At 44.2% G+C, this 211,667-nt stretch overlaps 2 protein-coding genes and 1 non-coding gene across 7 annotated transcripts; 1 reads left to right on the top strand and 2 right to left on the bottom strand.

The window, feature by feature from the left end:
• The first annotated feature begins 17,521 nt into the window (after positions 1-17,521).
• On the top strand, positions 17,522-17,656 carry LOC144510929 (U11 spliceosomal RNA). The gene has a single exon (XR_013500701.1). It is a non-coding gene; the product is annotated as a U11 spliceosomal RNA (small nuclear RNA).
• Positions 17,657-17,878: 222 nt separating this feature from the next.
• On the bottom strand, positions 17,879-135,979 carry abca3b (ATP-binding cassette, sub-family A (ABC1), member 3b). Of its 5 annotated transcripts, XM_078240428.1 has the most exons (32): positions 135,955-135,979; positions 118,262-118,512; positions 117,329-117,587; positions 116,176-116,306; positions 110,698-110,863; positions 108,955-109,214; positions 107,075-107,191; positions 101,557-101,677; positions 99,465-99,638; positions 90,453-90,634; positions 86,760-86,906; positions 80,805-80,934; positions 79,432-79,586; positions 76,514-76,669; positions 73,540-73,750; positions 70,321-70,471; positions 68,485-68,583; positions 66,573-66,765; positions 65,460-65,766; positions 64,190-64,466; positions 62,125-62,329; positions 60,229-60,448; positions 58,509-58,667; positions 57,098-57,270; positions 53,996-54,124; positions 43,613-43,804; positions 42,004-42,191; positions 41,150-41,320; positions 38,174-38,358; positions 34,580-34,653; positions 19,104-19,202; positions 17,889-18,334 (listed from the first exon to the last, which is right to left on the bottom strand). In XM_078240428.1, exons 2-31 carry the CDS (start codon positions 118,313-118,315, stop codon positions 19,146-19,148), a joined length of 5,043 nt encoding a protein of 1,680 aa, XP_078096554.1. In that variant the 5' UTR covers positions 118,316-118,512; positions 135,955-135,979; the 3' UTR covers positions 17,889-18,334; positions 19,104-19,145. The 5 variants fall into 5 exon arrangements, with proteins under 5 accessions (XP_078096555.1, XP_078096554.1, XP_078096552.1 ...); XM_078240429.1 differs by lacking the exon at positions 19,104-19,202 and having other exon boundaries at positions 17,879-18,334; XM_078240426.1 differs by lacking the exons at positions 17,889-18,334; positions 19,104-19,202 and adding an exon at positions 28,693-28,876.
• Positions 135,980-140,510: 4,531 nt separating this feature from the next.
• ccnf (cyclin F) lies at positions 140,511-200,947 on the bottom strand. The gene is made up of 17 exons (XM_078239822.1): positions 200,668-200,947; positions 196,974-197,128; positions 195,736-195,842; positions 194,319-194,386; positions 187,418-187,611; positions 179,941-179,994; positions 179,459-179,563; positions 176,688-176,765; positions 175,100-175,251; positions 173,180-173,344; positions 172,938-173,061; positions 171,670-171,850; positions 165,078-165,165; positions 164,325-164,424; positions 156,022-156,149; positions 152,656-152,828; positions 140,511-142,634 (listed from the first exon to the last, which is right to left on the bottom strand). Exons 1-17 carry the CDS (start codon positions 200,681-200,683, stop codon positions 142,150-142,152), a joined length of 2,373 nt encoding a protein of 790 aa, XP_078095948.1. The 5' UTR covers positions 200,684-200,947; the 3' UTR covers positions 140,511-142,149.
• Positions 200,948-211,667: the final 10,720 nt, after the last annotated feature.

Raw genomic sequence — 211,667 nt, 5'->3', positions numbered from 1 at the left:
TAAAGTGAGAATATGTTGAGGTATTGCAACTCAAGACTGGTTAAAGAGAATGAGTATGGGGGGGTTATACCTGTGTATTGGAAAGTGAATCATAGAATAGAATAATAGAAAGTTACAACACAGAGAAGGCCCATTATGCCTATTTTACTCGATGGTGCTATCTAACCTAATCCTGCTTTCCAGCTCATGGTCTTTGCCATTCACTTCAAGTCCATATCCAAGTACTTATTTAAATGTAAGGAGGGTTTCTGCCTCTTACCCTTTCAGGCAATGAGTTCCAGCATCCTCTGTGTGAAAGAAATTATCTTCAACTCTTGTCTAATCCTTCCACTCGTCTCTTTAAATTTCCCAAATTATCAACTGCAAAGGGCAACAGCTTCTTTCTGAACAATCCTATCTAGGTATCTCATAGTTTTATAAATCTCAATTAAATTTTCCCTCAGCCTCCACTTTTGCAAAGAAAATAACCTCAGCTTATTCTATCTTTCCACATCGTCAAATGTTCCATTCTTGGCAACATCCACATAAATCTACTCTGTACTCTCTCTAGTGTAATCACATCATTTCTGTAATGTGGCGACCAGAAATATACAATCCAGCTATAGCCTAAAAAATATTTAATATAATTCCAGTATCACCTTCCTGCTCTTGTGCTCTTGGCCTTAGCTAACACAGGAACCGTGTGCTTTTATTTTCCCAAAAATATACTTTATTCATAAATATTTTAAAAGTATATTTCCTAACAGTTGAAAGTTGACCTTACATAAAGTGTAAACCAAATCAGCTTCTTTCAGTACAGTATTTGATACTCTGAGGTGTCTTACAACAAATACAGCTTATATTTACAATATTCATTTCATGTCAAACAGAAGGCACAAAGGTTTTTGCTCAGTTACCATCTGCTTGTGTGCTATGATAGGAAAGCCTGAGGTGTGATCTTTCTCCATTGAGCCTTTGCGGTAGCTACCTTAAGCTTTAGTGCGTTCCTCAGCATGTCTTCCTGCATCTCGGAATGTGCTAGTTTGCAACAATCGGGCATTGACAGTTCTTTGCACTAGAAGACTAGCAAGTATCAGGCAGACCAAAGAGCATTTTTCACCAGCTTGAAGGTCCTCCAGCATAAGTTGATGTCCCTGGGAACAGCCTGTAGTCCACAGAGTCGTACATTATGGCGCTGCTCGGATGAACCTCGACAAATACCACTGGATTTCTTTCCAGACCTGTTTTGCAAAAGCACAAACCAGAAGGAAGCGCGACAGTCTCTTCCCCACCGCAGACAACTTGAAGACAACATGCAGAGGAGATCTTTCTAACAAATGCCAGTGATAGAGCATCTGGGGAGCTTTGGATTTGTTTGCCCTACTTTTTGAAGGAATATACCTTGATTGTGTCTGAACTAACACTTTTTTAAAGGCAGCCCATTGCTCCGTTACTGTTTTGCTTGTCAGCCTTTGACTCCAGTTAATTTGACCCAGATCCATTCTTACCCCTTGAAGATGAGTTCCCTCAGATAATTATTCCTGCTCTGGATTGTTCCTTGGCCTTTTCCATTGCCATTCTAAACCTTATGATACAATGATCATCCTGTTCCCCTATTGACACCTGGCTCACCTCATTCCTAAGAACCGGGTCTAGCAATACCTCCTTTCTCATTGAACTTGAAGCATACTGTTGCAGAAAATTTTCCTGAACTTATTCGAGGAACTCTTTGCCTCTCTCTGTCCTTCACACCAGTCTATATTCCGATAATTAAAGTCCTACAAATTAACTGTGTTATAATTCTTGCACCTCTCTGTCACTTCCTTACAAATGTGTTGCTCTACATCTTTTCCACTAGTAGCCTGTAGACTACACCAAGTAATGCAATTGCATATTTTTTATTCCCTAGCTTCAGCCAAATAGAAATCCTCTCTCTCAGCACTGTAATGTTCTCCTTAATCAATACTGCACCCCATCCCATTTTCTTCCTTCCTATCTTTCCTGAATATCTTTTATCCAATAATATTTAATAGCCAGTCCTGCTCTTCTTTGAGTCAGGGTCTCTGTTATTGCCACAACATATTTCTACATGGGTATCTGCACCTCCAAAGCACCAAACTTATTTACCACACTCTGCACATTCACATGCATGCTCAGTAACCCTAATTTCACTTTAATACTTTCTCCCTTCTTCTGAGCCTATATAATATCTTACTATTTCCTACTGTGGGGCTATCTGTTTCTCACACATCCTGTGAACCTTGGTCTGCCTCTTTAATGTTGTCTCCTCATCTCTGCACCCCAGCCAAGATAGTTTAAACCCTCCCCAGTAGCACTAGCAAATCATCCCATGAGGAAATCGGTCCCAGCTCTATATAAGTGCAACCCATCTGGCCTGTACAGCTCCCTTCTCCCCAGAGCGGGTCCTAATGACCCAGGAATCTAAAGTCCTCCCTCCTGCACCATTTCTCCAGTCATGCATTTATCTGCTTTATCATCCTTTGCATGTGATTCCTGGAGTAAGATTACTATCTTTGAAACATAGAAACTAGGAACAGGTTATTCGGCCTTTCAAGATTGCTTCACCATTCAGTATGATCACGGCTGACCATCCAGCTCAACGTCATACTCCTGAGCTTATCCCATATCCCTTGACGTCTTTAGAGTCTAGAAATATATTTCCTTCTTAAATATATCCACTGACTTGGCCACCACAGCCTTCTGTGGTAGAGAATGCCGCAGGTTCACCACCCTCTGTATGAAGAAGTGTCTCCTCCTCTCAGCCATAAACAGGCTACTCCATATCCTGAGCCTGTGGCCCCTTGTTCTAGACCCCTCCCCCGCCCCCGCCCCCCCCACCCAGCCAGTGGAAACATCATCCTTCATCCAGTCATTCCCCACCCCCCCCAAGCCAGTGGAAGCATCATCCTTCATCCAGTCAGTCCAGCCCTGTCAGAATTTTATATGTTTCAATGATATCCCCTCTCATTCTTTTAAATGCCAGTGAATACAGGCCTAGTTGACCCATACTCTTATACACCAATCCTGCCATCCCAGGAATCAATCTGGTAAATTTTCACTGCACCCCCTCTATGGCAAGTATGTCCTGTCTTAGGTAAGGAGACCACAACTGCACGTACTCCAGGTGTGGTCTCACGAAGGCCCTGTACAGCTACAGTAAAATATTTGCTCCTGTACTCAAGTCCTCTTGCAACTAAGGTCAACATACCACTTGCCTTCTCAGCTGTTTTGTTTTCACCTGCCTGCTTACTTTCGGTGATTAGTGTACAAGGACATCCAGGTCCCTCTGTACATCAATATTTCCGAATCTATCACCATTTAAATAATATTCTGCCACTCTGTTTTTCCTACCGAAGTGGATAACTTCACATTTATCCACGTTATACTGCATCTGTCATACATTTGCCCACTCAATCAACTTGACTGAATCGCCTTGCAGCCTTTAAACATCCTCCTCCCCACTCACATTCCCACCAAGTTTCATGTCATCAGCAAACTTGGAAATATTACATTTTGTTCCCTTATTCAAATATTGTGAACAGCTGGGGCCCAAGCACTGATCCCTGCGGTTCCCCACTAGTCATAGCCTGCCACTCTGAAAAAGACCCATTTATTCCTACTCTTTGTTTCCTGTCTGCTAACCAGTTCTCAATCCATGCCATATATTGCCCCCAATCCCATGTGCTTTAATTTTGCACATTAACCTCTTGTGTGGTATTTTATCGAAAGCTTTCTGAAAATACAAATACACCACATCATGGAGGTGCAGTGGTTCTTTGGTTTGATGAGGCTTTTTAAGAATGATGAAGAGCAGCTGGTGATCATTTTCAATGTTGACGGGGTGGCCATAGATAGATTCATGGCATTTTTGGCATGTGAAGACTCAGGGAAGGAGTTCCTTTTCAATCTGGGCATAGCGAGCTTCCATATCAGTGAGAGCACTTGATGCAAAAGCCAGTGGTCTGCCATTCTGGATGTATGCTGCGCCAAGTCCATCCTCAGAGGCATCTGCTGATAAAAGTACAGGTGCTTAGTTGAAGTATTGTAACACTGGCGAGGCTGACAGCAGAGTTTGTTGAATGCAGCCATGTGGTGCTCCTGCCAACACCATTCTACATCCTGGTGGAGAAGTTGGGTCCAATTGCTTCATTGTAACAAGAAATGAACTTTGATCATTTGTAATGTCAAGACAAAGCTGTAAGGCATGCTTGTCCTGAGGAGTGGACATTTGCGGTATAACCGTTGTCTTATCTGGATCTGGCTTCACACCATCAGCAGTAAGCAGATGGTCCACTTAGGGGACCTGGCTGACCCTGAATCTGCATTTAGCAGGGTTGAGCTTCAACAGTCATATATCATGCTCTTGTGTTATACGGCCCCAGACCAAGATTTCACATGGTTACCCTGCAAAGCGCTGTTTCCACTGACTGTTGGAAGACCTCACTATCACTGGAGATCCCATAAGGCATTCAGAGGAACTTGCATCTGCCCACCAGAGAGATGAACATAGTGAGATTTGAAGATTCTTTATCCAGTGGGTTTTGCCAAAATCTGCACTTTGCATCCAGGATGCTGAAAACCTTAGCAATCGACATGTCGGCTATGACCTGTTCAACTGTCTTCATAGGATGGTGAGGTCTCAGAAGTGCTTTATTTAAGTGAACTAGGTTGATGCAGATCCTGACTGCCATTGTTCTTTACCGCAGCTATTATTGCAGAGACCCAGGCTGTAGCCTCATCAATGGGGGAATGACACCCGGTCTTGTCATTCTATCCAATTCATCAACAACCTTCTGTTTTATGGCGAGGGATACTATTTTTGGAATACACACAACAGGCATTACTGAGTCAGCTAGCCTCAACTGAAATATGACTGGCAGCTTCCTAATAATATCATAGTAGTGGTTTGAAGTCCTAGTTGACATATGGAACTGGACCTTGCCCTGCATGCAGTGCAGGGTGACAATGTCTTCAAGAAGCAGCTTTGAGAATATATTGCATTTTGCTCCAGTGTCGATTTTGACTTTAAATTTAGCATTGCTGTATTTCACCTTTTGAAAGTGTAATTTCTATGACACTTTCGCAGTAGAATTTTTTAAAGCGGTGTTTTTCAAACTTTTTCCCAGTGCCCTAATTGCTGTCCTTCGCAACCCACATCATGTGGGATGTGTAATGAAATACGATATTTCCACTTTGTGCCAACATTATACAGTATATTAAACTTTGGGGGTATCAGTTTCAGATCTATTTTCCAATTTATTCGGGCCATATTTTGCAAACTCCCTTTGTCAACATATACATTGAAAATAAATGTCCAAAATCAGACAATACACTCATTTACTGTGCATCAGCCATCCACAGAAAATTGACTGCCATTTATTTGTGACAGATTTCTCATTTAAAATGCATCTTTGGAATGAAGAGCTCAGCAGATCAATGTGCTGATTTTAGGTGGAAATGCAATAAGGAGTTGCCAATTATCTCTATCATCCCATCAATAAACCTGCCTGGTAGGTGGGATATGTCACATCAATAAATACATTTTTCTGCATTCATTAAAGTCTATGGTAATGCGTGAATTGTCTTTTTTCACAGCCGCAATTTTAAAAATAAATAAAACTCCCAATGGCTTTCCTGTTTTACAGATGTCATCTCATTTTGACATTGATTCAACAGCAAAATATGTTTATTCACACAGGGGAAAATAATGAGTTGGAGTGTGAGATAATGACAGTACTCCTCAAACTCTGAAGATATAGCCTGCCTTCATGGTGGGAAATTTGAGACTCATGCAGAATCCACTGACCAGACAGGCTGCAGTACTGCTGCTACATTCACAATGTAAATGGGATTTACTGTACATTTAAAAACACACCTCTTTCCTCATTCTTACCTGTTCAAGAACAAAGAACAATACAGCACAGGAACAGGCCCTTTGGCCCTCCAAGCCCACGCCGCTCCCTGGTCCAAACTAGACCATTCTTTTGTAACCCTCCATTCCCACTCTGTTCATGTGGCTATCTAGATAAGTCTTAAACATTCCCAGTGTGTCTGCCTCCACCACCTTGCCCGGCAGCGCATTCCAGGCCCCCACCACCCTCTGTGTAAAATACGTCCTTCTGATATCCGTGTTAAACCTCCCCCTCCCCCTCCCCCCCTCACCTTCAACCTATTACCCCTCGTGAACGTCACCACCGATCTGGGAAAAAGCTTCCCAGCGTTCACCCTATCTATGCCTTTCAGAATTTTATACACCTCTATTAGGTCACCCCTCATCCTCCGTCTTTCCAGTGAGAACAACCCCAGTTTACCCAATCTCTCCTCATAACTAAGCCCTTCCATACCAGGCAACATCCTGGTAAACCTTCTCTGCACTCTCTCTAAAGCCTGCACGTCCTGGTAGTGTGGCGACCAGAACTGGGCGCAGTACTCCAAATGCGGCCGAATCAACGTTCTATACAACTGCAACATCAGACTCCAACTTTTATACTCTATGCCCCGTCCTATAAAGGCAAGCATGCCATATGCCTTATTCACTACCTTCTCCACCTGTGACGTCACCTTCAAGGATCTGTGGACTTGCACACCCAGGTCCCTCTGCGTATCTACACCCTTTATGGTTCTGCCATTTATCGTATAGTTCCCCCCTACGTTAGTTCTACCAAAATGCATCACTTTGCACTTATCTGGATTGAACTCCATCTGCCATTTCTTTGCCCAAATTTCCAGCCTATCTATATCCTTCCATAGCCTCTGACAATGTTCCTCACTATCTGCAAGTCCAGCCATTTTCGTGTCGTCCGCAAACTTACTGATCATCCCAGTTACACCTTCTTCCAGATCATTTATATAAATCACAAACAGCAGAGGTCCCAATACAGAGCCCTGCGGAACACCACTAGTCACAGGCATCCAGCCGGGAAAAGACCCTTCCACTACCACCCTCTGTCTTCTGTGACCAAGCCAGTTCTCCACCCATCTAGCCACCTCCCCCTTTATCCCATGAGATCCAACCTTTTGCACCAACCTACCATGAGGGACTTTGTCAAACGCTTTACTAAAGTCCATATAGACGATATCCACGCCCCTTCCCTCGTCAACCATTCTAGTCACTTCTTCAAAAAACTCCACCAGGTTAGTGAGGCATGACCTCCCTCTCACAAAACCATGCTGACTATCGTTAATGAGTTTATTCCTTTCTAAATGCGCATACATCCTATCTCTAAGAATCCTCTCCAACAACTTCCCTACCACGGACGTCAAGCACACCGGCCTATAATTTCCCGGGTTATCCTTTCTACCCTTCTTAAATAACGGGACCACATTAGCTATCCTCCAATCCTCTGGGACCTCACCTGTGTCCAGTGACGAGACAACGATTTGCATCAGAGGCCCAGCGATTTCATCTCTCGTCTCCCTGAGCAGCCTTGGATACATTCCATCAGGCCCTGGGGATTTGTCAATCTTTATATTCCCTAAAAAACCTAACACTTCCTCCCTTGTAATGGAGATTTTCTCTAACGGGTCAACACTCCGCTCCGAGACTCTCCCAGTCAACACATCCCTCTCCTTTGTGAATACCGACGCAAAGTATTCATTTAGGATCTCCCCTACTTCTTTGGGCTCTAAGCATAATTCCTCACTTTTGTCCCTGAGAGGTCCGATTTTTTCCCTGGCAACCCTTTTGTTCCTAACGTATGAATAAAATGCCTTGGGATTCTCCTTAATCCTGTCTGCCAAGGACATTTCGTGACCCGTTTTTGCCCTTCTAATTCCTCGTTTGAGTTCTTTCCTACTTTCTTTGTATTCCTCCAGAGCTCCCTCCGTTTTTAGCTGCCTGGACCTAACGTACGCCACTCTTTTCTTTTTGACCAATCCCTCAATTTCCCTGGTTATCCACGGTTCTCGAATCCTACCCTTCCTATCCTTTTTTACAGGCACATGCCTATCCTGCAGCCCTAACAACTGTTCCTTAAAAGACTCCCACATGCCAGATGTGGATTTACCCTCAAACAGTCTCTCCCAATCAACAGCTGCCAATTTCTGCCTAATCCCATTAAAGTTAGCCTTCCCCCAATCCAACACCTTACCCTTGGGACACCACTCATCCTTTTCCATCACTATCCTAAAGCTAACAGAATTGTGGTCACTATTTGCCACATGTTCCCCTACCGAAACTTTGAAGACCTGACCGGGCTCATTCCCCAGTACTAGATCCAGTATAGCCCCCTCTCTAGTCGGGCTATCTACATATTGTTCCAAAGAATTTCCCTCTACGCATGTTACAAATGCCTCCCCATTCAGACTCCCAGCCCTACGCGATTTCCAGTCTATACCAGGGAAATTGAAGTCTCCCACTACAACAACCCTATTTTTCCTGCACCTATCCATTATCTCCTGACATATCCGTTCTTCCACTTCCCTTGGGCTGTTGGGGGGTCTGTAGTATACCCCCAACATAGTGACTGCGCCCTTCCTGTTTCTGAGCTCCACCCACAGTGACTCGTTACACGACCCCTCTGAATTGTCCTCCCTCTGCACCGCTGTAATATGCTCCCTAACTAATACTGCTACTCCCCCACCTCTTTTGGCCCCTCCTCTCTCTCGCCTAAAACACTTGTACCCCGGAATATTCAGTTGCCAATCCTGTCCCTCTTTCAACCAAGTCTCTGTCACCGCAACCACATCCAAATTCCTCGTAAGCATTAAGGCCCTAAGTTTGTCTGTCTTACCTGCTACACTCCTTGCATTGAAGTAGATGCACTCCAGACCTCTAGGCCCAGTGAGGTCATCCTCCCCCAGAGTGCTCTTCTTCTTTGCCAGCCTTGTCCTGGCCCCAAGCTCGTCCCCAGCCTCTACACTTGTAGACATAATTTTTTGATCCCCACCCCCCTGCCATATTAGTTTAAACCCACCCGAACTGTACGAGCAAAACTCCCAGCCAGGATATTTGTGCCCTTCCAATTTAGTTGTGACCCGTCCTTCTTGTACAGGTGCCCTCCTCTCTTGAAAACTTCCCAGTGATCCAGGAATATGAAGCCCTCCCTCCTGGACCAGTCCTTTAGCCAAGCGTTCAATTGTACTATCTCCCTATTCCTAGCCTCACTGGCCCTAGGCATTGGGAGCAGCCCAGAGATTGCCACCTTGGAGGCCCTACTTTTTAGCCTATTTCCCAACTCCCTGAATTGCTCTCATAGGATCCCCCTGCTCTTCCTATCTACGTCATTTGCACCAATGTGAACAATGACATCCGTTTCTTTATCCTCCCCTTTTAATATACCTCCTATCCGCTCGGAGACATCCAGTACCCCAGCACCAGGTAGGCAGACTACCATCCTGGAGTCCTGTTCACACCCACAGAATCGCCTGTCCATGCCTCTAACCGACGCGTCCCCCACCACTGTTGCTCTCCTAATCCCTCTCTTTCCTTTCCAGGCCACTGTGTGCCAGTGACCTGGTCACTGTGTCTTACCCCTGGAGAGTCATCCTCCTCCACACTATCCAAAACAATCAACTTGTTTTGGAGGGGGACAACCACAGGTGACCCCACCACTAATTGCTCCCTCCCCTCCCCTCTCACACCTGTTGCCGAGCCCTTCCTTTTCCTTTCGTATCCGGCAATACTAAGCTATTCCCCTGCATCAAAAGTCCACAAGCTGGCTATGTCTTCGTCTGAGAAGTCCTCATTGTCATACTGCCTTCTACAAAATGTGTGCTATAAACAGAACAACCCACGTTCTTTTGAACAGGATCATAGAAAATTCGGTGTTTTTTTTTAAACAGGATCAATTCATAGGGCAGCGAGAATTTACCCAGCGACCAATTTTCAACATCACGTGACCCCCGACCCCTACTCTGAAAAACCCTGTTTTAAAGGGTTCAATGCTCTGGTTGTTTTGATTACCTCCAGCTCATTCACTTTGTTCATGTCCCAAACTTTGGAGGGGTAGCCGGTTGCAACATGACTTGTAGTAGTGACAAGTTGCTGTGGCTTTGACCTGCAACACTTGACAAAATGATTGAATTTGCTACAGTGATTGCAATGCTTATTAATGCAAAGCATGTGTTTCTTTTATGTATGTGCTGGCCACTGCAGTTTAGGCAGGATGTGTTCTGTACCAAGAAAACTTCCATTTCAATCCTTAATTCCTTGGTCCTCCTCTCGGACTGTTTATTTAACATGCAGATAAGAATGATGTGGAGATGCCGGCATTGGACTGGGGTAGGCACAGTAAGAAATCTCACAACACCAGGTTGAAGTCCAACAGGTTTATTTGGTAGCACAAGCTTTCGGAACACAGCTCCTTCATCAGGTGAGTCATTCACCTTTATCTCATGCAGCAGCCTTTGGTGAGGCACCTTGTCAAATGCCTTCTGGAAATCCAGTTACACCACATCCCCATTGTCCACCGCGCACGTAATATTCTCAAAGAATTCCACCAAATTAGTCAAACATAACCTGCCCTTCATGAACCCATGCTGTGTCTTCCCAATGGGACAATTTATATCCAGATGTCTCGCTATTTCTTCCTTAATGATAGATTCAAGCATTTTCCCTACTACAGAAACTAAGCTAACTGGCCTATAGTTACCCGTCTTATGTCTACCTCCTTTTTTAAACAGTGGCGTCACATTTGTTGTTTTCCAATCTGTGGGAACCACCCCAGAGTCCAGTTCCTCCTCAACTCAGTCCTAAATCTGCTCCCCCTTATTTTGAGACCATGCCCCCTAGTTCTGGTTTCACCTGCCAGTGGAAACAACCTCCCTGCTTCTATCTTATCTATTCCCCTCATAATCTTGTATGTTTCTATAAGATCTTCTGAATTCCAATATAGTCCCAGTATATTTAGTCTCTCCTCATACGCCAACCCTCTGAATCTCCTCTGCACCCCTCCAGTGCCAGTATATCTTTTATAAAGTAAGGAGGCCAAAACTGTACACAGTACTCCAGGTGTGGCCTCACTAATACCTTATACAGCTGCACCATAACCTCCCTGTTTTGAAACTCCATTCCTCTAGCAATGAAGGATAAAATTTCATTTGCCTTCTTAATTACCTGCTACACCCGCAAACCAACTTTTTGTGATTCTTGCACAAGGACACCCAGGTCCTTCTGCACAGCAGCATGCTGCAATTTTTTACCATTTAAATAATAGTCCATTTTGCTGTTATTCCTACCAAAATGGATGACTTCACATTTACCAACATTGTAGTCCATCTTCCAGATCCTTTCCCACTCACTTAGGCTATCTATATCCCTTTGCAGACTTTCAGCGTCCTCTGCGCACTTTGCTCTGCCATTCATCTTAGTGTCATCTGCGAATTTTGACACGCTACACTTGGTCCCCAACTCCAAATCATCAATGTAAATCGTAAACAATTGCGGTCCCAACACTGATCCCTGAGTCACTGGTTGCCAACCAGAAAAACCCATTTACCCCCACTCTTTGCTTTCTGTTAGTTAACCAATCCTCTATCCATGCTAATACATTACCCGTAACACCGTGCACCTTTATCTTATGCAGCAGCCTTTGGTGCGGCACCTTGTCAAATGCCTTCTGGAAATCCAATTACACCACATCCACAGGTTCCCCATTGTCCACGGCGCATGTAATGTTCTCAAAGAATTCCACTAAATTAGTCAAACATGACCTGCCCTTCATGAACCCATGCTGTGTCTTCCCAATGGGACAATTTATATCCAGATGTCTTGCTATTTCTTCCTTGATGATAGATTCAAGTATTTTCCCTACTACAGAAGTTAAGCTAACCGGCCTATAGTTACCCGTCTTTTGTCTACCTCCTTTTTTTAAACAGTGGCATCACATTTGCTGTTTACCAATCTGTGGGAACGACCCCAGAGTCCAGCGAATTTTGGTAAATTACCACTAGTCTATTTCCCCCGCCATCTCTTTTGTACCCTGGGATGCATTCCATCAGGGCGAGGAGACTTGTCTAACTTTAGCCCCATTAGCTTGCCCAACACTACCTCTATAGTGATAATAATAGTTTCTAGGTTCTCACCTGCCATAGGCTTCTTGTCATCAATTTTTGGCATGTTATTTGTGACTTCCACTGTGAAGACTGACACAAAATACCTGTTTAATGCCTCGGTCATTTCTTCATTTCCAGTTATTACATCCCCTGCTCATCCTCTAAAGGACCACTGTTTACTTTAGCCACTCTTTTTCATTTTATATATCTGTAGAAACCTTTGCTATCTATTTTTATATTCTGAGCTAGTTTAGTCTCATAATCTGTCTTACTTTTTATAACTTTTTTCGTGGCTTTCTGTTGACCTTTAAAGATTCCCCAATCCTCTAGTTTCCCACTAATCTTTGCCACTTTTGTTTGTATTTTCTTTCAATTTGATGCCCTCCTTTATTTTCTTAGGTATCCATGGCTGATTATCTCTTTTTCTACAGTTCTTCCTGTCACTGGTATAGACTTTTGCTGAGCACTGTGAAAAATTGTTTTGAAAGTCCTCCACTGTTCAATTGTCCCACTATAAAGTTTTTGTCCCACTATAAAGCCAACTCTTCTCTCATCCCATTGTAATCTCCTTTGTTTAAGCACAAGACATTGGTATTGGATTTTACCTTCTCATGCTCCATCTGTATTTTAAATTCAACCATACTGTGATTGCTTCTTCTGAGAGGATCCCTAATTGTAAGATCATTAATTATTCCTGTCTTATTACACAGGACCAGATCCAGGGTAGCTTGTTCCCTCATAGGTTCCATGATATACTGTTCAAGGAAACTATTATGGATACATTCTATGAACTCCTCCTCAAAGAACAAAGAAAATTACAGCACAGGAACAGGCCCTTTGGCCCTCCAAGCCTGCACCTATCATGCTGCCTGACTTAACTAAAACCCCCTACCCTTCTGGGGACCATATTCCTCTATTCCCATCCTATTCATGTATTTGTCAAGATGCCCTTAAAAGTCACTAGCGTATTGGCTTCCACTATCTCCCCTGGCACCGAGTTCCATGCTCCCACCACCCTTTGTGTAAAAAATCTGCCTCGTACATCTCCTTTTAACCTTGCCCCTCACACCTTAAACCTGTGTCCCCTAGTAATTGATTCTTACACCCTGGGAAAATCCACTCTGCCCATGCCTTTCATAATCTTGTAGACTTCTATCAGGTCGCCCCTCACCTCTGTCATTCCAGTGAGAACAAACCAAGTTTCTCCAACCTCTCCTCATAGCTAATGCCCTCCATACCAGGCGACCTCCTGGTAAATTTTTTCTGTACCCTCTCCAAAGCCTCCACATCCTTCTGGTAGTGTGGCGACCAGAATTGAACACTATATTCCAAGTGCGGCCTAACTAAGGTTCTATAAAGCTGCAACATGACTTGCCAATTTTTAAACTCAATACCCTGGCCATTTTTAAACTGAATGCCCCGGCCGATGAAGGCAAGCATGCCGTATGCCTTCTTGACTACCTTCTCCACCTGCATTGCCACTTTCAGTGACCTGTGTACCTGTACACCCAGATCCCTTTGCCTATCAATACTCTTAAGGATTCTGCCATTTACCGTATATTTCCTATCTGTATTAGACCTTCCAAAATGCATTACCTCACATTTGTCTGGATTAAACTCCATCTGCCATCTCTCTGCCCAAGTCTCCAACCGATCTATATCCTGCTGTATCCTCTGATGGTCCTCATCGCTATCCGCAAATCCACCAAACTTTGTGTCGTCCGCAAATTTACTAATCAAACCAGTTACATTTTCCTCCAAATCATTTATATATATTACAAATAGCAAAGGTCCCAGCACTGATCCCTGAGGAACGCCACTTGTCACAGCCCTCCATTCAGAAACGCACCCTTTCACTGCTACCCTCTGTCTTCTTTGACCGATGGTAGTCATGATGCGGAGATGCCGGCGTTGGACTGGGATAAACACAGTAAGAAGTCTAACAAAACCAGGTTAAAGTCCAACAGGTTTATTTGGTAGCAAAAGCCACGAGCTTTTGGACAGGCTGTCCCTTCGTCAGGTGGGTGGGAGTTCTGATTACAAACAGGGCACAAAGACACAAACCCAATTTACATAAATAATGATTGGAATGTGAGTCTTTACAGCTAATCAAGTCTTAAAAGTACAGACAATGTGAGTGGAGGGAGCATTAAACACAGGTTAAAGAGATGTGTATTGTCTCCAGACAGGACAGCTAGTGAGATTTTGCACATCCAGGCAGGTTGTGGGGGTTACAGATAGTGTGACATGAACTCAATATCCCGGTTGAGGCCGTCCTTATGTCCCCACTTCTTGCTTTCAAACAACCGCACAACCTCAAACAGACCATTGACGGCAGCAAACTACCCAGCCTTCAGGAGAACAGTGACCACGGCACCACACAACCCTGCCACAGCAACCTCTGCAAGACGTGCCGGATCATCAACACGGATGCCATCATCTCGTGCGAAAACACCATCCACCAGGTACACGATACATACTCTTGCAACTCGGCCAACGTTGTCTACCTGTTATGCTGCAGGAAAGGATGTCCCGAGGCATGGTACATTGGGGAAACCATGCAGACGCTACGACAACGGATGAATGAACACCGCTCGACAATCACCAGGCAAAACTGTTCTCTTCCTGTTGGGGAGCACTTCAGCAGTCACGGGCATTCAGCCTCTGATATTCAGGTAAGCGTTCTCCAAGGCGGCTTTCACGACACACGACAGCGCAGAGTCGCTGAGCAGAGACTGATAGCCAGGTTCTGCACACATGAGGACGGCCTCAACCGGGATATTGGGTTCATGTCGCACTATCTGTAACCCCCACAACTGCCTGGATGTGCAAAATCTCACTAGCTGCCCTGTCTGGAGATAATACACATCTCTTTAACCTGTGCTTAATGCTCCCTCCACTCACATTGTCTGTACCTTTAAGACTTGATTAGCTGCAAAGACTCACATTCCAATCATTATTCATGTAAATTGAGTTTGTGTCTTTGTGCTCTGTTTGTAATCAGAACTCCCACCCACCTGACGAAGAGACAGCCTGTTCCGAAAGCTAGTGGCTTTTGCTACCAAACAAACCTGTTGGACTTTAACCTGGTGTTGTTAGACTTCTTACTACGTTCTTTGACCAAGCCAGTTTTGTATCCACCTCCCCTGTAGCCAGTGAGGATACAAAGATTTCTCTCAATGCTCCAGCAATTTCCTCCCTTGCCTCTCTCAGTATTCTGGGGTATATCCCATCAGGCCCTGGGACTTGTCTACCTTAATGTTTCTCAAGAAGCCCAATACCTCCTCCTTTTTGATCTCAACATGACTCAAACTATCTACACATCCTTTCCCAGACTCATCATCCACCAAGTCCTTCCCTTTGGTGAATACTGATGCAAAGTACTCATTTAATACCTCGCCCATTTCCTCTGGCTCCATGCATAGATTCCCTCCCTTGTCCTTGAGTGGGCCAACCCTCTCCCTTGCTCTTTATATATGTATAAAAAGCCTTGGGATTTTCCTTAATCCTGCTGGCCAATGTTTTTTCATGACCCCTTTTAGTCCTTCTTACTCCTTGCTTAAGTTTCTTTCTACTTTCCTTGTATTCCACACTTGTTTCATGTGTTCCCAGCTTCCTATCTTTGACAAATGCTTCCTTTTTCTCTTTGACTAGGCTCACAATATCTCTCGTTATCCAAGGTTCCCAAAACTTGCCATACTTATCCTTCATCCTTATAGGAATATGCCGGTCCCGAATCCCAATCAACTTACACTTGAAAGCCTCCCACATGCCAGATGTTAATTTGCCCTCAAACATCTGCCCCCAGTCTACATTCTTCAGTTCCTGCCTAATATCGTTGTAATTAACCTTAACTTGAAGACTACACTTATCTTTAGCCATCCCTCAAGGTTGCCTTGACTGACCTGGTTTGACCAATCGACATGTAGATTTTCATCCTCCATGATAATTGCTGTACCATTTTTACATGCATCAGTTATTTCTTTGTTTATTTCTCGCCCCACCATGATGATACTAATGGCAAATTTTAAGGTTTTTTTGCGGAGCCACTGCTTGTGCACAGCATCGCTGTACATTCTGCACCCTGTACAGTCTCTTATGAGTTCATCAATAAGAGAGCACCAAATATGCATGTTTTTACCAGAATTTTCAATATTGACGCATATGATTGTACTGATTCATTGAGTTCTGGTTAGTGGTGTTAAACACAGTAAGGAGTCTCACAACACCAGGTTAAAGTCCAACAGGTTTATTTGGTAGCAAATACCATAAGCTTTCGGAGCGCTGCTCCTTTGTCAGATGGAGTGGAAATGTGCTCTCAAACAGTGCACAGAGACACAACATCAAGTTACAGAATACTGATTAGAATGCGAATCCCTAAAGCCAGCGAGGTCTTAAAGGTACAGACAATGTGGGTGGAGGGAGCATTAAACATGGGTTAAAGAGATGTGTATTGTCTCCAGACAATACAGTGGTGTTAAAGCCATCTCTATCCATAATGACATTTTTTACAGGCATGCATATCTGTTCAAATTTTTTTAGTAGTACCCCAGGGTCTTTTTTGCCTTCCTTCCTTTGGAAGACGAAGGATTCAGATTTTTCAATTGCCTCCGGACCGGCTAGGTTCAACAGCGTTGAACTTGAACGTCTGCTTGAACTTTTGTCAATTTATTGGAGACCAGCATGGCAGTATATGCACCATTCCTTTGTGAACTTTTTCCAATTGTGGGTGATGTTCTAATCAAAGATGAGCAGGTCGATGCGCTGAAGTCCTTGTGCTATCTAAGCTCCTGACACCATGTAAAGTTGCTGGGGTTGTGTAGGAATGATGACAAAAGACTACAACTTAAAGGTTTACCAGATTTATTCCTGGGATGAGGAGAGATTTGGTCAGTTAGGATTATATTCGCTGGAATTTGGGAAGGAACTCATAGAAACCTAGAAAATTCTAACAGGACTATCAGCCCTGATCACAATTAATGATAGGGCAGGCTTGAAGGGCCGAATGGCCTCCTTCGGCACTGTAGGGGTGCTATGAGCTTCTGACACCCAATCACTCAGGTTGCCGATTTCCATCCATTCCCAGTGCTTTTCTGGCCGAATCCTTTCGTTGCTGTTAGAATGAACTACTCCATGCATAGCTAAAACATTTGCCATTGTGCAAGCATCTTCATTTACAACTTCAGGTGTTTGGGGTGACATTTGCTGGAGAGGAGTTTTGTGCATTTAGCATCCATCGCCAACCTCTCTCCGGAGCGCCCCCTCTGACAGGACGGGCGCCATTGCCCCGCCGCAAGACAGGTTATGTCCCGCAATGCTTTGCGGATTTTGCATAAATTATTTGTAATCGGTAAGTGCAACATTAGCGGAAACGGTAAAGAGTTTCTAGGGAACCGGATGCTGCCTGTCTGTCAGTTTTAATGGTAAAGAGCCTCAGGGAAGCTGGTGAACGGCTTTGTACGATCTGGTCACCTTTACTGTAGAGTGTACTGCGGTCGGTCAGGTCGGAGTTTCGTCCGCACTCTGACAAAAGGGTTTCTGCTGTGAATGGCACATGGATGAGGTGCTTGCGCTTTATCCGTGCGGAATCGATATCAAGAGATTTCGGAAGCACAATTTTTGTAATTTGGGGCTGCTGGTGATCGTTTATCTCGGCGCTCCCCTTAGTTTCAATTAAATAAAGAGATAACTTGTCTGTTGTGTCCCAAGCTTGTATGCGGCACCTATAGGCTATGTTTTGAAACGCAGGTAACGTGCAATAAGAATTGGACGTGAACTGTTCATGGGCACGCTTTACTTGGTAAATCTATTGTTTGCTACAATGGCCTCCTTCTGCACTGTTAGGATTCTAATTGGAAATCATCACAAAGATTTAAGAGTTGTTAAAGTGCAGCTTTTAATAAAAAAAAATTAAACTTCATATTCGAGAATACAAAGTAAGCAGCAGATGTCAGTAATAATTGTTTACATTCACTGGGTTTAAACTGTATGGAGGAAACCAAGTCAGCCACTCCAGGTGACAGTCCTTAGCACCGTATTTCACAAAGTCAAAAGGAACATTCAACATCATCACAGTGATGGCTTGAAAACCGTGTTAATTAGTTGCTTTGCAACACCACCACATAGCATCAATTGCAACTAATTCTGGACTCTTCTTTCATTTTGGTTATTTAGTGTTTGAACCTGAGGTTTTAGAGTTTCAGCTATATAGAGGTGTCTTATTTCTGTTTGACTCAGATCTGAGCCAATGGGCCTGATTTTCAATGCTGGGAGGCAAGTGTTGAAGGTCTAGCCTGTGATGTCAGGACATGATGAGCGAGCTGCCATCAGTTTGGATTTTCTGTAATGTGTTTAAAAAAACAGACCCATCAGAATCACAGGTAGAAATTTGAAAGGCACCCTCATCCCCAACCTTGTAGCAGCTGCTCTAGGGTGTCCTTTTCAGAGCTACTCTCCTGTCCATAATACAGTGAAATTGTGAGATGCCACAGTATTATTGGCTCTTTAGTATTACATGAACTAGACTTCAACTTCAATAAATTGTATCTCAGTGATGCCTCATCCACCATTACATATCGCTGGTTAACATATATGGTACAAATTGATTTCAATTCAGAATGTAATGTTTAAATAAAAACACTAAAGTACTGATACATTCATATTCTGTGGCTGAGTGGTATCACTGACAGGTAGCGCAGTGGTTAGCACTGCTGCTTCACAGCTCCTGGGTTCGATTCCCGGCTCGGGTCACTGTCTGTGTGGAGTTTGCACATTCTCCTCGTGTCCTCCGGTTTCCTCCCACAGTCCAAAGATGTGTGGGTTAGGTTGATTGGTCAGGTTAAAAATTGCCCCTTAGAATCCTAAAATGTGTAGGTTAGAGGGATTAGCGGGTAAATATGTGGGGGTAGGGCCTGGGTGGGATTGTGGTCGGTGCAGACTCGATGGGCCAAATGGCCTCCTTCTGCACTGTAGGGTTTCTATGATTCTATGATCAGGAACACAGGTTTGTTAGTGGAGACTGTTTTTTTTAAGTTTTGTTCAATCAAATGAGAATGACAAGTGCTTGTGGTGGGACAGTGTTCATTTTCTGGTAACTGGAATCTACTCACACATTTATCTGGTACAAAGTCTTCACTGAGTTAGCATCACACTTAAAATTTCTCAAGTATCTTCCAGGGAAGTTCAGATATCGCTGACAGACTGATATCCTAAGGTTACACAGAGGAGCCCTCAAAACAATGGATATAGTCTGAGACCAGCAGATCCTGTCACCCACATAAATATATTCCTTGCATTGAATGTTGATGTTTTGATCCTTGGTTCCATTCCAACCAACAATGTAGACACTTCTTGTTTGATCCATTTCATGAACTTTCAAGATCTCAACTGCAATTGGGGTGGAAAGCAGTTTTCATACATGGAGAATGCACCTTCCCTCATCCCCCTTCTTGAATCGTTACTGAAACTACTTTCTTGTAACGTACAGGAATTTCTGTACATATAAGAACAAGACGACTCAATTTCCAGCTTTGAATGTTCTTGTGAACAGTAAAGATTACATTGCATTAACAGCAAAGAATTTACTCAGTGGCCAGATTAAGTTGGTTATCAGCAACAAGTTTATAAAGTGAGTCTCAGACTCAGTTTCATGTGGAGTAGATGGGGAGAAACTATTCCCATTGGTGGAAGGATCGAGAACCAGAGGACACCAATTCAAGGTGATTGTCAAGGAAACAATGGGGACATGAGGAAAAACATTTTTTTACATAATATGTTTTTAAGATCTGGAATATACTCCCTGAGTGTGTGGTGAAGATTCAATCGTGGTTTTCAAAAGGGAATTGAATAAATTACCTGAAGAGAAAAAAAATGCAGGGCTTTGGGAAAAGGCATGAGAGTGGAACTCACTTGCAGAGAGCAGGTACAAATATGATGACGGTCCAAATGGCACAGAAAGAGGTAATTCTTTGATTCTATGTGCCATTTGAACAACTGGAGAATGGAGCCACTATGTTACATCTATTTCTCCTAGACACTTGGTTTATTCAGTTAATTCATAGGGGAAGCTGCAGTGTGTCTGTGACCCACCAGTATTGCTAGTTATACCACAACTCACATCAGGATAAATCTAGTAACAAATCTTCACTCACACCAGGGTTATTACTAGTAACAAATTACGATTATTATATGGGTCAATTGCTCTTCTAATTTGTATCTCTTTTAGGCATCTTTTGTTTCTTTATTTGCCTCATTACCATCTCCTTCTGCCTTCAACCATCATCCCAACTTTTTTTCTTCTTTTATGGGACTATCTAGATCAGCATTTATTACACATCCCTATCTGCCCTGGAGAAGGTGGTTGTGAGCCACCTTCTTGAATCGCTGCAGTGGATGCACCTACACTGTTAAGGAATGAATTCCAGGATTTTAACCCAGCAACAATAAAGGAACGGCAATACCTTTCCAAGTCAGGATGGTGTGTGCTTAGGCAAGGAACTTCCAGGTGATGGTGTTCCCATGCTCCTGCTGCTCTTGTCCATTTTTGACATGATGCCATGAGACTTCATGGGGTCCAGAGTCACCTGTTGAGTTAATCCCTCCCAAATGTATACCACTGTGCCGCCACTGCCTCTGATGGGTCTCCCCCATTTCCCTGCCTCTGTATTAGCTTAAAGCCTGTTACATCTCTAAATTTTTGGGAATGGTGAGTGAGAGAATTTGTAGCGAGGGAAATAGGTAAGTGATCAATTGGCGAATACTTTGCCCATTCATCTTTCAAAACTCATGTAATTTTCTAGGAATTGTAAGAATTAATTTGTAGGAGTACAGTTTACTAATTATAGTGACGCTCAATGGGAGTTGTAGGGTTTATTGATTATAAATTCAGAAAATAATAATAAACTAATTAGTACGTAATGAAGCTGGCAAGGTAGGTGATGTATTGCAGCTGCAGAATGTGGGAATTCCCAAGCACCAGTGTGATCTAAGGAAAATGTGTCTGTAGTGTCAGTGGTTTGTGGAGCTTCAGTTCAGAGTCATTGAGCTGGAGGCCAAGCTTCACATCCTGCTTTGCATCAGGGAGAGGGTAAATTGTGAGACACTTTATTCCAGAAAGGGGGGAGGGGGTCACACCCCTCAGGTTAGGGTCTTCTGATTTGGTCAGGGACAGGAAGGTAAGAGTGCAAGTGAGACAGGTGTGGGATCGAGAAGGTAGAAGTGCAGGAGCTTCAGCTCTTGCAGTTGTCCAATAGGTTGGAAGTTCTTGCAGCTTGCGGGGGTGAAAGTGGGGGCAGCAGGGTGGATGTGCGAACTGACCATGTTATAGGAAGCCATTCAAGTGGCGGAAGTTAATAGAAATGGAGAGGTAGTAGGGGACAGTATAGTGAGGGGGATTGACATAGTTCTCTGTAACAGCGAGAGTCTGGACAGCTGTGTTCCCTGCCCAATGCCAGGGTTTGGGACATATTCTCAGGTCTGTGGAAGAACCTGCAGTGGGAGGGGGAAGATCCCGTTGTCGTGGTCTATATTAACGATATTAGACAGGACTAGGAAAGAGGTTCTGCTTATAGATTATGAGCATTTATGGGCTAAATTATTAGGGGCATTGGATTATTACCTGAATCACAAGCAAATTGGTGTAAAGTAAATAAGATTAGAGACTGAGAATGAGGAGGAATTTCTTAACCCAGAGGGTGGTGAATCCGTAGAATTCATTGTCACAGAGGGCTGTGGAGGCCAGGTCATTGAATGTCTTTAAGACAGAGATAGATAGATTCTTGATCAACAAAAGGATCAAGGATTACGGGCAGATGGCAGGAGAATGGGGATGAGAATCATATCAGCCATGATTGAATGGTGGAGTAGACTCGATGGGCCAAATGGCCTAATTCTGCTCCTATATCTTATGGTCTTATGGAGATGAATATATGACTAAAAGACCAATGTGACAAATTCGTGGGGCACTGAAACCGGTACTGGTAAAAGTGGGAGCTGTACCTTGGGGATGGTCTTCACTTTAACAATGCTGGGACCAGTTTTCTGGCAAGTCATATAACTAGGGTGGTAGAAAGAGCTTTAAACTAAAGAGTGGACATAAAGGGATATGTGAAAGAAAATGTAATAAATCAAATGGTAACAATGAGGTATTGGAGAAGGGCAGCGATTTGGGGAATGATAATGAGAGTGTGGCAGGAAAGAACAAAGGGTACAAACTTAAGAACGCACAAGCAGATAAGGCCAGAGATTGCAGAGATGGATAAAAAGGACAGAGTTAAAGGCTCCATATCTGAATGTGTGCAGCATTTGTAACAAAATAGTTGAATTGTTAGCACAAATAGAAATAAATATGACCAGATGACCATCTTGAAGACATGGTTGCAGAGTGACCAAAGCTGTAACCTGAATATTGAAGGGTATTTGACAATTCAAAAGTATAGGAACTAGGAATTAGTAAGGTAGCTCTGTTAATTAAGAATGTCATTAGTATAGTAGTGAGAGATAATCTTAGCTCAAAACACCAAAATGCAGAATCTGTTTTCGGTAGAGATAACCATTAGGAAAGGTAAGAAGTCACTCGTGGAAGTAGTTTATAGGCTCCTAACAGTAGTTACACTAAAGGACAGAGTATAAAGGAAGAAATAAATGGGGAGTGGAACAATTTTGTAGAGCAGTACATTCCACAGCCAACCAGGGAGCAGGCTATTTTAGACCTGGTAATGAGCAACGAGAAAGGAATAATCATTAACCTCATGGTAAAAGAGCCTTTAGCTGACAGCGATCATAACATGATGAAATTTCATGCTCAGTTTGAAGAGGTGACATGCGGGTGTAAGACCAGGGGTGGCTCGGTGGCACAGTGGTTAGCACCGCTGCCTCACAGCACCAGGGACACCGGTTCGATTCCAGTCCCAGGTAACTGTGGAGTTTGCACGTTCGCCCCGCGCCTGCATGGGTTTCCTCCAGGTGCTCCGATTTCCTCCCACAGTCCAAAGGTGTGTGGGTTAGGTGGATTGGCCATGTTAAATTGACCCTCCTAGTGTCAAGGATTAGCAGGGTAAATATGTGGAGTTATGGGGATAGGGCCTGGGTGGGATTGTGGTCGGTGCAGACTCAATGGGCTGAATGGCCTCCTTCTGCACTGTAGGGATTCTAAACAGGCATCATGTAATTATAAAGGTATGAAAGTGTAACTAGCTAAGTGAATAAGCTCAGTAGAGATGCAGTGGCAGACCTTTAAAGAGATATTCAATAACTCTCATCAAATATTTACCCGAGTAGAAAGACTTTTTGAGAAGAATACATCTTCCATGGCTAAATAAAGAAGTTGAAGATTCTATCAAATTGAATCAGTACAAATCTGCAGATTAGTGGTTGGTCAGAACATCTGTCAGATTTTAAGAACCAGCAAAGAAAGACTAACACAAATAAAGAGGGAGAAAGTTGAGTATGAGAGAAAGTTAGCCAGTAACATTAAAATAGATAGTAAGAGTGCTCAAATAGGGAAAAAAAGTAACTAAAGCTAGTGCTGGTCCTCTAGAGATCGAGTCTGCTGAATTGACGATGGAGAACAAGGGAACAGTGGAGGTGTTGAAAAGGTATTTTGTGTCTGACTTCACAGAAGACAGAAAACTTCCTGAAGATACTTGAAAATCAAAATGAGAACGGGAAGGATGAACTTAAAACTATCACCATCGCTCCGGAAAAGGTGCCAGGAAAACTATTGGACCTAAAGGCAAACAAATCACCAGGACCACACAGCATGAATCCTCGTCTTAAAATCAATGGTTGTAGAGATAGTAGTACTATGATTATAGCACTGGCTATAATCTTCCAAAATTCTTTAGATTCTGGAAGGGCCCTAGTGAATTGAGAAATAGTTAAGGCAACTTTATTCAAGAAAGGAGGGAGACAGAAGGCAGGAACTACAGTCTAGTTAGCCTAACATCTGTCACAGGGGAATTGCTAGAATCGATTATTGAGGTTACAGCAAGATAATAGGAAAATCATATTGGGACAGAGTCAATGTGGCTTTCTGAATGGGAAATCGTGTTTAAATAACTTATTAAATTTTTTGAAGAAGTAACAAGCAAGGTAGATAAAGGGGAACTTGTAGATGTGGTGTACTTGAATTTCCAAAAAGCATTTGAAAAGGTGCTGCATCAAAAGTTACTACATAAGATATGAGAACATGGTGTAGGGGTAACCTATTAGCATGGATAAAGGATTGGTTAACTAATGGGAAGCAGAGAGTAGGGATAAAGTGGTATTTTTCAAGTTAGCAAGTTGCAACAGTGGAGTGCCATAGGGATCAGTGCTGGGGCTCAACTATTTACAATCTACATCAATAATTTGGATGAAGGAACCAAATGCATGGTAGCTAAATTTACCGATAACACAGAGAGGTAGGAAAGTTGTCAAGAGGAGGTAAAGAGTCTGCAAAGGAATATAGGCAGGTTGAGTGGGTCAAATTTTGGCAGATGGAATATAATGTGGAAAAATGTGAACTTGTCTACTTTGGCAGGAAGAATAGAAAAGTAGTATACTAGTTAAATGATGAAAAGTTGTAGAACCTGGTAGTACAGAGTTCTAAGTGTTCTGGTACATGAATCACAAAAAGTTGGTGTGCAGATACAACAAATGATTAGAAAGGCAATTGGATTGTTGGCATTTATTGCAAGGGGGATGGAATTAAAAATTGGGAAGTTTTACTGCAGCTGTATAGGGCTTTGGTGAGACCATATCTGGAGTGTTGTGTACAATTTTGGTCTCCATATCTGCTTTGCTTTTATTTGAAAAAATATACAATATGGAAGAATGAGATCCTGAGGGATCTTGACAGGGTGGATGTGGAGAAAATGTTTCCTCTTATGAGAGAATCTAGAACTAGGGGGTCATAGTTTAAAAATAGGGAGGCACCCATTTAGAACAAAGATGATGCAATTTTTTTTCTGTCAGAAGGTTGAGTGTCATTAGAACTCTCCTCCTGATAAGAGAATGGGAGCACGGTCTTCGAAAATCTTTAAGGCAGAGGTGGATAGATTACTGATAGTCACGGGGATGACATGTTATCAGGGGTAGACGAGATTCAGATTTGAGGTTACGATCAGATCAGCCATGATCATATTAAATGGTTTGTGGGGCCAAATAGCCTGCACACCGCTTGTATGAAACATGTAACAACTTAAGTGGACTTGATGGGGTGTATACCAGGAGGATATTTTCACCTTTGGGGGAGATAGGAACCAGGGGGTAAGAGATTTATTTTTTTTAAGACAGAGATGAAGATCATTAGAATTTGGAATTCTCTTCCCCAGGGAGTAGGGGCGGCTGGGTCACTGAGTTGATTCAAGGCTGAGTGAAACAGGTAAGGGAGGCAAGGCTTATGGGGAGCAGGCAGAAAAGTGGAATTGAGACCACAATGAGATCAGCCATGCTGAACAGGGGATCAGGCTCAAAGGGCTAAATGACCTAACTCCTGCTACTGAGTCCTACATTTTCCAGTTCTGACAAAGTGCCATCAATCTGAAACATTAACTCTGTTTCTCTCTCCATAGATGCTTTCTGACCTTTTGAGTATCCCCAGCATTTACTGTTGTTATTTCAGATTTCCAGCATCTTAGTGTTGTGCTTTTGTTTCAGTGCATCGGTCACTATTAATGATCCAAACTTGAGCGGGATCATTACAAGTAAGAAACAACCACTCTAGGTTTACAAGAACAGTCCCAGGGATGAGAACATTGTGAGGATAGTTTGGAGAGATTGGGACTGTTCTCCTTGGAGAGAAGGCGGTGATTTCGTAGAGGTTCAAAATCATGAGGGGCTGGACAGAGTATATTGGGAGAAACTGTTCACACTCGTACAAGGATTGAGAGGGCACAGATTTAAAGTGAGTTGCAAAAGAAGCAAATGTAACGTTCTTTAAAACTATTTCACAGTGAGTGGCTCAGGTCTGGAATGCACTGGCTGGAAGTGTGGTCAATCAATGTATTCAAGAGGGCATCAGATGACTATTTGAATAGAAACAATTTGTTAGGCAGGACCAGGATTCAGACCTGAATGCAGAGGGCTCCAGTTTTACAGCAGTAACAACTGCACTTTGATCCTCAGGTGCGAACCAAGGAACAGAAGGATCCAACTGCATGACACGCGGGGCAAGGATATATATGGATCAATTCATAAGCCTGTTTGCTGTGATCACTTTATGACCTTTTATCTTGGAACAAGACTATTGGACAAATGGGTTTCTAGTCAGTGTAATATAATCCAGTTCATTTGTAACAGCGTGTACAGCACCAAGGGCCAATTCCCTAAACTGCAGCCATTTCTCACACAGACTGTATTTTGCTGCATTACCCAGAGTTGGAGGCTTTCATTCCAGCACACTTCTGAACTTGCCCAACTGAACTTGCAAACTCCAGCACACTGTGAAACTGCCCAACTCCAGCACACTGTGAACCAGCACAATTCCAGCACACTGTGAACCAGCACAATTCCAGCACACTGTGAACCAGCACAATTCCAGCACAGTGAACCAGCACAATTCCAGCACACTGTGAACCAGCACAATTCCAGCACACTGTGAACCAGCACAACTCCAGCAAACTGTGAACCTGCCCAACTCCAGCACTCTGTGAACCAGCACAACTCCAGCACACTGTGAACCAGCACAACTCCAGCACTCTGTGAACCAGCACAACTCCAGCACGCTGTGAATCTCCCCAACTCCAGCACACTGTGAACCTCCCCAACTCCAGCACACTGTGAACCTCCCCAACTCCAGCACACTGTGAACCTCCCCAACTCCAGCACGCTGTGAATCTCCCCAACTCCATCACGCTGTGAATCTCCCCAATTCCAGCACACTGTGAACCTCCCCAACTCCAGCACACTGTGAACCTCCCCAACTCCAGCACACTGTGAATCTCCCCAGCTCCAGCACACTGTGAATCTCCCCAATTCCAGCACACTGTGAACCTCCCCAACTCCAGCACACTGTGAACCTGCCCAACTCCAGCACACTGTGAACCTGCCCAACTCCAGCACACTGTGAACCTGCCCAACTCCAGCACACTGTGAACCTGCCCAACTCCAGCACACTGTGAACCTGCCCAACTCCAGCACACTGTGAACCTGCCCAACTCCAGCACACTGTGAACCTCCCCAACTCCAACACACTGTGAACCTCCCCAACTCCAGCACACTGTGAACCTGCCCAACTCCAGCAAACTGTGAACCTGCCCAACTCCAGCACACTGTGAACCTGCCCAATTCCAGCACACTGTGAACCTGCCCAACTCCAGCACACTGTGAACCTGCCCAACTCCAGCACACTGTGAACCTGCCCAACTCCAGCACACTGTGAACCAGCACAATGTGAACCAGCACAACTCCAGCACACTGTGAACCTGCCCAACTCCAGCACATTGTGAACCAGCACAATGTGAACCAGCACAATTCCAGCACACTGTGAACCTGCCCAACTCCAGCACACTGTGAACCTGCCCAATTCCAGCACACTGTGAATCTCCCCAACTCCAGCACACTGTGAACCTCCCCAACTCCAGCACACTGTGAACCTCCCCAACTCCAGCACACTGTGAACCTCTCCAACTCCAGCACACTGTGAACCTGCCCAACTCAAGCACACTGTGAACCTGCCCAATTCCAGCACACTGTGAACCTGCCCAACTCAAGCACACTGTGAACCTCCCCAACTCCAGCACACTGTGAACCTGCCCAACTCAAGCACACTGTGAACCTGCCCAATTCCAGCACACTGTGAACCTGCCCAACTCAAGCACACTGTGAACCTGCCCAATTCCAGCACACTGTGAACCTCCCCAACTCCAGCACACTGTGAACCTCCCCAACTCCAGCACACTGTGAACCTGCCCAACTCAAGCACACTGTGAACCTGCCCAATTCCAGCACACTGTGAACCTGCCCAACTCAAGCACACTGTGAACCTCCCCAACTCCAGCACACTGTGAACCTCCCCAACGCCAACACACTGTGAACCTCCCCAACTCCAGCACACTGTGAACCTGCCCAACTCAAGCATACTGTGAACCTGCCCAACTCCAGCACACTGTGAACCTGCCCAACTCAAGCATACTGTGAACCTGCCCAACTCCAGCACACTGTGAACCTGCCCAACTCCAGCACACTGTGAACCTGCCCAACTCCAGCACACTGTGAACCTGCCCAACTCCAGCACACTGTGAACCTGCCCAATTCCAGCACACTGTGAACCTGCCCAATTCCAGCACACTGTGAACATGCCCCATTCCAGCACACTGTGAACCTGCCCAATTCCAGCACACTGTGAACCTGCCCAATTCCAGCACACTGTGAACCTGCCCAATTCCAGCACACTGTGAACCTGCCCAATTCCAGCACACTGTGAACCTGCCCAATTCCAGCACACTGTGAACCTGCCCAATTCCAGCACACTGTGAACCTGCCCAACTCCAGCACACTGTGAACCTGCCCAACTCCAGCACACTGTGAACCTGCCCAATTCCAGCACACTGTGAACCTGCCCAACTCCAGCACACCGTGATCCTGCCCACCTCTAGCATAGTCTGGGTCTCTCAGGTTTAGTGTTAACTTTACTCTGGGTTTTTATTTCTCATGCACTGTTCGTCCCTGCCCCGTATAGACATGCTCCTGTGCGTGGCTCCTGCACCTGTAACTCGCCTCCTGTGAGCTCATGGTCAGGGTCAAGGACAGGAGTTCAGTTTGATCAGAGTTAATCTGATCTTTCCTCTGTGTGGTACTGGAATCGAGCGAAGCTGAGGAACACCTGCTCCAGGGATATCTGGTTGACTGAATAATCTTTGATATTGTATTCCTCCTTGGCCCTTTCTAGTGTGCCGAAAATCTGTAAACAACGGGAGGAAAATGGAAGTGATTCTCTGTTTACATGCAAGCATGACAATTAAAAGCACAAACTATTAGTAATATACGTTTTTGATTAGCAAAGGGTTAGTATCAGCAAGAATACCATCGATAGGTTAGTAATTTCAGCTACAATGCAGTTAGTAATCTCAGTTACTGTGAGAACCAGTGATGGGTTAGTAATTAAAGTTATAATCTAGTTAGTAATCTCATTCACAGTGAGTACTATTAATGGGTTAGTATCAGCAAGCAGTGAATAGTATCGATAGGTTAGTAATCTCAGTTTATAAAAATTAATTTAAGGGATGTGGGCATCGGTGATTTGGCCAGCCTTTATTGCCCACCCCTAGTTGCCCTTCAGAAGGCGATGGATGGTGAGCTGCTTTTTTGAACCACTGCAGTCCCTGAGGTGTGAGTGCACCCACAGCGCTGTTAGGGAGGGAGTTCCAGGATTTTGTGCTGGTTCACAGCAACAGTGAAGGAATGGCGATATATTTCCAAGTAGTCTCACAACACCAGGTTAAAGTCCAACAGGTTTATTTGGTAGCGCGACCTTTCGGAGTGTTCCTCCTTCTTCAGGTGTGTGAAAAGTTGTGTTCACAAACAGGGCATACATAGACACAGACTCAATTTACAAAATAATGGTTGGAATGCGAGTCTTTACGGGTAATCAAGTCTTTACAGGTACAGACAATGTGAGTGGAGAGAGGGTTAAGCACAGGTTAAAGAGATGTGACAGCACACTGTGAATCTCCCCAATTCCAGCACACTGTGAATCTCCCCAATTCCAGCACACTGTGAACCTCCCCAACTCCAGCACACTGTGAACCTCCCCAACTCCAGCACACTGTGAACCTCCCCAACTCCAGCACACTGTGAACCTCCCCAACTCCAGCACACTGTGAACCTCCCCAACTCCAGCACACTGTGAATCTCCCCAACTCCAGCACACTGTGAACCTCCCCAACTCCAGCACACTGTGAACCTCCCCAACTCCAGCACACTGTGAATCTCCCCAACTCCAGCACACTGTGAACCTCCCCAACTCCAGCACACTGTGAACCTCCCCAACTCCAGCACACTGTGAATCTCCCCAACTCCAGCACACTGTGAACCTCCCCAACTCCAGCACACTGTGAACCTCCCCAACTCCAGCACACTGTGAATCTCCCCAACTCCAGCACACTGTGAACCTCCCCAACTCCAGCACACTGTGAACCTCCCCAACTCCAGCACACTGTGAACCTCCCCAACTCCAGCACACTGTGAACCTCCCCAACTCCAGCACACTGTGAACCTCCCCAACTCCAGCACACTGTGAACCTCCCCAACTCCAGCACACTGTGAATCTCCCCAACTCCAGCACACTGTGAACCTCCCCAACTCCAGCACACTGTGAATCTCCCCAACTCCAGCACACTGTGAATCTCCCCAACTCCAGCACACTGTGAATCTCCCCAGAGTCACACCTCTTTAACCTGTGCTTAACCCTCTTTCCACTCACATTGTCTGTACCTATAAAGACTTCATTACCTGTAAAGACTCACATTCCAACCATTATTTTGTAAATGGAGTCTGTGTCTATGTATGCCCTGTTTGTGAACACAACTCTTCACTCACTTAAAGAAGGAGGAACACTCTGAAAGCTTGTGCTACCAAATAAACCTGTTGGACTTAAACCTGGTGTTGTGAGACTTCTTACTGTGCTTACCCCAGTCCAACGCCGGCATCTCCACATCATGATATATTTCCAAGTCAGGAAAGGGGAGTGACTTAAGAGGGGAACATCCAGGTGGTGTTTCAATGTATCTGTTGCTCTTGTCCTTCCAGATGGTAGTGGTCTTGGGTTTGGAAGGTGCTGCCTAAGGAACTTTGGTGAATTCCTGCAGTGCATCTTGTAGATGGTACAGATGCTGCCACTGTGCATCGGTGGTGGAGGGGTGAATGTTTGTGGGTGTTGGGCTTCTTGAGTGTTTTTGGAACTGCACTCATCCAAGCAGGTGGACAATATTCCATCACACTCCTGTCTTGCGCCTTGTAAATGGTAGCAGGCTTTGGGGTTGAGGAGGTGAGTTACTCATTGCAGTATTCCTAGCTTTGACCTGCTCTGGTAGCCATAGAATTTACATGGCTAGTCCAGTTCGGTTTCTGGTCAATGGTAACCCCCAGGATATTTTATAGTGGGGGATTCAGCGATGATAATGCCATTGAATGTCAAGGGGTGATAGTTAGATCCTCTCTTATTAGAGATGCACATTGCCTGGCACTTGTGTGGCACAAATGTTACTTGCCACTTGTCATCCCATGAATTGTTTCAGTATCTGAAGAGTTACAAATTGTGCTGAACATTGTTCAAGCATCTGTAAACACCCCACTTCTCACCTTAGGTTGGAAGGAAGCTCATTGATGAATCAGCTTAAGATGCTAGGCCTAGGACACTACCCTGAGGGACTCCTGCAGTAATGTCCTGGACCTGAGATGATTGTTCTCCAACCACCACAAGCATCTTCCTTTGTGCCAGGTATGAATCCAACCAGTGGAGAGGTTTTCCCAGATTCCATTTGACTACAGTTTTGCTAGGACTTCTCGATGCGATACTCGGTCAAATGCTGCCTTGATTTCAAGGGCAGTCAAACTCACCTCACCTCTGGCATTCAGCCCTTTTGTCCATGTTGAACCAAAGCAGTAATAAGGTCAGGAGCTGAGTCACCCTGCAGAACCCAAACTGAGCATTCGTGAGCAGGTTATTGCTGAGTAAGTGCTGCTTGATAGCACTATTGATGACTCCTTCCATCACTTGACTAATGATCAAGAGTAGACTGATGGGGCGGTAATTGGCCAGGTTGGATTTGTCCTATTTCTTGTGTACATGACATACCTGGCCAAATTTCTACATTGCCAGGTAGATGCCAGTGCTGTAGCTATACTGGAAGAGCTTGGCGAGGGGCACAACAAGTTATGGAGCACAAGTCTTCAGTATTATTGCTGGAAATATTGACAAGGCCCATAGCCTTTGCAGTATCCAGTGCCTCCAACCGTTTCTTGGTATCACATAGAGTGAATCGAATTGGCTGAAGACCAATCAGTGATGCTGGAGACCTCTAGAGGGGGTCAAGATGGATCATCCACTCAGTACTCCTAGCTGAAGATTATTGTGAATACTTCAACCCTATCTTTTTCACAGGTGTGCTGGACTCCATCATTGAGGATGGAGATATTTGTGGAACCTTCTCCACCAGTGAGTTGTTTAATTGTCCACTATTATTCATGGCTGGATGTGGCAGGACTGCAGAGCTTAGATCTGATCCTTTGTTTGTGACATTGCTTAGCTCTATTACTTGCCGCTTGTGCTGTTTGGCATTCAAGTAGTCCTGTGTTGTAGCTTCACCAGATTGACACCTCACTTTTAAGTATGTCTGGTGTTGCTTCTGGCATGCCATCCTGCACTCTTCATTGAACCAGGGTCAATCCCCTGGTTTAGTGGTAATGGTAGAGTGGGGGATATGCTGGGCCATGAGGTTACAAGTTGTGGTTGAGTACAATTTTGCTGTTGCTGATGGCCCAGAGCGGCTCATGGATACCGAGTCCTGGGTTGCTACATCTGTTCGAAGTCTATCCCATTTAGCATGGTGGTAATGTCACACAACACGATAGAGGGTACCCTCAATGTGAAGAAGGGACTTCATCTCCACAAGGACTGTCCGGTGGTCACTTCTATCGATACTGTCATGGACAAACGCATCTGTGGCAAGCAGGTCGGTAACAATGAGATCAAACATGTTTTTCCCTCTTATTGGTTTCCTCACCACCTGCTGCAGTCCCAGTCTACCAGCTATGTCCTTTAGGACCCAGTCAGCTCGGTCTGTGGTGGTATTACCGAGCCACTGTTGAAGTCCCCCACCCAGAACACATACTGGTCTAGCAATGCGATTAGTAATCTCAGTTACAGTGAATATTATCAATAGGTTAATATCAGCAAGTTGTAAGTACTATTGATAGGTTAGTAATCTCAGTTACAGTCAGCATTATTGATGGGTTAGTAATCTCAGTTACAGTGAGTATTATTAACAGGTTAATATCAGCAAGCAGTGAGTATTATGGAAAAGGTTAGTAATCTCAGTTACAGTATTATTGAAAGGTTAATATCAGCAAGTAGTAGATACTAGCTATAGGTTAGTAATCTCAGTTATAATGAGTACTATCTATAGGTTAGTAATCTCAGTTACAGTGAGTAGGTGGATTGGCCATGCTAAATTGCCCCTTACTGTCCAAAGATGTGTAGGTTAGGTGGATTAGCCATGGAAAATGCGTGGATTTATGAGGGGTGTCAGGTGCACTTTTGGAGGGTCGGTGCTCACTTGATGGGCCGGGTGACCTCTTTCTATTCTGTAGGGTCTCTATGGTTCTATGATTAGTAAGGCAATTGCAGTGAGTTCTATTGATAGGTCAGGATCAGCAAGCAGTGAGCACTATCGAAAGGTTAGTAATCTTAGTTACTGTGAGCAGTATCAATGGGTTAATATTAGAAAGCAGTGAGTACTATCGATAGGTTAGTAATTTCAATTACAGTGAGTACTATCCATAGGTTAGTAATGTTAGTTAAAGTGAGTATTATTGATATGATAGTAATATCAGTTACAATGAGTATTATGGACAGGTTAATAGTAGCAAGCAGTGAGTACTATTGATAGGTTAATAATATCAATTACAGCGAGTACATGGATTATTAAGCTCAGTTACAGTGCGTATTATTGATAGGTTGGTATCAGCAAGCAGTGTGTATTATCAATTAGTAATCAGTTAACAATATGAGTGGTGGTGTAATAACTCAGTTAATAATTAATACTGTTGACGGGTTAATAATATTAGTTCTCCTCTGGGCCTGATAAGAAAGCCTTTAGCCCCTGAACATGGTCCTGAGCTCCCCCCCACCCCCCATTTTAGTTAAGTACAGCAGGGCCCCTGCATCCTCAGCCTGGCCAGCTTCCCAATTTGAATATGGCTCCCCTGTTAATATTGGGACCATCTGTACACCGACCCTCACTTCTCTCTTTAAATGCTGTCCTTGGAGGTACAGAAAAGTTCTGTGGATAGGAGCAGGAGGTTACAGAAGGACACTGACAGACTAAATGTGACCAAAGCTCTGGCAGGTTGCAGCTCAATGTGGGGGAAAATGTGAGGTCGCCCACTTTGAATTTCTGAAAGACAAGTCAGAATAGTCCTTATTGGTGAGAGACTAAACCTATGGATGAGCTCAATGATTTTGGTTTCGATATACACATTACTAAAATTTGGTGCATACATATGTACACGCCTTCATCTCAATAACCTCAAATTAGAACCAGTTTGGTTGGGGGTCAGGAAGAACCTCTTCACACAAAGGGTACTGGAAATCTGGAACTTTCTCCCCCAAAAGGCAGTGGATGCTGAGACAGATGATTGGATGGCATGACAAGCTTGAGGGACTCTGGTGATCTCTCCCTCCTCCTATGCAGCAGACGCAAGACTGAATAGCCCCCTCCTGTTCTGAGGGGCTGAATGACTCCCTCTTGTTCCAGGGGCTGAGTGGCCTTTTCCCATTCCTATGATGGGCCATTTAACTGCAGCCTCTCTTTCTGGAAGTTTCTGGTGCAGTGACAGTTGCAAGTTGTTCCACTCAGGCTCCAAGTCAAACAAGGAAACCTACCTGAGGCCAGGTCAAGTCTTGGCTGGTTAAGTGGTAATGCACCATTCCATAATGCTCATCTTTCAAAACACTGCCTGTCACACAATAAAACAAAAGGAGTTAGAAACAGAAATAAAAATAAAACAACATAATAAATATTCAAAGGACAAACAATAACCATTGAGATGGACTCCTTGACTATTCCAGGTAGTACACACCCCGTGGGTATGGTGACCTAGTGGTTTTGGTACTGGAAGGGCTAGAGGCACCAAGTTAAAATCTCTCCAGGAAATCTTCAAATTACTTTCAATAAATCTGATTACTTGTGCACAGGCACCAGCGATCTAACCACGAGGCTGTCAGCTTGAAATAAAAACCCAAATGGTTCACTTCTGTCTGTTCTTACCCGATTTGGCATCAGCCATACAATTGTGTGGCCAATTCTTAATGCCATCAGGAATAAGATATAAATGCGACCTTTTCAACATCACCCAGATCCTGAGAACAAATCTAAAAACAGTTGGGATAGGGCCTGTTTTATTAAAGAAATCAGCAGTCAATGAACAAACACACTTCATGTCACAATGTCCTTTCACTGAACTATGTTCCACCCGATCTCAACATCCTCTTGTCTTCACACATTAACTGGTGGCTGGCTGTGCAATTGTGAAGGCATTACAGCTAGCCCAAGTACCATTATTCAACGCCCACACATTTTGAACAGAGTTACCGAAACACAGGCAGGAGTAGAATCCCTGAAGGTCCCAAGGCACTGAGGCCAAAGAAAACATCTTTCTTACCCTGTAACACTCACTGAGGTCCACTGACATGGCCTAGACCAGCAATCGACATGGTTGGTATGGATTTATACCTGACTGGGTGATTTTCTTAACCACAGAGAATGAGAAAGAGAGACTGACAGAGAGAGAGGGTTTGAGCATGAGTGCAAAAGGGCACGAGTGGGTGAGAGATTGTGCAAGCATGTGAGAGAGCGTGTGTTTGGGAGAAAGCAAACAGATGAGAGAGAGAACATGAGTGCACGAATGTGTGTGTCAGAGCGCAAGAGTACATTAGAGAGTGAAAGCGTGGCAGTGTGTGAGAGTGCATGCATGAAACAGTGCATGAGAAGAAGTGTGCTTGTGTGAAAGAGTGCATAAGAGTGTGTGAGAGTACATGAGAGTGTGCAAGAATGTGCGGGGGGGAGAGAGAGTGCGGGGGGGAGAGAGAGTGCGGGGGGGAGAGAGAGTGCGGGGGGGAGAGAGAGTGCGGGGGGGAGAGAGAGTGCGGGGGGGAGAGAGAGTGCGGGGGGGGAGAGAGAGTGCGGGGGGGAGAGAGAGTGCGGGGGGGGAGAGAGAGTGCGGGGGGGGAGAGAGAGTGCGGGGGGGGAGAGAGAGTGCGGGGGGGAGAGAGAGTGCGGGGGGGAGAGAGAGTGCGGGGGGGAGAGAGAGTGCGGGGGGGAGAGAGAGTGCGGGGGGGAGAGAGAGTGCGGGGGGGAGAGAGAGTGCGGGGGGGGAGAGAGAGTGCGGGGGGGAGAGAGAGTGCGGGGGGGAGAGAGAGTGCGGGGGGGAGAGAGAGTGCGGGGGGGAGAGAGAGTGCGGGGGGGAGAGAGAGTGCGGGGGGGAGAGAGAGTGCGGGGGGGAGAGAGAGTGCGGGGGGGAGAGAGAGTGCGGGGGGGAGAGAGAGTGCGGGGGGGAGAGAGAGTGCGGGGGGGAGAGAGAGTGCGGGGGGGAGAGAGAGTGCGGGGGGGAGAGAGAGTGCGGGGGGGAGAGAGAGTGCGGGGGGGAGAGAGAGTGCGGGGGGGAGAGAGAGTGCGGGGGGGAGAGAGAGTGCGGGGGGGAGAGAGAGTGCGGGGGGGAGAGAGAGTGCGGGGGGGAGAGAGAGTGCGGGGGGGAGAGAGAGTGCGGGGGGGAGAGAGAGTGCGGGGGGGAGAGAGAGTGCGGGGGGGAGAGAGAGTGCGGGGGGGAGAGAGAGTGCGGGGGGGAGAGAGAGTGCGGGGGGGAGAGAGAGTGCGGGGGGGAGAGAGAGTGCGGGGGGGAGAGAGAGTGCGGGGGGGAGAGAGAGTGCGGGGGGGAGAGAGAGTGCGGGAGGGAGAGAGAGTGCGGGGGGGAGAGAGAGTGCGGGGGGGAGAGAGAGTGCGGGGGGGAGAGAGAGTGCGGGGGGGAGAGAGAGTGCGGGGGGGAGAGAGAGTGCGGGGGGGAGAGAGAGTGCGGGGGGGAGAGAGAGTGCGGGGGGGAGAGAGAGTGCGGGGGGGAGAGAGAGTGCGGGGGGGAGAGAGAGTGCGGGGGGGAGAGAGAGTGCGGGGGGGAGAGAGAGTGCGGGGGGGAGAGAGAGTGCGGGGGGGAGAGAGAGTGCGGGGGGGAGAGAGAGTGCGGGGGGGAGAGAGAGTGCGGGGGGGAGAGAGAGTGCGGGGGGGAGAGAGAGTGCGGGGGGGAGAGAGAGTGCGGGGGGGAGAGAGAGTGCGGGGGGGAGAGAGAGTGCGGGGGGGAGAGAGAGTGCGGGGGGGAGAGAGAGTGCGGGGGGGAGAGAGAGTGCGGGGGGGAGAGAGAGTGCGGGGGGGAGAGAGAGTGCGGGGGGGAGAGAGAGTGCGGGGGGGAGAGAGAGTGCGGGGGGGAGAGAGAGTGCGGGGGGGAGAGAGAGTGCGGGGGGGAGAGAGAGTGCGGGGGGGAGAGAGAGTGCGGGGGGGAGAGAGAGTGCGGGGGGGAGAGAGAGTGCGGGGGGGAGAGAGAGTGCGGGGGGGAGAGAGAGTGCGGGGGGGACAGAGAGTGCGGGGGGGACAGAGAGTGCGGGGGGGACAGAGAGTGCGGGGGGGACAGAGAGTGCGGGGGGGACAGAGAGTGCGGGGGGGACAGAGAGTGCGGGGTGGAGAGAGAGTGCGGGGGGGAGAGAGAGTGCGGGGGGGAGAGAGAGTGCGGGGGGGAGAGAGAGTGCGGGGGGGAGAGAGAGTGCGGGGGGGAGAGAGAGTGCGGGGGGGAGAGAGAGTGCGGGGGGGAGAGAGAGTGCGGGGGGGAGAGAGAGTGCGGGGGGGAGAGAGAGTGCGGGGGGGAGAGAGAGTGCGGGGGGGAGAGAGAGTGCGGGGGGGAGAGAGAGTGCGGGGGGGAGAGAGAAACCAGAAAATTCCACCCGAGGTCAACGTACCTGTCCATGGTCCGCCCCTCACCCACTTCAATTCCTGTGGTGAGCAGAACGGGAAAACGTGCCCCAGGGAGTGAGCAAGACAACAAGACTAACTGAGAGAGAGAGCAAGAGAGAGGGTGAGGCAGTGAAGAAGAGAGGAGAAGGAGAGAAAGGGAGACAGAAATTCAGAGAGTTTCAGAGACACAGAGTGAGTTAGAAACAAAGACTGATGGTGGGATTTTCCCAAAACCGTAAAATCCCACCCGTGGTCAATGGAGCTTTCCATGTTCCGCCCCTCGCCTGTTCCGATTCCCGTGGCGGGCAGGACGCTAAAATTCTGGCCACAGAGAGAGATGGAGTGAGAATGAGTGAGAGAATGTTAGAGTGTGGGGGAGAGGAGAGTAAGGGTATACACGAGTGTCTGTGTGTGACAGAAAGAGAGAAATATTCCTGCTTATGTGCAGTTCAAGTCGCGGAATGCAGATGAAATTAGTTACTTACCTTCAAATGTTGTTTCAATAAAGTTCTTGAAAGGCGTGAGATCAGGTTTGTCCCCCTGGATTTTGACCAGTAACGTGTATCCACTGCCAAATTTACTCTTGAGATGCTGGGGGCTCCCGATGCACTTGAACTGACCATTGACCATCACAGCCAGCCTGGTGCAGAGTGCCTCACACTCTTCCATACTGAAACACAGGATATATACTTATTGAAGACCAGTTCCAGCAGGTATTAGAGTACCACATCTTAGGAAGGATATATAAGGGTTAAATCACGGGGACATATTGCATAGACTGAGGGTTGTACATTAATTGTATTTAATTGTGTGAAGGTAGTGGGGATTCACTTGTGCTTCTGGAACATGGTGAGAGGATGGTTACCTCAAGGTGAAATTAAAATCATTGTGGAAAATGGCAGAAAGCAAATGTAAATGATATGACTACCCCCCACCATTCTCAGCTCTGAACCATTCTCTGCTAGCGTGTTATATTCTAGAAAGTCAGCTGATGCAGTATACAGACTAGGCTTGTATTCCACACAGAGTAATAAAGAGCAAGGGTGAGATAATCATTTCTTTTAATTTGTTCATAGTTTGAGAGAGGCTTTGGCTAGGCCACCATTTGTTGTCCATCCCGAATTGCCCCCAGGAAGATGGCGGTCAACATCCTTCTTGCATTGCTGCAGTCAATGTGTCATAGGTACAACCACAGTTCTGTTAGGGATGGAGTTCCAGAATTCTCACCCAATGACAATGAAAGAACAATGATATAGCTCCAAGTCAGAATGGTGTGTGACTTGGAGGGGGACTTGCAGGTGACCAAGTGTCTGCTGTCCTTGTCCTGGATGGTAGAGGTTATGGTTTTGCAAGGTTCTGTCAAAGGAACAAGGTGATTTGCTTCATTAGGTGGGCAATGGTGGCAGAGTAGTGATGTCACCAGACCAGTAATACCTTGGGGAAAGGGGTTCAAAGGTTCAAATTCCACCATGGCAGCTGGTGGAATTTAAATTCAATTACACCTAAGTGAATAGATAAAAATATAAATAAATGCTATCACATTGATATTGGCTTGATTGTCGTGCAAACACATATGATACACTAATGGCCTTTTTGGACTAAATCTGCCTTGCTTACCTGGTCTGGCTATATGTGACTCCAGATCCACAGCAATGTGGGTAACTCTTAAATGTCCTCTGAAATGGCCCAACAAGCCACTGAATTGTATCCAAACATTACAGAAATGTCAAAAAGGAACAAAACCAGATGGAAACCTGGCATTGATTTCCCCCCATCATGAAGTCCAAAGTGGATATGTTCACGGATGATTGCACAATGTCATGTGCAGAAAGATGTGGACAATATTCAGGCTTGGACTGGTAAGTGGCAAGCAACATTTGTGCCACATAGGTGCCAGGCAATGACCATCACCAACAAGAGAGAATCTGACCTTCTCCCCTTCAATGGCATTACCCATTGCTGAGTCTCCTACTTTCAGTTTTTATTGGTTTGTTCTGCTGCTTGGCATTTTTAAGGGTTGTTCTAGAAGAATAAACACCCTACAGTGCAGGAGGCCATTTGGCCCATCGAGTCTGCACCGACAACAATCCCACCCAGGCCCTATTCCCGTGACCCCATGTATTTACCTTGCTAATCCCCATGACACCAAGGGCAACTTAGCATGGCCAATCAATCTGACCCACACATTTTTGGACTGTGGAAGGAAATCGGAGCACCCGGAGAAAACCAAAGCAGACACGGGGAGAACATGAAAATTCCACACAAACAATCAACCAAGGTCAAAATTGAACCCAAGCCCTTGACACTGTGAGGCAGCAGAGCTAACCACTGTGCCACCGTGCCGCCCTATCCTATTAATTTGTATATGAATAATTTATTGCTTTGACATTCCTTTGCTTTGGAAATTCATGTTTAGTGTTGTGCCAAAATTTATCTTTCTGAAATGTGCTCATTGGCCCCATGAGTGAGAAAACTTTGAAATGTGACACCTAGCATGAAGAGGTTGGACAACCCTTATCTAGAAGGACAAAGGAACAGGTAGATACGATGACCATGCAGACTCCCCTACAAGCCACACACCACTCTGACTTGGAATTATATCACCATTCCTTCACTGTCGCTGGATCAAAATCTGGGAACTCCCTAACAGAACCAGGAGTACGGTTCCACATTACATGGACTGCAGAAGTTCAAGAAAGTCTAAAATGCAAATGGCATGGGCAGCAAATGCTGGCCTTACCAGTGCACACATACAATAAAAAAACAACAACAGTGCTGCTCTGTGTATGCATGGTGAATGAGATGTCAATCAATTGGGCTACTTTGTTCTGGATGGTATCAAGCTCCTTGAGAGCTGTTGGAGCTGTACTCATCCAGGCAAATGGAGTGTATTCCAACATACCCCTGACTTGTGCCTTGTAGATGGTGGATAGACTCTGGGGAGTCACAAGATATTTATTTGCTGCACTTTTAGTCACAGTATTTCTGTGGTTGGTTCAGTTAAGTTTCTGGTCGAGGGCAACTCTGAGGACGTTGAGGATGGGGATTCAGAGATGGCAATGAACATAGGAAAATGGAACTTAGGTGCAGGAGTGGGCCATTCAGTCCTTTGAGCCCTGCTCTCCATTCAATGAGGTCTCAGAGAGAAGCTAAGGGGCATAACCTTACAATTGGAATCAGACTGTTCACGGGCAATGACAGGACACCCGTGCGCACAAAGGCAGCGGAAATCTGGAACTCCTTCAAAACGTCTTGATACTGGGGAGTCAAACGAAAATTGAGACTGATAGATTTTTGTCAGACTAGGGCACTGAGGATTATGGAACTAATGTGAGTAAATGGAACTATGAAACCGAAAAGATTTGATCTAAAACAATGGAACAGGCTGAAGGCGCTGAATTGCCTCCTCCTGTAACTATAAACCTTAGTTTAACTCGACTCTTAACAGAGAAACTGCCTACCTGTGGGAAGTGATGACAATAGACTTCCCCATATGTAGAAATCTGGTGACTGCATCCCATAATAGCCTCCTGGAAACAGGATCCATGCCGGTGGAAGGTTCATCCAGAAAGACAACAGCAGGGTTTCCGATCATCGCCACTGCGGTGCTCAACTTCCTCTTATTCCCACCGCTAGGACAGGACAAAACCAACAGCAGCATGATACTTGGCACACGGAGACAAAGACCAGGAATTTCCGTTTGAGGCGGGGGGGGAGAGTGAGTGAGACCAGCTTTTCTGGCCACGCTTGCTCCGAAACTGGAAAATCCCACCCAAGGTCAATGGATCTTTCCATGGTCCGTCCCTCACCCGCTCCGATTCCTGTGGCAGGCGGAATGGGAAAATTCGCCCCTGGGAATCTCAGCACAGGGAGGGAGAGGCTAGAAATCCCTGGGAATCTTGACTTAGAGAGGGACCAGGAATCTTGGCAGAGAGAGGGACTGGGCAGAGAGACTGGTAACCTTGACAAATGGTTTCCCTGCTGCGTGACACCTCTTGCCCCCAGGAATTTCCTTGGTGTTGATCTGGCAGCCTCTGGATGGTGTAGCCTCAATATTACTGCAGCCCTTCTCTCCATCCCCACCACCTACTCCCACCCCACCCCCAGCAAACCCAAACAGCTTCCCTTCAGCTATATACTCACCACCCTCCCCTCCCGTATGTTTTGAAATGCAGCATTGATCAAATGGTCCATGTGCTGTGAATTTTATGGCCATTGAGGAAAATTCTCAAACACTGACCCTTATGTCTAACATGAATGAAGAGTGACGAGAAGACAAGGGGAAGGAGGCGAGTGATAGCTTGGCTTTACTCACCTGTATGTCCGCACCAGCTTCCGAGCGAGAGGTTCAAGTAGGAGACTTTGCAGCATATCATCCACACACTGGGTAATGATTCTCTCAGGAATGCCCCGTAATCGTGCGAACATAAACAGCGTTTCCCGCCCTGTCATATGACCAAGAAGGGCATCAAACTGGGGACAGTAACCAATCTTCTGCCGCACCTATCCAGAATTAGAGAGATAAAAACAAGGAAATGAGGAAAGCACAATGGACTAAAGTTCCAGGATCTGTAACCCACCCAAACCTACCACCTGTCATCGAGATGTGAAACCCTGCCCTGGTCCTGCAGGACGGGAACTCCCTCCCCCCCCACCCCCCAACCCCCCTCCTGTGGGGATGGAATCCCCCCCTCCTACGGGATGGGAACCCCCCCCCTTCCTCCTGCGGGATGGGAACCCCCCTTCCTCCTGTCGGATGGGAACCCCCTTCTTCCTGCGGGATAGGAACCCCCTTCCTCCTGCGGGATAGGAACCCCCTTCCTCCTGCGGGATGGGAACCTCCTTCTTCCTGCGGGATGGGAACCTCCTTCTTCCTGCGGGATGGGAACCCCCTTCCTCCTGCGGGATAGGAACCCCCTTCCTCCTGCGGGATGGGAACCCCTTCTTCCTGCGAGATAGGAACCCCCTTCCTCCTGCGGGATGGGAACCTCCTTCTTCCTGCGGGATGGGAACCCCCCCTTCTTCCTCCGGGATGGGAACCCCCTTCCTCCTGCGGGATGGGAACCTCCTTCCTCCTGCGGGATGGGAACCTCCTTCCTCCTGCGGGATGGGAACCCCCTTCCTCCTGCAGGATGGGAACCCCCTTCCTCCTGCAGGATGGGAACCCCCTTCCTCCTGCAGGATGGGAACCCCCTTCCTCCTGCGGGATGGGAACCCCCTTCCTCCTGCGGGATGGGAACCCCCCTTTCTCCTGTGGGATGGGAATCCCCTCCTCCTCTGCAGGATGGGAACCCTCTGCCACATGCCAAGAGCCAGAACCGAAGTCTGGGAAACTCCCTTCATGTTTTACCCATCTGTTTACCTCAGTCCAGTTAACAATGACCCATGTACAATGCCCAGAAACTGCCATGGCAGAAAACAAAAAGGATGTGTGCTCGATGTAGTCTATATCACACTGAATGCTCGCTATGTAACTGCACGGTTGCTGTGGCACTTGAGAAGTGCAAAAGAGATTCAGCATGATGATACAAGAGCTAAAAAGTTATACTTACCAGGAAAAAGTGAACAGGTGGGGTGCTCGCTAGAAAAGGGAAGACTTGAGTGGTGATATAATAGAGCTTTTTAAGATTATGAAAAAGGGTTCAAAAAGGTAGACATAGAGAGGATGTTCCCATTTGCGAAGCAGATCAGAACTAGGGATCATCAATAGAGGACAGTGACTAATAGATCCCAGAGTGGTGGGAATGTGGAAAGTTAAAGGGAATCTGAAAGAGAAAAGAATAGAAGAACATGCTGATAGAGTGGATGAGGAAGGGTGGGAAGAAGCTGAATTGAAGCACAAACACACGAATGGACAGGCTGGGTTAAATGGCCAGCTTCTGTGCTGTAAATGCAGCGCTGGTGAATGGTTAGTAAGTACTCACCTTTTTTTTGTCTTTCAGGATACTGTAACCGTTGACATAGGCATTTCCCTTGCTCACCTTCTCATCACCAGTCAACATCTTGAAGGTGGTTGTTTTCCCAGCTCCATTAAACCCCAGCAACCCAAAACATTCCCCTTTATTTACACCTAAAGAAATGTTCTTCACAGCAGGCACTGTCTCCATGGGATAAGTCTGAAAGACAAAATGTGAATTACAGACTGGGAGATCATCAAGCTCGAGGTCAATCATCTCAACTCCAACAAATCATTGCAAAGGTTCCTCAGGGTCGTGTCCTAGGCTTAACCATCTTTAGCTGCTTCATATCAATGACCTTCCTTCCATTATAAGGTAGGAAGTGGGGATGTCCCTGATGATTGCACAATGTTCACCACCTCAGATACTGGAGCAATATGTGTCCATATGCAGCAAGATCTGCTCAATATCCAGGCTTGGGCTGATAAATGGCAATAAACATTCGCGCCACACAAGTGCCAGGAAATGACCATCTCCAACAAGAGTTAATCTAAGTATTGCAGACTGACCAGAAACTGAACTGGACAAGCCATCTAAATACTGAGCTGACAGGAGCAAGTCAGAGACTAGGAATCCTGGGGCAAGTAACTCACCTCATGACTCCCCAAAGTTTGTCCACAATCTACAAAGTACAAGTCAGGAGTATGATGGAACACTCTTCACTTGCCTGGATGAGTACAGCTCCAACAACACTCAAGAAGCTTGACATCACCCAGGACAAAGCAGACCGCTTGACTGGCACCACATTCACAAACATTCAATTCCTCCACCACCTCAGGAAATTACCAAGGCTTCTTAGAAAGGACCTTCAAGAACCATGACCACTACCATCTAATAGGACAAGGGCATCTGACATCTGGCAATACCACCACCTGGAAGTTCCCCTCCATGTCACTCACCATCCTGACTTGGAAATATATCGCTGTTCCTTCACTGTTGCTGGTTGAAAATCCTGAAACTCCTCCCTAACAGCACTGTTGGTGTACACCACGCAGCAGTTCAAGAAGGCAGCTTACTACTAGCCAGTGAAGCTGATATCCCGTGAATGAATTTTTAAAAATAACAAAAATGGGAGATAATGCCAGGTATAATCAGCTTGAATATCGAAAAGCCCAGCTATTTGCTCTAAAATTGCACGTCTCCCCATCGCCAACCCACAGCACACCTGGTCCCTCAGGTGCCGATCCTGTAGTTAAGAAAGCCCACCAACGCCTCTACTTTCTCAGCAGGCTAAAGAAATTCGGCATGTTCACTACAACTCTCACCAATTTTACAGATGCACCATAGAAAGCATCCTTTCCGTACGCATCGCAGCTTGGTATGGCTCCTGCTCTGCCCAAGACCGCAAGAAACTAGAAAGAGTTGTGAACGCAGCCTAGACCATCACGCATACCAGCCTCCCATCGACTGACTCAGTCTACACTTCCTACTGCCTCAGGAAAGGAGCCAGCATAATCACGCACCCTGGACATTCTCTCTTTCATCTTCTTCTGTCGGGAAAAAATACAAAAGTCTGTAAATGTGTACCAACCGACTCAAGCACAGCTTCTTCCCTGCTGCCATCTGACTTTTGAATGATCCTATCACATTTTCTAATTCATTTGTGGGACATGGGCATCGCTGGCTTGCCAGCATTTATTGCCCATCCCTAGTTGCCCTTGTTGAGAGGGCAGTTGAGAGTCAACCACATTGCTGTGGCTCTGTAGTCACATGTAGGCCAGAACGGGTAAGGATGGCAGATTTCCTTCCCTAAAGGACATTAGTGAGCCAGATAGGTTTTTCCGACAATCGACAATTGTTTCATGGTCATCAGTAGATTCTTAATTCCAGATGATTTTTCTATTGAATTCAAATTCCACCGTAGTGGGATTCGAACCTGGGTCCCCAGAACATTAGCTGAGCTTCTGGATTAATAGTTGAACAATAAATACCACTAGGCCATTGCCTCCCCATATTAAGTTGATCTTTCTCTTCACCCTATCGGTAACTGCAACACTATGTTCTGCACCCTCTCCTTTCCTTCTCCCCTATGTACTTTATGAATGATATGCTTTCTCTGTATAGCTCGCAAGAAACAATACTTTTCACTGTAACCCAACACGTGACAAAAATAAATCAATTCAATTCAAAACTACCACCCTCCCGTCCCCAACCCCCAACCCCAGCATCAAGGTCTTGGGGTCACATGAAATAAACCTGCCACATCGAGACTGTGGCTACAAGAACAGGGCAGAGGCTGGTTATTCCATGACAAACAAAAGAAAGACCTGCATTTCTAAAGTGTCTTTAATGAGAAAAATAGGTACAGGAGTAGACCATTTGGTCCCTTGAGTTGGCTCCGTCATTCAATATGAACACGGCTGATCTTCTGCCTCAATCCGACTTTTCTGCCCACTCTCCATATCTCTTGATTTATTGGGAGATCAAAAATCCATCTCACTTTGTATATACTCAATGACAAAGTATCCACAACCCTCTGGAGGTGACTATTTCAAGATTCACAACCCTTTGAATGAAGATATTTCTCTTCTCAGTTCTAAGTGCCTATTCTGAGCCTGTGCCCCTGTGTTTTAGATTCTCCAGCCCAGGAGGAATCTAAATGCTCAGTGTTTACACTGGAAAGCCTGTTCACATTCTGGTATGTTTCAATGAGATTACCAATCATACTTCCTAATGCCAGAAAGTAAAGGGCCAATTTATTCAGCCTCTCGCTATAGGGCAACCAGGAACCAATCTAGTGAACTTTTGCTGTACTGTCTCCTGCCAGATATGATCTCACCAAAGCCCTGTCCAATAGGAGCAAGACCTCCTTGTTCTTGCACTCCAATCTCTTTGCAATAGAAGACAAAATAAATTTGCCCTCCAAATTGCTTGCTGTACCTGCATGCCAGCATTGTGTGTTCCTTCTGCACATACGCCAAGTCTCTCCAAACATTGACATTTAAAATTTTCATACCTTTTATAAAAGGTTCTGCTTTTCTATTCTTAGTGCTGAAGTGAATAACTTCACACTTCTCCAAATTATACTCCACCTGCAAACTTGTTGCCCACTCGCTTAACCTGTCTATACCTCTTCGCAGCCACTTTGTATTTTCCTCATTGCCTATGTTCACACCAAGCTTTGTAGTGTTAGCAAACTTGGATGCAATACTCTGTCTCTTTGCCAAAGCATTTACATTAATTGCAAATAGCTGAGGGCCTAGGACTGCTCCTTGCGACACACCATTAGTTACAGCCTGCTACTTAAAAATACCCTGTTAATCCTACTTGCTGCTTCCTGTCCATTAACCAATCCTATACCATGCTAATATACTGCCCCAACTCCATGAGTCCCTATCTTGCTTATTAACATTTTGTGAGGCACCCTTTTAGGAATCCATATATATTACATTTACTGTTTCCACTTTTTTAAAGCTGCTAGTTACATTGTTAAAAAACTCCAATAAAATTGTAAAACACAATTTTCCTTTTGTAAAACTATGCTGACTTTGTCTGATCCAGGCTGTTATTTGCAAAGTGCATTGTTAAGACAATCATAATAATAGATATTAGCATTTTACCATCAACTGATGTCAGGCTACCTGGCCTGTAGTTTCCTGTTTTATAGAATCAGTGTTCATCAGGTGTAATACCGACTCTCTATAGGACAATCCAATCAGTCCCATTCCTCTGCTCAACCTCATAGCTCTGAACATTTATTTCCCTGAAGAGCTCATCCAATTTCATAGAATCATAAAATATTAGAGTTCTAGAATTTCCTTTTGAATTCATTGACAGCCGCCACCTCTGCCACCTTTGTAGGAAACCTAAAGGTAGATTTAAGGGATTGATATTTGGATGGGTAAAATATTAGAAGAAAGGCATAGTTTTAGGTAGGTTTAATTTAACATTTTTGCGGCAGGAGGGGAGCTGGGGATAGATTTCATGTTGAAAAAAATGTTTGGCAATTTAGGGGTTAACATCAGTTCCTGTTGAATTCCAAAGCGACAAGTTTAGGATTCAGAGAGAAAAGGTGGAGCCAGAACACTCTTGCGTTCTTAAGTGCAGCAAAAGTGTGGCAGGTTTTTTTCTGAGGGCTGCAAGGGAGCTGGGAGGTCTCCATCTCAGTTCAGCTCAAGGTTGAGAAAGGCTGTAACAATGGAGTAAACCAAAGCTAAATAAGCCAGCTCAACAGACCCAGAGAACGGTGATAAAATAAACTTCAGTATATTGAAGCTAAATGAATAGAGAATAAACATAGAAACACAGAAAATAGGTGCAGGAGTAGGCCATTCGGCCCTCTGAGCCTGCACCACCATTCAATATGATCATGGTTGATCATGCACTTTCAGTATCCCAGTCCCGCTTTCTCTCCATATCCCTTTATCCCTTTGGCCGCAAAGGCCATGTCCAGCTCCCTCTTGAACATATCTAACAAACTGGCCCCAACAGCTTTCTGTGGTAGAGAATTCCATAGGTTCACAACTCTGAGTGAAAAAGCTCTTCCTCTTCTCAGCACTAAATGGCTTACCCCTTATTCTTAGACTGTGACCCCTAGTTCTGGACTTCCCCAATATCAGGAACATTCTTCCCGCATCTAGCCTATCTCGTGCAATCAGGATTTTATATGTTTAAATGAGATCCCATCTCATTCTTCTAAATTCCAGTGAGTACAAGCCCAGTCGATCCAATCTCTCTTCATATGTCAGTCCTGCCATTCCAGGAATCAGTCTGGTGAACCTTCGCTGGGCCCCCTCAATAGCCTTTCCTCAGACTAGGAGACCAAAACTACACACAATACTCAAAGTGTGGCCTCACTAAGGCTCTGTATAACTGCAGCAAGACACCCTTACACTCCTTTAATCAAAGGTATGCTCCAAAAGAAATCAAGGAAGAGAGAAACAAGAGCTCTGAGTTAAAGAAGCCATTCTATTTAACTGGATTTATAGTTGGGAGAAGACTTTAAGGGGCAACTGGACGTTTTGAAGTAATTCTAGTAAGCTGGCACTTGAAAGTTAAAATAATTGACTGTAAGAAGACAGTTAGCCAGTTGAGGCAGAGGAAACTGAAAGGGATTGGTTCGAATCACTGCTAAAAGTGAAGTGAATACTCACCTATGAAAAACATCTGGGGAAATTCTGAGGAAGAATCCACAAACCTGCATGCTAACGAGACCATTGTAGCTTTGAATGTACTTTATCATCCATGTTAAACTTAAACCTGTGTGTATTGGTTAAGTTAAGGGAGAGTGAAGGAGTGTTGTATTATAATCATAGAAACATAGAATCCCTACAGTGCAGAAGGCAGCCATTCAGCCCATCGAGTATAAACCGACTCTCCAATAAAGCATCCTACCCAGGCCCTCTAACCCCAAGTATTTACCCCACTAATTTCCCCTAATACACACATCCTGGGGCATTAAGTGGCAACTTAGCATGGCCAATCCACCGAACCTGCCCATCTTTGGAGTTTGGGAGGAAACTGGAGCACCCCGAGGAAACCCACGCAGACACAAGGAGAAATGTGCAAGCTCCACACGGACAGTCACCCAAAGCTGGAATTGAACCCGGGTCCCTGGCACTGCGAGGCAGCGGTGCTTCCACTTCTGAATCCATTTCTTTCATGTTTAATAAATGTTTTCTTTTGTTGGTAAAAACTAATTAGCGGCCCTATGGATCCGTTTCCTCCACGTCTGATGAAAAATAAGTAAAACTTCCAGTCTTTGAGAGAGGGTTCCATTCTAGAATCTTGCCATCCAATTATAACACCAACTGGGATTATAACAACAGGCAGTCATCATTCTGATTAGGCAGTCATTACCCTGACTATGTAAAAACATCTTCTTCCTTACATCCCCCTGTTTCTTGTACCTAAAACCTTAAATCTGTGTCCTTGTAGTATCAACTTATGGGAATTGCCTTTCCTCAGCCTCCTTTGCTCCAAAGAGATTAACTCCAGCTTTTCCAACCTAAACTTGTAGCTAAATTCCCTCATCCCTGGAACCATGCTGGTAAATCTCCTGTGCAACTTCTCAAGGACATTCACATCCTTCAGCTGAGGTGACTAGAGCAGATGCAGTTAAAGGGAAACTGACGCATGAGTGAGAAAAAAAATAGATTATGTTGATTAGGTCAGAAAAAGGAGGGTGGGTGAAGGCTAATGGACCACGTGGACTGAATGGTCTATTTCTGTGTTGTACATTCTGTGCAATTCTGTGATTCAAATATGGAGTTGCAGGCAAGCTAGGCAGGGATTTGGATTTGGGATGCAACATCAAATGTGAGCCAAATGGAGGGAGGTAACAAAGAGTCAGTACAATCAACCAGATTCACTATATCTGACTGAAAATAAGTTGTGGCATTTAAGGAAACTAAACTGTACAATCAGGTTCCTTAATTTTGCAATTTTTAATGTGGCCTCTTTAAGTATAGCACAAAGGCATTACAAACTCCTGAACACATGGGGAGGTATCATTTTAAGCTTTGCCTTGTTGTACATACAGTTTCATTATTGGCATTCTGGTTAGGCACAATCAGCTAGAGCAATTGAAGAATGCTCGTCTGCTGTTAAGGGATCATTCAGTTCTCTCTCCCTCCTTTCTTGGGTAGTGATGTTCTATTTGCTGACTTCCAAACTACTGGGACCATTCTAGAATTTAGTAATTTTGGAAAACATGACTGGTGCATCCACTTTCTCTGCAGCTACCTCTTTTGAAACCATAGAGCAAAGGCCATCAGGTGGTGGAAATTTGTTGGCTTTTAGTCCCTTAAGTTTCTCCAACAGTTTTTCCTCGACAGATATCTTAAGACCTTAAGTTCCTCACTCTCATTAGCCCCTTGGCTACCCTCTATTTCTGATACGTGGCTTGTGTCTTCTACTGTGAAGAAAGACACAAAATATTTGTTTAACATCTCTACTATTTCACAGGATTACAGAGGATATACACCACAGAAACAGGCTATTCAACCCAACCAATCCATGCTGGAGTTGTCTTATGAGGAAAGGTTGACCAGTAGTGGCCTCCTTCTGTGCCATAACAATTCGGTGAGTCTATGAGGTTGGGTCTATACTTATTGGAGTTTAAAACAATAAGAGGTGATCTTATTGAAATATGTAAGACTCTGAGGGGATTTGAAAGGGTAGATGCTGAGAAGATGTTTCTGCTCATGAGGGAATCTAGAACAAGGGAGAACATTTTAAAAATAAGGTCTGCCATTTAAGACAGATGAGGAGGTATTTCCTCTCCCAGAGGGTTGTTGTTCTTTGGAATTTTCTTCCACAGAGAACAGTGGAGGTTGGGTCATTGAATATACTCAAGGCTGAGTTAGACGCAAGGCATTCAATGGTTATGGGGGAAAGGGAGCAGGCAGGTAAGAGGAGTTAAGGCCACAATCAGAACAGCCATGATCTTAGAGCAGGTTGGATGGCTCAAATGGCTTATTCCTGCTCCTACAGTATTTCTTATGATTTTATGATCCACTCGGGCCTTCTCCCATCTCTCCGCAACTAAAATCTATCAATGTAACTCTGCATTCACTTCTCCCTCATATGCTTGTTTAGTTTCCTCTTAGATGCACCTATGCTATTTGCTTCAGCCACATCATGAGTTCCACATTCTCACTCCTCTGTGAGGAAAACATTTTCTTCTGAATTCCCTATCAGATTTTTACCTTATATCGAGGGCCCCTTTAAAGGAAACATTCTGTATCCACTTTGTCAAAACCTTTCATAATTTTAAAGACCTCTATTAGATCACCCCTCAGCTATACATCTCTCTCAAATGAAAAGAGACTCGGACTGCCAATCCTTTCCTGATGTATAAAGCCATGTATTTCTGGTATCATCCTTGTAAAATCTTCTCTGTACCCTCTTCAGTGGCTCTATATTCTTAATATGCTAACCAGGACTGCATGCAGTATTTGTAAATATGGTCTAACCAAGGTTTGATGCATGTTTAGCACAACTTCCCGAGTTTACAATTCTACTGCTCCAGAAATAAAGCTGAGTGATTGGTTTGCATTTTATGGCCTCGTTAATCTGTGGCGTAACTTTTAGTGTTTGGTGTATTTATACTCTGCCCCATCTAGACTTGCACCCTCTAAATAATAAATGGCCCCTCCCCTATTCATACTACCTCACATTTAGCTGTGTTGAATTTAATTTGCGAAATATCTGCCCGTTCTGCAAGTTTATTAATGGCCTCCTGTAATTTGTTTGCAGTCAGTATTAAATATCATTCCCAATTTGGTGTCATCTACAAATTTAGAAATTGTAAATGTAAGTTGTGAACAGCAGTGATAATGCCAATCAGAATGGAAATGTTGCTGGAATTTGATTTCAGCTAATTTCCCTAAGGGAGATTCAGAGTCAAGTAATTGGAGTTATAGAGAGTGGTTTGGGGCATGAAGAGTACGTAGAAACCAGAAGCAGGCCTAGGCCATTCGGCCCTTCAAGCCTGCTCTGTCATTCATTATGATCATCAAATTCAACATTTTGATGCCCCCTTCCCCCCAAATCCCTTGATCCTTTTAGCCCCAAGAACTATATTTAATTTCTTCTTGAAATCAGACAATGTTTTGGCCTCAACTAGTGAATTACACATTCACCACTCTCTGTGTGAAGAAATTTCTCCTCACCTCAATTCTAAAATGTTTACTCTTTATCCTCAAACTATGACCCCTGGTACTGGACTCCCCCACTATCGGGAACAATCTTTCTGAATCTACCCTGTCTAACCCTGTTAAAATTTTATAGGTTTCTGAGATCCCCTCTCACTCTTCTAAACTCCAGTGAATACAACACAGTAGGGTGAGTTACATTGTCAGAGGGGGCATAGAGAGTCAGGGGCCACAGAGAAGCTGGGGAATAGAGGGTAAGGTGGGAGGCAATGAAACAGCAAGGTAGTGTTTATATTCACAAGTTTGAAACATTAGTTAATAGGCCGCTCGACAGTTTATGTTGCAATGTCGAGGGTTTCAGGGGTTCCAGCCCTGACATGGACGGCATCACTGCGGGTGGGCCGGGAAAATTTGGAAAGCCATTGCCCGTGATGATTCTCACCAGTGTCTATGTTGGAAAAATCCCACCCATTGTGAATTACCCAGTTTGAAATGATGCTCCAGAGGATAAGGTCATGGAAAACAGCAGGAAGCAGTACATACTGGGGAAAGCTGGGATTGTAGAACCCAGGGGAGGAGGGGGGACCTGAGGGAGAATCTGGGTTGGGGGCGGAGATAGAAAATTGGGGAGACCGCAAGGATCCAAGGGAGAGGGGAAGTTTCCCGGGGTGGGGGTGAGGCTGATGGTGGAGGATCCTGGGGGAGGAGGGAAAGCATTCGGGGAGGGGGGTAGAGGAGGAGGATCCTGGGCATAGATCTCAGGGGAAGTCATGCTTCAATTGACTGAGATGTCTTTATTCTTGGGAGCTCCATCTTGAATGCATCACTCTTTACTGCAGTGGAACAGGAGGTGGCTGGAAGGATGGAGTGGTCAGAACGAACCTACATTAGGGCCACTGGAATTTGGAGCAGAAGGCGGCAATTCAGCCCTTCGAGCCTGTTCTGACATTCAATCAGACCATGACTGATCTCTCCCTGGTCTCAAATCCACTTCCTTACCTGCTCCCCACATCCTTTAACCTGTTTTTAATATATCTATCTCCTGTATGAAACCATTTAATGATTCAGACTCCAATGTGCTATAGGGCAGCAAGTTCCACAAATTCACCACCGTCTGTGAGTAATCATTCCTCCTCATCTCAGTTTTAAATCTACTGCCTCTCAACTTATATCTGCGACCTCTTGTTCTAGATTGCCCCACAAGGGGAAACATTTGGTCTATGTCCACTCTATCAATCCCTTTTAGTATTTTCGATAGCTCTATCAAATCCCCTCTCATCCTTCTAAACTCCAGTGAGTATAAGACCAACCTGTTTAATCTCCCCTCATACATCAACACTTTCATCTCTGGAATCAATCTGGTGAACCTCCTCAGCACTGACACCACATTCTTCCTCAAATAAAGAGACCAAAACTGGACACAAAACTCCAAATGTGGTCTCACCAACACCCTCTACTTTTATACTCCAGTCCTTTTGCAATAAATGCTAACATTCCATTTGCCTTTTTTGTTACATGCTGTACCTGCATACCCACCTTCTGTGATTCATGAACAAAGATACCCAGATCCCTCTGCCCAGACTCGAGACGCAATTAACTGCTCAAGTGATTTGAGACCACCAGCAGAAAATTGAATGACAAAGATTGTTTCCTCCAGCAGCCACCCCTTGACAGGTCACTGAGTCCATTCACCTGATTGCAAAGCTGGTTTCCTGCTACAATGTCAGTACTGCTAGAAAGACATTGCACCTACCTTGGAGAGCTCCTTTATCACCAACGGGATGTCTATTTGGGAAACTGAAAGCTCCTCGATCCTCAAACGCTCATCCATCACATCAGAATCTTCAATGAACTGTGCGGTTCTGACATTTATCATTGAAGCCTAGCACAAGACAACAATATTAGCCTGTTCATATCCACTACATCACTCAAAACACAATTAGTCATAGAACGTGCTAGCAACTCATGGTAGGTCAGTGAGTGTGTGAGAGCAGAGCAGACAATGTCACATTAGAATTGACAATGGGTCCATTCTTGAAACATTAACTTGCTTTTTCTCTCCACAGATCATAACTGACTTGCCTCATTTACAGTACACTCTGTTTAAGTTTTATGTCTCCAGCATTTGCTGCCTCAGTGATTGTAATAAACTTCCCAACCAATCTACACAAAGTCAGACATTTTTCCTCCATTTCTTACTGGAAGTTGTTTGTTTTGTGTTTGGGAACAATTTCCATTCTTGATGATGACCCACCCTCTCCCAGGAAGAGCTCACTGACAGGGATCAGCATGCACTCAGCACAGCTCAGGTCCTTTTTTTGGCCCTGTTCAGGTCCTCCTTCCCCCAACCCTGCGTCATCAAAAACCCCTCTTCTGGGTTTGACCCCTCTCCACTGGTCTCCCCACCATTCCTCTGGATACTCCACTCCTCAGGTTCCCCTCCCCTGAGTTCAGCCCTTTTGCTAAGTGCATCCCTCCCCAGTTTTCCACTCCTCTGAATCCTCTACCTTCCTTCCAGCCACCCCCCTCCCCCTCACTCCACCCAGGTAACCCTTCCACTTGGTCCACTCTTCCTCTGTGACCCCCATGTTGGTGCTACCCCTCCCCTAGATCATCCCCTGACCTCTGATCCAACCTCCCCATGATCTCACTTCTTCTGAATCACAACCCATCCCTGGGTTCTTCCTCAAGGTCCTCCCCTGCCCCTAGGTTCTCTCCCATTTCCTGGGGCCTCCACACCTGCCTGGGACAAAGATAGAGTCTTATTCGATTGAGGTAAAGATACAAGTTTGGGTTACGGATTGCAAAGGCGGGGGGACATTCAATTATATTACCCCTTGACATTCAATGGCATTATCATCACTGAATGCCCACTATCAATATCCTGGGTGTTTCCATTGACCAGAAACTGAACTGGACTAGCCATATAAATACTGTGGCTACAAGAGCAATTCAGGGGCTGTAAATCCTGCGGCAAGTAACTCACCACCTGACTCCCCAAAGCCTGCCACCATCTACAAGGCACAAATCCGGATTGTGATGGAACACTCTCAATTTGCCTGGATGAATGCAGCTCCAACAATGTTCAAGAAACTTGACACCATCCAGGACAAAGTAGCCTCACTTGATTGGCAGTCCATCCATGATCATTAATTTCCTCCACCGCCGAGGAAAAGTGGCAGCTCTACATACCATCTACAAGATGCACTACAGGAACTCACCAAGGCTCCAAACCCATAACTGCTACCATCTAGAAGAACAAGGGTAGCAGACACATGGGAACACCACCACCTGGAAGTTCTCCTCCAAGCCACTTACCATTCTGACTTGGAAATATATCGCCATTCTTTCACTGCTTTTGGGTCAAAATCTTGGAACACGCTCTCTGACAGCACTATGGAGGTACCTACATCATGTGGACTGCAGGGGTTCAGAAAGGCAGTTCACCACCCCTTCTAAGCGCAATTAGGAGTTGGCAATAATTGCTGGCCTAGCCAGCGATGCTCACATCTCATGAATGAATTTTTAAAAATGACAATCCTCTCTGAAATCAGAAAAAATGTAACTTGGAATGTCCAATCCGTTTGCTCCAACCTATATACTCCATCTCTGGAGTTAGGGAACTCTGTGCTCTGGAGATTCTCTAACTTTGTAAAACAGTAAAAAAAGGCTACAGGATCTTCTCTATTAGACTCCAGTCAGTCACTCCTTCATGGGCATTTGCTATTTTATGTATAAACCCTTCAAATCCCTTGATTAGATCCCAGCCCACAACTCATGGCAGAGCAACTGTTGTTCTTTATTTAAACCTCCCACACTCTCAATTAGATCCCAGCCTGTAACTCACTCCTGGGTATCTATTATTCTATCTATAAAATCCCATTGATCACCTCAATTGGATTACAAGCTTTAAACTCACTCCTGGGGTATCTGTTATTTACATAAATCCCCTGAAATCCCTCAGGTAGATATTGATTTTTATCTCTCTTCTGGGTATCTCTTATTCTATAACTAAACCACCGCAAAGCCCTCAATTAGGGCAGCACAGTGGCACAGTGGTGAGCACTGCTGTCTCACAGCGCCAGGGACCCAGGATCAATTCTGGCCTTGGGTGACTATCTGTGTGGAGTTTGCACATTCTCCCCTTGTCTGCGTGGGCTTCCTCCGGGTGCTCTGGTTTCCTCCCACAATCCAAAGACATGCAGGTTAGATGATTGGCCATGATAAATTGCCTCTTAGTGTCCGAAGATGTGTAGGTTAGGTGGAATAGCCATGGTAAATGTGTGGGATTACAGAGATTGAGCAGGGGGCTGGGCCTGGGTAAAATGGTCTTGCGGAGAGTCAGTGCAGACTCAGTGGGCCAAATGGCCTCCTTCCGAACTCTTGGGATTCTATGGTTCTATGGATAATCACCTCAAAAGAAAACAATTGGAGGGAAAGGGTGGGGAGTGGAAATAGCTGATTTGCTCTCACACAGAGTTGGTGCAGACATGATGGGTTGAATGGCCTCTGTGCTGTGACCTGTCTATGATTCTATAATTAGGTTCCAACCTGTAACTCATTCCTAGGTATCTGTTATTCTTTATAGAGCCACCACTCCACCAAACCCCTTGATTAGATTACAACCTGTAACTTATTTGTCTATTGTCTTGCAATGATAAAATTGAAATCAGCAGTCCAGTAACAAGAGAACGCTGGCAGCAAGTGGCCTGGTCATGTTTGCTGAGAATAAGTTTCCTCATCTTCACTTGGCAACAATTTCAATGATCAGGAATCGCTTTGTGTCATATCAAAGAAACTTTATTTTCAGCTTCACTTGTCTCATTAACTAACTATTCTGTCTCCTTGAACTCACCGTTTTCTTTCTCCAGTTGATATAATGGAAAAAATTGTATAACATTTTGAAGATACTGAACTCAATTAGGAAGAGAAGAGTCAGGAATGCGAAGCCCTGGACTGCCAGAGCAACAATGAAACGACCAATTCCAGGAGACTCCCAGGAAAAGTAATTAATCTGGTAGGTGATGTCTGCAAACGATCAATGATGTACAAGGCATTACTTACAATAACGTGAAAAGAGCTTCATTACAGAATAAGTCTAATTTTAACATTTTCAAAAATCTCCTTTTTCTTTCCATTTTCCCGTCTCTAGGCCACTCTGGCCAACCTGATAACAGTGGGGGGTAACAGATAACCCCCAGACCTCCGGGGAATGCAGTAGGTAGATTCCGGACTGACTCCCATCCCACTGTCGAAAGAAGCAACAGTGTTATGAGGGAAAAACGAGTGGTACATAACGAGTGGTTAGGATCTGGAAAGCACTGCCTGAGAGTGTGGTTGGGGGCAGATTCAAGCATGGCTCTCAACAGAAAATTGGATCATTATCTGAAAATGAAAGAAGAATTGCAGGCTAAGGGGAAAAGGCAGGGAAGTGGCACTAGGTGCATTGCTCTTACAGACAGCCTGTACAGACATGTGGAGCCAAATGGCCTCTTTCTGTGCTGTAACAATTCTATGATTCTATTAGGGACGATGGACAGGGCCATGCGACAAGTCGGGCATATATCCTATTTCCTGCTAACCTTTCATATGAGGGATAAGTCACTATATAATCACAAGTTTTTTTTGGAAACAATAATCAAATCCCAGGCTTTTCCCACCTTTGTTGATGGCGGCTTCTTCACTACATGTGGGTTTCATGTAATGCTTTGTATTTATCTCCAGTGAAACCTGTTACTGGTGTCCAATACAAATTACTGAGTAGCCACGCATCACTAAGGTGATACTGATTTGGTGAAACACTTTCCTCCCATTATGGTAAATTTATTTCATACGTGGATATTTACAATAGCATTTCTTCTCTAATTTATTGAAATGGTGGCAAAATACTCAATGATCAATAAACATTCAGGCACTCTGCTTTCACTTTACCAATGAATGCACAGAAAGATTAAAGTTCACATGCAGACCCCATGTGGATATGAATGTTGTAATCACATGATTAATGACAGCGTCCACTACTTATTGCTTACTTACTGATCAATCAGTTACATTAGACTGGGAGATATTTATATTGGAGCACTTTGGTTTGGCACAAGTGGGAAACAGACCCACTTCTCTTTGAATGCTGTGTTTGCTCCTTATTCCAATTATCTGATTACATGGTATATCGTCACAAGCAGGACATCATCCCACCTCCTGCCAGATCCTTCTTGGTTCATACATGGTGTGTGTAGAAACATTTTGAGAATGGAGGACATACTTACTGAATGCCTTGCACAGATATTCAGCAAGGGGGCTTGTGGTGCACACTGCAATCAATTGGTAGTTCTGGTAAAAATCATTCAGGGCCTGTCCCAGGCAGTAATTGGGTAAAACGAGAAATACCCCATCCAGAATCTTTGCTAGGTCTCTCAGGCCAAGCTCTGTGGGGAGAAACCATTAAACATAATAAAACCACCCTAAGTGCATTTCTCAAGCTCAGTCTCCCACTTCCACTCCTCCCCAAACAAGGCTGGCAAGGAAGAGTTACAAAAACCGGTGACCACCTCCCCGAGCAGGGCAAGTGATTTATTTTACCTTCAATGGCAAAACTTTAACCTGTCAAATAAATCAAGATGTGGAGATGCCGGCGTTGGACTGGGGTAAACACAGTAAGAAGTCTCACAACACCAGGTTAAAGTCCAACAGGTTTATTTGGTAGCAAAAGCCACTAGCTTTCGGAGTGCTGCTCCTTCGTCAGGTAAGTGGGAGTTCTGTTCACAAACAGGTTGAGGCCGTCAACCGGGATCTTGGGTTCATGTCACACTATCTGTAACCCCCACGACTTGCCTGGGCTTGCAAAATCTCATTAACTGTCCTGGCTGGAGACAATACACACCTCTTTAACCTGTGCTTAACCCTCTCTCCACTCACATTGTCTGTACCTTTAAGACTTGATTACCTGTAAAGACTCCATTCCAACCATTATTTTGTAAATTGAGTTTGTGTCTTTATATGCCCTGTTTGTGAACAGAACTCCCACTTACCTGACGAAGGAGCAGCGCTCCAAAGGCTAGTGGCTTTTGCGACCAAATAAACCTGTTGGACTTTAACCTGGTGTTGTGAAATAAATCAAGCCCAGTTTGCACCAACAATGGAAGTGCTGCTTTTGCTGGTTTCATGAGCCATCTGTGAGAGGGATGAATCACTGGAACTAAACAATATTGAAGGGAGCTGCAGGTTCCTCAGGACCTGAGCATCTGAAGTGCATCAGTCTGACTTCCAACGGGAAGTTTCAAAGTGCTGGAATCTGAAGGACAAAACTGCCTCAGAAATCATTTTTCTTTTCTCCTTATCCCCAAGTCAAGTTCTCTCCTGTTCCAAGGACAGCGAGCTAATCTGCTCTTCCACCCTCCTCTGCATCATTAAGTTGTCAATATTCCTCTTGAGCTGGTTATAATGAAACTCATGTAATGCCTGACAGCTTGGAAGTGCTTGGATACGTATCTGAAGTGCCATAACTCTTGGCCCAAGAGTTGGAAAGTGGTATCAGATCAGATAGCTCTTTTTTTCATGGTGGCCTCCTTTTGTGCCCTTGAATTTCTAAATTTTGTGTGTCATTTCCTTGCCAATCTTGCACAGAGATATGGACCTTGGCTTCTACAAGATTCGGGTAAACAACTGGACAGGACGCTATGATAACATAAGTGCCAAGTATTATGTTATCAACATGTCAGTGCAACTGCGCCAATGCATGACCTGCTGATGCACAGCACTGTGCCAGCACTAATGCAGGGTACCATGACAATGCCAATGCAGGTCATTGTGATAGTCCCAGTGGCAGCAATGATTCAGACTTAGCAAAAGCAATGCAACAAGAAATGAATGCAATTTATGATGGCAAATCTCTCCCTGTTTTATTGCAAAATTCAGGCACCAAGATTCTATGGTGTCTTAAAGTAGTAGAAAGGAATTCTCTGTTTCTGGACTTATACATCTGAATACCTGGAATGTTCATGATGGTGATGGCCAAGAAGGTGGCAGTGCCAGTCAGGATGTTGATTATGGTGATCCTGGTATAAGCTGTAGCAACCATAGTGAAGAAGTAGTGGAAGAGGTACATGATAGGGATAACAGACCAGCCGTAAAGGAGCAGAAGTATTAACACATCTCCAAGACGTTCCTCCATAGTGAAGGGTTGCAAATCAAATATCTGGAACATCAGCTGCAAACAAATCACAAAGAGATGAATTGTTTCTTCTCTCCTCTTGTTATTTTTAGACATCTATGCAGCTGGGATCAGAATGTGTTTTCACCTCAAGCTCTAGTTTCACAGTGAGGGTCAGGTGTACCCAAACAGACTCAGAATAGGTAGACAATAAAGCTCCTCGGTGTCAGAGTCACGAATTCTGCAGTGGATTTGGACCACATCACGATTGGTTACGAAAGCTGGGCAAAGGCAGAATATAATTCAACAAAATAATGACAGGTTCTAAGCACACTGGTAATGATGTGCAATTGTGCAGGGCTTTTACTGCAGAAAAACATTCCCAGAGATGCATAGACAATGGAATCTGAGACAAAAGAGGTATATCATCAAAGTGAACTAACACTAGTCAAAGACACAGGTTTTAAGGAATTCTTAATTATAAGTTCTGTCCCCGTATATCTATCCCACGGGGTTGTCTCTGAATTCAAATCAGCAGCAAAACCTTGTGGAGAGAATTTCCTATTTGAAAGTCCTGGAGGAGTGAGGCAGGGAAATGGAAAGTCATAGAGTCATAGAGGTTTACAACATGAAAACAGGCCCTTTGGCCCAACTTGTCCATGCTGTCCTTTTTTTTAAAACCCCGAAGCTAGTCCCAATTGCCCGCATTTGGCCCATATCCCATTATACCCATCTTACCCATGTAACTGCCTAAATGCTTTTTAAAAGACAAAATTGTACCTGCCTCTACTACTACCTCTGGCAGCTTGTTCCAGACACTCACCATCTGCCGTGTGAAAAAATTGCCCCTCTGGACACTTTTGTATCTCTCCCCGCTCACCTTAAACCTATGCCCTCTAGTTTTAGACTCCCCTACCTTTGAGAAAATACATTAACTATCTAGCTGATCTATGCCCCTCATTATTTTATAGACCTCTATAAGTTCACCCCTCAGCCTTCTACGCTCCAGAGAAATAAGTCCCAGTCTATCCAGTCTCTCCTTATAACTCAAACCATCAAGTCCCGGTAGCATCCTAGTAAATCTTTTCTGCACTCTTTCTAGTTTAATAATATCCTTTGTATAATAGGGTGACCAGAACTGTACACAGTATTCCAAGTGTGGCCTTACCAATGTTTTGTACAACTTCAACAACACGTCCCAACTCCTGTATTCAATGTTCTGACCAATGAAACCAAGCATGCTGAATGCCTTCTTTACCACTCTGTCCACCTGTGACTCCACTTTCAAGGAGCTATGAACAGGTACCCCTAGATCTCTTTGTTCTGTAACTCTCCCCAACGCCCTACCATTAACTGAGTAAGTCCTGCCCTGGTTCAATCTACCAAAATGCATCACCTCGCATTTATCTAAATTAAACTCCATCTGCCATTCATCAGTCCACTGGCCCAATTGATCAAGATCCCGTTGCAATCCGAGATAACCTTCACCGTACAGGAAACTGTACCCTCAAACTTCAGAAACAACTCCATCAGGACAGAGCACAAGTAGACAGGACCTACTTGTAATAAACTTCACCACCCACTTCCTCTCAAACCAGACACTGTCTGAGAGGTGTCCAGTAATCACACTCTACACAGGACATGTCCACTAATTGTGATCAGTTTGAAAGATGTTGAGGATTTCTGTTCTATTCTTTACAAGGAACGAGTCAGCTCAGGAACAGGTTTCTTACCAGGATTGCGACACATGGGACGAAGTAGTTAATCAGATCCCAGAAGAGAGCAGACATCCAGAAGTTGATGATATGAAGGCCACTGATTAGCTGAATGTGCTTCGATTTTATGGTTCTCTCAGACACCAGCAACAAGGTGAAAGTGCTGGCCAGAAATGCCATGCCATACATCAAATTGAAGGCCAAAGCAAACCCTGTCCGATTTCTGAAAGCAATTAATAAGAATGTAGTGAACTGGTGCACAAACAAATGGCTGCCTATAACCCTAATTCCACCATGATCAGCATGTCACCATTCCACTAGCTCCAGCATCCCCGAGCTAACTTTAATTCTGAAGGAAGTGTTTGTTATTCTGAGTTCCATTAAACACAGGCATTTGCGTGATTAACAGACATTTTCGCCAGGGAACAACATTCAGTTTTGGTGGAATGATGTTGCCCTTATATCCATAGCAATACCCTTAGGTATCCAATGTGGTTGATCAGAGTGAGCTGGGCCTGCTTGGAGTGTAGCTTATGAATGGACCTGGAGTCCTTCCATTAAAGGAAGGGGTCCCACCATCAAAAATGAAGCCAATTCTCTCATTCTGATTGCCCTTTTTTAGCTTCTAGTCTCATTCCCAATCAAGGTAAATGGCAGCATTTGAGCAGCCGATAGGGAATGGGGCATCAGCTTCAACTTAGCACAGGCACAGTGCTAGCACGGTCAGAGTGCCCAATGTGTACACGTTAACAACAGCCAACCCACCACTATCAGTTACAGTGTAACTTGCAGGTTGATTTTGCTTTCTTATCTAAAGTCCAAATAAATAACTGGTGTTACATCAGGTTCCCTGCCCACACAGAGCAGTGGGCGCGTAAATGCAGAGATATAATCTGCAGAAACCTCAGCTGCCTATTGTGGTGCAGCAATGGATGAAGCACTAACCATGATGTACGAGGCAATGATTAAAGGCCCACTGAATGATTTAGTACCTCCTGACCTGGGCAGCTGCTGCTCTTTAACTGACTGTGTGCTTTTTCCTAATATAAAGCAGCAGAGTGAAATAGGTGAAACGTGACAGGGGTCGACAATATATTCTCAGAGCAAGACCTGATCGAACTACACATAGGTACACGACAGGTTAAGTGAAGGAAAGTTTTAAGATATTGACTTTGGTAGGAAGAATAGAAAAACAAATGTTTTTTTAATGCTGACAATGTTGCTGTTTAATGGTATTATGTGTTCACAAATCAGAGCAAATTAGCATGCAGGTGCAGCAAGTAAATAGGAAAGCAACGCCTGTTGGCCTTTATTGCAAGAGGGTTGGAAAACAGAAAGAGGAGCTCTTGTTATAATTGTACAGGGCTTTGGCGAAACCATACCATGTTGCAGGTTCGGTCTCTGTACCCAAAGGGGTGCAACCAAGGTTCATCAGATTGATTTCTGAGATGAGGAGAGATTGTGTAGATTGGGCCCATATTCTCTGGAGTTTTAATGAATGAGAGGTGATTGCATTGAAATGCAAAAGGTTCTGAGAGGCTGTTTTCCCTAGCTGGAGAGTCTAGAACACGGGGGCAACTTCTCAGGATAAGGGGGACAGCATTTGAACTGAGGTGAGAACTTTTTTCATTCGCAGGGTTATGAATCTTTGAAGCTGTGAAATGTCAGTCATTGAGAATATTCAAGACAGAGTTCAATAGATTTTCAAACATTGAGAAAATCAAGGAAATGGGAATAGAGCAGGAAAATGGAGGTTGAGAATCAGCTTTGACATCATCAGGCTCGATGGGGCTGAACGGTTTACTCCTGCTCCTGTTTCTTATTTGTATTTTGGTGCTTGCTACCTGGCTTGAAGATCTAGCAATTGAGTGAGCTTAATGGTGGAAGCTGTGCTCCAATGGGAATCAGGCATACACACTGGAACAATATATATTAATTGACAGGCTGAGTATTCCGTTTCTAGGCCAGGGCATCTCTGGCTGACTCAGCGTAGATCAGGGTTGGGTCCTGCACCACATAGTATACCTCACTCCCAATTATCATGTGAACCAGTTCTAGCAAAAGATTAATGCTGAGCACCTACTCATTCAGTTGGTCCATTGCTTGCTCTGTAATGTTGCGCGGCTGTGGATAGTTGCTGGTACTGATTGACGCTGTTGGCCCCACCAGCATTTTGAATAAGGCATTGTTCACTAACATCAGAGAGGTAGCAGAAGTATGGTAGCCCAAGTTATTGAATAAAACTTGTATCCTGGTTCCAGGTAACTGTCTGTAATGGAAATCAGCAGCTACTACACATCGTTCTTGAAAGGCTGGTCCCTCCTCAACTGAAGCATTCAACAGAAATTCAGTAATATCACCTGGAGGAAAAAGGTAACAAAAATCTGTCACAAAAATCACAATGAATGCAACTTAGCGTATCAACACTGCCCACATCGAGTGTGACTAACAGCAACTCATGCACTGCAACTGAAGGCACAAGGAACATGAATTCAACTCATTGAGGTTCATCCTTTTAATGCATTAGCAACTTTTTTAGTGAAAAATTCCCTGGGTTTCCTTGAATTTTAAAGTCAGACCTGGGCAAGAGGATGGATGTATAAGAGGGCTGCCTCTTGGAGAATCCTTGTGCAAGACGATTGCCTACTGGAAGAAATCATGTGCATAAGGATTGCTATTGAAGGAGATTGTGTTTAAGAGACCTGGCTATTGGAGGAGATCCTTGCAAGGGACTGCCATTTAATGTAGATCTTGTGTAAGATGACTACCTATTAGAAGCTGCAGATTGCAAATTAGTTAAATTCTCCCAGCCCTGATCCTTCCCTCAGGATTTGGTCTCCTCAACAGCCTTATGCAGGTTACCAAGCATTAACAACTTGGGCAAGAACTGTGGCATAGCTTGTGGAAGGTTATGTCCCACAAGCTCTATCGCTTCTTATAATCACCCTGGAGAAGGGGTCAGGCACACTACTAGCCCAGCCTCTTCCTGTAATGTCCTTGAGGGAGCAGGCAGAGGAGTTGTCTGCCCATACATCCCATAAAATATCTAAATGGGCTCAAAACGCAGGCCAGAAAGCAAGCAACAGTGGACTGCACTCCAAATCCCAGAGGCTGAGGAACTGTGCAGCTCTCACATGCCGTGATTGGAATTAGGATCACAGAGTTTGCTCTCCTGTTAAGAATGGGTTTTTTGCTGTGGTCTTACAAAAGTAGCTATTTATGACTTATATTCTCAAAACTAAAGAAATTAAGGTTTTGTAAAAATGATGAGAAGGGTGTGAATATGAAGATTGAAGTGGAGAGTTAAAGGAAAGATCAACAGTATACTATAATTAGTTTGCAAGGTCCCTCACCCAGAGTGTGCAATGGGATGCCGAGCTGTTCTTGCAGCACTTCTCTGTAGTTCCGAGCCAAATCTTTAGTCAGGATCTGGGCATCAGGTCTCACTGCATAAGGAACAATAGTAGGTCCATACTTTTCCAAAGTCAGATTTAGCCGAGGAGAATCTTGGGGTCCTGGAAATGTCTTGGCGACAATCAGTGCAAAAGCGGCAAAAATCAGCGGGATCATAAATTGGGCTGTAAATATCTTCCAGTTCCGCCAGCTGTACGTTGCTCGCTTCATGAGCATGGCGTAGAACTGCTGCAAATACAGGATGATCTGTACAAGAGAAAGGAGCATAAGAATGCATCACAAAAAGAAACGGCAGCACCCCATCCCACTAAAGGGCCACAGAGACACCAATCCCCTATTAAAGAAGATATGGAGGGGCCATGATTTTCCGGTCCTGTCGAAATGGAAAATTTGAAGAAGCAGCCAAAACTCCACTGACTTTCAGCGAGACAGGAAAATCCCGGCTGTGGGCAGGATTGGACAATCCTGCCCCGCCTCTTTCACAACCTCAGGATGTCCCAAAGCATTGTGCAGTCAATGAAGCACCTTTTGAAATGAGTCACTGTTGTAATGCAGGAAATGCAGCAGCCAATTTGCACACAGCAAGTTCTGGCAAACAGCAATGTGATAATGACCACATAATGGGTTTTACTAATATTAGTTGAGGGATAAATATTGGCCACAACACAAAGGTGAACTTCCCTGGTCTTCTTCAAAATAGTAGCCGTGGGTTCTTTTACATCTACCTGACAGGACATACAGGGCCTTGGTTTAACACCTTTTCTGAAAGATGATACCTCTGACAGCACTCCCTCAGTACAGCACTGAAAGGCCGGCCTGGATTATGTCCTCTAGTTTCTGGAGTGAAACCTAAACTTACAACCTTCTGAGTCAAAGGCAAAAGTGCTACCCACAAAACCTAGATGACACAATTAATCTTGTGTTCTTAAAAACAAATGAATATAAGTTTGAAATGTTATTTGTAAGGAAAAAGCAGGTCCTTCGATGTCATTTTAATCCTGAAAGATGCCTGCCCCTTTACTCTGAGAAGAGCCTGCAGATAATGAACTTACCCCGGTGTTGAGTTTGATAAAAGAATAGTCAATGGGATTATGATGGTCGTTGTCATCTGTAGTGTTTATCAGGTCACTCAGGCTGGTTTTCTCCCCAATTGACCAGTCACTGGTCCTGCGCTCGTGCTGGTATTGGATTGCTGGCAACTGGATAGTCTGCATGTTAATGCTGGAGTCCACCAGCTTCCCCACCCTGCAAAGGACCAAAAGCATCGAATGACAATTGATGTTACACTACAGGGAGGGCAACAGTTCTCAGCACAGAAATCAGCTCCAATCAAAACAAGAAAGGTGTTAAATCATGAGTCAACTAAATGGACACTGGCACAGGGATGAAGGTCAAGGAGAGGGAGACAGAAACAAAGCCGGGGGGGGGGGGGGGGGGGCTGCTAAAGAGAAATGGGAGGAAGTGACAGGAGGGAGGGAGAGAGGCAGGGGAGGGGATGAAACGGGAGGGAGGCACAGATGGGAGGGAGAGCAAGATAGGGGATGTTGGTGGGTGGAGAGACAATGGAGCGGGGAAGGGTTTAAAAAAAACAAGGGGATCACATTCCTCAAAGTTAATCAGTCGCTCCCACTGGCAGTGCAAGGAGTCATCTCACTGCCACTGCTACTTAATGGTGCTGCCCAGTGTTTCAGCAGGCCTTGGCTAACCCATCTCCTTGGGTTGTCTCGTCTTCTTTCTTTCCAGCTTGTGTTTAACTGCTGAAATATTGATCTTAGTTTATGTATTTATCGTTGCAACCTATGCCACAACACAACCTTCCATATGCTTCTTTATTTATTATCCCCTCACACCTTCCTAATTTTTAAACTTTGCTTTTATTTTATTTATAACTTACTAGATGCTCTCCCTTAACATTGCAACAAAATTTTCCATTCATAAAGCACTATTAATATAGTAAAAATCCCAAGGTGCTTCACAGGATCAATTGTCAGCATACAATATTAGCATGTACAGAGGAACTAACTAACAGGAAATAGAGTCGGGATAAATCAGTAATTTTCAGTTTGGCAGGTTGTAACTAGTGTAGTGCCAAAGGCATCAGTGCTGGGTTTCCACTATTTACAATTAATATCAATGACTTGGATGAAGGCACTGTGTGTACTGTAGTCAAATCTGCTGATGATACAAAGATAGGTAGTAAAGCAAGTTGTGAAGAAGATAAAAAGAGTCATCAAAGGGACATAGAAAAGTTAAGTGAATCAGTGCAAAGAGGTGCCCGATGCTGACCCACCAGCATCAGAGCTCTGTGTTATAAAGAAAGACTCAGAAGATTAACAGATGGAGTATAATTTGGGAAAGTGAGAGATTGTCCATTTTAGCAGGAAAAATAAAAGGGCAGACTCTTAATTAAATGGTCAAAGATGAAGGTTTTATGGAGCATCTTAAAGGAGGAAAGAGAGGTGAAAAGTGTGCCAGTTCATATTATTTACATTGTATTTGTTGACTGTGGTTTTCCCATGAGAATCAAAATAACATACATTCAGATGAAGTAATGTTACAGATTATATTGGCACATGTTGAAGCAATTCATGGCCTGTTTTGGGGAGTGGGAGAGAGAGAGCGGTGGGGGGGGGGTGCAGAGAGACAATATGAATGAAGTGATGGAAGGGAGAGAAATGGGGACGCTGCCTATGTAACTTGTAATACTACAGTTACACCCACTTGCCAATGATGGTACATCAGTTACTTTTTGCCATCATTCATTCAGGTAACACATATTATAAGGCTGAGAGCTCCCTGCCAGAGCCAGCTGCTGGATGGTTTGAGAAAGCAGACTGGCAACTGACAGCGACCTTCTTCCCCCCACAATCCCATCAGTTCTGTGCTCCCATAAAATGTGTTTGTTGGAGGAGGAGTGGAAGGGAAGCAGAGGCAGCACTGCAAACTGTCAGGCCTCACACTCACCTCAAAAACACCTCCTCCATGGTAGTGACTGAAGCTCCATAACTGGCGATTCCCAGCACATCCTTCTTCTCTTCCAGTTCTGTGAAAAGGCTTTCAAACCTGCAGATAGGAAAGGTGCAAATATATAGAATCCATTCTTCTCCTTGTAATAAACAACAACATTCCATTTGCCTTCCGAACCACTTCTGCGCCTGCACACTGTACTGACTTTTTGTGATTCACGTACGCGATCACTGGACTGACACACACATGATGTGAACCAAGGCTTGCCCTAGTAGTGTTGATGATTCTATGATGTGGAGATGCCCGGCGTTGGACTGGGGTAAGCACAGTAAGAAGTCTCACAACACCAGGTTCAAGTCCAACAGGTTTATTTGGTGTCATGAGCTTTTGGAGCGCTGTTTCTCATGGGTGAAAATGGGAAATGTCGTCCTTTGGCTTAACAAAATAGGAAAATAAAAAAGGATTATTAAAATTAACTGCTGTGGATATGAGATTTTACTTTTCAAATATTTTAAATCAGATTCTGTACAGGGAGCATACAGAAGTTAGTAGACCCACCACTGAATATAAATAATAATTAATTATGGGACAGTGTGCACTCTCTGAAAAAAATGTAAGTGAGGTTGCAGATTGACCTTGCTGGCCTAATATAAATGTGAGAGAGGTAGGAAATCTCTAAAACTAAATGGGTTGGGCAAGTCACCAACTATCTGATTGTTTTGCAAAAATAAATGTGTATTAGGGATTTTAGAGGAGGAGTGTCTTTGTACAGAATAGGGACATTGAACCTACCCCCAAATACACACACAGATAGACCAGGCACACATAAACACCAGGCGCACACACATAACCACGCGCGCACAGTCACTGAGGCTGATGGATGGACATACATAGAATCACCCCTGTGAATAGTGGCACCGTAGCACAGTGGTTAGCACTGCTGTCTCACAGCTCCAGTGAACTAGGTTCAATTCCAAACTCGGGTCACTGTGTGTGGAGTTTGCACGTTCTCTCTGTGTCTGCATGGGTTTTTTCTGGCTGCTCCAGTTTCCTCCTTTCTGGATGTATCACTTGTTATGGCTCCTGCTCTGACCAAGACCGCAAGAGACTACAAAGGGTTGTCGACAAAGCCCAGTCCATCACGCAAACCAGCCTCCCATCCATTCGGCTCTGATGAAGGGTCATCTAGACTCGAAACGTTGGCTCTATTCTCTCTCCATAGATGCTGTCAGACCTGCTGAGATTTTCAAGCATTTTCTGTTTTTGCTCTCATTCATTAACTCTGTCTATTCTTCCCACTGCCTCAGAAAAGCAGCCAGCATAATCAAGGACCCCACACACCCCAGACATTCTCTCTTTCACCTCCTTTCTTTGGGAAAAAGATACAAAAATCTGAGGTCATGTACCAATCGACTCAAGAACAGTTTTTTCCCTGCTGCCATCAGTATTTTGATATATTAAGTTGATATTTCTCTGCACCCTAGCTATGACTGCAACATTACATCCTGCACCCTCTCCTTTCCTTCTCTATGAACGGCATGCTTTGTCTGTTTAATGTGCAGGAAACAATACTTTCCACTGTATACTAATGCATGTGACAATAAGTCAAATCAAAAGATGTACAGGTTAGATGGATTGGCCATGCTAAATGATCCCTTAGTGTCAGGAGGATAGGGCCTGGCTGGGATTGTTGTGAGTGCAGCCTTGTTGGTTCAAATGGCCTCCTTCTGCACTGTAGGGATTCTATGATTAAGTGTGTGCCCCCATTAAAGATATGCTCAGATACTGACTGTACAGACAACGATTGGAGTTACTTCCTCTGCTGTAATATACCTGTCAGTACTTTCATTTGGAAGGACGTAGGAGAGTTCTGCAGCAGCAGTGGTCTGCAGGACTGCTTTGGGCACAAAGCTCTTCACAAGATCAGTAATTCTGGAGACATTACAATGAGGCTCTTTCACGATCACCATGTGGTATCCGGCTCCTGAAACAACAGACCCAGCACAATAGTCACAGTTGCTAAAAAAGACTCCTGTTTCAGTTTGAATAAACTTTCCTTATAGGTTTATATGATCCTGCATTACCTGTGTCACGGCTATTACAGAGTTAGAATGCAGTACTTTCAGGTGGTACCATCTTATTTGTTACATTCATCTGAAAACAAGGTGGGCTTAAGTCTATCAAATCCTATTTCAGCCCATTGTCCCCCCTTTAGGCATTGTGTTGAGTTTTGGTTACTATGCTATAAGGGATGCTGCAAGTGGTGAATGGGGTGCAAAGAGGCACCACAATGGAGATCCACAATCTTAGTGATCTGAAGTATGATGAAAAGTTGAGAAACAGTTGGGAAACTGTGGGTGGAAATCTGGTGACGTTGTACTACTGTATAGCGATTTCTCTCGCACCAATCTACATTCATTTAAATGCAACTAAATTTAACATAGAATTCCTGGTTAGAGAAGATTGCATTAGCACTCAACAAACTGAATCAAATGAACACGGTGGCACAGTGGTTAGCACTGCTGCCTCACAGCACCAGGGAACCTGGTTCAATTCCAGCCTCGGGTTACTGTCTGTGTGGAGTTTGCACATTCTTCCCGTGTCTGCGTGGGTTTCCTCCGGGTGCTCCGGTTTCCTCCCACAGTCCAAAGATGTGAGGGTTAGGTTAATTGGCTATGCTAAATTGACCTTTAGTGTCAGGGGATTAGCAGGGTAAATATGTGGGGTTACGGGAATAGGGCCTGGGTGGGATTGTGGTTGGTGCAGACTTGGTGGGCCAAATGGCCTCCTTCTGCACTGTCGGGAATCTACGATTCTTTGAATCTCAGCCAGTTCTCCTCTCATACCAACATAAGAGACAGACCAATTTTGGCAGGTTCATCACTTTCAACAACACAATTAGAATCATAGAATAGAATCCCTACAGTACAGAAAGAGGCCATTCGGCCCATCGAGTCTGCACCGACCACAATCCCACCCAGGCCCTACCCCCATATCCCTACATATTTACCCACTAATCCCTCTAACCTACGCATCTCAGGACACTAAGGGCAATTTTAGCATGGCCAATCAACCTAACCTGCACATCTTTGGACTGTGGGAGGAAACCGGAGCACCCGGAGGAAACCCACGCAGACACGAGGAGAATGTGCAAACTCCACACAGACAGTGACCCAAGCCGGGAATCGAACCCAGGTCCCTGGAGCTGTGAAGCAGCAGTGCTAACCACTGTGCTACCGTGCCGCCCTTACACTGACTCACTGACTGTACCCCACGCTGCGGGGGAACCTGTGACGGGGTGTGCTGTCACTGGGACAGAAGATCCCGTTGGTGTGAACAGCCAAAGAATTCTGGCCTCTGTCTTTATCACCGTGCCTTAAGTCTCACTGCACTGGAGAATCTGGCAAGAGGTTTACAGGTCTCTAACTGAGTTTGTCTGATCTTTTCATTTCATTTCATTTCAGTATTCCCACCCTCCCTGCCGAATGCCCCTCCTTCACTCTGGGTCACACCTCCACAAGATCTCGTTGGAAACAATGGAAAGGCAGAATACTATTTAAATGGAGATATACTATAGAATGCTGGGATAATGAGGGATCAGGGTGTCCTTGTGCATGAAACACAAAAAGCATGTGGGTAGAAGCAAGAAGGCAAATTGAATGTTGGCCTCCATCACAAGGGGATGTTGTGCATGAAAGTAGGGAAGTCTTGCTGAAAGCCATACAGGGCATTGGTGAAAACAAACCGAGAGTATTGCGTACGGTTTTGGTGTCATTATCATTCAGAGGAGGTACCTTAATTCCAGGGATGAAGGGATTGTCTTACGAGAAAACATTGAGCAGGTTGGGTTTAGAAGAATGAGTGGTGATCTTATTGAAACAATTCAGATTCTGGGAGCTTGACAGTATAGTTGGTGGGAGGGGTTTCCCTCAATAATTGACAACAATGGGGCACAGTTTCAGAATAAAGGATCCACCCATTTAAGATGGAGATGAGGAAGGATTTCTTGTCTCAGAGGGTCATGAATTTTTGGGATTCTTTAACCCAGAGTAGAATAGAGGCTGGATCTTTGAACACATTCAAGGCTAAGATAAAGAGATTCTTAAATAATTGTTGAATTAAGGGTTATGGGGAACAGGCAGGGAAGTGCAGCTGAGGCCAATATCAGATCAGACATGATCTCATTGAATGGTGGAGCAGGCTCGAGGAGCTGAACAATTAACTCCCACTCCTAATTTCTTATGTTCTAATAAGATCAGGTTTGTCATTCAATGCCTTTTCTCATATGCTGTCAGTTTGGCGGGAACTTAGCACTGCGCAGCCAATGTCTGATAAATATGCACAGCTTATATTTATTTATATAGCACCTTTAACAGAAAAAAAATTCCCAAGGCATTTCTCAGGAATATCACGAGACAGAAATTGACATCAAGCCAAAGGAGAATGTTTTGGGAAAGGTGACTGAAAGCTTCTTTGAAGAAGCAGGGTTTAAGGAGCTTCTTAAAGGATAAAGTGGTGGTAAGGTTTAGGGTGGAAATTCCAGAGCTTAGAACCCAGGAAATTGAGGGCACTGCTTCCACAGGATGAAGAAAAGTGTGTGGCGGGGGTTTAAATGGTCATAAACCAGCCTCCCATCCATTGACTCTGTCTACACTTCCCGCTGCCTCGGCAAAGCAGCCAGCATAATTAAGGACCCCACGCACCCCGGACATTCTCTCTTCCACCTTCTTCCTTCGGGAAAAAGGTACAAAAGTCTGAAGTCATGTACCAACCGACTCAAGAACAGCTTCTTCCCTGCTGCCATCAGACTTTTGAATGGACTTACCTTGCATTAAGTTGATCTTTCTCTGCAACCTAGCTATGACTGTAACACTACATTCTGCACTCTCTCGTTTCCTTCTCTATGAATGGTATTTTTGTCTGTATAGCGCGCAAGAAACAATACTTTACACTGTATGTTAATACATGAGACAATAATAAATCAAATCAAAATCAAATAATTGGGTGAACGGAGACCCGAGAGCTGTGTTTTGTGCTGTTTCTCATACCCACCATACTTGTTCTTGAGGAAGAGTGAAGATCCACAGCACTGAAGCTGCCCATTGGCCATGATCAGAATACGATCTCCAAGAAGGTCAGCTTCATCCATAAAATGAGTGCTTAGCAGGATAGTGCGGCCATACTTCTGATGCTGTAGAAGGTCCCAGGCAGCTCGCCGAGAGAGTGGATCCATTCCAGATGTTGGTTCATCCAACATGACAACCTGAAGAACAGAAAGCAAATCATCAATATAGGATCCACCATGGGGTTTCAACCAGTTTCTAAAAGGACAGGGGCACTGTGAAGAAAAAATATTCCCTCTGGAAAGTGTCCCACCCGTTCTACAGGCAAAGGTTTATGGCCCTGTTGTGGCAGGGGCAGAACCAGAAAATGCGGCAAGCTGTTCAAAAGCCAATTGACTTTGATGGGAATGGAAGATCCTGCCAGCAGAAGGGGGCCGTAAAATTTTACCTCAACACCATCTAGGACAAAGCAGCTCATTTGATTGGTATCCCTTCCACCCACAAACAATGGCAGCAATGTATACCAACTACAAAAACCAATGCAGGAACTCACCGAGGACATTAGGTAGCATTGTCTGAAAGAAGTGCTGGTTAGGTGCACTGGCCATGCTAAATTCTCCCTCAGTGTACCCAAACAGGTACCAGAGTGTGGTGATTAGAGGACTTTTACAGTAACTACATTGCAGTGTTAATGTAAGCCTAATTGTGACACTAACATAAACTAAAACAAAACATGAACTTACAAACCCATGACCACTACCATCTAGAAGGAGGAGTAGGGCAGCAGATTCATGGGAATACCATAACCTGGAGGTTCCCCTCCAAGTCACTCACCATCCTGACTTGAAAATATGTATCTGCTTCTGGGTCAGAATACTGGAACTCCCTCCCTAACAGCACTGTGGGAGTTCCTACACATCAGGGATTGTAGCAGTTCAAGAAGGCAGCTCATCACCAAGGACAACTAGAGATGGGCAATAAATGCTGACTTAGCCCGCAAAGCCCACATCTTGTAAATGAATTTTTAAAAAATCCACCTTACATCTAAGAAGCACCTGGTCCTTTTAGAAAGAGGTTTGAGGGCAGAGCTTGATGTACATGTAGCTGACATTATCACAAGTTCAGTCAGCAAGGATGGAACAGGTATGACCGACAATCGCTGCAGTAGTAGCCAAGTGATCACACAGTCATCCGCCCTCTTGCCATCTCCCCAAAACCTCAAATCACCAACATTCTCCCAAAGTTAGTTTGCTCAGTAGTGTTGGTCCTCTGTCCTCATTTTCCTCTCTGTGATTGGATTAACCGTTGGCACATTAACCATTGCTGCTATACACCTGGTTGTGGTAAACTGGATAACTGGATTCAACTTCGGGCTTCACCCTCTTTGGTGCAAGAAAGCCATGATTATCCCCAGTGTGGTGACTGCTGCACTGTACTTTGCATGAGTTAGCCAGTATGGCGATTGATCAAAGGCTACTATGACTTAGCTCTCCATAAAGCAAACTACAAAAGGGATTTTGTCCGCCACTGAGGGAAGAATGATAATTATTCAAAGGCCCTTTCAGATCATTCTTGTCCTACTCAGTGTTATTAATTATTTAAAGATGTTCTATTTTTTGCTTTCTTCGATGTGAAGTCAGTTACAGGAATAAGATCAATACTTCGGCTAAAGGTGGTTACATTAGTTTCAATCTGGTTACCCCCAGCTCTCAAACACTCAGCTTAAACACACTCACAGTCTGGGTCCAGTACTATCAGAGAGCTGCTTCAGATTGGTTTGAGTTTTCTATTTTTGCTTTCTTTGATGTGAAATTAGTTACAGGAATAAGATAATAACACTTTGGCGAAAGGTCGTTACATTGGGATTGGAGTCGGGCTAGAGTTTATGAATGTGCAATTAATGGAGACAGCTGGCCATTTAAATCGCCATCTGCCACCAATGAAATGGAATTTTCTTAGGCCATATCTGGGCACATTAGACCAGGTAAGAGTTGGTCTGAATTTGGTAGATTTTTTTGGATAGCCAGGGTAACCCTTTGAAGAAATAAGGTATCCCCCTAGATATGGTCCTGGGACACCTTTAGGAGAGGTAAGGCACCCTTTGGAATTATTAGAATAACTCATTGAAACTGTCAAAGCTGTCAAAGAACTGTCAAGCAATGAGCTGTCAGAGAATTGTCAAAGGGTTCTAAGTGAGTTGGCATGGAGGGGATAAGGGCAAAAGGTAGTGTAGTGGGTGAGGACATAGGTTGGCATAGGGCTATAAAAGGCCTCATGAATGGGGCATGGGGGTATGGGGGCTAATGGGGTCAACAGAAGGGCATGAAGCATAAGTTGGCTTGGATAGAGCATGGGAGGGCATTGTTTTGTTTTGATCTTTTTAAAATTTAATTCAATGAAGTGCCAGGCAAGCCTTCTGCCCAGCCTGGCCCACTCCTGACAGCCTCCATACTTGTCCCGGGGTCCTCAAGCCAACCCTCACATCTAACCCACTCCCACAAAATGAAAACCAGAACTGCAGGCCACCATTTTTAAAAATCAAGTTCACAGAACTACAGATTCTCCCATCCCTACACATGCGACACGAGAGTGAATATCTGGGCCACTGTATCTGCTGCGCATGTGAAGTAAGTGCTCTACCTTGTGCCGTGACACAAATAAACAAAGTCTCTCCCTCAACACATCGTTTGTTATTTTCCCTGTCCCATTACACTCCTGTTTGCCTTTACATTATTTCATCTCCCAAGCTTTCCACCCAATCACAGACCTTCCCTTTTGTGCCTTCCCTACCTCAGTTTCCCTGCCTTTACATTAGTTTAAAACCTATTATTTCTCTAACATTTTCTACTTCTGATGCAAGGACATTGACAATGAGCCATTAACTCTTTCTCGACCACAGGTGCTGCCTGATCTGTTGAATACGTTTATATTTCAAACACCTGAGCTGCTGGAAGGGTAATTACCTTGGAGTTGCCAATGAGAGCGATTCCAATTGAGAGCTTGCGTTTCATTCCTCCGGACAAAGTCTTGACCTTGGCTTTTCGTTTATCCTCAAACTTCAGCATTCTTAACGTTTGGTTTACCTCTTCACGGATCTTACCATATGGGCAGCCTTTGAGCTGTGAGGGTGAAATGGACAGGGTCAACAAACTGAGGCAATGCTATCTAACACTAATCGCCACTTCAATAGCTGGAGTGCGTAAGCTAGCTGTGAATCATTCTGCATCTCCTTCACTAGTGCTGGTCTCTCTGCCTCATGCCCTGTCTCTCTGTCGCTCACATATTCTGCCTCTCTCCCACTCTCTCACTACTTCTCTCCCCCAAAACCCCTTCACTCTTTCCTTCACTCTCTTAACTCTCTCTCTCCTCTTCCCTCATTCACCCTCCCTTGTTTGCCTGCTCCTTCCCCTTCTCTCCCTCACTTGGCCTCTCTCTCCCCAATTTACTCTCCCTCGCTCACTCTCCCACACTCTCCCACTCTCTCCCTCGCTCACTCTCCCACTCTCTTCTTGTTCAGAGCAGGGACTAATCAGACATTCTTCCGCATTGGAGAGTCTAACATTCCTGACATCAGGAATAAAGTTCATGGCTGCAACTATCCCAGCCCACTGCACTGCTTGAGTAGCACAGCAGGCCAGGAAATATCAGCGGGGGGGCCTGTAATGAGAGTTGCGACTGGTGTCCAGCCAATCACACATTTCCCAGGCCCTTTTTTTAAGTGCGGGGCTGATTACCATATGGAAATCTGAATTTCCATATTATCAGCGAGCCAGGGACTGTATCATTTGGGCTCGCTAATGTTACCCTCCCCGCTGGGAGAGGTTCCCACCAGTGGGGATTAAAGCTGGTCTACATCAACAGGAACCAGGCATGATCAGCCCACTGGTGGAGACACCGGCTATTGAGGCCCCCCCCAGGTGGTCGGGGGCAGGAAGGTGCCCTTAGGGCAGCTTGGCACCCTGGCACTGCCCACCAGGCACCAGGCAATGCCAAGGATTGGGGGAAAGCTTGAAATGAATATAAGGATCAGGGCAGTGTGAAGACTGGGTAATAAGGGTACGACTGTGCAGTTGGCAGAAGCTGGCAGTCTGCCGATCTAATACCAACCAGTCTGATCTAATCTTGAATCTCTATCCCTCTTTCTTGGTTGGTTCAGCAATATAAGATGAAAAGAAAACCGCGAATGTTTGAAATACGGGGGTGATTTTCCCCCCAAAAAACTAAGCACCCAATGGAAATTTTCCCACCTATTTTTGGGCGTACTTAGTTGAATGAATTTGCACACTTTGTGCATCACAGAGTGCCACGGGGGGATTCCCGCTAGTAAGGGTGGGGTGGAGCCTAACCTTGCCCAACAGGCCTGCGTCCCCACCAGTAGGCTGATCATGCCTGGTTCCTGTTGATGTGGACCAGCTTTAATCCCCACTGGTGGGAACCTCTCCCAGCGGGGAGGGTAACATTAGCGAGCCCAAATGATACAGTCCCTGGCTCGCTGATAATATGGAAATTCAGATTTCCACATGGTAATCAGCCCCAAAAAAAGGGCCTGGGAAATGTGTGATTGGCTGGACACCGGTCGCGACTCTCACGACAGGCCCCCCCGCTGATACTTCCTGGCCTGCTGTGTTACTCGAGCAGCGCTGTGGGCTGGGATAATTGCAGTCATGAACTTTATTCCTGATGTCAGAAATATACAACAGGTCTGTGAGGATCCATGGGAGAGTGAAAAGGTTAAAGGTTTAGATGGGATGCTCCAGCAGTACCAAGCTCAGAATAGATTCCCATCATTTCACACCTGCTGGATAAAGTGCAAGAAAATACTTCACCATGAAGAGCACTCAATTAATAAAATATTGAATTGAAAGCAAATTTAAGTAATTGTGACCATAAAACCATCGACTGTCATAAAAACCCATCTGGTTCGCTCATGTCCCTTTAGGGAAGGAATCTGCCATCTTTATCTGGTCTGGCCTACATGCGACTCCAGACGTACAGCAATATGCTTGACTCTTAACTGCCCTCTGAAATGGCCTAGCAAGGCACTCAGTTTAAGGGCAATTAGGAATGGAAAATAAATGTAGGCCTAGTCAACGGTGCCCCAGCTCTTCCAATAGCACCATTGAATCTTTTGCACCAAGTTGAACAGGTACATCTGGATTCAGTTTCATGCATCATGTCAAAGACATTCGCCGGAATTCTACCACGTCGCCCGTCACGGAATTGGAGTGGGTAAGAGGCAGACAACGGAAATGTCCGTTGAGCGAGGAACTTCCCCCCCCAAAATTCTAAGTATCACAAAAGTCTGAAAACTGGAGAGTTTTACTCTGGTTTTTTCAGCTTGCTATCCCGTGCAATTTTCCCACACTCGTGTCAATTTCTTTGGCAGTCGGGAGTTTCACGACAGTAAGAGGTGGTGGGGGCGGGGGGGTGGTGGTGGAGACTAAGCTCACAGGGGAAGAATGCTGCAGCTACTAGGCATGTGCCCTGATCTCCCCTATACTGTGTTCTCAGCATGGCCATCGTGCCTGGCCTTCGTTTGTGGAGACCAGTAGTGATTTACACTGGGTTCTCGCTGTGCCGGAAAATCGCCTCCAGCATCTCAGACAGTCAGCATTATACCAGAGAATCAGCCTTTATTATGTGCCAAATCACGGATTGGACCTTGAACCTATGCCCTTCTGACTAAGAGCAGAAGGTGCTACTCAGTGAATCAAAGTGACATTTTGCAAGGAACATCCTGTAAGGACAAGAGTTGACAAGGTATATATTGTGCAGTCAGCTGCACGGACGGAGAGAGAGACTGTAAGCTACCATAAGCTGCCTTTATCCTCTTACCTGAAACTGGATTCCAAAGTGTTCTTTCCCCCCCAGAGCAACTCACCCCACTAAAAAAGTACAGATGTTCTTGTACGGTCAGGCTATCGAACAGGACATCATGTTGCGGACAGAGACCCAGGCTCCGGCGAACCAGTGGCATGTCCTGACAGATATCATACCCGTTAATGGAGGCAGTGCCACTTGTAGGAGGGAACAGACCTAATAACCAGAACAGGAGATTATTTATTTCTGCTGCAACTCTGAAAGAGAAATACAAACAATTCCAACATTACACTTTAAATTGGTCAGTCTCAGAACTAAAAATATAGCTTGCCCTCCTTTGAGCACATTCCCCTCTCCCAAGCACATTCCTTCCTCAACTCTCCCCAAGTTCATGCTCCTCTCCCCCTACACGTCATGTTTCTGAAATGGATTATCAATTTTGCAGCATCCCCATTCCCCATTTTAAATTACCTAATCACAGCTGATGAGCTTTCTTGAGGCAGAAGCGGAATTTCTTTAAGGTCAAGTTGGGTCCAACATGAAATATATTAGACTGGAAGAGTGGGACAGTGTTGACACAGAGGCAGATTCAGTCATACGGCTCTACAGGACACAGTAAATGAAGATCCAATGATCCTGCCTCATTAATGAGATTGCGAGGAGCAGATCAGTTACTGGGATTCTTCTCATTAGGCTCCAGACAATCGCACAACCCAAAACTGTAAGAACATTCTTACAGCTACAAGACTCAATAGGTTATCCTCCATTGATTCAGTGTTCTGGGCTTCCTCTACATCCTCATCCTCTTTGTTGTGAATAGGCCTTGGCTTCCCAAGCAGTACAAGGGTTGGGCAAATACCCGAGGTTAATACATAATAACATGGGTCCTTTAGATAACACATTCTATTAAGAGCAATGAAAAGGCAGCTGTTCTCACTAAATAAATCAGCAGCTGACCCTGGGCAAGCAGAGCTCTCCATATGTGGTCTCAATAGACAATGAACATGGAGTTTACTGATGCTTTCTACAGTTGTGTGGTTTTGGTTGGTAAAGTTCCATGAGAATCACATGCACATTTGAGGATCCTTACACCTTGGTTCTCCCCAGCCTGAGGTGCCTAAACTCTCTGGGCAGGACGGTGCTACTGTTTCTACAAGGGTAAGGACTGCACTCCAAACCATGCAGACAGAAACTCCACATGCACAGATTCATTCAATAATCTGGTTTGGAGAATCTGATGATAATGTTGGGCTCTTGTGTGTCAGACATACCTGGCTGACCAAAGGAAAATACCGAGTGTTTGTGCTTTGCCAGTAATGCTGCCTGAAATCAACGACATCTACATGAGTTCCAATGGAAAAGCCAAAGGGGGATTAAGTGGAGCCCAAACTACTAACATATTCCTAGAGAGCACTCTTATGTCCTTGAACTTACCTGTGAGCATGGAGAGAGTGGTGGTTTTTCCTGCCCCATTATGCCCCAGCAGTACTGAGATTTGCCCCTGGTATAAGCTCATGCTTAGATGGGAGACTGCTTTCTTCATCTGGCTTCCAACTTTAAACACCTACGGAACACAAAGCTTTTAAATGGAATCATGCAACAGGGCAGCTACCATCACAGCTCAATTCAAAGTCTGTAATTCCTTTGGTTCTAGAACAGTCCTAGCAAATTGAAAGTTAGCAAATGGAATACCGCTACTCAAGAAAGGTGGGAAAGTAACAGGATACAGGCCAGTTAGCCTGACATCCATCATTGGTAAAGTACTGGAATCTATTACTGAGGAAGTAATTTTGTTGAAGCTTTTTATCTTGCACTTATCAGGGCAATCACAAGAATATCAATATCAGGGGAAGCGACAAATTTATATTGAATGAGAACAGAGTGCTGATTGGTTGGTAGAGGCATTGACATGAAAGGTGCGTCAGTTGATGGTGACTGACAGTTAATTGCCAAACATTGTTTGAAATTTAAATCAGACAGCTTGACTGTGATTGGTCAAAGCATTGTCCTGAGGTATGAACCAGAAAATGGCTGTCACTTAGTTTGTTTAGCTGAAACAGGTGCAATGTGTGTACACGTTCTTTCTGTCTGCAAAAAATAGGGCTCTGTATATTAATATATGTAGCTTCCAATATATTCAAATGTGCAACACTGCAAGCCCAAATGAAAATATTAAATTGGTTGTCAGTGTAATTTTTAACACACTGAGAAATATCTCGCAAATGTTGTCCAATCACAGAATCACATTTAATGTTGGACACAGAGGGCAAAATCTTACCAAGAAATGGCAGATTATTGTTTCCGGTGAGAAAATTGGTGTGTTAAGTTGGTTTTCTCTCCAGATCTTATGACAGTCTACCAAAAAAATCAAGGGGGTGCATTTCACGTTGTCATACAGGGCGGGTGGGGCCTTAACACGCCAGCAAAACCCCACTGCTCAGACAGAGATCAAGGTGCCATCTTTAAAGGGCGCCCCAATCGGAACCTGAGTAAACCTCCCCCCCACCCCCTGCCCCAGCCCCCACCCCCGCCAGCCCACCACGGAGGTCTCAGGGTCCCCCTTCTCAACCCCGATCAGAGTTGGCACTTCTCTACCCCCGTTGATCATTGACCCTTTCCCCCCGAACATCGGCACCTTTCCCCATTCTCTCGTCCCCACCCCCCCACCTCCTCCACCTAAACCCCTCCCTTCTCCCCACTATAGCCATCGCCAGCATCCCCTGCTCCTCCATCCATTCCTGGCCACCACCACATCTAAATGAATCAGAAACCTGGCAGTGCCAACCTGTGTCAAGGGCAGTGCCAAGGGGCAGTGCCAAGCCACTGCCTGGCCATGTTCCCCCCCCCACCCCCAGCGCTTTACAATCCCAGGGAGACCGCAATGACAGGTTCACGTTTAATTTCACAAATCTGTTGTAAAAGGCGTTGGCGTGATGGCATGCCGGCACCCGCTGAATATCTTGGTTGGGGGGGGGGGGGTGGTGGGTGGGAGTTGTTCCGGAAAGAGTTCTCACTCGTGACATGCTAATGTATTAAAATGAGCTTTCTGCGGTCCCATGGTATGTTTCACACCACTCCAACAGTGAGGGGCCGGTAAGATCCGACCTTGGAAACTTGTTGGTGCAAATTGCGCTCTCCGGATTTTGAGCGTGCGTCGCCATTCCTGCAGATAGAGAGTGCGGGCTCAAAATTGTCCCTTGAGTTTTGGAAGCATGGACAGGTTGGGTATGGTCTATACCTTGCCTGTTGCAAACAGCAGAAGGGCAAGGTATACACCACACCCAACCAGCTTTTGCTTGCTAAACTCAAAACACAGGGATGAATGGAGTTGCAGGTTTGTCAAATAACTTTTAACAAAAGAATAAATTATTGAAAATTAACTAGAATACACAATCCCTTCACTGCACCTATATCTTTACAGATACATCCAAATTTGTAAGGATAACACTAGTTCCAAATTATATCTTATATTTTAATGTTCTCTGTAAGTATACGGTTCATGTTAACTAATAGGTAAACTGTGGCCAGACATACCACACTCTGAAATCAAATGATAGATGCCACCCAATACATCTTCTGTAGATTTCCCATCAAATCCCCCCAGATGCTTGTCACACTGCGCGTCAACTGGTCTGACTGGAATTCTGACTTCCACACAGGTGATTCCAAACTCCGCTATTAAAAAACGTGCCGTGGAATCTTCTCCCAAACAGTTTTTCTCTTCCATGCCTTCACCAAGCATCCAATTCCAGGATTTTATTCTCTCCTTTTGGTCTTTCTCGGTCTTGGATTGCCACGTGCATTCAAGTTTCCACACAATCTCTCAGGAACCCAGCCATGCTAACAGAACACTACTGCTTCACAGATGTGTTAAGATGTGACCAAACTTTTGATTTATCTTGGATGTCTGGCTTCTCAACTCGCTGAATTTGAATCTGTAGCTGTCTCTTTAACTCAGAGCACTTTCTCTGTTTTGTACTTGAATTCTCCTGAACAGAACCTTGTTCAACTTCTTGTTCTTTGTTCCTTTAACTTAACTGTCTTCCTGAGACATACTTTTGTCCCAACTCCCTGGTTTCTAGGACTTTCTCTTGTTCTTTGGGGAAGTGTGCTTTCTACAGCTCCCTGGTCCTGTCCAGCTTCTCCTGAATCTAGCTTACAACTAACTTACAGCTCCTTTTTGTCCGAGCATCGCCCCTGGTTGCAAAGCAAAACCTGGTTTCTCTTTAAGCCCTGGTTGCTTTCACATTGTAAATCCTCATTGCCATGCATGCATCTAATCCAAACTGAAGTCATTAAACCTTTCCAATACAGAAACACAGAATTAAACTTACTTAAAGTTATGCCTTATTTCCAATACCCACCAATACAAATATAGACTATTTAAAACTACCTCTGTTTTCTGATAGCAGTCAATCATAGAATCCCTACAGTACCGAAGGAGACCATTCAGCCCATCGAGTCTGTACCGACCACAATCATACCCAGGCCCTATTCCCGTAACCCTCATTTACCTTGCTAATCCCCCTGACACTAGGGTCAATTTAGCATGGCCAATCCGCCTAACCCACACATCTTTGGACTGTGGGAGGAAACCGGAGTACGCGGAGGAAAGCCACGTAGACACGGGGAGAACGTGCAGACTGCACACAGACAGTGACTCAAGTCTGGAATTGAACCTGGGTCCCTGGCACTGTGAGGCAGCAGTGCTAACCACTGTGCCACCGTGCTGCCCAAATGAACAGCGATACAGTTCCAAGTCAATTTGGTATGAGACCTAGAGGGGAACCAGACGAATGAAAGATGACCTCATTACCTCAGAAGGTTACGGATACTCCATGATTGAATACACTTAAGTCTGAGATAGGCAGATCTTATGTCTCTCATGCAATCAAGGGATATAGGAAGCGCTCAGGAAAGTGAAGTTGAAGATCATCCATGATTGTACTGAATGATGGAGCAGGCGTGACAGGCAATAGGCCTACCTCTGCTCCTATTTCTTGTAATTTTTTTATCTCAAGACTTGGAATAGGGATTCCTTCATTCCAGGGATGACTTATGAAGGGAGATTGAGCAATTTACGCTTTTACTTACTGGAATTTAGAACAATGGAAAGAGATCTAATTGAGGTACGCAAGATGTTTAAGGGGATTGATAGGGTAGACATAGAGTGGATGTTTTCCCTTGTTGGACACTGTAGAATGAGAGGCCATAGTTTAAGGCTAAGGGGTGGCAGAATTTAAAACAGAAATGAGGAGGAATTACTTCACTCAAAGGGTTATGAATCTGTGGAATTCTCTGCCCGAACGTGCAGTGGATGCCAGAACACTAAATGTTAGGAAACCAAAGCTAGTTTTAATGAGTTATATTTGTGTGGGTGCATAGATTTAGGTGGATTAACTTAATGTTTCTGTGCTTGGAAGGACTTATAGTTAGATTCATTCATGCTGGACAAAAGTTGTTTGTATGTGTGGGGGTGTTGGTTTCAATTCCAACTGAGATTCTATTGTAAAAGCAAATGACTGCGGATGCGGGAATCTGAAACAAAAACAGAAAATGCTGGAAAATCTCAGCAGGTCTGACAGCAACTGTGGAGCGAGAACAGAATGAATGTTTCAAATCTGGATGACCTTTCGTCAGAGCTATTCTATTGTGTTTAGAGAGCTACGGTGTGAAAGCTAAATATACTTGCTTAAAAGCCAGAGGCCATTGCAGAGAGGAAGGGAGGGCTTTCTTTGTCCTGTATTTTTAGCTGGAACCCAGAGGCAGTAGCAAACAGGTTACGGAGCAGTGAGCAGCTCTTTCTCAACTCTGCTCGGAGAAGCTAGAGACCAGCTGTCTCAGCTTTGCTAGAAGAAAAGCTGTATAATGGAGTAATGTGCAAGAAAAACAAGCTCCAGAGGAACCAAGGGATGGTTGGGCCTGGAAACCTAGAAATAGAACAGGATTCTGTTCATGGACTCCAGACAAAGTTGAGAAGGAATCAGTTGGTGAGAACGCTAGAGAAAGGTTTCTAATGCAATCTTAAAGTTTGGAATGTCTTACTATCATCTGTGAATAAATTGTAAAGTAATTTGGAAGAAAATATTGGCTGGATATCAGAATTTATGGAACAGTGAAAGTCAGTCAAGATAATATCAGTCAATATCTTTTCCCAAAGGTAGGGGAGTCTAAAATTAGGTTTAAGGTGAGAGGGGAGAAATACAAAAGGGTCCAGAGGGGCAATTTTTTCACACAGAGAGTGGTGAGTGTCTGGAACAAGCTGCCAGAGGTAGTAGTAGAGGCGGGTTCAATTTTGTCTTTTAAAAAGCGTTTAGACAGTTACATGGAGTAAGATGGGTATAGAGGGATATGGGCCAAATGCGGGCAATTGGGACTAGGTTAGGGGTTTAGAAAAAAGTGTGGCATGGACAAGTTGGGCCGAAGGGCCTGTTTCCATGCTGCAAACCTCTATGACTCTATAATGAAAATGTAAAGGGGATGGTACAAAATCCAGGAAATGACTCGCTATTAAAAGTGGATCGGAAGCTCTGGTCAAAATCTGGACTGGATTCTGGAATGCAAACAGCTAAGGGAAAGTATTACTAGGAGAGAATTTGTAAAGCGAATTTTGGGAGTGGTGTTTGGAAATTCTCATACAACAATCATCTGGGGGATTCTGAGGAGAAATCCGCAAACACTAACCTTGTGTGCTAATGAGAACATTGTAGCCTCAAATAAACTTTGTCATTCGTATTAATTGTAAAATCTGTGTGTAATTTGTTGAGCCAAAGGGGGGCAGTAAAGGAGTATTGTATTATAATCCATTTTTTTCAATGTTTAATATTTTTTCCTCTGCTGTTAAAACTAATTAGCAGTCCTGTGACTCTGTTCTCCACGTTTGATTAAAGAAAGTAAAAGTTACGGTCTTTGAGTCAAGCTTCCATTCTGGGACCTTCCTATTCAGTTAGAACATCAACTGAATCGTAACATGAACAAATTTGAGGAGATAGATAGGTTTTTAATTAGCAGCGGGATGAAGGAGCGAGCAGGAAGGTGGAGATGACACTGAGATGAAAACAGCCACAATCGTATTGAATGGTGGAGCAGGCTCAAGGGGCTACTCCTGCTCCTAGTTCCTATGTTCTTATAACAGGATGAGACCATTTGGTTTGTTCCACCATTCAATTAAATCATGTGTGATCTATATCCTAACTCCATCCACCCACCTCAGTTCTATGATCTTTAATATACCTTGCCCAACAAAGAATTTAATCTCAGGTTTGAAATTTTTCATTGATTCCTAGCCTTAAAAGGTCTTTAGTGTAGAGAGTCGCAGATTTATATGAAAAGTGGTTCAGTGCAACTACTACAGTTCTACATTGTGGCCTCCAGACTCTAAACCCTTACCTTGCTCAAGTCTTTGATTCTGACACCAGCTTCAACATCCAATGGCTCATCTTCCATGTATTCAGTGTTTACGAACCTCTCTGTTTCCTCATCCTCTTTGTTGACTTTGATATATTCGGATCTCGGCTTTCCAAGCCAGTATGAGGGCTGCGCAAACACCAGAAATTAACACACAATATTGCGGGTCCTTTAAATAATGCATTCTATTAAGAACAAGGAAGGCGGCAGCTGTTCTCACCAATTGATAGAGGGGCTGACTAGACAAGCAGTGCACTCCATGTGTGGTTCATCGCAACATGGCCCCAGCCCAAACAATCATACCTCCCAGTCATATCCAGAAGCATTGGCATTACTGAGTATCTGAAACACTCAACACATGCTGCATAAATTGTGAGCCATTGGTTGCCTCTTCTGTGTTCCTTGGTCCAGGCTTTCTGAAAATGCAGGTTCAGCAGGATAGAACTCAGTACCAGAATTTCGATTGAACGAAGCCTATTTTTGTCACCTTGGACTCAAAGAAATTTCCTGTGTACTGCCCTTTGAATACACAAAGGTTGGGTTAAAAGCCAACTGAAAAGCTGCCCCAGTTGTGTGTGTGTGTGTGTATGCTCTGTGAGAACAAGTGTTAGAAGTTTTGACACAGAAGTAAAAGCCAGCAAGCACACTCACAGTACCCCTGTAAATAGCCACTGTGCAGGAATCTCTCTCTCTCTGACTGTGAAAGTCAGCCAAGTCAGCAAAGTCTACAGCTGAAAAGAGAACTGGGAAATTCTTTACCAAACCACAGAACACTGGAATCACAAAACAAACTACACGCCTGCTAAAGCCAACTCTACTGGAACCTCGAAACTGGCTGATCTGTTTGTGTTTTCTTCATTCCTACCCACCCCAATAACCTTTGATTTCCTTACCTAACAAGATTCTATCTACCTCCGCCTTAAAATATTCACTGAGCCCACCTCCACTGTCTTCTAATTAGGGGACTTCCAAAGTTGCACAACTCTCTGAGAGAAAAAAATTCTCCTCATCTGTGTCCTATAGTTTCCTGTTTTCTGTCTCCTTCCCTTCTTGCTACTTTCCAGTCTGAGGGAACCTTGCCAGAAGTTTGGGAAATTAACATCCACCCATTTTCTGCCTCATTAGCCACCTCTTTTAAGACCCTAGGATGAAGTCCTAGGAGATTTGTCTGTCTGCAAGCAGCTCCATCAATTTTCTCACTATTGCTTCCCCAGGTGATAGTAATTTCACAGAGTTTCTCTCTTCCCTTCCACCTCCTGATCTTCAGCTGTTACAGGAATGTTTTTTGTATCTTCTATAGTGAAGACGAAAGCAAAATATTTGCTCATTTCATCTGCCATTACCTTATTATCTTCTATTAACTCCCTGTTGTCACTCTCTAGAGGACCAGTGCTCACTTTATTTACTCCCTTCTTTTTTAAATACCTGTTGAAATTCTTATATAACTCTATGATTTTTTTTCTCCTGACTAACCGTTTAATCATTCTCTACCGCTCTTTATATTCTGCTCAATCATCTGACCTGACGCATCTTTTTGCAGTTATATGCTTTTGCCTTAAATTTGATACTTCCCTTAATTTCCTTAATTAAACTTGGATGGTGGGTCCACCCTTTGGAATTTTTCTCTACTGTAGGAATATACTTATTCTGAGTATTCCCAAGATATCCCCTTAAATGTCTGTTACTGCTTTTCCATTGATCTATCATCTCACGTGAGAACACCATCCACCAGGTACACGGTACATACTCTTGCAACTCGGCCAACGTTGTCTACCTGATACGCTGCAAGAAAGGATGTCCCGAGGCATGGTACATTGGGGAAACTATGCAGACGCTGCGACAACGGATGAATGAACACCACTCGACAATCACCAGGCAAGACTGTTCTCTTCCTGTTGGGGAGCACTTCAGCGGTCACGGGCATTCGGCCTCTGATATTCGGGTAAGCGTTCTCCAAGGCGGCCTTCGCGACACACGACGGCGCAGAGTCGCTGAGCAGAAACTGATAGCCAAGTTCTGCACACACGAGGACGGCCTCAACCGGGATATTGGGTTCATGTCACACTATTTGTAACCCCCACAGAGTTTCACTGGCTGTCTTGTCTGGAGACAATACACATCTTTTTAGCCTGTCTTGATGCTCTCTCCACTCCCATTGTTTTGTTTCTTAAAGACTTGATTAGTTGTAAGTATTCGCATTCCAACCATTATTCATGTAAATTGAGTTTGTGTCTTTATATGCTCTGTTTGTGAACAGAATTCCCACTCACCTGAAGAAGGGGCTTGCAGCTCCGAAAGCTTCTGTGGCTTTTGCTACCAAATAAACCTGTTGGACTTTAACCTGGTGTTGTTAAACTTCTTACTGTGTTTACCCCAGTCCAACGCCGGCATCTCCACATCAGAATTGGAGAGACAGATAGTGCAAAAATCACAAAGGAAACTACAAATGTTTAACTCTAAGACCTTGTGAAAACAGCCAATGATGATCTGGGAGAAAGAGAATGTGAACCAGAATGATGTGAGGGTGTGGAACATCCTACTAGGGTTAGTTGTTTTTTAATTCTTTTTTGAGATGAATATCACTGGCTAGGCCAGCATTTATTGCTCATTCCTAATTGCTCTTAAGAAGTTGGTGATGAGCCGCCTTCTTAAGCCGCTGCAGTCCATCTGGTATAGGTACACTCAGTGCTGTGTGTGCGTGTGTGTGTGTGGGGGGGGGGGGGGGGGCGGGGAACTTACAGGTGGTGTTCCCATGTGTCTGCCACCCTAGTTCAATAGACATGATGTGGAGATGCCGGCGTTGGACTGGGGTGCCCACAGTTAGAAATCTCACAACACCAGGTTAAAGTCCAACAGGTTTATTTGGGAATCACGAGCTTTTGGAGCGCTGCCGTGTTTGTGGACCCAAATCTCCACTCACCTGAGGAAGGAGCAGTGCTCCGAAAGCTCGTGATTCCAAATAAACCTGTTGTACTTTAACCTGGTGTTGTGAGACTTCTTACCTTGTTCAATAGGTGGTAAAGATTGTGGGTTGGGAAGATGCTGATGAATGACCCTTGGTGAGTTGTAGCAGTGCATCTTGTTGATGCTATATACTGCTACTACTCTGTGCAGGTGGTGAATGGAGTGAATATTTAGTGATGGATGGGGTGGCAATCAAGCAGACTTCTTTGTCCTGTCTGGTGTGAAGTTTCTTGTACGTTGTTGGAGCTCATCCAGCCAAATGGACAATATTCCATCACGCTCCTGACTTATGCTTGTAGATGATGCACAGATTTTGGGGAGTCAGGAGGTGAGAGTTACTCCCGCAGAATTAACAGCCTCTGAGCTGCTCAAGTGCCATTGCATGTCTATGGTCCAGTTAAGTTTCTGGTAAATGGTAACTCTTAGGATGTTAATGGTACGGGATTCAGTGATGGTGACACCATTGAATGACACCAACAGGAGTTGGTTAGATTCTCTCTTATTGGAGATGGTCACTGCTTAGCACTTATGTGGTGAGAATGGTTTGCAGCAGAGACCAAACCAACATTTAGGAATAGGTTAGATAGACGATTAAAGGAAAAGTGGGAGGTGCATAAAAGCAGTTGGATACAGGGCGGGCAGATGGAATGACGATTGTACCCTGGACTGATTCAATTACACACAAATCACTACAATATTGCAGCAACTTACCAAGATGAAAAAGTACCAGGCCTCTGGCACTCCATATTCTCCAGGGAAGACAGCTTCCACATACCAGGTAACCAAATTGTAACCTAGTGAATCGAACATCAGCATTCCCATTGCGTGAGCAATTGTGAAACCATCATCCACAGTAACCGGCATGTTTATGTTTGACCACTGGATACCCATACCTTCAAACACACAAGGAAATCCGAAAATAAACTTTCAATAGATAATACCTAAGCCATTAGCAGCAGCGCCGAGTGCAGATAAATTGTGGCTCCTTGAATTAACTGTGACTTTGCCCGATGATAGTGTATGAAGGTCACAAAAATCATCAGTACAATTATCTGCAATTCTCATTTTGTACATTCATTCCCTCCTCTCCCTTTGATGATGGACCTCTGCAAAAATCAACTGAACCCAGTATTATTTTTTTTAAAAACAGTGCATATCAAACAATAAGAGAGGCCAGAGATACACCAGAGCTCGTGCTGCGCTGCATTTACAGCAGCCTTTGTAAGAAACAGTGTGTGTCCACAAATAATCAGAGAAAATTGAGACATTTCCTGTTTGGGGAGGCTTTGCATTGTCTCGCTGTCCCTAAAGATATAATTTCTCAAAAATTCATTCTGCATGGGTTAATGAAAAAACAGATGCTAGAAAATACTGAACACACAAATCATGGAAATGAAGCAGCTGCTGTGTGAACTGTGTGTGCCTGACCGTGTGTGAAAGCAGTGAGAGAGGCTGAGGCATTGGGAAAGAGGATGTGTCGAGTTTGCACGTGTCTGCGTGGGTTTCCTCCCGGTGCTCCGGTTTCCTCCCACAGTCCAAAGATGTGCGGGTTAGGTGGATTGGCCATGTTAAATTGCCCCTTAGTGACAGGGGGACTAGCAGGGTAAATACATGGGGTTACTGGGATAAGGCTTGGGTGGGATTAATGTTGGTGCAGGCTCGATTGGCCGAATGGCCTCTTTCTGCACTGTAGGGATTCTATGATTCTAAGAGTGACAGAAGCAGCATGAAGGGGGGGGGAATTGGATTTTGAATTTGGTTTTTGGAGCAAGCAATAAATGGATTTGGGTTTCCCCGGTCCATTCTGAGCACTGCATTTGTAATTTTAAGGATGGAGTAAAAAAATTTTTTTAAATGCACTTAAAAGAGCTTCCCAATCTGTGCTCCCAGAGTGAACAGACCAAGCCCTGAGTAAAATCAAACTGTGACACCACAAGAAAATACGTAGTTGATTGGTTTATCTTTCAAAACTCTGGTAATTTTAGTGATTGTAAAGTTTTATTACTAGTAATGCTCATTAGGTTAGATTGGTTGGTGAGTAGTTCCTATTCATCTGAACTTGGAAATTTCAATTTGGGTAAGTAGAACATTTATTGAAATAATAAGAATATAAGCGCAGGCAGGACGAGAGATATTCATTAAAATTTGCTCAGTAATATAATTAATTAATTAAAGACCATAAAAATGGAAGGACAGGTAATCTGTGGCAGCTGCAGGATGTGGGAGCTCCTGTTTGCCAGTGTGCTACAAGACAAACACACCTGTAGTCAGTATTTGAAGCTGGAGGAACTTCAGTTCAGAATCAGTGAGCTAGAGGCCGAGCGTCAGACAGAGAGTAAGACACCTGGGCATTTTATTCTAGAAGGCAGTCACACTCGTTAGGTTAGGGGGTCTTCTGATTTACTCAGGAGTCAAGGCCAGGAGGGTATGACCCCAATGAAGAGGTAAGGAGATCGAGAAGGTAGAAGTGAAGGAGTCTCAGCCCTTGCAATTGTCTAATAGGTTGCAGGTTCTTGTAGCTTGTGGGGATGAAAGAAGAAGAGACAGTGTGGATGAGTGAGCTAACCATCGTACCATGGTACAGGAAGCCATTCTGGTGCAAGGAGTTAATGGGAGTGTTGCGATAGTAGGGGATAGTATAATCAAGGGGATAGACACGGTTCCCTGCAGCTGAGAGCGAGAGTCCAGCGCGCTGCGTCATCTGCCTGATGCTAGGGTTCAGCATATCTGCACTGGGTTGGAGAGGAGGAAGGGGAGTAACCAATTGTCATTGTCCATTTAGGTACGAATGAAATAGCAGAACGTCTTTCCCAGTTCTCCCTAAGAGCACATGAACAGCTGGGGGCTAAATTAAAAAAAACAGAAGCTCAAAGGATTGTTACCTGAGCCACAAGCAAGTTGGCAGAGTGTAAATAAGAATAGGGAATTAAATGTGTGACTCAAATATTGGTGCAAGGGAAATGGATTTCAATTTCTGGGGCACTGGAACCAGTATTGTTGAGTGTGGGAGTCGTAGTGTCAGGACAATCTTCACCAGAACTGCGCTGGGTCCAATTTTCTGGCGAGTCATATAATCTGGGCAGTAGAGAAGGCTTCAAAGTAAATAGTAGGGGGTGAGGGATCAAGTGATGGAAAATGTGACAAATTAAAGAGAGAGAATAGGGCAAGGGAGCAAGGCAGTGAAAAGGGAATTGATTATCTGAGTGTGGCAGGAAGGGACAGGGCATACAAACTTAAAAGTGCACCAGCAAATAAGGCTAGAGGTTGCACAAATAATTAAACAACAGATTTAAAGGCACTATCTGAATGCACAAAGCATTTACAATAAGATAGATGAATTGACAGCACAAATGGAAATTAATAGGTAAACACTAATTGCAGTTATGGAGACGTGGCTGCAAGGTGACAAGGCTGGGAACTGAATGTTCAAGGATATTTGATATTCAGGAAGGGCAGGCAAAATGAAAAGCAGGTGGTGTTATCACATGCTGAATAAAGGATGGGATAAGTAGATTAGTGAGAGCATCCGAGACTGGAAGATTGCAACATGAAAATATTTCAAAAATAATTTTGGGTCTATTGAGGTATTCTGTGAAGCAGGTTTGTGCGGGGCATGCGTTTGTGTGTGTGTGTGTGTGTGTGTGTGTGTGACTAATTTAATTAAGCTGGAGAACAAGTGTCTACAGGGCTGAGGATATCAAAGAGACTAGGTGTGAAAAGCAGGCACCGGAAGTGACCAGAGCCAAATTGGATGATCTACAAGTAAGACATGGGTAGAAATTTGCAATAGGAGGTAAATAAAATTTGTTGGATTGTGTTATTAAAATTCAAAGGAAAGAAGGGTTTACAATTTGGAAAAGGACAAAGAACAAAGAACAAAGAAAACTACAGCACAGGAACAGGCCCTTCAGCCCTCCAAGCCTGCACCTACTATGCTGCCCGACTGAACTAAAACCCCCTACCCTTCCGGGGACCATATCCCTCTATTCCCATCCTATTCATGTATTTGTCAAGACGCCCCTTAAAAGTCACTACCGTATCCGCTTCCACTACCTCCACCGGCAATGAGTTCCAGGCACCCACTACTCTCTGTGTAAAAAATCTGCCTCGTACATCTCCTTTAAACCTTGCCCCTCGCACCTTAAACCTGTGCCCTCTAGTAATTGACTCTTCCACCTGGGAAAAAGCTTCTGACTATCCACTCTGTCCATGCTTCTCATAATCTTGTAGACTTCTATCAGGTCGCCCCTCAACCTCCGTCATCTCAATGAGAACAAACCAAGTTTCTCCAACCTCTCCTCATAGCTAATACCCTCCATACCAGGCAACATCCTGGTAAATCTTTTCTGTACCCTCTCCAAAGCCTCCACATCCTTCTGGTAGTGTGGCGACCAGAATTGAACACTATATTCCAAGTGTGGCCTAACTAAGGTTCGATAAAGCTGCAACATGACTTGCCAATTTTTAAACTGAATGCCCCGGCCGATGAAGGCAAGCATGCCGTATGCCTTATTGACTACCTTCTCCACCTGCATTACCACTTTCAGTGACCTGTGTACCTGTACATCCAGATCCCTTTCCTATCGATACTCTTAAGGGTTCTGCCATTTACTGTATATTTGCTATCTGTATTAGACCTTCCAAAATGCATTACCTCACATTAATCTGGATTAAACTCCATCTGCCATCTCTCCGCCCAAGTCTCCAATTGATCTATATCCTGCTATATCCTCTGGTGGTCCTCATCGCTATCCGCAAATCCACCAACCTTTGTGTCGTCCGCAAACTTACTAATCAAACCAGTTACATTTTCCTCCAAATCATTTATATATATTACAAACAGCAAAGGTCCCAGCACTGATCCCTGAGGAATGCCACTTGTCACAGCTCTCCATTCAGAAATGCACTGTTCCACTGCTACCCTCTGTCTTCTTTGACTGAGCCAGTTTTGTAACCACCTTGCCAGCTCACCTCTGATCCCATGCGACTTCACGTTCTGCACCAGTCTGCCATGAGGGACCTTGTCAAAGGCCTTACTGAAGTCCACGTGGACAACATCCACTGCCCTACCCTCATCAATCACCTCTGTCACTTCCTCGAAAAACTCGATCAAGTTCGTGAGACACGACCTCCCCTTCCCAAAATGTTGCTTCTCACTAATACGTCCACTTATTTTCAAGTGGGAATAAATCCTGTCTCGAAGAATCCTCTCCAATAATTTCCTTACCACTGATGTTAGGCTCACTGGCCTGTAATTACCTGAATTATTCTTGCTACCCTTCTTAAATAAAGGAACAACATTGGCTATTCTCCAATCCTCTGGAGCCTCCCCTGTAGCCAATGAGGATACAAAGATTTCTCTCTAGCCCCAGCAATTTCCTCCCTTGCCTCTCTCAGTATTCTGGGGTATATCCCATCAGGCCCTGGGGACTTGTCTACCTTAATGTTTCTCAAGAACCCCAATACCTCCTCCTTTCTGATCTCAACATGGCTCAAACTATCTACACATCTTTTCGCAGACTCATCATCCACCAACTCCTTCTCTTTGGTGAATACTGACACAAAGTACTCATTTAATACCTCACCCATTTCCTTTGGCTCCACGCATAGATTCCCTCCCTTGTCCATGAGTGGGCCAACCCTCTCCCTGGCTACCCCCTTGATCTTTACATATGTATAAAAAGCCTTGGGATTTTCCTTAATCCTGCAGGTCAATGCTTTTTCGTGACCCCTTTTAGCTCTCCTTACTCCTTGCTTAAGTTTCTTTCTATTTTCCTTGTATTCTACACTTGCTTTGTGTGTTCCCAGCCTCCTAGCTTTGGTAAATGCTTCCTTTTTCTCTTTGACTAGGCTCACAATATCTCTCGTTATCCAAGGTTCCCAAAATTTGCCATACTTATCCTTCATCCTTACAGGAATGTGCCGGTCCTGAATCCCTATCAACTCACACTTGAAAACCTCCCACATGCCAGATGTTAATTTGCCCTCAAACATCTGCCCCCAATCTACATTCTTCAGTTCCTGCCTAATATTGTTGTAATTAGCCTTCCCCCAATTTAGCACCTTAACTTGAGGACTACACTTATCTTTATCTATCAGTACCTTAAAGCTTACTGAATTGTGGTCACTGTTCCCGAACTGCTCCCCTACTGAAACATTGACCACCTGGCTGAGCTCATTCCCCAATAAGAGGTTTAACAACACCAGGTTAAAGTCCAACAGGTTTATTTGGTAGCAAAAGCCACAAGCTTTCGGAGCCTTAAGCCCCTTCTTCAGGTGAGTGGGCTCATTCCCCAATACCAGGTCCAGTATGGCCCCTTCCCTAGTTGGTCTATCTACATACTGTTTCAAGAAGCCCTCCTGGATGCTCCTTACAAACCCTGCCCCATCCACACCCCCAGCACTAAGTAAGTCCCAATCAATATAGGGGAAGTTAAAATCTCTCACCACAACAATCCTGTTACTTTTACACCTTGCCAAAATCTGCCTACACATCTGTTCCTCTATCTCCTGCTGGCAGTTGGGTGGCCTACAGTAAACCCCCAACATTGTAACTATACCTTTCCTATTCCTGAGCTCTACCCATATTGCCTCGCTGTACGAGCCCTCCGAGGTGTTCTCCCGGAGTACAGCTGTGATATTCTCCTTAACCAGTAGTGCAACTCCCCCACCCCTTTTACATCCCCCTCTATCCCGCCTGAAACATCTGTATCAAAGAGCAAAGAAAATTGCAGCACAGGAACAGGCCCTTTGGCCCTCCAAGTCTGCACCGACCATGCTGCCTGACTTAACTAAAACCTCCTACGCTTCCGGGGACCATATCCCTCTATTCCCATCTCATTCATGTACTTGTCAAGACGCCCCTTAAAAGTCACTACCGTGTCCGCTTCCACTACCTCCCCCGGCAACGAGTTCCAGGCACCCACCACTCTCTGTGTAAAACATTTGCCTCGTACATCTCTTTTAAAACTTGCCCCTCGCACCTTAAACCTATGCTCCCTAGTAATTGACTCTTCCACCCTGGGAAAAAGCTTCTGACTATCCATTCTGTCCATGCCTCTCATAATCTTGTCGACTTCTATCAGGTCTCCCCTCAACCTCTGTCGCTCCAGTGAGAACAAATCAACCTCATAGCTAATGCCCTCCATACCAGGCAACATCCTGGTAAATCTTTTCTGTAGCCTCTCCAAAGCCTCCACATCCTTCTGGTAGTGTGGCGACCAGAATTGAACACTATATTCCAAGTGCGGCCTCACTAAGGTTCTATAAAGCGTCAACATGACTTGCCAATTTTTAAACTCAATACCCCATGCCGTATGCTTTCTTGACTACCTTCTCCACCTGCATTGCCACTTTCAGTGACCTGTGTACCTGCACACCCAGATCTCTTTGCCTATCAATACTCCTAAGGGTTCTGCCATTTACTGTATATTTGCTATCTGTATTAGACCTTCCAAAATGCATTACCTCACATTTGTCCGGATTAAACTCTATCTGCCATCTCTCCGTCCAAGTCTCTAACCGATCTATATCCTGCTGTATCCTCTGATGGTCCTCATCGCTATCCGCAAATCCACCAACCTTTGTGTCGTCCGCAAACTTACTAATCAATCCAGTTACATTTTCCTCCAAATCATTTATATATATTACAAACAGCAAAGATCCCAGCACTGATCCCTGAGGAACACCACTTGTCACAGCCCTCCATTCAGAAACGCACCCTTCCACTGCTACCCTCTGTCTTCTTTGACCGAGCCAGTTTTGTATCCTCCTTGCCAGCTCACCTCTGATCCCATGTGACTTCACCTTCTGCACCAGTCTGCCTGGAATGTTAAGCTGCCAATTCTGTCCTTCCCTTAACCAAATCTCTGTAATGGCAACAACATTACAGAGACTTGGAAAGGTCATAAATAAATGTGAGCTATTACATTTTTATTTACCTGAAAGTAGTGGCCATAAGGAGAACAAAAAGATCTTTATATTCTTGGAAAGGTAAATTTCAAAGAAGGATAAGGAAAATGGAAAAAGATGTATGGAAAAAAAGTATTTAAAGACAGGTTTGGAGCTGTGCTGGGTGTGGCCATGTAACATCTCCTGGAGTGCTCTATGCTAGGACAGAACTGTGAGGAAGCAAAGTGAGGCTGCTTCAGCCAATCCAGAAAAGTGTCTGGATAAAAGCAAATTATTGCGGATGCTGGAATCTGAAACTAAAAGAGAAAATGCTGGAAAATCACAGCAGGTCTGGCAGCATCTGTAAGGAGAGAAAAGAGCTGACAGTAATGGACAGTAATTCCAGCAATTTCATCACAGTAAGATGCATCATGCAGTCAACTGGCAACGGGCATCACATTATGTCCTTGAAACAACTAGGGAAAGCTGGCAATAGTCATAAATTGCATTAGTATTTGAAAGAGTTCAGTTCACTAATTTTTAACAGATTATTTCCAGGGAAAACTGCAAAGGGCCATCTTTTCATTAGTGCTCAGTGACAGGAGGTTTCAGTGCCATAATTATAAATGTTCAATACAAATTAATGGTCAGAATGGTCAGAAAAATAAGTGATCCGATCTCGGAGTTCCTCCCACAGTCCAAACGTGTGCAGATTAGGTGGATTGGCCATGCTAAATTGCCCCTTAGTGTTAGGGGGACTAGCTAGGGCAGTGGTTCCCAAACTTTTTTCACTGGGCCGCACTTTTGGAATAAAAATTTGCTCGCGCCACACTGAATTTTTTATTTATAAGAAATACACTCAAAAACAAAAAAAAAACAACTCCTAGCAGTGCTTGATTCATAACATAGAACACAACTACTTTATAATATGATCATGGGACATCCAGAAAGTATAAAACAATTCTTGTTTAAACCATGTTTAAATGTTTCTTTGATTGTCCTTGAATCTTCCCACCACACTTGCCATCCTCTCTCGCCGCACCAGTGTGGCGCGCCACACCCTTTGGGAACCACTGAGCTAGGGTAAATGCATGGGGTTATGGGGATAGGGCCTGGATGGGATTGTGATTGGTGCAGGCTTGATGGGCCGAATGGCCTCCTTCTGCACTATAGGGATTCTATGATCTATGATTCAACGGCAGGTGCAGCTGCAAAACCATGTGGTCAATCCCAATAATGAGGGGAGAGGGAAAGCAATCTGGAGAGCGAGAGCCGTGTAAGGAAAGACTTAAGTGATGGCTGACCATCCAACGTTACCGATTGCACAAACTGACCTCGCTCCTTGGGACAAGGACTGTTTTAAGGAGTCAAAAGATGAGAAAGGACTTGCATCTATCTAGCACCTTTTATGACCTCAAGACAGACCAAAGCATTTTACAACCAATGAAGTACTTCTCAACTGTGGTCACTGGTGTAATGCATGAAACACAGCAGCCAATTTGCACACAACAAAATTCTACAAACAGCAATGGGATTACCAACTAATCAATCTGTTTTTGATAATTAAATAAATGTTGACCAGGGCACCAGGGAGAACTGCCCTGCTCTTCTTCAAAATAGTACTGTGGGATCTTTCACATCCACCTGAGAGGGCGTCAGGGCCTCAGTTTAAGATCTTCCCCAACACTGTGGTGACGTGTCAGCCTAGACTGTGTGCTTGTCCAGGACTGGGTTTCAGAAATGAGAGCTGCCACAAACCTGAGCTGACACTTGATAAATCACCAACGAATGAATAAAACAGCAAGTGCCGACACAGAATCTCATTGCTCTTACCTTTCCCTTCGAACATGCCAATTACCTGGCAGCCCAGCGCCATTCCAACGTTTGAGATCAAGCAGGATGCCACTTTCTGGGCTGTCGTCATCGAATGGTAACGCGGCGCGATGAAGAAGTAGGGGATGTAAGAAAAGAAATACAGGAATCCACTAGCTGCAGCACCTACGTTGGCTGCAAAGAGAGAAAAAATCAGATAAAAATCAGACACACACCTCATCATGCAATGGGTAGATTGATTTACCAGACCTTCTATCTGTACTAATGCTAGTGAAGGATACTGTACCTTCAAAGATGGCCGGTACTGGGACATGTGTGACTGTAATACAGCCACCTCACAGTACCCACCCCTAATATCTTTAATATCTTTCCCACTTTTCTCCCCCAGAAGGTAATAAACTGCATTGATCCCACTCTGGAACACCTCATCCAAGTGGCTGAAAATACGTTCATCCAACATGGACTGGGATATCACACAGGCACCAGGATTCTCTGGTTATTGAACTGGCAAAAAGATCAGTTGACAGCAATCCTGGAGTCCAGCACAAATTTTCCATTGATTTGCAACCAATGTAGAATTATAGAATGGTTACAGCACAGATGGAGCCATTCAACCTGTCATGTTTGTGTCAACTCTCTATAAGAACTTCTCACCCAGTCCCACTGCCCAACCTTTGCTCATTGCCCTTCAAATCTTTTAATTGTAGGTGTTTATTCAATTCCCCTTTGAAAGCCACAATTTAATCTGCTTCCACTACACTCTCAGACAGTATATTCCAGATCCTAAACACTTGGTGCCTAAAAAGGTTTTCCTTATGTTGCCATCAGGTCTTTTGCCAATCGCTTAAAATCAGTGTCCGCTGGTTGTTGTAGATTACGATAACGCCGGCATCTCCACATTATGTCGTAGATTACACAGGGTATTTGGTACTGAGACAAGCCAATGCTCAGTCCATGCTGATGTTCCTGCTCCACTTGAGTCTCCTGTCTTTTCTAATCTGGATCTGTGGTCATAATCATCCATTCCCTTCTCCTTCAACTGGTTGTCTAAGGTCCTCCTAAAGGCACTGTTCGCTTCAACCATGCCTTGTGAAATGAGTTCCAAGTTCATGGCCCTTCTCCCACTGTTTCTCCCTATCTACTCTATCCAGAATCCTCATCATTTTGAAGACCTCTATCAAATCTCCTCTGAACTTTCTCATCTATAAAGAGAACAGCTCAACTTCCCCAATCTATCCACTTTTTTAAAATTCCTTTACGTGGTGTGGCTCATCAAGTCTACACCAACTCTCCGAAAGAGCATCGTACCCAGGCCCCATTGTTAAGTATCCAAACTCTATGACTGTTTCTGTGCAGATCTGCTTCTCTGTCTTGCCCAGCAGTGTAAAAGCTCACACTGGACTGTGTCTGATAGGAAAAGCCCTCAATGAGCTTCTGAGAATGGAAAGGGGCTGGCAGGGTAGTTAAATAAGACTGATATCTGATGCTAATAACGTACGGTTACCTAGAGCAATCAGTATGGAGAGAGAGGAGAGAAGAAATGGAGGATGAAGGAACATCAGCTTCTCTGTGCTACACCCAGGTTGCTGTTGGATGCAAAATTCACTTGAGGTTAAAATAAAACAAGGATCAAAACAGATAAATCAGTTGTCGCTTCCCAATGGCCAAATAACCAGAGGTGAGAGCAGGAGAAATTATTTTACACAGCAAGCTTTCTGCGCAAGGATCTTTTCTCTCTAATAGGATGATATCTGATGCAGTTCTGTCAATCTGTGTAACCTCACAATACCAGCCAGAGAATGCTCCTTAATACAGGTGTCAGGGATCTATCCGATCTTATTGCACCTAATTCCTTTAACAACATTGAGGAGGAACCACAGTCTGTCTCAATGTTTGTACTGGTTACTGCAAACTGTGTAGATAAGCACACCCTTACTCTGCTCCTTATTATCACGCTTAAAAAGCTAGACTCTAAGTAAGAAATAAATCACTGAAATGTTACTAGCTCTGTGTAGTATATTTTATTTTTCAATAACAGGCAAAACAAAATGCAATCCATTACTGTGCCTGGGACAGACGGAGGGGCGTGTACCTTGGGAGAAGAAGACGCTGATCATGAAGCTGAATGAAATTGTGGAGATCGCAAACATTAGGAGAAACGCAAATAAGAGGGTGGGGTCACTGTAGTTCAGCACTGCTCCCTGTTCAGACACCTGCAGAGCAACACAGTTTGTAAAAACAAGCAGTCACAGTCCACGCAGTTACTGGAACCAATAAACACATCAGGCTGTCACCTCCCTCACTCCAATCCCATTACTGACACACCCACTGCCCCCTACTCCTCCAACCCCATCACTGAGCAATTCGCACGCATCTCCAAACTCATCACTAAATAATCCCCCCATCACTTCACCCCCATCACTGGCAGACCCACCTCCTGACACTAACAGCTTCTTGCCGGCTGCCATCAGACTTTTCAATGGGCCTACCTTGCATTAATTTGACCTTTCTCTACCCCCCAGCTATGACTGTAACACTACATCCTGCACTGTCTTGTTTTCTTCTCTATGAACGGTATGCTTTGTCTGTGCAGCACGCAAGAAACAATACTTTTCACTGTATGTTAATACATGTGACAATAATAAATCAAATCAAATCCAGCCCCATTACTATTAAATACACCCATCACTCTCACCCCATTGCTGACAAATCAACCAAATCACTTACAGACTCTTACCCCTAACACACCAATGATTAAAAGTTCCACAGCCTTTTAAGCTCCTCAATCAGATCACCTTCTTAACTGATGTGAATATAAACTTTAAGAGAGGTTACACTAGGACCATATTAAATGGCCCAAGGCTATACCTATTACCCTTCAGGTTTCTGCTGCTGTTGTCCACTCTTAGCCTGCACCATCCCAGCAGGCCTGTGGATATAGTAAGAAGCCCCTCCCACCATACAAGGTGTACTGAGAACTCATATATCCATCTGCATCATTAAGGCGGTAAAGGAAGAAAAAAAGCCTTGCACTTATACAGCACCTTTCACAACCTTAGGATGTCCCAAACGGCTTTACAGCCAATGAAGTACTTTTGAAGTATGGTCGCTGTTTAATGCAGGAAATATGGCAGCCAATTTATGCCTAGCAAGTTCCCACAAACAGTAATGTGAGAGACAATCAGTTTTAAGACCATAAGACCATAAGACATAGGAGCAGAATTAGGCCACTCGGCCCATCGAGTCTGCTCCACCATTCAATCATAGCTGATATTTTTCTCACCTCATTCTCCCGCCTTTTCCCCATAACCCCTGATCCCCTTATTAATCAAGAACCTATCTATCTCTGTCTTAAAGACACTCAATGACCTGGCCTCCACAGCCTTCTGCAGCAGAGTTCCACAGATTCACCACTCTCTGGCTGAAGAAATTCCTCCTCATCTCTGTTTTAAAGGATCGTCCCATTAGCCTGAGGTTGTGCCCTCTGGTTATAGTTTTTCCTACTGGTGGAAACATCCTCTCCACGTCCACTCTATCCAGGTCTCGCAGTATCCTGTAAGTTTCAATAAGATCCCCCTCATCCTTCTAAATTCCAACGAGTACAGACCCGTTCCTCATACGACAAGCTCTTCATTCCAGGGATCATTCATGTGAACCTCCTCTGGACTCTTTCCAAGGCCAGCACATCCTTCCTTAGATCTGGGGCCCAAAACTGCTCACAATACTCCAAATGGGGTCTGACCAGAGCCTTATACAGCTTCAGAAGTACATCCCTGCTCTTGTATTCTAGCCCTCTCGACATGAATGCTAACATTGCATTTGCCTTCCTAACTTCCTAACTGAACCTGCGCGTTAACCTTAAGAGAATCTTGAACAATGACTCCCAAGTCCTTTTGTGTTTCTGATTTCCTAAGCATTTTCCCATTTAGAAAATAGTCTATGCCTCCATTCCTCCTTTCAAAGTGCATAGCCTCACACTTTTCCACATTGTATTCCATCAGCCACTTCTTTGCCCACTCTCCTAACCTGTCCAAGCCCTTCTGCAGTCCCCCTGCTTCCTCAATACTACCTGTCCCATTACATATCTTTGAATCAACTGCAAACTTAGCAACAATGCTTTCAGTTCCTTTCTCCAAATCGTTAATGTATATTGTGAAAAGTTATGGTCCCAGCACTGACCCCTGAGGCACACCACTAGTCACCGGCTGCCATCCTGAGAAAGACCCCTTTATTCCCACTCTCTGCCTTCTGCCAGTCAGCCAATCCTCTATCCATGCCAGGATCTTCCCCTTAACACCATGGGCACTTAATTTATTTAACAGTCTCCTATGTGGCACCTTATCAAAGGCCTTCTGGAAATCTAAATAAATCACGTCCACTGGTTCTCCTTTATCTAACTTCCTTGTTACCTCCTCAAAGAACTCTAACAGATTTGTCAGACATGACCTCCCCTTGACAAAGCCGTGCTGACTCAGTCCTACTTTATCATGCATTCCAAGTACTCTACGATCTCATCTTTAATAATGGACTCTAAAATCTTGCCAATGACCGAAGTCAGGCTAACCGGCCTATAATTTCCCATCTGCTGCCTCCCTCCCTTCTTAAACAGCGGTGTTACATTCGCTGCTTTCCAGTCCTCTGGTACCCTCCCTGCCTCCAGTGATTCCTGAAAGATCATTACCAATGCCTCCACAATTTCCTCAGCTATCTCTTTTAGAACCCTGGGGTGTAGTCCATCCGGTCCAGGTGATTTATCCACCTTCAGACCTTTCAGTTTCCCCAGAACCTTTTCCTTAATGATGGTCACTACACTCACCTGTGCCCCCTGACTCTTCTGGAGCTCTGGCATCCTACTGGTGTCTTCCATGTGAAGACTGATGCAAAGTAACTATTCAGTTCCTCTGCCATTGCTTTGTTTCCTATTATTACTTCTCCAGCCTCATTTTCCAGTGGTCCAATGGCTATTTTTCCCTCTCCTTTACCTTTTATACATTGAAAAAACCTCTTCCTATCTTCTTTTATATTACTAGCTAGCTTACACTCATATTTCATCTTCTCCCCCCTTATTGCTTTTTTAGTTGTCCTCTGCTCGCTTTTTAAAGGCTTCCCAATCCTCTGGCTTCCCACTAACTTACTGGTTAGTAAGTTTGCAGATGACATTAAGATTGGTGGCATAGTGGACAGTGAAGAAAGTTTTCTCCAATTGCAATGGGATCTTGATCAATTGGGCTAGTGGGCTGACGAATGGCAGATGGAGTTTAATTTAGACAAATACGAGGTGATGCATTTTGGTAGATTAAACCAGGGCAGGACTTACTCAGTTAATGGTAGGGCATTGGGGAGAGTTACAGAACAAACAGATCTAGGGGTACATGTTCATAGCTCCTTGAAAGTGGAGTCACAGGTGGACAGAGTGGTGAAGAAGGCATTTGGCATGCTTGGTTTCATCGGTCAGAACATTGAATACAGGAGTTGGAATGTCTTGTTGAAGTTGTACAAGACATTGGTAAGACCACACTTGGAATACTGTGTGCAGTTCTGGTCATCCTATTAAACTAGAAAGAGTGCAGAAAAGATTTACTAGGATGCTACCGGGATTTGATGATTTGAGTTATAAGGAGAGGCTGGCTAGACTGGGACTTTTTTCTCTGGAGCGTAGGAAGGTGAGGGGTGATTTTATAGAAGTCTATAAAATAATGAAGGGCACAGATCAGCTTGATAGTCAATATCTTTTCCCAAAGGTAGGGGAGTCTAAAACTAGAGGGCATAGGTTTAAGGTGAGAGATACAAAAGTGTCTAGAGAAGCACTTTTTTAAAACAGAGGGTGGCGAGTGTCTGGAACAAGCTGCCAGAGGTAGTAGTAGAGGCGGGTACAATTTTGTCTTTTAAAAAGCATTTAGATAGTTACATGGGTAAGATGGGTACAGAGGGATATGGGCCAAATGCTGGCAATTGGGATTAGCTTAGGGGTTTTTTAAAAAAAAAGGGCGCATGGACAAGTTGGGCCGAAGGGCCTGTTTCCATGCTGTAAACCTCTATGACTCTATAATCCTTATGTGGAGATGCCGGCGTTGGACTGGGGTAAACACAGTAAGAAGTTTAACAACACCAGGTTAAAGTCCAACAGGTTTATTTGGTAGCAAAAGCCACACAAGCTTTCGGAGCTCTAAGCCCCTTCTTCAGGTGAGTGGGAATTCTGTTCACAAACAGAGCTTATAAAGACACAGACTCAATTTACATGAATAATGGTTGGAATGCGAATACTTACAACTAATCAAGTCTTTAAGAAACAAAACAATGCGAGTGGAGAGAGCATCAAGACAGGCTAAAAAGATGTGTATTGTCTCCAGACAAGACAGCCAGTGAAACTCTGCAGGTCCACGCAACTGTGGGAGTTACAAATAGTGTGACATGAACCCTCCTCCGGAGCCTTCAACATGTCATTGATGAAGACGAACATCTCGCCAAGGCCATCCCCACACCCCCACTTCTTGCCTTCAAACAACCGCACAACCTCAAACAGACCATTGTCCGCAGCAAACTACCCAGCCTTCAGGAGAACAGTGACCATGACACCACACAACCCTGCCACAGCAACCTCTGCAAGACGTGCCGGATCATCGACACAGATGCCATCATCTCACATGAGAACACCATCCACCAGGTACACGGTACATACTCTTGCAATTCGGCCAACGTTGTCTACCTGATACGCTGCAAGAAAGGGTGTCCCGAGGCATGGTACATTGGGGAAACTATGCAGACGCTGCGACAACGGATGAATGAACACCGCTCGACAATCACCAGGCAAGACTGTTCTCTTCCTGTTGGGGAGCACTTCAGCGGTCACGGGCATTCGGCCTCTGATATTCGGGTAAGCGTTCTCCAAGGCGGCCTTCGCGACACACGACAGCGCAGAGTCGCTGAGCAGAAACTGATAGCCAAGTTCTGCACACACGAGGACGGCCTCAACCGGGATATTGGGTTCATGTCACACTATTTGTAACTCCCACAGTTGCGTGGACCTGCAGAGTTTCACTGGCTGTCTTGTCTGGAGACAATACACATCTTTTTAGCCTGTCTTGATGCTCTCTCCACTCACATTGTTTTGTTTCTTAAAGACTTGATTAGTTGTAAGTATTCGCATTCCAACCATTATTCATGTAAATTGAGTCTGTGTCTTTATAAGCTCTGTTTGTGAACAGAATTCCCACTCACCTGAAGAAGGGGCTTAGAGCTCCGAAAGCTTGTGTGGCTTTTGCTACCAAATAAACCTGTTGGACTTTAACCTGGTGTTGTTAAACTTCTTACTGTCTATAATCCTTGCCACTTTTAGGGGTGACTGAGGCATAACTATTGTCCCAGACTGGGGAAATCTCCAGGTAGTATGTCCACCTTGCAGGGCCTCAGTTTAACACCTCATACAAAAGACCATACCTCTGTGCAGTACCTCAGTCCCGCAGTAGAGTGTCAGCGTATATTTTGTGCTCAGGTCTCTGCATTCAGGCTCAAAAAGCGAGAGTGCTACCCACTGCCACAACTGGAAGCTGCAACAATAGAAGAGTGAAAATGGCGAAACCCTAAAAATAGTGCTTGAAACAAACACATACCTTCACACAAAACAGTATAGTCATGAGTAAGACTGAAATTGTGAGAAAAAGAAAGAACTTGAAGAACCAGGCCAGCCAAATCAGCCAGTTGTTAAGTCCCATCATCTTCATGTACTCCTGAAAACAAAAACAAGGCAATAGGCCATCAGAACCACAAACAAGCACCCGTGCACATCATGAACATGTAGTTGAGATGTAGATTTGGGGAAAAGTACAATCTTCATTTTTAAATGGACACAAGACGCCTTCAAAATGGCTGCCAGAAGTTATCTGATCTTTTCAACTGCATTGTGATCAAGCTTCCAGAAAGCTTTAAGTGGATTATACCCCAGGCATAAAAAGATTTGAAATTTAATGAGTCGTCAAGTAGACAATGACTTTCCCTGAAGGTGTGAAAACCTTGACCCTAGCTGATAAGGAGACGTCTGGTTGCTAAATTACCACTTACCAAGATGACTTGACATTTTCTCCAGGACACAGTATGGCAACCATCTTAAGTTTTTAAACAGTAAAAAGTCTGACTGTGAACAGCCATTTCTTGCAGAACCCCAGGAAGAACTCCGAGAAACAATTTTACAGAAGGTTCTTGGCCAAGGGAGGACAGCAAATAAAGAATTAAGAAATCAACAGCTAAATCTGCTGAAAATATCCAGGCAATCTGCAGGTGCCTTAACCACAGCAGCAGTGGGCAATAGGAAACCTTCTCTCTCTCTCTCTCCTAAAAATCTTCTGACCAGCTGTATCCACCCGGGAGAGGCTGACAGGTTGACTGCAGAAGCCATCACCGCTGCTCAACAAACCTCAAGTTTCAACATCTTCACTTAAGAAAGAAAGGCACTCAAGAAATAGGCCTGCAACAATATCTCACAGATTTGAAATCTCAACTTGAAGTATCTCTTTTTCTCATCTGCTTTAAACCTATCTGTATTTTAGTCAGTAACTTCATCACTTTTACACAAGTAATTTTCAGCAGTTGTTTTTATAATAAACTAACCTTTCCATCACGTCAAATACTAAAGTTCATCTGCTAGGTTCGTGTTTCTCAGATGAAACGATTCATTAATTAAAAAGGGGCTACATACACATGACACAAACTCCTAGCTCATGGATCACTTTAAGAAAATGCTTTTTAAGTGGTTGCGACAGATAAAGCGTCTTGTCCTGGATCTTGGCCATTGCGAAATGAGTCAAAGCCAAATTTGTGCTGAGTCCTGGATTTAATCCGTTGTGAAAAGAGCCAAATTTTGAACTGCAAGAAGTTTCTCTTTAGCTCATTTACTGGTGTCACAAGTAGGCTTACATTAACACTGCAATGAAGTTACTGTGAAAACCCGCTAGTCACCACACTCTGGCACCTGTTCGAGATGCCCCACTATCTGGCACTTTATTTGAAAGCATTCATTATGAATAGGTGATAGCTTGTCCAGCGAGGTTTCAAAGTTGACGTTCACACAAACTGTTGTCAAAATCAGGAAAAAGAAAAGGAAATGAACTTTATCACTTGTACATTTGTAACTTTCAGCAGTGGCTTTTGTAATAAGTTAACCTTTTTATCTTAAGATTAATGCTTGTCCTGCTCAATTCGAACTACTCATAAATTAAATTCTTACACAGTTCACAAATTTTTAGCTCTTGAACCACTTTGAGGAAGTGCTGTTTGTGATCATGACACAGACACACATGCACACACATGCAAATAAATGCACAAAGACATGGTTTTGTGCATGTATGCATACACGCAAAGAGACCTGCTCGCATCCAAGTACATTCTTAAGTACAGTCCCGCATGGGTGTACACATACAGGAGTGTAGGCACACAGGTGCACACAGACACACACATACACATAGATGAGTACATACACAGACACACTGCATTTTACCTTTTGCTTGGTTTCCTTTTCTAATACAATTGCTTTGGTGACATTAAGTGCCGTGTAGGTGAAGCTCAGCATGACTAGCAGTGAAAGCTGTGTTTGGATTGCCAAAATGAAGATGTCATCAATGTAGGGGGGGAAGGGGAACCGTAGCATTTCTATTGGAAACAATGGAAGGAGTTTGGCAGCTTCGCTGCTGGCGTGATACTTGATAATGGCTCTGTCTGTTGCAAGTTGTGTCGCCAGGAAGCCCTCCCGGTAATAACCTTAGAAAAACCAACGCACAGAAATACAACGTATAAACTGCACTGTGAAATAGGATAACAATCAAAAACATTCAGTGTTCTGAAAATATTACAATTTTATCAGAACACAGTAATAAATCATTATATTCACGCTACAGTAAAGATAGTCACTTATGTATGACTCATTATTTTAATACTGCTGTAATTAAACTATTATAGCATTGTCCAAAATGTTAGCCACATGTGATGAATTGGGAATCCAGATGTGGCTAATTTTTTATTTATGAATCAGAAATACAGTGATTCAGCAGTCGGGTGATCTTAATGTTCATAATCACATGCCAGGTGTGTGAACTTCAATCTTTCTATATAGTTATTAATAAAATAGTAAGACAAAAAGTAGAGTGCATGTGTGTGCTTTTGATTGTTGTATGATTTTTGTAATCTGATAGTCGATCATATTTACTTCCTTGATTACTAAATAGTAATACATGTTAAATAGATAACTTGTGAAGTTTATCTGTACATATTGTGTGAGTGGATGCAAGGGGCAACATCAGGGCATGTAGGTCCCAGCCATGACTCAGTGGGTCGCACTAATCTCCAAGGGGGTTACGGATTCAAGTCCCACTCCAGACACTTGAATCCAAGATCCAGGGTGATGCTGGAGGAGTGCTGCACTGTTGGAAGTGCTGTCTTTCAGATGAGATGTTAAGGTCCCTGTCTGCCCACTCTACAAATATAAAGGATCTCAAGACAGTATTCAAAGAACAGCAGGCTGCATTCTGATGTCCTCAACAATATTTATCCTTCAACTAGCCATCGTTAAAAGCAAATTATCTGTCCATTATCTCATTGCTGCTGGTGGGAGCTTGCCGCACACAAATTGTTCATTGGGTTTCTCACATTACAGCAGGGACTGACACTTCAAGATATTTCATCATGTTGTGAGAAGCACTACAGGAATCAAACTTCTTTTAAGTGGCTAAAATAGGAGTTTGGGGAAGCAGAGGAACAGCGGCAGAGATTTCCACCACTGGAGTTTGTCCTTCTAGTCACAATCTGAAATGTCAAGGCAGATTTGATGGCAGGCACATAAATAGTAATTGTGATGGTCGGTCACTCAGCAAGTTCTGGCAAGCAACACAAAAGCTAAAACTGGAGAGAGATCAGCATCTTCCCTGTTGTAGATGAAATGCATAACAACAGGAAGAATAAGATGTAACAGCAAGACAAACATCAGGAAAAAAAAATCAGATACAAGGCAGAATTTGCATAATAACGGACAACAGAAGCTCCACAGCCAATCCAGCTTAGGGCAGCAGGGTGCAGAATCAGACTGGCGCATAACTCACATCAAGGAAATATACATTTCTCTCTGACCCCACACCAATGGAAGTCGTTAGGACACAGGACAGGGGTGTCCAGATTTTAAGTTCTCTGTCCACCTGGCCTGCTCACCTGTATGAGTGAAACTGCAGAAGGGCCAGTGCTGTTTGCTCACCTGGACTGCCTCCATCCTTGAAGTACTGCTCACGAGGTCCAGGTACCTGGAAGAGTGGGAAAAGGAACTGAGTTTGCCAGTCCCTATCTCGGTTTGGATTCAGAGAACTTACGTCCCCAAGGGGCGCGTTCAGAGGACTGTATTTAAACCTTAGGTGGTACTTAACCTAAAAAGACAAAAATTAAAAATTATGTGAGAATTCTGACTGTCCTTCATCTCTCAACCAACATAATTGAAGCAAATAATTTCCTCATAAAAGATTCCCGTTAATTTGCATTTAGCCAATGCTTATTTAACACCAAGTGATACGCAGAAAGGGCTGTCCAAAATCTCCCTGCCCAGAACAAACCAGCAAGTAAGAAAGATTAACAAAAGGTGGTCAGATTGCCCAGATCTCTGTAGCCCAGGCTGCACAGTTCAAAACACCCTGATTTAAAGCAACACACACTAACACCATGCCTACTGCAGAAAAATAACTTGAGAGATGAATTAGAGGAATTTGTTTAGGTTTGTATTGCTGGTTTCGATTATTCTAGTCACATCCCAATATAATGGACAACCAATTAAGAACATTAAAGTTGAGGGTGGAGGGCTCTAACTGGGACTAAGTGCCAATCTCTACCTGTTTCAGCTGATATTTTAGGTTATCCATTTACCCAACAAAGCAGCCAACTCCAGTACAACTTTCCATGGCTGCATACATCTGAATTGAATGGAAGACAAACTCATGGAAGTAGACTGCCAGTGAGAGGTTGTCCATTTTGGCAGAAAAAATAGAAAAGTTGATTTGATTTGACTTATTATTGTCACATGTATTAGTATACAGTGAAAAGTATTGTTCCTTGCGTGCTATACAGACAAAACATACCGTTCATAGAGAAGGAAATGAGAGAATGCAGAATGTAGTGTTACAGTCATAGCTAGGGTGTTGAGAAAAATCAACTTAAGTCCAAGCTAAGTCCATTCAAAAGTCTGATAGCAGCAGGGAAGAAGCTGTTCTCGAGTCGGTTGGTACGTGACCTCAGACTTTTGTATCTTTTTCCCAAAGGAAGAAGGTGGAAGAGAGAATGTCTGGGGTCCGTGGGGTCCTTAATTATGCTGGCTGCTTTTCCGAGGCAGCGGGAAGTGTACACAGAGTCAATGGATGAGAGGCTGGTTTGCGTGATGGATTGGGCTACATTCACGACCTTTTGTAGTTTCTTGCTATCTTGGGCAGAGCAGAAGCCCTACCAAGCTGTGATACAACCAGAAAGAATGCTTTCTATGGTACATCTGTAAAAGTTGGTGAGAGTCATAGCTGACATGCCAAATTTCCTTAGTCTTCTGAGAAAGTAGAGGCGTTGGTGGGCTTTCTTAACTATAGTGTCAGCATGGGGGGAAAACCAGGACAGGTTGTTGGTGATCTGGACACCTAAAAACTTGAAGCTCTCAACCCTTTCTACTTCGTCCCCATTGATGTAGACAGGGGCATGTTCTCCTTTATGCTTCCTGAAGTCGATGATAATCTCCTTTGTTTTGTTGACATTGAGGGAGAGATTATTGTTGCCACACCAGTTCATCAGATTCTCTATCTCATTCCTGTACTCTGTCTCGTCATTGTTTGAGATCCGACCCACTACAGTGGTGTCGTCAGCAAACTTGAAAATCGAATTGGAGGGGAATTTGGCCTCACAGTCATAGGTGTATAAGGAGTATAGTAGGGAACTGAGAACACAGCCTTGTGGGGCACCGGTGTTGAGGATTATCATGGAGGAGATGCTGTTGCCTATCCTTACTGATTGTGGTCTGTGAGTTAGGAAGTTCAGGATCCAGTGGCAGAGGGAGGTGCCGAGGCCCAGGCCACGGAGTTTGGAGATGAGTTTCGTGGGAATAATAGTGTTGAAGGCTGAGCTGTAGTCAATAAATAGGAGTCTGACATGGGTGTCCTTGTTATCTAGATGTTCCAGGGTTGAGTGCAGGGCCAGGGAAATGGCGTCTGCTGTGGACCTGTTGCGGCAGTAGGAAAACTGTAGTGGATCCAGGTAGTCCGGGAGGCTGGAATTGATTCAAGCCATGACTAACCTTTCGAAGCACCTCATAATGATGGATGTCAGAGTTACTGGCCAATAGTCATTAAGGTACGTTGCTTGGTTTTTCATAGGTAAACTATTACCTAAATGGAAAGCAGATCCAAAATGCATCTGGGCAAAGGGATCTGGGGTCTTTGTTCATGAATTGCAGAGAGTCAGTATATGGCTACCTTATTGAATGTTTTTAAGGCAAGGATAGATAAATTTTTGAACAGTAAATTAAGAGTTATAGTGAGTGGGCGGGTAAGTGGAGCTGAGTCCACGAAAAGATCAGCCATGATCTTATTGAATGGCGGAGTAGGCTTGAGGGGCCAGATAGCCTACTCCTGCTCCTTATGCTCTAATGTTCTCATGTACAGATACAGCATATAATAAAAAAGGCAAATGGGATGCTGGAATTTATTGCAAATGGTCTGGAGTGTAAAAATAGAGAAAGTGTTGTAGCAATTATATAAGCTGTTGGTGAAACCACATCTGGAGTACTGTGTCCAGTTTTGGTCTCCATATTTGAGGAAGGATGCGGTGACGTTGGAGGCAGTTCAGAGGAGGTTCACCAGATTGTTCCAGGGATAAAAGGGCTGATGTATGAGGAGAGATTACATAGTTTGGACTTACACTTGTTGGAGTTTAGAAGGATGAGAGGGGATCTGATCAAGGTATATAAAATTTCAAAAGGGATTGATAAAGTAAACGTAGACCAAATGTTTCCTCTTGTGGAGCAATCTCAAACAAGAGGTCACTGGTATAGGTTGAGAGGTGGCAGATTTAAAAATGAGATGAGGAGGAACTACTTCTCACAGAAAGTGGTGAATTTGGGGAACTTGCTGCCCCATGGCGCGGTGGAGTCTGAATCATTAAATAGTTTCAAGAAGGAGATAGATATATTTCCAATAAAAAGGGGGATAAAGGGATATGGGGAACAGGTGGGGAGGTGGATTTGAGACCAGGGAGAGATCAACCATGATCTGATTGAATGGTGGAGCAGCTCGAAGGGCTGAATTTGCCTACTTCTGCTCCTAATTCCTATGTTCCTCACACTGTGATCCTCCTCCCACAGTCAGCCTTGCTTTCAGAAACAGAGGTCCTGGGCATCATGGTTACGTTTTATTCATTCATGGGATGTGAGCAACACTGGAAAGGCCAGGATTCATTCCCTATGCCTAATTGTCCATGAGTGATGGTTGTGAGGTACCTGCTTAAACCATCTCATATAGTACACCCACAGTACTAACGAGGAGGGAATTCCAATATTTGGTTCCAGAGACAATGAAGGAACAATAATATAGTTCCAAGGTAGGATGTTGTGTGACCTGGAGAGAAAATTGTAGGTGGTGGTGTTCCCATGCTCCTATTGCCCATTGCAATGAGCACTTTCACTCTAGATTGAAATTGCATCCTGTTAGCACAGAACTGAGGACAGAACAGTCTACGGAGTAACACTCTGATATCAGCCCCAACTCTCTGTACATTGCTGACTCCTGTTCTATGTGTAAGTGAACAAAGAACAAATTATCTAATGTTCCAGCAATTCTTTGTCATAGAATCATAGAATCATAGAATCCCTACAGTGCAGAAGGAGGCCATTCGGCCCATCGAGTCTGCACCGACCACAATTCCACCCAGGCCCTACCCCCACATATTTTACCTGCTAATCCCTCTAACCTACGCATCTCAGGACTCTAAGGGGCAATTTTTAACCTGGCCAATCAGCCTAACCTGCACATCTTTGGACTGTGGGAGGAAACCGGAGCACCCGGAGGAAACCCACGCAGACACGAGGAGAATGCAAAACAGACAGTGACCCGAGCCGGGAATCGAACCCGGGACCCTGGGGATCTCAAATTCTGGCATGAAAGAGCCTTCTACTAGCAAACTTCAAAGAGGCAGTAAAGAATATTCCAGAATTCTCGATGGTTTCAAAGAGGTTTAAGTAACAAAATAATTAAATCACTATTGGTTGGAATTCCTACTTATCAACACCTCCATGCTCACCACAACATATTGGGCAGGATTTCCCATTGAATCCACCCTCCGCAACCAACAACCCCATGGCGGAGGTGCACTGTCGACAGGTCCAGAAGATCGTGCCGGTGTGAACAGCTAAAAGATGTTGCCCATGGTGTCCTTATCCAATGGTGACAGGAATCATAGCCGTTTTAGAACAAAGCAACTCACAAAGCTCATCCCATTCTACAGGTCTCCTCCTGAGATCCCCAGCATCACAGACATCAGTTCAAAATCAATTTGATTCACTCCAGGTGTAATCAAGAAATGGCTGAAGGCGCAAAATACAGTAAAGGCTCTGACAACATCTGGCTGTAGCACTGAAGACTTGTGCTCCAGAACTAACTGTATCCCTAGTCAAGCTGTTCCAACCAGTTGCAACACTGGCATCCCTGCAACAAAGTGAAAATTTGCACAAAAAGCAAGACAAATCCAATCTGGCCAATTAACAATCCCATCAGTCTACTCTTTAGCATCAGCAAAGCAATGAAAGATGTCACCGACAGTTCTATCAAGTTATAGCACCAAGTGACTCGCCAGTAACCTGCCAGGGCCACTCGACTCCTGGCCTCATTATAGCTCTCCAGTAATGCCCCAAGCCTCCTTCGACAGCCAAACCTGGAGCTCTATAATCTAGAACAACAAGGGCAGCAGATGTATGGCAGCATCACCACCTACGTTCTCCCTCAAGTCATGCACCATCCTGACTTGGAACTATATCACCGTTCCTGTACCGTTGCAGAGTCTAAATCCTGGAATTTCACCTGTGACAGGACTGTGGGTGTACCTACTGCAGTGGTTCAAGAGGGCAACTCACCAGCACCTTCTTAGGGCTACGACGGACAGACAATAAATGCTGGTCTTGTTAGCGACATCCAAACACACACAACACACAAAATCAAACCCAAAACAAGCTCCTTCTGCAAACTAGAGTGCAAGATGTCATGAGACAGCATCCTCTTCTTCAGGCATTAGAGCTTTACCTTCAATTCCCAGCAGCAACAACATGAAATGAAGGGTGAAAGTGAACTCCATTTGCAACAATCCCTACTTACATCAAAACAGAGCATAAAATGTTCACTTATCCCCAGCAATTAAAAAAAACCTATAACTGCAAAGCAAAGAAAATTCCTGTAATCCATGAGCAAAATACTACAGATGCTGGAAATCCAAAATAACAGAAACAGAAATATTTGCAAACCTTACCATTGCATCTCCAACTGGGACAATGGTACAATGTACAAGGGTGAAAACTCACTCTATAGCACATATGTACAATAGAACAAAGAAAAGAAAGTTACAGGACAGGAACAGGCCCTTCAGCCCTCCAAGCCTGCACCGAAAATGTTAAGGATCTACTATCTGACATGTGTACCATGGCAACCGTTTACTATATAGCAAGTACCTGCAGTGGTAAACGCTCATCTCGGTGCTTAAAGTCATGGTTGAATACAAGAGCTACCAGAATAGTCTCTGCCAACTTGTTTTCCGATCTTATAAAATCATTAAATTCATCTTCGGTTTGGAAACCTATAACTGCAAAGCAAAGAAAATTCCTGTAATCCATGAGCTAAATACTACAGATGCTGGAAATCCAAAATAACAGAAACAGCTGAAACTTTTGGCAGTCCTGACAGCATCTGTGGACAGACAAATAGATTTAGCCTTTCAGGTCGACCTGTAATATTAACTCTCATGACACAGATGCTGCCAAACTGGCTGAGTATTTCCAATATTTTGATTTCTGTAATTCATTGTTCAAGCTGCATAGGGTAGATTAGCTGTTATTCATAGAAACCCTACAGTGCAGAAAGAGGCCATTCGGCCCATCGAGTCTGCACCGACCACAATCCCACCCAGGCCCTACCCCCACATATTTACCTGCTAATCCCTCTAACCCACGCATCTCAGGACTCTAAGGGGCAATTTTTAACCTGGCCAATCAACGTAACCCGCACATCTTTGGACTGTGGGAGGAAACCGGAGCACCCGGAGGAAACCCACGCAGACACGAGGAGAATGTGCAAACTCCTCACAGACAGTGACCCAAGCCGGGAATCGAACCCAGGTCCCTGGAGCTGTGAAGCAGCAGTGCTAACCACTGTGTTCCCGTGCCACCCAATTCTAGCCTGTTCTAGCCCAATGCCAATAAGTATTGTGTCCTGGTGCTTTTTTTCATTAGTTCATGGCATGCAGCGCTGCTGGCAAAACTAGCAGCATTTGTTGTCCATCCCTAATTGCCCTGGAGAAGGTGGTGGTCAAGCTGCCATCTTGACCCTGGTGCTAATGGGTGTTGTGGACCAATACTTTAACTTGATACTAACCAGCAATCAAGTGACTGTGAATTCAAATCCCACAATAGCAAGTTGTAAAAAGATTAACAAATCTTCATGTCAGCACTAAGAAAAAAATTCCTTAAAGCTGTCAGATAGACAATTGTACCCTTTACTTCTCAACTATTTCATCCAAGGGGATAAAAGTTGAATTGCATCGCCATACTGAGAAATAAAAGATCGCTCCCAGTAAAAGGACAGTGACCTAAAACACTAGAAACTTACGTTTAACTATTCTATGCAGACTGTCCTTCACCAGCTTTGCAATGGTCTCAACTGCAGTCACGTTGGATGGAATGTAAACCATATTCCATTTGGTTGTAGAGTGTTGGGGGAAATATGGAATATCATAAATATAAAAGGAAGGATATGTGGTTGCATTCGGATACTGCACAGAAGTAACTCGGTGTCTGAGAGCAAGAAGAATTGCAGTAAATATAAGTGGCAGGCTTATTTCAACGATGGTTACCAACACCTGACGTTTCTGCATTGAAACAAAAGTACGATTAATAAGTAAAACCGCTACAAGTTTCTCTTAGCAGTATATTATCAGCAGACACATGTACACTAAATATTAGTCTCACAACACCAGGTTAAAGTCCAACAGGTTTATTTGGTAGCAAATTAACCTGTTGGAATTTGCTACCAAATAAACCTGTTGGACTTTAACCTGGTGCTGTGAGACTTCTTACTGTGTTCACCCCAGTCCAACGCCGGCATCTCCACATCACTAAATATTACACACCACATGAGATACATCACAAGTTTAAGATCCCCACCAGACCAGGATGGAATGTCAGATCGAGTGGGAGCTTGTTCCAAACTGATGGGGTCATGTTCCATGGGTTCGCATTGGGGAGCGAAGGACAAATCAGTTTGTCTGACTCACAGCACCGGGTCCAAGCAGGACTGCAGCCGTCACTGTGACAGCCTGGACCCAGCTGCATTCAACTGAGTCTGCACACAGAGGTGGACAGAAGCAGGGCTTGAGAGTGTAGCTATCAGAAAGGAAGTCCAAATGCACACTCCTGCAGTGCTAGTCAATTGAATTATCTGGAGGTGAACATCAAAAAAACGTGACAGGATGGTAGACAGCAAGACATTCATACACTTCACAAAGATTCTCCTCCATACCATCAGTTGTAATGTTCCACTTACCTGCAATATATAGTTCTTCCAAAGGAGCAGGCCAAACTGCCGAAGCCGGCTCATCCTGAGAACTCACGAGCACTCCAAAATACGACAGGGACAATTCACGGTTCCTAACTGGGGAAGGGGGAGCACAATTGATGCAGCTGGTTCTAATATGCAGCTTTCAAAGCGTTGTCACAGACCGCAGTGAGGGGAATTCCTGTCTGTCAGTTTGAATGAGATGTTCCGGTTCCCCCATCAGCGCAGATAGTGCCCCTCTGAGAAAGAGAAAGAAAGCCTTTGTATTTACATAGCACCTTTCACAACTTCAGAATCTCCCAAAATACCTTGCAATCCAATACTTTTGAAATGTAAAAGCAAATTACTGCGGATGCTGGAATCTGAAACAAAAACAGAAAATGCTGGAAAATCTCAGCAGGTCTGACAGCATCTGTGGAGACAGAATAGAGTCAACGTTTCGAGTCTGGATGACACTTCGTCAGAGCTACACTCTTGAAGTGTAGTCAGTTCTGTAATGTAACTCCAGGCCTTCAGTGATGTGACTGAATTATCAGAGTGTAAAAACCCCTCCTCGCCCACAAAAGTAAATTAACAATTTTGCCCTTCCAGGCCTCTGTGTCCACTGAAAGTATTTACGCTGCATGCACCAGGAGAAATCATTGCTGGTTGCAGCAATTTGAGTTGAGGGTTATCACACATCCCTGCTCACCTGGCCATACACCCCCCAGGCCCATGTTCCAACCTGTGCCCCAACTCCACGGTCATAATTCCAATCGTATCTAACCCATGCTGTATTGCCCTGGGAGTGTTTGGACAATGCAAAGGAAGTTTTACTCCATCTAACAAATGCCAGCCCTGGCAGTGTTTGATGGAACAATGTACACAGAACGTTACTCTGTATTTATCCTATGCTTTAATTGCTCTGAAGTGTTTGATGTGATGCTGTATAAATGCAACATCATATCTAAAAATATAAATCTCAGGTCTTCCGAACCAATCCTTGCTTGAATAATTTCTGATGTTACCTTAATGATGCTCCTGTGGCAGCACAGTGAACAGAGAGAGAACGCTAGTGAGGCAGGGAGAGGGGGAAATAGCGAGAGATAGGCAGACCCCGTGAGAGAGGGGGGCAGGCAGCGGGAGAGAGAGAGAGGCAGGCAGTGGGAGGGAGAGAGAGGCAGGCAGCGGGAGAGAGAGAGGCAAGCAGCAGGAGAGAGAGGCAGCGGGAGAGAGAGAGAGGCAGGCAGTGGGAGGGAGAGAGAGGCAGGCAGCGGGAGGGAGAGAGAGGCAGGCAGCGGGAGGGAGAGAGAGGTAGGCAGCGGGAGGGAGAGAGAGGCAGGCAGTGGGAGGGAGAGAGAGGCAGGCAGTGGGAGAGAGAGAGGCAGGCAGTGGGAGAGAGAGAGAGAGAGGCAAGCAGCGGGAGAGAGCGGCAAGCAGCGGGAGAGAGAGAGAGAGAGAGGCAAGCAGCAGGAGAGAGAGAGAGGCAGGCAGCGGGAGGGAGAGAGAGGCAGGCAGTGGGAGAGAGAGAGAGGCAGGCAGCGTGAGAGAGAGAGAGAGAGAGGCAGGCAGCGGGAGAGAGAGAGAGATGTCTCACAACACCAGGTTAAAGTCCAACAGGTTTATTTGGTAGCAAAAGCCACTAGCTTTCGGAGTGCTACCCCTTCGTCAGGTGAGTGGGAGTTCTGTTCACAAACAGGGCATATAAAGACACAAACTCAATTTACATGAATAATGGTTGGAATGCGAGTCATTACAGGTAATCAAGTCTTAAAGGTACAGACAATGTGAGTGGAGAGAGTGTTAAGCACAGGTTAAAGAGGTGTGTATTGTCTCCAGCCAGGACAGTTAGTGAGATTTTGCGAGCCCAGACAAGTCGTGGGGGTTACAGATAGTGTGACATGAACCAAGATCCCGGTTGAGGCCGTCCTCATGTGTGCGGAACTTGGCTATCAGTCTCTGCTCAGCGACTCTGCGCTGTCGTGTGTCGTGAAGGCCGCCTTGGAGAACGCTTACCCGAAGATCAGCGGCTGAATGCCCGTGACTGCTTAAGTGTTCTCCAACAGGAAGGGAACACTCCTGCCTGGTGATTGTCGAGCGGTGTTCATTCATTCGTTGTTCATTCATCCCTCCGTATCCACAGGATCTGCTCAGAGGAGGAGGATCGCAACAGACACCTCCAGACGCTGAAAGATGCCCTCATAAGAACAGGATATGGCGCTCGACTCATCGATCGACAGTTCAAACGCACCACAGTGAAAAACCGCACCGACCTCCTCAGAAGACAAACATGGGACACGGCAGACAGAGTACCCTTCGTCGACCAGTGCTTCCCCGGAGCGGAGAAGCTACGACATCTTCTCCGGAGCCTTCAACATGTCATCGATGAAGATGAACATCTCGCCAAGGCCATCCCCACACCCCCACTCTTGCCTTCAAACAACCGCACAATCTCAAACAGACCATTGTCCGCAGCAAACTACCCAGCCTTCAGGAGAACAGTAACCACGACACTACACAACCCTGCCACAGCAACCTCTGCAAGACATGCCGGATCATCAACACGGATGCCATAATCTCACGTGAGAACACCATCCACCAGGTACACGGTACATACTCTTGCAACTCGGCCAATGTTGTTTACCTGATACGCTGCAGAAAAGGATGTCCCGAGGCATGGTACATTGGGGAGACCATGCAGACGCTACAACAACGGATGAATGAACACCGCTCGACAATCACCAGGCAAGAGTGTTCTCTTCCTGTTGGGGAACACTTAAGCGGTCACGGGCATTCAGCTTCTGATATTCGGGTAAGCGTTCGCCAAGGCGGCCTTCACGACACACGACAGCGCAAAATCGCTGAGCAGAAACTGATAGCCAAGTTCCGCACACATGAGGACAGCCTCAACTGGGATCTTGGGTTCGTGTCACACTATCTGTAACCCCAAAACTTGCCTGGGCTTGCAAAATCTCACTAACTGTCCTGGCTGGAGACAATACACATCTCTTTAACCTGTGCTTAACCCTCTCTCCACTCACATTGTCTGTACCTTTAAGACTTGATTACCTGTAAAGACTTGCATTCCAACCATTATTTTGTAAATTGAGTTTGTGTCTTTATATGCCCTGTTTGTGAACAGAACTCCCACTTACCTGATGAAGGAGCAGCGCTCTGAAAGCTAGTGGCTTGTGCTACCAAATAAACCTGTTGGACTTTAACCAGGTGTTGTGAGACTTCTTACTGTGCTTACCCCAGTCCAATGCCGGCATCTCCACATCAAAGAGAGAGAGAGAGGCAGGCAGTGGGAGAGAGAGAGGCAGATAGTGAGAGACAGAGGCACACAGTGTGTGAAAGAGGGAGAGAGGCAGAGAGAGCAAAAGAAAGAGAAAGACATACAAGAGTGAAAGGGTTAAAAATCACATAAGTTTAAGAATCACATAAGCTGTGACTAAATCTCAGTCACAAAGCTATGTGCAAATTACAGGTTTTGATTAAAGTCAGCCCAGATAACATTCATGGACTATCTAATTGAATGATGTGCAGCTGCAGTTCATGTCAGCCCACTAGAACAAGGAACAATGGAAAGGGAGGTTGAGGTACCATTGGTCAGAGATATAGCTATCATTTCTTGATGATTTAACATGCACAAGTTATAATTGGACATTATATCCTTAAGTATGCATGATGTAACCATAACTATGATTGGATAGAGATAACTATTGTTCTGTTGTTGATATATGCTAATTACTTGTAATCGATGCCGAGTCTTTAATTGCCTATGTATTTCTGAATTTTTCACTCTGAATGCCCTGAATGGACATTCAGGGTCCTATAGCTATGGTAAAGTTTTAAATAAGAACATAAGAACTAGGAGCAGGAGTAGGCCATCTGGCCCCTCGAGCCTGCTCCGCCACTCATTAAGATCATGGCTAATATTTTCGTGGACTCAGCTCCACTTACCCGTCCACTCACTATAACCCTTGATTCCTTTACTGTTCAAAAATTCATCAATTCTTGCCTTAAAAACATTCAATGAGGTAGCCTCAACTGCTTCACTGGGCAGGGAATTCCACAGATTCACAACCCTTTGGGTGAAGAAGTTCCTCCTCAACTCAGTCCTAAATCTGCTCCCCCTTACTTTGAGGCCATGCCCCCTCGTTCTAGTTTCACCTGCCAGTGGAAACAACCGCCCTGCTTCTATCTTATCTATTCCCTTCATAACCTTATATGTTTCTATAAGATCTCCCCTCATTCTTCCGAATTCCAATGAGTATAGTCCCAGTCTACTCAGTCTATCCTCATTAGCCAACCCTCTCAACTCTGGAATCAACCTAGTGAATTTCCTCTGCACCCCCTCCAGTGCCAGTATATCCTTTCTCTAGTAAGATGACCAAAACTGTACACAGTACTCCAGGTGTGGCCTCACCAGCACCTTATACAGCTGCAACATAACCTCGCTGTTTTTAAACTCCATCCCTCAAGCAATGAAGGACAAAATTTCATTTGCCTTCTTAATTACCTGCTGTACCTGCAAACCAAGTTTTTGTGATTCTTGCACAAGGACACCCAGGTCCCTCTGCACAGCAACATGCTGCAATTTTTTACAATTTAAACCATTTAACATTTTGGCTACTTGAGGGGAATGATAGTTTTTAAATACAACAAGAAAACCATTGTGATAGCCCTTAACAAAGAAATGGACAGCACGGTGGCACAGTGGTTAGCACTGCTGTCACACAGTGCCAGGGACCTGGGTTTGATACTCGGCTTGGGTCACTGTCTGTGTGGACTCTGCACGTTCTCCCCATGTCTGTGTTTCCTCCGGTTTCCTTCCACAGTCCGAAAGACGTGCTGGTTAGGTGCATTGGCCATACTAAATTCTCCCTCAGTGTACCCGAACAGGCACCACAGTGTGGCGACTAGGGGATTTTCATAGCAACGTCATTGCAGTGTTGTGACTAATAAATAAACTTACTTAACAGGAGAAACAGGCATGAGAGAAAGAAAGACATTGCAACAAACCCTCTGAAGAAATCATCAACAATTCTCTCCAGCAGAAAGAAACAGAACTCTGGTCAGGACAAACTAGAAGAATTACACATTTGTTTTAAAGGACATGTTCCACCATTTAATTGTCAAAGAGATACCCTTTGCTACAATGACTGCACAAGGATATAAAAACTTTGGATCCAATTGCATGTCAGTGGCATCAAGGCTGCCTCGGAATCTCTTTTCTCAGTAAAATACCAGTTTTTAAATCAGATATTTTTACATGTGTATACACAAATATTTGCCATGTATGGCCAAAGTAACTAGAGTTCAGAGTCCACTTTTTAGTAAACGGTATCCTTATAAATTAAGTTACATTTTTCTCAACTCCCCTTTAAACAGATTAAAATACACTTCCTGGAGCCCTTGGATCCTTGATTAGATTATTTAAAGGGTATAATTTGCATTTTTCGTGCATTATGTTAGAATGTGAATATGACATTACACAGCTCTGAGATCATCGAGCTAAAACATTAAACTGCATTCTCTCTCCACAAATGTTGCCTGACCTGTTCAGTGTTTCAGCATTTCCATTTATTTATAATTTCCAGCACCCGTACTATTTTGCTTTTGGTTTAAAATGGGAACGATGCTGTTAGGCGATGGGTTCAATAATCTTCAGTCCTATTAATAACATTTGTTCCATTAGTAACAATGTACGTCAATTCCTGCTCTCGCCCTCATCCTGAGAATCTCTAACAACGCTTCCAATTCCCACCCCTCCTGTACCATCGCCTGGTCTACCTCTGGCTCTTCCCAACCCTTCCTGGAATTCTTCAGCTCAGGTGGGATGGCGGAAGGGCAGGACTGTGAGCAGCCTACAACCATTGAACCATAGAATCCCGACAGTGCAGAAGGAGGCCATTTGGCCCATCGAATCTGCACCGACTCTCTGAAAGAGTTGGTGCCACCCCATGCCCATCAACATACACATCTACATTCTTCCTCACCTGCTTCCCATAATGACTGCCTTCCTTCTCCCAGTTTCTCTGTCTCACCTGTTCTTACTCTCACCTTCCACATCAGAGCTACTAAAATGTCTTTAACATCAACCGTACTCACCAACAGGTACAGCTTGCACTGTTATGTTGCCAAATAATAGGAGATTATTTGCTGCACTGTATCCTCCACTCCAAGTTTTTAACAGCCAACACTTCCACTATGCTTGTGACTCAACACAATGATCTGAGGCAAAGTGCTTTTGTTTGTGAAGTATATTAAGTTGATGAATGTTCTAGATGTTTGTGTAATCCCTTAGGGCAGGTTTATATCATTTGCAGCAGAATTTTCAATTTGGGAGGAGCTACTTTGTTTAAAATCAGCACACTGCTCCCAGAGGGGGCCCTGCAACCAATCAGACAGCATGGGACTCTTTAACCCAGTCTGACGTCGGGGGACCCTTTTAACCAATGCTCACTACAGTTGCCTGCGCATAATAACCGCCTAAAATATGAAAAACATTTTGAAAAATTTGGCTTCCATCTGTGCACTAACACCCAAGGGTTGCAATTAAACATAGCTTTCTACTGCACAGTGAAAACCTATGACCTACAGGGAGTTAATTCCCCTGAGAGCTCAGTAAGGAATCAACAACGTTGATCAGTGTGGCATTTATTACCCTGGCAACATCCAATTCTGTCACACAGACCGAGGAATCTGGTTTAACAACAAGTGCCATCAAGGAGCAGGTGCCAACTTCCAGCTTGTGTGTTTTTATCTGAAGCTTGCAAAACCTGAGCATTCAGTTCTAGAATTAGATTTTTTTTTGACAACAGGGAAACTTTTGTGCCATTTTTGAGTTCACACATCATGCACCATCACCCAGCTACCAGGTCGAATCCACAATCCCTCCTCAGACATCCTGCAGGGTAACTAACTGTCTAGCCTGTCCCTCTAGGCAGGTACTTTTCTGTGACTGAATGACAGAACAGCCTTGAGAAACTAACTGATCTCCTGCACACAAAATGTACATCACAGAAGCAGACCACTTGGCCAAAATGTCTGTGCTGGTGTTAATGCTCCACACAAGCCACCTGCCACCCCTCTTTACCTTAACTTCTCAGCAGATCCTTCTATTTCTTTCCCCCTTGTGTATTCCTTGGTGCTTTCAGTTACCAAGGCCCTAAACTGTGGCCTAAAGTAGTTCATCCTTGAGCTTTCCTGGGACCCAAAACTCTAGAATTCTTCTCTATCCTCCTTAAAATCTTCCTCTTTGATCAAGATTTTAGACATTGGTCCTAAGGTCACCTGATGGTGCTGTATCACATTTAGTCTGATACAACTCCTGTGTTTCACCTTCGGATATTTTATCATGTTAAGGATACTAGATAAATACAAGTTGTTGTTACTTACCTAGGTTCCCTTTAACTGCATCTATTCTATTCATCTCAACCACTCCCTGTAGTAGCATGTTCCACATTTTCACTTCTCATTGAGTAGAAAAGATTCTTCAGAGTTCTTTACTGCACTTATTAGTGACTATCTTATATTTATGACCCCTAGTTCTGGTCTCACAACAAGTGGAGCCATCTTCTCAATGTAAACCTCATCAGGCCCCTTCAGATGATCTTCATCAGGGTACATCTTTGTCACCGTTCTTTGGAGAAAAGAATCCCAGCCTGGACGGAATTCTCCCCCAAAAAATCTAAGTGTTGAATTCGTGGGAAAATTGGAGTAATTCACACTGTTTTTTTCAGTGGGAGCTTGAGTAGAATCTCCCACATTCTGAGCACTGCAGAGGCCACCAGCGTGAATATCATTAGATTTCTGGGGGCAGAGCCTATTCCCACCCAGAAGGCTGAAACCAGCGGGTCTCTGTGCATGCGCAGTGGCCCCGAACTGTCAGCCTCTCGTTTGTTGGTCAATTCGATCGCTGGCCAGCCCGCGACCCCCACAGTGCTGTCCACCCAGCCCCGCCCCCCCAGCTCGATCACAGCCCCCTGACCATTCCCTGCCCCCCGTCCTGTCCCAGACTGCCCTGATCTCCAGTCCCCCCCCACCGTGCCAATCCCCCCCATCCCCGTGCAGGTAGACCACCACTCCCCCCCACCCTGCACTGATCACTGGTCTCCCTCCTGCGCCCATCGATCCCAATGGGACCCCCCCTATCCGCACCGATTGCTCCTAGACCCTGCCCCCTTGGCACTGCCCCATGCCCGGTCAGCAGTGCCAAGGTGCCCCCTGGGCATGGGCAGTTTGCCCAGTCGGCAGTGCCAGGGCACACAGGCTGGCACTGCCAGGGTGCCAATGCCCAGGGGGTGCCACCCCCCACTGCCCAACCCCCTGGGGGGCCCCAATTGCCTCCCCTTCACTCCAGTTGAGTCAAGCTGCTAGAACGTGGGGAGCTACTCTCAACCCACTGGAGTGAAATACTCAGGAGGGGTGGAAGGGGCTAGCGGGTCTGGAGACTTCAGTCCCTGGCCCGCTAATAGCATTTAAATGATATTTAAATCATTTAAATGATATTTAAATCATTTAAATGATATTTAAATCATTTAAATGATATTTAAATCATTTAAATGATATTTAAATGATATTTAAATCATTTAAATAATATTTAAATTATCATTTGAATACTAGCCCCGCCTCCCCGCTGATTTCTGGAGCAGATCGTGCTGGAAATCCAGAATTGGGAGACACTGGCGAGGCACGAATGCTTGTGGGAACCCCGCGAATCACCCCCCCCCCATGCAATTCTCACAGCCCACTGCGCAGTGGGATGGGAGAATCGCCCTCAATATCTGATTTTCAGTTCAATATACAGGGGCATACAGATTACATCATTGGGTACGGTAGAGTATTAGATAGTTTTCTGGATTAGTAAATAGAGTGCAGAAGGCAATAGCAAACCACAGTAGTATTTTGCCAAGCACAATCATGGACCAACATATGGTAGTCCATGTTCATCAATGCCCTCTTAGGACATGGTATCCAAAAAGAGCGAGACAGAAAAGAGAAATCTGCACTTATAATTTGAATTCAGTTTTTAAATTCCTCAAAAGGGAATCACTTCCTTAACATCTTCAGGAAAGCTTGAAGTGCGAAGGTCAATTCTTTCTAAAAGCAAGATGGAGACTGCAAAGCCAAAACACAGAGTATTATTAAAGCAAACCTGCACCCTGTGCACAGAACAATGATTACAGAACAGGAGGAGGATATTTGACCTTTTCTAAAATTCATTTATGGGATGTGGCATTTCAGGATAGGTCAGCATTTATTGCCCATTCCTAGTTGGCCTTGAGAAGGTGGTGGTGAGCTGTCTTCTTGAACCACTGCAGTCCCTGAGTTGTAGGTACACCCACTGTGCTGTTCGGGAGGGAATTTCAGAATTTTGACCCAGTGACAGTGAAAGAACGGCGATATATTTCCAAGTCAGGATGGTGAATGACTTAGAAGGGAACCTCCAGGTGACAGTGTTCCCACATATCTGCTGCCTTTGTCCTTCTAAATGGTAGTGGCCATTGGTTTAGAAGGTGCTGTCTAAGGAACATTGGTGAGTTCCTGCAGTGCATCTTGTAGATGGTACAAACAGCTGCCACTGTTCATCAGTGGTGGAAGGATTGAATGTTTGTGGAGGAGTAGTAGTCAAGCGGGCTGCTTTGTCATGGAGTCATAGAATCATAGAGATATGCAACATGTTGTCCTGGACGGTGTCAAGCTTCTTAAGTGTTGTTGGAGTTGCATTCACCAAATGGAGAGTGTTCATCACACTCCTAACATATGTCATGTAGATGATGTGGAAAAATTGGGGAGTCAGGAGGCAAGTTTACTAGCCGCAAGATTTCTAGCCTTTAACCTGCTCTTGTAGCCACAGTATTTATATGGCTAGTCCAGTTCAGTTTCTGGTCAATGGTAACCCCTAGGATGTTGATAGTGGGGAATTCAGCGATGGTAATGCCATTGAATGTCATGGGACGCTGTTTAGATCCTCTCTTGTTGGAAAGGATCCATGCCTGGCATTTCTGGGGTGCGAATGTTACTGGTCACTTGTCAACCCAAGCCTGGATACTGTCCCGGTCTTGCTGCATTTGGACATGGACTGCTTCTGTGGCTGAGGAGTCACGAATGTTGCTGAACATTGTGCATCAGCAAACATCCCCACTTCTGACCTTAAGATGGAAGGGAGATGCATTAGTGAAGTAGCTGAAGATGGTTGGGCCTATGACAGTACCCTGAGGAACTCCTGCAGTGATGCCCTGGAGCCGAGATGTGGTAGATATGACTCCAACTGGAAGAAGGCTTTCCCCTCATTCCCATTGACTCCAGTTTTTCTCGGGCTCCTTGATGCGATATTCAGTTAAATGCTGCCTTGATGTCAAGGGCAGTCACTCTCACCTCACCTCTGGAGTTCAGCTCTTTTGTCCATGTTTGAACCAAGGCTGTCATGAGGTTGTGAGTTGAGTGATCCTGGTGGAACCCGAACTGAGCTTCCATGAGCAGATTATTGCTGAATAAGGTGCAGCTTGATAGCACTGTTGATGACCTCATCCATCACCTTGCTGATGATCGAGAGTAAACTGATGGGGTGGTAATTGGCTGGTTTGGATTTGTCCTGTTTCTTGTGTATAAGACATGCTTGGGTAATTTTCCACATTGCTGGGTAGATGCCAATGTTGCAATGGTACTGGAAGAGCTTGGCTAGGGGTGCTGCTAGTTCAAGTACTATTGCCAGAATATTATCAGAGCCCATAGCCTTTGCAGTATCCAGTGCCTTCTGCTGTTTCTTGATATCACGTGGAGTGAATCGAGTTGGCTAAAGGCTGACATTCGAGATGCTGGGGACCTCCAGAGTAGGCCGAAATGTATCATCCACTCAGCACTTCTGGCTGAAGATTGTTGTGAATACTCCAGCCTTATCTTTTGCACTGATGAGCTGGGCTCCTCTCTCATTGATCACTGAGGATGGGTATATTTGTGGAGCTCCTCCTCCAGTGAGTTGTTTAATTGTGCACCAACATTCATGCTGGATGTGGCAAGACTGCAGAGCTTAGATCTGATCTGCCGGATGTAGATTTGCTTAGCTCTGTTCAATATTTGTTGCTTATGCTGTTAGACATCCAAGTAGTCCCATGTACCTTCACCGGGTGGGCACCTCATTTTTAGGTATGCCTGCTGCTGCTCCTGGCATGCCCTCCTGCACTCGTCATTGAACCAGCGTTGAGCCCTTGGCTTGGTGATAATGGTATAGTGGGGGATATGCTGGGCTATGAGGTTACAGATTGTAGTTGAGTACAATTCTGCTGCTACTGATAACCCACAGTCCCTCATGGATACCCAGTCTCGAGTTGCCAGATCTTTTCGAAATCTATTCCATTTAGCAGTGGTAGTGCCACTCAATACAATGAAGAGTATCCACGCTGGGGCTTTGCCTCCATAAAGAACGTGCGGTGGTCACACACGGTGGTGTGTTACTGTCATGTAACGCATCTGTAGCAGGTAGGTTGTTCAAATACGAGGTCAAATATGTTTTTCCCTTTTGTTGATTCCCTCACCATTTGCCGCAGACTGAGTCTAGTAGCTATGTCCTTTAGGATTCAGCTACCTCAGTCTGTGGTAGTACAATCGAGCCACTCTTGGTGATGGACATTGTACATTCTATGCACTTGACACCCTAAGTGCTTTCTCCAAATGGTGTTCAACATGGAGCAGTAGTGATTCATTACCTGAGGAGGGATGGTATGTGGCAATCAGCAAGAAGTTTCCTTGCCCATGTTTGACCTGGTGCCATGAGACTTCATAGGGTCCAGAGGCAATATTGAGGACTCCAAGACAACTCCCTCCCGACTGTACACCACCTTTGCTGGGTCAGTCCTGATGGTGGGACAGGACATACCCAGGAATGGTGATGGTGATGTCTGGGAATTTATCTGTAAGGTATTTGGCACAAGCCCCCAAATGTTAGTAAGGGTTGACAGGGCTGGGTTTGCCATTGTCATTTCCGGTGCGTCCAGTTACATTCCTTTGTGTTTTCTTTGTAGCTGTTGCATACAACTGAGTGGCTTGCTAGGCCATTTTAGAGAGCATTTGTAAGTCAACCATATTGCTGTGGGTCTGGAGTCATACATAGGTCAGACCAGGTAAAGATGGCAGATTTCCTTGCCTAAAGGACATTAGCGAATCAGATGAGTTTTTATGATAATCGGTAATGGTTTCATGGTCATCATTAGGTGTTTAAGTTCAGGTGTTTTTACTGATTTTAAATTCCACCATCTGCCCTGGGTTCAAACCCAGGTCCCCAGAGCATTCCCCTAGGTCTCTAAATTACTAGTCCAGTCCACTATGCTACCGTGAGACCCCTCAATCAAATCTGCTCTCACCCTTCCCTTCTTTCAGGAGACAACAACTGCTTCTCCAATTCATCCAGATAATTGAAATCCCTCATCCCTGGAATTATTCTCACAAATCTTTTCTGCACTCTCTCTCTCTCTAATGCCTTCACATCCTTCCTAAAGCATGGTGCCCAAAATCGGACGCAACACTCCTGCTGAGGCTGAAACAATATTTTATAAAGGCTCACCATAACTTCCTTGCTTTTGTACTCAAAGCCTTTATTTATGAAGTCCAGGATCATGTATGCATTTTTAACCACTTTCTAAACTTGTCCTGCCACCTTCCATGATTCATGAACACATATACCGAGGTCTCAGTTCCTACACACCCTTTAGAATTGCGCTGGTTTTCCCTAAATAAGCCTCACTTGTCCAAGTGACTTGTTAATTTTGTCTAGGATTATTGTTTCTAAAAGCTTTTCCACCATCGAGGTTAAACTTACTTGCATGTGGTTGCTGGATGGATCCCTATAAACCTTTTTTTGAACAAGACAACAACGTTTACAATTCTTCAGTTCTTTGGCACCACCCCGACCATGTTTTTGAGGATTGGAAGATTATGGCCAGTGCCTCCTCAATTCCCTCAACATCCTTGGATGCATCCCATCCAGTCGAGATGACTGGTCAAGTAGATTCCTACAGTGCAGAAGGAGGCCATTCAGCCCATCGAGTCTGCACCGACCACAATCCCATCCAGGCCCTATCCCCATAGCCCTATGTTTTTATCCTAGCTAGTCCCCCCAACATGAAGGGGCAATTTTAGCATGGCTAATCCACCTAACCTGCATATCTTTGGACTGTGGTAAGAAACCCATGCAGACGCAAGGAGAATGTGCAAACTCCACACAGACAGTAACTGAAGCCGGGAATCGAACCTGGGTCCCTGGCGCTGTAAGGCAGCAGTGATAACCCCTGTGCCACCGTGCTGTCCCAGTACAGATAAGCTGCCCAATACTTCCTCGTTATCAACTTTTGGTATATTAACTACCTCCTCATTCACTATGACTATGGCTACAATTACTTCCTTGGTAAAGTATTCACTTAATACCTCACCCACATGCTCTCTACCTACAAGACCAACTTTTTGACACCTAGGCCTCCCCCCTACCTTTTTACTATTTATATGGCCATAGGAGGCTTTTAGACTCCCTTGCATGCTAGCTGCTAGACTCACTTTCATAGAATCATACAGTGCAGAAGAGGCCCTTCGGCCCGTCAAGTCCAACACGCTAGAAACACATTAGGTGATCCCACCTAATCCCATCTACCAGCACTTGGCCCATAGCCTTGAATGTTACGGTGTGCCAAGTGCTCCTTCGGATACTTTTTAAAAGATGTGAGGCAGCCTGCCTCTACCACCCTCCCAGGCAGTGCATTCCAGACCGTCACCACCCTCTAGGTAAAAAAGATTTTCCTCACATCCCCCTAAACCTCCTGCCCCTCACTTTGAACCAATGCCACCTCGTGATTGACCCTTCAACTAAGAGGAACTGCTGTTCCTTACTTTGTCTCTCTAATTTCCTTTCTTGCTTCCTCTTTCAACTTTGCTTTATCCAGTCTGCTCCTTAACTTGTATTCTCAACCTGACATGTCATATGCCCCCTCTTGCTGCTTCTCTCTCTCCTCATCCAGGAAGCTCTGGCTTTGGTTGCCCTACCTTTCCCCCTCATCAGAATTATACCTCGGCTGCATCCAAACATCTTGTCTTTAATGACAACTCACTGTTCCAGTTTTGCCTGCCAATCTTTGATTCCAATTGACCTGGGTTAAATGTGTTCCTGGTCTGAAAACATCAATTGCTGTCATGTGAATATAATATAATTTCAGGCACTTATTAAATGTTGAGATCTGTGGCGGAATAAATATCAGCTTGTTGGTTTCAGAGATAGTGTTGTATGATAGGCACCAGAAGTACATCATGCAGAAAACATTTATTGATGTGCGACAACTTCCTTCTTACCATCCTCCACTATATTACTTTACATTTACATTGCACAGCAGCAAGAAAAGCAGGTTCATGGTTCAAAAAGGCATGATGATGGAAAATAGCAATTACTGATAGTTAACCCACATCAGAGTAACTATTCCTGGATATTTGAAGAACTCTTCCATAGGAGACAAAACAAGTGAAGGTGAGGGCCAATTTTTCAGTTGTGTTCTGGGAGGTGGAGTCTCTCCTCCTTGACCCTTTTATGAGCAGGAACAATTTCTCCCTATCGACTCTATCCACGCACCTCATGATTTTGAATATCTCTATCAAATCTTCTTAGTCTTTATTTATTAGTGTCACAAGTAGGCTTACATTAACACTGCAATGAAGTTACTGTGAAAATCCCCTAGTCGCCACAATCTGGCGCCTGTTCGGGTACACTGAGGGAGAATTTAGCATTTCCAATGCACCTAACCAGCATGTCTTTCGGACTGTGGGAGGAAACTGGAGCACCCAGAGACACAGAGACACCCCACGTAGGCACAGGGAGAACGTGCAGACTCCGCATAGACAGTGACCCAAGCTGGGAATCGAACATGGGTCCCTGGCGCTGTGAGGCAGCAGTGCTAACCACTGTGCCATCCCCTAGTCTTCTTCTCTCCAAGGAGAACGGTCCCAGGCTCCTCAAGCTATCTGCATAACTGAAGTTTCTCATCCCAGGAAACATGCTTGCAAACTTTTTCTGTACTCTCACCAATGCATTCACATTATTCCTAAAGTGTGGCATCCTGAACCATAGACAATTCTTCAGTTAAGGTCTAACTAGTTTTGTTACAAATTCAGCATAACCTCCATGCATATTATGCACTATTAATAAAGCCTAGGATACTGTATGCTTTATTGACTGCTCTCTCCACCTGTCCTGCCACCTTCAATACCATGCACATATACACCCAGGTCCTTCTGCTCCTGCATCCCCTTTAGATTTGTACCTTTTATATGTCTCTCTGCGTTCTTCCTACCAAAATGCATCACCTCAGTTCATCTGGCACCTATCTGCCCATCCCACCATGTCAATTTCTTTTGATGTTCTACTCTATTCCCCTCACAATTTACCATTCCTCCAAGTTTTGTATCATCTGCAAACTTAGAAATTGTCCCCTGCACATTAAGATCTAGATCATTAATATATATATCAAGGTAAGCAAGGGTCCCAATAATGACTCTTGGGGAACTCCACTATAAACCTTCCTCCAGCCCCAAAAATATCCAATGAGCATTATTCACTGTTTGCTATTTCTCAGCCAATTCTGTAACCACGTTCCCACTGTACTTTTTATTTCATGAGCTGTCACTTTTCTCAGCCTATGGTGTGGTACTGTTTCAAATGCCTTTTGGAAATCCATGTACATCACATCAGCAGCATTACTCTGATCATCCCTCTCTGTTACCTTTTCAAAAAAACTTCAGCAAGATAAACATGGTTTTTTCTTAAGAAATCCACACTGGCTGTTCCTAATCAACCCACATTTTTCATGTGATTATTAATTCTATCGCAAATAGTTATTTCTCGAAGCTTCCCCACCACCAAAGTTAAACTGACTGATATGTAATTGCAGGGTTTACAACCTTTTTTTTGAACAAGGGTGTTTGCAATTCTCCAGTCCTTTGGCACCTTCCCTGAGTCTAGGGAAGACTGAAAGATTATGGCCAGTGCACCTGAAATTTCCACTCTCACTTCCTTCAATATCTTTGGATGCATCTCACCTGGTCCCGGTGCCTTGTCAACTGAGCTTTGTAACCAGTCACTCCATCCAGAGATAAAAATTAAAAATTAAATGTATCCATCTTTGCTCTGCTCAAAAGTAACTAAACTAAATTAATGTAAAAATGCCACTTGAATAACTTGAGTCCACATTTTTATAGCACTGACCTCCTGTTTGTTTAGCACTAACCACACACGCTTGATTCTAACAAAATCCCAAAGGCTCCCTGTGGGAAAATGCATCTTTATACCAGCTACATCACTAACAGGCTTTGGGATTTGACTGTGGTACATCACAATGCTTTCAAGCTGTGCAGGTTAACATTATCCTAATCACCAAGGCAACTTCTTCACACCTGAACAAATAATTAAATAATAAAAATAAATCTAACATGTCAAATATAAGTAGAAGATCGAGAATCACACCAGGATTAACTGGGGCTATAATTAAGTTACTAAACCCTCCAATATCCTCGACACTGTGTGACAACTATCAAAGATGCTGGCTGAAGAAAGACAAAACATGAACTAACAGCCTCACTCAGCTTGGAGAGTTGGATCTCATTGTCACCTGTTCCTGGGAAGATCAGTGATCCAGTAAAATATAATTAAAGTCTCAACAGAAAAGCAAGTTGAGTAGAGAGAAAACTGAAATTGTATAGCAGATTTTTCCAGTTACAGGTATTGTAGGCTGATCACAGTCCTGGCAATTTCTCTTATATCTAGGACAGGTACAGACCATATCAAGTGGCCACCAACCCTTCACTAGCAACAAGAAACCGCAGAATACATTGATGAAGTCATAAGTGCCCAACTGCTGCCCTTCCCTTGAGAGGATGTGGAGATGCCGGCGTTGGACTGGGGTAAGCACAATAAGAAGTCTCACAACACCAGGTTAAAGTCCAACAGATTTATTTGGCAGCACTACCTTTCGGAGCCCCAAGCCCCTTCTTCAGGTGAGTGAGGACTCGTGTTCACAAACACGAGTTCTCCAAGGCGGCCTTCACCAAAAGCGTTCTCCAAGGCGGCCTTCACAACACACGACAGCACAGAATCGCTGAGCAGAGACTGATAGCCAAGTTCCACACACGAGGACGGCCTCAACCGGGATCTTGGGTTCATGTCACACTATCTGTAACCCCCACGCTTTACCTGGGCTTGCAAAATCTCACTAACTGTCCTGGCTGGAGACAATACACATCTCTTTAACCTGTGCTTAACCCTCTCTCCACTCACATTGTCTAAGACTTGATTATCTGTAAAGACTCACATTCCACCCATTATCTTGTAAATTTAATTTGTGTCTTCATATGCCCTGTTTGTGAACACGAGTCCTCACTCACCTGAAGAAGGGGCTTGGGGCTCCGAAAGCTAGTGCGGCCAAATAAACCTGTTGGACTTTAACCTGGTGTTGTGAGACTTCTTACTGTGCTTCCCTTGACAGAGCAGTGCCTACAAACACTCCAGTCCAGATTACTCTCCGGGCTGCTTTCGCATCGGACTGTGCTGCTGCTCTCAGTTGAAGTTCCAACCACTCCGTTCCCCGGCAGCAGCCGCTTCTTCAAACAGCTCAGGCCAGTTCTCATTCAAACCACTCCGGATCTCAGTCCACTCGTCCTGCACTCACCTCACTCGCTGTTGCCAAAACAGTGGTCGGGCTCCCTGCCGAAACGCTAAGAAGCCCGCCCATCAACACCTCATCAGCCTCAGTCCACCGCCTCCACCTGCCATTGGTCAAACTCTCCCGTCACTCAAAACCGCAGTGACGCCACAAAGAACGGCATCAGAATGAGCCCCGCCCCATCACATGCCCAACCCCCACACCTGTCCGCCTGCCCAGCCCCCACACCTGTCCAGCCCTCATCCTCCCACCCCTGCCCCTCAACCATCCACCCCCTCACCCCTGACCTGTCCACACCCCCAACCATCCACCCCGTCACCCCTGACCTGTCCGCCCCCTTATTACATATTACTAACCCCATGAATATCCTCTATCTTTGGTTTGTTATAAATGGCTATAAATTGGATAACAAGAGTGAATATTTGCTAATCAACATTATAGCAAAGCAGATATCCCTAGCTTTGTCATTCTGTATATCTGTTGCTGGTTTTTACTACTTAGGTGTGAACATTACACATTCTCTTGCATCTCTTCATAAAACAAACTTTACACACCCGATCACCAAAATTAGAGACCTACATCGTTGGGGTGGTGCCTCTTTCCTTTGCTAGCAGAATTCAACCTGTAAAAATGAGCATTCTTATTTCTTTTTCAATGTCTTCCCATCTTTTTACCAAAATAGTTTTTATGGTTAACAAGCTTACATTTATCTGGGCAGGCAGGACTCCTAGAATCCATAGAATGATACTTCAGAGGGGAAGATGGGTTGGTGTGCGAGCACTTCAAAAAATGTTGATCCAAGTATAAACTGGTATTGTATGGAAACGCATTCATGCTACTTATCCCCTCTCCCTGCCTTAATTTGTGCCCTGCTTTCCTTATCCCCTAAATATACATCAAATCGCATTGATTTCGACCTTTAAGATATGGAAACAGTTTTGTCAACATTTTAAACTTACCACTCCTTCTCTATTGAGCCCCATTTAACAGCCACTTATTCTTACCTTCCAAGTTTGACTTGGCATTTGCCTTGTAGAGGGCGAGGGGGCTCAAATGTTTTACTGATCTGTTTGGAGATGGGACCTTTTGCCAGTTTCAATGAGCTTGCAACTAAATTTAATCTGCCTTTATCTAGTCTTTACTGCTATTTTCAAGCCTGTAATTGTTACCTCGCGTTTCCTCAACTATCTCCAAATATTATTGGAAGGAATTTTGTCACTATCCCAAACTTGTAGAGGTTTTATTTTAAGATTGTATGATCTCATGCCATCCACTGGACACTCTCCGCTTCGGGAGAGAAGAAATGATAGGGAAGCAGAACTTGGTCTTGACCTTGCAGATTGGTGGGAGGTGGCTCTTGGGGTCAATTTCACATCCTCTTGTGGTCAATTTCACATCCTCTTGTGCTCAAGTTAAGCTTAATCCAACTTAAAATTTTGCACACAATTCACTTTACCAAAGCAGAATTAGCAAGATGTTTTCAAACATGAAAAGAAATGTGACAAGTGTTCACATGACCCCAGTCCACACCCATGTTGTGGTCACACTCAAAGCCAGCTGACTTTTGATCATCCTTCTTTGACATTCTCACTCAAAGAACAATACAACACAGGAACAGGCCCTTCGGCCCTCCAAGCCCGCGCCGCTCCCCGGTCCAGGATTGAATCCTGAATCCAGGATCCCCGCCCAATTTTCCAGCCTATCTACATACCAATATCCTATCCACCGAGCTGTCCCTCACAGCTACGATGCTTTGTTCATTACAACCTATTAACTCACCCCCACCCCCCCATTCCAGACCATGTGATCTCCAGGGAGAGGCGAAAACCCAGAGTGAAAAACCCCAGGGCCAATATGGGGAAAAAAAATCTGGGAAATTCCTCTCCGACCCCCTGAGGCGATCGAAACGAGTCCAGGAGATCACAATGGCCCTGATCGGGAAATGCTTCCCAACCCTAGTCATTTCCACTTCCACGAACACCATATGAATTCCCTGCCCCCGAGACAGGTTCCCAACTATCCGCAGTCTCGCTCTGTACTGGCACCAGCAAGATGATCATAGAATGAAGCCTTGAAACGAGAAACAAGGAACAATTAGCCCACGCCGCTCCCTGGTCCAGACTAGACCACTCTTTTGTATCCCTCCATTCCCACTCCGTTCATATAGCTGTCTAGATAAGTCTTAAACGTTCCCAGTGTGTCCGCCTCCACCACCTTGCCCGGCAACACATTCCAGGCCCCCACGACCCTCTGTGTGAAATATGTCCTTCTGATATCTGTGTTAAACCTCCCCCGCTTCACCTTGAACCTATGACCCCTCGTGAACGTCACCACCGACCCGGGGAAAAGCTTCCCACCGTTCACCCTATCTATGCCTTTCATAATTTTATACACCTCTATTAAGTCTCCCCTCATCCTCCGTCTTTCCAAGGAGAACAACCCCAGTTTCCCCAATCTCTCCTCATAACCAAGCCCCTCCATACCAGGCAACATCCTGGTAAACCTCCTCTGTACTCTCTCCAAAGCCTCCACGTCCTTCTGGTAGTGTGGCGACCAGAACTGGACGCAGTATTCCAAATGCGGCCGAACCAACGTTCTATACATCTGCAACATCAGACCCCAACTCTTATACTCTATGCCCCGTCCTATAAAGGCAAGCATGCCATATGCCTTCTTCACCACCTTCTCCACCTGTGACGTCACCTTCAAAGATCTGTGGACTTGCACACCCAGGTCCCTCTGCGTCTCTACACCCTTTATGGTTCTTCCATTTATCGTGTAGCTCCTCCCTACATTATTCCCACCAAAATGCATCACTTCGCATTTATCAGGATTGAACTCCATCTGCCATTTCCTTGCCCAAATTTCCAGCCTATCTATATCCTTCTGTAGCCTCTGACAATGTTCCTCACTATCTGCAAGTCCTGCCAGTTTTGTGTCGTCCGCAAACTTACTGATCACCCCAGTTACTCCTTCTTCCAGATCATTTATATAAATCACAAACAGCAGAGGTCCCAATACAGAGCCCTGCGGTACACCACTAGTCACAGGCCTCCAGCCGGAAAAAGACCCTTCCACTACCACCCTCTGTCTTCTATGACCAAGCCAGTTCTCCACCCATCTAGCCACCTCCCCCTTTATCCCATGAGATCCAACCTTTTTCACTAGCCTACCATGAGGGACTTTGTCAAACGCTTTACTAAAGTCCATATAGACAACATCCACGGCCCTTCCTTCGTCAACCATTTTGGTCACTTCTTCAAAAAACACCACCAGGTTAGTGAGGCATGACCTCCCTCTCACAAAACCATGCTGATATTGCTCTAGATATTGATTTTAAGTCTTGCCCAAACTGGCCAGTCACACTAAGATCAAGGCAGACATCATTGCATTCACCTTACTTATAGCCCACAGGCAGATGCTATTAACTTTGAGGTCCCAGAAGCCACTCAACTATTCCATCATGCTTAGAAGACTTAACACCTTTTTATTTGGAGAAAACTAAATATACTAAAAAGAGGATGCACAGTTAATTTTGTCGACTTTTAATTTTTTTTGCATAATTTATGGGAATAGTTGCTTCATTGTAATGTACTTTGGTTGCTCCTTATCCATCTCCTTTTGAAAATCACCCCCCTTCATAAAACCACATTCATCATGTACCCGAGTTAACAGCTTCTTTATAATGAATTAATTCCAACATTTTTCCTACCACTTGTCAGGCTAACTAGCCTACAAGTGAGCACAATTTTAAAAAATTGATAGGAAGTTGAACTTCCGCAGACAATTTCCTTTCATTTCACACTGGAAAGTGGATGGGAAACCAGCAATATTTGAGTCCTGTTAACTTTTTGTTCCTGTTGGACTTTAACCTGGTGTTGTGAGACTTCTTACTGTGCTTACCCCAGTCCAACGCCGGCATCTCCACATCATAACTTTTTGTTCACCACTGATTCGATTTCTTCCCAATTTCAGATTGACCTCGGGTCCATTTTTAAACTTGATTCTCTGAAGTGTTTTGGGGCATTTTTATTCATGAGGTGACAAATTTGTGGGAGGTCTTCTGGGAATTGAAGAGCCAGCCTCCTTCCCAACACTATGGGTCCTGGCAAATTTGGCAGAGTGCCAGACTGCAAGTGGCAGCAATACAACTGTATACTGTTCAACTCTGACTGAAAATAGTAGGCCAGTGAGACACTAAGAATTATATTTAAAATAATTTGTAGAATTTGAGTCCAAGTGAAAATATTACAATAACTCAATCTAATTTCAAAATACATTTGGTTCTGAAGGTATTTTGTAGGAAAAATGCAAAACATGCCTCTTGCCCTAAAAATATCATTTTGGATAAAAAACAGCTAAATATTCTATTACTATATCAGGCTCAACTCCAAAGGAATCCATTTTGAAAGATTACATTCAATTCAGCTCTGACGAAGAGTCATCCAGACTTGAAACGTTGGCTCTATTCTCCCTTCAGAGATGCTTTCAGACCTGCTGAGATTTTCCAGCATTTTCTGTTTTTGTTACATTCAACTTATTTGCAACAGAACACCAGTTATCCACTTTGACTAATGTATCTTTACTAAGATGACACTGCACACAGATAAATTGTACATTTAATTGACAGTTATTAAATACAGATGTAGGCTAGTCAAAGGGATAGTGTCTGCAAACATTTAAGTATTCACATACAGTACTAAAGTTTTTCATGATGAAACATTCAGAGTAAGGCAACTGTGGTTCTACAAATAGTCATAGAATGCAAGTAACACGAGGTTTTTAATCAGTTTCCCAGCATCAAAATTATCTTTCAAATTTTACAGTTCATAATGCATCAAATCAGATCTTTTGCGTCTGGAGAACTGAGTTTACACAATTGGCATTGTAAGCCAAAATACTTGATATAATAATTTTGAGAGTTTGGAGGCAACTAGGAAACGTTAAATCCAAGGTGGTGCATTGCTGCCGATAATGCATATCTGGATGTTAGAAAACAGTATACATTCAACAAAAATACTGTAATCAGTTTTACTTAACAAAAGCTCAAGCACAATGATTGTAGATTTTCCAACAAGTTGAAACTCCAAGTGCCCATACATATTTTTCACATCCAGATTAATTTTAAAATATTTGGATCACAAAAGTCATTTTTTTTTACAAAAATAGATCACTGAATTTCATTTACAATGAAAATGTAAACGGAAATGAAATTCATTTCAAATAAAAATGTACTCAAGTCAACATAATCACATCAAGTTTTAAAAAGTTTAATTTATGCACCTGCTTGTTTCCCAGGGCCCAATGCCCATCAAATCTTAATCTGAAGTTGTAAATTATAAGTTCTCTATTTTTGCATAATATTCCCTGAATAACTTTACTGCAAAATATTTTGTTGCACCATAGTTTATTTTCACAGCTTGCCTATATATTTTTAATTTTAGCAGTGATTCATTTTTTATTACTTAACTGCCAAATCTACCAATGACTTCAGCATATAAAAATGCACAGTAGACTCCCATTTAATCAAGCTCTACATATTTAAAGTAAAATTTCCAGTATGTGACTGTTCAGTTTGTGTTAACCAGGTGCAGAGATTCCCCTAATCTAAATGGAATCATCCACACTGAAAAAATTGCAGCCAAGGCAAAATTCTAAACTGCCCATTACAAAAACAATTGGACACTACAAATACAGACCTATTCTCTCTGCATCAATTGCTAGATGCAATACTGTGGAGTATTTAATTTAATCCAGTTAGAAGTGTAATTACCATTAAAAAGGTTTAAGTGGTTTTGTCAAACAATTGTAAACATGGTCTAATATCCAAGACAATGGATTTTTACCTTAGTATTGAAACTTTAAAATGGTGACGGAAAGCCTCCTTAACATTGTCTATTAAAGGCAGTGGCTTTTAAACAAAGTGCAATGATATAATTTCAGTGCCTTGAATAAAGAAATGGCAGTATTAACAGGCAGACATCAACACAAGGCTTTGATCAGTGCAGATTTTGGCCGCATGCACGGAGTTAAGAAAGGCAGCCAATTTAAATCTCCCACTGAAAATTAAAGCACATACCAATTTGGAAATCAGATCATTGTTCAAACCATGTTGTACATATCTAATATTGCTTTATGACCCATATCAAATGCATTCCAATTAAACAGCAATGTTTTCACAAACTTTAAGGCAATATTCTTTCAAACACTCACAAAACCCATATTCCAGTCATCTTTGTCATGCGCCGCTCCATTCTTGCGTTTGATAGGTTTCTTACGAGAAGGTGATGACCTGTGTTCCCTCCTAAAAGGCTCTAGTTCATGAGCCAAAAGCAAGTTTTCTGTGCTATAAGCTGATGGTATTGGCTTTATGAATTCTATTGTGGGAGACAGCCTTGAGGTAGAAGGTAATGATTGTCTAGTGTTTGTTAATGGGGAGCTATCACTGGTCACTGAGGAATATCCTGAGCTAAGCTCCCCACGAGGATCTCTTAAAACTAATAATGCTGCAGATTTACTGGTATTAAAATAAGCTTCATTTTTTGCATTAGGAGGTCTCCATGATCCTGGCAGGAACTGATCATCCATCAATCTGTCGTCTTCACTCTCTTCGCTTGTAGCTTCACAACAGTGTTCGGAACTCCCATTGACGGTAGCTATATTCTGAAGTTCACTGATATCATTAACTGCAACAAAATATTTCATGGCTTTCAGTCAGACTTCTTGCACATAACTGTAGTTAATTGTTTTAAACAAAATGCCTCAAACAGCAGGCCTCACGTTTAGCTAAACAGATCAGTAGTTGGCCATGAGGTTCATTTACTAATTATGTTACCATAACCTGTCTTTTTCCCCTCCCAAAAGAAATTTCAGTGCATAAAGATGGAAATTTGTAAAGAGGCTTACTAAATTCTATACTACTAATTTACTACATCACTGAAGAAATCTTCCTCAGAAGCACAATTAATTTTGGAGCAATGACAAATCCAATGTGTGCAGACATGACATTACAGAATTGAGAAACTGAATGTTTTTCTTTGGTAAATGCTCAAATACCCCAGGAGTCCTCCTGCATGATACCACAAATCAGGTTTACTTAATATTTAGCCTTCTCAAATTCTTGGGAGGACAGTACAAGAATAATATCAGTGTCTACTGCTCCATTTCTCCATTGCTGGTCTCAAGTCAACATTCTGGTTCTGAGGCACAGGCCTAAGTGCTCTTTCAGGCATATTTCAGGGACCAAACAAATAAATTTAGTAGAGCTTCAAAATGGTAAGCTTCAGATAACTCTTCACGCCATGCGCTAGTGAGCACAGAAATAAGATACTGCAGATGAATGTGTGGTTGGAAAGATGATGCAGGTTGGATGGTTTTGGATTCCAAAAGCACTGGACTGGTACAAACTTGGTAGGTTGCACCTTAGAGCTGGAACCATGAGAGATTTGAGTGCTGTTGGGGAAAGTTTAAAACTAGCTCGACAGAGGGTTGGGAACCTGAGCTTAGTTTAAGAAAAGAAGCAAATCTAGAAATCAAGTCAAAAAAGGCAGAAGAAACAAAAGACTAAGAAAACTGACAAAGGAGTTTGCCAGTGCTCAATGGTATACAGCCAATGCAAGGAGTTTAGTAAATATAATAAGCTGAGGGTACAGACACTTGGAAGTATGATGGAGTCAGTCATTATAGCACAGGCAGCCATTTGGCCCACCGAGTCTGTCAGCTCTTAGTCTCAAACACCTCCTCTATTCCTCAAAATCCTTCTTCTGGCAAGTGTCTATCAAATTTCTTTTTGAAATCATTCAGTCTCTGTATCCACCAACCTGGTAGGCAATGAGTTCCATGTTATTAGCATTTGCTATCCTCCCCTCCGCCCCCCCCCTCTGCATTCCAATATCCAAGTTATTAATTATTCACGTAGATCCAAAACAAAATCCTAGCACTGACCCTTTGAGAAGCGCAGCTTACTTCCATGGACTTAAGACAATATTTTGTGCAAATATACCCTCTTTTTCTATGAACCTCAGTTTTGTTAACCAGCCTTTTATGTGTACTTTGTCAATTGCTTTCTTAAAATTTATATAGACAACATCCATTGTATTCGCTTTACCATAGCTATTAGTCAGGAATGGCAGCCTACCACTCCCATTAAGAGGGTTTTAGATAAGATAGGACCAGGGGTTTGGACATCACGATACAATTTAAAGTAGTAATTGCAGTTTAAGGAGGGATGATATGTTAAATATAATAGGGTATATGGGCTAGAATGAGGGATGACGAAAGTGGCAATTACAGTCAAGCAATCAATCAGAGGGAGTCAGGGGACCATATGTAGGCAGATTTCTGGGAAGCACAAAAAAAATCAGACAGTTATAGGAGAGCATTTCATCTACCCTATTAATAAGGATAGAAGGCAGAGAGTTCTTAAAATACATACTGGCTAACATCTCCTGAATGTAACAAGCTCACAGCAGAGGAGACTTAAGGCAGATGAAAGGGACATCCGAGAGTGCATAGAATAGTTACAGCACAGGAGAAGCCATTTGGCTTGTAAAACCTTTGCAGGTTCTCTGCAAGGACAATTTAAGCTAGTCAGACACCCAGCACTTTCCCCATGTGGCTGCATATGTTTCCCTTCAGTTCCTCATCCAATTAATTTTTGAAAGCCACGATTGAATCTGGCTCCCCAACACTCAGGTGGTTCATGCTAGATCACAACCATTTGCTACGTTCGGAGCTTTTTCTCATCTTGCCTTAGGCTCCTTTGCAACCACTTGCAATCTGTGCCCTCTGAGACCATTCCCATTGGTGGAAGTGTAGAGAATCATTCTATCTGCTCTGTCTAAATCCCTCATGATTTTGGAAAACTCATTAGGAGTTAGTTCTAGGAATACTTTTACGCCCTTTCTTGAACAAGAATGTCACATGCCACTTTCCAATCCTCTGGCACCTTCCTGTATTTAGATAAGCAAGTGCTTCCACCATCTCCACCCAACTGCCCTTAGCACCCTGGAATGCAAACCATCCAGTCAGACAACTTAGCCACTAAGAATACCTGGGCTTTCCAAGCAAGCCTATTAAATTTCCAGTGGATGTGATTGGGTCAAAGAAAAAAAACCTGAAAATGCATGATCCCTGCAAGGGAGCAGGGCAGCCAAGTTGGGAAGGAGGAGGCACCCCCTTTTCATAGTGTAGACTTTTAAAATATTTGCTTTGAAATAAGACTTTCTAATGCATTATTTCAACAGCATTTGAAGAAATAACTTGGAATCTCATACAATATGTATATCATTCCACTTACTGGAAAAGATGAGCCACAAAGTCAAAGCGTATTGAACGGCAACCTTTCAAGCTGACCAAATTCCTGTGTAATCATTTGAGCCTAATGTAATCCTTCTCTCACTGACCTCCTGCAGTCCCTCTCCCTCCCTCGCAGAGCTCTGCAAGTCTCTCTCACCACCATCACTCAGGCTAATGTGCTGTCACTCACTTTGTAGCGAGTCTATTCACAGCAAGTGTGGGAGAGAAACAGATTGTGATGAGAGAAGCAGCAGGAAATGAGTGGAGTGTTAGCTTGAGCACTGGAAGAATTTCACAACAGTGCACAGAAGGAAAAACAGAAATCAAGTAAATTACATCCCTCTTTCACCTCATTCATTACATCTACTATTGCCACTTCTGCTGATATTTTGTTACGATCCTCTTCCGTAGTATTCACCAATATAAAATACTCAAGTATTCCAGCTATGCCTTGCTCCTCTAAGCATCACCACCCTCTTTATCCTCAATGGGCCCTTTCCCACCTCTTACAACCCTTTTACAATTTCTTTATTCTCTTTTTGATTCTTTCATGGGATATGGGTGTTGCTGGCAAGAGGTGCATTTTTTACCACCCCTAATTACCCTTCAAAAAGGTGTAAGAAAGCTTCTTTCTTGAACCACTGCAGTGCAGGTACACCCACAATGCCATTAAGAGAATTCTAGAAATTTGATCAGTGACAGTGAAGGAATAGTACATAGTTCCAAGTCAGGATGGTGCATGGTTTAGATGGGAACTTGCAGATGGCGTCCCCACGTGTCGGCTGCCCTTGTCCTTTAAATGGCAGAGAGGGCTTGGGAAATTTGGCAAGTTACTGCTGTGCACCTTGTTTATGACACACACTGTTGCCACTGCGCATTGCTGGTAGACCAACTAAATGTTTCAGGTGGTGGATGGGGTGCAAATTAAGTGCATTGCTTTGTCCTAGATTGTGTCAAGCTTGTTGAGTGTTGTTGGAGCTATACTCATTCAGATAAGAGCAAAGTATTCCATCACACACCGGACTTGTTGTGCCTTGTAGACAGTGGACAAGCTTTGGGGAGTCAGGTGGAAAATTGCTCACTGCAGAATTCTTAGCCTCTGAAGTGCTCTTGTAGCCACTGTATTTATATTGGTCAGTTTCTGACCAATGGTAACTCCAGAATGTTGATAATTGGAGGATTCAACGATGGTAATGTAATGGGGAGATGGCTAAAATTCTTGAAGGCAGTCATTGCTAGGCACTTGTGTGGCACAAATTTCACATGCCACTTGTCAGCTCAAGCCTGAATACTGTCCATGTCTTGCTACATGTGAACCTAGATAGTAGCTGCGTATGGTGCTGAACACAGCAAACATCCCCACTCTGAACTAATCATTGATGAAGTAATTGAAGATGGCGGGTCTAGGACAGTGAGGAGCTGGCTTCTGCAGCAATGTTCTGGGACTGATGATTGACCTCCAGCAACCACAACCATCTTCCTTTGTACTCTAAACCTCTTGCCATAAAAGTGAAAATGCCTTTTGCCTTCTTAATTGCCTGCTGTACAAGCATGGTAGCTTTGTTTCCTGTACAAGTACATTCAAATCTCTCTAAACGACTATTTTGAGGTTTCACTCAAGTGAATATTTGCCCACGTTATACTCAAATCGCCACATAACCTGTCTATATCTTAGAAGCTTCTTGGGGACCTTCTCACCGCTTACATTCCCACTTAGCTTTGTATTAACAACAAACTTGGATACATTACTCTTGGTCTCTTTGTACAAGTCATGAATATGGATTACAAACATCCAGAGCCCTGGGACTGATCATTGTAGAACTCCACTAGACAGTCTGCCAACTTGAAATTGCCCTACTCTTTGCTTCATGTCCATTATGCTTCCTTCTCCAATCTATTTGCATATTCCTGTCGCTCATCACCAGAACGAATCCTTTACATCTTTCCTACACCATATGAAAGGAAGAATATATTGGTCATGGAGGGAGTACAAAGAAGGTTTACTGGATTGATTCCTGGGAGGGTTGTCTTATGAGAGAAGCTAAGTAAATTGGGTTTATATTCACTGGATTTTAGAAGGATGAGGGGTGAACTCATTAATACAAGATTCTGAAGGGCTTGACGGGGTAAATACAGATAATTTCCCCTCAGCTGGGAAACCGAGAAAGGTTAGGATGTGGGGGGGTGCACAGTCATTGTGAATGTTCCTCATAAGGTTGAAATAAAAAGATTTTTGTTCTCATGCAATCAAATGCTCCCAGAACATTGCTGCTGCAGCGGTTCCTCAGCACCGTGTTCTGGGATCATCCATCTTCAACTGCTTCAATGACCTTCCCTCCGTCAAAAGGTCAGAAGTGGAGATGTTTGTAGATGATTGGACAATGCTCAACACCATTTGTAACTCCTCAGATACAGAAGCAGTTCACGTCCATAGGCAGTAAGACCTGGGCAACACTCCGGTTTAGGCTGATAAAGTGGCAATGGCTAGTAACTGCTGTGCCACACAAGTGACAGGCAATGACCACCTCCAAAAAAGAGAATCTAATTATCTCCCTTTGACGTTCAATGGCGTTAGCATCACTGAATCCCACCAGCCCTTGAAAGTTCCTGTCCAGGTCACACACCACCTGACTTGAAATATATTACTATTCTTTCGCTGTTGTTGAGTCAAAGTCCTGGAATTCTCTTTCTAATAACACTGCTGTGGTGTTCATACAACACAAGATTGCAGCGCTTCAAGGAGGCAGCTCACTACCACCTTCAAGGACAATTAGGGATGGGTAATAAATGCTGGCCTAGTCAGAAACAGCTCTATCCCATGAATGAATAATATAAAACAATATGGAGAGCAGGCAAGAAAGTGGACTGGAGGTAGACGATCAGCCATGATCACATTGAAAGGTGAAGCATGTTTGAAGGGCAGTATTGTCTACTCTCAAACTTCCAGATCCTTAATAGTGTGGTGCCCAGAATTGGACTCAATACTCCAGAGCTTTATACAGGAGCATAATTTCCTTGCTTTTGTACTTTATGCCACTCTCTATAATGTCCAAAATCTGACATTTTTAAATACTCTTTTCAACCTGCCCTGCCACCTTCAACATTTGTGTACATTTAAACCTAGATCTGATTGTTCTTGCGTTACTTTTAGAATTGTAAACTGTAATTTATAGTATTTTGGTGGCAGTGATCACAATTCAGTTGAATTTAGCATAGCTAAGGAAAATGACAAAAACAGACCAAGAATAAAAATAATTTTAAATTGAGGAAGGCCAGGCCTGAAGTCAGGATGTGCAATAGTGGATTAGAAACAACTACTTGGAAGGTAAATAGATACCAGATCAGTAGGAATTATTCAAGAATTAATAATGGAACAAATGGTTACAAAAGGGACTTTCCAAACTAGAATCCCTTGGATCTCAAGGATCACACAATAGAATAAGGCAAAAAATACTTAGGCCAGATACCAAGTGCTTGTTACCGTAGAAAGCCCAGGAGCATAGGAAGTGCAGGGGTGAAATTAGAAAGGAACTTACAAAATTAAGGAAAGGGTACAAAAAAAATAGACAAGTAAAAGCAAGAAAAATTCAAAAGATGTTTTATGAACACAAAAAGCAAGTGCTAACTAAGGCTCGAAGGGAGTACTACGTTTTACATAGTCTACATAGATATTAGCAAGGTCCCACATGGCAAACTAGCCCAAAACGTAAAAGCCCATGAGATCCAAGGGAAAGTGGCAAGTTGGTTCAATGGCAGGAAACAACGGTTAATGTGTTTTTGTGACTGGATGACTGTTTCCAGTGGGGTTCAACAGGGCTCATTATTAGATCCCTTGCTTTTTATAGTTGGAATTCAATTCAGAGATCTGTGAGGTAATCTGTTGGAGGAGGGTAAACAAAGCAAGGTAACACACAATAAATATAGTAAAGAGTGAACCTGGATTACATATTCAGAGATTCCGAAGCAAGCAGGACAGGTAGATAATGTGGTTAAGAAGGCATTCATAATAAATTCTATTCCATGTTTAATAAAGTCAGAATGGGTGAATATGCTGGAATTGTATAAAACATTAGTCAGGCCACAGCTCGAGTACTAATCACCTGGCGTTACAGAAAAGATGTGATTGCATCAGAGGGGATTCAGAAGAGATTTGCAAGGGATGATGTCAAGTCTTCAAAATTTTAGCTACGAGGAAAGGTTAGATAAACTGGGGTTGTTTTCTTTGGAAAAACGGAGGCTGAGGGAACATAAAAGTTATGAGGGGCCTAAATAGAATAGCTAAGGGGGACCTATTTCCTTTAGCAAAGGGGCCAATAACCAGGGGCATGGATTTAAAGTAACTGTCAGAAAGCTTAAAGGAGAGTTGGAGAATTTTTTTCACCCATGAAGTGGGAGCTCACTGCTGCAGAGGGAAAAGTACTGAAAGCTTTATGTACTTTAAAGCTAGAGATGCTGGGCCAGGCGATCTCGTCTGAGCTATAATTTTCAATGATTTTAGTTTTGACTATTCATTCCAACACAGTTATGTTTGAAGGTGGAAAGAATGGGGAACAGCATAGGTTGACAAAAGGAAGAAAAGGAATATGTTCCAGAATCAGCCTCATATACTCCCTTCAGATTAGCTCGGGTGACCAGATCAGAATAAAAAATAACTTGCATTTACAAAGACCTTTAAACTAGTGACACATCCCAAGGTGTCTCACAGGAGTGTTACAAAACAAAAGTTGAACCCAAATGGATATGCTGTCTGGGGAAAAAAAAATTCCCTGGTAAATAGCTCTGCAAGTAGCAACTTCTCTTTCCTACCAGCAAAATGTGTGTTATCCAGCATGCTCTCATGGACAGACAGGTGACAGGTCTATTTTTTGACTGGAGATGTGTCTCATCCCTCAGGGATCAACTCTAACACTCATCAGTCCCATTCTCACATAACCACTAATAATTGTCAAACTCTCCAGTCGTTATCATTGGCAGTCTGCCTTCGCTTCAGTCTCAGCCTCTCACTGTTCTGCAGAACTATGTTTCCTTGTGCTATTCACTAAATATATGCTCCCACATTTCTCAGGAGACCTCAATACCTGCATTACTGCTATGGTTGGATGAAAATCCAAACTCACCTTACATGAAGTTAACTGGCATATTTAAGTAATGAGTGCCCTTCATTCCCAGGGCATACCATATAACAGAAATTTTACTGTTTTGTTTTCTCAGTAGTGATTCACAGTTGGGCAGTTCTCCAGTACATCTTCCAAATATAGCCGACTAATTTGCTCAAAAATGTCATCGTAGCTGAATCTAATGCCAAGAACAAATAACCACTTCTGAGCAGGGAGCATTAGCTAGGGATAAGGATTGGGGCATGACCACAACTGATCTTTCATTTTTCTTTACTCTGAACCCTCAAATGTAGAGAAGCTAATTGTTGTTTCCTCCATATATAGAAACTAAAGGGCCACCAAAAAGTTGATAAAAGAAGAATGAGTAAACTAGCCAGAAATATTAAGATTGTAAGAAATTTTAGAAGTTTATCCAAAGGAAGAGAAGTAAATATAGGTTCCTTAGAAGCAGAGACAGATGAAATGATCATGGGGAATGAGGAAATGGCAGAGGCATTTTGTCTCTGCCTTCACAGCAGAAGACAGTTTTATACCAGAATTAAATGATAATTTAAGGGCCAAAGAGAGAGAGGAAATTATAGAAATTAATGGAGAAAATGTATTGCACGAAATTAAGGACTAAAATTCATAAATCCTAAGGATCTGATGGTCTACACCTGAAGGTCCCAAAAGCAGTAGCTGCAGAGAAATTGGATGTGTTATGATTTCCCAATTTTTTTTAGATTTGGTAACAGTGCTATTAGGTTAGAAGTTAGCAAATGTTTCCCTTTCTTGAAAAGCAGTGAGTGTGAAAACCGTGAACTACAAGGCAACAGTTGTTCGGAAAATGCTAGAATGTATTAAGGAAGTCTTAATGCACTTAGAAAAGCATAGTCAAAGTAGTAAAACCATGCTGACTTGTTCTAAAGGCACAATAAGAAGTCTCACAACACCAGGTTAAAGTCCAACAGGTTTATTTGGAACCACGAACTTTCAGAGCGCTGCTCCTTCATCAGGTGAGTGCACCTGATGAAGGAGCAGCGCTCAGAAAGCTCGTGATTACAAATAAACCTGTTGGACTTTAACCTGGTGTTGCGTCCACTTCAGTCCAATGCTGGCACCTCCACATCATGTTCTAAAAGGAAATTCTGTTAGATAAAGCTTTTTGAGGATGTAACTAGTCGGGTAGATAAAGAGGAAACAGTAATGTAGTTGAAAGTTGAACCCAAATGGATATGTTGCCTGGGAAAAAAAGTCCCCCGGTAAATAGCTCTGCAAGAAGCAATTTCTCTTTCCTACCAGTAAAACTTCTTATTTGGCATGCTCTCCTGACCAGAATTCTGGGGATAGATCTGTTTTTCGATTGGCGATCAAACATGGAGTAAAACCATGCTGAGTTGTTCTAAAGGGAAATTTCATTTGATAACGTTTTTTGAGGATGTAAAGAGTAGGGCAGATAAAGAGGAACCAGAAATGTAGTATATCCAGATTGCCAAAAGGCATTTTATAAGTGACACACAAAACGTTAATGGGCAAGACAAACACTCATGGACTTGGGGGTAATATTTTAGCATGGATAGGGAATTGGTTAACAGATAGAAAGCAGACATAAACAGTGCCTTTTCATGTTGGCAGGCAGAGAATAGTGGTGCCACAAGGATCAGTGCTGAGGATTCGGCTATTTACAATCTACATTACTCCAAGTAATGAATGCTACATTATAAAGGTATAAAGGTAAACTATGGGGAGAACAGTGAGAGGCTGCAGAAAGAAACAGACAGTTTAAGCGCATGGGCAACAAGATGGCAGATGGAGACTTGTGAATCTTTGGAATCCTCTACCCCAGAGGGTTGCAGTATAGGGCCAGAATAGACAAATCTTTGCTTTCTCAAGAAATTAAAGGAGGAGGCTCGATGGGCACAAGGTCTACTCCTGCTTCTTGTGTTCTTTTGTACATCACTGGGATGACCAATAGAACAGACCAGTGATTGAAGTGGAGAGCTTCCCATACCACATCAAGCAGTAGGTTTTATCCACTAAGCTTGCTGTTTTTGTTCCTGAATTTAAACATTTAAAAATCAGCTGTTAGTTCACAGAACAAATGCATTTGCGGATTCACCAAATGTTTATGTTCATGGACAAAGTGATGTCACAGACACATTTTTGTGCTGCCCAAGCCATTGGGTGGAAGCAGCGGCACTTGGACCACACTTGAGCACTAGAGAATTAGTAACAGGTCAAGAAGCAATTCATTACCTTCACAAAAGCCACAGTCATCCCATTAACATTCTGAAACGAACGAAAATAAACTTACCATTAGAATTTTTCTCCCCTTCACTTTCCTGGTCTCCTTCATACCCGGTGCAGGATAAGTCTAAACTCCAATCTAGGAAATCCCCCAGGAGTGTATCCTCATGGTTAGATAATTCAACAATTGGAGTCGCCATAAAGTTGCCTCTATCTTCTCGAAAACTATCCTCTCTTCGTCTAAATAGAAAGGATGAAAGTTCTCAGGCTAATTCGCAATAAGATTCACCTGCATCAGATCCTTTATTCTAGCAGATTCTTTCCAGGGCTACAAGAGACCAGTGCAGGTCTGGTGCGTACAGTCATCACTACAGATTTAAGCACCTAGCCTAGTCAGGCATTTTAGCATGACTGAGAATATGATCGGTTCCCAGTCATTGCAGCACTTCAAAAGGAGGCATTGAAAATCTAACACATGCCTAGTTTAATTTAAAATGACAAAAAACAACAAAATGAAACTGTAATCACACTTGTAAATGTTAAATGTATGCATACACCAGATTTAAAAAGATAAATACTCAAGTGCATTAGTACCTTTTTGCCAGACAACAGGCAATCCATGCATCAATAGCTAAAGACACTATGTGCAGCAAAGATAATGGGTTCTAACACCATTTTGGTTGTAATAATGAAATCTCGTGGTACCGAACAAGCCACATCCTTAGTCAAGCTGCACCAGTATAATTAGAACATGGGCATCTAACTGAATGTGAAAAACTGTCCAGCATGTTCGTTCAATAAAAAGCAGGACAAATCCAATCTGGCCAATTACCACCCACAGTCTATTCTCAATCAGCAAAGAGGTGCAAGGCATTGTAAACTAGTGGTATAGGTCACTGACGGAGTCAATTGATGGGAGAATGGTTTACTTGATGGACTGGCCTACAGTCACAATCCCTTGTAATTTTTTGCGGTCTTGGTCAAAGCAGGAGACATACCAAGCTGTGATACATCCGGATAGGATGCTTTCTATGGTGCATCTGTAAAAATTGATGAGGGTCGTAGTGGCCATGCCAAATTTCCTTAGCCTCCGAGAAAGGTGAGCTTTCTTAACTATAGCGTCAGCGTGGGGGGACCAGGACAGATTGTTGGTGATCTAGCCACCACCTTCCATATTCACTTCCTGCACCACTGATACACAAGTGAAACGTTGCATTTAAAAATCCAGGGTAAGTAAGATGATAAATAACCTTCATTTTAAAACTCACAAAAAGCTTGCTGTTAGAATTATTTAATTAGGACGTTTACACTGAAGCGAAGAAAAATGTCTTTTGCCTACCAACATATTGATCACTGGCAGTAAAAAGAAAATTCTATCCATGCCACTTTACTGGATTAAATTCTGGAACTCATTCCTAACATTGTAGGTGTACCGATACTGAATGGGTTGCAATGATTGAGAGATGGCAGTCCACTATCTTCAAAGGTAATTAGGGATGAGCAAAGCCTTTCCTGCAAACACTCACTTCCCAAAAGAGAAAAATAATAATTTCCGCACAAGCAGTTTTGAATCTGTGTCCTTCACTAACCATGCTTCTGCATATTGACACAAGAGGAGATAGGAACTCAGCCAGAGGCAGAATTGGGATCCAAACAAAATGCCACCCTACCCATTATCTTCTCAAAGGATAGAGAGGCCTGGTGCACTACTGCTAGCCAGCCAATCACACCCAAACACTGTCTGAAACCATGTACCAACACACACTAGTTCCATCTTTCTCTTTAAATGCAGTGTTAAAATGTTAAAACAGTGGATTTGCTCAAAAATCCCTGTAGAGTGTAGTCCTAGGAAATTTTCAAGTAGCTTATTTTAATTTCTTCAAGAATGTCAACAGGTTTGTGGACACAACTTGGATCAAAATGCATCTCATTACATTCCAGTTCTGATTAACCAGCTTCTCCAAAGAAAACCCACTAAATAAAGTTGAGTGTGTTTGGAACTCTGGAAGATTATGGAAACCAGGACAGAGAAAGACAAATTGCAGTCCTAATTCTAATTCATTTGTATTTCAAAGCAGGGGAGGCAGTTATATTCAAGAAATTCAAAAGCTAGGAATATCCCCATCATGCAAGATATCTTGCATTTAATATTTCTTTAACACCATGAAATCTGCTCCAAGGAACATAATTAGAAGGTAAAAGGATAGATTAAAACATGACCAAATGCACATTCTGGGAAAGACAAAAGCCATTGCCTTCAGCCACTAGTTTTCAAGATAAAACCATGGAGAGAGCAGAGGTTTCCAGGGCATACACCGAAGTGCCTCAAGGATACTAATTTTGGGGCAAATGCACAAAAGGTCAGAATCATAAGAGGGATTGTGGTATTAGAGGTGGTTGGAGATAGGGAGGGTCACGCCATGAATGAGGTATGTGAACATGGAGGATCTTAAATGAGGTGTTGGGAACCAACATGTTAGCAAGGATGGGATTCAACAGGATGATTTTAAGTTTTGGATGAGCTGAAGTTTACAGAAAGGCAAGGATGACAGGTTTCCAAGAAAGCATGAAACCACTGTCACCTCCAAACTGTTCAAAAGACATGACTAAGGAATTCAGCAGCATGCAGTTTGGTGGGATGAAGACTATTGACAGTAGAAATGGAAGAAGGAAGTTCTTATAACCAACAAAATGAGGTCATAAGATTAATTTTATGCAGAAATCCCAATTCAAAGATGGCAGGTGAGGAGATGGATAGAATCTGTTCCATTCTGTGACAACATTGGCTTCAGTTTTCCCAAAAGTAGGAAAGATAACTTGAATTTGATAGCATTTATCTTCCAGAATACCCCAAAGCAATTAAGCACTATTTAAGTGTAGTCACCAGTCTCACCCAAGAAACACAGCAGCCCATTTACACACAAACATCAGAGCTGACCAATGTCTACCGATAAAGGAGACACAAGCCAGGAAGCAGACAAGAAATAGGGTGCAGTCTGTGGACTCTGAAGGTAGCTGCAAGGGAAAAGAATGTTAGAAATGGTCGAACTACAAGTCACATGACTAAAATGGTTTGCAGTTTAATGAGAATCTCCCCATGTAAATTCATTCGAACATTTAAACCATGCAAAAAAATTAAGCTAGAATGCTCAGTTCTTGAGAAACTTACTCCAGCTTGAAGTATTCCTGACAACAGCCCACCAATTGCCCTCTACATTTTCTTTATACTGTGCGAACTACAAACTCCTCCAAACTCTGCATTTGAGTCTGCAAGCATCTTAGATTTTAAAAGTCACTTAACTTTAACAAACTTATAAACGTCCCGTTTATTTCAATGCACTGTACATACTAGAACTGCACATCTTAGAGTGAACATTGTCCCCACTAGAGGGGAAATCTTTAGTTTAGGTTTACAAATGGATTAATTTCTTACCGTTTTGTTTTGTTGCCTGAAGGAGATGTCAAAAAAGTCTGAATCTCAGGATTGAGAGCAGAAAGTAGTGAAGATTCCTTTTCCTCTTTTATTCCTAGCAGACCACACAGTTCACTGTAATCCATCACCTAGCATCCACCACAATATAGGGTTAATAGAAAAGCAATACAGTAGCCATATTTTTACTTAAACATACCCATGAACTTTAACATTTAGTCTGAATTTAGTTATCAGCTTACTATTAGGCGCATTCAGAAGAACCTCTAAATGTTTCCTGCCCACAAGAAAAACATTGTTGGAGTGAGTCCTGGGGATTAAAGTGGAGAAATGTCTCATGAAGTGGTCATGGTATTGTAAAGTTAGAGAAGATAGATTAGTTCAAAATAAAAATCCTTTAATGGAGGCGAATTTCATCAAATTGAGGTGTGATCTAACCCAAATAAATGGGAGTCAGATTGGGAGTTGAAAATGTAATGGAGCAACATAACCTTTAAAGACATAGTTTGGGGCAATCCCACAAAGTGAACATAGAACATTACAGCACAGAACAGGCCCTTCGGCCCACGATGTTGTGCCGACCTTCATCTGAAACCAAGATCAAGCTATCCCACTCCCTACCATCCTGGTGTGCTCCATGTGCCTATCCAATAACCGCTTAAATGTTCCTAAAGTGTCTGACTCCACTATCACTGCAGGCAGTCCATTCCACACCCCAACCACTCTCTGCGTGAAGAACCTACCTCTGATATCCTTCCTATATCTCCCACCATGAACCCTATAGTTATGCCCCCTCGTAATAGCTCCATCCACCCGAGGAAATAGTCTTTGAACGTTCACTCGATCTATCCCCTTCATCATTTTATAAACCTCTATTAAGTCTCCCCTCAATCTCCTCCGCTCCAGAGAGAACAGCCCCAGCTCCCTCAACCTTTCCTCATAAGACCGACACTCCAAACCAGGCAGCATCCTGGTAAATCTCCTCTGCACTCTTTCCAGCGCTCCCACATCCTTCTTATAGTGAGGTGACCAGAACTGCACGCAATATTCCAAATGCGGTCTCACCAAGGTCCTGCAGCATAACCCCACGGCTCTTAAACTCCAACCCCCTGTTAATAAAAGCTAACACACTATATGCCTTCTTCACAGCTCTATCCACTTGAGTGGCAACCTTTAGAGATCTGTGGATATGGACCCCAAGATCTCTCTGTTCCTCCACAGTCTTCAGAACCCTACCTTTGACCCTGTAATCCACATTTAAATTAGTCCTACCAAAATGAATCACCTCACATTTATCAGGGTTAAATTCCATTTTTCAGCCCAGCTTTGCATCCTATCTATGTCTCTTTGCAGCCTACAACACCCCTCCACCTCATCCACTACTCCACCAATCTTGGTGTCATCAGCAAATTTACTGATCCACCCTTCAGCCCCCTCCTCTAAGTCATTAATAAAAATCACAAAGAGCAGAGGACCAAGCACCGATCCCTGCGGCACTCCGCTAGCAACCTGCCTCCAGTCCGAAAATTTTCCATCCACCACCACCCTCTGTCTTCGATCAGACAGCCAGTTACCTATCCAATCAGCCAACTTTCCCTCTATCCCACACCTCCTTACTTTCATCATAAGCCGACCATGGGGGACCTTATCAAACGCCTTACTAAAATCCATGTATATGACATCAACCGCCCTACCTTCATCAACACACCTAGTTACCTCCTCAAAAAATTCTATCAAATTTGTGAGGCACGATTTGCCCTTCACAAATCCGTGCTGACTATCCCGGATTAATCCGCATCTTTCTAAATGGTTGTAAATCCCATCCCTAAGGACCTTTTCCATCAATTTACCAACCACCGAAGTCAGACTAACCGGTCTCTAATTACCAGGGTCATTTCTATTCCCTTTCTTAAACAGAGGAACAACATTTGCCACTCTCCAGTCCTCTGGCACCATCCCCATGGACAGCGAGGACCCAAAGATCAAAGCCAAAGGCTCTGCAATCTCATCCCTCGCCTCCCAAAGAATCCTAGGATACATTTCATCAGGCCCAGGGGACTTATCGACCTTCAGTTTATTCAAAACTGCCAATACATCCTCCCTCCGAACATCTATTTCCTCCAGCCTATTAGCCTGTAACACCTTCTCTTCCTGAAAAACATGGCCCCTCTCCTTGGTGAACACTGAAGAAAAGTATTCATTCATCACCTCGCCTATCTCTACTGATTCCATACACAAGTTCCCACCACTGTCCTTGACCGGCCCTAACCTCACCCTGGTCATTCTTTTATTCCTCACATAAGAGTAAAAAGCCTTGGGGTTTTCCTTGATCCGACCCGCCAAGGATTTCTCATGTCCCCCTCCTAGCTCTCCTCAGCCCCTTTTTCAGCTCGTTCCTTGCTAACTTGTAACCCTCAGTTACAAATGGAAGGACAACCAAAGCTACAGCTCCCTGGATGACAACAGAATTAGAATGTGGGACAAAGTGAAAAAAATGGAGTTTGATAGATGTCAGATTGAAAAAAAAAGTTAAAAAAATGAGGATCGACTGGTGGTCAACATAAAAAGGGAATCTAAAAGGTCTTCAGTTATCAGCAGTGGAGCTGATTAGAAACTATAAGGCAGAGTTGAGGTACTACATGAGTACTTCGTATCAGTGTTTACTAAGGAAGATAATTTTGCCAAAGCTACAATAACCAAGGAAGTTATTAGAATAAAATAGAGGTACGAAGAAAGCTGACAGTGCAGTCTATATATTGCCCGGTCTGGTTAGGATGCATTCTAGATTGTCGAGGATAGAAAGGATGCAAATGCAGAGGTGCTGACCACAATCTTCAAATTCTTAGATATTGGGCTGGTGCCCTGCACCTGTTCAAAGAAAGGAGAGGAATAAATGTGGCAATTACAGGTCAGTTTAATTTCAATGCTGGGAAGGCTTTTAGAAATAATGGCCCAGATTCTCCCATCATGACCCGCAACTTTTCTGGTGAGTCCAGGCCAGAATCGCGTGACGGCCATTTCACTGGATTTGCGCATGTGCCAGGAATACATGCGTGTCTCCCACAACCGAAGAACAGTTGCAGTCGAGGCTGCGCTGGAAACCAGTGAGAAGAGAGGCAAATCATTTGAATCTTTTAAAAATGTATTTTAAATATCTTTTGCATGTGATTATCAGGCCCGGCATGGAATTTGCTGGGCCCGATAGCATCTCCCACCCCGCCAGGAGTACTTCATTCCAGCAGGGTTTAGAGATACCCCCGGGCAAGGGCACCCTGGCAGTGCTAGCCTGTGCCCCCTGGAGCAAAGTTCCCATGCCCAAGTGGGCAGGGCATCCCGCTGCCACTCTGCATTGGGATCGGTCTGGGCTGGAGGGAGGTCAGCGATCAGGGCAGGCGGTGGCGGTGCTGGTGGGGGCGGAGACTGGAGGGGCAGCACTGTGGCCAGCAGACGGGGAGACTGACAGATCAGAGTCACTGTGCATGCGCAGAGTTCCAGAGCTGTCAAGACTCTGGTGAGAATAGGCCCCACCCCCATGGTTTTAATGATATTCATGATTGTGACCTGTGCATTGCTGCACTGAAAAAACAGTCGTGATCTAGAACAGTTTTCCCACCAATTCAGCACTTTTGGGAGAATCGCCCCCAATAATTCAGGGAAAAAAATTAACATCCACCTGGACATGCACAGGCCAATAAATAACTGGCACAAATGCCAGTTATAAACTATTGACTAATGCAAAATCAGATTGATTACTGTACATACAGGAAACAGCCATTTAGCCTTTCATGTCTGTGCTGGCTCTCTGCAAGCGCAGCACGCCTAATCCTATTTCAGATAACTTTCCAATTCCCCTTTAAAGGATTGAGAACCAGAGGACTCAATTGAAGAGGACTTGAGGTGATTGGCAAAAAAAAACAATTGTTACATGAATTGTACTGCCTGAGTGTGGTGGAGGCAGCTTCACTAGTGAATTGTTTTTTTTTGCCAATCACCTCAAGTCCTCTGGTTCTCAATCCTTCCACTAATAGAAACAGCTTCCCTCCATCTATCCAATCTAGATTCCTCATGATTTTGAAAAATTCTATCAAGTCTCCTTTTAATCATCTCTGCTTTAAGAACAACTGCAGCTTCTCCTATCAGTCCAAACTCCTTGCTCCTCGAACCAGTCATGATTTTTTTCTGCATCTTCTCGAATACCTTCATGTCCTTTCTACAGTGTGGAACTAGGCTGAACAGTGTTTTACATAGGTTTAATCATAACTTCCATGCTTTTGTACTTTGTCTTTATAAAAGACAAGATTTTGTTAAACATATGTTTCAAGAGCAATAAATGCTGGCCTAGCCAGCAACATCCCATGAAAGAATTTTTAAAAACTTTCAACCTGCCTTGCCACCTTCAATGGATTTGTGCATGAATATTCCTAGGGGTTCCTGTCCTGCCCTTCTGCAATTGAATTGTACATTTTATATTTTCTCGTCTCTTCGCATTCTTCCTACCAAAATTAATCCCCTCATACTTATTTACAGTAAATGTGAACTGCCACTAGTCTGCTATTCACCAGTCTATATGTTCTTGAGGTTTATTACTACCCTCCTCAGTTCATGAAACTTCTAAGTTTTGTCATCTGCAAATTTTGAAATTGTGCCCTGCACATGAAAGTCACATAGACCAAGAGAAGCAGGAATCCTAACAGCAACCCTTGATAACCCCATGATACACCTTCCTTCAGTCCAATAAGCTACCACTGTTTTTTATCACTCAATTTTGTCCATACTGCTGCTGGTCCTTTTATTTCATAGATTTTAAACTTTGCTCACAACCCTGTTATGGGGCACTTTATCAAATGCCTTTTGGAGTTCCAAGTATATGACAGCAACCATCTTATCCTCTTCTACCCTATTCCCTCAAAAATACTCAAGCAAATTAAACCAATCACAAATTGTCGTTCACAAATCTGCACTGGCTTTCCTTAATTAATCTACATTTATCCAAGTGCACTGAATTGTCAATTTAAACATCTTTTCCACTACAGAGGTTAAACTAACTGGTTAGGTTCATCCTTACATCCACTTTTGAACAAATGTAATATTTGCAATTCTCAAGTCCTTTAGCACCACACCATTATAAGGTTTGCCTCTGCAAATTTCACTTCACTTAGTATTGTTCAATGCATCTCATCCAGTCTTATTAACTTATTAACCTTACAGCTATACTAATACCTCTATCAATCTTTAGTTCTTCTAGCATTTCAACTATTCTCACTTTCACTGTGACTTGGGCAATGTGTTCTTTCTTGGTGTAGACAAATGCAAAGTACTCAGCCAGTCCTGCTTCCATGTGTAAATTCCCCTTTTGGTCCCCAAGCACCCTCAATCATCCTTTTACTACTTCTATGCCTACAGTATACTTTTGGATTCCTTTTCATGGGTAACTGTCAATATCTTCTCTCACTCTTTGTTACCAATTGTATTATCCACGTGGAATCTGTCGTATGCACCATTTTTCCCAATCAATCTTACCTTTCAACCTCTATCATTTAAGGAACTCTGCATTTAATCACCCTACCTTTCTCCCTCATGGAGCATACCTTGACTGTACCCACACTATCTCCTCTTCAAAGGCAAGCAATTGTTAAATTAGTTTTGCCCTGCCAACCTTTTAATTCCACTGAAGTTGGATTTTACCATATTATTGCTACTCTGGATTGTGTGGGGGTGCGACAGACAAGTGTGTGCATCTATGTCTTACTTCCAGTCTCAGTTTTCTCTCTCAAAACCACACACCAACATGTACACATACCCACTCAGTGGATGAGGGTGTGAGTGAACACCCCGAGACAGAGTGAGCCTGGAACACACTGATCTTCTAACTTTCAAGTACGCTTTTCTAAATCTTAATTTGTTAAATTGCTTTATTTTGCTGATGCAATTTCTTATTTTTTAATACCTCAACCTTTTGAATTGCAGTTTAATGCTGCGCCAAACTTCATCTTTTTGAAATTTGCTCACCTACCCCGAGAGAAAAAAATGGAAACGTAGCCTCCCACGTGAAAAAGTTGGACAAGCCTTATATCTGCATTAAGATATATAGATATGCATTAATAATTGGGTTTGGGGAATGGAGAGGTACAGAACAACTGAAATTCAGATGACACGAAACTTGTAGTAAATAGTGAGGTAGATAGCAAGAGATTTCAAGAGAAAACAATGGTGCAATGGGCAGACCTGTGGCAGATGAAATGGAGCACAACGCAAGGCGATACATTTTGCTAGGAAGAACGAAGGATCAAATGGTACAATTTTAAAGGAACTGAAATGAAATACTTGAGGGCGTTTAAGCACAAATTTGTGAAGTTACGGCTAACAAAGCAGTCAAGTCATACAGGACCCTGTGCTTTATAAGTTAGGGACATAGCATAAAAACTGGGAAGTTATGTTCCAAATGTATGGCCCCAGCTGGAATATTGCATCTAATTCTAGGCATCACACTATAGGAACGAATTGATTTGGAGAAGGTGCAGATGGGATTCACGAAAATGGATCCAAAGATAATGGACCTCAGTTATGGATAAATTGTTGTTGGGGTTGTTATTCTAGTCCAGGGAAGGAAAGATGATTTGATGTGGTTAAACAAAGAAACAGTTTCCAACAGTTGAAGAGTTGATAATGGGTCACATAAATTTAAAGTGAAACAGCCAGAGACAAGATAAAATGCTTCTTTAAAAAAAAGCAGAGTGGTTAGGATTTAGAATGCATTGCTTGATAGAGTGAAGGAGAAAAAAAAAGGTTCAGCAATAACATTCAAAAGGTAATTGGATAAACAGATGGTGTGTTTTTGAGAAATGCAGCAAAAGCTAGGGAGTGATTAATCTTTGAAACCCAAGACAGACTTGATGAACCAGGTGATATCCTTTTGTGCTGTACTATGCAATGATTCTGAAATCAGCAAGAAAGATTTGCACTTCCATAGCACACATTTAAAATACAAAGAATTTGAAATGTAGTGACTGCTGGAGGGAAGCATGAAAGTCATTGGGCATACAGAAAGGCCTAATCAGCTTAATGATCAGTTAGTCTGCCTTTGGTGGTGTTGATCATCAATGCATCCTGAACCATGATACAGGAAATACTTCCTACATGCCAAATGGGATCTTTATCACCCTCCTGAACCACTGGAAGACAGACAAGGCATGTGTTTATTATTTCCACTGTAGGACAATGCCTTCGATGATGTAGTACTCCCTTCAGTACTAAACAGAGGTGTCACCACAGCTTAAAACTGTTCAATTTTAAGATTGAAGGTTTTGTTATCCCCATCTATGTGCAAATTCCCCACCAACTCTTCTACTCCATTTTAAAGTCTCTTTATTCTCGAATTAAGGCTCAATGTCTGCTCTTCCTCCTCGAAGATCAATACTGTTAAAAAAAGATATTTTAAAAATTCTCAGCATGAATAATGTCCTAGCTATTGAAGTTGGAGATTATAGTGTATACAGAGATTATACTGTATACTGGGGCAGCACAGTGTCAAGCACTGCTGCCTCAGTGCCAGGGACCCAGGTTCAATTCCAGCCTTGGGTCGCTGCCTGTGTGGAGTTTGCATTTTCTCCCTATGTCTGCGTGGGTTTCCTCCAGGTGCTCTAGTTTCCTCCCACAGGGTGCAGGTTAAGTTGATTGGCCATGCTAAATTGACCCTGTCAGGGGGATTAGCAGAGTAATTGTGTGGGGTTACGGGAATAGGGCCTGGGTGGGATTGTGGCCAGTTCACTCAATGGGCCGAATGGCCCTCTCCTACGATTCTACAAATAGGATGTTAATTAATAGCTCTAAAAATTAATTTACTTAACTTAATTAAGCAGAAAAGGATAGAATAAACGAATATTTAATGTAGACAAGTTCCCATTTTATATTTCCCTAGTCCTTTCATCTAAATCACTTCTTCCTTTAATATATCTATAAATGCTAGCAGGAGATTAAGAAACCAGTGTCCATCACATCTTCCCAATCACACATATAAACGGCAGCTTTTAAAATCAACAGCAATCAATGACTTGATTCAAAATATCAGCACAGAAAGTGACAAGCTATAAATTAACCAGAAAAATAAAAATAGACCAAGATGTTCCATTTCACATGTAATTTGGCATCTAAACTTGTCATTCATTTTACTGGCAACCCAAAATTAGAGCAATAAGTGCTTGCTTGATTTACAGCCAACAGCCAATTAACAATTCTATGGTTGTCAATGCATCACATTACAGGAATGTTTCAGACATCAAGGCAATCTTGCACCAAGGACAACGTACCTTTTCCTTGCTAATTTGCTGATAACGTTCATCCTCAAATCGTTGCTTTACAGCAGTAAGGGATACATGCCTGTAATCCCTGGGTGCTTCATTATGGAAGCTGGTAGAAACAATTTAAGAATAAATCAAAATGCAATCATTTGCTATCCAACACAGTATTAACTAACCTCTTCACAAATAACTTCTGTCATTTTAATGTAGCTGACAGCTCACTAAGACATATCACTACATGCCAAGAAATTTGAAAATTAGTTTTTGGAAGGTTTTCATCCAGGTTAAAGCATTGATCTTACATACAGCCATTAGCCATGGGGAAGCATGAATGAGAAATTGTGAAATAAAACAAAAATTAGCAATAAACCTCTTTCCAATTGCTATGTAGAATTTCTTAAATGCAAGTAACGTGCAGATATACATTGTAGAGGAACATTAAAGTTTGCCTTTAGATTCAGTTAGGTTAAAAAATTGCAATTTAAAGCAATCCAGCACTAATAGTATCTGAACATTAAGGAGTCAAAAATTAACATTTCATTAATTCTATGCAAACATTTAACTCCCAATTCTTGTGCCCTCCCTGCAGAGTGAAATCAAGTTTATGCACAAAGCTATTCAGAATAAGACTGGCATAAAAGTAGGGTACTGTAATTAACATTGAGAAAGAGAATTGAGAATTTATACGTACAGAACTCTACATCACTGTATACACCATTTACATCCTGTAAAAGCTACAGACAATTAGTTGGTGGTTCTCACCATTTTTTATGTAGATCTACTACACATGGAATCAGATTTTCTACTGTAAAACCAGTAGACTCTGTTAGCTGACTTGACCATGGGAGGACTAGAAAAGAAAGAGAAAAAGGGCTTTCAGATCTCAATTACAGAAATGGCAGTTTCTGCACTGTTATTCAACTGGACATTGGTAACACAAGGCCATTCCCTCGACTCCCTAAGTATTGCATAATACACACAACCTGCGTTTTTTGGAGATGAGAAAAAATACATAAATATAAACTAAGATTGCCTGTAGTCTTCATTTTTCAAATTATACCATCCTTCACAGCAAACACAATGAACTTAACTTGGACAGTTTGATCCGGGGGAAACTACTTGATGTTAGTAGACGTAAAACAAAAAAAAGGAGATGGACACTGACATTGCCAAATGTGATTCTCTTCACCCTTTCCCCAAAAATAGCTGGAAATTGCTCGATAGTGTTTGCTCATTCTGACCTGAAGCGAAACTAAAATTAGTTAGCCAAAAAAACCCCAAATCTTTCTTGCAAGGCTGGATTGTGTTTTGGACCAAGAGGTTCACAATACAAGCAGCTGTCATTTGGCTCAAGCAATTTACAATGAATTTCAATGCCCTGTGCTACCTGCCTTTACTTCAAATATTTATCTACTTTCTTCAGAAGCTGAAAGATTTGAACCAAATAGGTAGAACAATGGGTGATCTTTTGAGGAGGAGAAAGTTCATGTACAAACTAGGTACATTAAAACAAGGCCAAACGCGAGGTGAAATAGGCCAGAACTCCTTGAATGACAATGAGAATATGATTGAACAAAAAGAGGGTGCATAATCTTTTAAAGGGAAAACCAGGTCAAATACAATAGGTTGACAGGGAAAAAAAAGGAAAAGACGACTGGTAAAAGAAAAATTAGAATGGGACAACTCTACCAGCATGTAAACAGCCCCGCAGGTGGAGGAGGTGGTTAAGGCGGCGTATGGTGTGCTGGCCTTTATCAATCGAGGGATTGAGTTTAGGAGTCCGGGGATAATGATGCAGCTATACAAGACCCTCATCAGACCCCACTTGGGAGTACTGTGCTCAGTTCTGGTCGCCTCATTACAGGAAGGATGTGGAAAAGATTGAAAGGGTGCAGAGGAGATTTACAAGGATGTTGCCTGGATTGAGTGGCATGCCTTATGAGGATAGGCTGAGGGAGCTCGGTCTTTTCTCCTTGGAGAGACGTAGGATGAGAGGAGACCTAATAGAGGTATTTAAGATGTTGAGAGGCATAGAATCAGGTGGACTCTCAGAGGCTTTTTCCCAGGGTGGAAATGGCTGCTACGAGAGGACACAGGTTTAAGGTGCTGGGGGTTAGGTACAGGGGAAATGTTAGGGGGAAGTTTTTCCACACAGAGGGTGGTGGGCGAGTGGAATCGGCTGCCGTCAGTGGTGGTGGAGGCAAACTCAATAGGGTCTTTTAAGAGACTCCTGGATGAGTACATGGAGCTTAATAAGATGGAGGGTTATAGGTAGGTCTAGAAGGTAGGGATATGTTCGGCACAACTTGTGGGGCCGAAGGGCCTGTTTTGTGCTGTAGTTTTCTATGTTTCTATGTAAACAGTAAGCAGGTAGTAAGGGATGGAGTTGAGCTGGGCAAGGCTAGTTAATTAATTAATGAAAACTGACAAAATATCAACAATAGCAGTGATGGCAGCAGTAATGAATGGGATGAAAATTGAAAGACAGTGGATGCTGGAAAGGCTAACAATGCTTAGTGTGACTAAGTCACCTGGTCTGGAAGGCTTGCAACCCAGGTTGCTAAAGAAGTGGTATTTGGGATAGTGGAAAGACTTACTATAATCTTGCAAAACTCCAATAATGGGGAAGTTGCTGGAGGTTTAGAGATCGGCAAATGTGACATCTGTTCAAGAAAGGCTGTAAAGGGATCCTAGTTACACAGGTCAATGCATACGTTCATATCTACCAGGAGTAGGCTGCTTGGTCCTTTAAATCAGCTCTGCCATTCAATAAGATCATGGCTGATCTGATTGTAACATCAACACATTCCTGCCTACCCCAATAACCTTTGACCCCCCCTATTAATCAAGAATCCATCTAGCTCTGCCTTAAAAATATGCAAAAACTAAGCTTCAACTACCTTTTGAGGAAGAAAGTTCCAGGGACTCACAACCCTCAAGTGAAAAGATGTCTCCTCCATCCAAGTCTTAAATGGGCAACTCATTTTTAAACAATGACCTCTAGTTCTAGATTCCGACGAGTCAACATCCCTTCCACATCCACCTATGAAAGGCTTTGATCAGGTCACTTTACTCTAAACTCTAGTGGATAGAAACTTAAACCTCTCCAACCTTTCTTCATAAGACAACCTTCTCATTCCTAGTATTAAGTCTAGCACATCTTCTCTGAACTGCTTCTAACATTTATATCTTTCCTTAGAAAAGGAGACCAGTACTGTAAACAATACTCCTGCTGTGGTCTCACTAAGGCCCTGTACAAATTAAAGTATAACCTCCCAACTTTGGTATTCATTTCCCCTCACAATTGATAACTTCTATTAGCTTTCCTAATCACTTGCTGTACCTCTATACTAGCCCTTTGTGATCCATGTACGAGACCAACCAGATCCCACTACATTTCAGAGGTCTGCAATCTCTCACCCATCTAGATAATAAGCTTCTTTTTCGTTCTTCCTGCAAAAAAAAAATGGACAATTTCACATTTGCCTGCATTATACTACGTTTGCCAGATTTTTGCCCATCACTTCACTGCTGTCCCTTTGTAGCCTCCTTACGTTCACTTCACAATTTACTTTCCTACTTATCTTTGTGCCACCAGCAAATTTAGCAACCATACCTTCAGTCCTTTCAACCAAGTAATTTATATAAATTGTGAAAGGTTGTGACCCCAGCACTGATCCCTGTGGCATAACACATCACATCCTGCCAGCCAGAAAAAGACCCATTTGTGCTAACTCTTTCCCTTTAGCTAGCCAATCTTCATTCCATGCCAATATGTTACCCCCTACACCATGAGCTTTTATTTTCTGCAATAACCTTAGATTTCCAGAAGGCATTTAATAAGGTGCCACAAAGTACAGTACAGCCACCGGTTCTCCTTTATCCACAGCACTACAATCAATTGGTTATGTACAAAGAACTACATTCAGTTGGTTATGTGGACTCTGTCTGATTGCTTTGAATTTTCCAACAGTCCTGCTATGATATTATTAATAATGGATTCTAACATTATCCCTATTGCAGATGTTAGGCTAACTGTCCTGTAGTCTTACTGCCTTTTTGAATAAAGGAGTTATGTTTGCTTTCTTTCAATCTTGGAATTTTGGAAAATTTAAACCAATGCACCAACTACCTCATGAGCCACTTCTTTCAAGACCTTGGGGTAAAGTCCACCTGGGCCCAGGGATTTCCTCAAACCTAACAATTGGCTTAACACCACTTACCTGGTGATTGTAATTTTCCTGCGTTCCTCTCTCCTATTTCCTGATTTACAGCTATTTCTGGGATGTTACTTATGTCCTCTATAGTGATATGCAATGCAAAGTACCTGTTTAATTCATCTGCCATAGTCCCGCTTTCTATTATCAATTCCACTGACACACTATGACCTATACTCACTTTGTTAACTCTGTTCTTATTTAAGTATCAATTAAAAACTTTTACTATCTTTAAATTATTAGTTTTTCCTTGTACTTTCCCCTCATCAGTGAAAAAACATGCATTTGGGAGAACTGTGTGTTAATTAAGGAGTGCCAGCACAGAATTGACGAAGACAGATGTTGCTTGACTAATTTAATCAATTTTTAAAAATGAAGTAACAGAGAAGAGTGATGAAAGGAATGCGATGGATGTTGTTTATATGGGTTTTAAGAAAGTACTCGACAGAGCACAATAAAAAAAAATGGCTGGCTTTCAAAATTGTGCAAAGGTGGGCCAGCATCCAGTGGGTAAAAAAGAAAGTTGGCTCAAGGACAGAAAATAAAATGTTGTGGTTAATTTTTGTTCATCAAACTGGAGGATGGTAGACAGTGGTATTCCTCAATGGTCAGTCCTAGAAACCACTGCTTTATGATCTGCGTGTTCTAATCTTCACATGATTTATAGAGTAAAATTTCAAAGTTTGCTGATGACACCAAAGCGGAGGCATGGTAAACAGTAAGGTCGAAACTAATCGACTTCAATAGAATATTGAATAGCTGAATGGGCAGGCAAGTGAGGTGATACACTTTGGCAAATCGGGAAAAACAAGATAGACTTAATGGCATAGCTCTAAACGATGTGGAGGAACAGTGGGACCTGAGTGTGTCTGTGCATTGTTCTTTGCAGATGGCAGGACTATCGAGTAGTTAGCAAAGCATGTGGGATCTTGAGCTTCATAAATAGTTAGAATACAAAAGCAGGGAAGTTATCCTGAAACTTTATAAAGCATGGGTTAGGCTAAAACATTCAGTTTGTAACATCGCACTTTATGGAGAATGTGAAGATCTCTGCAAGGATGCAGAGAAGATATACCAGAATGATTACAGAGATGAAGTACTTTAGACAAAAGTTATGTTGGTAAAGCTGTGGCTATTCTCCTTGGGAGCAGAGGAGATTGAGGAGGAATTTGAAAGAAACATATAGAATTAAGACAGGTTTGGATAAGACAAGATAAAACACAAGCTCAAGGACTAGCAGACAGATTAAGGTTTTGAGCAAGAACTGCAGCAGGTAAGAGGAAGATGTCAGTGATGTGGTGGAATCAGATAGAGTCAGAGGTTTACAGCATGGAAACAGGCCCTTTTTGTCCCAACGTATCCATGCCGCCCAGTTTTTATCATTAAGCTAGTCCCAATTGCCCACATTTGGCCCATATCCATCTATACCAGTCTTACCCATATAACTGTCAAAAATGCATTTTAAAAGACAAAATTGTACCCGCCTCTACTACTACCTCTGGCAGCTCATTCCAGGCACTCACCACCATCAGTGAACTGAACAAGTCCTGCCCTGGTTCGATCTACCAAAATGCATCACCTCACATTTATCTAAATTAAACTCCATCTGCCATTCATCAGCCCACTGGCCCATTTGATCAAGATCCTGTTGCAATCCTATCTAACCTTCACTGTGCCACCAATCTTGGTGTCATCTGCAAACTTACTAACCATGCCTACTAAATTCTCATCCAAATCATTAATATAAATGACAAACAACAGTGGACCCAACACCGATTCCGGCGGCACACCGCTGGTCACAGGCCTCCAGTTTGAAAAACAACCCTCCAGTGTCTTCTGTCATCAAGCTAATTTTGTATCCAATTGGCTATCTCACCCTGGATCCCGAGAGATTTAACCTTATGCAACAATCTACCATGCAATACACTGTCAAAGGCCTTGCTAAAGTCCACGTAGACTGCACTGCCCTCATTTACCTTCTTGGTTACCCCTTCAAAAAACTCTATCAAATTAGTGATGGTCAATAATTTCAAAAGGAAATTGAATGAATGTTTGAAGGACATAAACTTGTAGGGCAATGGAGATAGAGTGGGGGAAAGGGGTTGACTGAATTGTTCTAGAGTCAGCACTAATTCTATGAACCTAAAGGCTTGTTCGGATTGGCAAGAAATTCCATACTCAAAATTAGTCTACATCATGGATCTTGCTGCAAAGTTCTCCATTCAATCTTGGTCATTTTAAATTCATGACCTTCATCAATAACTAATTCCCCAATCGCAGGAAGGATTTTCCTGATTCACTCTATTAAGACTTCAGTATATTATCCAATCTCTTGCTTTGTCTGCCAAGTCAAAATAATTCCACTACTTCAATTCCCTCCTCGAGTATGGTTTATTAGCATAAGTCAATGTAGTGCACACTATGACTTTTGTAATGGCCCCCAAAAAGGCAGCTTTTCTCACCTACAAATAAATTTTGTTATATCTTTACTTATGTCTCTATTTGAAGCCCAAAAACTAATTGGCCTTGCTGGTATAATCTACGCGCATTCCCACTTTCAAGCTGATCCTGATGACCCATGCAAATCACGTTAGAGCAAGTGGATACACCATTTAACCTCTGCCGACTTCAATATAATCCAGTTCAGTGGTCCCAGGCCAATTACCTGTACCGCTCCGCAGCAGGAATAGACACCTTGACTGTTCCAGAGCAGCAGTAATGACATCACGCATGCAGCAGGGAACATCTGATATCCCCAGAAAGTACAACATTTAGGGATATTTAAATTACATAGTCGCCAAAGGATGGGGAAGATCGGATTCTGAGATATGCCTGGTATAAACCCAGTTGTGGCCATAATGAGATTTGTGCCTGTGTCAACATGTATCCATTTACTCAATTTTTTAAAATTACAGGCACGGGACAGTCGTTTTGACGGAATTTAATTCATAATATTATACAAAAAGGTAGGAATCATAAATAGACTTCTGCAGATGAACATTTAAGTACGCAAGACTAAATGAGGCTTATTTAAAAACTTGCACAGACTTGTGCCATGTTTTCTATTTCAGCACTATTGACTCACAGTTGGAAATTAGATAATGCACAGTACATTGTCTACGTGCTAGTATACAGACCTTGTTTGTGAAGTACTCGTGCTAATAGTAAGGCCGCTGCAGCTGTCATAGCAGGGGAATAAATAGAGATGTCTGTATACAGTAGTGAAAGTTCACAGATGTAGTTAAAGAGATGTGTGGTACGTCTTTCTAGTGGAGAAATCGCTAGTAGTACTTCGGCATAATCTAAAATGGTAGGTATCTGCAAAAAAAGAATTTACATGAACTATGCGCTACATTTTAACACACAAATTAACATTTTTGCATTATTAGAATATAGCTCAAACTGTTAAAATAGTCCACATTCAAATTTTATGGCACGCAACTCTTCAATCTCCATAAACCAATACGAAAAAAGTAATGTTCTATGACGGAGACATAGTGAAGCACAGGCAACTCCTCTTTCAAGCAAACCATTCTTGGCACCTGCTTGCCATCTTTCTACAACATTGCTGTCAAAATATAACTTACTGTATGAATAGAATTGCAAATATAAACTCCCATTCCATGTCCCCTTGGCTGTACAGTGAGTTTAACCACCCTTCCTATCTCAACCATTAAACGTAAAAAATATTCACAATGCTCTCTTTCTGCACTGTAGGATTCTATGAATTGTACAGCATATCATGGAAACAACTGCCCACAAATCACACAAAACCGTGATGGAAAGCCAAAATACTGCAGAAAATGAAAATCTGAAAAATGCTCTTTCAACTTCTTTCTCAACAAATGCTGCCAATATCCTGATTGCTGATATAAATCAGTACTCTATCAACTGAATAAATATCCTGCAATTTTCAACGCACTTGTGGAAGCACCGCGATCATGTGCTTAAGATAGCTCACCACCGTCTTACCAACTAGGGATGTGGGAATTTACTGCGCATCAAGAATATATGAACTTTGGAGGAAGAAGTGGGCAACTTTTCTTGGTGATTCACTATACTACCGAATGTATTAACTACTTGCTTTAAAAAAGTCTTTGTTTTTAAGAAAACAATTGTAGAGTGCCCCTCAACAGCTGTGACATATTGCCCCTTTCTAATATTATGAATATACTTGATAGTTAAGATTAGTTGGGAAGACGGCTTAAGTAGAACACTGCGACATCAACTTCAACCAAAACTGTAAGAATATTTAGTGTAGACTTAGGAGATTTGTACCAGTCAAAATTATTCAGTTTAAGAAATTGCAATGCGCAAGTTTGTTCAAGTCTACTATTGTTGTTTCCATTGTTAAAAAATGCCATTGCATCCAGGTCTACAGGACCCTTGGACTTGCCTCACTTACTTTAATTTTGCCTCGAAGTGCAGAAATGATCTCTCCCATCATTCGCACTAGATCCTCATATTTGTATGTATTGTCTGTAAGCCAGACAGCTTCACGAATTGTCAGGATCTCTTTACTAATAAACCTATGGAGGAATAAATGCAAATTTTAAAAATCTATAAAGACTTGGAGGCAAATAGCCCAAAATGCATTGGTTTTAGAAATAAAAAAGTCCAATTCAGCCTATGTTGTTTCAACTTTACCGTGTGCAAATAACCATGCAAGCTATCCCCAACAGCTGGAGTCGGCCTCTGGGTACAGATCGCAGCATCAGGTACCGATCCACATTTGCCACTGTGATATGCAAGCACAAGCTGGAAAAATCCTTCATGCTGGTCACCTCCACTAACCAATCAATTAGAATGTACCTGCAGAGGTGAAGAGTTGTTAGTTACATCACAACCATTACAGCAGATGTTTAAAATCATTTGATTCTGCATTAAATTGTAAAATGGTGAAATTATCAGGGTAGATCTATAGATAGGACTACCCAAAGCTCAACTCAAACGTTACCCAAGAGCAAATTGCTAAATGTAGCATTTCAGGAGCAGAGAAAATTACAATCTGCAATGGACCTCCTACCTGCCGAACCACGAAGAGCTTCAATCCAGAGAAAATCATTTTTAATCAAGTTATATCTTTTGCTAAACCACTACATTACAGGCGCATTGCATGAAGCATTTCAAAAATGCTTCTGAAAGTCAAGCTACAAGTAAAACATACCATTTCGATAACTTACTCAACAAATTCTGAGACAGAACCTACTTTTCTTTAATAATCTCCAAACCGATTCTATATCACAGCCTATAAAATGCTCACCAAAGGCTTCCTTACCAAAGTGAAACATATTGTTTAATAATTGGCAACAGAACGAGACCACCCATCCTCCAATCCACTGCAACTATTGACTGAGCACCAAAGGCACAAAGTAAAAATTTAAATTGGTATGCTTGCTTTAAGTTTTTCACCAAAACATCAGAAGGTGATGCATAGAAAGTAGTCATAACTTAGAGGAAGCCTTTTCCTTCCAGAGAAAAAAAAAGATATTAGTTATTTCATGACTTCATTACTTCCGTCTAGTGGCTAAGAATCCAATGCAACAGCCATAGGGTGGACATCAAGGTGCACTATAAATATGTAAATAAAACACAACTATGAACAAAATTAGGTATATAACACCGCAAGTCATTGCTGGTTTGTCTTCGAACTTCATCTATCCATTGTTGATCGGTGTGTAAAAACAATATCTGTTCACCTTGGTCTTAAATTTAAATGACCTCAGCTTCCATAAACGTTTGGGGAAGTATGTTCCAGATTCTCACTACCACTTGGCTGAAAGAATGCTTTCTGATTATACCCCAGAACGGCCCCCCTTGCTCTGAATTCCACAACAGAGGAAATAGCTACTCTGCTCTATTATATCCAGTTATCATTCAACACCTCAATTAAAGGCCACACATATTCATGAGCACTTCTTATTCTCTGGTCTGAATGCAGCATGTCACCATAAGTTGATTGGGCTAAATCACAGAATCCCAACAGTGCAGGAGGCCATTCGGCCCATCAAGTCTGCATCGACCACAATCCCACCCAGGCCCGATCCCCATCATCCCACATATTTACCCTGCTAGTCACCGACACTAAGTGGCAATTGAGCATAGCCAATCAACCTAACCTGCACATCTTTGGACTCGGAGGAAACCGCAGCACCCGAAGGAAACCCACGCAGACAAGAGGAGAATGTGCAAACTCCACACAGTGACCCAAGCCAGGAATTGAACCCTGGCGCTGTGAGACACCAATGTTCACCACTGTGCCATCCACAAATGGCCTGATCCTGTGCTATATATTCCATGTAATTCTAGATAAAGCTTCAAAACTTCTAAACTAAATAGAACATAAATTAAGTTAATACAAACTGTCCTCAGTTTAACTCTTTTAGTCTTGGTATCATTTTGTCCTGAAACTCTTCCAAGGCCAGTATATCCTGCTGAGATGCAGTGCTCAGAACTAATGCAATCATTTAGATAGGGTCAAGTATCAAACTATTCAGATCAGGTTTCAGGCTGGATTCTGGCTCCCATCAACAGGTTTTAATAGATTGTAATTACTTGCACATTTACCTCATTGTGTCATTCATGCCCTTTTGTACTTGGAACATTTTCTGTTTGTTAGAAGGATAGGAAGACTGAAAAACTTGGGCCACAAACTCTTTCGAAGCTATAGACTTCATACCCAACAGATTGGCATTTCCGCAGGCTTTTGCTAATGATACCTGAAATAATAATTTTTAAAAATCATACACATGTTTGAGCATAGCCTCAAGATTATTGCAAGCAAAAGACATCCCTTAATTTTATTAAACACAACTGCTAGAATAGAAAGCCAGAGACAGCCCAGATAGAAGAATTTGGACAGAAAAACTGCAATGCCTAATCAGTGTGTTGGAATTTACTTTTCACAGAGGAGTAGCCTAATTCCATGCTCTATTCTGTTCCCACAACTCTCGCCATCAATCATCTATATCACCTATTTCTAAATGAAGGGGTGATCTCTGTTTCAATCAACTCTGGTACTGAGTTTCACTTATACTTATAAACTGCAGTTAACTAGAAATTCATTATATCACCTGAATGATCACCAGGATGACATAATCCTTGCACTTTTCCTTCAAAATTGCAGTTATGACAAAGATCCAGAATAAGCCAAAAGCTGATTATGAGGACTGTTAGGTAACAAAAGGAGCACCTGCAAGTTTTAGCTTTTGATGAGTCGTTAAAGATGCACAGGAACAGCTCCTACATCTTTCTGCTTAATGCATTCAGCATTTTGAAAATTCGCATACTGTCCCAAGGTTAGTTTCTCAACTCAGCTACTATGAAATTAATGAGACAATGCCACCTGTCCACCTGTTTCCACCCACACATCTAAATTCCACAACATCCACAAGCACACTACCAGAGATTCACCCAAAATGCATCTTATGGCATTGCTGGAAATCCCAGGTGATAGAAGCAAAAGTATCTTTTGAAGCAAAACTTGCTAGCCAGAGTTCTCAGAGTGAGCAAAAACCACAAATGTTTTAAGTTTTCCAGCACTGCCCAACTTGCTAACTGAACAGGTTCTCACTATGAAAGGGGAACTCAATCAGCCTCTTTCAAGTCAGCTATAAATGTAGAATTTCAGAGCTTTTGGTTTAGCTGACCAGAGTTTACAATTGGTTAATTGGATTTTGGATTGTCCTTGTGGCCTTTTGAAGCCCACGGCAATGTTATATGTCAGAGACCACATTATACTCCTGCCAATCATATGTGGTACATCCTTTGAGAAGTTCCCCCACACCATATAGCATACCAAAGGTTTCCAAATCCATTTAAACTGATATCACTGAAGAGACTACAAAAAGAAAAAGGGAGCCCAATACCAGTAGAGTTGGAATATAGAACCAACACTCAGATATTTGAGTTTTCTTTACTTCTAACCCTGCTCATCCTTAGTAGCTGAATGGAATTTTATCAGGCTACATGGTGTCATATTTGTCAAAGGATTTGTACTATAAACAGCAACCAAAACATTACTTCTAACATTGATAGATGTTGCCGTGGACGGCAAAAGGACACAAGAACAATCCAAAATCCAATTAAGCAATTGCAAATTCTGATCAGCGAAAGTAAAGGAAGTCAAATTATTGCATGTGTTGCAGATACGTACCTGCGCTTCCCAGCATCCTTTAATTGCATAATCCCTGAGTTTCCTAAGGCTCTGAAGATACCTGCCAGGATCAGCCACCTAACAAAAATGTCATGAAAATTTAATAACAAAACATTTCAGGCTGCGTAAGATTTGTGTTGGCACAATTGACAAACCATGCCTCAAAGTAATCTTTATACTGCTGTGTTCCCAATTTTAGATTTTTCTTTGCAGGTTGTTCACTGGAGGCCCTGGCGCTCTGTTATAGATATCATTAGTACTGCCTCTGTCCTGTCATGGATCCATTGGAGCAGCTAGTGCTCTCTCTGGAAAATTCAGCTGAGATATCTTGGCCTGTAGGTTTATCCCGCTATTGGTATCTCAGGCCCTCTCTTTCATTTAACAAAACGACCCATGTCTACAATCAGTTTGCTAGAAAGGGGAAGAAAATTGGCACTAATTGAAGTGGCGCCAAGTACACAAATGTACATGGCATTTGGCACCAAGTGCATTTACAGAGCGAGCTGACCTGTGGCTCATGTGGTCATACATTTTCACTGCGGTACTGTGTAAATGTATCGAGAGAAAAAACAAAAAAGGGCCAGGCAATCTTTGGGGATTAATTTTGGCGACCCATTTTGCAACATCCTGTATCCACCCATGGGTCGCAACCCCAACTTTGAAAAATACTGAGTTAAAATGCAATTTGGGGCTGATGATGCACTCCAGCTCATTTGATGCTCATTGGTCACAGAAGAACTCAAACGTACCTGTGGACATTGCGTGCTCCCTCTCCAAGCACAGACAAGCACAAATGCAGCCATGGAAGGAAGTTGATAGGTCAAAAGATCCCCTCAACTGCCTTCTGCCTGGGCCTGGTAGTAGCCAACCTGGCAAGGCCCAGAAGCAGACCATGAAAGTGCAACTGCCTCTTTTGAGGTAATCATTCAGACAATGGCTTCTCCCTGTCGGGGACTGAGCTGCGGTCCCCTGCGTCACAAGCTGGGATCTTCACCACTATACGAATGAGAAACCACCCCCCATTTATATTAAAATGAAAATCAATAACCACAAACACAGCGGTGACAGACCTATTGAGGCACTGTAAATCAAAAATCCAAAAGGAAACTTAAGTAAATCAAAATATCATTCCTGGGGGTAATGATGCACCTCAGCCCTACAGTGTCTACCAGTTGTGGAAGACCTGAAGCATATTGGTGGACACTGTTCTCCCTCTCCAAGACCACCCGGCTACAAACGTCGCCGCAGTAGAAAGGCATACAGTTGGTTCAGACGACACCCTCAGCTGCCCACTGCCTGAAACTGTTAATGGCCACTTGGCCACGCCCAGGAGCAGATTATGAACAGAGCTTTTGCAGGTAAACATTAAGACAACAGTTTCTCCCAGTCAGGAAAAGAACAGTGATCCTCTGCGTGACAGATGGGGATACTAAAAGAAATAACATTCTATTTTTAATAGAATGAAAAAAAAATCAATTGAGGTAGTTACAGCCCCTGGTGGGGCACTATAATTTATACAAAATAGCAAAGGAAACTTTAAATAAAAATAGTATTTCCCTGATTTATGTGCTCTGTAGAGCAAATTAAGGGAAAACAATTAAATTAAGGTATCCCCTATTTATACTCTTTTGATTAAAACAAACAGTTAAATAAACAAATTAAAAAGAGGGGCGACAGCCTCTGGTGGGGCACTGCAAATACTACAAAATCAAAAGAAAACTTAACCATATCGGTTAGAATTATATTCACTGGAGTTTAGAAAAGAGGGGGATCTCAGAAACCTATAAAATTCTAATATGGTTAGACAGGGTAGATTCAGAAAGAATGTCCCCAATCGTGAGAGTCCAGAACTAGGGGTCATAGTTTGACATTAAGAGGTTAAACCTTTCAGGTGAGGAGAAAGTTCTTCACCCAGAGGGTGGTGAATGTGTGGAATTCACAACCACAGAAAGTAGTTGAGGCTAAGACGTTGTCCGATTTCAAGAAGAAATTGGATGTAGCTCTTGGGGCTAAAGGAATCAAGGGCGGGGGGGGATTGGAAATCAGGATATTGAATTTGATGATCAGCCATGATCAAAATGAATGGCGGTGCAGACTCAAAGGGCTGAATGGCCTACTTCTATGTTTAACTAACTAAACCAAAATGTAATTCCCAGAAATGATGCTGCACCGCAGCCCAGTGGAGTCCACAAGTCATGGAAGGTCGCCACCTCACCTCCAATGTAGCTGCAGTAGAAGTATACTCTTTTAATTAAACAAATAAATTAAACAAAAATGATAGCCCCTGGTGGGGCACTGCAACTAAAACAAAATGTCATTCCTGGGTGATAATGCACCCAGTCCCCGAGGCGTCTACCAGTTGTGGGAAGCCTGTAGCATAGCGATGGACATTGTGCTCCCTCTCCAAGGCCATCCAGCTGCAAATGTAGCCGAAGTATAGGGGTTCCCTATTTATAATTCAACAACATCCTTCATCCTCGCATCTTAATGCGATTAACATACTATTGACAAGATAGATAGTAACTAGCATCCCAAAAAAAAAGTAGTGCACACACCATCTTCTTTGACAAGCTATGTACCTTTTTAACTCCAACATCTTAATGGATGCCTCGGATAAAACTTACCAGCTGGGCTGAAGCAGCTTATTGCTAAAGGCAGAGTGTTTTTTTAAAAAAAATTTCAGAATTTTCAGACAAATCCACAGCATATGCTGAATGGCGGAACAGCAAAATATGTTTCAGAAGTCTCAAACAGTAAATCTAAAAACTTACTGCTTCTCTCTGGTTTGCCTCCCACAAGTGGTAAGAGCTTGACAAGAATCCATGACTGGAAGATTCTTCAAACATTACTACAGCCTGCTTCTGTTTTTCTTCATCCTAAGTCAAGTAAGAACTCAGTTAAGGAATAAAATGTGCAATATAACTGAGTAATGCAGTAACACTTCTTAAAGCAGTTCACAGGAGCGGTCAAAAATGACACCAAGCCACATAGCAACAGCAAGACAAGTGGCCAAAAGCTTGGTCATAGTAATTGGTTTTAAGGAAAGTCTTAAAAAGTAGAGGCAGAGGAAAATCCAGAGCTTAAAGTCCAAGCTGCTGAAGATATAGCTGTCAAAAGTGGAGCAAAGAAATCTGGGGAATTTGCAGAGGTCAGAATTGGAAGAACGTTCAGAAGAAAGTCGTGTGTTGTCGGACTGGAAGTGGGATGCAAGTGGAATTAAGTGCGATTACAGGTTATTTATCATGATACGAACCTCAAAGAGACTGAGAACTTTGGCCAAACAGTAAATTAATGGTGCTTTCTTAGCCTAGAAAATGAAAAACACACATCAAATTGGCAAATAAAAAAAAACTTTGTTACAAAGAATTCAGTGCACAGGCTCAATGTAGTGAATAGAAACATAGAAGATAGAAGCAGGAATAAGGCTACTTCACCAATGTGTTCATAATCGAACTTCTATTTCAACACCACTCCCACTCTCTCCCCATACCCTTTGATGCCTTTAGTGTCGAGAAATCTATTTCCTTCTTAAATATATTCAGTGACCTGGCCTTCAGCCTTCTGTGATAGATAATTCTACAGGTGCACCATCTTCCAAATGAAAAGGTTTCTCCTCATCCTAGTCCTAAATGGTCTACCACTTATCCTGAGACTGTGACCCATTCCTCTAAACCCTCAGCCAAAGGAAATATCACCCCTTATCCAGTCTGTCCAGCCCTGTCAGAATTTATTTCCATTTCAAATGAGCTCCCCTGTTACTCTTCTAAACTCTAGTGAATACAGGCCACGTGGACCCACTATCTCCTCATATGACAATCCTGCCATCCCAGGAACCTGTCTGGTGAACCTTTGCTGCACTCCTATTGTAAGTATATCGTTTCTTAGATAAGGAGACGAAAACTGTACACAATACTCCTTGTATGGTTTCACCAAGGCTCTGCACAACAGCCTCGATGGGCTGAATGGACTAATTCTGCTCCTAAGACATCCTCACTCCTGCACTCAAAATCCTCTTGCAATGAAGGTCAACAATTCAATAATATTCATTTCAAACAGATCTAGCAACGTAAAACTGGATATCCACGAGGTGCTGTGGGCCATCAGCAGCAGAATCGCACTCAACCACAATCTGTAACCTCATGGTCCAGCATACTGCCCACTCTACCATTACCACCAAGCCAGGGGATCAACTTTGGGTCAATGAAGCATGTAGGAGGGCATGCCAGGATCAACACCAGGCATACCTAAAATGAGGTGACAACTTGAAGGTACAACACAGGACTACTTACATGCCAAACAGCACAAGCAGCAAGTAATAGACACAGCCAAGCAATTCCACACCAACTGATCAAACCTAAGCTCTGCAGTCCTGCTATACCCAGCTGTGAATAGTGTTGGACAATTAAACAACTCACTGGAAGCAATGCCACAATTTTCCCCATTCTCAATGACGTAGGAGCCCAGGACATCAGCACAAAAGATAAGGTTGAAGCATTTGCAACAATCTTCAGCAAGAAGGGCGGAATGGATGATCTATCACAGCCTCCTCTGTCAGTCTTTATCCAATTCACACCATGTGATATCAAGGAATGGCTGAAATATCGGATACTGCTAAAGGCTATGGGCTCTGACATTATTCCGCAATAGTACTGAAGACTTGTGTTCCTGAACTTGTCTGTCTCTAGCCAAGCTGTTTCGGTACAACTACAACACTAGCATCCTAGCAATGTGGAAAACTGCCTAAATATGTTCTGCATACAAGAAACAGGACAAATCCAACCCAGCCAATTATTAGTCTACTTTTGATCATCAGTCAGTGATGGAAGGGCTCATCAAGCGGCACTTGCTCAGCAATAACCTGCTCACTTTCGCTCAGTTTAGGTTCTGCTAAGGTCACTCAGCTCCTGACTTCATTACAGCTTTTGTTCAAACATGGACAAAAAAAAGAGTTGATCTGCAGAAGTGAGGTGGGAGTAACTGCCTTGCACATCAAGGCAGCAATACTGGAGTCAAATGGAATCAGGGAAAAAAAACCCTCAGCTGGAGTCATATCTGGCAGAAAGGAAGATGGTTGTTGGGGTTGGAGGTCAATCGTCCCAATTCCATTACGTCACTGCAGGAGGTCCATAGGATTGTGTCCTAGGTTCAACCATCTTCAGCTGCTTCAGCAATGACCATCCTTTCATCACAAGGTCAGAAGTGGGGATCTTCACTGATGGCTGCACATTGTTCAGTACCATTCACGACTAAGGACTAGTGTTCAAATGCAGCAAGACATGGATGTCCAGGGTTGGCTAACAGGCTGGTCAATGATCCTCTCTAACAAGCGAGGATCTAACAGTTGGGGGAGGGTTACCATTGACCAGAAACTGAATTGGATCAATCATATAAATATTGTGGCTACAAAAGCAAGTCAGTGGCTGCAAATTCAGTGAGTAACTCACCTCTTGTCTCCCCAAAGCCCGCCCATCATCTACAAGGCACAAGTTAGGATTGTGATGGAATGCGCTCCTCTTGCCTGGATGAGTGTAGCTCCAACAACACCCAAGAATGTTTGACACCATCCAGGACAAAGCTGTCCACTTGATTGGTATGCCTTCCATAAACACTCAATCCCTCCACAACCAACCAAGTGGCAGCAGTGTATACCATCTACAAGATGCAGTGCAGGAACTCACCAAGAGTTCATGCACTGCATGCAAAATGCATGACCACTACCATCCAGAAGGACAAAGGCAGCAGTTATTTGGGAACACCACTAATTGGAGGTTACCCTCCAAGTCTTTCACCATCCTGACTTGGAAATATATCACCCTTCCTTGTCACTGGTCAAAATCCTGGAACTCCCTTCCTAACAGCACTGTGGATGCACTACACCTCAACACCACCTTCATAAGGGCAACTAAACTTTAGTTTTAAAGTTTATTTATTAGCATCACAAGTAGGCTTACATTAACACTGCAACAAAGTTATGTGAAAATACCCTAATCGCCACACTCCAGCATTTGATAAATGCTGGAATAACCAGCAATGCCCACATTCCATAAATGATTTTTTTAAAAAAGGACAGGTTACTTGGTAGGTTTAAGACATGAAAGGATTGAGGCACTTGGGGATTTGCAATGAGATATTATGGTGGGTTTGAGGTACAATAGTTTGGATCTAACATTAGCATTTTTAAGATAAGTTGAGTGTCTGAGTATCAAAGGGACATGATGTGGAGATGCCGGCGTTGGACTGGGGTAAACACAGTAAGAAGTTTAACAACACCAGGTTAAAGTCCAACAGGTTTATTTGGTAGCAAAAGCCACACAAGCTTTCGAGGCTCTGAGCCCCTTCTTCAGGTGAGTGGGAATTCTGTTCACAAACAGAACTTATAAGACACAGACTCAATTTACATGAATAATGGTTGGAATGCGAATACTTACAACTAATCCAGTCTTTAAGAAACAAAACAATGGGAGTGGAGAGAGCATCAAGACAGGCTAAAAAGATGTGTATTGTCTCCAGACAAGACAGCCAGTGAAACTCTGCAGGTCCACGCAACTGTGGGAGTTACAAATAGTGTGACATAAATTCTGATTCTAGGATCGCATGATAAAGACTCAGGAGGAAAAAAGCAGAAATATTTATGTGAAATAGTGTGACATAAACCCAATATCCCGGTTGAGGCCGTCCTTGTGTGTGCGGAACCTGGCTATCAGTTTCTGCTCCGCGACTCTGCGCTGTCGTGTGTCGCGAAGGCCGCCTTGGAGAACGCTTACCCGAATATCAGAGGCCGAATGCCCGTGACCGCTGAAGTGCTCCCCAACAGGAAGAGAACAGTCTTGCCTGGTGATTGTCGAGCGGTGTTCATTCATCCGTTGTCGCAGCGTCTGCATAGTTTCCCCAATGTACCATGCCTCGGGACATCCTTTCTTGCAGCGTATCAGGTAGACAACGTTGGCCGAGTTGCAAGAGTATGTACCGTGTACCTGGTGGATGGTGTTCTCACGTGAGATGATGGCATCTGTGTCGATGATCCGGCACGTCTTGCAGAGGTTGCTGTGGCAGGGTTGTGTGGTGTCTTGGTCACTGTTTTCCTGAAGGCTGGGTAGTTTGCTGCGGACAATGGTCTGTTTGAGGTTGTGCGGTTGTTTGAAGGCAAGAAGTGGGGGTGTGGGGATGGCCTTGGCGAGATGTTCGTCTTCATCAATGACATGTTGAAGGCTCCGGAGGAGATGCCGTAGCTTCTCCGCTCCGGGGAAGTACTGGACAACGAAGGGTACTCTGTCCACTCTGTCCCGTGTTTGTCTTCTGAGGAGGTCGGTGCGGTTTTTCGCTGTGGCGCGTTGGAACTGTTGATCAATTAGTCTAGCGCCATATCCTGTTCTTATGAGGGCATCTTTCAGCGTCTGGAGGTGTCTGTTGCGATCCTCCTCATCCGAGCAGATCCTGTGTATACGGAGGGCTTGTCCGTAGGGGATGGCTTCTTTAACGTGTTTAGGGTGGAAGCTGGAGAAGTGGAGCATCGTGAGGTTATCCGTGGGCTTGCGGTACAGTGAGGTGCTGAGGTGACCGTCCTTAATGGAGATGCGCGTGTCCAAGAATGCAACCGATTCCGGAGAGTAGTCTATGGTGAGCCTGATGGTGGGATGGAACTTGTTGATGTCATCATAGAGTTGTTTCAGTGATTGGTGAACAATGGTGAACAATCACTGAAACAACTCTATGATGACATCAACAAGTTCCATCCCACCATCAGGCTCACCATAGACTACTCTCCGGAATCGGTTGCATTCTTGGACACGCGCATCTCCATTAAGGACGGTCACCTCAGCACCTCACTGTACCGCAAGCCCACGGATAACCTCACGATGCTCCACTTCTCCAGCTTCCACCCTAAACACGTTAAAGAAGCCATCCCCTACGGACAAGCCCTCCGTATACACAGGATCTGCTCGGATGAGGAGGATCGCAACAGACACCTCCAGACGCTGAAAGATGCCCTCATAAGAACAGGATATGGCGCTAGACTAATTGATCAACAGTTCCAACGCGCCACAGCGAAAAACCGCACCGACCTCCTCAGAAGACAAACACGGGACAGAGTGGACAGAGTACCCTTCGTTGTCCAGTACTTCCCCGGAGCGGAGAAGCTACGGCATCTCCTCCGGAGCCTTCAACATGTCATTGATGAAGACGAACATCTCGCCAAGGCCATCCCCACACCCCCACTTCTTGCCTTCAAACAACCGCACAACCTCAAACAGACCATTGTCCGCAGCAAACTACCCAGCCTTCAGGAGAACAGTGACCAAGACACCACACAACCCTGCCACAGCAACCTCTGCAAGACGTGCCGGATCATCGACACAGATGCCATCATCTCACGTGAGAACACCATCCACCAGGTACACGGTACATACTCTTGCAACTCGGCCAACGTTGTCTACCTGATACGCTGCAAGAAAGGATGTCCCGAGGCATGGTACATTGGGGAAACTATGCAGACGCTGCGACAACGGATGAATGAACACCGCTCGACAATCACCAGGCAAGACTGTTCTCTTCCTGTTGGGGAGCACTTCAGCGGTCACGGGCATTCGGCCTCTGATATTCGGGTAAGCGTTCTCCAAGGCGGCCTTCGCGACACACGACAGCGCAGAGTCGCGGAGCAGAAACTGATAGCCAGGTTCCGCACACACAAGGACGGCCTCAACCGGGATATTGGGTTTATGTCACACTATTTCACATAAATATTTCTGCTTTTTTCCTCCTGAGTCTTTATCATGCGATCCTAGAATCAGAATTTATGTCACACTATTTGTAACTCCCACAGTTGCGTGGACCTGCAGAGTTTCACTGGCTGTCTTGTCTGGAGACAATACACATCTTTTTAGCCTGTCTTGATGCTCTCTCCACTCCCATTGTTTTGTTTCTTAAAGACTGGATTAGTTGTAAGTATTCGCATTCCAACCATTATTCATGTAAATTGAGTCTGTGTCTTATAAGTTCTGTTTGTGAACAGAATTCCCACTCACCTGAAGAAGGGGCTCAGAGCCTCGAAAGCTTGTGTGGCTTTTGCTACCAAATAAACCTGTTGGACTTTAACCTGGTGTTGTTAAACTTCTTACTGTATCAAAGGGACGCCAGAGATGACAAGAAACATTTTGCATCTTACAGGATAAACAGAAGAGGGTATATTGCACTTTACTGACCTGAAAGCAGAGACAAAATAGAAATGTGATTTTTTTTTTAATATTTAGAAGATGTGAGAATAACAAAACTTCAGGTTTTGGCTGTGTGAAGAAGATATCCTAAAAACAGCTCTGGATAGGGAGAAGTTGCAGTTTGAATCAGCTAGAGAAGTATTAGGTTGCAAATGGAGTGTTTCTTGGATATCCTCAGCAGGGTGAATCAGAATGGGAGGTTGTGTGGTATACTTTATTGAAGTAATATTACTGGATTTTTACAGTTAAACATCTATTAGGGAGCATACCTGGAAGGGGTTTTACTTGTCAGTTTGCAAGTCATGGCGGGGATGGGGGAAAGTTTTGAAAGATTTATTTTAAGTGTGCAACTGTAATCTTGTGTGCTTATGTTCTTTTCTACTTGTGAATAAGTCTTCAGCTTTTAATTTTTAAAATCCTAGAAGTGTTACTTGTTGCTGCAATTTGTACGTTTTTCTTGTTTTCAGAATACAAAAAAAGGTATAGCCCGTAAGCCAAGTTTTCATCTGGGATTTGGTTGCTCAGCAAACAACCTCTGCGCTGGTCATTGCTCTGTCATTTCCTTATTCTCAGTTATAAATTCTTCCGTTTCGGACTGTAAGGGACCTACATTTGTCTTCACTATTTTTTTTACATTCTTATAGAAACCTTTACAGTCTGTTTTCATGTTTTTGACAAATTCTCTCATACTTTATTTTTCCCCTCTTAAATCAATCTTTGCCCTCCTTTGCTGAATTCTAATCTGCTTCCAATCCTCAGGTTTGCTACTTTATATGATTCCTCTTTGAATCTGATATTATCCTTAATTTAGTTACAGGTGGGCCACTTTTCCCATTGCATTTTTGCATCAGGAAGGAATGTATAATAATTGGTTATTTTAACCAGAAGAAGAGGTATTTCAACCATCTGAATACTTTCACATAAGGGTGTTTTAGTCAGCAAGACATTCCAGCTCGCACCAAATTTGCTCTTGCAGGTTAAGTACAAAGAAGCTTATAACTACATGCCCAAATTCAGCTGCTCCCATGTGCCATTTAAAATCTTACAATTATAAACTAATTGGCTATGAAGCACTTCAGACATCTTAGGAAAATTGAATCATGCCAAATAGATGATTGTTTTGTTCTTAAGAAATGCATTGAGGAGTCAATTTTTTACTTTTCCAGAGTGAATCAAAAGTAATCAAGTGTCTGATATTGGAGTCACAAATGCAGACCAGGTAGGATTTGAAACCGCTGAATTAGATCCAATGTCATGATTAGTTTTCTGTAGCCATTTGCCTATTCTTATCACAAATAAACAACAAAAACACAGTAGGAATGAAAGACCATAGGAATAGACAGAGCATAACCCCATTTGGTTATTTAAAAGCTACAAAACAACTTGACTTGGTTATCAGATGGAAATTTCCCAGAAGAAAAAAGAGCAAATGTGATGTTTACCCATACTAATGCCAGATATAAAGTAACACAAAATCTCAGATAAAATTGACTAAAATACTAAAAAATATAAACTCACAGATTGCAACTGGCATTCACTTCTTAAACTATTATAGACAACTGCCTTACAGCAACTCCCAGTCAGAGACCAAGGTGGTCTAATGAATAGCCAAATGAAGGGGTTAGCATCAATATTCAGACTTTCAGCCACGTTGAAGAAGTGGGAGGCCTTCAGTCCATTCACTTCAGCACGGCCTTCATCGGAAACTGAAACTGAAAAAAAAGTGCTCACAATTATTACAGAAGAAATTACTTTTGCATAGTTCTAATGACTAATTAATTTTGTCACAGGCCATCAAATTAATTGGATTTCAAATCCTTCCAAATAAAGAATTCACTTAAAAACTAAACATCCAAATAAAGGTCAATTATAAGCGCAAGTGCTATCAGTCCGCATGATAAATTGCATCACAGTAAAAAATATCTTAATTCATTCATGGGATCTGGGAGTCACTGGCAAGGTCAGCATTCAAACCCAACCCCTAGTTGCCCGTAAGTGGCGTTTGGTTGTCTTCTTGAATCGCTGCAGTTCATATAGTGTAGGTGCACTCACAATATTAGGGAGTTCTAGCAATAGTGAAGGGATGATGATATATGTTTAAGTCATGATGATGCATGACTTACAATTGGTGTTCCATCCAACTGCAGTCCTTGCCCTTGAAGGTGGTAAAGATTTAGAGTTTGGAAGATGCTGTCGAAGGAACCCGGATAAGTTGCTGCAGTGAACATGTAGATGGTAAACACTGCTACTACTCTTGTGCTGGTGGCAGAGGGAGTGAATGTTTAAGAACGTAATAAATAAGAACAGGAGTCGGCTAGTTGGACCCTTGAGCTTGCCCCATCATTCAATCCAATCACGGCTGATCATCTATAATCAACTCTGCTTAAGGTGGTGAATGGGATGCCATTCACCACCTTAAGCAGGTGGTGCTTTGTCTTGATGGTGTCAACCTTATTGAGATTTGATGGAGCTGCAGTCATCCAGACAAATAGACAGCATTCCATCACACTAACTTGTATCTTGAATATGACAGACAAGCTTTGAGGTGAGTTAGTGACTGATATGTGGCTTTAATTATGACGTACACAAATGAGATTTTGAGCTTCTGTTCCATTATTTTCCACTCTAGAAGGCGTTCCTTTACTACTAAGATGCAGACAAGCAGCATTAAAAAGATGACCAACAGTGGCAACTAATCCACTCCTTAAAAAGAACATGTAATTTTCCACAAGGTAGAAACATAAGGATTGACATTTCTCAAAAAAAATGCATTACAGCTTTTTGGGTTATTATTGAACACTATTATGAGTTAGAAATCAGCCAAAAGCCATGCATATGATGGAGAAAAAGGAGATGGCAAGTAATTGGACAGCGTCCCAAGCATCCTTTTATAAAAAGCTAGTACTCAGAATACCTGTGAAGCGATCTGTGAAGCAGCTACTTTAACATTTTATTTGAAGCGACATACATGAACTGAACAACATATGACGCATTTAGCAATTTTACGAAATGTTAGCTGATCAAGGAGCCAATTTTTTTTTAAATTGCCTGAAATTAAAACTATTGGGAATTACAAGATGGCAAGTAATTTAAAGAACAAAATATAGGCAGAAACATATCTCAAAAAGGGAAAAAAAATGTATAGAGAATCTAAGAAACATTATGCACTTAATTGCTGCTGTAAAAAGTAATTTATTTTTAATTTCTGATGTTTATATAATTTTAATCTTGTCCATGGCTCAGGCAAAAAGAAAATCAGTTTATGTGACGCAGTAATTGATTTTTCAAATCATAAAACATTTTATCCCTACGCAAGTAATAAAAACAGAAAATGCTGGATAAGCTCAGCAGGTCTGGCAGCATCTGTGGAGAGAGGGAGTTAACATTTTGAGTTCATCCAACTTTTCTATAGAACTGTAGTTCAACTACTATGACTACTCTCTCCCCACAGATGCTTTGAGTTTATCCAGAAGTTTGTGTTATATTTCAGATTTCCAGCATCCGTAGTATTTTGCTTTTGTATGCAAATAATATCTGGCTTATTAGCAAATAAAATCTAGTTATCTCAGCAAGGTAGACAAATCCTGTGTGATATTTCACCTAATATTTATATAATTTAGTAAATTCTAGCATTAAATGATATCATGAATAACATGATAAATAAGTCAAAGACGAGGAGGCTGCCCTTTTAAGATCTTAACTTTTACCTTTTTTTTTAAAGGCCACAATGACCATATCTTTTGCAAAATAAACTCAAATGCTATTTTGAAGCCAGACAGCATAAAAACTAAATTTGGTTTAGCAATTAATAGCTCAATAAGGCAGATGATGTTGCTGTCTAGTTCTTTGATTTGTAATTTTGGACAGTTTTGAGGCTTTATTCACAATAATGTGATTCAAATGAAAAAGGTTGGGAGCAACAAATGATGTTAAAGAGACATATGCAACTCGAGAGCCATGGGTTGCAGTCCCCTCTTCTAAACATTACAACCTATGACTATTGTAAGCAATGTTTAGGTGTCAAGATGCAAGCTGTTTAACATGGTCTACCAACTGAAGGCCACCTTCCTCTGCCAGCCCACCTCCAAATACTTATCTTTATCAGGCAGTTGGTGGGTGGTACATGTGGAGCACACATAATAACTTGGAGCAGGAATTGGCAATTCAGCCCCTTGAGCCTGCTCTGCCATTCAATACGAGCTTGCTGATCCAATCTCGACTTTCCTGTCCCTTCTCCATAACCCTTCACCTCATTACCAGTTAAAAGTCTGTATCTTATCCTTGAAGTTGCTCAATGTGCCAGTATCCACCACTTTGGGGTAGTGAATTCCAGATTCATGACTCTTCAAGAGAAGTAATTTCTCTTTTTCAGTTTTAAATCTGTTACTGTTTATCTTAAAACTATGACCTCTCACTCTAGATTGTCTCACAAGAGTAAACATCCTCTCTACGTCTACCCTATCAATCCACTTCATCATCTTGTATATTAGATTTCTTTTTCTACTTACTCAACTGCTCAATCACTTTTAATAAGACAAACTTCTCCTCTCTGGAATCAATCTAGTGCAGTGGATCCTAACCAGTGTGCCTCACCACATGTAATTGAGAATAAAATAACCTTAGTCTTCAGCTCTGTGGTCAGCATCTCCAAGACCTGATGAACCTCAGGCATGCGCCAGCCAGCAAAGAGCCACACATGTGCAGTTTAAATTTTTTTGTGTTTGTCAGGCCCAAGCTCATGACCAGCGGGACTTGGAACTGAAGACACAGGCCTCCTGCACCTATACAAGAAAGCAACTCAAAAGAAAGGGCAAAAAACCCCGGGAGAAACAAGAAAGACAGAAGGAAAAAAATGACATATGCTGCTCTGAAAAATCTTAAAATTGAAACCATGCCAATAACTTGTATCTATAAATATGTTTAGCTAATATCTAGATATAATTAGCATTATGCTGAGACTTCTGTCCTGCACTTCAGCTCTCTGATTTATTTTTTAATGATATTACCACTTTCTCATACTTCATTTTCTATTTGAGGCAATAGCACTTAAAATATTAATACAAAAGCAAAAGAAAACTGCAGAGGAAATATGACAAAGAATGAATGATGGAAAAGCTCAAAATCAGGCAGCATCTGTGGAGAGAAAGTCAACATTATTAATGGTGGAAATCAGATTTTTGGCATCCACGTTTCTCGATTTTCTTTGGATTTTCCGCTTGCGTCGCCATTCTCTCTTGACAGCAAATTAAGGCTGAAAATCGCCTCTCAAGTCTTTTGCTCATGGGCAATTCAGAGAAAATAGTAGACATGCCTCAGTGTTTTTTATGTATATGATATAGAGGTGTGCCGTGACACAAGAAAGGTTGGGAACCACGGATCGAGTGAACCTCCTCTGAACCAATGCAACTACATCCCTCCTTAAGGGGACCAAAACTGTACAAAATACTCCAGGTGTGGACTCACTTGTACAATTGCAGCAACACACCCCTACTTTTATACTTTATTCCTTTAGCAATAATTCCATTTGCCTTCCTTATAATCTGCTGCACCTACATACTAGTTTGTTGTGACTCACGCACATGTACATCTCGATCTCTCTGCATTGAAACACTAAAGTTTCTCTCCATTTAGATAACAAGTTGCCTTTCTATTTTTCCAACCAAAACGGATAACCTCTCACTTATCCATGTTAAACCTCATCTGCCAAATTTTGGTTGATTCACCTATCATATCCATTTGTAAATTTCTCATTTCCTCATTGCAACTTACTAACCCAGCGACTTGAATGTCACCTGCAAATTTGGCTATAGTAACTTCTATCCCTGCATCTAAGTCATTAATACTCATTGTAAATAGTTGGGGCCCCAGGACTGAACTCTGAGGCACCCACTTGTTACATCTTTTCAACTAGAATAAGATCCATTTATCTCAACTCTCTGCTTTCTGTTGGTTAGCCAGTCCTCTATTCAAGCTAAATTACTCTGAATTGCAGGCAATTTTAATGTGTGTATTCATCTTTTGTGCGGCATCTTATCAAATGTCTTCTGGAAGCCCAGATATATTAATCTACAGGATCCCCATTATCCACTTTGCTTGTTACATCTTCAAAAGAAGTCAAACAAATTAGTCAAACACTATTTAACATTCATAAAACCATGCTGACTCTGATGGATTGCGTTTTGACCTTCCAAATGTTCTGTTATTACTTCCTTAATAGTGGAATATAACAATTTCCCAAAAAAAGTATAGACTAACTGGTCTATTGTTTCCTACTTTCTGCCTCCCTCCCTTTTTGAATAAGGACATTATATTCGCATTTTTCCAATCCACTGGGACCTTTCCCACATCCAGGAAATTTTGGATTATAATAACCAATAGATCCACTATCTCAGCTGCCATTTCCTTTAACACTCTGGGATGTAGGCCATCAGATCTGACAGCACCCATGGGGAGAATAGAACTAACATGGAGTCTGGATGTCTCTTTGTCAGAGTCAGGCTCAAAGGGTCAGCTTTATTTGCTCTCCACAGATGCCATCAGACTTGCTGAGATCTTCCAGCATTTTCTGTTTTCACATTCCAGCATCTACAGTAATTTGTTTTAATTATATATGTAGGCGGCCATCAGGCCCTGGAAACTTATTTACCTTAAATCCAAATAGTTTGCTCAGTAATTTTTCCTCAGTGATAATGATTGTTCCAAGTTCCCCTCTATAATCCTCTGCATTACCTGTTAACATTGGGATGGTACTAGTGTCCTCCACTATGAAAACTGGGACAAAATACTGATTGTGTCTCTGATATTTCTGTATTCCACACTATTAACTCCCCAGTCTCATCCTCCAAGAGACCACCATTCACTTTAGCTACTCTCTTCCCCTTTTATATAACTTATAGAAATCCTTTGCTACCCGTTATATTTTATGCTAATTTTCTTTATTGATCTTCAAAAGTTTCCCAATCTCCCAGCCTGCCACTGGCTTTTGCAATATGGCATGCCTTAGTTTTTGTCTTTATCTTCCTTGCTTAGCCATGGATATATTCCTCCCCCTTTACAATCTTCCTTCCTCCCTGGGATATATTTTAACTGGGAAGAATTGAATATTTCCTTAAACATCTGCCACCACTCATCAACTGTCCTACCTTTTAAGTCATCTTGCCCAGTTAACTAAAACCAAATCCGTCCTCATGCCTATGTAATTATCTTTGTTTAACTCCAGAACGAGTGTTGGACTCCAGTTTCTCACCTTCAAACTGAATTTGAATATCTAGCTTGCTATGATTACTCTTCCTTAGAGGATCCCCAACAATGAGATCTTTTAATTAATCCCCCTGCATTACACAATACCAAATTCAGAATAGTCTGCTCCCTGGTTTGTTTCTAAACATGTTGCTTCAAGTGATCTCTAATACATTCATTGAATTATCTCTCAAGGCTAACCTTGCAATTTGATTAATTCAGTCTATATGCATATTAAAATCACTCACGAATATTGCTGTATCCTTCTTACAAGTCTGTAGTATTTCCTGGTTTATACTGTGCCCAACTGCAGAAGTACTGTTTGGGGGCTTGGAGATTACTCCTACCAGGATCTTCACTCCTTTGCTATTTCTTATTTCTACTCAGACGGATTCTACACCTTGATCTTCAGTGTCTAGATAATTTCTCACTACAGCACTGATCTCTTCCTTTACTAACAAAGCTATACCTCCTTTCCCTGCCTGATTATCCTTCAAAAACCACTGGATATTCAATTCCCAAACCTAGTCTCCTTGTAACCAGTCTAAGTAATCACCATCACCAAACACACCATTAAGGAGAGGGTCCTGCCACAGTTTTGGTCCTAAGTGGCAGCTGAAGGAGAGAAGGAAGCGTTCTGAAAGTTTACCTTTATTGAAGTACATTTGATTATTTAATGCAGCTCTTTTTCCAAAAACCTTGCAGGGAACCTAATGGCCACTGCATTTCAGTTCCACACAGAGGAATACAAAGCAGCTCACCAATGCTAAGCATTTAAAAACTCTTATCCTGACCTAGAAACAAAATAGACCTGGAAAAGTACAAAAATCAAATTGTCTCTTTCAACAGCAGTCATTTAGCAACACCACTTCCAAACTTGGTACTGCTGTTTCAAATGAGAAACTCAACCATAGATTATAGTACAGAAACAGACCATTCAACATTACAGAGCAACACTGTTGTGTCTCATTACATGAACCACCTAGTTTAAGTCTGTCATTTTTTCTTCTTTTCCAAGGAACCACCCAGTTCTCTTTTAAGAGAACTTATGGACTCTCACTTCACAAGTCCATGGCATGAAATTCCAATTTTAAGTCAGCCAAGATTTCTTTGACTTTCCCTTGAATTAGTGACTTATGTTTTCAAACAAGCATTGCAAGACAACTGGGTGAATACTCACGTCCTTCATTATAGAGGTAGGCTATTCCTAGTTTTACTGCAGCCTCAAAATTTCCACTTCCTGCAGCCCTAGAATAGACAGACTCATTAGAAACGCAGCAAAGCTTTTCTTCTCCCCACCACCAAAAAAATTGTTTTTAAATAAATAAAACATGTTGCCTCTAGTTTGCTGGTTGAATAAAATAATTGCAAGCTATGGTTTCTATTGTGATGAGGGCAATGCAACAAAGAAAAAACTGCAGGTTGGAGGAAAAAAAATTCAAATTTTACAGATGGATATAGATAGGATAGGAGAATGGGCCAAAATTTGGCAGATGGAGTTTAATGCTCCTAAGTGTGAGGTCATCCATCTTGGCCCCCAAAAAAAGGAAGGCAAATTATCTAAATGAAAAGCAGATCCAAGATGCATCTGGGCAGAGGAATCTGGGTGTCTTTGTTCAAGAATTGCAGAAAGTCGGTTTGCAGGCACAGCATGTAATAAAAAAGGCAAATGAAATGTTAGCAATTATTGCAAAAGGACTGGAGTATAAGAATAGAGAAGTGCTGGTGCAATTGTATAGAGTGTTGGTGAAACCACATCTGGAGAAGTGTCCAGTTTTGGTCTCCTTATTTGAGGAAGGATGTGGTGGCATTGAAGGCAGTTCAGAGGAGGTTCATCAGATTGATCCCAGGGATAAAAGGGCTGACGTATGAGGAGAGATTTGGGCTTATATTCACTGGAGTTTATAAGGATGAGGGGGGATCAGATGGAGATATATAAAATACTAAAAAGGGATTGATAAAGTAAACGTAGATCAAATGTTTCCCCTTGTGGGGCAATCTAGAACAAGAGGTCACAGGCATAGGTTGAGAGGCGGTAGATTTAAAATGGAGTGAGGAGGAACTACTTCTAGCAGAGGGTGGTGAATTTGTGGAACTCGCTGCCCCAAAGCGTGGAGGAGTCTGGATCATTAAATAGTTTCAAAGAGATAGATATATTTCTAATTTTAAAAATGGTTTAAAGGGATATGGGGAACAGATAGGGAGGAGGATTTGATATCAGGAAGAGATCAGCCATAATCTGATTGAATGCCAAAGCAGGCTTAAAGGGCTGAATTGCCTACTTCTGCTCCTAACTCCTATGTTCCCATGAAGAGAAAAAGTGAGGTGGTTTTGTGGTGACTGAATCTTTGAATTAAAAAAAACGCACAATCTAATTCTGGAAAGCCCATATGTAATTTTACTCCTGATAATGCAATCTGTTTTGTGTGAATTTTACAACAAAGGAAAGGGCTAATGAGGAAATATTTGCAGATTTATCCATTAGAGTTAAGAGAAGTAATACCAACATCCCAATAGGACACAGTAACAAGCAAGCAAACTAGGGCGAGTTGAGCCTCAGAAAATTAATCAAATAGAAGCATATCTTACAACTGTACCTTTCAAACAGCCACCGATTTAATGGTGATGGCCAGATCTCCTGGAAGTTTGCATGGGCCCAAACACTAGAATGATTATCTACAAGGGATCGGAAGTGAGAGTGTACCTGAAAGAAAGAAACAAACACAAGATTTCAATTGTGAACATTTCAAATAATATATTTAAAGTGGGAAGAAAGCTGCAAATCACTTTGAACACAGGCAGGCCCTGCAGTTCACTTTACTTCAGAAAGAGGTTCCTTTCCCCGAACATAGCAATTATTCTGAGTAGTTTGTCCACGATCTCAAGTCACAAGCGTCCATTTATTTTAAGCACTTGCCACCAAGGCATTGGAGTATTGACTGTACAGTCCCAGTGTATCCAGTTTGCATTACCTTCAAATATCAAAAATGAACTGTGTTCGTTATCCACTGCCAGAAGCGTGCTAACCAAGAAATTCAGACAAATTTCTCAACCAATTAATTAGTGAATAAGGCACACATATGGTCCTATAAAAGGAACATTTCCCGTGTCCTGGAGGAGCAGCACAGCGTCCCAGTGGCTAGATAGTAGTGCTATCGTATGAGCATAGCATGAAAGTAATCATAGAAACCCTACAGTACAGAAAGAGGCCATTCGGCCCATCGAGTCTGCACCGACCACAATCCCACCCAGGCCCTACCCGAGTTGCAAGTACATGAGTTGCATGGAGCAAGTTGCAAATAGTCTCAATATTAAGTTAGCAACTGGTAAATAAAGTAGTTTATTTGTTAGTCACAAGTAGGCTGACATTAACACTGTGAAGAAGTTACTATGAAAATCCCCTAGTCACCACACCCCAGCACCTGTTCAGATACACTGAGGAAGAATTTAGCATGGCCAATGCACCTAGTTAGCACATTGTTTGGATTGTGGGAGGAAATCGGAGCATCCAGAGGAAATCCACGCAGACATGGGAGAATGTGCAAACTCTACACAGACAGTGACCCAAGCTAGAATTGAATTCAGGTCCCTGACACTGTGAGGCAGTAACGCTAACCATTGTGCTAAATGTGAATCTTCTGGATATCTACCAAATTTGCAGAACAAAGTGCACTGTTAACAGTTTGCGGTCAAAAGAAAGTATTTGTAATAAAATGTGACATGGTATGCAATGCACATAAAGCAGTTATAACAGTATCAACTTGAATTTTATTGCTTTATTGGTAGAATATCTCCAATCCTGTCACACCAGGTGAATAAGCAACAACTCACTCACCGCTCTGAAGTGCAGAATATCCTGAGCAGGAAGACATTCCAATACGTAAAGCAGAATATCATCAGGAAGGCCGAGTAACGTCAAGACAGGGGAACGTTTCTTAATTTTCTTTTTTGTCAGTTGAGAGAAACATTTTGCGCATTTACAATGAAACACTAGAAGTAGAAAAAGTTTCAGAATGATAAACAGGTAGGATGTCAATGTTCCCCAAGCCGTTCCTTACCCCCTCCCACCCCCAATCATAGGGCCCAGAGAATCCCAACCTCTACCCCCTCCCAGGGCTCAGGATTCCCTGTCCACCGTGCCCTCACACGTACAGTGGCTCAAAGCCCCCCAACATTGTCAGGGACTGAAATCCACAAACTGCTCCCCATTATCGTCAGGGGCTCAAAGCACACCCTCTCATGTCCAACCACCCCTGGTCTCAAACCCAACCCCCACCACCATCCAACCATCGCTTGTCTCTACTACCCCCCCAAACTCCCTTGTCGCTACCACCACCCCCACAAACTCCCTTGTCTCTACCACCACCCCCACAAACTCCCTTGTCTCTACCACCCCCACAAACTCCCTTGTCGCTACCATCACCCCCACAAACTCTCTTGTCTCTACCACCCCCAAGCCCCCTTGTCTCTACCATCCCCCCACCCACCCCCCCATCCCCAATCCATCCAACCACCCACCCCAATCCATCCATCCAACCACCCACCCCAATCCATCCATCCACCCACCCCCCCAATCCATCCACCCACCCACCCCCCCCCAATCCATCCATCCACCCACCCACGCCCCCCCAATCCATCCATCCAACCACCCCCCCCCCAATCCATCCATCCAACCACCCCCCCCCCCATCCATCCATCCAACCACCCACCCCCCCAATCCATCCATCCATCCAACCACCCACCCACCCAATCCATCCATCCAACCACCCACCCACCCCCCCAATCCATCCATCCAACCACCCACCCACCCCCCCAATCCATCCATCCAACCAACCACCCACCCACCCCCCCAATCCATCCAGCCAACCACCCACCCACCCCCCCAATCCATCCACCCAAGCACCCACCCACCCCCCCAATCCATCCACCCAACCACCCCCCCAATCCATCCACCCAACCACCCACCCACCCCCCCAATCCATCCAACCACCCACCCCCCCAATCCATCCATCCACCCACCCCCCCAATCCATCCATCCACCCACCCCCCCAATCCATCCATCCAACCACCCACCCCCCCAATCCATCCATCCACCCACCCACCCCCCCAATCCATCCATCCAACCAACCACCCATCCCCCCAATCCATCCATCCAACCAACCACCCACTCCCCCAATCCATCCAACCACCCACCCCCCCAATCCATCCATCCAACCACCCCCCCAATCCATCCATCCAACCACCCACCCCCCCAATCCATCCAACCACCGCCCCCAATCCATCCATCCAACCACCCACCCCCCCAATCCATCCATCCAACCACCCACCCCCCCAATCCATCCATCCACCCACCCACCCCCCCAATCCATCCATCCAACCAACCACCCACCCCCCCAATCCATCCATCCAACCAACCACCCACCCCCCCAATCCATCCATCCAACCAACCACCCACCCCCCCAATCCATCCATCCAACCACCCACCCCCCCAATCCATCCATCCAACCACCCACCCCCCCAATCCATCCAACCACCCACCCACCCCCCCCAATCCATCCATCCAACCACCCACCCACCCCCCCCAATCCATCCATCCAACCACCCACCCACCCCCCCAATCCATCCATCCAACCACCCACCCACCCCCCCCAATCCATCCATCCAACCACCCACCCCCCCAATCCATCCATCCAACCACCCACCCACCCACCCCCCCCAATCCATCCATCCATCCAACCACCCATCCCCCCAATCCATCCATCCATCCACCCACCCCAATCCATCCATCCACCCCCCCCAATCCATCCATCCACCCCCCCCAATCCATCCATCCACCCACCCCCCCCAATCCATCCATCCACCCACCCACCCCCCCAATCCATCCATCCACCCACCCCCCGCAATCCATCCATCCACCCACCCCCCCCCAATCCATCCACCCACCCCCCCCCAATCCATCCATCCAACCACCCCCCCAATCCATCCAACCACCCACCCCCCCAATCCATCCAACCACCCCCCCCAATCCATCCATCCACCCACCCACCCCCCCCCCCCAATCCATCCATCCACCCACCCCCCCCCAATCCATCCATCCACCCACCCCCCCCCAATCCATCCATCCACCCACCCCCCCCCCCCAATTCATCCATCCACCCACCCACCCCCCCAATTCATCCATCCACCCACCCACCCCCCCAATTCATCCATCCACCCACCCACCCCCCCAATTCATCCATCCACCCACCCACCCCCCCCAATTCATCCATCCACCCACCCCCCCCAATCCATCCATCCATCCACCCCCCCCCCAATCCATCCATCCATCCACCCCCCCCCAATCCATCCATCCATCCACCCCCCCCCCAATCCATCCATCCATCCACCCCCCCCCAATCCATCCATCCATCCACCCACCCCCCCCCCCCAATCCATCCACCCACCCCCCCCCCCCAATCCATCCACCCACCCCCCCCCAATCCATCCACCCCCCCCCCCAATCCATCCACCCCCCCCCCCAATCCATCCACCCCCCCCCCAATCCATCCATCCACCCACCCTCCCCCAATCCATCCATCCACCCACCCCCCCCAATCCATCCATCCACCCACCCCCCCCAATCCATCCATCCACCCACCCCCCCCAATCCATCCATCCACCCACCCCCCCCAATCCATCCATCCAACCATCCCCCATCCATCCATCCATCCCCCCAATCCATCCATCCAACCACCCCCCCCCAATCCATCCATCCAACCACCCCCCCCATCCGTCCATCCAACCACCCCCCCAATCCATCCATTCAACCACCCCCCCCAATCCATCCATCTGCCCGCCCACCCCCCAATCCATCCGCCCACCCCCCCAATCCATCCGCCTACCCCTTATCTCAACCACCCCCCCAAAACCCCTTGTCTCAACCACCTCCCCCCCCCCAAAGCCCCTTGTCTCAACCACCCCCCCCCAAAGCCCCTTGTCTCAACCACCCCCCCCAAAGCCCCTTGTCTCAACCACCCCCCCCCCAAAGCCCCTTGTCTCAACCACCCACCCCCCCAAAGCCCTTTGTCTCAACCACCCCCCCAAAGCCCCTTGTCTCAACCACCCCCTCCCCCCCAAAACCCCTTGTCTCAACCACCCCCTCCCCCCCAAAACCCCTTGTCTCAACCACCCCCTCCCCCCCAAAACCCCTTGTCTCAACCACCCCCTCCCCCCCCAAAACCCCTTGTCTCAACCACCCCCTCCCCCCCAAAACCCCTTGTCTCAACCACCCCCTCCCCCCCCAAAACCCCTTGTCTCAACCACCCCCTCCCCCCCCAAAACCCCTTGTCTCAACCACCCCCTCCCCCCCCAAAACCCCTTGTCTCAACCACCCCCTCCCCCCCAAAACCCCTTGTCTCTACCACCCCCCCACTCCCCCAAAACCCCTTGTCTCAACCACCCCCCCCCCCCCAAAACCCCTTGTCTCAAACGCCTAAACCCACACAATACCACGGCCAAATCTCAGCTTTTGTGGGGGGAAAAAAACTCACCGCCCGGCTTCATCATCAAATAATCCGCGGTCCCTCCTTTCCAAACCGAGAGTCCCTGGGTCAACCGTTAAATCAAAGTGTCAGGGTGAGTGAATAGCAGGTCTGGGTGTCTGTTTCTCTCACTCTGCCGCACTGTGAGAGAAGGGTCGGTCGGTCTCTCTCTCTCCCGGTATGAAGGGACGGGGTCTGGGATGCCACTCTATACCGGGCGGTCAGAGGGATCACTCTCTTGCTGCTCGAGCTCAGGCTGCCGCGCCGCTCAGAGCCACTCCGCGCGCCCGACCGTTTCAAAGCATCCTCGCGTAAACTATTTCAAAATCGGCCGCGCTGATTGGACGCCTTCAAGTCCCGCCCGATCATTGGTTTTCCTCCCAGTCTATCACCGGTCTCTCCGCTCAATCTACAATCGCTATTGGTCCATTCCACATCTTCGCAGCATCGCCAGCATTTCTAATTGGTTCAAAAGGATGCACTTTCCAAGTCCCGGCGGACGGGTGTGGGAAGCGCAGCGCCCCCTTGTGTCCTGGAGGAGCAGATCAGCGTCCCGGGGTCTGGGATGGGGAAACGCAGCGCCCCCTTGTGTCCTGGAGGAGGAGCAGCACAGCATCCTGGGAGCTTGGATGAGGAATCACAGCGCTCCCTGTGTCCTGGAGGACGAGTAAGAGTTTTAACAACACCAGGTTAAAGTCCAACAGGTTTATTTGGTAGCAAATGCCATTAGCTTTCAGAGCGGGCTCCTTCGTCAGATGGAGTGGATATCTGCTCTCAAACAGGGCATGCAGAGACACAAAATCAAGTTACAGAATACTGGTTAGAATGCGAATCTTTACAATGTGAGTGCAGGGAGCATTAAGCACAGGTTAAAGAGATGTGTATTGTCTCCAGACAGGACAGCCAGTGAGATTCTGCAAGTTCAGGAGGCAAGCTGTGGGGGTTACTGATAGTGTGACATAAATCCAAGATCCCGGTTTAGGCTGTCCTCATGTGTGCGGAACTTGACTATCAATTTCTACTCAGCGACTCTGAGCTGTCGTGCATCGTGAAGGCTGCCTTGGAGAACTCTTACCCGAAGATCAGAGGCTGAATGCCCGTGACTGCTGAAGTGCTCCCCAACAGGAAGAGAACAGTCTTGCTTGGTGATTGTCGAGTGGTGTTCATTCATCCATTGTCGTAGCATCTGCATGTTTTCCCCAATGTACCATGCCTCGGGACATCCTTTCCTGCAGCGTATCAGGTAGACAGCGTTGGCCGAGTTGCAAGAGTAGGTACCATGTACCTGGTAGATGGTGTTCTCACGTGAGATGATGGCATCCGTGTCGATGATCCGGCACGTCTTACAGAGGTTGCTGTGGCAGGGTTGTGTGGTGTCGTGTTCACTGTTCTCCTGAAGGCTGGGTTTGCTGTGGACAATGGTCTGTTTGAGGTTGTGCAGTTGTTTGAAGGCAAGAAGTGGGGGTGTGGGGATGGCCTTGGCGAGATGTTCTTCTTCATCAATGACATGTTGAAGGCTCCGGAGGAGATGCCGTAGCTTCTCCGCTCCAGGGAAGTACTGGACGACGAAGGGTACTCTGTCCACCGTGTCCCGTGTTTGTCTTCTGAGGAGTTTGGTGCGGTTTTTCACTGTGGCGCGTCGGAACTGTCGATCGATGAGTCGAGCGCCATATCCTGTTCTTACGAAGGCATCTTTCAGTATCTGGAGGTGTCTGTTGCGACCCTCCTGATCCGAGCAGATCCTGTGTATATGGAGGGCTTGTCCGTAGGGGATGGCTTCTTTAACGTGTTTAGGGTGGAAGCTGGAGAAGTGGAGCATCGTGAGGTTATCCATGGGCTTGCGGTACAGTGAGGTGCTGAGGTGACCGTCCTTGATGGAGATGCGCGTGTCCAAGAATGCAACCGATTCCGGAGAGTAGTCCATGGTGAGTCTGATGGTAGGATGGAACTTGTTGATGTCATCATATAGTTGTTCCAGTGATTGTTCACCATGAGTCCAAAGGGAGAAAATGTATTCGATGTATCTAGTGTACAGCATCGGTTGAAGGTCCAGTGAAGAAGTCTTGTTCGAACCTGTGCATGAAGATGTTGGCATATTGAGGTGCGGATTTGGTCCCCATGGCTGTTCCGTGTGTCTGGATGAAGAACTGGTTGTTCAAGGTGAAGACATTGTGGTCCAGGATGAAGCGGATGATTTGTAAAATTGCATCTGGAAACTGGCAGTTGTCGGCGTTGAGTACTGAGGCCGTTGCAACAATGTCATCATTGTGGGGGATGCTGGTGTTGAGTGCTGAGACATCCGTTGTGACGAGGAGTACTCCTGGTTCAACTGCTCCATGTGTGTGGAGTTTCTGTAGGAAGTCCGTAGTGTTGCGACAAAAGCCGGGGATTCTTTGTACAATGGGTTTCAGGATGCCCTCGACATAGCCGGAGAGGTTCTCGCACAGGGTCCCATTGCCCGATACGATGGGACGGCCGGGTGTGTTTGCCTTGTGTATCTTCGGGAGGCAGTAGAGATCTCCAACGCGGGGAGTACGTGGGATGAGAGCACGGAGGGTGCTCTGAAGGTCCGGATCAAAGGTCTTGATCAGAGTGTTGAGTTGACGGGTGTGTTCTTTGGTCGGATCTGTGGGTAACTGTCTGTAGTGTTCCTCGTTGCTCATTGTCGGTACACTTCTTTGCAGTAATCTGTTCTGTTCAGTATGACGATGGCCCCTCCTTTGTCTGCTGGTTTGATGACAATGTTGCGGTTGGTCTTGAGAGCGTGGATGGCGTTCCGTTGTGCTTGGGTGATGTTTGGGGCTGTCTTGTGAGTGCGGCTGATGAATTTGGTGTTGGTGCATCTCCTGATGGCTTGGGCATACATGTCAAGTCGAAGGCAGCGGCCTTCCGGAGGAGTCCAATTCGACTCTTTCCTCTTTGGTTGCACTGCGGATCTCTCTGTCGGCTGTTCCGGTTCATTGGCTGTCTCATTGTGTTCGCTGTTGGCCTCTTGGGGTTTGTGGAAGAACTCCTGCAGTCTCATTCACCTGATTAATTCCTCTGTGTCTGCTGCGAGACTGATGGGGTCTATTTTGGTGGTGGGGCAAAAATTGAGCCCTCGGCTGAGAACTTCGATTTCATCTGGTTGAAGTGTGTAGTCCGACAAGTTGACAATGGACTTCCCTGCAGTGGAGGAGGAGGAGCACATGGTCCCGGGGGCTAGGAGGAGGAAACACAGCACTCCCTGTGTCCTGGAGGAGCCATGATGTGGAGATGCCGGCGTTGGACTGGGGATAAGCACAGTTAGAAGTCTCACAACACCAGGTTAAAGTCCAACAGGTTTTTATATATTTTTTTATACAGTGTATATTTTATACAGGTCCAAATAAACCTGTTGGACTTTAACCTGGTGTTGTGAGACTTCTTCTTACTGTGCTGGAGGAGGAGCACTGCGCCCCGGGGGCTAGGATGGGGAAACGTAGCGCCCTCTGCACGCCGGGGGCTAAGATGAGGAAACACAGCGCCCCCCTGTGTCCTGGAGGAGGAGCACAGTGCCCCGGTGAATAGGATGGGGAAACGCAGCACCCCCTGTGTCCTGGAGAACAGAAGCACAGCGTCTGGTGGCTAGGATGGGGAGGCACGGTACCCCCAGTGTCCGGGATGGGCAAGTGCACCTCCTGGGGACCAGGAAGTGGAGGCGCAGCACACCTTGTGGTCTGGAGGGGGAAATACACAATGTCGAAACTTACATTCTAAGATCAAGCCTCAGAGTTCCCTCAAAGTCACTGAGACTGTCTCAAAGACTGCGCACCTCCCAGGGTTTTAATCTCATCTTCCGAGATTGTGTTTCCCTGGATTTCCAAGACCGCGCTCCAGCCTCTATTTACTGCTGTAATTTCAGCTCTTTAATAGCCAGCTAGCCTCTGGATTTCACCAAGCTCCAATCTTCCCGGTTACACCAAGCTATACATGACTCCCAAGGCTTCTGCTTTCCAACACAGAGCCATCTGCTAACTTTGCTGCTCCCCAAGACACCTCCTGAGCTGTAACTTGGGAAGTCCCAGGAGCTATCTATCAGCTCCTGGGACTTCCCAAGAGCCCTTAAAATAAGACCATAAGATATAGGAGCAGAATTAGGCCATTCGGCATATCGAATCTACATTCAATCATGGCTGATATGATTCTCATCCCCATTCTCCTGCCTTCTCCCCGTAACTCTTGATCCCCTTATTGATCAAGAATCTATCTCTGTCTTAAAGACACTCAATGACCTGGCCTCCACAGCCCTCTGTGACAATGAGTTCCACAGATTCACCACCTTCTGGCTGAAGAAAGGAGCGTCCCTTCACTTTGAGGTTGTGCCACAAGTGGAAACATCCTCTCCACGCCCACTCTATCTAGGTTTTCAGTATTCTGCAAGTTTCAATTGGATCCCCCCTCATCCTTCTAAACTCCATTCAGTATAGTCCCAGACTCCTCAACTGACAAACCCTTCATTCCTGGGATCATTCTTGTGAACCTCCTCTGGACCCTCTCCAAGACCAACACATCATTCGTTAGGTATGGGGCCCAAAACTGCTCACAATATTCCAAATAGAGTCTGACCAGAGCCTTATACAGCCTCAGCTGTACATCCCTGCTCTTATATTCTCGCCCTCTAGAAATGAATGCTAACATTGCATTTGCCTTCCTAACTGCCAACTGAACCTGCATGTTAACCTTAAGTGAATCCTGAACCAGGGCTCCCAAGTCCCTTTGTGCTTCAGATTTCTGAAGCCTTTCCCCATTTAGAAAATAGTCTACGCCTCTATTCTTCCTACCAAAGTGCATAAGCTCACACTTTCCCACATTGTATTCAATCTGCCACTTATTTGCCCACTCTCCTCGCCTTCCAAGCCATTCTGCAGTCTCCCCACTTCCTCAACACTCTACATATCTTTGTATCATCTGCAAATTTGGCAACCATGCCCTCAGTTCTATCTTCCAGATCATTAATGTATGTAATGAAAAGTTGTGGTCCCAACACTGACCCCTGTGGAACACCACTAGTCACCAGTTGCCATCCTGAAAAGGAACCCCTTATCCCCACTCTCTGCTTTCTGTCTGTCAGCCAACCTTCTATTCATGCCTATACATTACCTCTAACACCATTGGCTCTGAGCTTATTTAGTAGCCTCGGGTAAGGCACCTTGTCAAAGGCTTTCTGGAAATCCAAATAAATCACGTCCACTGGCTCTTTGTCTAATTTCTTTGTTACCTCCTCATAGAATTCTAACAGATTTGTCAGACATGACCTCCTTTTGACAAAGCCGTGCTCACTCAGCCCTATTTTACCATGCATTTCCAAGTACTCCGTAATTTCATCCTTAATAATAGACTCCAAGATCTTAACCACGAACGAGGTCAGGCTCACTGGCCTATAATTTCCCATCTTCTGCCTCCCTTCTTAAACAGGGGTGTTACATTAGCCTTTTTCCAGTCGGCACAGTAGCACAGTGGTTAGCACTGCTGCTTCACAGCTCCAGGGATCCTGGTTCGATTCCCAGCTTGGGTCACTGTCTGTGTGGAGTTTGCACATTCTCCCCGTGTCTGCGTGGGTTTCCTCGGGGTGCTCGAGTTTCCTCCCACAGCCCAAAGATGTGCGGGTTAGGTTGATTGGCTATGCTAAAATTGCCCCTTAGTGTCCTGGGATGCGTAGATTAGCGGGTAAAATATGTAGGGATATGGGGGTAGGGCCTGGGTGGGATTGTGGTCGGTGCAGACTCGATGGGCCGAATGGCCTCTTTCTGTACTGTAGGGTTTCTATGATTTCTATGAGTCCTCTGGAACTTTCCTGACTCAAATGATTCCTGAACGATCACCACCAATGCCTCCACAATCTCATCAGCTATCTCCTTCAGGACCCTGGGGTGTAGTCCATCCGGTCCGGGTGATTTATCCACCTTCAGATCTTTCAGCTTCCCTAGCGCCTTCTCCTTAGTGATGGCCATTACATTTACCACTGCCCCCTGACTTTCTTGTTACTGGTGTCTTCCACTGTGAAGACTGATACAAAATACCCATTCAGTTCCTCTGCCATTCCTTTGTCCCCTATTACTACTTCTCCACCTTCATTTTCCAGCGGTCCAATGTCCATTCTTGTCTCTCTCTTACCTTTTATATATCTAAAAAACTCTTGTAATCTTCTTTTATACTACTAGCTAGCTTACCCTCATATTTCATCTTCTCCACCTTTAATGTTTTTAGTGTCCTCTGCTTGTGTTTAAAGGCTTCCCAATCCTCTGGCTTTCCACTATTCTTCACCTCACGGTATGCTCTTTCCTTTGATTTTATGCTATCCCTGACTTCTCTTGTCACAGTAAGAGTTTTAACAACACCAGGTTAAAGTCTCTTGTCAGCCATGGTCGTCTCGTCCTCCCCTTAACATGGTTCCTATTCCTTGGAATGAATTTATGTTGTGCCTTCTGAATTATCCCCAAAGACTTCTGCCAGTGTTGTTCCACAGTCTTTCCTGCTAGGCTCCCTTTCCAATCAAATCTGGCCAGCTCCTCCCTCATGGCCTTGTAGTTTCCTTGACTCAATTGTAGCACCATTATATCCAATTTCAAAGTCTCCCTTGATGCACTATTACGATACGAGGACTCCAGCGAGTGAGTGAAATAACAGGCTTTTAATCGCAAAGAACTGGAGCACACCCTTGTAGCTAACCTGGCCCAGACTGAGGCAAGGAGGAGGAACCATCACCTTTATACCTCGCTCAGGTGGAAAGGGAGGAGTCTCAGGTGGAAAGGGAGGAGTCTCGGGCCAGGTGCAGCATGGGTGTGTCCAGGCATACAACATGTAATTGCAGTGGGTCCCACATTCACCCCCTCTTTAAAAAAAAGAGTCCAGCGGGGGTGAGGTGGAGGAACAATATATACAGAGGTATGAAGATATGTATACAAGAGTCACGAAACTGAAGTAAGGCTTCGTCCCCTCACAGGTTCAGCCTGTCGGGCGGCTTGATCAGTCGCTGTGACCGCCATAGTACCAGTTGAGGTGTTGCTTCCGATGGCAGGGTGGAACTGCTCGAGTCCGCCGTTGTCCCTTCTGGTCGGGTCCTGTGTGGTGACTCCGGGGGCTCAGGCGAGCTGCATACAGGGGACAAAGACGTAAGCGGACCTGGTGCTACCTGAACAACAGATGGGTCTAGGGGTGTGGGGTGGGGGGTCATGGTGGGCTCCGGGGCACCCGCAGGCGCCAGGTCCCGGATAGAGACCGTGTCCTCCCGCCCATCGTGGTTTGCCACATAGGCATATTGGGGGTTGGCGTGGAGGAGCTGGACCTTTTCGACCAGGGGGTCCAACTTATGGGGTCGTACATGCCTCCGGAGCAGAACGGGACCTGGGTACGCCAGCCACGACGGTAGTGAGATTCCCGAGGAGGACTTCCTAGGGAAAGTGAACATCCGTTCATGGGGGGTAGCATTGGTAGCCGTACACAGGAGGGACCTAATTGAATGCAGTGCATCGGGGAGGACTTCTTGCCAGCGGGTGACTGGAAGGCCTTTAGACCGTAGTGCTAGTAAAACGGCCTTCCAGACTGTCGTGTTCTCCCTCTCTACCTGCCCGTTTCCCCTGGGGTTATAGCTGATAGTCCTACTCGAGGCTATGCCCTTAGAGAGCAGGTACTGACGCAGCTCATCACTCATGAAGGAGGATTCCCGGTCGCTGTGGATGTAGTTAGGGTAACCGAACAGGGTGAAGAGGCCGTGCAGGGCCTTGACGGCCGTGGTTGAAGTCATATCTGAGCAGGGGATGGCAAAAGGGATCGGGAGTACTCATCTATAACGTTGAGGAAATAGATGTTGCAGTCAGAAGAAGGAAGGGGCCCTTTGAAATCTATGCTGAGGTGTTCAAAGGGGCAGGTGGCTTTTATGAGGTGTGCCCTGTCCGGCCGATAGAAGTGCGGCTTACACTCCGCGCAGACCGGGCAGTGTCTGGTTATAGACCGGACATCCTCAACAGAATAGGGCAGGTTACGGGCCTTAATAAAGTGGTAGAGCCTGGTGACTCCCGGGTGACAGAGGTCATTGTGGAGAGTCTGTAGCTGGTTCACTTGTGCGCTGGCACATGTTCCGCGAGACAGAGCATCCGGAGGCTCGTTGAGCTTCCCGGGCCGGTATAAGATATCATAATTGTAGGTGGAGAGCTCAATCCTCCACCTCAGTATCTTATCATTCTTAATCTTGCCCCTCTGCGCGTTGTTGAACATAAAAGCCACCGAACGTTGGTCCGTGAGCAAGGTGAACCGTCGGCCAGCTAAGTAGTGGCGCCAGTGTCGCACTGCTTCAACGATGGCCTGAGCCTCCTTCTCGATAGAGGAGTGTCGAATTTCCGAGCCTTTGAGGGTTCGTGAGAAGAAGGCTACGGGTCTGCCCACCTGGTTAATGGTGGCGGCCAGGGTGAAGTCAGACGCATCACTCTCCACCTGAAAGGGGATTGACTCGTCCACAGCGTGCATCGTGGCCTTTGCGATGTCCGCTTTGATGCGGTCGAAGGCCGAGCGGACCTCTCCCGATGGGAAAAAGGGTAGATTTGATAAGCGGACGGGCCTTATCCGCGTAATTAGGGACCCACTGGGCGTAGTATGAGAAGAAGCGCAGGCATCTCCTCAGCGCTTTAAGATTGGTGGGAAGGGGAAGTTCCATGAGGGGGTGCATGCGGTCAGGATCGGGGCCGATGACCCCGTTCTCCACTACATACCCCAGGATGGCGAGGCAGTGAGTGCGGAAGACACACTTCTCCTTATTGTAGGTCAGATTTAGGAGAGCGGCCGTGCGAAGGAATTTATTGAGGTTTGCGTCGTGGTCGCAGATGGTGGCGTTATCCAAGTATGGGGAGGTGGCCCGCAGCCCATTCTGGTCCACCATTCGGTCCATTTCACGCTGGAAGACCGAGACCCCATTGGTGACGCCGAAGGGAACCCTAAGAAAGTGGTAGAGCGGCCATCTGCCTCGAAAGCCGTATATTTGCGGTCCTCCAGGCGGATGGGGAGCTGGTGGTAGGCCGATTTGAGGTCAATCGTGGAGAACACCCGGTATTGCGCAATCCGATTGACCATGTCGGATATGCGCGGAAGGGGATATGCATCCAGCTGCATGTACCGGTTGATGGTCTGACTGTAATCGATGACCATCCGGTGTTTCTCCCCAGTTTTGACCACTACCACCTGCGCTCTCCAGGGGCTGGTGCTAGCCTCAATGATCCCTTTCTTCAGGAGCCGCTGGAACTCGGACCTAATGAAGGTCCTGTCCCCCGCACTGTACCGTCTGCTCTTGGTGGCAATGGGCTTACACTCGGGGGTGAGGTGTTCGAATAGCGAGGGAGGGGTGACTTGGAGGGTTGAAAGGCTGCAAGTGGTGCGCGGTGGGCAGTCTAGGAACTGTGGGTTGCAGACGGAGATCAGGGGAAGAGGCCCGTTGTACTGCAACGTGACACTCCTAAGATGGGTCAGGAAATCGAGCCCGAGGGGTAGGGGAGCGCAGAGGTGTGGCAGCAACAGGAGCTTAAAATTTTCGTACTCGGTCCCCCGAACCGTAAGGGTCACCACACAATACCCGAGGACATCCACCGAGCGGGACTTTGAGGCCAAGGAAGTGGTTTGTTTGACTGGCCGCACAGAAAGGGCATAGTGGCGCCCTGTGTCGGGGTGGATGAAACTCTCCGTACTCCCGCAGTCGAACAAACAATTTCCCACGTGGCCGTTTACCTGGATGTCCATCATGGACCTGGCGAGTTGATGTAGATGAGACTGGTCTCGCTGGACCACTGCCACCGTGGATCCTGGAGAATGATCGACCGGCATCCAAAATGGCGGCTCCCTTGTCTCACATGTGGTCGATGGCATCCAAAATGGCGGCTCCCTTGACTCACATGTGGTCGATGGCGTCCAACATGGCGGCTCCCTTGACTCACACGCGGCTGATGGCGTTCGAATTTGCGGTTCCCTCGGGTCGCACGCTGCGCTGTTTGGCTTCGAGGATGACTTTGCCCTGCAGACTTTAGCGTAGTGGCCTTTCTTTCCATACCCAGAGCAGAACACTTCCCTTGCCGGGCAGTGTTGTCGGGGGTGCTTCCCCAGACCGCAAAAATAGCACTTCGGACCTGCAACAGCCGCAGCAATCAAGTCGTTGGTGGGGCGCGGTGTGGCGTAAGTCTGTGGCCCTCCTAGGTACTGGGGTGGTAGTGGCCGTGAGGCCCACGATGTAACCGCGTGGTCGGGTGCGTACGCCTTGAGGTTACGGGAGGCCACTTCTAGGGATTCAGCGAGTGTCTGTTTTTGGTAGATCTAGCCCACCTTGCTCTAGCAGTCGCTGCCGAATGTAGTTGGATGCGATGCCCGTAACGTAGGCATCGCGGATCAAGTCCTCCCTGTACTGTGCGGCGGATACAGCCTTGCAGTTACAGGCCCTGCCGAGTACCCGTAGTTCGCGGAGAAACTGTGCGCTTGATTCTCCCGGCCGCTGTCTTCGGGTAGCCAGAAGGTGCCTGGCGTAGACTTCATTTGTCCGTTTACTGTACTGGCTCTTTAGGAGCTCTAGCGCGTCCCTGTACGTCTCTGCGTCACAGATGGTGGCATAAACCACGTCGCTTACCCGGGTGTGGAGCACGTGCAGCTTGTCTGAATCGGACTGGACGGCAGCGGAGGCTTCGAGGAAGGCTTCAAAGCACTTCAGCCAGTGATTGAAGCTGTTGGCAGCTCCCACAGCTTGCGGATCCAGGTTTAATATAATCAGGCTTTAGAAGTTGCTCCATTCTGTTTTTTTTTCTTTGCAATTAAAATTGATGTACTATCAATTACGATACGAGGATTCCAGCGAGTGAGTGAAATAACAGGCTTTTAATCACAAAGAACTGGAGCACACCCTTGTAACTAACCTGGCCCAGACTGAAGCAAGGAGGAGGAACCATCACCTTTATACCTCGCTCAGGTGGAAAGGGAGTAGTCTCAGGTGGAAAGGGAGGAGTCTCGGGCCAGGTGCAGCA

This window comes from Mustelus asterias, chromosome 23, assembly GCF_964213995.1.
Source record: "Mustelus asterias chromosome 23, sMusAst1.hap1.1, whole genome shotgun sequence".
Taxonomy (NCBI): Eukaryota; Metazoa; Chordata; class Chondrichthyes; order Carcharhiniformes; family Triakidae; genus Mustelus; species Mustelus asterias.
The sequence above is the reverse complement of the archived record's forward strand: the minus strand, read 5'-3'. Positions and strand labels throughout refer to the sequence as shown.

What these genes read in the sequence shown, in the direction of transcription:
- abca3b (XM_078240426.1), bottom strand. Translation starts at nt 118,315, where the DNA reads ATGAGCCGGCTTCGGCAGTTTGGCCTGCTCCTTTGGAAGAACTATATA. An exon ending in CTATACTGTTTTGTGTGAAG is followed by an intron (nt 101,678 to 107,074) that starts GTATGTGTTTGT and finishes GTTGCTCTGCAG; the next exon opens with GTGTCTGAACAGGGAGCAGT. An exon ending in ATGGAGGAGGTGTTTTTGAG is followed by an intron (nt 66,766 to 68,484) that starts GTGAGTGTGAGG and finishes GGTCCTTTGCAG; the next exon opens with GGTGGGGAAGCTGGTGGACT.
- ccnf (XM_078239822.1), bottom strand. An exon ending in CACTTCGAGGCAAAATTAAA is followed by an intron (nt 171,851 to 172,937) that starts GTAAGTGAGGCA and finishes CTTTTTTTGCAG; the next exon opens with ATACCTACCATTTTAGATTA. An exon ending in GTAGATCTACATAAAAAATG is followed by an intron (nt 164,425 to 165,077) that starts GTGAGAACCACC and finishes TGTTTCTACCAG; the next exon opens with CTTCCATAATGAAGCACCCA.